Raw genomic sequence first — 284,481 nt, 5'->3', positions numbered from 1 at the left:
ATCTTGGGGCATTTCAGTCACTCAAGACTTGCTAGAGGAATGCTTGACCATGTGCCCTGTCTGAAACCATCTGGAGCTCCATTCAAAGCACTCCAAAAACCAATCAGGACACATACGTACACTCTCATTGATCGACATTAAGAATTTTGCCGCTGCTACAGTTGGATTTGTAGGGGAGGGACATGGATTTTTGCTCACTTCACATTTGGAAAACAACTCTTGAAATGGTTATATTTAGGAAAAGATTGTTCCTGCACCTCCACTGTCATAGTGATTCACGATAGAAATAGTATCGTTTATTCAGACGAGTAAACAGCACCTCATGTAAACAGCGCTGTGTTAATGACTGCTGGGCACCGATGATGCATCGACAGTTGTAGTTTGTATAAGTTTTTCTATCCCAGTATGTGCCACATGCAGTGACTCGCTGATGAAGTCGCTGTACTGTTTTGTGACGTTCCCTTGGTAACTGTGTCCCCAGGACTTCCTGATCATGTTTCTGCACCACGTGGCAACAATCTCCCTCATCATATTTTCCTATGTGAACAACATGGCACGAGTGGGAACTCTGGTCATGTGTCTCCACGATGCAGCGGACGTGCTGATAGAGGTGAGGGTCCCGTTGAGAATTCATTGCAGTGTATTTAGATGGACACACGTGTTAGCAGGTTGTCATGGCTATCTATATTGAATATGTCAAAGAGAAAACGCCTGCATGCTTAGGGAGAGCGTGCAGACTGGAAAAAGAAAGGCTCTGGCCCCAAATCCAATTGTGAGGTGAGAGTGCCAACGACCACACCACGTCCAGTCCTGAAGCTCATTTAATCAGAAATAAAAAATAAATAAATATTTAAGTTGGCACTTAAATAATCATTTAAGTGCCAACTGCAATTTGATTGGCCGTGAAATTAGAGACTGGATGTGATTAAATTGAAGGCAAACAGTGTTCATATAGATTTTAGAGACGATTTACACTGAGGCAGTGATTGGGTTAAAAGTGCAGATGAAGAAAAACAAAACGTGTGTTTGATGACAATCTAGTTTATCCTTTCTCGTTAGAAACTGAAATATGTGTGTTGTATTTTCATAATTATTTTTCTTTTGTTTTCTCGGAACGCAGGCTGCCAAGATGGCCAACTATGCTAAGTGTCAGATACTGTGCAATCTTCTGTTTGCAATGTTTGCAATCCTCTTCATAAGTTCCAGGCTGGGAGTTTACCCAGTGTGGTAAGTGCTTTTCATCTTCCTGCGTATTGTAGTTAACATCTCTGTGATGGCTGACCTCACTGCAGTAGTGGCAGCTTGTTGCATTTGCATGCAGAACGCTGCTCCGCAGCAGTCAGAGAAGGCAGAAAACTGCAGCAGGTGCTTTTAGTTACTTTGCAGATTTTTTGAGCGGTTCATCCCGGAAAGTACATGTCAGTCAGAGCCATGAAGGCTGCAGCGATGCTTTTTATTTATTTATTTTTTTGTGCAGGTTTGTAGTTCAGACACATCTCTGTGAATTTTGTTGCTAAGTAATAGTTACTATGGCTACAACTGCTTTAACCTCTCCAAGAAAGCCAAAGAACTCAGCAAAGCAGTTCATTATAGTTATTGTTGTATCGCCGGGAAAAATGGGCCTGGATTGACATTTTTAAATGAAAAGGTACAGAATCTATTTTAATCATTTAAACAAGTGTTTATAATTTTCTCATTTAGTTTAATCTGAATTCATTAACAATTGCAAGGTAAGCCATCCACATGTGTGTAGAACAGAGCTGTGGCAGGTTTGGATACTTGAAGATATGGTGCATTCATGAGTGTTTGGGAAGTGAGAAAGAGCCCACTTAAACTGGGCGCTTCCCACCAGAAGGACGTCTGACGCTAATAAATGAACTCGCCACATGTGCAATTCTTCATATGTTTGCTCGTCTCTACAGGCCACGCTGCCTCACTCTTCAATGACCCTGTCATGATTCTGATTATAAAGCTTCATCACAACATGATTAATGAACGTCGTTTACGTTGCAGTTTGAAAACGAATAGTGGTTGTACAGTAACTGTGCAGTAATGTGACGTGAATATGTTTTGTTTCTTCCGAACTTCATTTCATACGCCTCCTGGTTTGGTGATGTCAGCAGCTTTCATTTTTTTGAGGACGCAAAGTAGAGGGTTGCATGTAGTTACAAGCTTCAGTTGCCCGTGTCTGACTTATGCAGCGATGAGCCTGTTTGTCTCTTTTCGGGACTGACAGCAGGAATAAAGCAGCCCTGCTGGAGGCAGCAGTCTTGCTTGTTTGTTTTGAGACCTTACCAAGTAGTAACCACCCCAGTTATGAGCTGCATGGCCCAGTATTTATTATACAGCAGATCGTTCTGACACCAGACTCTTGATTGGACATAAGACTCCCAGTAAGTGCTGACATTGTTTGTTCTTTCAAACAGTCATATGCTATTTGGGAATGTACACATGATACCAATAAGAAGTAAAGTCAGCCCATTTAAATAAATAAATTATATCATCTTCACACATTTACAAGTCACACTATCAAACTGCATATGCTGGACTAAATAAGTTACACAAGTTACACAAATGCTGCTAAGCTCCTTGAAATTTCCCACTTCCCGAGTTTGGCAGACATATTTTTACCACTGGGAAGTCAAACCTTTCCCAGTTCGTGCCTCAGGGTTTTTTTTCAGTCGTCATTGAAGACATAAATTACTCTTCAAGCTCAGAATGTGAATGTCATTTGCAACTATAACATTGTAGTTTGACCATTTTACTTGTGTGCGAGGAGACTAAACCAAATATTAAAGAATTAAATCATGTTCTTTTAACGTGTCTGATGTCAACTAATGAAAGGTGTTTGTGTAGCTGTTCCATAAAAGCCATGCCACACTGCAGTCTGTCACACACTGAATGGCCTTCTGCCTATGACCGAATCACAGCCTTGTTGATATTCATCACTCCATCTCACATTGATATGACTTCATTACAGAGGGACATTTTGACATTTGCTTGCATCAGTTCAGTCTTTTGAAGGCGTGTTCAGCAGCCTTTGTGTAGTCATCAGCAGCATTATCACACCTTTCACAACCAAAGTGAGACATCATTTAGTCCACAGATCAGGCAGCTGCAGCTATCGGCTCTACTTCCAGATATCATAAAGACTCGATTAGAACAAAAATGCTATTTTGAGCTTCTGGATTAAAAAGGTGTTTGCTTCAGTCTAAACTCTTTTTAAAGAGCTTTTTTTTTGTTTTGCTTTTTTCTTAAACCATCTCCCTTCTTTTGTTTCCAATATGATGATCCACCTCTACACTTTACTCAGCCTCCACCACACCACCAGTAAAGTTGTTATTACTGTAAAGCTGTTGCCATGGCTTCGGTATCTGGAGGATGATTCACAGACAGCCATTTGCAAGAATCGGTGCAGAGATAAATTTACCACAGATCCTTGAAATTGTCTTTATGTGTCAGTTGGAATCGGGTGCTTTTTTTTATCTCCATTTGCAATGTTAAGTACATTTTATTACTACAAATCACTGTTTCAGATACACACGTCTATTTGTGTGTCATGAAAAGCAAAAAGACAGCCTCGCTTTTTGGTTTCTTCCCCTCAATCATTACGACATAGAAGCTCTTAGAAAAATGTGTTTTAAATCCCTAATGAAATACATCAAGTTAATCACCTCCTCTCCCTTTTGTTTCTACGGAAGGATTTTAAATACCACGTTGTTTGAAAGTTGGGAGATCGTGGGACCCTACCCGTCCTGGTGGGTTTTCAACCTGCTTCTGATCCTGCTGCAGCTTCTCCACTCCTTCTGGTCCTACCTCATAGTGAAGACCGCATGCAGAGCCATCTCCAAAGGGAAAGTGAGTCACAATATTCAGCTCTTCTCTCAGGTCCCTCTGCCTGTTGTTGCACAATAGGTTGCTGCTTGTGCATCTATAAACTCTGTGTGGTGTTTTCAATTTTCTGATTTTGACTTTTCTCCTCCTATATTTTGTGCTACGCTCCAACCATCAAGGTGGGGAAGTGGAATCCATTGCATGTAAGTAGCTTGCGAAGGTTGAAGGTTTACAGCTCCATCAGCCTTGCCATTCATTTCCATTTAGTATCATCAATGAGGCCATTTAATGCATTTTCAGCAATGATATTTAAGTGGTTTCAAGGAGTTCATTTATCTAGCCTCGTCCATAGTGTGCTTCCTAAAACCCCACTCCGCTCAGGAGTCTGCAACCTGCGGTGCTTCGACTTTTTAGTAGCTTTGAGTAGTTTTCACAAACCCACAGATAATAATAAATACATTGGTCATCTTTTCAAGGCTGTACATCAAGTTTGGTTTATTTATTTTAGATTTTTTTAATAGCTGCTTAGTAAATGCCTGCTATATTCTGGTGTTTCCTTTCATTCAGCAAAGATCTGTGATAAAAATGTGATCACACAAGCTTCAGTTTTGATACATGAAGAGAAATGGAAATGGACTCGGTATAGAGTGTGTTTTCATCACTTTGAGCAGTGTCAAAGTGCTTTCCACTGTGAGTCACATTCTCTCACACACACACACACACACACACACACACACACACACACACACACACACACACACACACACACACACACACACACACACACACACACACACACACACACACACACACACACACACACACACACACACACCAGTGGAAATGGCTGCCATGCAGGAGAGACCATTGGAGGACAAGGTGACATTTTTGTGGCACATGGATTGATTAATGGGATTGGGTACATCCCACTCCACCACCAAACCACAGGTTGAAAGGAGCTTTTCATGCAAAAGGTTGCAGATCACTGAACAAATGTTTCATGTTATATCAACATTTCAGGTCAACCAATAGTTTTCACAACCCTCTGAAAACATTTCAGCTGTTGCATTGTAGATTTATACATATTATTACATTTTGTTTTTGTGTAATACACTTCAACATAGCTTCTCAGGTTCAAAAACTGAATTCCATCAACCTCAGCCGCAAAGGTCATGTGCCTGCTCGCAATTATTTTGTAGGGTTATGTTTTAAATATTTTTCTTAACAATCGTGACTTCTCCTGAATTATATTTTGGTGATCTATATTTGAAATGTTAAATAATAAAAATCTGTTTAGTTGATCAGAAACAAAACAATGGGTCACTTCAAGGCCAAAAAGCAAACTAGTTTAAATTTTAACTTCAGCTGCTATCCTGGGTTTTCTTTCACTGTAAATGAAACATTGGTGTGTGTTTTTAGTGGGGTGAGATGGATAAAATAAGCTCAGGCTCTGAGAAATTGGTTTCCTGGCTAAACAAGTAATCAATCAGAAAAAAAAACCATTCATGATCATGTGGGGATTTATTTTCTTCATATTTTCGAATTGGAACTAGATTCCAGGCTCCCACGGAGAATTCGCTGCTTATTGATTGGCACAACACGGCCTCTTTGAAGTGCAAAGGCCTGTTTGTAACGCTGCCAAGCATGGCTGCCATAGATAATGGCACAGATAAAAATTTTAATGAGGAGAATTTAATCTCCCCGAACGATGCCTCCAATTTCTGCAGGTGTCAAAAGATGATCGCAGCGACATCGAGTCCAGCTCTGATGAGGACGACAGCCCGTCGCCCAATCAGAAACATCACAGCAGCACCACCAACGGGACCAACAAAAATCACGGGACCAACGGCTACCTGACGGGGGCCCAATATCCAGACGAACACTGACTCACATCATATCACAACCATGGAGCCATGCTGAAGACACCATCCATCCGTGTGTGTGTGCGTGTGTGTGTGCGTGTGTGTGTGCGCGCGTGTGTGTGTGTGTGTGTGTGTAGTGGAGACACGAACATCGCCAGTCTGGAAGTTTGCTGATCGATTTATGCGAATGCAGTTTTGTTATTGATTCTTTGATGATTTCCTTATTCTCTCCGTCTATATATTTGCATCAAACTGCACCCGATGAAATATCAAAGCACTCCTATCGGTACAACCCACTCTCTTTTTAATGAATGACAGCATTCCACTTAATGGTGTAAGCATGCTACCTTAACATACAGTGGTCTGGCATACTGGGGGTGCGTTTTCTTCTGCGTTTGTCTCTTTCTGTGTTATTTATTTTTTCATAAGAATGTTTTCGGGTTGTGGCTCAGACGTCTGTTGGATGTCAGGAGTTAAGATGCAGTGGTCTTGAACAACCTCCCCCCCCACATCACACATCATGATAGCAAGTATTATAGAAATGCTGAAGACTCGGGTTTAATTTAAAGGCTACACCCCCAAAGATTTGCCACAGATTGAGTTTGTTTTCACTCACAAATGGATAGTAATGTGGAGTTTTTCTCACATTTTAGGATACCAACATTCACCACTCAAACTGTATATGAGATGTCAATGCCAGTATTACGTGTGCGCATCAGATATGGCTCGATGCTGTATTCCCTTCTGAAGCATTTTAAAAGGCCATTTGTCCTCTTATGAGGCAGACATGAGTTGTTTGAATTACTCAATAAAAACAGAAGAAGATTGCAAGTATGTGTGGGCGTCTTGAATAATATGCATCACCAGCACAGAGGGGCTGCCTAAAAACCTGAGACCAGCCGTTCACCCAGTGGCCCCATAACGTGTCTGGTGTGAAAAGAGGCTAATGAGAGGCATATGTGCAGGCTCCCAAAGCTCTGCAGTGTCATCACCAACACATTAGTCTCCATACTCCATACTGCCGTCTTCCAAGTGCTATTTTGACACTTGTAGTGGCACAACTGCAAAACGTTATTGCAGTGTAATTATCATTTACACTGAATAAATGCCTTTGTGCATGATGATAAATCAACACATTCAAATGATTTGCTGTAACATGGCCAGTATATATTAAGGTTAACTCACAGGGAGCTGTTATATTTATTTTGCTTTTTTAAAAAGGAGTAACGCCATGATAAAAACTGATGTTCAATTTTCTGTAGAATCTAATAGATTTTTAACATCGGATGTAAATGTAATGGAGACAAATCAAAATTGAAAAACAAACAAAATCAGTGGATGTGATTGTTAAAGGCTGTACACACAAACAACAGCTCACTCATAGATGTGCATTTTGAAGTAGATGTATCCCATGAGTTGAGAACAACAGACCATATTTTTTTGATTTTCTCAATTTTGTTAAGACCGTAGTATGCACAAATACTTAGTAAAAAAATGAGTTTCGTACCATTTTCTTATCTATGAGGCAATTTTTTTTTATCCATACTCCTGCTGGTGTCACGCGGCATATAATCATTCCATTTAATCCTCTTTTAATATTTTAGTGTTAAACATATTAAGACATCCAACATTTCAGTATTTATCTCATGAGTTTCACACTGGAGCATCTTTAACCACCATCAACAAACACACTATTAAATCCTCCATTCAAGATTTCAGTATTTACATTAGTTGGGTTAGTATTATTTCAATTTTTTTGCTCAATTTGACCATCTTCTCTATGCTTAATTAATGTTAGGGTCACAAATAGGTGGATATCATAATAAGTGAGGGACACAAGGGTAAGATTTTCCTTCCTTGAGAAAACATAATTATCTGGTTAAATTTACCATTTGCGCATATCTCAAAAGAAAATGCTATCAAGAAAGGTTAGGATGCATATCAAAGCTAACACAGAAAGACAAACATGCACACATTCACATCAATTCACCAAACAAGCTTTTCTCTGGTTGGTCAGTTGATTTGAACAAAAGTCGATCTGAGGAGCATTCACCACATCACTTCTCATGGACTACAAGACACTCATTATTTACTATTGACCAACAACACATATATGTTCAGACACACCAGCTACAAATGTGTATTTATCAACAGCTTCCCAGCTTAGGTTAGGTTTTTGCACTGTTTCCACCTCATTCACTTGTGAACTATGGTCTGTTAATAAAAAATAAAAAAAACACTTTGAACGGTTATATGTTCAATTTGAACATTTTAATTGCCTTATTGTCAAAAACACACGACCTGATTGAAAACTGTTCCTCATAAATTCCTGCTGATCTTCCACAAAACACACGAGTTAAAAGCAGCTTATAAACTACAAAAGCTGAGTGTCACTCATTTGTTTTAAATTCTTTCATTACGCCTAAAAGTACCTCTAATTTGGCCATTTTTACCTTGTGAAAAATGCTAAATGCTTACAGTGCAGTTTCATTTGTTTACATTTTCCACGCAACTCTTCCCACTTGTACAACCTGACTTGCCCTTTAGCTAGAGTTTACACTTGTCATTTTTTCTTTACCGCCTCCTCTCACTGGAATTTTCCTTCGTGTGGCGCACTGGCAAAAAAAGCTCAGGCCATTTCCGCATGAATGAGTTTGGGAGGAGAATGGTCAAAGTTCTTCGTTCAAAGTCAACAAACGGCCGTCGTCTCAAGATGAAGGACCCTGTCAGCACCTGCTCTGTGAGTATCTGCTTTATACATGCATGCCCGTAAAGTATAAGATTACTGGACGTGACTTACCACCTACTTACTTACCTCTACAAGCTTTGGATTGTTTCACCTGGTTTGTGTGCTTATCGGCCCCTGGCACGACGTCACTGTCTTTCAGTATCAGCAGCTTTATCAAAACGTGAAAAAGTTTTCCAAAAATGGGGAGAACTTCTGCAAAGAGCTTATGGCCGTGTTTCAGCAGAGGTGAGTTCAGTTCGGTCAGAGTGTCGGACGTTTGATTGACTGCAGGAGTTGTGTTTTGATGCTTGCTCCAACCCCGTGCCGCTTTAGGGCCGAGCTGGAGCTCACGTATGCCAAAGGCCTCCAGAAACTCGCCGGCAAACTCATCAGGGCCTCGAAGGGAATGTCAAACAAGTAAGGGGGACACAGCGCTGAATTTTGAATGAGGCCCCGTCTTTTGTCTGTTTTGTATGAAATATGATCTCTTCCTGGGAACAAACCGCCATGTGGCGCACAGAAACAATGGTATCATGGGAAATAACATGGACGCACGCAAAGCTAGATGTGATCAAAACACAAGCAGGTGTCGGCCTAATTAGCCCACAGCTCTAACCTTTTCATGCTGGCTCCCCCACTCAGTTCCACCTACAGCGCCTGGTGTCATGTGTCAGATGAGATGTACTCAAGGGCGGACGCACACAGGTAGTTTTCAACCCGGCTTCTCCTCCCAGCCGAGGCTATACACAGATTAAATAATGGCTGGGGAGATTCAGAGTTGAATGTGGCGTGACGTTGTCATTTCAGGTCATTAGGAAATGCATTTCAGCAAGAAGCAATTCTGGAACTACGACAAGTCCTCGACGAGCACACGAAAAGGAAGAGACCTGTATGTAATCTGTCCTCCCTCCCTGCATTTCTGCTTTAGTACCCAGGCGTATTATTATGTGTCTCTTAACCTTTTATGCATTTTGAAAGCTTGACAGCGCTGTCGAAAGAACCGGAAAACTTGTTACTGCAAACTGGAATGAACAACTCAAGGTAATAAAATCTTGCAAAAGAAAAAAAAACTGTATAAACACAAGGCGAGATAAGAATCAGCTACGAGACAGCTGCGTTGACTTTGATAAAAAAAAGTTTGTGTGGTTGTAAACTTATAAGTTCTAATGCAGGAGTCGTCATAGCGAGAGCAGTAGAGTTTTGTACCATTGCTTTCTGCACAGAGCAGTGGAAGTATGCACCACATGTGAAGCAACATGTTGACCTACAATGGTGTGAAAACAAAACAAAGGTTTAACTCTTAACTGTTTTCGATGGCACACTCTGAGATATGGTTTGGTTGGTGTCGCCATCGCAAACTGTATGTGAGGAGAAACGAACGTGATAAATTCTCTCACTGCAGCAGCTTATATCTATAATTCAACATTTTATTGTTGCCCTGCAAAACATTAATTTGATAGTAATAATCCCGTGACCATGTTTTTCCTCCATTACAGGTCAAAAAGAAATTAGTGGGACTAACCAGAGAACATGAGGCTTTGTTCAACTTTGTTGAAAGCAACAAACAGATGTGCACCGAGAAAGAAAAACAAAAGGTATTTGGAAAAGTTACATCATTGTTCACTTTTGAACAGTCCAGCAAAGAATACCGGTGTGTTAAAAGCTCTCATCGTTGTTGCTGAAGATTTGTCCTTTCCTGGTTTGGACTGCAGATGCTCAACAGGCTGACTAAGTCAGCGGAGCTGCAGACCCGGGTGGATGAGGAGTACTTCAATATCAACCTGGAGGGTCATCAGATTAGGCTCAAGTGGGAAAACACATTGAAACACTGCTACCAGGTGAGGAAAAAACAGAACCCTTCCCAGTTCAGACATTTCGCTGCTGTTTTTCATCTTCATGTCGGGTTTGGTGTGAGCGAGCAGGGCTCGCAGACTTTCTCAAGGGCGTCTCGTTTGTGAGAACAACAGTTCAGCCAGTGAATGTTTAGCCAGAGAAAACCTGTCAATGACTCAGCCGGTTCACCAGCAGAGCGCCGCGCCCCGCACCATTACGTAAACGCCATCATATCATGAATTGATTTCCTCATTTTCAATAAGACGACATAAAACTATATATATACATTCACAGTAACTTACAGTGAATTATGTTGGACTGGCAGTGTTACGGTTTTATTGCAGAGGGTACGACGGAGTGTGGGAGCTCTCCTCCTTAACAAATCACGACATAATAGAAATCAGGGAAGAGCTATTCTACTAATAAATGTGAGCTTATTGTGAGTGTAATGCAGACAGATTATAACATCAAAAGAAGTGTTAGTGTAAAACCATTATTGTAACGGCTACAAACGTTATACTCAGAGTCAGCATCTATATTCCACAGGAATAGTTATACTTTATGGATTCTGACCCTTGGTTAACTAAAATATATTATGTGAATAAGACATTGGAGAGAATTCAACCAAAATAGACTCTTGTTGTGAGACAGAGCATGTGGTTTTAGGAGGTTCACATGGTTCAAGAGCTCATTCTCCCAAATGTTAAAAACCATGATTCTCGACATCATGACTTTATTTTCTGTAGTGGTTTTATCCAGGTATCACTTCAGCTGAATATTACAGTCACCCAGCAGGATGGAAATATTCTCTGAGGAGGGGTTGAGTGGACTGTAGCGACCATCAGTACTTTGTGTTCTTCAGGTCATACAGGAGATGGAGAAACAGCGAATTGAAGTCCTGTACAACAGTATGAATAGGTACAACCTCCACATGTCTGGTTTTGGGCAGACCCTCGAACACGTAAGTCTTCTTCACCCCCTCATCACTAAGCGTTTCGTCCTGGATGATACGACCATTTCATACATGCGTCTGCTTCCTCCAGGGCCAAAGACAGATTGAACAAGCAGTCCAGAGGGTGGACATGGATAAAGACATACAAACCCTAGTTGAGGTGAACGGCGTCACAGCTGGAGATAACAAAGCTGAGTTCTTGATGGCAGATTATTTTGTAAGTTTGACAGCTTGAGGAAAGGCTTTTACTGGAGGCCAAACACTCACTGAGTGACTCATTTGTTCAGACTGAGGCGTCGCAGCTGGAGGCACCCGTTTTGGCTCGGAGCATCCACTTAGAATTGTGTAAAACCTGACAGGAATTCTTTACTCAACTGTAACACATTATTAAATTGTACATTTGACATAAATCAGTATCTATCAGCAGCAACTGGAGTCGGTTGGTGTTTTTTTCTGATTTTGATCACATATATAGTACATGTTGAGTCACTCTGACTGTCACTTGAGGCCCATTCTAAGCCAAATCACAAAGAGTGTTAATCATTTATTTATTTTTTTAAAACCAAGACACTTACTGATGTGGTTGGGTTTTTTTTTTGTACGTTTCTCACATCCATGTTCAGGAGGAGGACAGCAAGTCACTTATGGGCAAAGACAGAAGAAGAGAGGCCATCAAGCTGAAGCTCCAGCGTTTGGAGGACAGCGTCACAAAAACAAAGAAAGATCGCGAAGGCAAGTCCCCAAAAAAATTAAATAAACATTTGATAAATAAACAATAACATAGAGAGCTCATTTGAGTTGTGGCTGAGGCTATTTTAATTTCTTGGTTTCGTTGCAGGAATAGAGAAACTGGTGAAAATGTACTCTGAAAATCCTTCTTTTTCAAACCAAAAAAACCTGGAGGAAACTGAACAGCAGCTGGATGAGGTAAAAAAAAAAAAAAAGCGAGGTCTTATAAAGAACTGGACGCCCGCTTTAATGTTCTCTCAAGTTAAAGTTGACTTGTAATCATTGATCACTGGCAGAGTGCTCTCAAGCTGGATCTACTCGAGGCGACGCACTGCAAGCTGTCTGCGTCGCTGTCCGAACTAGAAGGGAAGCCCAGGTCTTTCCACCGGTTCAGAGGCAGCATTTCCAGATGGAAAGATAAGGTAAGGCCAATTCATTGCTTTCAAGATGTTTTGGCACGGAGCGTCTGAGAACGCTCCAACTGACGGGAGATGGATGAGACACAAACTCTGCTCTTTGAAGTCCTTCAGACACAATAATGAAACATAAAGTTCCCATATTTGGTGGTATTGTGTGTTTGTTGTCTGCCTACACCTTTCTAAAGATTTAGTAAAACAATATATATATATATATATATATATATATATATCTTTTCCTCAAGGATTGCGAGCACAGTGTTGTTCAGCTGACTCGCCCAGTCAAACTCAGGAAGACGCCGCTCAGATCCCGACATTCGCTGAGAGCGTCCATCATATACAAAGGACCGTCTCCGTTTGGAAACCAGCCGCCGGCGGAGCGTCCTCGCAGCGCCGCTGACCTGGTCACTTCCACGACCGAAGCTGCCGAGTGTGACAGCACCGTCAACACAGATGATGGCAGAGGACAAGGTGATTCATTCACAGAGCATCAACTCTAAGTTTTTCCCGAAATATTTCAAATTAAAAGACATAATATATATATTTTTTAACTTTCAGCAGCTCAAACAGCAGAGAGGAACATTATAGGAACATGCAAGGCTCTGTACAGCTTCACACCTCAACACCACGATGAACTGACTTTGAAAGAAGGTAAGTACTGATCCCACAAAACCCAAATAACTAAAGCTGGCGGCGCTAACCTGTGTAACGATCCCTGTGACAGGAGATCTCCTCGACATATATTCCAAAGAAGAAAGCGGCTGGTGGTACGGCGCTCTTAAAGGACACTGTGGCCTTTTCCCATCAACGTATGTTGAAGAGCTGCCATGTTTTGACGCCGTTAAATCCTCTGATGCCTGATGAACAGCGTTTCGTTTTGTTTTTTTCTTTCACAAAACTCACCCTGAATCAAAGATTCTCAAATCCCGCGACACCAGGAATCACACAAACCTGAAAACACGAGTTTGTTCACACACTGAGCAGTTTCAGTCAGATCGAAATGAGTAACTTAAACTCATTTGCTTTTTAGGATTGATATTGTTGCTGAGCTTTTATACACAAATCGTTTGTTGTTCTTGTTATTTATGCCACAACGTGTACAGAAAAAAAAAACCCCACTGAAATCTTTAATAAACACAGTTTATTATATTCATGTGAATTCATTCTTGGGGGTTTAAATGCAATCATAATAAAAAAATTAAATGGTTTACAGTTGTACAGAGGAATTATTGGTTAATTATGTTGTGGCTTTGAACGGGTTCGGGTCTCACAGATTTAACCACAGAGCTGGCTTTGAAAAGACGCCAAATCTGCAGTAATTGCTATTACTTCTTACATATATTTACAATCTAACCGCTTGGGGAAGTCTTGACATGGAATCTGACAGTGAACAGACCTGTCATACGTCTCGATGTGAACCTCGCTTTCACGAGACCACACCGCAGCGGGTCCTCTCTTTTCCTTCCAACCTCAGCAGCGTGCCCGAGAGATGAACTCCCTCCTGACGTTCGCCAGGAATGCCGCCAAGTTGTTGGTCTCCCGCAGTCGGCTTTCCAAGGCTGGCAAACACTCGAGCGGAGGGTCGCTGGACACAACTGTACAGAGTTGAGGGGTTATTACCAAATCAGTTGCTCATAGTAATCGTGGTGAATTGGAGTAAACAAAACTTATGTCCAAAGGCAATATGAATCTTCAAATATCTCAGGTTCACACGTCCGCATTAACGACCCAATTTGTTATAAAGTGTAAAACCTTCTAACTAAAAACATGACGCCATTTATAGTTTCTAATATTTTCAAATGGATAAATATTACCAGTCAAGGACACACCGCACACATATTTGACTTACTTTGGTATTGTCCATTCTCGTTCATTCCCATTGTGACCACGTAGGCGCTGTCCTGGTCGGCCGGGTTGATGTTTCGAAAAACAAACTGTAACTTCTCACCTAGAAAAAACAAACAAACAAATTGACATTTCAAGTGTTCGTTTACTTCAGTTAGTTCAATCATGTTGGAGTATGTTCATTTACTTTTAAGAGTCTGTGCCGATACTATAATCCATGATGGCAACACAATAATCCAGGGCAGAAACTCCATTTCAATAATCTGCCAGACAAAATAATTACGTCTGACTATATTACCAAGTCTACACTCGATCTAGCAGATTTATGGATTGTTTTGTTCAGATTAAGTGCTGTAATCCTGTTTTGCGAAAAATTATATATTTGTATAAACGGCTTGGTTTTCACCTAATGGGAGATAAAACACTTTCCGACATTCAATTCATCCAATCTTCTTTCAGGCAATGGTGTACACATACCAAGAATTTAACAACCCAACAGACAGTATTAATTCACAACTTGCAAAGTATTCATATTATTTGTGTTCAACGGCGATAAAGAGGATTCTAGAAAACTTTGGCTATAAAAATCTTCCATACCTTTGGTCACCTCTGTTTTTCCAAGAATGGTTCGTATCTCAAGGGCCAAATGATCTTGGAAGACATATCTTGCTTTCTGGAGATTCTTCAGCCTGTTTTTGTTTGCTTTATTTTGAGTCAAAATTACTGAAAAGAAATACAGACAAAATGAGTTGTGGAAACAAATGAGCCTTTAAGATACATGCTTCATTCCAGTTAGATACACTGCCTTACATTCTCGTCTCTTGGTGTGCTCCTCTTTAAGTTTCTCAATCTTCTGGATGATGTCGTCTTTTTGCATCTCCTTTTCTTGAATCTCAGACACCACCCCAGAGACCACACGCTGATTCTCCTTCAGAGACACTTTTTTCCGTTCCAGGTCTGGGAGAACAAACAGTGAATCTTATCCTACCAAAATAAAGCTTGACACTTTTTTTTTTTAAACTACAAAATGCTGAAACATGAACACAGATGCAAATGAAAAAGTTACGCAAAGAGCAAATGTCACATACTCTTCCTTTTTGGCCTGTAGTAGAAACTCACCTTTTCTGGATGACTGTATTGTTTCAAACATCATCTCATCATCCCGGCTTTTCTTTAAACATGTATCTGTACCGAAGAATAAGAAAACGATCATAAATATCCATGTTCGCATCGCAACTTATACAAGTGAAAAGTGTGAGCACAGACCGTCGGACACTTACCGATAGCCGAGTTCACAAACTGTTTGTGAGACACGGACAAGTCAGCAGTCATGTCAGCTATGTCTGCAAATGTTTTTAGCTGCTTGTTGTGAACCTCCTCCATTGCACTTGCAAACCTGTCACTCATGCTTGGGTCAGTGACGGACATCATGATGATAATATACCAGCCTGTGAGTAAACAGAAAGGAACACTACTTTACTGTCGGGACACAGAAAAACTGATGCAGAGCAAGAGTAGCTCATGAAAATAGTGAGTCAGGCTTGCTCCTTATCAAGAGGTAATTTTCTCCTTGAGCAAAGCCAACTAATGCCTCTGCACCACAAAGGAGTGCTAATATTTCATGCGGCCAGCTGGGGAGAATGTAAAACGTAAAGGCAAAAAAGACTGGTCAATTCTCAATAACAATGACTATTTTGACACACTTGTTTAAGCCTTTTAACGTGGTAAAGCCCATCCTGTTCATCCATGAGAGTAAAGCAAGGTATGCTTTCTTATATAGTTCCATTCAGACATAAGGAAACACGTTCAAATAATGTTTTTTTAAGAACAGCATACATAAAGAAGAAGCTTTATTGAGATAAAGGTGATAAAATAAATAAACTAAATTGTTTATTAATAGTATTTTAAGTCCTGGTTTAAAAGGAGTGAATGTGTGAGGTGTTTAGGATGTTTGTTTCACAGGTCAAGAGCGAAAAGCTGCTTCACCCGGTTTGCGTCTGACTCTGGGAACACTCAGCAAACCTCTTTCTGAGGATCTCAGAGGTCTGGATGTTTCACATTCTACAAGTTTATCTGAATTGTATTTAAGCCGGAGACCATTCTACTGCCTCTATGCACAATGGTAGTCATATCGAGACAGCACAATGCTGACACTCCTGCACAAGAGTAAATAATAAATAAATAGTATATAGTGAATAAATAGTAAACAGGAGAATGTTTCCCGCCATACTTTAACACTGTTAGTAATCTAAAAAAGTTAAGATACAACGTGAAAATGGCGGAAGTGGAATGTAAACAAGAGATAAAGAGTCGCGGTTATTTAGCCTCCAGATAGTTACGTTTCACAGCAAGATAAACACATTACTATTCAACGTTATGTTCAGAATGTTTATTATATTAGTGTGTTATACTCACCCGTTTCAGATCGGAGGAGATTAAAAGAAAAACAATATGACAAGATCCCTGAAACTGAGTCGTTATTTTCAAACAAAATCCGCGGTCCGCAGGCCGGAAGTGACGCACCGGAAGAACACGCGTTGTCCCAACGTTTTTCTTCCGCTTTGAAAAATGTGCAAATTTTATTTTTATTTTTTTCAATGTTATTGTATTTGACGAGTAATTACATTGATTTGGAAATACTTAAATACTTCAATCCGAATCCTGTGTAGTCGGACATGGTTGTGCAGAAATAATGGACCCTTTATTAAATGAATGCGGGTTTATGTTACTTTTACATTTTAATTTAAGTTTACAGTCATCGTATGGTTAACATGCAGAAGATGCGTTGCAGTTTGTATGGACATTTTCTTTTAGTTGTTACGTCCATTTCAAATGTACGCCCATGACTAGGCTTTGGAGGAAATAAAACCCAATATCCACAAAATATAATCTTTTTCACTATTGGACCCTCTTAATCTTTTTTGTGCAATATTAGAATCGTTGGATGAAGGTAATAGGATGCCCTCACAATGGAACGAAAGTGGATTTTGTTGCAACTTTATTCCATCTAGTGGTCAGTTTATGGAAGTTCACATGAGTCTGCTTCACTGCTATGCAGCGTCCAGTCTGACCACGATTAACCATATGTAATTGGGAACGTGAACTGCGATTAGACCGTCATGAGAAAGTTTAGTTTTACCCTTCTTATGATGAGTTGTTGCAATAGTAATTCTGCTCAACATAAGCAGACAACATAATGACTTTAGATGCATTGTATAACTAGCCTGTGGATGCCAGATGGGCTGTTGTTTTCAGTTGTGGCATTAAAGGGAGACCTTTTTGTTGCTATGTTCACTAAGGATGCAAATACTAATGAGGCTGAAGGGATTTGGGGGGTTACAGGGGACACGGTCTCCTTTTGTGTATTCAATGGCTAATATTTAACAATTGTAAAAGCAATGATCTGTGAATCATCTAATGGTGGTTATGCAGTCAGGGTGTAAACTGTTTTGTAACTTCTTAAAATGCTGAGCCCTCCTGACCTGCACACACAGTTTATAACTCCTCGTGGGGTCAAACTGAAGAGCCTGCGATTGTTGCATGGCTCCGTTGAATGACTGATGATGACAGGTTAAGATATATAAACCAGCCTGATGTCAGGTCGGGCTGCATGGTGCTTTGACTGGTGCTGGAGAAAAAGCTGTTGCAGCCGTGCTTACAGAAAAGGAACTACATGGATTTTGTTCACAGCTTTGGTGTGCTGGCTATACAGCACCTGCAGAACAACTATAAGGAGTACCATGATTTCCTCAACTTGATGTCTACAGTGAGTGACCCCCGTAATATGTTTTCACTATATTTTCCCCTCTGGTTTCATCTCAGTCATGACGTGGGCACCAAGATGATCTGGGTGGCTGTTATTGGAGACTGGTTCAATCTCATTTTTAAATGGTAAGCTAACTTTAATCCTAACAATTTAGCATTTTTGTGTGTTTGTGTAGTTACAGTTTTGTATTTCTTTTACAGGAGTCTTTTTGGAGAGCGACCGTACTGGTGGGTGCATGAAACTCAATTCTACCACAATGATACAACACCACACTTGGAGCAATTTCACATAACCTGCGAAACAGGACCAGGTAAGAAGGTGCACTGTACCTGTCACCTTATGATAAGAAGAATATTTCTGTTACCAAAATATATAACACATTGTTGTTTCTTTACGCAGGCAGCCCATCTGGTCATGCGATGGGCTCGTCATGCATATGGTATGTGATGGTCACTTCTGCACTAAACTTTGCTCAACCCTCCACTATTTCATCAACTATGTGCTTTCAAAGGTGGGTTCTTTTTACATTGAGCAATTACAGAGTGAGTGGGGTCTTCACTGCTGGTGATGTCAAAATGTTCATTTCCCTCCAGGTTTCGTCTCCTGAGGTTTTGCTTGTGGATGTGTTTCTGGCTCATCCAGATAAGTGTTTGCATCTCCAGAGTTTATATTGCAACACATTTCCCACATCAGGTTATCCTGGGTCTATTCATTGGTATGTTCCAATCTGCCTTCCCCAATTTGTTTCTGTGTTTTATATCAGAGTTGATGACCGCTTTGTTTTCCACTGTTTAGGCATGCTGGTCGCTGAGCTGTTTGATCATGTCCCCTCTGTCAACAATGCAAGTCTGAAAGCGTATCTCCACATGACTGCTTTTCTTTTTTCTTTAGCCTTTTGGTTTTATCTGCTCCTCAGACTGCTTGACATTGATCCTCTTTGGTCAGTCTGTAAAGCCAAACAGTGGTGTGCTAATCCAGCCTGGATACACCTCGACACCACCCCTTTTGCTGGCCTGGTGAGAAACCTGGGAGCCTTGTTTGGATTGGGCCTGGCTGTAAACTCTGACATGTTTGTGCAGAGCTGTAAAGGAAAGAATGGCAACAAAATTGTATTTAAGCTCATGTGTGTGACTGCAACGCTAACATTTCTGCAGCTGTATGACTTCATCAAAATTACCACTCACTCAGAGGTTCTGTTTTACGTGCTGTCATTTTGTAAAAGTGCTTCAACACCCCTGAGTGTGGTGGCTGTTATACCTTTCTGTGTTCATTTGTTGATCAGAGATGAGGAAAGAAAGCTCTCTTAGATCTTGTCACATTGTTCCTGAAACATTTTATTTACATTAAAGGACATTACATTAGACTGGAATCATATATGCAGCCTCTCAGCCTGTTTTCAGACTAACTTAACAGTTATGTAAAGCATGTGATCTGCAATAAATCTGGGAAAAGGTTGTTTTACTAGGTTTCAATTATGAATATGTTGGAAGATAAAATGTCACCTTCCCGTGGGCTCACCACCTGCAGGAAGGTTCTTAATCGGTACATTGTGATCTGGGTGACAGTGCTCAAACTGTCACCCCCGCGACCCGGAAACGGATAAGCGGAAGAAAATGAATGAATGAATGAATGAATGATAAAATGCTATCGATAGTCTTAACCAGTTTTTGTAATTTCGGTGTTGCTTACAACTGGTGTGCATACAGTATGTACATGAAACACTTGGAATGCATGTCTATTTTGTTCAAATCTATAAAAGAAATGTTTTTTTTCTCTCTTTTTTTTGACTCAATCTTTTGAACATCAGGAGTTATTTAGGGGTCAAATTTGAGAGGTTAGTGGACAAAAACAAGATGCTCAGCAGAAGAGCCCTTTTTGAAAACGAGTAAATAGATGAAAAACACACAAAAAAATGTGACACTTTTAAATTCACGACTACTTTTCATCTGGCTACGAAATAATGATTTCTCTCTTTTGAGCATATTTGGTAAGTACAGTATTTGAAGAGCACTCCTGCTTTCATGTATTACAGATTTCTCAGTCTCTCCAGAAACTAATTCCGATATGAATGAAGAAAACTGTAATGAGTTAGAATAGAGACTCTGATGTAACCACATTAGGTAGATTAGTTAAACTCCCCCAGCATAACCCATTTCCACCTCTTTGCCGGTGTCTTCAGTTGCTTAGCATCCTTGGATACCTGAAGCCTGGCCTCCAGTGATGTAACTGTTCTAAGCGCGCCGTCGGTTTCCCGCTAACTCAAGCTAGAAAAAACATCTGGGGTATTTCTGGACGCCTAATCTGTCTTGTCAGTCAAGATGAAAACAATACGTGTTCTCTACACTTCAATGAAGGGTCCACTACAACAATAACAATTGTGCAAAATGTTAAGTCTCGTATCAGAAATGAAAAAGAATAACATGAATTTAACACCCTGTAAATCATTTCACCTGTCATTATTTCCTTTCCCACACTTTAGTGACGCTTCCCATGATTTTATGTAACCCTGCCCTGATCTGAAGCCTTAGTGTGAACCCACTTCTGTGTGAAAAGCCCGCTGCTGTTACAAAAACAAAAAATTACAGAAACAAAAAAAACCCATATTGTTTTGCATGTGTTTTTAAGTGTACACATTATTTGTCATTAGTGGATCTCTATCATTTTCTGTGTCAGTGTTGTCACTACTGACACAGAAAAACCTAAAAGCTCATTTTAATAAAGGACATCATTCATTGTAAGTTGAACCTCCCAAAACACACATTCTGTTGAATTGCATTTGATTGAAAATAAAATGTGGTAACAATGCAGCTGTTTTGTTGTTGTTTTAAATTTGTTTTTTTGTTGAAATCTCATCTTGTTCCAGTGGCTGTCTTCCCCAAAGTAGAATTTTTTCATTATTACACTATAAAAGGGCTGATACTTTGCTGAATTTGCTTGGAAATTTCACTATTTGTTTTTATTTTTAAGAATTATTTTAAAAATATACAGATTTTACATACCCAAGTGTTGGATTGAATAAAGATCACTTGCGTCAGAACGTCCACCCAAGACTAACACACAAACACACACTGGCATATGATTTAAAGACCATGTCATAAGTAAAAGTGACATTCTAAAGTGGAAAGATCAATAAATACAACTGTGATTAGCTGATAGGAGCTCCTGTTGTGACCAGCTTATAATAGGCACCTCTCTGGGCCATGAGACTTTCATGAGTGCCTTGCTCAATAACAGTTCCTTGAGACATCATCGCTATGATGTCAGCAGTCTGTATGGTTGACAACCGGTGAGCAATGATGACGCAGGTCCGGCCTTTCCTCGCCTCATCCAAGGCAGACTGGACAGTCTGCAGGGAAACAGAGATCTGAGTGATTTCTACAAACGGGTCGTGTAAGTTTTTAAAAATGATCACACAAACAATCTGATAAAAAGTGACTATATGTATACAGATTGAAAATTAATCCCACAAACTACCTTTTCACTCTCTGTGTCCAGGGCAGAAGTAGCTTCATCTAACAGCAGAATCTTGGGGTTCCTGACAATGGCTCGAGCAATGGCAATGCGTTGTTTTTGTCCTCTTGACAGCTGTGAACCCTGAGCACCAACCTGGGTCTCATATGTCTAAAATATGTGGGAGAGGTGGAAAAAGCAAATGTCACATGTTTTGTTCAGGCAGTGTTGCCTGAAATATTAACACACACACACAAAACATTATTACAGTAATCACTACTAGTGCACCAAAATTTGACCGGGGTAAAAATCTCACTGGATTGCTGTAAAATGTGCCATTGTGTGACAATCACGAATTGGAACAACAAGGATTTTGATGGTGATGATTGTAATTGTGAGGTTTTTATTATTTTTTGAACTCACATCTGGTAGTGTCATCACAAAGTCATGGAGATGAGCTTTCTTTGCAGCTTCAACAACCTCCGTCATGCTGACACTGCGTGCGTTATCTCCGTATTGTATATTCTCTGCTATGCTGCAATCAAACAAAACTGGCTCCTGGGACACAATGCCAATCTGAGATCTTAGGAAGGGCACACTGACCACGTTAGACGGACAGCCATCGATCAACTGAAAAATAAAGGATGATACACATACAACACAATTAATGGCTTTGAGGCATTTTGAGTTAATTCGGAAATTTGTGAAAATGTCAAAATCCAATCAAGACACACCACTTGTCCTTCATCGGGGTCGTAGAACCGCTGTAGCAGCTGAACACTGGTGCTTTTTCCACATCCACTGCTTCCAACAAATGCTAAAGTCTGACCAGGCTTCACAGACACAACGAGGCCTTTCAAAACCTGAACATCAGGTCGTGTAGGATAAGTAAACTTGCAGCCACGGAACTCTATTTCCCCTTGGAAGTTTTCCTGAAGATGTACAATAATCTTGTGAATATTTCGTCAACAATATGGAAATACTGTATGAATTGTACAATTCTGACTACATTCACGAACCCATGTTTTTCCATCTGCGTGGCTAATGCTGATTTGGGGAGGTCTGTCTAACAACTTGAAAAAATGAGCAGCAGCAATCTTGGCTTTGACATAATCTGGAGTGAAGGAGAAAGCTTGGCCTATTGCATTCCCACTAACAGTAATAGCGGCAAGCACCCTGGAGAAAAGGCGAATGAACACACTTAAACCTGGTAATCAGTGTCATAAAATCAGAAAATTGCCATCATAGAGAACAAACCATACCAACCTAAAAACCATCATGTAATGTAAGCCTTCAGCGCTGACCAGGTACCCTCCATATCTAAAAGCAGCTGCATTTGCAAAGAAGAAGACACTTTTGGCAAAACCAAAAGAGAGCCCATGAATGTTGACTTTCTTCTTGTCAGATTTATACAGCAGCTCAAGTTTCTCCTCGTATAGCTGAACAAATAACTCCTCCCTGGCCAAGCCTGCAATGGTCCTGATGTTGCTCAGAGCCTCACTGGATATCTGCAGGGAGGAGATCCATCTTACTTCCACAAGTACAGGCAGTTATAAATAAATGACTGGCCTGACAATTACCTGACCTGCTGCTTCCATGGCGTCATCATCTTTCTTTGCAAAACCGGACAACATTTTGCTTTGGATAATCGTTGAGAGCACAATGAATGGCAAGAACACGATGATAACAAATGCCAACTTCCAGCTGAAGTAGAAGGCAATGATGATCGAGGCTCCTACGCTGGCCAAGGCGTTAAAAATATTCCCAATCTGAGACCCCGATGCCTGTAGAAATTGATTCAGCCACACACCGGAAACAAAATAAAGATTGTTATACACCAAAGTTAAGCTCCTGTGTGAAATGTTAGAGGAGGCCTTTGAAATTGCAGCTGAACCTGTTGGACCATAGATGCATCTGTGGCCAGTCTGGTGGTGAGAGTTCCAGGACTGTTTTTAGGGTCATCAAACCACCCGATCTCCTGCCTCAACATGGCCTGGAAGGCTACTTTCCTCAGACGTCGTGTGAGCAGCTCTCCAGATTTAGAAAAAGCATATCCCTGGAACAAAAAAACCCCCCAAAAATATAATTGAACCAAAAAAGCTAATTCTGTACTTATCTGTTCCGAGATGGTAAAGATTGTTGTACAAACCTGTAAAAACTGTGAAAAGAAACAAATCACTGCCACAATGCAAAACAGAGCACATATTGAATTAATCTGTCTCATTTGCTCGTCCACGTCCACAATGCTAAAAGTCTGGGGGGAAAAAAAAAAGGGGGGGGGGGGTAATTGCTTGTCTTTGAATAAACTGTCTATGTAAGACAAAATGTGCACTTGTGATGTGAGTTGAACCTTACCCCAACAACCTGGCTGAATAGGAGGGCATAAATGGGGGTGGACAAGCCATTGATAGTAGCTCCCAGTGAGCCCAGCAGCAGGTAGGGCCACTCTGACCAGTTGTATTTAAGGATACGTCCAAATACAGCTGGTTCTGTGTCGTCATCTGCGTCATCCTCATTTTTCTGTAAAAAGGATGTGAGTTAGGGTAGATGACCACCACATGTCAGACAGAAATTCATACAATAAATCCTTTACGTTTTCTGGTGTGAACTCTTGGTTCTTCGCAAGGCCGATTGGTGTGTCCCGGGAAAAACTGCTGGGCAAACGGTCCGCGAATTGCCACCGAACAGAGTTCCTGCTGCTGTGATATCAGTAATGTTAAATAGTTGCCATGACAAATCTCAATAAAAACATTTCAAAACACTTTATCTACTGTACCTTTTACTGGATCTGTGACTTCCACGGCTAATACGTCTTGTTTTTCCCTCAACATTTTTGGTAATAACATCTAGAAGAAAAGTTATCCAATGAAAACAACTTTATTACAAGTGTACCTTCAAATAAAATGAACAGATGTTTCATTGCCGTGATGCCGGTAACACGTTTCAGTGGTTCACACAGGTGATACACCAACCCATTACATACCTGCTTTACTGTCATTTATGCCACAATTGCCCTCTATAAAAAAGTTTACAGTGGATAGTTTTTAAATCATAACTCAACAAATGAATTAATCATAACCATGAATAGTATTTGTATCCCTGTGTACTTCAACACACAGAACACCAGAGCAGATCCGCTAACCAGCCCTCCTAGTGCGCAACCAATACTCATCCTGCAGCAACAGCAGGTGAGATCTGCTCTGAAGCGCATCAAGACCTCCAAAGCTGCAGGACCTGATGGGGTGTTTCGGGCTACACACCGACAGTGTCCACCGACATCATCGACCTCTCATTGCGACAAGCTGCTGTCCCCACCTGCCTCAAATCCACCACCATCATCCCCGTCCCAAAGAAAACATCTGTGTCCTGTTCCAATGACTCTTGTCCTGTCGCTTTGACCCCAGCAGTCATGAAATGCTTTGAGAGGCTCCTCCTGTCCTACATCTGGACACACACTAGTTTGCGTATCAGCAAAAAAGATGTACAGAGGATGCTGTCTCCGTTGCACTTCACTCAAACTGGAACAACCAAACATACGCCCCGGATGTTCTTCCCAGACTTCAGCTCCACCTCCAACACTGTAATCCATCATAAACTGGTTCACAAACTCCTGAATCTTAGACTTAGGCTCTACACGTGGATTATGGACTTTCTTTCCGGCAGGCTGCAGACTGTCAGGATAGGAAGACATACATCCATCATCCTAAACACTGGTGTGCTCAGCCCTGCGCTGTTAACCCTCTTCACGAAGGACTGCACCCCCATCCACCCCTCGAACACTATAGTGAAGTTTGCTGATGACACCAAAATAGTTGGGCTCATCAGCGACGAGGAGGCTCACTACAGGGAGGAGGTCAAACATCTGCTGCTCCAAGAAGTCTGATTGCAACCGACAGTTTTGTTGTTTTATTGCAATGTCAATAACGATTTCTGATTTCTGATTTCTGATTTCTGTTTTATACAAATCTTACCATTAGTTGTTTGAGACAGGCCTTGGTCCTGCAGGGTGACCAGAGTGAAGTAGATGCCTTTCTTGTCTAGTAGCTCACTGTGTGTTCCTCTCTCCACAGCCTGTCCATGCTCAAATCCAATAAGCATATCTGCATTTCTAATGGTGGAAAGACGGTGGGCAATGGAAATTGTTGTCATGCCGACACGAGCCTGCAGATATTATAATAATTTGGGCGTTATCCACAAAATTATACAGTATGAAAGTCAAAATGAGTTAAAAGTCAACAAAAATACAACATGGCTCACAGAATCCAATGCTTCCTGGACCACAGCTTCACTCTCATTGTCTAAAGCAGATGTGGCCATATCCAGCAGCAAGACTTTGGGGTTCCTGATAAGAGCTCGAGCGATAGCAATCCTTTGCTTCTGTCCTCCACTCATCTGTCCTCCACCTTCACCCACCAGTGTATCAAATTGCTGGATAACAGTAACAAAAAAACAAAAACCTTTTACAATTGCATGTAAAAAAAAAATAAAAAATAACCTGAAGTTTCTAATTGCCATAAATCTGCTACTGCATAAGCAATCGGTGTGTGAAAATACCTGTGGTAAATCCATGATGAAATTATAAGCATTAGCCTCTTTTGATGCCTGAATAATTTCTACCATGGTTACTCCCCTTCGACCAAACCGGATGTTCTCGGCAATAGTTGAGGCAAATAATACAGGTTCCTGCTCCACAATACCAATGAGAGATCGAAGCCACTGGATGTTCAACGTACGGATGTCGTGTCCATCCAAAGTCACCTGAGAATGAGATGTCATTTGAAGAACCTGCCACGACAGCGGCGATATTTTCATGAATGTGTCACGTAATGGCCGCGAAGTTGCTCAGATTGTTACCATTCCTTCCTTTGGGTCATAAAACCTTTGAATGAGTTGGACTGCAGTACTCTTTCCTGATCCACTTGGTCCAACAAAAGCAGTGGTTTCTCCTCCTTTGATCTCGGTGCTTAAACCATTTAGAATCTAAAGATATAGTTCACATTTTTTTTGAGGTCACTTGTCAAAACTGAACAACAAACAAAGCAGATGTCGAGAAAAGAGGTGTACCTTGACGTCAGGCCGAGATGGATAGGAGAAAGTGACATTATGAAACTCAATGTCTCCTTTTACCTTATCCAACGTGTGGCCCTCTTCTGAGAAACAATTAATTTCTGGTTCCTGTAAACACAGCAAGAAAAACACTAACTCAACAATTAAGATCTCTTTTCAAACTAGCAAAATTCTCGTTTTTTCATACTTGTTAGAATGTTTTATTATTCAGATTTTACCCGGTCAATTGTTTCAAAGACATTCATTGCAGCAGCACGACCAGTAGCAAAGACCTCCAGGAGTGACATGGCTTGGCCAAGGTTCATAGCTGCTATGAGCACGCCAAAAAATACCTAAAAGAAAGTACAGTAGCCACAAGGTGAAGAAATGCCACATGCTTTCAAGGGCATCTACAGATTTGTATGACACACATCTACCTGCATGAGTCCACCAGGAGTCAACTCTTTGGTGTCAATAACAAGTTTGGATCCATACCAAAATGCCAAAGCATAGACAAGAAAAATGATGCACCACAAGCATCCCTGAAACAATCCGGTGATGGAGCCCTTTTTCACGCCCAAGGTCTGAGCAATCAAAAGGTTTTTGTCATACCTGTCCAGAGATCACATTTTATTGACTTTTCAAACAGAAACCAAAAAAAAGGGGGGGAGAATTTGAATCATTGTTTTGTGTAATACCTCTCAACTTCTTTATCCTCCCCGCCAAAAGCTGTTACAGTTCTGATGGATGATAGGACCTCGTCAGCCACAGCTCCGGCCTTACCGTAGGCGTTCATTGTCTGTCCTGTCAGTCGACTCACTGACTTCAGGAACAAAAAAGTAAAATGTCCATAACTCAAAATTACAGAGTCACAGATTACATTTTTTTACTGCCTTAGCAGAACTAAAACTGAAGAAAGACAATACTTCTTGTGTTTCAGTGTCAAATACAAACACAACTATAGTAGTTGGCAAATGTTTCATTGGTTTGTTTTTTGTTTACAGGAAAATCATGAATGCACTCAATACTGATATCAATATTTTTTTTAACAACAGTGCACTGCAATAGAACAAAATGTCACACTAAAATCAATCCCCACTCCTTGTTTTTCCACTGATTTATTTCTAGCATAGCCAAAAAGAGCGATCTGATCGGCTCCCACACTGGGGTTAGAGACGCCGCCATTCACGCACATCCTCGTGTCTATCTTCTGTACTGCTGTACACACCACAGATAAATATGGGTGTAGGTAGGTTACCCCCAAATAAAGAGAGACAATAACCAAACTCACGCACATTTACCCCTTATATGGGCAACTTACAGTCAGTTCACACATGCCTTTGGACTCAGGGAAGAAAATGGAGAAACCCAAACAAGCACACATGGGGAGCTCATACAACCTCAACAAAGAGGACCCCTAACAAGACTCATAGCAGTGATATTATGTTGTAAGACAAGATCACTAACGACCACATCGTCATACACCATTTTAGCAACTGCTTTAATATGAACTGCCGGTCGGCAGGAACAAGTGAGGTTTTCATCGACTCTTACCATAGCCATGAGTCCAGCAGCTAAACCAATCAGGGGGCTTACTGATATTACCACCATAGTCAGCTTCCACCCAGCAATGAATCCAACCATGAAGCCGAACACAAATGTAGACATCTTCTCAATGAATATAGACACCTGATCAGCAATGGCATTGTTGATCTTGGTGATATCACTGAAAAAAATAAACAAAACTTAAATGTGTACAATGTTTTGCAGCACCGACAACAGAAATATCTACAAACAGTGTAACTTACTCAACTATCCTGGTGTTTAGTTCACCCACGGAACAGCAGTCAAACCATCCAATCTCCATTTGCATTACTTTCCGGAAGTAAGCTTTTCTGATTCTCTGAGTTTGTTTTGTAGCCGCTGACACCCAGAAGGCAATCTACAAAGTGGAGTCACATTGTGTTGCTATATATTTGAGTATTAGTAACGTTGTCAGCGATGATCATAACGCAAATGTTGGTTACCTCTTTGGTCTCTCGGGTACTTGGTAGACTTTTACCTTAACTCTCTACCTTCGAGCACAAGTGTTTGTAAAACCGGTTTGTTGTTTGTTTTAATATGTACTGTTAGTGACAGGCGGACAGAAGGTCAACAGCAATTATTCCAATGAGTGTAACGGGCAGCCTGAGGGCTGCCGGCTACACTCATCGGTTATAAAGAAATATCAGTAGTTTCCCATGTGATGGTAGAATGAAGGTCATTTTAAATACAATTGATATATAATATCAATAATGTAAAATAAGGGACATACAATAAATCACTTTCCTTGAATTATAACTGCCATAATTCCCATAAGTATTTGTGGTGGATGTCCAGGGCAGCTCTTGCAATAATCAAAGTGTTTTCTCTCTGGTAAAAAGTTTTTCATACAAAGAGAAAAATCTGTAGCAACATGAGTGAACTTCTTGTCTTTCAAAATGAAAGAGATGCTCAATGCCACTTAATGATGGGTGGTCAAAAAAGGGTTCTTATGCCACATTAAACTATTGTCACTGTGCTTTTCAATCACTAGTAATGGCACAGATCATATATCAACTTGCATCATAGTTTTTTATCAGAAACTGGATTTGGGGGGGGATTACCTGAGAGGCTAAAAGACATAGTGAGACAGTTAACTACAGATATTTGTGTTCACATGTAAAATATAAAAGCAAGGAGTTATTACAAACATTAATTTCAAAGTATTTTGAAAACAAAAAGTACTTACAATTTTATTAAGTGGAGTAAGAGAATTCCAAATACTTTCTTTCTGTTCAAAAATACTGATGGAGTTATATGTAGTAAACGTATATTAAATATCCCACCCCATCATTATAGTTAAAAATATTCCAACCTTCACTCAAGGAGAGACTGTGGGTACTTTGGCCACCCTTGTCATAAAAACAATAGAGCTGTGTAACACAAAGCATGAAGACTCACCTGAAAGTGACCAAGAATGAAAACAGTTACTCCAAATCCAACATAGAAATATGCAAACTTTGTCATATCTGTTTCAATATCCACCCTGGTGAGAAATCAAAGGACATCATTTTAAGAAGCAAAACAGTCCCTTTGGGTAGAAATCCCATCATCCTCAGAGGTACGACTTACCCGCAGTGAACGGTCTGGTTTTCATCTGGTTCATATGCTGAGCCGTTAATCCAATAGACAGTGTTGTTGTTGCACTCTTTGCTTGGGTCACTTAATACTTGTGATTCAAACTCATAAGCAACAAACGTGTCTGTCAGCATGCTGTACACCAAGAGTGAAAGAGGGTAGGATGAACCACGTAAGATTGCACACAGAGTCCCCAGCACCATCATGACGGCGTCTTTCCAGGTGGCGAATCGATACTGAAAACAAAAGTGTTGCTCAGGTTTGTTCAGCTCAATTTTCTAGTTTTCCTGGTGATCATTTTGACAAATCTGTTTCGAAAGCTGTGTTAATGAGAGTAGGTAGAATGAATCAATTATGAAATGAAAGCCAAAGTACTTACCAGTTGAAAGTACCCAACACTCGGTCCATTTTTAATCTTCTTCCCGCCACTGTAAAACATGGAAATGACATAAAGCAACATTTAAAGTGAAATCACATTTAGCTTCTAACACACTGTGGTGTGATGTGCAGTAAGCATACCTTAATTTATCTCCTGTTGAAAGATATCAAGGGAAATTAAATTTAGAGGCATCTGTAAATTACAATTTAAATTCACAAAAGTCAAAAGCTTCTCTCGTATTGAAAAGAGCTCGCTCACCTTCATCTGCATCGGGAGATTTTGCTTCAGTCAAATTCTCCATGTTCTCTACTCTGACGAGCACGTTTGTCCTTACTTAGTGTGTCTGGTTAGAACAGGAACAAATATTTGGTCATTAGCATTTTGAAGGTTCCTTTCAATATAAAGTACTGACATGTAGGACAGCATTACTTTAAGTTGAAGTTCAATTCAGCTTGTTCGTTAACCTCGGTTACTGTGATCTGAACAGAGCTTTAGTAACACAAGGCTTTCTTTTTCACTGATAAGCTATTACAGAAGATAAAACACTAATGCTGACGAGTCCTGTCCAAACTCGACAGCAGTTTGTGACAGAAATAAGCAAAAATGCACAATACCTGGACCTCACACCCTAACCCTTGTGTTCCTCAGGACTCCCACCAAAATACTGACACACACAAGAGTAATTCCTGGTCTACTTCACATGTACCATGTTTTTATCATCTGTATCACCACTAGACTGATAAGGGCTGTCTCAGCAAATATTTCCCAATAATCTGCCTGTTTAAGTTAGCAATTGTTTTCAAAATTCTACATTTAGTGATAGAACTTTGTCTTTAAAGTGCAAAACCACAAAGCATAATTTAGTACATGTATACATTTATACATGTAGTGTGTACTTAAAAAAAAATTATATAAAAAAAGAATAACAAGTATTTAGTTCTTATCACAAAGCATTGTAAAATGGGGGTAAAGACCTTAAGGCTATTGATTACCATCAGGAGTTATCTCGGTACACTTGTACCGCAATTAACATCATGTCATAGTTGAGTCCCATCTGTCCTTAGAATAACTTATAACTTTTTCTTGATCACATGTTTTTAATGACAAAACATAAACATGCAGATTTAACTTGTCCCATAAGTTTTTCCATCAGACTTGCTAACACGGTGAAAAATCTGTCAGATCTATTTTATTCGACCCCCGGCCCCTGGACCCCGATCCATAATTTTTCATCCCTGCAATATTTCAAAGCTTACAATCACACCACAGTTCAATGTATGTGCTCATAATATTAGCAAGATAATATTAATAAGCCATAGTATGCCACTCACGCAAAACATGGACATGAAATCACAATAGACGAAACAAAAGGAATCAGAGATTTCTGACGTCTGCCAAAGGTTCATGTAGTTTTGACTTAATCCTTAAAAGCCTATAAAATGAAATCCGGATCCAGAATCCGGATCTGGATCACCACCAAAATGTAATGGAATCTTCCATGGCCTGATACCTATCTGTGGTGAAAATTTTGACAAAATCCATGTAGTAGTTTTGACTTAAGCTTGCTATGAGACGTACAAACAGATAATTTAATTACGTCCTTGGCGGACGTAATCAAAGTGAAGAATTTTAGGGTTAATAACCTCTCGATCAAGAGGGAACAGTGTCAAGGTTTACTCCTTCTTTACAACCAGATAGTATTCGCGACACCAGATAATGCTGCCGGAAGGCATGGACGATATGGGGGAGATAAACAAAAAACACATGAGAGTTCAAAACATAGATATTTTATTAATAATCTAATCTTTTTTTTGTATGTTATTGTATTGAAACTTGTGGGACTAAAAATGATGTGCTGCAAATATTTACCTTGCAGAGCGCTCAGTCACCTTATTCGGTTTTACAGCCACTTTCACAATAAACACAATGACTCGTGTATTTATTTTGTACACACACACACACACACACACACACACACACACACACACACACACACACACACACACACACACACACACACACACACACACACACACACACACGCACACACCACTTTATCAACAATAGTTGTCAGTTGTCTATTTTACAATAGACAACTGACAACTAGAATTGTTGATAAAAAAAAAAAGCACAAATATAATTTTTTTATTGGACATTGAAGTGTTGCAACTTTTACATTATGATTACTATTCACCATCACATGTACTATCTTATCAATAAAATGTCTTTATTGACAGCAATCAGGGCTGGACTAGCAGAGACATTGCTCTCATTCCCTGGGTGATGAGGAGGATGACCAGATGGGGCAGATATTGAGGTATTGAGACAATTCCTTTTCCCAAGGTGAGAATGGGGCCTGAAATGAAAAACACTGTGTGACTTAGAGTCCTTTAGTTTCTCCATTAGTAGAGAAAAATCCCTTTTCGGGATCTCAGAAGCAGTTTTGCGGTGCAGTATGTCAAACAATAAACAATGACAAAACAGTGGGGAACACTTACGTTTTCAGTCTTTCCCATTCTGACATATCTGGTGATGGAGTCCCCAATCAAAGAAAGTGTCCTGCTGGTCTTGTCATGAGAAGGAGCTTGTTTCATTTCTTATGCTTCACTTCGCCATTAATTAAGTCATCATTTTGAGACTACTTCTGCAAACGTGTTTGTCTTGTCTTCCTGTTGTGCGTTTAACCTCTCTGGGTTCTGACTGATCCGTGTTATCAGAGGTTTGATTCAAAGCCAGGGGATCACAGGTGGTCTGCAGAGAAATCTCAGTTGGAGGAGTGAGTGCAGGAGGCCTCTCACTTGTTTTCTTACTGAATTTCCCTCCGTTACACACATCGGACCAGGTCCAGGAGGGGGTCTATGCTTTAGGTCTGGGGCCGATGCTAAGAAACACCGTTAGAGATGTTTGACTTTGGAGCCTCAACAGCTATTTCAGTCACATTAGGATCCATGGAACTGTTGCAGCCCAGTCCATGGTGGGATGTTCAGCATCAGCTACAATCCTGTGCAATACAATCTGTGTATGTCCATTCACATTTGATCTATGTACACTACCTGCTATAGCTAGAGCGAGCGCAAACTCCAAATGGTCAATCAATTTCAATTTAAGCCAATTTAAATTGATTGACCATTTGGAGTTTGTTCCAGCTCGGTCTCATACACATGTAAACACCAATAACATGTCTTTTTATTTCTGTTTTTGTGGGCTGAGTATATTATTTTTATTTTTTTTACTTTTTCAGGCACATGCATGGGTGCGCGCACACACACACACACACACACACACACACACACACACACACACACACACACACACACACACACACACACACACACACACCCACACACACACACACACACAATCCGAGAGCGGGATGCCCCATCCAATATGGCGGCGACGCTGCATCACTCTGCTCTCCAGCACGGACTGACAGGTGCCACGTACGGGGCGGGGCGGGTGACGCCCCCGGAAGTTGGGAGAGGCCGGAGGGAAGAAAAAACTTTGTAAATGTACTCAACTTCACCAGCTCGGTGGTGTTTCTTCGGGCATTTCACGGATCCCTGCTCCTGTATTTTCGGGCACTGACTGCAAAAACTAAATACACGTAAGCGTTTCTGGTTATTTTCTGAAAATGTTTTTTTTTTTTTTTCTTTTTCAATTGACCGAGTCGTGGCAGACTAAAACATGTTATTTAATCGATTTGGATTTGTCATGCTGAATTTTGTATTCTCCATTGCAAGGCGCAGCATGTTGTAAAAACATTACAATAGATGTGTTTTTGAAGTGTAAATGATAAAAGTCAATAAATCTGTGCCTGTACACAAAGACCAACCTCGTACCTGTCCCATACTACGCCCACATCTCACTGAAATCCAACTCCAAGCATGTCAGGAATGTCCGTACCAAGGAGACAATGGACGAGTGGGCGTGTGTTTTTATTTAAAATGCAAATCTGTGGAAACCAAAGTGACAGAGCAACTTTAGTATGTGTGATTGGCTGGCCCAATGAAAATGAAGCCAGAGTTAGTCAGCAAATCTTCTTAAAGAGAAATCTTTAGGTTGCATTCAAACTTAAAAAGCTGAAGCACGTGTAGAGAGAAAACCCGTGTGTGATAATCAGTGTCAGACTGAAACCCTGAAAGTCTTGGGCATTGAACGCCAACTTCAGTGGAACGTAAACACTACTGGTTACTATGGCAACCAGCAAAAGAAATTCTCTTTTTATTCTGTGTGGAAATTAGCTGATCCACTTGTTCTTATAAACTCAAATTGCAAAATGTTTTTTTCAGTTTTGTAAATGAACAGACATACAGACAAAGTATCCAGATGATGCCTGGTGATACCAGAAAATCTAAGATCTAAGTTAGAATGACTCCATTTGTTTTTAATAAAAGGATCAACCTTTTAACATGAAAGTTAGTGTAATTTATATCTAACACGTATACACACAGATAATGCTAAGAAATGTTGTCTTGAAGTCAACGATGTTCCAAACTGCTTCACGACTGTATCAAGAGAGGAAAACCCTTTAACTTTATAACAATGTGCTTTGTTCTTTTTGCCCATAGAAAAATGTCCCTCTACTTGCTCGCTCTGTTGCCGGTCTGTCTCGCCTACCGCTGGTACAGAGAACGCAAAAGAGTTTCCAACAAGGAAGACAAATACGTGTACATCACAGGTTGCGACACAGGGTTTGGAAATCTTCTGGCAAGACATCTGGACCAACTTGGCTTCAACGTGATCGCAGGCTGTTACACTGACAAGGGCGAGGACGAGCTGAAGAAGGTGACCTCTGAGCGGCTGGTGACCATTCATGTGGACGTTTCCGACTCTCAAAGTGTAAGCCAGGCAGCAGCTCACATCAAGACTCTTGTAGGACAGAAGGGTGAGTGGCTTACATTCAATTTTTACACTTGCTCCCCCTTAAAGATAGCAGATAAAGCTGGAGGTAAAGTTATCGAGGCCAGAGTGGACTGGTTCTGTACTCATGCAGAGGAGAGTGTTGGAACCCGGCCTTAAGCCCGCTGGGTCCTCCCGGTCATTTGATCCTATAATTGGTTGATTAAAAAGGGTCTCAAGACAGCCAAATACGTTTTACCATTTATTTAGCAAAGAGTAGTAAAGACAGCCACATGCAATGCGCAGCGCTGGACCCTGAACGTCTCACGCAGGAGTACAAGCAAGAGTGTCCAACTTCCGTGGTTTGACATTTTTCTTCTGGGTGGGGGCCACACCACGACAATAGGTTGGGCTCCAGCGCCATTGGTCAGTTTTGAAATCAGACGTCCTTAATCAATGTGCGTCATGGAAGCTTGTATGTGTGTATGTTGTCATCCGGAGTAGCTGAGTTCTATCTCTTTTGCCCTGCCATCATACGTCAGGCTGATAGCTGAACAAGCTTATCCTGGAACGAACGGGTCAGAATGAGCTGTCAGATTGTCAGCATCCAAGCCTGAACATAAACCCTGATCATAGTATTGCTAATGTAACATCCATCAAGAGATGTTTGAGATGGAGCTGCGAGGCGGGAAGAGGAGAGGAAGAGCTCTGAGAAGTTTGGTGGATGTAGTGAAGGAGGACATGAAGATGGTTGATAAAGAGTGGAGGAGGCAGACGATCCCTGAAGGCAGCGGGCAAAAGACGATGATCAAGAGCAATCACAGATTTCTGACCTCCGCCAAGGGAAACAACACGGTATTCCACATGCAGATCGATTGACTCTATTCATTTATTTAGTTTGGTGATCATTTGATTTTATTTCATAATTTGAAAGACAATATATTGCAAAATGAACTTTAATGGGTTCTTCCTTGGAACAAAATGCACATGTGTACCAATTAGTTTTTGCGATATCTTGTTAACGGACAGACAAATAAATGATTTCCTAATCCTATGTTCAACGACGTTGACGCAGGTGTTTGCCGCTCTTCCCTTGCTTCAGGTCTGTGGGCTGTTGTGAACAATGCCGGGATCTCTACGCCTTCCGCTCCCACCGACTGGCTCACCGTTGAAGATTACAAGCCGATGCTGGCCGTCAATCTAATAGGCGTGATTGACGTAACAATAAGTGTCCTCCCGCTCATCAAGATGACCAGAGGCAGAGTGGTCAATGTCTCAAGTGTGTTTGGGCGAGTCAGCCCATTCAGCGGACCCTACTGTGTGTCCAAGTATGGAGTGGAATCCTTCACCGACGGCCTGCGGTGAGAGGACCTGTCCCTGTCCCTGTCCCTGTCCCTGTCCCTGTCCCTGTCCCTGTCCCTGTCCCTGTCCCTGTCCCTGTCCCTGTCCCTGTCCCTGTCCCCCACACCTGTGATCTCATACCTGTCTTCTTTACAACTTTGCAACTCATTTTGCTTTTCAGGCTAAATATGGTAGCCTTTGGAGTCAAAGTCATTTGCATTGAGCCTGGGTTCTTCAAAACGAACGTTACTGACCGACTCATGATGACTAATAACTTAAAGATGATCTGGGACAGAGTATCTCAAAACGTGAAGGAGGCGTACGGACAGAAATACTTTGAGAACCGTGAGTCACTTTATTTATTTTACTTTTTTTTTTTTTTCCCACTCCACATTTTCAAAAGAATAAAGCGTCCGCCTCCCACCACATAACCTGCATTGCCTTCCAATTGCTGCCTTAGTCAAGTTTAACTTCTTCACCAAATATTATGCAAGACGAATTTGTGGATGTGTGAAATTCAGATAGGTAACTTCTCTGTTTCAAAGCTGAAATACTCACACCTGAAATACTGAAAGAAAAGCTTTGGCTTTGAAAGTGACAAACTTCCCCCCGGTCATAAAGAGAATCATTTTAGTTTATGAATATGAACAACTAGGAAAAATTAACACTGCTTAAGGTGTTAAATAGTCCTACATCAAATACATTTTCCAGAAGCTGAAACTTCATTTACTACTTTGCCGTGTTTTCAAAGTCAAAACCAAATTAACCCCCCCCCCAAAAAAAAAAAGTTAATCGATGTCTGTGGAGAAGCCTAATGTCTGATATGATCCTCTTTCAGTGATCGCCAATGTGATTGACCGTTTCCAGCAGCTCTCGGACTCCGACCTCATGAAGGTTGTCAGTTGTATGGAGCACGCCATCGCTGCTGTCCACCCACGAGCCCGCTACTCCCCCGGGTGGGATGCCAAGTTGTTCTGGCTGCCGATGTCCTATATGCCAACCTGGATCTCGGACGCATTTTTCCTGAAAAACACCCCCAAACTCAAAATATCCGAGCTGTAGGTTCTGTCGTGTCAGCTGGAGCGGATAGCATTGAGAGTCGATTCAAGGATTGCTCTCCGATGTCTTTCCACTGCAATCACTGCCACTGTCCAGTATCATGTTTACCTTACTTATCATAGGAAACCTCAGTACTGCGGGTGAACTGGAGCATTTGCATCTCTGCCATGTCGTAATATTTTTTGCAGACAGCGCCACCTTCTTTTCTGTTCCTCTTCTATTTAGTTGATTGGGTGCTAATTAATCATCAAACTTAATAAATGGGAAGCTCTTTAGATTTTGATAAAGAGTTTGTGTTTTTTTTTTATTTGTCTTCCTATTAAAGAGAAACGTGTCTTACAAAGCCCAGAACTTGTCATTTCTCTCAGTGTATTACATCACCTCAGCCAGGTGAGCCTGAGTTGCTGTTTAAATAACCTTAAATCGACAGATTCATTTCAGATTTCACCATGTTTTAATGCTGTAATCACGGCTTGTAATATGCAGCAGTGGTGACTTTATTGCTGGTTAGTTCCTAAGCTGTAGTAGTGGCGATGCTGAGTTTAGAGCGACCAGGTTGAGATGGTTTGGACATGTGCTGAGAGACTCGGTGGACGTGTTGGGTCCGGATGTTGGAGAAAGGAGCTGCCAGGCAGGAGGAGAAGAGGATGGGTGTGGGTGTAGTGAAAGGAAGTGGTTGGTGTGTCAGTAAAGGATGGAGGGGATCTGTTGTCTTTCTAACTGACAAAGGTTCTGAAAAGAAAGAAACATTAACAACAACCTGCTTTTAGGTGAAAGTGCGCCGTCCCCTTCCTGCAATGCCTGTGTGTACCAGATCAATCCACTAGAGGGCCCTAGAGGAGAAAGAAAAGACTTGGAGCTCTTGAAGGTCAAACAGTTATTCAAGGTTATGCACCATATTTGTTTTCACAGTGAGCTCAAAGAACGCAAAAAATTACTTTTGTAATGTTAAAGTGAAATATTCCAATTCGGATTTGACATAATTTGTGATGAAGTACTGAAAGTTTTGTTTCATACATTACCAGTTCGATATCTTAGAGCCTTACAGTGGTGATTCTTTTTAGACAATATATATTTTGTATACATGGAAGACATGCATGTGTGGGCCAACTAGTTTAGAGTTGAAAGGTATTGGAGAACATTGATTATCTTAGTCAAAAATCAATGAGGAACAGGGAAATCCGGACCCCCTGTTACCAGGTAAAACATAATTATCCCTCCCAGAATAAACCTTAATCAGTGAAATATAAAGTGCTTTCTTTCCTGTCTGTTTTTAATTTGAGTTTTTTTAGTTCATCTCGACACTCCGCACTACTTTAACCCACTTCGAAATGAACAATTCAAAATAAAAGTTGTTTTACATTGTATGCCATTTTTTGTGTGTGTTATTAAATCATGACTTTTTTTTTTTTTTTTTTTTTTAGATAAGTGAAGGTTTAAAGATGTCGTAATAATTGAAATTTTCATTGGCTTCAGTTAAAACATTCTAGACTTACTTTGCCAAAACAGAATAGTGCTTTTATAGTAGAAATATGACGTGGCAAAGATTATAATACATTTGAATAATTATTCAAATCTCACACCAACGGCTTTTTTTTTTTACAGCACAGCTTTCACATCATGGGTTGTTGTTTTACTAACATTAATGTCATAGTTGGTTTGGATGAAATGTGAGAATAGTCACTTGCCCAGTAAAGGGTTAACTTTAACTTCTATTCTCTTTTGCCTTCAAGTCCTTCAGAGTTGATGCTTTCAGTCAGAGGTACTGAGTTATATTACAAAAAGCAATAAATAAATAAAAAATAATTCATCCTGAAAGTAATTATAACAGGAAGTGTAGGGCTTGATGTCTTATGACCTTGTATTTAATTTGAGGATGTTTCCTTATGTGTTCCTCTGTGAATCTCTTGGGTAAATGAACTAAAATAGTGATCGTATCACTGAAGCTGTTTGGGAGTCTTACTGATTGCACTGAAGCACCAAAACCCTTTTAAAACCTGCGACCTCTCCTCTTGTCAGGTTGCTAAGATCCAGAAGGTTTCCATGCCAGGTGTCGGACTGAATCTGGAAGCATCAACCTCCCCCAGACTGCAGACCTTCGTGCAGGATGTTACAGGCGGTGGCGTCTGCCAGCGGAGAGGTCGGAGAGCGAGGTGAGCTGGGTAGACAGCAGGGGGTGCACACTGATATAGTGCCAGCCAGAGTGAAGCACTGGGATAGATAAAAGCAGCCTGGGCCATCCCATCATCAACCCATCATCCTCCTCCTCAAATGATTAACACAGTCCATTTGTTCAAATATGAGGAAGAAGAAAATACCTCATCGGCTGCATTTTAACAACCGAGAATGCAGCTCTGACTCTCCTGACATAAATTCAGATTACAAATTGATAAAGATATTAATTTCGAACTTTGTTTCGTCATTGAGAGCAGCCATGCAGAATCAAATACAGTTTTACCACTGATATAAATCAAATGTTATTGAGGCGCTTTGATTTGAAAGAGCTCCAAGCTTTTTTGGGTGTCCATTTTCCCACAGTATCCACATATTTCCTGCGCAAGTCAAAATCCCTGGTTGTATGTGTGACTTTGTGGAAAAGGCTCTTTTCATACATAATGACCCTTTCATGCATAAAAACATTTTAAAGTATTTTAAAACAAAACAATCTATTTACTGAGTGACAATACTACAGACTATCTTCATTGAGAAATGACTCAAAACACTGATGAAAGCAACAATTGATATGCTTTAGGCTTTTGTTTTGTTTATCTTTGCAGTTTCTTTGGTTACAATGGTCCAACTCCTTTTAATATCATAAACCCAACAACCAGCAGGAACTGTCAGGGTCAGGATGATGCATTTCCCCTGCATTCCTTCTGATTTCACATTTTTTTGAGAGGAAATATTGACAATAACATTCAGTTAAAGCTATTAATAATTCTGTAAATACACACTCGGAGTATGTCCCGCTGGAATGTGGAAAGAAAAGTGATGTTTAAGTACATCTGAGCTGACCCCTTGCTACAGCAGCACACGACTACATCATGCATGCCTTGCTTTAAATTGTTCTAAAACAAAGAGTGGAGGCACCCGCTGTAAGTAAAGGTAGATCTGAAGTTGATCCCAGCTGCTTGGTCGAGGAAAAGTGGTGCTGTAGTTCACACTTTCACCCTAAAACAAGAAAAACCCTCAATTGATTTCTGGTTTGATTGCCTTTTGAGTGAATTTTGCATGTTCTCCCTGAGCGTGGCGTCTCAAAGACCATTCTTATTTTGTTTTTTTGTTCAATGTCACCTGGGATGCACTCCACTTCCCCCGTTAACCTAAATCAGAGGAAATGTGAACATGGATGTATATTGTCACAGTTGACATGGGGAAGCTGTTGACCTGCTTCTTTCAAGAGTTTAAAGTCTCTTAAGAGATCCACACTTCAGCCGTTGTGAGTCAAGGTGCAGCTCACCTAAAACCAGCAGGAAGGAGAGAAGAAATATCTTTATTGTTCTGTGTCACAGCTGTGAGAGTATACAAGAGGTCCCTGGAAGCAGCACAAACACAATCTCTCTGTGGTGACCTGCTGCATTGACAGCTCGAGTCTCTTGCACATTTCCTTTGCATGCTGGGATATGAAGCTGTTCGGAATCTCTCTATCCCGTTTCTTTTCATCGGTGGTGTTCTGTAATTTAAGTGTTTGTCTCTGAATTAAGAATAAAGAAATCAAAAAAAAGTCCAACAAGAATCTTTTACAAAATAGGAAATTTATTCATTCAGGTCTCTGCGGTGACAATTTGTTCTACATGGGCTTTCTCTGAATGATCACAGATACAGTTTGTCCTCATTATGATACATAATAAATCAATCTGATGAATTTATTCACTTCGCTTATAAAATGTCTTGATCTGCATCCTCTTGTTGTGATTCGCTCCTTAAAATCACAGACGGCTCCTCCACGCAAAACACACCATGTTTAAGCACTGTTCAAATGATTTGGGCTAATTGTACCAATATCTAAACAAAAAGATCACGCTGATTCAAAGTCAGATGAGTTTCATTAAGTACAGTAAGTATGCTCTGCACACATTTTTATAGCTTGTGCATTTGATTGTGTTGGATCACGCGTGGCTGAAAACTAAATGTCACGAGTTGAAATCAAATCTCTTCCGTCCTGCTTTTATTTGTCAGCCCTGAAATGAGGTATATAAACTTTTAAAGATGAAGTAAATACATCTTCAGTTGTGTTCAGCGGCAAGAAATAACGTACATCATTACCTCATATACGTCTGTCAAAGCTTTTGATCATATAAGTACTGTACATTCAGACTGCAGCTCACCTTTTATATTGTGTTATATTGTGTTTACGTAGAACTGTTAAGGATCTAGTTCAGAAATATTTCTGACAAAATTTTACTGTTCAAATTTACAAATATACAACATATTTATCCACATTTCTATCAGCAGCTTCAGTGCAAAGATATACATATTGTACATCAGAGTAAAGAAAAAAAAAAACAACAACACAAGAATTGGCATAAGAAATGTCAGAAGGCATCATCACAGAGGACTTCTTTTCTCCACTCTATAGAAATGTCCTACAACAATTTTGAGTTTTGTACACAGGCTGCATAAAAAAATAAATTCTGTGCAAAGTGTGTTTCTTTTTTTCCATTCCCAGCTGTGCGAGAGGGGACGTTATACGTCGCTGTCCTCTTTCACAAGGTTGGCCGTGTCCTTGAAGCTGTCCTCTGTGGGCGAGAAGGTGCTGGGACGATCCCGCTTCTGAGGTTTGGCAGCGGGAGCGAACGGAGAGGGCTCAGGCGCAGAAGAGTCCTCACTGCTTCCTGCCGGCTTCTCATCCTTCATCTATCAAAAGAGTTTAGAGGTTTGTTTGTTGTTTTTTTTTCACAAAGCAATTCTCAATTAACATTCTCTTAAGTGGCTGCTTTTTCCACATGTACCTCTGAGTATGAAGGGTTTTCGAAGGTGGTGCTCGGCTTTAGTTTCCGCTTGAATAAGCTCCACTTTGACTCCTGAAAAACAGACACAGTTGGCGCCGCGTTGGACATTGAACTGTTTTGTGATTATGCACTGTCAATTAATGGACGTGAGACATCCACCTGGACAGGCTTGGTGTCAGCAGAAGATGTGTTGACGATGCCTCCGCTGGGATCGCCGCGGTACGCCGGGTTCACAAAGTTGTTCTCCAACTGCTCGCCACTTACATTCACCGTTACCTGGTTCAAAGAACAAACCTTTAAAGTGTCACATGACTCAAAAGTGCCGCCTCAGCTAAAAGTGTCAGCTTGAAGGGTCACAACAATTCTCAAGAACTTCTCAGAAGGCTCATTCACAACTGTAAATATAAACGGCAAATATTGAGCAAGAAAAAAAGGAATAAAAAAACATTCTATATACATTTAAGTTGACACGCACCTGTTTCTTTTGGGGTATTTTTGGGCTATTGTCTGCGTGTCTATGTGTTTGTTTGCACTTATGTTTATTAATAACATTATTAATTGATACATTCAAATTCAAATCATCATTATTCTCTTATTAAACCTTATTATAATATTTAATCCTGTCTTTTAAAGGAGGTTAGTATTTCATCCTACTTTTTTCACAACTTAGTTCAGGGGTTTAGAAAATGTTGGAGGTTGACTCCTCAGCAATTCCTCACATTTTTTACATTTTAAGATACTGCATGAATATAAACGGCTGTTTGGATCCATAGGAAACAGAAAGTAGTGGTTAATTTGGAGTGGTCAAAGTGACATTTGATTTTGTATGTTAACACGAGCGGTGTGTGTTTGACTTCACTGTAATATTTTACCGTATCAGAGATCAGAAAGTGGAGGGGGGTCCTCACAACCTTTCAGTATGGTAATCAGGGGGGTTTCCAGGTCAAAAGTTTAGGAGCCACCGTGCTAAAACATTCATTTATTCATGTGTACCTGTGTGGCATGAATGACAGCAGGATCACCCGACACTGGCGCAGTGGCGTAGAGCGGGTTCTCAAAGGTAATCGGCTGTCTCCCAGCTTCCATGGCGAAGTTATCATCCTGTGGTGAAATTATACAGGCGAGCTTACTTTTACATCAATCAAGTTTCACAAAGGACGACATACCGTTGGAAATCCTCACAATGGAAGCTTGTTTGCAGAAGAGTCAGACAAAATTGCTGACAGTACACTTAAAATGACGCGGGACGATGATTAACTCAAACTCACCATCTGCATGGCCGTGTCAATGAAAGACACTCCAATGTGTGACGGTCCAAGATCGACATTATCGCCCGAGCGAAACGTCACCCCGTTCCCCGTGTCAGCAGATTTCACCAGGCTGCTGAGGCTACACAAAAACAAGATGCTCTAAATGTTTAATCTGAAGAATCAGGCTTGAGCTTCAGTACACTGTGCTCTGCATGGGAGTACCAGTTACCTGGGTAGTTTGGGCATGGAGGGGATGAAAGAGCCTGTTCGTTTGTAGTTGAGGAAAACCCCAACTGCCAATGCTCCCGTGATGAGGATGATGATAACAGCCAGCAGAACAGCCACAGCTACACAAACAGTGATCAACTGTGAGGTCGTGGGACATTTCCAGTGAAGCACAGATCATTAACCCCTCTTCTTACTATTTTTGCTGATCCAGTCCTTTACTGGTGATGACTTTTACAAAACAAACATGTTTACCACAGTTAAACTTTTACAGCTTAAAAGTTATTTATTAAAGAATCACAAGGTTTCCACCCTTCGATATCCGCTGAATCAGACGGTTTCGTCATTCATTTTCTTGGCCGGAGCAATCTTTAAGTAGATAAATGAGAAGCATGGCCTCCTTCTGCTGAGGCAACACCAGAAGCTCATGGGTGTGAAGTGTAAGACAGTTCCAATATGCCAAGCATTATAGCTATGAAGAACTCCCACGGGTTCTTGGGGAGTCACGATGAGTATGCATGCAGAGTATGAGGAAATAGCAATGAAAAGGATCAAATCAATGTACCTGTTCCCGCTGGAGCTCCTCTGGACTTTCCCATCTCACAGTAGCTGCCCACATATCCATATGGACATCTACACAGTTGTGATAAAGAACATGAAAAACAACTCTGTAATTTGAGGAAAACTTAAACTCATCAAAGTGGATAACTAACATATCAGACAGTACAGACAGTGGGTGATGGAGAATATTTAATGGTGACGAATGGTGCCTGAAGCTCCACTCACTTGCATTTTGGCAGACCCCCTTCATCAGTGTAGCAGGTTCCACCATTCATGCATCTACATGCAAGAGGCATGGCAACAGGAGCCTCAATGGCTGCAGGAGCAAAAGCCGGGCACACACAGAATCAGCAACGACAAAACAATTGCACGCCGCCTTCTCACAAAACCACACGGGAGCAGCCAGGTACACATGAAGGAACGGATTCATGAAAGGCAAAATGGGAGACCACATGACAAGAAACACAAGGGTGTGAGCAGTGCACACTGTTGTTCCTGTCGTTTACCTGCATCGCATTCATTTGAGTCAAACTGGGTCGGGGAGGAGCCTTGCGGGCAGGCGCAGGTGTATCCGCCCGGCCGTAGAAGACACAGATGACTGCATACATTCTTACAAGGGTTGGGCACTGAGAAGGAACAAAAAGTTTATTTAGTACGTGTTGAACATCCTGCAAACACAAGTACGACCGAGGTGTGGAGAAAAGCACTCCAATAGCAAACTGCATGTTCTCTTTATGCATGTTTTTTTTCTGTATTCCGGTGGTTTCATGCCACAGTCCAAGAACATGCATTTGAAGCTAACTTGTAACTCTAAACTGCCCACAATTGTTAATGTCAGTGTGTCTCTGTTACTCAGGATTAGTTCTTCATTCGATCAGCTCCAGCACCAAATGACCCAAACAAAATACCAGGCACAGTGTTAATTCAAAGCTTCCAAGGGCAATTTAATGTGTAATATTTTGCAAATTCAAACCCCAGCCTCTTCACTGCTCGAACGTCTAAGGCACCACTGACCTTTTTCACAAGAAACAAACATTCATTGGGTTTTTTTTTTATCAACTTGGGATAACTCCCTAGATGATAGATATGTGCAGAGGAGCCTCTACCACATATATGTTTGTATATCTTTTCTGTATATTTCACAAGGGTCACACCCACCACTTTTAAGTATCTTTAAAGCATAAGAAGCGTTCCAAGTAGTTGCAGTTTCCACATTACCACTAGATGTCACTAAATATTACCCAGCTTTATGGAGGCATAAGTGAGGAATCCCTCCACATTTCTGTTATTTTATAAAGTTGATCATGTGCTAATAAAATACACCAGCGACCAAAATAATTTGTTCACTGTTGACTGCTGACTCGGATGTCGACCAGTAGAGACATTACGTGAGTCGCTCTGCGTTCTGACCTGACTGGTTGTGTCGGTGCTCCTGGTAAATACGGACTTGGGTCAGCCAGGGATTGATGGTGAGAACTTTGACTTTGTTTCCTTGCCCAAACTTGTTTGTCCTCCACACCTCGCCTTTATCTTTCGATGTCCAGTACACATGACCTTCAAAGATATCCAGGCTGTATGGGTGTCCAATGTCTGGAACAGAGTTAAAATATTACAACCAGCACACTCAGTTTAATATTAAGAGTACATTAAAAGGGTGTAAACCAGTTAACTTGTATAAAGGGCTGCACATAACCATGCAGAGACAGATTTACAATTATGAGCTATATCTTGCAACTCTTACACACCTCTGTGGCAGAAATCACACACAGAGAGGATAATATTTGTCTTGTGCCTGCCTATAAACAACTTATCCTATCTGTTCGTACATCAGCAGACTAGCTAACTCATTTGAGTGTGTTCACCTCCTGATATGACAATCTTTCTGTCTGTGCCGTCCGGCTTCATGGACTCAATGATGTTTTCTTTGGAGTCACACCAATAGACCCTGTTTCCATTCAGATAGTCCACAGTTAGACCAGTAGGCCAGCCCAGGTCTTCCTCTTTGACCAGCACCTCTCTGTGCTGACCGTCCATCCATGCTGATTCTATTCTGGGTTTCCGGCCCCAGTCCGTCCAGTACATCATCCTGCCGCAGAAACAATCACAGATAAAGTATTGTCCTGAGTAGAGACGGTTCCACACAATATATCTGAAGCAATGTTGCAATCATTGTGTCTCTTTTCAGATGTGGGCTTCGTACCCCAGGGATGGATTCACTACAATAGCAGCAGGCTGGTCGAGGTCAGTGTGGATCAACCACTTTCTGTATCGTCCATCCAGTTTTGACACTTCGATTCTATTGGTTCCTGAATCTGTCCAGTAAATGTGTCTGTAACAATAAAACCACAAAGGAAATGTGGAACGAACTGAGAAGGAACACTGCAGTACAGAAGTAAAGCTTTAAGCCAGCTAATTTACCTGCCAACCCAATCCACGGCAATACCATCAGGATTGGCGATGTACCGTAAATTCAGGTCCACTTCCTTTACCGGGTTGTTGCCATAATCGTTGAATGTGGTCATATAGGCACGCTTGATGGCACCAAACTCTGACCCCCGACCCAAAACTGTCCAGTAAACAATGCCTAGAAAAAACCATGGAGAACATTACCCAACTTCAAATGTATTGTTGATCTCATATTGACTGAGGCAGACAACGTTGAGAGGATGAAGTGGCCGTCTTACTGAGCCCTTCAGCCTCTGGATCCCACAGGTAGTCCAAGGCTTGGATATGCTCGCTGTTGTCCACGTAGTCGGAATACTGCTCAGAGGACAGGTTGAAACGTCGGATTCGTACATTGTCTGGCAAAAGCAGCACGGGTGGGTTTCCTATACAGACATTGGAGGTTTTGTGTGGAAATTAGAGAAAAAGGAAACACTGGTCAAGGATTGTCTCGGGTGGAGTGAATGCCAGCCTCTTACCTTGAGCAGCACACTCAGTCCCATGCGGCTCACCAAAAGAGAGAAAACCTTCAGCGCAGAAACACTCATAGCTTCCCTTTGTGTTCTTACAATCCTGAGGACACGTCCCATAGACCTCGCACTCGTTCACATCTGTCCTCAGAAGAATAAGAAATGGGGAGAAACAATGTGAATTGAATGAAGAAGAGCACTTGGGTGCCAGACTGCAATCAGGATGTTTTACTTTACCTTCACATGTGTGTCTTTCTGATTCTTTGGGCTTGTAACCAGGTCTGCAGGAGCAGAGGAAGCCTCCCTCTGTTAGGTCGATACAGTTGTGTTCACATACATTGGCACTACAGCTGTGCCCACTGCCATGGTCTGAAATACATGGATTGTTAAACATTTTTTTAATAAATACTAACTAAAATATTCCAATATTGTTATGATGGAACTGAATAAATCTACAAAACATGACAATTCAACAATCTCATAGAAGTGTGAATAAATGTGATGTGTTTTTACAACTTAAATAACACTGAACCTAAGTTTCCAAGCTGTATTTACTGTTTACAATATTGGAAACCAATCAAGGTGAGTTTTTTTATTTTTTTATTGAAAACTCAAGTACTTTGTTTGGATAATCTAGGTTTTGTACACATTTTCAACCCCCTGGGGACAAGTTCAGAATCTTCGTTTTGCTCATGAACACTTCGATACATAAAAAATGACAAGATAGGAGTTTTAACCTAAAACCTGGCTTTTTTTTTAAAAAAAACACCTCTTTCATCGATTATTGACTCTGTTTCTAATATGCAAATAATTCCCGTTACTTACGGCAGCCAAGCTCATCTGACTGATCGCCACAGTCATCATAATCATCACAGGCATACTGCAGCGGGATGCACTGTCCATTACCACATTTGTACTCATCGTCTGTACAAGGTCCATGTGTGGGGCTTTGACCTGTGTGTAAAGAAACAGATAAACTCAAGAGGAGCCAGGACATATCCCATGTGAAAAAAGATGCGTTAATCTTTGAATTTGAATAGATAAATAACAACCACAGCAGCTTCTTAATATGAGTTGAGTAACTTCTGTGACATAAATCCTTCTTACAGTTTTCCTGTCGCTCATCAGAGCCGTCACCACAGTCGTCCACAGAGTTACAAAGCTCATGGCTGTAGATGCAGCGGTTGTTGTCACAGCGGAAACGGAAAGGAGCTTCACACTGGATGTCCACTGCAGATTAACAGAATCAGCAACTCACAAATCAAACCTTAGCGCCACTTACACGCAGAAATACATTTCCCAAAGTGTGGTTCAAGTTGTCTAAACACAGCGTGTGTTTTTGCTGCTTCTTACAGCAGAGGTGAAGCTCCTCGTCTGAGCCGTCTCCACAGTCATTGTCCCCATCGCATTTCCACTGAGGCTGAACGCATACGTGGTTCTTACATTCGAACAGAAAGGGGGGGCAGTACGTGCCGTTGGGAAAACGGGTTGCTGAAAGTCAAAAACATCCAATTAAACAAAATATGTCTATGAATCCAAGTTAAGTCTACTCACAAGCTTCAGACATATTAACTCCTAGACAACATTTTTAAAAAAATCATTCAGTCACATTACCAAAGTGAGCCAAAGAAAGCCATACGAAAAGAGACACTCACGACACAACGTCTCATCTGTGTAGTCCAGACAATCAGCATTGCCATCACATTTGAAACGCTCAGCAATGCAGTGTCCACTGCCGCACTGGAAGTATCCAGTATGACACGTCCGCAACTCTGCAACAATCAAACCACCAAGAAATGTAAAAGGACTTTACTTTACATGAAGCAGGATTACTTGACCTGGTTTCATCATAATGACAATCACCAAAACATATCAAAAAGTAGATAAAAAAAAACAACAAGGCTCCTAATTGTTTTCCTGCATTGCTGTATGGTGAATTTATGTTTTATTCTGTTTATAATCAATAATAACTCAATCATATGAAATATCCAGTGAAACTTCAGTCTCTACAACAGCATTCATCCATCAGCAGCAGACTGAATATAGTCCTCTTGAATAAACGTCTGTTGGTGGTCCCGTCTGTCTATGCTTCAAAACTAGACATTTTATTGCTCCTTTGTTTAATGCAGCCCTCCGTTACCCACAAACAGCCAGATCCTGAGCCAAAACAAAGAGCCTCCACTTACCACAGTCCCTTTCATCCGAGTTGTCCTCACAGTCGTTGTCATGGTCACAGACCCAACGGTCGGGAATGCAGCGGAGATTATCACAACGAAACTCGCTCTCCGTGCATGCGCGTGGCGCTGAGAGGAGGCAGGGAGACAGAATTCAAACAAAGCAAATGCAGAACTTCATTTTTTTGTCGCTAGGAAGGCTACCGATAATCAAAAGGTTGCCAAAAGCTCAGAAATGTCTTATTTCTTAGTCTGATCTGCTTGGAGAAATTCTTAAAACTTGTAATAATAGCATATAGTCTCGTCTGTAACATTTTCTTTTGTATAAACCCATTAAAAACTAGAACAGGCACTCGGTAGCGCGCATACCTTTGCCAACGGCCCCTTGCAATAGTAAGGTTAAATGATGATGTTCTGTTGGTTCCCATTCTTTCGTGTTACTTGAACGCACCGTTAGAGGGAGGTGGCATGTGATTGGCTGAGACTAGAGAAGGGGGGGCATGGAGCGGAGTTAGCACTGAGCTAGCAGATGGCTAACGGCAGCTGCAGCATTCCAGTGCATCTCCGTGGCAACGGACGCTGATCTCCTTTGATCTATTTTGAGCTTCTCCATGAGATTCCTCTCATGAGACTTTTTTTTTCAGTTTGGGGGGATTTATTCAGAAAGGGTTTGCTGTGAACATCCCAAAATCTAATGGACTGGTGCTTGGATGATGACAAATATTACCTGAAGATTTCATACAATTCTTGTGAATAGTTTTCTTGAAAAGTTGGTCAAATACATACATACATACAAACCAATAAATAAATACATGCAGACAAAAACAAAACCTTCCCCCCAACTTTCTTTGGCAAAGGTAACCAGAAGCTGTACTGACCAGAACCGTCTGCAACTGTTGCCCTACAACAAGCTCATGGGTTTAGAGGAAACAAACTTGACTGTCATCAGCAGCATGGCAACAGGTGAAGATGTATCACGATGAATTAACATCAACATTTCTGCTTTGAGAAGCTGCATTATCCTTATTAACTGGCATGTTCTCAGACATGTTTAAATTCTCCAGTTCAAGGGGTGACAGACTCCTTTACTCCCTTTTCTCGAATAACCGAGGACAGCCTGTTTCTCTAGCAGCTGATAACACTACCTCTCTCACCACTCCGACGTCGGCAAAAGTGTTGAGCCTCTTACAAAACCTCCCCAGCTGTCTGATAAAATTATAGCATGACTATTCTTTGCCGTCAACACTGCTTTCTCATCTGGAGGATTCACAATGGTGCAGCTACATTAAAGTCCCAAAGTAAATCTATTCAAGGAGACACTTAGAGAGTGTCAAAGCAGTGTTCCTGAAAACAGTGCAATGATGTGTGTTAACGTGAAACCGTGAACATGGCTTACTGCAGCTGCGCTCGTCTGAGTTGTCCCCACAGTCATCGTCCCCGTCACATCTCCATCGCAGTGGGATGCAGCGGTGGTTGTCACAGCGGAAGTCTCCATTAGGATCACAGATCAGCTCATCTGGGAGCAAAAGATCAGACATGTTGAGGCATTATGCGCGCTAAATTACAGCATTTTAAATAGTTCAATTAATAGGCCTGAAAAACGTTTTTTGTTTGTTTTGTTTTGTTTTTTTAAATCTCCAAGACCACAATTTTAGCGAGCCATTCATGCTGCTTTTCATAGGTCAGCGACACAGCGAGCTGGAGCCTATCAGCTAACATCGACACATACAGGGTTACACTCTGGACAGGTCTGCCTGACTATCACAAGGCAAACAGAGATACAAACAAAAATCACATTCACACGTGTACTGATTCACAAATCAATCGATCAAACCTGTTTTTGGAATGTGGCTGAAAGCAGCAAAAGCAAAACATAGAAACTCCACACAGAAATGCGCAAAAGTGAGCCTGGGTTCTCAAAAGTTGAATGTTCGGCCACGACATCACCTCGCCACCGCATCCACAAATACACCCACCCATTCCGACTTTAGGTGGTGGGGCACTGGAGCCAAGGCGGGGTAGATCCTAGACTTGTCACCAGTCCGTCACGGTGTGAACACAGGCGGCCAGACGGTCACAGACACTCATATTCAGACCCGTTAAATCAAAATCAAAGAACAGTTCCCAAGACTGTCAAGTGACAGTACTCACTACTACACCACCTTGTCCTCACATCGTAACTGCCATCAGCAACTACAGCAAAACCAAATTATATTTGAAATTATAAAACAAATGTTTCTAAATGTCAATTGGGACATTTCTTTTTAAAGCAAAGGGAAGCAAGGTTGGGTTGATGTAAGTTTTTTTTTCCGTTTTTCAACTATTATTGAACAATACACCCCCATGTACATGTTTCGTAGATCACTCTAGCAAATTCTACTATGACAGTTTGGTGAAATTTAAAATGTTTTTTTAATGGTAAATAAGAATTTACAAAATAAGGTAAATGTTAGCTCCACTAAAACACCTGGCAGTACAGTTTATGCATTGAGCTTTAACTGTTGTTGCTATTGAAATTCTTTTCACTATGTAATGTTTTATATAACTATCATCCAGGAATGACACAAGATGAGGTTATCCTGTGGGTGAATTTATCAGTTACTGTGTGATATGATGGGGGATTCTGTTGCATTCAAGTAATATTGGAAAAAGTCAAGTTTAAAATGAAAAAAAAAAAAAAAACATTTTGTTTTTTTAATTAAACTGGAAAAAAGACATTGAAGGAGGACAGATGCATGCCAAAGACAGATGGGTGACCTCTTTCCATGCCAGTATATGTCTGCAGAGGATAAGGCTGCAGGAGATGAGAAGCACAGAAGGGAGAGGAGTGAAGCAGAGCTGGTCTGAGCCGTCTCTACCACACAGTGCTGGGGGTCAAAGATAGCGCGGTGTTAGTTAGTCCTGCCCTCCGAGCCCTCCACCTGGCCCATCTGCTGCATTCTTACAGGAAGATTAGCACAGATCTCCCCTCCTTCACAGGCATGGCACTAATGGAGTGAGGGCCTCCGATAAGAGACGGGAGGGCCGCAGCAAGTGTGTTTGGATCACGGAAAGTACAAAGAGATTTGTGTGAACCCTGCCCCCACGCAAGGACAGAGCAACAACACACACACATACACACATATATGTCGACTCATTCCAATGGGCAGCTCATAAATCTGAAGCGTTCTCAGGGAGAGGTAAACGGTGGGGGAGGGCAAGCGGTGAGGCGCTCTCCATCAGCATCTCCCACTACCACACTGGGCAATGTTCCACAGGAGGCTGAGGCCTTGGCTAATAGCCCTTCACTCACTTCATGTGCTGTTTCCATCCTGTGATTTAGACATTTTCCAGGACTAGAAAAAGGCCTCATTCAAATGCCTTCACAAGAGATCTGACAGCATGAAAACACTATCAATGGAACAACATTCAAATTGCTGCCACTGTGAGACAGGATCAAGATTTAAGTCAGAAAAATAGATGACAAAGACTCACCACAGCCCTGTTCATCGCTGTTGTCTCTGCAGTCATTGTGGCCATTGCAAACCGACCACAAAGGCACACAGCGATAGTTTGCCTTGCAGCTGAATTCTGTGTGGTTGTCACATCGATATGCTGGCCCCACTGTGGGTTAGAGAACAGGATTGTCTAGTAGTATCCTACTGTGCTCAAAATCATCTCGAAGTACTTGATTTAGTCAGTGTAAATAAGCACAAACAAAATGGCTATTACTCACTGCACTCCTCCAAAGGTTCATCAGAGTTGTCGCCACAGTCGTCATCAACATCACATTTCCAGCTTTGTGGTATACACCGTCCATTGCGGCATTTGAACTGTCCAGGCCGGCAGGTCCTGGAGGAGCAGTGGGCAGGGTCTTCATCTGACTGATCACCACAGTCATCCTCACCGTCGCATTGCCAGGACTCAGGGATGCATCTCTTATTGGCACACTGCCACTGGTGGGCTTCGCACTGGTGTGTAGCTACAATGAAATCAAGCACAATGAGATTCGAATTCGCCAAACTTCCTATAAGGAGATCCAAAGAATACTAAATGAAGAATTAAACGCACCACAGAGCACAGCGTCTTCATCAGAGCCATCGTGACAGTCCTGGTTGCTGTTACAGAGGAAATGTGGACTGGTGCAGTTCCCATCATTGCACTGAAACTGGCCGAGCCGGCAGTGTCGAGCCGGACAGGTCGAAGGCTCATCTGATCCGTCTCTGCAGTCGCTCTGACCATCACATTTCCACCAGATGGGAATACAACTGTGAAAGCAGAAGTAGGACAAGTTTGAACATTGTTTCAAACTCTCTGGCACCTTTTCACCCCCTGACTGACACCGATTTATGTCTTTATTATGTATGTGAGTACAATTTGTTTCTGTTTGGTTTTAAAAGTGCCACTGAAATTTCACTGGATAAATACAACAAATAAATGCCCACATCTCATCTCATCTCATCGCATCGCATCTCATCTCATCTCATCTCATCTCATCTCATCTCATCTCATCTCATCTCATCTCATCTCATCTCATCTCATCTCATCAATTTCACTGCATACTAAACAGAAACATAATGGAAATGGGAAAAGGACAATTCAGAAATACTACAAGTGCATCATGACAACGTAACAAAACTATCTGGTATGGGATGACAACCAGTAGTCCTACAAGCAGTGACATATTTCTTCACACATGACATACAGATGATTCAATTTCTGCACGTCAACTAAATAAATCACAATGCAAAGAAAAATCTTGACAAACCGTTCATTGTTAGCACATCTGTACTGGGTGCTGGTGCACATGGGAAGGCATCGGGTCACACCTCCTATCTGAACGGTCAGGAAATGGTCGGGGCATTCACAGATGTGCTCTCGTCCTCCGTGACGGATCAAGCACAGGTGAGAGCAGCCTCCATTGTTCACCGCACAGGGATTGTTTACTGTCGGAGGAAGTGACACCGTAAGTCTAACAACATCAGCTCACCACAGCGGGTCAAATACAGGCCAGGTATTGTTTACTCACTGATAGGTTGTCTGTAAGGATGGCACACGTGGATGTCAAATGGTCTGTGTGTGGTGTTAACCAGGGTTTGACGATCAGATCCATCATATTTGTTGCCTTTCTCCACAGTACGAGTGTTCCAGTCTGTCCAATACACGCTGTCCGCAAAAATAGTGAGGGCAAACGGGTGGGGCAAGTTCCCGTCATACACTGTGTGTCTGTGTTGACCATCCAAATCAGAATACCTGACAGAAGCAACAGAGGAGAAACAATTACAAATCCACAAATATTTTATTGTAGTTTAACTGGTGGGGACACTTCCAGGTGAACTTACTCAATATAATTAAGGTGAGCATCGGACCAGTACAACTTGTCGTTGGTGTAGTCAATCGTGATACCATTTGGCCACTCGACCTTTGTGGTGATGACGGCTGTTTTGTTGGTTCCATCCATCCCAACACGACCTATAAAGGCTTTGTCTCCCCAGTCAGTCCAGTAAACAAACCTAAAAGGGAGCAAAGAGTTTAGAAACTCGTGAAATTAAATAATGAATTTGAAAAAATTGCATTAGAATAATTACATTAGAAATAAGACAACGTAAATAAAACTAAATACTGCCCTGAATGCCATTTATAATATATACCTATGTACACTGTTACTACTAGTTGCAAAAAGACACAGGTGATAAATAATACGAGTGGCATTGATAATGTATTAAACTGGCTTTTCTTCTGGGACAAAATTCCTCACCCATATTTGGGATGCAACACAATCCCTCTGGGGTTTTCGAAGCAGTATGTGTTGTTGGTATCCACGCAGTGTTCAGCCAGCTTCTTGACAAAGCGTCCATCAAGTTCAGAAACTTTGAGACAATCCAAGAAGCTGTCCACCCAGTAGAGTTTCCTGGCTACCCAGTCCACTGCCAGGCCCTCCCCATGCAGGACTCCATTGACCACCACCTCCCTGTTACTGCCGTTAAAGGACATCCTCTCAATCACTCTGCGACTCACATCGACCCAATAGAGACGCTTGTCGACGCGATCAAAGTCCAGGGCCACCACACTGGTGAGACCCTGCAGAATGAGTGAGTACGCCTGCCCGTCCGTCGACAGGTTCCTCAGGTAATAGCGGTTGCTGAAGATGAGGTAGGGGGAGATGTTGCTGTTCTGACGGCAGCTGCGTCCATCTGGCTCTCGGAGGAATCCTGGAGCACACTTGCACATGTAGGAGCCCAACGTGTTTTCACAGACCTGACTGCACACGCTGGGTGTCTCCGCACATTCGTTGACATCATCGCATGATTTTCTGTCAGACATGAGGCGGTAGCCGGGCCGACAGGTGCAGATGAAGCTCGTAGGTGTGTCGGTACAATTGTGATCACAGTGGTGAATGGAAGGGTCAGTACATTCATTAATACCTGTAATCACAGAGCAAAATGGGACAGAAGGACAGGTGATTTTTTATTTTTTTTTACTTTTTTTTTTTTTTTTTTTTTTTTTTTTTTTTTTTTTTTTTTTTTCTTTTTTTCGCCCTTGTCCTGTTCGGCAGCTTGGGCCAACAATATGATGTGATTGAGAGCCTTCGGAGTCAGAACAGTTTTTGGTCTTGCAACAGGGAGAGACCTGGAGTCTCCTCCTGTTGCCTTCTCCGTCAGAAGCTGGCATGGCTGCCGTACACGACCGGGGGGGGAACGCACAAAGAGAGAGAGAAGAGAAGAGAGAGAAGAAAGTCGAGGGGGGAGGGGGGAGGGGGGTGGGGGGAAGGGGATAACATACAATGTCCTTGTTGTGCTACATATATTATTTGCAATAATCACACTCATCCAAATACTTTCCAACTGTTATTAGATTGAACCAGCCTGAGCAGCTCTATCTAGACAGTAACGTGAAGCAGGAACATGAAATAACAAAGAGGCAACAACAAAAGAGGAACATGATTTTTAAAGTTTGAGCAAATGATGACAGACAACAAGCAACTTCAGAAGCACCTTTCGTGAGGAGTGAAAGTGTGTGTGTGTGTGTGTGCGTGTATGTGAGTGTGTGTGGCTTGTCCACTGGGTGTGGCCGGAACTGTTGTGGGGGGACCCGTGGTGACACCCCGGGGTCCGAGGCCACCGCGCCCGGACACCGCCACCCCGGCAGACAGAAGCCCCCCAGGCCCGGGGAGACCCCAGCGAACCACCCCAGAGAGCCCCGCCCCCGCCCAAAAAGCACCCGACGGAGAATGCAGAGAGGAATCCCCCCCAGGCAAGAGGGGCCCACAAGAGAAGGACAAAGGGCACAGGGCCCCAGGCCCCGACCCAAGCTGCCAAGCCGAGAAAAGGCCGGAGCAGGGCCCCCGGGCCGAGCGGGCCGAGAGCCCCCCCAACCCCGGCGGCGAGTCCCACCGCACCCCCGGGAACAGGCCCACCCACCGCCCCCCCCAACCCGGCAAGGCAGAGACGGCCCCAGCCGCCGCGCCCCGGACCAGCCCCGCCCCCAGACCCAGGAAAGCGAAGCCCGGCGCAGGCCGGGCTGGAGACCGGGCTGGAGAACAGTCAACTCTACACCCCCAGGAGCCTCATAATCCACCCGCCCCATAACCCCTCCCCCCGGGTCTTGATTGGGAAACCCAACCCATGACCCACCCCGCACACACACACACCCACACACCCACACACACCCACACACCCACACACCCACACACACACACACGGAACGGGGGGGGGAGTGATGACTCTCGCACCCTCAGGCCGCCGGCCGGGCCCCCTCCCGGCCACCGCGGTATCCCAACCTCCACCAATCCAACAGCAAGTGGAGAAGGAGCACCGCACCCCAGCCCCCCCACAAGCGCCGCGCCCGAGGGAGCGCGCCCCCCGTACTCCAGCCGCACTCACCCCGGGCCGGGGCGGGACCCCAGCGGGAGGTGCTGGGGGGAGCCACGTCTCCCGCCCTTCCCCTGCCCTATATGTGTGTTGGATGTATGTAAGGGTGTGTTTTTGTGTTTTGAAAAGGTGGATGCGATGTGTGTGTCTATGGTGCGGTTTAAAATTGGGGGGTAGCGGGGCCCGGGCGTTCTACCGCTGACAAGCGGCAGAACCCCGAAAGCGGCTTACCCCCTCAAGACCCTGCATGACTAAGTGTGGTTAAAATTGTGGGTGGTGCAAAGTCGGGGGAGGACCCAGACCGCAATTAAGTAGCCTGGACCCCCCACCTAGGCACCGCCCCACTCTTCCCTATTGTGGGGTAATATAAGGTGAGGTAAGGCAGGGAGGGTTCTGAGGGAGGGGGTCCCCCCGTCGCTAGGACCTTGGCCCAGCTGGACCCCCCGCGCTTTTTTACTTAGATACACTCATAAACAATATAAACCAAGATGAGAACTTTGTTCTCGTCTGCATTTTGTTAAAATAAAAAGTGGTGAAGGTGAAAGGGTCTCATCAATAAATCAATTTTCAATGTAACTTTATCACTGCATTCAGTAACTTATGCTATTTTACTATCAATACACGTCATCATAGTCTACTTTAAGACCTTCAATGAAACTCTGTGTCGTTCTCTTTTTAAAATTGACAGCCGCAATAAAGCTGTATTTCACACCATTTGATTAAACTTTGTAAATAATCCACTGATCACGTCATTAAAACATGCATTGTTAGAAAGGGATGCTTTATGTGAAATAAGACATCATATATGTAGTGAAAACAAAGACAATCTTTAAAATAAGCTCTAATACAAAACCCAAAATGTAAACGTTGAGACAATTAGAGGCTGTGAACAGATGCTGATATGGTCCTTCAAAGTAAATCTAAAGTGGTATCTAATGCCTAAAATGTAAGATTGTGACCACAATTGGCAATGATGTGATGCACTTTGTATCAGACTTATTGTAAAAAAAATGCACGTGTGGTGTGAGAGTGGAAGTTGACTTTGCCACTGATTGCGTTACATGCAGGATTCTCAAGAGAAAGCAAACTTAACCTTGAAAACATTTTAGAAGAACGCACTGACTACATAATTCTGAAGTACTGTCAGAGGTTTGTTACTCACCACATCCTTTCTCATCGCTGCTGTCAGAGCAGTCGTCATTCCTATCGCACACCTCCCTCTGGGGAATGCAGTGTCCATTGTCACATCTGAACTCACCCGGAGGGCAGGTGGGTGCTGGAGTGTGACACATGTGCTCCAGTTCATCAGACTCATCCCCACAGTCATTGTCACCATCGCACACAAAATCATGGGACACGCAGCGCCCATTCCCACAGGTGAACTGATGTTGTGGACAAGGCAGGTAGACGCAGCCCTGCTCATCGCTGCTGTCTCCGCAGTCATTACGTCGATCACATCTGATTTTAGAAGAACACCAGAAATCAACAAAGATTTCCAGAACAGACTCATGACATACATTCCAGAAGGTAGAGGCTGTATTTCTCTGACCTGTAGGAACTCCGTATGCATAGGCCATTACTGCAAGTGAACTCATTGACACCACAAGATCGGCGTGTGCAATTTTGCCGTTCATCTAGAGCGTCGGCACAGTCTGCGTCCCCGTCACACACCCAGTCACGAGGAATACACTTCCGCTGGGGCGGCTGGTTGTTCACACACGTGAACTCTGCACTGGAACATGTGCGATTGCCTGGAATAAAACACAAAAAACAAATACAAACACATGGATTTTTCAACGGTGATGACCCAAAGTCAACCTACATATTTTGGGGATTCCAAACATTCCAAACTGTATTTCAAAACATGCAGCCGTGACTACGAATTCTTTATCTGTCTAATGTGATTGATTCGCATTGTTTGAAGTGCTGCACTCTTTTGCTTCAGGCTTCTATTTTTTGAAGCTCACATTGGTGAAATATAAGAATCTTGATCCACCCTGAGCCAGGAAGCCAGAGTAAAGAGACCAGCAGAAAGTAACGAGTGAGGCAGGAGAAATTAGGAATGTCAGCTTCTTGGACCGGAGACCTTCTACAGGAGACTAAGATGCTGAAGACAGGCAGCCAAAGTCTCTCTTAAGAAACTTCTCATTGGTGGTGTGCCTAAATCAGTCGGCCCCCTGAATAACAACAAAACAAGGAGAGCAGGAGGGGGCAAAGCTGAGGGGTAGAAGAGAGCAAGAAGATGTCTTCAAGTGGCGGTGGAGTGGGGGAGGAAGAGGTGCGGAGAAGCAGAATGATGTTGCAAAGAGACAAACAGAAATACGTAACAGTAACAAGAAAAGGGATAAAAGATCAGCGCATACCACAGTTGTGCCTTTGGTCTTCATCACTCATGTCACCACAATCATTGTCGCCGTCACAGATCCAGGATGAAGCAATGCACCTGCCGTCATCACAGCGAAACTGATCCGGGTTGCAGGTTCTGATCGATGTGGCTTTAGAGACAAACCAGACCAAACAGACTGTACAAAGTGTAGATAATCTAACAATACAAATAAGCACAGTGAATGGACACTGTACACATGTATGCCCAATGGCGGTAATTGATGTCATAACAATGTTATGTATTGCTGTAATTGCCAATTACCTCCGGTTCCTCCCCCTACTGCTTTTCACTTAATAAGGACGCCACAATACAACAGTAGCAATGCTTTTAAAATAGTCATGGCAACTCCACATTCCCATGCATGGTGAGTTATTTAAACAAAAGCCAAAGTGAGGCTCTGTAACCCCTGGTGGACAAAGGGAGGGGGAGGTGCTATTTGTCGGAGGACATTGAGGGGCGTCACCGCAGAGGAATGCGGCACACAATAGGAGGCCTGACTGACCACATCGTCAACAAAGAAATACACCACTGACTCGCACTCTCGGCTACATCACTCACAGAACTCTCTCACACAGATGCAAGGCTGGCAGACAGACACTGACACACAATGACAGAGCAGCTGATAACGGGGTGGGGGCAGACGCACAAAACCCAAAAGTCTTTTTTTTCTTTTTCTTGGGGGGGTGGGGGGGTAGCACTCACTGCAGGAGAGGGGTTCATCAGAGCCGTCAGCACAGTCAGCCCCTCCATCGCAGTACCAGTGGGAAGGGATGCAGCGACCACTCGAGCATCGGAACTCAGTCTGCGAACATGTGGATGCAGCTAAAAGAAGCAGGAGAAAAACATGGAATCAGTTGGATGCTGTGGTACTATTCATTGAGCAGATTTAGGATCCCATATTTGAAATATACTTAATGTTCTAATGTAGTTTTGTTACAAATGCTTTGCTAACTGAAACACATAACATCAAAAACTGAAGTATGTAGCTACAACTGACACAAGGAACTTACTTACATGCATTGCTTACAATTTTTCATATAAAGATATGAAGGAACGTTTTGACTTATAACTTAAAAGGAACAGAAATCTTCAACAAAAATCTAATTTTAGGACAAAAGTAAAGGAATGCTGCATTTGTGTAAAAGAGGTCCAGTTGTGGAACAATCGAGACAAGGACGCAAAAGATCAGAAAAAAACACAGTAGATTCAAAAAAGCGATTTAATATAAAGTTTCTATTGAAAAGTGTTTATGCATTTATTTGTTTATTTATTTTAAGAAATCTAACTGATGCAAGTGAGAGTGGCTATGTCGGCTGCTTGGGCTTTTTAGTCATTTTGTTTGATATTTGCTGTTTGTTTATCATTTTCAATGGAAAGCATTAATTCAGGTAAAAGGTCAGATTATATAAGTTTTTCTTCTTTCTGCTTGCTTTTATTCAAGAATTCAAAAACTTTTGTTCTGTATCATATTAAACTGTTTGTTTTTTTATTTTTTTTTTTACAGCGAATGAACTAAATAAAATAAACTAATAGGAGCATATGGGTTACGATGGGTACATCATCAATAATGGCTAAAATATTGATAAATATAACTGAGCACATTTTTTGTTACAAGTTACATGTCTATATGGTTTATTTTACTAACTATATAAGTTTTTATTTGTACGAACACGCCAAAACAGATGGTGCAAAAGGCCTTTACAGACTAAAACTGAAGCTGTACAATTAAGAGACTTAAACGGAAATAAGTATACTCACCACAGTGTGTTGGACTCTCATCACTCATGTCCCCGCAGTCGTTGTCCCCATCACACAAGTACGAACGTGGGATACAGATGTTGGTCGACTGACATTTGGTGTGTTCTGGCTGGCAGGTCCTCTCCGCTAAAATAATCATTTACTACAAGTCATCACCACTGTGACGAGTAAGTGCTTTTCTTTCATTTCCCCTCATGGTGATACTCACGGCAGTTCTGTTCGTCAGAGGTGCCGTTGTCGTAGCAGTTGTTGATGCCGTTGCAAACATACTCTTTGGCAATACAGCGTCCATTCTTGCAGGTGAACTCTGTGTTGGGGTCACAGGGTCTGAAGAGACAGCCCACTTCATCACTGTTGTCTCCACAGTCATCATAGTGGTCGCAGCGGTAGTGGTAGGGCACACATCGTCCATTACCACAAGTAAACACTGTGGGCTCACAGGTGTGGAAGGCTGCCAATTGATATAAGAACATTTCAGAGATTGAGGCAAAATGCATTCAAATGAAGAGAAGAAAGTTTGTCTTTACTGAAGCAGTGGATGCTATTTTTTTTTTTTTTTACCTGACAAGGCAATAAAGGATGACAGCAACTGTGGTACTGCATGCAAAGACAAGCATATTGATTCACGTGTTAGGGTTGAATTGAGTGATTGGTTAGAGAGGAGACAGCCATGAATTGAATCACAAAGAGAAAGAATACACACCAGCATAGCTGAAGATTGGTTTATGTCCTATAAAAGAAATTTGTTCATGCAAAGCAGAAAACATTGTCTGTTAGTATCAGCGAAGGATAGAGCTCTGCAGAAATACACAAGCGAGAAGATGTCTCATCCATTCAGGTAGGATGAATAAAGGATCAATGAGGATCACTTTGACAGGGAACATCTTGGTAAGCAGCACATTAAATTCAGGCCTCCTTAAGAACAGCCTACCACAGACTCTCTCCAACTCATCGCTGCCGTCTCCACAGTCGTTGTCATTGTCACATTTCCACTGGGATCGAATGCAGCGGCCGTTCATGCAGGTGAATTGACCCGGCTGGCAGCGAGTTCCATTATCAGGGATACAGTGCTTGTTGTCCGCCAGGTACCAGCGGCCCTCTGATGGACACTGACACTCTGCCCCATTCGGCCCTAACAAGGAAAAAAATTAAGCAAGGAGTTTAACAAATTTCTTCGAATCATCAATATCTACATGCTGATAAGACAATAGGATAGATTTTTGTACCTGGGGAACAAATGTGGCTGCAGCCGCCATTAAACTGCTGGCAGGGACTGTCACACTGCTGCTGCTTCCTGCCGGCCAAAACATGGATGTCCATTGGTCGGGATGGAAGGTTTTGAGTCATGACTCTCTGGTCAGAGCCGTCATGTTTGTTGGCTCGATAGATGCTGCGTGTGTTCCAATCCGTCCAATAAATGAACTGACCAAACATGGTCATAGCGAACGGGTAAATGGCCGTGCTGACAATGACCTCACGGTTGGATCCCGAGAGAGAGGACCGTTCAATCTTTTGTCTGATGGCAGAGAAAAGTGAAGATAATCAGAATAGCTTTAAAAAAAAATTTTTTTATGTAATTAGATATACATTTTTAGTAGTGTTGTTTTTTTTTTTTAATCTTACAAGCTGGCATCTGCCCAATAAAGCCTCTCCTCTTCATAGTCCAGGGTCAGGCCGTTTGGCCACACGAGACTGCTGTTCACAATCTCTGTTCTGAAGTTTCCACCTAAAGTGCCTCGCTCAATCTTTGCATGAGTTCCCCAGTCTGTCCAATACATGTATCTGTAGAACAAAGACAGGTTTATTAAAAAAAAAAAAAAAAAAAGTTTCTTGGCATGAACCAAAATTAATTATTGTGTAAGTCTCACCCCCTGCAGGGATCCAGCATGATGGCTCTTGGCCTGGACACACGAGCAATAAAAGTTCTTTGAGTACCGTCTACAGACATGGAGCTGATACTCTGGTTGACATAATCACTGTAGTAAATTCTTCTGTTTATCCAGTCAAAAGCGATGCCATCAGGAGCCCCGAGATCTATCAAAATAAAAACCACAAAATCACTCCATCTATTCATTAATCTTCTATACCTGCTTCATCCAGACTAATGTGGGAGGAGTCTGGGTGAAAGAAAGGTCACCAGAGCATTATTAAGCTAATGCATAGCAGTCATTCACTCATCTATTTCACACCTACATTCAAGGTCACTGATTAACCTAACATGTCATTGGATTATAAGAGAAAACTAAGGAAACTCAGAGAAAATCATGCCAGGCAAAGCAAAAACATCAGTTTAATGACGATGTGTCAGGAGAGACAGTTTTAAACATACCTGATGCTACTTCGACAGGGGCGGAGGAGGGAGCTGACAAACTGATGTAGCTGATCTTGCTCGCTCCTGCCCCTGAGCTCTGCGTAAAGTAAATCCTCCTGTCTGCGATGTCAAAGTCCAGGGCCACCGAGGTACGAGGCACGTTGATGACAGGAAATGGAACCGCATGGTCATCGGGATCAAGCCGCAAACTGCGCACTGTGCTCTCAGTAGTATAGACAAGGAAATCATCCCTCGACACCACACAGTTCTCGTTATCCGCTGCAAGATTTCCAAAAGCACAACTGCATTTTTTATTCTGTGGGCCTGAGCCAGAATCTGGGAGGGCGAAGCAGAAGTGGGCACAGCCTCCATTCGCCTCCAAGCAAGGGTTGTATTTCAGCTCCTGGGCACTGGTGGGCTGGGTGCGTTGGTCAAAGATAGTGACGTCCCGCAGCATATTGATGTTGTCTCTGATGACTGCAGGAGGCTCTGTGCTTCCAGGCTCTTTGCTGGCTTGCAACACCTTCTTAAGGTTCCTGTCCACCCATATTATACTGCTCTGAAACACTGTGATCCCGTATGGTGTTGGGTAGCGGCTGCCATATCTGATAATCTCCGTCTCTCCTCCTTGGGGGTTCACTCGTGCAATCATATCCAATGAGTCATCGACCCAGTAGACGTAGCCAGTGTGCCAGTCCAGAGCGAGGCCTCGTGGGGTAATAATCCCCGAAGACACCAAAACTGTGCGGTTGGTTCCGTCCAAAAGTGCCCGCTCAATTTTGGGATTCTGACCATAATCAGCCCAAAACAAGTATCTGTTTCTGGGGTCCACTATAATGTGCCGTGGCATGTCCACCTGGGTCTTCAGCAGCACCCTGCGGAAAGTCGTGTTCAGCCGCAGTACCTCAACATAGGTCTCAGTTAGGAAGGCATTGGTGAAATACAAATTCCCTGAGGAAAAAATCCAATGAGGTCTGTATTAAGAGTCACGTCAAGCAATGTTTTGATAGTCATGCAGTACTTGAAATGCTAAGGTAAACCAGCAAGGAATCTGACTGTGATTTAATTAATTACACAGGTGGACAGCAAAATAGTGTGATCTGCACTGCACAGATATTCAGTCAATGGCTCAATGAGAAGCAAAGGGTTTCCTGGTCTGGTGCTTTTTGTTTTTCATAGTTATAGTCACCTGTGTAAGCTCAATCTTCCTGCTCTCTCAGAAAAACTTTGTAAAAAAAGGCATCTGAACTTTGAATGGTTCAAGCTAAATTCATTAGGCTATTTTTAGTTGAAGAAAATAAAAACAGTCCGTTTGATTAGACCAAAGGAAGTGAATAATCACTTTGAAAAGATTTAGTTGTTCGGGTGGACAAATGAATGATAGAGGTAAACAATTTTAAATAATATTAAAGTCTATAAATACAATGCTAACCACATTTGGCTTCGACACACATACGTAGATTACAACATTCTAAGTAAACATTCCTATTAGTCCAAAGTGTTGAGATATAAAATATCAATTTGAGCAAGTATAAAATCTGGCAATAAATTTGAACGTAATCAGTTTCAAGATAACAAATCACTGAGAGTGAAAAACAGGAATTAAGGTTCGTATATATAGGAAAAATTCTACATAGAATAAAAGTAATACTAAGATTAAAGACTGGGAAACTAAATAGAAGTCTATTAAACACTGTGAAATCACTACTGTGATTGTGTGATACACCATGTGACAAAAAAGTAATTTGCATGAATTTAGACAATAACATACCTGCAGCCCAATCCACAGCAATGCCTCGAATCCCATTCCGTCCTATTCCAGATGTTACAATGCCACGTAATCCTGAGCCATCTGGCTTGATCCGTCTGACCCCGTTCTGAATTGCCACGGTGCTGCTGAAGTCACACCAGTAGATGAAGCCAGAAGCCATGTGCACATCGATGTGTAAAGCATTACGGCCTGCAAGAGGATAACCCGGTCACTAAGGAGACCACAAGGATCAAATCATAAGCAGCTGATATCTGTCCACTCAGTCAGTCATCTGGATTTTGAGAGGAAGTGGTTCCTATTTTACTGTTACACATAAAATAAAACAACCTGCTAAGTAAATAATGCATTTGAATCACTGACCTCTACCAGCCACAGGCACCATTGCTTCAGAGTGGTCTGATCCTTCAAGACTGAAGCCTTTAATAGCAGATAGAGTGGAGATGACCGCATAGGACTGGTAAGGCTCACAGGTCCTGTTGTCTGCATTAAGTGTAAAACCTGTGGCACACGCACAGGTGAACAGATCCTGCGGCCGAGGCAGACAAAGGTGTTCACACCTTCCTGCGTTGTTGGTGCAACCATTAGATGTACCGGCAGACGCTGCATTTGGAGAGAAAATAAGAGTGAGACAAAAACAAGAACAAGAAGACGGTGAATGTGAACTGTGCTCCTTGGGTCAACCGTGTGCGCTTGTTCTACTCACTCTCTCGGAAATGAACTTTAAGAACTCTAAGCCCAGACACGTTGTCCCGTAGCACAACCCTGTTGGCTCCTGTGGATTTGTCCACACGCTCTATTACTTCAAAGTCACGGTCAGTGAAATAGAGGTAGTTCTGATAGACAGCCACTCCCCAGGGATGAGACAGGCCCGTCACTATGGTGATACGATTACTCCCATCTGGATCACCACGCTCAATCTGTGGCACATTAGTCACAAGGGAAAATCTAATGTAATTTTGTACTTTTAGTATTTTAAGAAATTGAAGTGAAAAGCTTGTTGTAGTTCTCAGACAATAAGAGACTTAACGTAATGAAGGCCCCACCATGCCAGTGCTTGTAACAGCCCAGTACAGCTTGTTCTCCTGGATGTCCACGGTGAGGAATTCGATGTGGTCGAGGTTGTTGGTGAACAGGATCACAGGGTTCATGCCATCCATATCTGCAGAAGCCACCTTGGCAGAGATGCCACTCTCTGTTCCCTGGTCTGTCCAGTATAGTTTGCTGAAGAATATGTCAGGTTGCAGGCCAGTTACCTTAGCTTAGTCAGCAATATAATCTGACATGTTGTAGCCCAATAGCATGTACAAATCTAAAAAAAGATATTTCTAATAATGACAAAAAAAACTCTTGCCAATAGTAATAACTACACGCCAGAGAAAGACAGAGAAAGTTTCCAATTCACAGATTATAAAGTCATACACTGGACATCAAATATCAGCACACTGTAAGTACAACATTAGCGTTTGAGCAGCATTGTTTTCATTCAAGTACAATGAGGTGAAACTTAAGACTCGTCTTTGTTTTCTTGACTGTACATTGCTGGGATTTTAGAGTGGCGTGTGGTATTCAGTAAGACCGGTCAAGCTCTCTCTCTCGAGGCAGAGCAGATGGCGACGAGGAGGCTGTTAGAGCTCAGTAGCTGTAAGGTTGAGTAGCCGTGCCAGGCCTGTCTTAAATGGGACTTACCCACGTGCTGGGTCCACTGCAATGCCAACAGGGCTGCCAGCGCCAGTTGGAGAGCCGTTATTCGTGATTAGAGTTTTCCGGTACTGTACTTCCCCTCTTAACTTTAAAACCTGGCCAAATACAAAACAGGTGGAATTACTGCCGCGTGTCGCTGTGTTGTGACGCTGCCTTTGATTGCACAAATACTGGATACTTGGATACGTTGCTGTTTGTCTCACCTCAATAGATTGTGTGGCGGGATTGGTGTAGTACAGGTTCTCTGTGATCCAGTCTAAAGCCAGGCCAACAGGGGAACCAAGAATGGCTGCAGGGGCAAACTCGGTCCTGTTAGTGCCATCTGAATTCACTTTGTGAATCTCACCCTGCGTGGGACAAAAAAGGTATTCCCGTATGTTATCTCAATTTCACTTCTGGATTCAGAAGGGTTATTTGTTAAACTCTTATATATGTGGAAAAGGTGTAGCATCACTTTGCTTTCACTTACTGGATGCTCCACCCAGTAGATGGTATGCTCGCTGTCATCAAAGTCAACGTCATAGCCATTTTGAAGGCCAGCAACAGGAACCATAGCATCATTGCTTTTGTCGTCAGGATTTAAGGAAATGCCGTAGATGATGCTATCTCTCACGATCACCAGGAAAGGGTCTTCAACTGTAAGTTAAGGAAATGGATTACTATTGGTCCCCCCAGACATCACAACAAGAAACTTAAACTATGTTTAACATCTAACAAAAGACAATGAAATAAAGTTGGCAAATCATAGATTCCGGATGTGAAATTAGCCTATGGTAATCAAACAGTTTCTTTTAATGTATGTTATGTGGTGGAAATTAGAGCTAAAGGGCCTTTATCTATAAAGGGGATTGACTGGTGAAAGCTGGTTCCACAAACTGATTTGCTTTGTCATCAGAGATTAGAATCAATGAAGGGTTGTAGGGCATTTTCATTCTTGGATAATCGTTGGCCTAGGGGGAGACTGTGTTCTGCTTGGTTTGAATAGGCTGAAACCTGAGATGAGTTAAGCTGGTGACCTAAGCCAGACTTCTCGGACTTTGAATTAAAGGTCCCTTGTCTTCTTAAGACCTTGAAAGTTACGCTTTTATGATTTTCAATATTTATGACTGGAATAGCAGTTTACAAGAGAATCTAAATAGAAGACTGTTGACAAGTACCTCGATCAATACCACAAAGTTAGGGTTTTTAAAGGTTTCTTCCTATAGCAGCAATGAGACATCCCTTCCTGCATGCAGGAACTATAACTTCTACAGTCACAGTATTTCAAAGAAAGCTCAGCTCAGAATAATACCTAGTGAGTACATTAACTTATCATCTGCATCTGACCTGACTTCCTTTTTCATCAACCTCAGTGGTGAGTGTTATCCTTTATTTGGCAGGAGGCATACCTCTGGTACAGGTGATTTGGTCTGCTGCCAGTGTCCAGCCTGAGGGGCAGGCGCATGAGTAGTACCTTGGTCCCACAGCAGAAAGCAGGCAGATATGAGAACATGGACTCCTCAAGCAGTGATTTTCCCCTACAAATTGCCAAAGCACGCATGCACATACAGGCAGACATGCACACCACCAAAGAATCAGCAGCGAAACATTCAAGTACATCAAAGTCTGATACATATCCACTCATTTGTATCATGCTTATAATAATGAACATACCTGCTGGCTGCCTGGCTGGGTGTACTGCCACCAGACCCATGGGCTGAGGGAGGTTGAACAGCATCACTGTCTGGTTCTCCCCATGCCACTTATGTGCTCGCATCACACGGTTGATGTATCTGTCGGTCCAATAGACAAAATCCTCAAAAATGGTAATTGCGTGGGGATGTTGCAGTACCTTTCCACAGAAAATAGCAAAAGAAAAAAAAAATGTCTTACACATGTTATTTGTAAAGAAAACAATTGTGCACGGTTCCCCTTTAGGTAAATAATATGTCTACTCTTGAAATTGTGAAGGAGATCGTATCAGTAGTATAACGACTTCCAACTCATACACTCACCAGATCACTGGCCAACACTTGCTTCCTGTTATTGCCATTATAGTCGCAGTAGTCAATGAAATCCAAGTAAGCATCAGCAAAGTACAACAGATTGTTTGGATAATCAATGGTGAGACCATTGGGCCAGTACAGTTTGCTGCTAATGATAATAGTCCTCAGTTTCCCATCCATGCTGGCCCTCTCAATGCGGGGGTTCCTCCCCCAGTCGGTCCAGAACATCAGGTGAGCACTGTGAGACAAAATCCATTTTAACACTTATTTTGTCAAATCAATATTCAGAAAATACATTGAATTAAAGACTTGCACACAAAAAACAAAAATGGTTCTGACCTGTCTCGTGGGTCCAGCACCAAGGCTCGAGGGTTGGTGACATTTTCACTAACTAATACAGTCCGATGGGTGCCGTCCAGTTTTGACACTTCAATAGTCTCCAGGACATAATCAGTCCAGTATAAGTTCCTGCCGACCCAGTCCACAGCAAGACTCTCTGTCACAGTCACTCCACTGTCAAATATCTGTTCACAAAATAGTTGTTCTGAGGTAAGTAACAACATGAAAGATTACATTGCTCAGAACAAACTTTGAAAACTTAAATGAAAAATGTCTGCAGTGAAAAATGGGACAAATCAAACTCACCACTGTCCTGTCAGTGCCGTTCTTGTGAGAGCTCCAGATTCGGTCCTGGCTCGTATCGGACCAGTACACCCTGTCAGTGACGGAGTCGAAATCTACGGCCACGATGTTGCGTCCATCTCTAACTAGTGACCGGACAACATTGGGCTGAGTGGTTATGTCATCTTGCACAATCTGATTTCGACTGGCCACAAGCAGGAATGCTTGGCGAGAATCTGTAAACACAAATTAAACCCCAGTTATCTAACTTTCATGACCATTCTCATGCAAATTAGAGCACTTATCAGCTTCTGCATGTTGACCGAGACTGCACAACGAGGCTGTTAAATAGACCCTACTCCAATGGCAATCCTCTGGGAATGCACTTTTGTCCAGATAATGTCCTATTGTATTGCCCAGCCTTTCATTGGGTTATCTGTGCAGGAGAGGAGCTCATGTCAGGCACACTCCCCATAAACAGCCCTTTGTTAGTGATTATGTCCTAATTACACCAGTGATGGCCAGTGAATGACATATATGTTATTTGTCTTATCTTATGAAATCAGAGCAGCAAAGAAAGACAAGGGAGAAGAAAGACAGTGGGTCAGTTTTGTAGCACGGGGGCCATGTACCCACTTATCGTGTCTCCTTCCAAAGAGCCAGCAGAGGGGGAAAAAATGCTATGCATTTCATAGTTGAATCACGGTGAAACTCAAATGACTGTAGAATAGCTGATAATAAAATCATTTTGTTTCATTATAGAATTATGTGTTGTAACTGAACACCCCCACAGGAGTAATTTATTCCATGCACGTGAGGTTTGTGCCTCGTTTTTCCTCACCTGAGGCCTTACAGGTGCGCTGGTCAGCTTCAAGAGTGTACCCGTCCTGGCAGTGGCAGCGGAAAGAGCCCCGTTCATTGAAGCAGTGCTGGCTGCATAGTCCTGGTGGATTACACTCGTCCATGTCCTCACAGGTTTTGGAGTCATTGCTCAGCTGATATCCCACAGGGCATGTGCACTGGGCCCCAAAAGGGCCTTGGATACAACCGTGGGTGCAGCCAGCATTGTTGTCGGAGCAGCTCTCCTGATCTGAGTGGGGAAACAGTAAAATCACACATCAGCACAAAAATACTGTATATAGACTTTTTATAAACACGGCAATCAAATGATAATAGACAACAAATCAACTACTTTTATTTGGTATCATTGGAACTGCTACACTGAGACGCAACATGTTTTTATGCTTATTTTTTTATAACTGATTGTTTAACTACTATGACTATTCAACACTTTCATCGAGGCATTACATCTGTTTAAATAAAATCAAAGCTTACAGCAGGATTACTACCAGTGATTGAGAATGTGTTCCTACCTGGCAAAGGTTCGTCTGAAAGTTGTCAGAAAGGCAAGAAGGGAAAATCACAGATAATTCTCAGGTTAATAAAGGGCAAATCACACACATGCTTGATTTTAACATGAAAATCCAAAGACAAACAAATGATACTCAACACAGAATTTCTGTGAAATGAAGCCCCCCCTTCCCCTTATTAAGGCTGTAGGTTACAAGAATGACAAAATTGTAAAAAAATTAAAGCAAATCATTTGAGGGGATGATCCTGTTTATGATGTGATGTGAAAATGTGGCAGAATTTGAAGACGCCAGATAAAACTGAAAAGTTCTGAAAGGCAAAAATGATGCTCTGGACAGTGAGAAATCAGACTTACTGCAGAGTGGAGACTCATCAGCACCGTTAGGGCAGTCAGGAGTGTTATCGCACACTGTGGTGAGATTGATGCAGACGCTGTGGCCGGGGCACTGCCACTGCCAACTTGGACATCGGAAAGGCGGCGTGGGACAATCCCTCTCGTCACTCATGTCCCTGCAGTCATTGTCGCCGTCACAAATCCAACTTTGCAAAACACAGTTGCCATTATCGCAGCGGAAAAGAGACGAGGGGCAAGTGCGAGGTGGACAGGCGTGGTGTTCGTCGCTGCCGTCCTCGCAGTCGGGATGTCCGTCACACTCCCATGTCGACGGGACACAGCTCCCATCAGACTGGCACTGAAACTCTGTCTCGTGGTGACACATTCCTGGTGGCCTGGTGGCTGAAATGGGATAAGAGTATCAGTACTATTCCAAAGAACAACTGAATTAAGCAGAAACGGCTTATAAATACATAAAGTAAAGTGATGCTGCAGTGATGTAGCATTTGAGCGACGAGCCCATATTAATACTTACGACAGCTGCTCTCATCTGAGCGATCGCTGCAGTCAAAGACCCCATCGCACCGGTAGTAGGAGTTGATACACTGGTGACCACTGGTGCACTTGAACTCGTTCACAGTGCAGTTGTAGACTGAAACATCCAGTTGCATATGTTAATGCTGATATTCCATATTTCTGCAGTGGCGTGTGTGTTTGCTTAGGTCAGTGGTTGTGCAACACAAGTAATGAGATCAATAAACTAAGAAGCTTAGCAGATGCTTGTTGAAGTTTACAGAACATTCAATTGACCTCAACAGTTTTTTCACAATGTTTGGCTGCTAAACTACAATGATAAGTGTGGCTGAATGCATGAATGACTACTTAGCAAGAAATGTATTATTAGAAAATAAAGCACTCATTCGAATACCAGGAAATAAGAGAGTGATACCATGAACTTAAAATAGGTCTACTTTTTTTAATATTGTTATGTATCCCTAAGTATTGTGATCTGGAAAACAACTTATGTAAATCTTAATTAGTCAGGTAAAGGTGAAGTCGATTTTTTTCAGTTACACTAAGTTGTAACTTTGTGCAATATGTTACAAATCAGACCAAATATTAGGCTTTTTTGGGGAAATTATGAATTACTAGAAAAGTACTCACTGCACCCCTGCTCATCAGCACCATCCACACAGTCCCTGTCCCCATCACAAACATAGTTAGGGTCTATGCAGCGGTGGTCTGGACACTGGAACTGTCCTGGGTGACAAGTGCTTCCCAGATCTGTCAACGAAAACAAACCAGTCAGCCAATCTCTGAGCCTTCTTTCGAACAATGTAAATTTAGATATCTATATATGAAAAGAAATTCTTAAAGACTGACTTGTGTTTATCTTAATTGTTTATATTTAAAAAGGCCACGCAGGTTGCATTCTTAATTTCCTTTTAAAGCAGATCATTAAACCGACTGTTAGTTGTCTTAAAAAATAAATAAATAAATAAATTTCAGTTGCAAATTCATAACAAAATCTGACCTTTTTACAGCTTTAAAAAAAAAGAAGAAAAAAAAACCGCTCTGGCATTATCGTGAATGCGAGCAACTTGTTCTTATAATTTCTTATAATTATTGTTAGTTTTCGATTAATGACTTCAGAAAAGACACTCACAGCAGTCGGCTTCATCTGAACTGTCCCCACAGTCATTATCCGTGTCGCAGCGCCAGGTGTGTGGGATGCAGCGGTGGTTGGCGCAAGAAAACTGATTGGCGGGACACGTGCCAGGCGCCTGCGTGGGGCAGTTGTTCTCGTCACTGTTATCAAAACAATCATTGTGCCCATCGCAGCGCCATCTGGCAGGGATGCAGTGTTGATTGGCACAGGTGAATGCAGAGGGGGAACAAGTGGTATCTAAAGAGAAGAAACCCAAAAAGAAACATCATCTTAATTATTTGTCACATGAACACAAATGGATTTCAACCCAGGGGGATGAAAGTGATTTTGACTCTGCACAGGGAAAATTAATTGGCTGGATTTAACAGAAAAAAACACAAAAAAAAAACACATTACTGTTAATTCCGCAGTTCACTTCGTCACTGTTGTCATGGCAGTCGTCAACACCATCGCATCTGTAGCTGTTTGGGACACATTTGCCGTTGCCACAGGAGAAGGAGTTGGCTCCACACTGCAGTGTGGGGGGCTCGTTGGACGGATCCTCCACACATGTCTGCTGGTTCGGGGACAGCTTCATGCCATACGGGCAGCCACACACCCTCTGTGAGTCTGGGGCTGGGAAGCAGAAGTGGCTGCAGTCTCCATTTGGATTAGTCTCCCTGTTGCAGAGGTTGGAACCTGAGAGGCAGGAAAGGAGGGTAATTACCTGTCATGTGACTGACAAGTGCGAGATGCAGCTATGCACGAATAGTTAAGAGAAATAGAGGAGAATGAAGCTACCGACCAATCTGGGAGTTGGAGTTGAAAGACTTGACATGCATGATGTGGCTGATTCCTCTCCTGATAATGACCATCTCCCCACCATCAGTCTTGCGCACGCGCACAATCCCACCCAGGCGCCAGTCAGTGAAATAGGCATAGCCTTCATGTGACAGAAGCAACAGAGCACAATCTCATTTAATTCATCTTTTATCGCCCCCACTAAAATCTTAAACAGTGAGCTCAAATCCACACGAACAGACTCCAAAAACTATGGGATTTAAAAAATATTGCTGATATGAGGCTTTACCTTCAAAAATAGTGAGACCAAAAGGATGCGAGATCTGAGTTATGCGGTCCAAAGAAAGCCGGTTTCGTCCGTCAAAATTGCTGTGTTCAATTTTGTCAAAGAAGGCATCCACCCAGTACAGACGCATTGCGCTGAGTGGATATCGAAGTGTTAGAACGTTCACTTAAAATGTACCAGAAAACAAATACAATCAAGCAATGGAAGACATGAAATGACTGTTCAACTAACAATCATTTCTATAAAGCTTATTCCACCTCCAACCTAAACAAATAAACAGTATATTGGTCTAAAGACAGATCGGACAACTGGCTCACCTCCAGTCGATCGCCAGTCCATTTGGCCAGCCAAGAGTTGTATTTACAATCGACAGGGCATGTGACCCGTCACCCCAAGCCCTCATAATCTTTGCTGGCCGGTACCAGTCAGTCCAAAATATATACCTGTTATCGTAAAAAACAAAAACAAAAACCAGCAACACTCAATGCCATAATTCTTTTAAAAATTGTGAGTCCATTAAAGATCTTTCTGTGTAATGCATTCATCCAGATTTTATTTGTGTACTTCCGAAATATGGAGCTTTCCCTTGTTCACGCCACCTTCTTAGTGTTCACTACAATACTTCCCTTCACACTGAGCTAATCTCAGCGGTTGGACACAGAGGCCTTATGACTTTAAAACTACTAGAAATAACAGCGAGCTCGAAATAGAAATTCCAAATATCAGGTGGACACCAAAATGAACCCTTTTTTTTCTTTGGACTGTGCGAGCAGATATGGATCTTTATTTTGCTGATAATTTATCTGATCCCTGTTCATTTGATACAAGCAGATCTATATATTCCACCTGACTGCAAACAACCGTAGACTTATTGCACAAATAGGTGTAAAAAATACTTTTTTTTTTCTTGGCACAACAAAAATAACAATCCAATATTCAAATAATAATTTTCGGGGGCTACACTGATTTACCCAATAAGAGGATGCACCACAATGGCCCTTGGGTTGTTGAGGTTACGTATGATAGCCCTTCTGGACTTATCAGCCAGCTTCATCACAGATATACTCCTGTATCTGGGGTCAGTCCAGTAGAGGTTTTTTGAAATCCAGTCGTAAGCCAGGTCCTCCACTCCGTCCACTCTATTGGCAGCCAGCACCTCCCTGCCTGTGCAGATCAAAGCGGTCAGAGCACCATTTACCACCGACATGAAAGAGGAACACATTAAAATAAATAGGCTGTCAGCTTGCATTTTCCTCTTGTGGACCACGCAGAAAAAACTAGAACAAATCCAAAAACAACATCACTGATCAGAGCTGTGGCGTTTCCTCTTTTTTCTGTGTGTAGCATGGCTGCTTGTGGATGACCACAAAAATCAAGTTCCATGTAGTTTATAAAATAACTATCACAGCAATATTTCTTCATCAAATATGTCTGAATACTTTTATTTATTTCCAAATCCTTCATCTAATATGGATTTTGATTGTATGGTTTCTTTTACACCGCTCATACTTCTGTCCACTCCCTCCCCCGTAGTACCAGTCGGCCCTATCAGGCACTCCCCTAACTCCCCACATAAGCCTGACTGAATCACATGGTAGAGATCTCTGCTCAGGGATGCAAACACAGAAAGCACTGAAACTACACACCACTTCTTTCATTGTAATACTTTAAACTTATCCTGCTCTGCATGTAAGAGGTAGTTGGGATAGACCCAGACCTCCATTGAAGCATTAGACAAGATGCTCACCTGTGCCATCCACTTTCTGTTTGTAGATAATGTCTTTGACGGTGTCTGAGAAGAAGATAGCATCATCCTCAGCACTAAAATCCACTCCGACAAAGTAGGAGGGGGATCCCGTCACAGGCAGGATAATGTCCTCTTGGGAGGAGAGGTTAAAGGGGATTCCTCTCACAGCCAGTTGGCTGGAGAACAGCAGAAACTGCCTCACAGCTGTAGGTAACAAGTCAGGAAAACAGTTCAAACAAAAAAAACAACCCACTCACATCAAAGAAACTAAGCTTTTGCAATAAATAGATAAATAATAATAAAAATATATCTTCAGGGTGTCATGGATAACTTTACACTTCAAACCAGGAAACATACTGATTTGCAAAAGTTAAACAGGAAAATATCTTCTTACCCAAACACCGCTTCCCATCAGCATGCAGGTCGTAGCCCATGCGGCATTTGCAGCGGTAACCCAGCCCTGCATTGTCGCTCCTGTGACTCAGCACACATATCTGCTCACATCCACCTCGGTCTACACTACAAGGGTTTGGCACTGAAAAAAACCCAAAAAACAAACTATTCTCAGTAAGGGGAAAGCTTGTTTGAAATTATCTTTAGAAACATTAGCCCATACATATAGTGAGGTGAAATATACAGTACATTGTACTGTAACAGGAAGAATAAGACTTCGTCAACTGCAGCAGGACGATAGGCATACCTTGTGGCTGTTTCAGTTGATGTATCACCGCCACTCCATGTGGAGTCTGGGACGTCCTGTAAACCACCTGAGGACTGCTGTCAGTGAACTTGTTGGCTTTCATCACGGCCATCTTGGTCCAGTCCGTAAAGAAGACATTGTGCTCGAAGAGACTGATGCCGAATGGGTGTGGGATCACAGCCCCTCCATGGACCACCGTTTTTCTTTCAGAAAAGGACATTCTTAGTGCTTTTATGTTTTCCACATTATTTTAGGAAAACAGCATTTATAATTTTAGCTCAATTGCTGCTCTCATTTTGAAGACTAAAACATCAAATATTTACCTATGGAGACCGTCATATGTCGCAGTTTCAATGTAGTCATAGCGGCTGTCAACCCAATAGACGCGCTTGGCTTCAATGTCCAGTGTGATACCAGCAGGCCAGCCCAGTTTACTCCCAATGATCCCGTAACGGTTGGTACCATCCATGAAGGCTCGCTCCAGGCCTGGCTGCCCATTAAGTGCCTCCCAATCTGAGAAGAACATATACCTGTGAAAGGAGAGGATTTTTTTAATCTGATATCTTTTGGTGGAAACACAGGACTGCTAGAATTAGTACTGCTATACAGTCGGGTACACAGAAAAAAAAAGTGTTCTCTAACCTGAACCCTCTGGAAAAAAAAAAATATTGAGGCCTTTCTTTTTTTAATTAAGTCCAGCATCTCCGGCAAGACATTATTTCTCCAAGTGGGTGGCAGTGCATTCCACCCAAGAGCTGTACATTAATTTAAGATAAGCAATTTCTCTGTAGCCACCTGGCTCTCCTCCCCCCTTGAACTATACTATTGGATTACAATGAGGGTCATCACTTACATTGCTCTTCACTAATCCACCCAGGGCAATCTGCTAATCTCACCCCCCACCCCCCATTATTCCACGCCAACGGAGCACGACAGATACTGAATGTGGAGATTGGGAGCGGGTGGGTAGATGAATGGGTGGAAACCTGGGAGATGTGCTTACCCGACGGTGGGGTCCACTGCCAGTCCTCTAGGGTTTCCCAGGTTTTCAGTGATGAGTGTGACCCGGTTACTTCCATCAAAGTCCACCATGTCAATCCTGTTGACGCTGGCCTCCACTACATACAGTTTATTGTTCACCCAATCCACCGCCAAATTCTCGGGGTAGTCAACTGATACATTTAAAACCACCTGCATGTTGGAACCATCCATATCCACAGAAAACACCTGTAAACAAAAGATGCCATTGTTGTCAGGGAAAATTGCCCTCAAGAAGTTGTTTTTCCCAGAAGTAAATGGAAAACAATGTCATGCACACAATTGTTCAAGTGTATCTGAATACAATACTTACATGTTTATATCAAGACTCAACATGTTATTGATTATTGTGTTTGGAATATAGTCAAGTTATTTTACTAGCTCCTGACTGCTGAGGCCTAATAACAGCTCTGGTTAAGTACTTTCTGATATAGTTGATGGACCCAAGACGTTTTCCCACAACTAAAACTGAAGCTATTTTTAAAAGATCTTTTATTGACATAATTTGGCAAGCAGACTTAAAATCAAAATTTGGGCTTAGCCTTTAAAAAGGAGATGATTTAACAGAAGTGTACGGCTTTCAGCAGCTGCCCCAGACATTACTGTTCACGATTGTTTTAAACGCAGCAGGACATGGTAAAGAATAATAATAGGTTTGGTGATTCCATTCTTCAACAAAACTTTTCTAAGGAGCATTTCTAAACTTCCCGATACTATGATGGCACCAGTTTCTCAGGCTGCAAGCCTTGGCACCATGCAGCTGGTTGGGGGACACTGCTCTTAGCAGCACTGATTCTTTTGAAACAAGATCCTGAAGTCTAAAAAGCAGGATTTTCAACTGACCTGTTTAAAGAGAAACTGAAGATGTGGAAATAGCCTGGTAGTTTAACCTTTCCAGTTGCATTCACATGCCCTGTTTGTACTCTCTCCACTTTTAATCTGACATGCTGCCATGGAGGTGGGTAATACACAGACACCCAGTCTGAGATGTGTTTGAGTCGCGCAGCCAAGTGGCTGTAGTTTAAACCAGCAGGAAGCCCAGACAGAAGCTGAACAAAGGCTATTTCGCTGGCAAAAGAATGCATACAAATGAACAGTGCCACTGAAAACAAATACAGCATGATAAGTTTGAATGAGATTGAGTTACAAAAATTGCACCCTGGTATGTGAACATCATACCAACCTATCAGACAGGTTTCAAGATTAGGCTATTGGGATTCTATTACATATCTACTTCCCCTTCATTATGACCACGCCACAATGGGGCCAACAGCTATCCCATTATTATGGTATCAACATGGCTGATATTTTAAAGGATAGCGGAAAGAATTTCATTCTAGCGTGCCCCAGTCTGATTAAAACACCAACAAAAAGAAGAAACTGCTCAGCTCCTCATAAATGCAGTCCTGACAAAGCAGACTGTTTTAAAGAGTCGATGCCTTCTTACTAACAACAAAACCACATTCAAAGCAAGTGAATATCGGGGGAAACTGGGTAAAAAATACCTTATTCTGGATTGTATCTGTCCAGAAAATCATTTGGAGATTATAGTGGAAGTCCACTCCCACTGCGATTCCTCTGTTCTGTGAATTAACCAAAGTGTGTAGATTGTTGCCATGGATGTCACCTATCAGCAGATCTCTGCCGTTAGAAAATATTAAGGAAGGAACTCCAGCTGCAAAAAGGAAAATAAGAATACAACAAGTAAAGAAACAGAGCATCAGATTATTATCAAAGCCCGGCGTGTGTTGAAACCAAAATCTACTCTGTAGTACGATTTCTCATCTGAAATAGCAGTGGAAATGTACAGAATGTAGCACACACTCAGTTCCCTGGCTCCGGCTCAGGAAGGTACTTTCAAGTCACTATCATTACACACTTTTCTTGCTGAAGCCAAATGCAGAGAGGTCAGCCTCTCAGTCAACACTCTTTCTAAGTTCCACAAAGGCAAGAGACTAGCTAAAACAACATTTAGCACGCAACAATGCACCAGAAAGGAGCGCAGACACTCTGTGCAGTGGTTGCCAAAAAGGAAAGGGGTCTATGCTAATGGGCCTCTTTTGAAGGGATGATACACTGTGAAAATGTGACCATGTTACATTTAAGACAATCCATTCGAATCGAGAGAAAGTGACACTCACTGCTGGCGTCAGCTCGACAGTATCTATGCTGCTCTAAGGTGTAGCCCTCCCGGCAGCTGCACCGGTGGGAGCCCAGCCGGTCCTCGCACAGCTGGTCGCACACACCCCACATGGAGCAGTCATCGAAATCTTCAAGAGGGTAAAACACAGAGTCACAGCAGATTATGCTTAAACACTGATTGTTATGTACACCTACACAGAGACACACAAACAGCAGATTTAAATGTGTACTGGTCAGAATTTGATCTGTTTCGGCTCATGTCAGGATCAGCGTCTGGGTGCAAATGGTAACATGGAAAAAGATAAGCTCTTATTTGGGTAGGGCTTATGAGGGCACAGCTGTTTCTTTGTACTTTTACTATCTCTGATCGAGTCTTAGGGATGTTAGCAAACAGCCTCTCTGTTGTGCGAATACACTTAAAACAAGAAATAACTAAATGAAAACACTCATCCGCGAGTGTGACTCCTGTCCATATTTTCATGAACTGAGCGCATGTGTAAATAGAAGGCACGTACCGATACACGAGCGACTGTTATTGCTGTTGACAATGTATCCAGATGGACAAGAACAGGCCCCCCCATTGGGTGAAGCATGACAATGATGCTCACAGCTCAGAGAAGCACATCTCCAGATACCTGTGCAACACAGAAACCAGACCAGTGAGCAACACCCCTCAACATCTTAACTACTGAGAAATGATACCTATAGCTGTGTAAATGAATGGGAACTGCTCCAGTTCTGTCAGTACTGACTGCAGTTGCGCCCAGCAGTAGTGTTCGTTTCGTCCTCTCCTTCAGGACAGTGAGCTGTCCCATCACAAAGCCTTTCTATTGGGATACAAAGGCCAGAGGATGGACAGGGCCACTCCCCTGGGTAACACTCCCGCGGCACATTATCTGCAAACAAAACAAATTTGGTGTCTTGTCAGGCCCACAGACAGAAAAGAAGAAAAAAAACACACCAAAAAAGGTGTCTTGGACATTATGAGAGAAATGACTGTTACTTTAAATTAATGCCAGCTAGTGGAGCTTTGAGGGGGTCACACAGGGGCTCATTGAGCTTCTGGAGCCCATCCTCTAAAAACACACACTCTTTACAGCCATGTGGGAGAATTCTAAAGCCCTTTGGGGGGGCTGCACAATCTTGTGATACAAAGAAGCATTTGAATAACACACTTAAAGGAGCACAGGCATAGCATCTCTCTAGAACTAACCAACCATGGAGATTCAAGAAGAATCAGGGCTGCACAGCTCCAGTTCTTACTCATTTTAGCGCTTTTTAATCAGCTAAAGATTCATAACTTCTGGTTTGAATACAATACAGATTATCTATTGAGCATATGGCAAAGTTTTTATACACACCGCAGCCTTTTTCATCTGCATTGTCCTCACAATCATCCTCTCCGTCACAAAGCCAGACTTGGTGAATACAGCGGCCACTGGGGCAGGTGAAGAAGTTTCCTCTACATGTGGGATATGCTGCAAGTAAAGGAAAGATTGGGTTTGTGTAATCTTACTGTAAATAGACTGACAGTGGATATAGGTCTGTTTTTTAAAAAAAGAGACCGAGAGAGAGACACCACATACTGCAGTTTAGCTCATCGCTTCGGTCTCCACAGTCATCGTCGTGATCACAGACGTAGCGCTGAGGAACGCACGCTCCATTATGACACGAAAACAAGCCTGCATTGCAGTGCTGTGCTGAAGAAAAGAGAACAGAAATGGGAAAGAAAAACATTTATTTGAGGATGACATTATAATTCTACCTGCCTTCTAATGAAATCATCTATTATCCAAAGCATTTGCCGTTAAATGAAAATTAGCCTTCTTACTGCAGTTGGCCTCATCAGAGCCGTCGCGACAGTCGAGTATCTGGTCACATCGTTGTGTTCTGTTGTAGCAGGCCCCATTAGCACACCTTAGCTGTGTACACTCAGGATAATCTGCAAGATTAAACCATCATCAGGGTAGCATTATGTGTTAAATTCAGACTGACAACTGTGCTCCTTTCAGCTTTTCAGAGGTGAAAAGCTCCATGAATGAAGAGGATAAGAGACGAACATTTACCGGCACCACCACAACAGCAGTAGTTGCCACAGCATTCTTTATGCAATTGTGAGATTACCACAGTGTGCAGTGCTGTGAGTCTACCATGTCGGCACAATAATGGCATAGCAGCTGAACTTCAGCTTGACTAATCCACCAAAGAATCTGCAATCAACCTCTGACAACAAGAAGCATATTGTGGCCCATTCTGTCAGTCAACGAGCCTCTTAATCTTAACAAATTGATTAAAATGCCACAGGAGCCTCAGATGAAAAAAAAAATAAAAAATGGGGGGAAAACCACCCTGGTGAAGACTTACGGCAGTTTCTCTCATCGGAACCATCTGAGCAGTCTGCCAGACGGTCACATCGGTATTCTCCTGGGATGCACGCGCCGTTACTGCAGCTGAACTGACCACTGGTGCATGTCCTTCCAGCTGAAAACAGATTGAAGACTGGATTTAACAACACACAGAACGGTTTTGTTTACATACCTGTTGTATGAAGTTCTAATTTCCTCTTCTTGTCAATCTAGGTATGCAGCAGTCACCAAATTCCTTAACTTCCTCAGATGGACAGACTGTCTCATTGTTCAAACCCACACACAGGCTAAAAACAGCAATAATTCATGTAATGCCAAATAGATTGTGCTACGTCAGGCATGTCTGAAGTCCGGCCCAAGGGTTTTATTTAGCCAGCATCCTCTGTCCAAAAATGTAATATTTTTCAGCACAAACAAAATCAATTGAACTTGTAAATCTTGTTCTGAACTTATGTTGGTAAATAGACTGATCTGCATTTATGCAAATTATAAAAATGTGTGGACCGACCACAGGCTTTGCTGTCTGGCTTGAATCAAATTCTCTGTTATGCAGGTAGTTGAACACATTTGAAGCAAGAAGAGAAAAAAGTTTGTTTGATGGTATGAAAAACTGCAGAGCTGTTGTCAGATATTAGGAGACATTTGTTACGGTACTAATTCATTGATTTAAATAACAAAATCAGGGGCTGTTGTCCCTCTGGTATTTTCACATGATCAAATGCATACATCATTGTCAAATGTTTGGACATGACTACATGATATAATGACTTGCTATGTTTTCATTGAAACGTGTCAGCTTCACTGAAAAGTTAACGCGCTTCAAAAGTTCAACAACTTCAATAATACTTACGACAGTGTTGCCTCTCATCTGAGCCATCCTCACAGTCCTCCTCCTCGTCACACACCCATATATCTGGGATACACTCGCCATCACTAAGACACTGGAAGTGACTGTTATCACATGTTACCTGAGCTGTGGGAACACACACAAAGAATTTCATTAACCAGCTGACTGCAACCACTGGTAGGAATGTACTTTTAGGTTGTTCTTTTTTTCTTTTCTTTTTTTTTGTTCGATATATGTTTTACTCTGGTGGATTAATTGTAGTGGGCAGGTTATTCTTTTTTTAATAAAACAACTCACATTTCACACAGAGAATGTCAAAGAAATTCCAACCAAAAGAAATACATATTTTTCTCTTTCCTCAGATTTGACTGAAGTGATATACTGAGTGAAGTATGAGAGACTCACGACAGTCGAATTCATCAGAGTCGTCCACACAGTCTGACGTCCCGTCACAGTGCCAGTCACCTGGGATACATCGACCTGTTCCACAGCGAAACTGCCCCAACACACATCCTATACAAGCACAGTTTCATAGAAGTCAGGAATGACATGAAAGCTAATACTTTGTTACTGGTAATATTATCATTAGAATTTATTGTGATAAGAACATGTCTCAAACCAATGGAATCTACTCTACACATTTACAAAATTGAGTAAATTCTTAGATACATACACTCGAACATACACAAACACATACGAATGCATACCAAAACATTAAAAAGGCAGAGCAACAATCCACTGATGTAGCGAGTTGCTAACAGGATTGACATGCTTTGGAGACAAGCGTGCCAGCCATCACCGTCCCCCCACCCCCACCCCCCACCCCCCCACCCAACAATTGCGAAACCTTCCCTGCACTCATCCTAGGCCTCCTTTTGATGTTCTCACTGAGTGGCATCTGTAGAGATAAGGCACCACCGTTCTACCTCCTCTGACGTTTACCAGGAGAGATTGATTCAAGCAGCATAGTTCAGAGGCACAGCACTCCGTCAGGCCGGTTGTAATAGGAATGTGCAATTCTGATGGCCTCCTTGACAGCGTGATGAATGGTGCACGCGGCTTCTGTCCAGTCTGAAATGTAATTGGAATAAATAGTGGTACTGGGTGGTACCGCAACCATTTTCAACCTAGATCCTTCACAAGAAGAACCGCGAGGTGGTGACTGATGGTGCATGCTTGGGGTTGGTGGTCTGTTTCTGTTCCTGTCTTATCAAGAATTTTCAAATTGTTCATCCTTCTAAGATCAAAGTGTTGGGGGGTATTGGGATAACTCATTATTTGGAAAAGGTGCACATCATTAGCAGATATGTGAGTCCATGAGCAAAAAAAAATTCTTTAAGGTAATCTGCTAAAAATGTATTGTATTTAAGCAAGCAAGGTGGCTTTAAGATTGATTAAAGTTAGCAGTTCATCATCTGATTTAGACATGGTCTTTTCAAGATGGATCACTGCGACAACCGTTAAGGGAATCATTGTCTGTGCGACTGCACTAAAACCCCCTTGTAATAGCCCCATTCAACAATTTGTAGCTCTGATAAATCAAATGCAAAACCACCAAACTGCTTCACAGCCAACTTTGAGCTTCTTTCCAGGACGAATTCCTTTTTCCCTGCTTAGTTTATATTTTGACAAAATTACTCACAATCAAAGAAGGCAGTTCTTCCAAGACAGTGATCGCGAAATCAAAACAAATGCCTAAGAGATGTACTTTGTAGAGCAAACATATAATAATTCCCCTTGCACCTAATGCACAATCAATAATGACAAAATTGTAATCCGTTTTGGGGATGAGGTTTAGAAACAAAGCAAATGTCTTCCTATAGCTTAATGATAAATAAAACAAGTTTAAATGAGCCAGTCAAATTAAATTAAATGATCAAAAGAGGCATTGGAGTGAATGAGATGGGTATAGCTGCCATGCATGCAGACCAAGGTTGATAACTTAAAACCATGTATACCAAAGAGAAACCAATCTGCTCGAGGCTTTCAAATGCAGCCAGTGTTTCCTGACTGCATTACTTGTGGGAAAGGTGACAGATACAGTACACTGAAGCTGAACCTTTCAACAGCACTATCTCGTGTGCAGGTTCTTTTTACATTCTAAAAGGAACGTCTTTGTAACTTTCCCTTAATCCTCAAGTCTGCCTTCAGCCTAACAAAGTTGCAAACCGACCGTGTCAATCAACGTTAGAGGAGGTACAAGCAAAAGTGAATGGTGCAAATCAGCAATTAGGGTCCGGGTCCGACAATGACTGTTTTTATTTGTGTTTCAGCCGAGTCTTTGTGTAATTTACAGTGTTTTTTTTCCCTTTTCTCTAAGCCTTGTCTTTTCTAATTAGCAACTTAAACCCACAGCAGGAGAGAGCACCACTCAATCTGTGGATGAAAATAAGGATGCCCAACCAATGCCCAACAAAGATAAGCAGTAGAGGAATTCTCATTAGAATGAAGTCCCCGAAATGCCTTAAACCCCACTGTGACAGCACAATGGGGCAGAAAGGTGCCAGCAGGGATGCAAACTCATAACTGGAAGTGTCACCCTAAAAAGTCACTTTGGAGATGCACGGCAGAAAGCAGGAGACAAAGACTGAGTTAATGTTAAAGAAACTAAAGACACATGCCCCCACCTCACCCCACCCAAACCCCCATCAATAAAAACACCTGCCCAATACCAGTGAAACGTCTCTGTCTTGTCATGTAGAGAGCTGAAAAGATGTTTTCAAGCCTTCATCAAAACTGTCTTGTTTTGGCACTGCTCTCTGCGCTCAATGACTCTGTGCGTGTGTGCGTGCGTGCGTGCGTGCGTGCGTGCGTGCGTGCGTGCGTGCGTGCGTGTGTGCGTGTGCGTGTGTGTGTGCGTGTGTGTGTGTGTGTGTGTGTGTGTGTGTGTGTGTGTGTGTGTGTGTGTGTGTGTGTGTGTGTGTGTGTGTGTGTGTGTGGAAAAGTTGTGAAAACGGCTGCTGGCAGCATGAAATGCTGAACCCGTCCATCCTGCCACAGCGAAGTGCTGCTGCCCATTTCATATGGAAATCAATGCAGCAGAATGCAGTCAATTGCCAAACAAGTGACTTTGGCTCTCAATGCTACACTCCAAAACAGCTAAAAAAAAAAACACCAAAAAAACAGGGGGCATTGGCAGTGGCAGCGGACCAAAAAGAAGGCATAAATAGAGAGTAGACTGGAGCTTTGCTTTACTTGGAATTGCAAAATACTCAACATTTCTGAAAAGAATGAGTGAAAAGTATCATGAATCACAGCACAGTAACAGATGCTGAATAACTCAGTTTTCCACTTTCCACTTATCCACATCTCACTTGGTGTCTTTATCAAAGACCGGGAGAGCTTCAGAACGACTTGATGTTGATTTGTATCAACTACGTTTCTAGAGCTGTTCCTGCTGCACGAAGATTCAGGCTGCTTACAGGCAAGACGCTGGCATATGCAGGGTTTGATACGCTGCCAAAATGTTCTTGTCTTATAAAATAGAAAGAGCAAACACAAAAATAACATTTATCTCCGTTGACCTAGAAAAGTAACTAATATTTCCATCAAGGTCATTCATAGGTCTGTAGTAGCAGGACCTGTCCAAGCAAGCTGTGAGCTGAAAAGATTGTTCATGCTTGACAAAATACAAGGTGGTTGCACAGCACATAAATGCTCCCTTATATATCACCAAATAAAAACTTTCTAAAACCCATTAAAGTTCTGGCAACACACAGTGTTTTTGAAACTTCACTAGAAAATGATTAACCGTAAAAACTAGAAAACAACTCAATTTACTGAGATAAAGAATGTCCACCACAGCAAAAAAAGACAGCGGATGGTTAACGAAGCGGCAGCGTACCAGAATAGTTCATCAGCTATTAAAGCCTGAGTAAGCATTCAGCAGCAGTATTGATCTCATGGCCTGGGTAATATGTTCCAGAAGGTCATGGAAGAAACAGATATCAAACTAAAGGATTTTAGTGAGGGATCAAGCGCAGATTAGTAAAGGTATACTGACTCCCCAGGGTGGACCAGAACTACTGAACTATTACCAGTTTATCTTCTAATGGCACTCCTACCAATCTGACTCACAAACACTATCAGAAAGCCCTTGAGAAGCCCTTGATACTTGTACGGTATGATAACAACATTCAGATTAAAGAAACATTACTGAAGACTACATCGCTGTCCGCTAATCACAAGTTAATGATCTGTGTAAACATGCTGACACCCTGCTGAGATTCCCCAGTTTGCCCACTTCAACTCTCATCAGCAATATTTCTTCTACACGTTGTTTTACTGCAGAGACTCAAGGGAAATGCCATGTGATTTTTTTTTTTATTCTTTTTTTAATGCTGCAGTCTCAGTATCAACACAGTTATATTGTCTATTGGACATGGACGGTCCATACACTCCAGCAAGGAAATAAATACAGGATATTTCATGATGAAAAAAGAAAAAGAAAAAAACCCTGAAGAAAGCTGAAGATATATACTCTAGGTACAATTGTTCCTTAACTCGAAACTGCTCCTTAGGTTGAAATGATTCCATTCTGCAGCAGCTGCAGAGTAATTAGTTGCTTGATTCACACTAAGGAGCTTACATACTAAGGGTTGAGCAAAAAGAAAGCAGATTACAAATTGAGAAGTAGGCTCTAGCTGGGCTACAAACACAACAGACGAGCGTGAGACTGTCACGAATAAATAGCTGCATCTGAGCATTTTGTTTGTCCCTCACCGACATTAGAAAATCAGAAAGTCCCCCCCACCCCATGAGTTACAATCAGGTCTTGCATTGGCAGTTTGCAGCGTGGAAATCTGCTCCCCTCAATGAGATTTGTACCAGTAGCTCTCAGTGCTCACAGATTGTCTGTAAGTCACATGCTCTTTTCTGTTACCTAGCAACAGTAAAGCTCAGGCAAAAGTTCCTCAAGAGAACTTCCAATCTGTCTGAGGAAGGCTTTGTACTCAACCTTTAAAGTAATACTATTTGCTGGAATACTCTGCTCTGCAGCCACAATTACTTAAATACCACAACATCAGCTTTTAATTAAAAACAATCTTATTTCTAGTATCTCAGGTGATTTATCCCCACTTCACATGAACTGTTACTCATTGGGTATTTTTATTTTATTTTTTTGGTTTTTTTGCCTTTAATTGAGCAACACTTCAGTCTGGCTGTTTTATTCTAATGAGCAACAAGTGCACCACTTGGAGCAAACAACTCTGCAGCACCTCAACTAATCAATCAGCCTGTTAGGAAGTAAATAAAAAAAAAAAAAAAAAAAAAAAGGTTTAAAAGTCCAAAGAAAAGAAAAGAAAAGAAAAGTACTGACCTTCAGAGTGGCACCATCTAACACAACATATGAAGACGAGAAGGAGTTTAAGTAGCAGTGCTCTCCACATTCTGGCTGGTCCGTCCAGCTCCGCTGTGCAGATGGAGGAGCTGTAAGGACTGGGGCTGGGATGCTGTTGCTTTCCTCTGTCTTTCTTGGCCCGCTAGTTGATGAAAAGGGGCGTGCACAAAGAGCCGGGACAGCCGCTCCCCCAACCCAGCCTCGGCCCTCCGGATAAATCCCTCTCTGGCCCTGGAATCTGCATAATGCCATGCAGGTCCGACTTGTCCCGAGTGTGCCAGTGGTTTCTCCCTCTCAGCGGGCTGTGTTGCTCCACTCCCGGGATTTAGAAGGGCTTGAGGTGGGGGGAGACGACAGTGGGTTCGATAAGGTAAATAAAGAGTTTAAAGTACGAGGAGACGTATGTTAAGGCCTCAGCAACGCATAGAAGTAAGTAGTAGAGAGTATTGGAGAGTTAGAGATTCATTCATTCACCCACACCCAGTGAGGGACCCAAAACACTTTCATTCACCCAATTGTTGTACCTGCATCAACTTTTCAGCATATTTCGTGGCCCCCAACTCTAGAATTCTGATTAAATCACTTAAAATGTGTCTATCTTCAGCCTAAATTATTTCATTATCTCCTGCCCTGACTCTGAGTTGATATGTTGTTTGGGTTAGCCTAACGAAATCAACAAAGAAGTTTACAAACCGTTAAGATGACTGCTTTTATTAACAACTTTGTTATTTTTTTCTACTTGTTCCTTGATCCTATTTGATCTTTAACTTCATTTGGGTAATCAATAGGTGGGGTTTCATATGTTCTTTATGTATTCTGCTTTCCTCTCCTGCACAGTCAGATTTTATTTGTGTAATTCTGTATTATATTTGTATTCAATGCAAATAAATATAATAACATAGAATAAGCACGATACAACACAGAGGCCCCATATTGCGCCCAGATATGTCTGACAAGGTGATGAAAGCTTGAAAAAATGACTGCCTATAAAGTAGCATTGGCATCAAAGGCCGATTTACAGTGAATTTGGTTGAAAGTTGCAGATTTGTCAGACTTGTCGCATTTTGTATTTGTGTCTGCAACAAAACAAAAGTAAAAATACAACTTTCAAATAGAGGATATTGTTTTCACTGTGTGTTACACTTTAAAGTATATAATGTTGAAAGTTCTTATTTTTTTTAAACACAAATTTAACTTCTTTGGTTCTTGCAACAACGTTTTATATTATATAGTTCCTGTTCCCTGTTTCCGTTTTGACGGGCTGTTTTGAAGCTCATCGCCGCCATCTTGCGGACGCGCACTTCACCTGCAGGGAAAAAAATGCTGTACAAGGAGCGCGGCCATTTCTCTCTCGACACCGGAAGTCATGTGATCTTTTCTTGTTAGGTTTCTGGTTTTATTTAGCGTGAAGTTTAAAACATAAACGTATATTGCGTGAAGCAGCCGGCGGATTGGAGAACAATTTTAAATAATTGCGCTGTCGGCAAATTGATACTTTTAACGACTTTATACCGTATGAAAAATCAGAGAAGTTAGCATTTGGAAGACAAAAAATATTTACAAAGTTAAATCATTGTCTTTTGAAAGTTGCCAGTTTCTTTAAATGTCGCGTTTTAAATCATTTTTACAATCAACATGTTATTAAAAAATGTAAATACAAAGTTCAGCTTGACGAGCCTGTCAACCACTAATGAAAGAATGAGACTTAAACACGTGGACAACCTAGAATTGCTCATTACCTGTGGAAAAGCACCATTAGTGTTCTCAGTTCACGAACACTTCCTGAGAAAATATGATCCATAGCACTGTTATACATATCCCTGTCCCAACAGTTTTGGAATGTGTTCTGAGCGAGTGTGTATTTACAAAACTCATTAAAGTGAATCATAAAACATAAAATATCTTGTCTTTGTACTTTATTTACCGATGGTACATTGAAAATAATTTACAAATCACAGCTTTGTTATTTACATTTTACAAAGTGTGTCGTTTCTTCAGCCTCCCACTGGCCAGGACAACCTCTGTCCGTATCCAGATTACTCCTTCAGCTTGCATGATTCAGATGATGACCTAAAAAAAAAGCCCATAAAATTCGACAGGTCCACAACTCACAGTACACAACCACAAATGCATGGTACACAACTACAAATTCGACTTTTACAAGTGCTCAAACCTTTTTCACCAATAATACCTCCATAATCGGTACCTCTCCGTCTCCAGGGATTTGACCTGAGCACGCGCTGGAAAAAAAGAAAAACTGTGTTGCCAATAGCAACGTGGCAACTAAAACCTTCAAGATAAAAACAATGAAAAGTGGAACCTGTCGTTTAAAGCAGGAACAAATATAGTCTACTTGGGGAAATGGCGACTCCTCAGACGAATACAGAGACCTTTATGAAGATGGGAGGCAGGAGTGTGGAGGTATGTGCAGAACAAAAACAATCTCTGCTCGAGCGACTCTCACTTTTAATATTTAGCTGCCTCAAACGCTTCAAGTGTACCTTCAGACATACACATATTTACAAATTACTGCAAGATTATTTCCCATTACTTAAATTACGGGTCAAGTCAAACTTTTTTTTCTTTTTTTAATCGAAGTTGGCATAATTCTGTGCTTTAAAGGTAGAAGATTGTAACTGAGACCAAAAGACAAAACAAAGAAAAAGTAGAATGAAGAAGGCATATCAAGCGTTTTCTTTGAATTATTAGTGCCTCTTGAGGGTCATTTTTGTATCCTCCATAAGGGGCCAAATTACTGGGACACCCTAAAATGTACAGGTTGAGCAGATAACATGTTTCTTTAGGGCCAACGATTATTAGAAAAGGTTTGAGGTTAAGGTAAGGTTAAAAGTCATGTGTCAATTTTGTTATGTACAGTAAATATTCTAGTAGTTTTGTGTCCTTTCAGGTTGTTTTCTGTCCTCATTTTAAAATCTCCAGTCTTTAAATAGTAGACCCACATCTGTACACTGCCTTCTAAATATCTATTCTGAAAAGTCTAATTCACCGATAATAGCCACTGTGATTAGAGATCCAAAACCCCATAGCAAAAGTAAATCACATGTCAGTCTGCTTCATTAAAACTATATTTCCACTATCGAACTGCTTAGATGATGTGTCAGTTTGCTCATTTGGTTTGTCCGTTTAAGAGTTGATGGATGACATATCAGTAATTTTGTCATTGATCTATTTAATCATAAGAACCTTAGATATTTGGCTGGAGCCGTAGAATATCTTCGGCACCTTGACAGTTTTACATAAAGATTTATTTAGGAACAACCATTTAGTGTTTGTAGCTCTGAAGCCATCTGTTTGAATTAATGCCATGAGTTTTTTTTTTTTATTATTATTATTATTATTCTGTTCCCTAGCATCTGGACAGTATTCAGAAGCCACCCGAGGAGCTTGTGGCTGCCGATGACGCGACAGAGAGAAGGATGCTGCGCTCCAGAATAGACGAACAGTCAGGTTTGATCCGCGTACTGAAACAGAGATCCGACGAGTGGCTCGTGCGATGTCAAGCCCTGCAGACAATCAACACCGAGCTCGAGGCCCAAACGACACAGTGCCAAGGAGAACTGGACGTCCACAGGAAGAAAGCAGAGACGTTCGAGAGAAGATTCACAGATTTAGCCGCCAATAATCAAGAAATCATCGCTTTCATGCAGGAACACAAAAAAGAGAATCGGCAGTTAAAGCTGGAAAATGAGCAGCTCAAGTTAGAAAATGAGTCCATTTTCCCTCAAACCCTCCAAGATAAAGACGTGTTTATTCAGAAACTCACGCGGGACATCAAACTGCTGACAGAGGAGTACGCCGACAAAGAAATCCAGTACTGGTACATTTCCTCACCCTGCTCGTCACGGTTATGTAACAACATAAACTGGGAGGCATTGGCATCGCTCGCTTTCTCAAGTATAGAATTGGCATCTGTGTTTGGCGTAAATATAGATGTAATAGTTAGTTTTTTTTCATGTTCTTAAAATGTTACGCCGCCCCCTTGGAAGCTGAGTTTTGTAAACAAACATTTGTAAACAAATGCTACATAAATACCACAAGTGTAGATTATTTGCAAATGAAAAGTAACTGATGAGACTTTTTTGTTGTTGTTAAATAATGGCAATTACATGTGGTGTTTCAGCAAGAAAATGGCTGAATGCGAGTCAAAACGGCTGGAACAAGCAGCTCAACATGAAACCAAAGAAGCTTCTTTACGTGATCAGCTGCATGAGGCTCATCAACAGCACACTAAAGCTGTGGAGATCTGCAGAGGTGAGTAGATACAGTATCGTACTACACAACGCGGCTATAAATTGCAGTCTTTCCCTCCACGATCAGAGTTGAAGACGAGGCTGCAAGAGACTAAAGAACAGCATGAAGCAGCGGGAAGCAGCATGAGGGAAAGCTTAACAAACCTTACCGAAGAGAAGGACAAATTGCTGTGTCTTTCTCTGGAAAGAGGCCGAGTCATACAGGTGACTGAAAAGCCCGTTTGTCCTATTAGCGGAGAATGAAACAATCACTTCATTTACACACAAATGGCTCTTGAATGCAGGAGAAACAAGAGGAAATCCAGCAGCTGGTGATGAAATGGAAAGAAGAGAAGAAGGCTCGGGTGGAGGCGGAGGAGAGGTATATTCTGCACAGAGGGTTTATAATGCACCGTCAGAGGGACGAAGTAAAGTGAATAATTCATCTCCGACTTTGTTCAGGTTTGAAAAAGAAGCACTTGCAGTCAACAAAGATGCCAATCTTCATTCTCTGCAATCGGCACTCGATGAATCCATGAAAAGGATTAAAAGTCTAAACAAGGTTTGTTAAATCCCGTCATCATAAAAAGGATAATCCAGTTATTTTGGTGTAAACACGTTTAAAGTGTTCCCTTCTCTGATATTTCTACAGGATTTTGATGCCTTCAAGGAGCACAGCAACTTTCTTCTTACACGGGAAAAGGAGCTGAATAAGAATCTCCGCCATCTGAGGCTCTAACCTCCACTTATTACCTTGCAAGTGCAGAAGTTTTCCCACCAATGAGGCCAACACTGCAACACACATACTTAGCATGACAAGTTAGAAGTTCCTCAAGTAGAAATGGTTCTGTACAAGTGAATGTTTTATAATCCAACATAGAATCATTTAAGAGCGTTCCTCTGCCAGTTTCTCAGCCTTCTGGACGACGTCCTCGGTGGGACCCACCATGTAGAACGCTTGCTCTGGCAGAGCGTCATATTCACCTTTGAGGGAGAAAAGCAACCATTAACGATAGAACTTTTAATCACTTTAAAGAACTTTCAAGTAAAAACATGTTTACACATTGAAGCTGCATTTTACCTCCCAGAATACCTCCCAAAACATGTGCCTGAAAGGTGGAGTTTTAGTGAGGAGGTCCTGAACAGGCCTTCAGACCTCTGATCCAGCCTGGGTAAACCTGAAGATGTTGTGGATGACGAGCAGCACATCCTGTCGCTCCTGATCACGGAAATACTTCGCAACAGTCAAGACCAGTAAGAGCAACCCTGACCGTACACCAGCGCCACCTGGGGACAGAAGTCACAAATTGGTTCGTCATTGGTTAATACTGATCAATTTTGCTCAAATAAACCTTATGTTGCACTCAATTTTCAGCCAGTTTTTTTTTTTTTTTTAAGTCTGTCACGTTAGAAGTGGTATCCTTCACGTTAATGGCTCGATCATCTCGTGGTACAAATCACAGAGTAACCGCCACGAGCCTTCGCCAAGTTGTTGATCAGCTCCATGATCAACACAGTCTTGCCCACACCAGCACCGCCAAACAGGCCTGAATAAAACAACACACACATTCACTGACCATGGAATGTTCACATCAACCATGATGAGGACAAATAAAAATCCAGAGTGTAAAGAAATTCACACAGCGATCTTTCCACCCCTTGGCGTAGGGCGCCAAGCAGATCTACCACTTTGATGCCGGTTACCAGGATCTCCTGCTCCACAATCATGTCAGTGAACTCGGGGGCCTCAGCGTGGATTGGAGCAGTGCAATGGCTATTTGTATTCATGCTCATCGAGTGGGTTGATATATCTTTATTCTGAACATTTACAAAGAAAACAATAATGCTAGTACTACTGCTTCAACTGCTAGTACTACTAATAATAATAATAATAGAAAATAATTCTGATAATCATAACAACAATAATATCAATATGATGTATATTTGCTGCATTTTTCTTATTATTTCTAATTGAAATATCATTTGTGCATTTGTTTTGAATTAGACCAGATTGTTGATTTTCAGAGCACGCGACATACTAAACAGGTTATTGATATGTCTGCGGTATCCCACATTATGCACAATCCTCATTGCCCTTTTGTGGAGAAAGCATAACGGTTTCAGGTTGGTTGTGTAGACGTTTCCCCAGACCTCTACACAATAACTTAAACGTGGTAAGATCAGACAGCAGTACAGAGTGTACATGGCTAGGGCTGGTGAGTTGTCTATGAAAACAGAACAAGATCTGTCATTCCAGTCATAGCATTAGTACTTTACTTATTGTGAGAATCTATAAATAATTAAGAGATCAGTTTGCAAATTGTCAGTTTTGAACTGATGATATCAAGCAATTTATATCCTTACTGTTTTGTACTAATGGAACCCATTTTATCAATGGGCTCTCCAATGACATTATAATCCTGCCCAAGGTCTCGGGTCCACTTCCAGCGCACTGAGAATGGGAGGAAGGCCCTCATCAAACTGGACATCCACCACAGCAGCGATCACAGCTACTATGCGGTCATTGGCTTGAGCAGCTGGAGCAGCATAACCCCTGCCTGAAAGGACAAGGACAGAGAAGAGGGCAGTGAGACCAAACCACTACACTTAAAAAGTGAAGTTGCATGTGACAGCAGCTCCCAGACAGTAGAAGAACACACCTTGCAGACTGGCAGATATACAACACATAAGTGACCAAAACTACTATGTACTGACAAGTTTTAGTATTTCACTGTTTTGCTTATTTGTTATTCAAATCAAGAGTCGCATACTAAAGCTTGTCAGTGATTTCTACAGAGTTATCTAGAAGGCCATTGGTTGGTGGAAGTAAACAAAAGTGACAGCCTTTGAATGAAGCTACAACAACACCAGAAAATACACGCTGATGTGTTATTACGCTTCCATTTTTTGTTATCACACAAAAAAAATTGTTGATCTTGAATGAATGAACATATAGTTAGAGCTGAGGCGTCTTGCGTTGCCATTTGCAGTGACTTTGACACACACACACACACACACACACACACACACACACACACACACACACACACACACACACACACACACACACACACACACACACACACACACACACACACACACACACACACACACACACGGATATGAGTGGTCTCCTGCAAGCTCACCCTGTCAATCTGAGCATCCACCAAACTCCATGCTTTTACTTCTGCGTGCCACCAGATGGCGACACAGAAACATCTGGGGTCCTAAAACGTTGTAATTAACAATAATGAAAAAAAAGAAAACAATATACATTCGCAATACATCTGTTTTATATTGCTGAGTCATGTCAAATCTTTGAAAAAGGATGTAGATGTAGCCGATTGCAAATTCATTTACAATAAAAGTAAACCCCCAACAAAAGCCAAAATATGCTTAGAGATGTCAACATGGTGGTTGTTCAACATTTGAAAAGAAAAATCAGAAATTTTTGGTACCATTACTGTACTGTGATAAGAAATGAGCTAAGCAGTCAGAGCATATCCTGATCAATCAAATCAACATCAAAATGATGATTTAGTTCCGTAGTGAACAAGAAAAAGCCAGTGCAGGCCACTGGAGTCCCACATAATCACGTTTTGTGACATTTCTTCTCGTAAAATAAAGATCTCTGAATCCTACAGAAATAGACCTGAAACAATCCAATAAACAATGACCTTCTACAAGTGCCTCTACGTGCTGGAAGGATATTTAAAGTTTCATCTTTTAACCCCAATGGCCAAGTGGTATTAACCAGGGATGCAAAATTAAAGATTAAAACTTTCCTCTAATTCTTGTTCAGTTCCAGGAAACACCATGTCATGAAGCATCGACTGTATTCGTGTCCCTCTTTCTATTCCATAACAACAACTAGGACAACAGGCACTCTCCAGTGTAGGTTATCCATGCAAAGTGCATCCAGAAAGTCCCCCAAGTGCAAAGAGAATTAAATTTATAATATAATACAACCATAACATTATTAAACCACTTTCACTTTTGTATCTTCATTTTGTCTTCAGTACCACCTGTTTTCATTTCAGGGTCGCAACCGTTTCGAAATTTTAATTTTAAGACTGTATTTAAACAATCAGATTTAATCATCTTAAGAAAGTGTACAGTCAAGCATTTTTTATTATTTTTTGAATCAAATCCACACTTTTCTTGTATTTTCTCCTAATATTCCGAATGGTCTGTGAATCTACACTGTTGGGTGTCGGTGGTGTCTTCATTGTGGGATTTTGTTTAAAACGTACAGCTTCCTTGTAATCGTCCAATATAATAATCACTAGTTGGCACAGTGACAACGGGGAACATAAATAAAAGCTGTAAACACAACTGTACAATCATTTTCACAGCCTGATGAATGATTGTCATTCATCACAGAGCAAAGATGCAGGGTGTTTCTTTTTCCACACCATCATTCAGGCCAGCATTCTTTCCTGTCACAAAAGTCTCCCTTCCATTTACTTCTTGCCTGGAGCTTTGCAATACAAAGCCTCTTCGCCTCAAACACGGTAGGCGTCACTCTCGGCGAATCCTCAGCCGCCTTTAATCCACAACAGGAGAAGAGTGCTGAAAGTTCACCTCTGCTAGAAAGTGGTGGAATGGTAACCTGTCAGGGTCTGGGAGGTGAAGTACCACCTGCAGCTCCCAGCTATTTCTTTTCCAAAGAATATATTGCATGTGTCCTGTGCAGTGGTTTCAAACTTAATTTCATGAAAGGATAATTTAAAAAGAAATAAATCAGCAGTCAGCAATAAACGCCAAAGGCACATGCAAATATTGACTAAGGTAACTTTTTTACTGTTTTCTCCTTGCTCTATGGCGATGCACAGTGTGTGAACCAAAAAGCATTTAATGATCTTTATACTACTCTCAATAGTCTATATCTACATGCTGCACTGCAATCTCCCTTTGTTAAATATAGTGTGGTGAGTGATTGTATTCTTTTGAGGATTCTGATTGGAATAAACGGAATCATCATCAATTAATGTGACATTGCATTTTTATCTTCTCTACTCTAGTTGTCATTGCTTGGTATTTAAGAATTAAAGTAAAAACATTTAGCCTTTTATCATTTTTCTTTCCTCGGGCAGGGCTGTTATGGTCACTTAAAAGTCCAGAGCCGAGACAAAGGTGACCAGGCCTTTGCCATTAAACTTTCGAACCTATGAATTGTCAGATCTTTGCAGGTATGAACAATGCCCCTCATATCAATTCATTGAGTTCCAACAAACTGTATTATTATATATTAGTCCATGCACCAAATTAACAAAAAGCATATTAAACTATTGTATTGTGTCATTACATTAGTAATTAGACACTCATTAATGATTCTAAGCATAAATAACTAAAACAAGATTAAGTGTGACAAAGTGTGAGAAATGCATGATCCACTTATAAATTGTAAATGTGTTCATCTGCCATACATTCGTCTTGTAGTAATCAGATTATCCCTCAAAGCAAACCCATACAAGGCTGTTTAACTCCAGCGAACATATCCCAGCAGCCGTCCCCTGCCCCGAGGGAAGAGCAGGAGTGTTGGCATGGCTCCATTGGATCAGGTCTGCTGGTGCCTCCTTATAAAGGAGGCGTGTGCGTCTCAGGGTCTCTCACTCTTCTCCCGCAATGACTGACCATCAATCAATGAGCTGACTACAGCCCGCCTTGGATGCTGGGTATCTGCTGGTCAATATCATCTTCTCTCAACTTTCCGTTTAGACTGCACTCAGGAAAAGACACAAATACATTGGAGGATTTACAAAAGAAGTGAGTGACTGGAAAGTGAAGTGCCTATTGTTTAACAACGTCGCTTTGGTTTTTTACAACTAATGGTTTTTCACTTTATTTTTTTACACGGAGATATCTTTTTGGCACGACTATAAAACTTATTTGCTCTTTTTTCTTCTTTTTCAGAAGGCACAAAGAAGGATGTCCATCTTCCTGACTGTGCTGCTGGCCACGGCACTGCCCAGTGTCTGGACTCAAGATTTGTATAATGAAAGAAGAATTAGCAAGAAATCCAGGGCCAAACCTCTGGCTGCAAATATTCAAGAACGACAAGGTAAGTACGAGCAAAATGAAATAGAATAATAGTGACTATATAATAGATTTAACAACTATATTGAAACGAAATAAAAATGTGTTTATTTTGTTGATTCTATTCTTCATTACCAGTTCTTCTACTTGTAAACTTGTTTTGCCATAAAATCTTTTGATCATTTGACCCTTTAATTAATTGACTCTTGCAAAGACTAAAAATGTTTAGAGCGTCTTGTTTTCTGTCCTCACAGCGATAGTGGAGGAGGACTGTGGCCTGGAGCTTTCCTTCCTTTTGGACAGTTCTGAGAGTGCAAAAGACAATCATGAGCAGGAGAAGCAATTTGCTATGACTATGGTGGACAGTCTCCAGGGCTTACGACTGCAGACCGGCCGCAGCTTGAGTCTGAGGGTGGCTCTGCTGCAGTACAGCAGTCATGTCATCACGGAGCAGACCTTCAGGGACTGGAGCGGCTCAGGGGGCTTCAGGACCCGGATCACCCCCATCGTCTACATTGGCCACGGCACTTACACCACCTATGCCATCACCAACATGACCAGGATCTACCTGGAGGAATCCAGCCCTGGCAGCATCCGAGTAGCGGTGCTCCTCACAGATGGTATTTCCCACCCGAGGAACCCGGACATTTTCGCCGCTGTCGCCGATGCCAAGAACCAGGGGATCAAATTCTTCACTTTGGGAATCACCCGGACAGCCAATGAGCCGGCCAACGTGGCAGAGCTCCGTCTACTCGCCAGCTCCCCGGCCTCCCGTTTCCTCCACAACTTACAGGACGAAGGCATAGTTGAAAAAATCGTGGCTGAAATAGTGAGTATAATGCTTCGTCTTTCAGCGGACAACACTGAGAGGAGAAGGGATGCGTTTGCACTCAGCAGTCATCGCTCGGGATGCATGAACAGGCTTGTTCGGGTTTTGCAGAGAGGTGGAATGATGACAATGCTCTGGGGAAACAAATGAAGGAATGTCAACGGCGGTTCTGATCTGGAGCTTTTCTTTGCTTCTTAAAAGCTGTTTGACATCATTTGAGGGTTTTCGTTCTTTTTTTGTTTTTTCTTGTCCTTCAATCTCTCAATGCATTCCTTTGAGAAGGCACTGTTGGGTTTTCTTTGTAGGGATCAGTGCACAGCCATACATCCATGTCACCTTTCAACATTTTGAGTGCAAGTGCAATCAGTTGCACGTATCTGTTGCCGGATAGAGAAACGCTTGGTGTATGTCTGCAATGTGGTTCTTTGATTTGAGGTTCCTTCAATATTTGTCATCTTTTCCTTTTCTGTAGACTGGCTTGGCTGATGAAGGAGTAAGTATACCCATTCTGATGACTGTTTTTACCATGCAGACATTTCATTCGCAAAAATGCAGAATTTAGTGACGTGACCAACTTGGACTGTTTGCAGCTATTTTTCTGACAATTAAGCAAACATGTCTTTTTTTTCTTTTTTTTTTTTTGAAGTGCCCGCTGGCTCAGAGATGTGCTTGTGAGAAGGGCGAGAGGGGATCCAGCGGCCCTGCGGTGAGTCTCCAGCGAAATCATCAGTTTCCTTTGAACTGTCACTGTTGTCCGTCAGAAGGAAGGAGTTCCTAACATCAACTGCAGGGACATTTCACGGGATCCCGATAGTTTAGGAATGGTAATTGTGAAGCTTTTTCGTTCAGACAGGATAATTGCTCGCTTTCTCAGTACAGCCTACGGGCATTTGCACCAGCAGCGTAAAGTGGATAGGTGGTCTTGACACAAATTCTCAAACCAAATCTATGGCAACAGGAGGAGAGGAAAGACTGTAGTCTGCCATTCCCAGAGGAAATATATTTGGTGAGACTGTGTGTCTTGTCTCGGCCAGTTATTGTGCATTTCTCATGCGACATGAGATGTCCCCCCTGGAAACCAGAGGCGCCGCATTTTAAGCTTCACTCCTTATAAAACTGGACCTTTAGCCATCGTAAATCTCACCTACACCCCCAACTGGTGCGGTCAGCGACCCCTCCAGAGATAGACCCACTGCAACACCTGATGTTTTCTGCACGACGCCTGGATTAAGTCACAAATGGACACGTTCAGACAGCTTGAGACTCAGATATAAACTTCTGTTTGCTCCCTGCTCCACCTCGGATGACAGACGGCTCAGGTGAGGTTTTGGTGGCAGACAGTCATGTTGCAGACACACAGCTGTGGGACCAGGTGCTTTCTCCTCAGAGAGATTCTTCGAATTCTTACACTCAGCCTAAGAGCCTCGCATAATTGCTCTCATTAGTTTAATGGCCGCCAACTAGTGATTTCTAGTGAATGGCAACTGACACATGCTGTCCAGGTGCAGCGCACAACAATGACTCCTGGCCATGAGGACAAGATACCTCATGTCTCATAGTTTCAACTGTCATATAGCCCCTGTTAAACATCAGGCCACTGACCTCTTTACTTGCTGTCTTTTTCCAAAATAAACCTCTGTCGAGGGAAAGCATATTTCACTATGCAAAGACCCGAGTTTTGGATAATCGTCTTTTTTGTTTAAATTACTTGAGTGCATGACAACACGTGTGTAAAATTCAAAACGTATAAACTAACCGAACTTTAACCCGGATTTGGTTTCATTCTCCAGGGTAAAAAAGGTCGCCCCGGTGATGATGGCGCTCCAGGCCTTAAAGGGCAAAAGGTGCGTGGACATATGGACTATATGACTTTCTTGGCTGGCGGGCTTCTTCAGCTGCCATTTACCACCTGAATTCTTTTCGGTAAACGTTGTTAGGCTTTTCCTGAACATACTAGTCTAGGGTCTGTAAATTGGTAAGTATTCCAAAAAAAAAAGGGGTCTGAAAACTCATAGTACACAAGCTAATGATGAGCTCAACAACTTCTTTGCAATTCAATATCACAATATATATTCTGGAAAATTGTAACAAATATCATGTGAATAAGTGTGAATAAATGTGTGATTTAAGTCATCGTTGAAAACGTATATTATACTTTTCAAGTAGAGGATATTTTGAATATGAAAGAAAATACTACCAGGACCAAAGTCATTGAGTTCTAGAAGAGGACGAGCCATCATCTGTGTCATTTGGGTTCAATAAGCCAACATTATATTCAAGAGAGTTCTTTGTATAAAAAATATATAAGAAGAAGCTGACATTTATTTGAATAGTATGTCAATATGTACAATACAAACTTCAGGCTTTCATCACATGTGATTACTGAGGATTCTTGATTGTCTTGTTTGTTTGTTGTTTTGTGTTTTGTTTTGTTTTGTGTTTTTTTCAAATACTCAATCTTCTTGCTCTTCAGTCATTTCCTCTGAAATACTGAATGATTTCACGTATTCTTTGACGGTTTCATATTCCTTTTGAACCTTTTTCTTTCTTCCTTTCAATTAAAATCCACACAGCATGGTCGTCTTTAGATGTGACAGTATAAAAACTTGCCGTACCAGCTGATGACTCATACTTATCAGCGGTTCAGTAAAAGTTGTTGCCACCAATTAAGAAGGGGCAGTTGATTTACTTGCAGTCTGCAACACGACCAGTAGATGCCACTAAACCTCATACACTGCTGTCATACTATATTTTCTGAATTATTTGGTTGGGAAATGTTCTTATTTGCTTAGGAAAATGTTATTATTCTATAATAATTGAATTTGGTTGCTTCTGTGAGGTATTTATATTTTACAATTCTTACTTTTTATAGATCCTCCTCATTTATTTAATACACTCAACCCCTTTTCATGAGTACTTTTGTTTTTCTTATGATTTTTTTTTTTATCTTTATGGTCAAATGTATTTTTTAAGAAATGCACTCTTCAGGTGATCAGCAATATTTGATTGATTCAGTCTGTGTATTCTTTTCGTATCAGGGGGAAGCAGGATTAAGTGGAGTACCCGGGCGGGAGGGTGCTGAGGTAAATATCACTACAATTCATTGACTGGAAAACACTTTTTGTCGAAACTGGCAATTGCATAACTTCTCAATAACTTTTACTCACAGGGAAAACCAGGTTACAAAGGAGAGAAGGTATGCAAAATTTACAATGAAAGACATGACATTTGAGTTTGTCTGATACATTTCAAGCGTTGTACTGTCTGCACAGGGTGAGAGGGGTGAGTGTGGCACTCCCGGAATCAAAGGAGACAGGGTACATCCACTGCTCATGAGACAAATTCACAATATTACATTTTCAGTCCGATGATTTTTAGCACTTCCGCTGATTCTCATTTTGTGGTTTTCCTCCTCTCTGGGTGATGGACTTCAGGGCCCCGAGGGGACGCTAGGAGCAAGAGGACCAAGAGGCCTGCAGGTTTGTGAAGTTAAACAATAATCAGAAGACAGATAGTTGAAGCAACAGAGTTGGAATGATGTTGTGCATTGGTATCATGCTCACTGAAAGCTTTAAATCAGTGAGAGCTCCTCTTTTTTTAGAATAAACACGAATAAATGTCCAGTTTCTTCATCCAATCACAAAGGAATCAATGCTTAATGGATAATTAATTGATAATGTAATTGAATCTAATAACAGATGTATGTTGTTCCGGCTCAGGGCTTACCGGGACCGCTTGGAGACGTTGGACCAGAGGGCCTTCAGGGAAAGCAGGTCAGGCCCCTTTGACAACATCTTTATGCACAGCTGCTGTGACCTTTACATTTCCTTTTATGATCAGTCGAAACAAGAGGTTGGAGCTTTATGGTTACTCCAGCACAGCGCACAGAGGCATGATTGTGTGGCAGTCGTCTCCTGTGTAGCAATTTGGCAATGAGCCCACGTCGTTCCCATTATTACTGTTATTCATAAGCTTAGAGGGTGAACCATCAGTGAAAACATTCTAACTAGAGGGTCTCCTGATGGTGCATATCCTGTTTCTAAATACAGATTAGGAATTGCCTACAGCATTGTGAGCTTCTATAGCAAGGAATACACGAAAATAAGTATGAGCAATGTTTTGCCATGTTTGAGCCTGTAGGCTGCAAATAAACAAGAGTCATGGTGGTCCCTGTGCATTATAGTTTGTTAGCTTCAAAGTTTCTGCACAACAAGTCTTTCTATTTATTCTTTTTGCTGTTATAAACGATAAACTATTAACCTCACCTCATACCCTCCAAGTTGGATGATGATGTGTCTTCTTCATCAACCTTGGGTAGCTTCATTTCTTCATCCTGAAGCCTTGTAGTTTAAAGCATTGCACTGTATCGTCGCTGTCTCTGTACTAAACATCTCTGGGAAGAAACCGCTGATGTTGTCCTGAAATCTGATGCAACCGTTTTCCCAATTTGGACGTCACAGCACCAAAAACTCTTAGAACCACTAAGGAGAGACATTACCATATACCTTGTAGATGTTGTTGTTATTCTCACTTCCTTGTACTTTCTCCATAATTACTGTCAATTTGGTCTGCCATGTCAGTCACATCTTCTCCACCTTCCAAGCCGCCAATGTAGTAATTTCTTCAGCAGCAGCTCCTCCTTCGTCTTTACCTATAAACCCCACATAGTGCCAGCTCTGTTATTTTTAGTCATTGAGCTTTCCTTTAGCACTTTAAACTGTACTCAACACAGATGTCTCTGTTCACTAAACTCTTGGCTGTTCTTCTCCATCTCAACCCCCCAAACTTGTACATTAAACCATCCCTATAAGGTGCACTGCCTTCATTGCAATAGACAAAATAATACTCACATCATGCCATAATACCTAATAAATGTTAGATGGCTCATTTTCATGGAATATTTTTTGACACTAAAACAAAAAGAATATACAATTAAAAATATGTAAGGTAAAATGTGAATTCATGAACTATACCCATGATTGCATAAAGTGGTCCTGCTCTGTAACTTTTATTGAATAATTTAATTGAATTGATCTTGTGGCATGTCTCACTTCTTCTCTGGTTCTCATTCAGATAGCGATACCACTAATATCCTGTTCTCAATGCCCTTAGGTCCACTGTGGATTCTAATGTTCTAATATGGTCTTTTATTCTTCCCAAAGAATTCCCATATAATGGTCATGTATTGTACCAAAACATTTCTGTTGTGAGGGATTAACTTTTATTATTTTTTTAGATCTCGCATATAGGCTGCTGTGACTGCATGTCACTATAAAAGTTCTAGAAGATTAAAAAAAATTTAATAACTGTTCGTCTGGCTATAATACATGCTTTAACGAACTAAGAGACGCTGTAGTGTATCGCAGTTCACAATGGGAGAAGAACAAGGCACTACAACCTGAGCAGAGTGACACCAGACTCATGAAGAGAGGCTTCAAGCAGGCATCATCGTGCCTATGGTCCAGGTTTTAATTGTTGTGTATTTGTGATCATAGGGAGAACGAGGCCCGTCTGGTCCTCCTGGAATTCAAGGAGAAACTGGTATTGGACTTCCAGGGCCCAAGGTGAGTGATCTTAGATAAGGTACTAGATTCATGTTTACCTGAGGGTTCTGTTTCGATACCAAACTATTGTCTACTTTGCAGGGTGATATTGGATTCCAGGGCCGACCAGGTTCCCCTGGTCCTCCAGGACTGGGTGAAACTGGACCGCCTGTAAGTTAATGAGGAAAAAAAAAAAGATAAGAAAAAAGCCTGTGACATGTTTGTGACTGTGACGCCCATCTCTTTTGGTTACAGGGACCTCAAGGCCCGCAAGGTGTTCAGGGAGAAAAAGGACCCCACGGCGAAGGATTTCCTGGGTCAAAGGTGTTTATTTCAAATCTTTGTTGTGGTAGCATTAAACAAACGAAATGTGTATGTTGAAACCAGATGACTTTATTGACTACACGAGAAAAACAAAGTTTATCCTTATCATCGTTGATAAAAGATTATTTACTGATTAGATTCAATATGCAGGTTTTGCTGAAATTTTCAAGTAGATTGATAAAAGTTGTCCAATCTGATGACTTACAAAATAAAATTGGGAAGTAATCAGCCTCCTGAAGCCAATACGTTTACAGCATGGAAATACAGTATATGCGAGAAAGTGCCATAATCCCATAAACAAACAGCTTAGAATAAAACCAAGGCCTCAAATATTCATGAACAACTAAATAACCATAAATACGTTTTTTAAGCCTCTATAGTTGTGTTTGCCTTTAGGGTGTGTGTTATTCAATATGTTTATTGATCGTCTGTGTGTTCCTATTTGTGTTATTTGCATGCTGATTACACCTGGCCCTTTGGCAAGTTGTAGTTTGGTCATTGATGTTGATGCCAGACCCTTTTTTTTTTATAGCAGCACAGAAAACAACATACTAACGACACACTAACTTCAGTCTTTATATAAAACATTAACATCTTTTACTATAGAAAAAAGTGAAAAACTGCTCACACATTATTCAGCGATTGGATTCCAAGGGTATTTAGGACATTAAAGTGTGCAGCTAACTGATACTGGCTGTATCTGTGACAGTAAGGAACCGGTTCATTCTCCAGCTCATAGCCGACATACATCTGCCAGAATAGGCCTCCGTTCCACCTCGCTGAGTTACATCTCAGATGTTCATTGAAGTGTCACGGCTCTTTCCGTAGTTAATGCCAGAATATCTGCTTCCCTCCATGCTGGAACTTGCTGCTCCACACACACCCTCTAGATCAGGAGAACTGGGAGAGAATCTGTTTACCAGGTCATTTAGAACAGTAATCTAGGCTTTATGTTTATGAGGCTCTATGAGAATCTCTTTTACTGTATATAGCCACAGAGACGTCATCATTATGACCACAAGAGGTGAAGATTATCATAACACACAAGAAGAAGCAACATGTTAAAAGAATCACATGCTCACTGTTGCAGTTCAAGATCAAACATGTGGCTGCATTTGGCAATAGGAGGAGTGTATTTATGATGTTGTAGCTTTCTTTGTTGAGCTGTCTAAGTGCACTTCGGTGTGTCAAATGTAGCTCTTGGAAAATAAATCCTAGACATCTCCTCAAGCAGTCAAACATTTCTCGAAGAAGTGCATAACTTCCTGGCAATTACACGGGTTTGTCCCGCTAAATCAAATCTCATGAACTATAAACATGTCTATAATGATCAGATCATCTCCCTTCTTGTAGAAAAGGTTAAAAAAAAAATCATGCACTCAAGAAATGTCATGAAGACAAAAAAAAGCCCCATTCCTTCTGCGTTGGAACATTTTGCATCAACAGCAACAGGAGCCAACACGCTCTAATTCTGTATTTCCTTTACGGAGAACAATGCAGATTTGGCTGCGGACCAATCTCGAGTGGCTGCGATGTAACTGACAAATATGACCTGGTTATGTTTCGCAGGGGGATCGAGGGCTCCCAGGACCGAGGGGGCCAAGGGGACAGCAGGGTGCAGGCCTCAAAGGAGAAAGGGTAGGTTGTAGGCTATTTTAACAGAGAGAAGCTGCTATAGCAGGTAAAGATCAAACACAATAATGACATCCATGAGGAAAGCCAAAACTCCTCTAGGCGATACATAGAGTATGCAACAATATTTTAATAACTGAGTGAGTAAGCAGGAGATGGGACTGTAATAAATGAAACACCTGGTTATGATGGGGGAAGCTGAAGGCGGTGATGAGGTGATACTATAATTGTTGGTACAGACAGTATATAGCCTACACATAAAACATAGCTGTGGACAGATCTGTCATCAATGACACAATTCTACCTTTATATCATAAAAAAAATAAAAATACACGTCAATTTGCACCTCCTGACTCACAACATTGTACTATTTATGCATATCCCATAATTCAGTGTCTCACTTTAAGCATCTAATTTTTTACTTATTGCAATGCAGCAAATCTTGTGCATTTTATTACAACATGAGAAGTTCCTCATTTCAAGACTACATGTCTGCATTTGTACACAAAAAGTAACCTTTTGACTAAAGTACCTCAAGTGTATGTAAGTATGAGCTATAATACTACGATACTAACAGGGCCAGAAACAGGTCTATACATGAGCATATGTTACAATAAATCTGCACTAATTAAATCAAAATATAGATTTCTTCACAGGGTTGTCTTGTATATTCTGTGCTTATACCATGATTACTTGAAAAGCTAATGTGTATTCCCACGTACTGTAGACAGTGGAAATACATGAACATATTAAATCTAAAATCAACTGTTGGTGAAAGGGTGTAGCAACAAAAGCCAAAAAGAAGCAGAGCTGAATCACTATATGGAGTCTATTAATTGTCTTTCACTGCTATTGATAAAATCAAAACATCCAGCCTACAAAATCCCTTCACATTAAGATCCAGCAGTTGGCACTATAGTTCAATAAAAAGATATATTGTTGGCATTTCTAAAATTTCCAAAATTAGCAGTGTATATTTAGATCTATAATAGTTTCAACTGCATGTTTTCACTTCAGAGGGACAGTGTTTAGTCATTCAAGACAATAAAAAATTTAATTTTGATTGATAATTAAAATGGGTTTTTTTGCATTGGATAACTCACAAAGGTGTTGGTCAACCATTGAAATGATCACTGTGCTTGACCTCCAGGGTGAGTTTGGTCCTCCAGGGCCCACTGGACCAACTGGCTTAGCAGGAGTGGGCTTACAGGGGGAGAAGGTCAGTCATTTTCCTTTAAATGTTACATGAATGTACACATTTCCCTGAGATGCATCCCAACCCCACATGCAACATTAGCACAGAGTGCATCAATAGTGCTGAATTATTATTGTTGAGCAGGGAGTGGAAGGACCAAGAGGTCCACCAGGATCCAGAGGACTTCCAGGAGAGGGTTTACTTGGACCAAAGGTTTGTTTAACTTCATAGTTGGATGACAAAATAGTTCACTCGGACTGGATAAAAGTTTTATTATAAACCAGACTAGGAATAAATATGTCTTCCAGGGTGAAATGTTTGCTTGCCGCTTGTTTACCTCAGGGAGACCAAGGTTTACCAGGAGAGCAGGGTGCTCCAGGAGAGAGAGGGGAAGGGGAACCTGGCTCAAAGGTAACACATTTTATCTCCCGTTCGCAATGTGCCAACTTCCTCATTCACTTCGGTATATGGGAAGTGCCAGTGTACTCGACACCACTCTGTTGTTACAGGGTGAACCTGGAGCAGCAGGACTGGGTGGTCTGCCTGGTCTTCCAGGTGAAGATGGAGCTCCAGGGCAAAAGGTAACAGTCAGGGGTGGCCAACTCTCAATCCTTCATTGTCTAATAGTTTACAATGAAATGTAAACCGTCCACTGATATACTGATTTGTCCATTAACCCCTACGCTCAAGTCAGACTCATCAACTCACCAACTCAGTATGTCTTTGGACTGTGGAAAGAAAACTGAACTACACTGACAAAACCTACACATGCAAACTCCAGACAACCTTTTGACTGTGATGCAAGAATACTCGCCGCTCCACCACCATGCAGCCCCTTGAAAAGTAATCTTAAAGGCAAGGTTTTCATACACGTACTGTTTTCACTCTTAGGGGGAACCAGGTTTACCCGGTTCAAGAGGTCCTGAGGGAGCGCAAGGGATTGGTTCTCAAGGCGAGAAGGTGCGGTTCAATTACTTGTGTGGAGGACAATATAAATCACAATACAATAAAATCACAGCAATTCTCCACTATTCAAATGACGTCTCTGGGTTCTCGCTCCTAGGGTGATCAAGGTCCGAGGGGCATTCGGGGTTTACATGGGCCTCCTGGGATTACAGGCCCCTCTGGGCCAAAAGTAAGTCCTCACACAGCAGAGAAAGCCGTACGTTTTCTATCAGAGTGGGATTTTAATGAGGCTTTATAAGCTCATTATAAGCCTCATTGATGCAACATTTGAACCGAGCTGAATTAAAGCTAAAATAATTTCATCTTGATTTTCTTGACAACTTTTACCTTCCAGGGTGAACGTGGGATCCCGGGCCAGCTGGGCATGCCAGGGCTGCCGGGAAGGTCAATATCAGGTCCCAAGGCAAGTCAACATTGTGGCAGGCAGCTCGAAAGAAAACTATCAATTAGAGTTTGATGTGATTTGTGAAGTATCCAGTTCCACTTGTCATCACCTGACCTCTATTGTCCTGGGTTCAGGGTGATGTTGGTTCCGCTGGTCCTCCGGGACATATTGGGGAAACAGGGCATGGTTTACCTGGTCCAAAGGTAAATGTCACTTTTCATTTTTCAAACCTGTTCAAGAGATTCCATGATTAATACCTGTCATCGTGACAGCTCTGTTTAGTTGCTCATCACCACTGAATTATATTCTACCAGGGCGAACGTGGTCATCAGGGATTACCGGGTCCTGTTGGACCGAAAGGCGAAGGCAGCCCTGGCCCTGTGGTTTGTATCACTACCTGAATATTCAAATAAAACATTCCTACTGAAAGTTTCCTTTCATATAAACTATATTTGTGTTTTTCCCAGGGTCCTCCTGGCTTGCTAGGGTTGCCAGGCGAACCAGGTCCTGAAGGAGTAGGAATTCCTGGTCCTAAGGTCAGTGTCAACTTATTGTCCTATTTGACCGTTGTTTATGATGTGTGAATGCTCAATTAACAATGTCATGTTTGTTCAAGGGAGACGTCGGCTTTAGGGGATTGCCAGGTTTGCCAGGGCCACCAGGAGAGGGATTACAGGGTCTAACAGTAAGAAAGACTGCCCACTGTGTATTACAGTTTGATCTGTTTAGAAATTATATTCCAAATATTGTCCTGTGTCATGGCTAATAATATGTTAAATAAGAGGTTAAAGGCTGCGTTGCTTGTACCAATGTCTCTTGTGTACTACATGTTACCCAACCGTGACTGCTACTTCCTTACCGTGTTAAGGGTAACGTTGGACGACCAGGACCCTCTGGCCCCACTGGACCTCAAGGAGAAGGCATTCAAGGTCCAAAGGTAAATTCATTCCAGTATATTGTAAAGGCAGTAATCTATACTTAACTGGCACTTGATATGTTGCACAACAGCCTTAATGAGTGTGTGTGTGCGTGCGTGCGTGTTGGGGTGGGGGGGGTGGTACGTTATGGCTCTTTTAAAGTTTGGAACTCTTCTGTGTGATTCGTTAAAAGTACAATTTTATTTCAGGGTGAGCCGGGACTGCAAGGCATGACTGGCCCGAGGGGGCCTCAAGGGGATGGATTTCCTGGTGTTAAGGTGATTGATTTGATCTTTTCAAACATTTATTTAGTATCTAATTCACGCTCTGAATGGGTCATTATTCCTTCATCACTACAGGGTGATCGTGGATTACAGGGCGAGAGGGGAACGAAAGGCACAAAGGGAGACATGGGAGATCACGGAGTCCCTGGTGAATCGGTAAAACAAATAATAAATGCTGAAGATACTTGTGAACAACACAAGAGCCATATTCGAGAGGCATTGTAACTCCATGACCTACTGAACTTAAATTCACAAGACTGAAACAGTGATATTGTTTTCCTCATATCTGTAATCCCAGGGCAGGTCAGGAGCAAAAGGAGATCCGGGACTCACAGTGAGTTCAATTCATCGACATACGTTTATTCAAAATACATGAAGAATTTCATTTAATTTGTTATTATCTACATTTTTCAGAGAGAAGACGTTATAAGGCTGATCAAAGAAATCTGTGGTAAGTCCTACAAGCTCAATTCTTATTATTATTCATTTATGAATATGGAAGAGCGGCCATCTCTTCCGTATCACAGAAACTCCTGGGATGAGTTTGTGCTAATGTATTTATTTACAATGTGCACTGTGGTTCACAACTGAAAATGTCTGCATCTGCTTTTAATGCATTTGAAAAGGATTCCCAATTCAGCTCAGCCTTCAACAGAGATGCTGCTGTTAGTGTGGCGAGAGGCGTATCCTCGGCTGGCTCCCCACAACTTTTGTTTGTGGACTTCATCATTAGATATTTTCTGTGTTGTCCTTTTACCTTCTCTCAATCTCGACTGTTGCTCTTCTTTTTTTCCCACAACTTTGAATTAGTGACAAATCATCTCCAGCTGTGCATTATTTTCTTTTTTGCCAAATATATTTTTGACAACTTATTCTAGTATTAGTTAATTAGGCGCCTAGTGTCTAAAGATGGAAGTTTTTTCATGGCACATAGCTTTAAAAAAAAAAAAAGTGCAATCAGAGAAGTGACTGTGAGAGGAAGCAGTAAAATTGCAAACATGCCCTCTGAACCAAAACAACACTAAAACAGTGAGATAAAAGAAACTAAAGAAGCAGCTTGTACTCAGTTTGGTAGAGCAGGACAACTTCCAATCCCAATGTTGGCAAATCGATGCTCATCTCACCTTGTCCATGTGTCAAAGTGAATATTGAACACTGAATATCAAGTTGCTCCCAATAGTGTACAACGGCCTTGCATGTCAGCGTTTATGATTGGAGCGGGATTAGGAGAATTACTGTTGCTAAATGAAAATCAGCATGTGCCATTAAAGTGGCATTAAATAAATGAGAGAACTGAATAGTAACTGCACTTTTGTCGTTTTCAGGATGTGGCGTCAAGTGCAAGGAAAGCCCAATGGAATTGGTGTTTGTCATTGACAGTTCAGAGAGCGTCGGCCCTGAGAACTTTGAAATAATCAAAGACTTTGTCACAAGGCTGGTGGACGGAACGACTGTCGGACGCAATGCCACCAGAATTGGTCTGGTCCTCTATAGTCTGGACGTCCATCTGGAGTTCAACTTGGCTCGTTATGTGAACAAACAGGACGTCAAGCAAGCGATCAGGAAAATGCTGTATATGGGTGAAGGCACTTACACCGGCACTGCCATTAGAAAGGCCACCCAGGAGGCTTTCTTCAGCGCCCGTCCAGGAGTCAGAAAAGTAGCCATCGTCATCACCGACGGACAAACAGACAAACGAGAGCCGGTCAAACTTGACATTGCTGTGCGAGAGGCTCATGCGGCGAACATTGAGATGTACGCTCTGGGGATCGTCAATTCCTCGGATCCGACGCAGGCCGAGTTCTTGCAGGAACTCAATCTGATTGCCTCTGACCCAGACAGCGAACACATGTACCTCATCGACGACTTCAACACGCTACCAGGTAATAATTACAGCCCTGTGTTTTGGATACCAGCCTTTCAATGGTGTGTTTGAATTTAAGGTTTTAAAGTGCTCAAGCATAACAGACTCCTTCATTTCCCTCCTCAGCATTGGAATCTCAACTGGTGAACCAGTTCTGTGAAGATGAAAATGGTGCCCTTATTTACAACCGCATCACCAATGGCAACTGGAATGTTAACAATGGGCTCGGTCTTAATGGAAACAACAGATTTGGAGAGCATGCTAATGGACATAACGGCTTTGGATATAAGGGTTTCCCGCATGGAAATAACGGGAACGGTTACAGTGATGAAGAGGACATCCAAAATCAGAGACGCACCAGTAGCCGAGGGCGTGGAGACACTTTCACTCTGCCTATCAGTGCCGACCCCCTCCCTGTTCAGGTCCGTGCACTGGTTGAATTGCCTTCAGTCCTGGGCGAGAATTCATCACTGCACTTTAAATGTTTTGTTTTTTTGTGTCACTGCAGGTGGTTGAAGATGATGATGGTGAAGATTTAGATATAAGGGCCCGCGTTCGGACGAGCAGCACTGTGTCTGTCAATAAAACAACACTGTTATCACCTGCAAGAGAAAGCTCTATATCCAACAAGGCAGCCTCCTCATCTTCGTCATCTTCAACATCTATCACATTGTTGTCAACTCGGGACTCCTCCTCATCCTCATCCTCTAATCAGTTACAGTCCGTGGTGAGTCGAGTCCTGCCTGAAGGTGAGTACTACTCTCCTGCTAGGTACACCTATCGATACAGTAGATTACACGTCACAATGTTGGAAAAGCACAGAAAGAATAAATTTAATGAATTACTTCACCTATGATGACAAAATACTGTACGTTTAAATACTTTCAAATAAAATCATTATGAAATCTATGCATTTAATCTAACCTCCAACATATTGCTTTAAAAAATGTTCACAGAATAAATAAAGTGTCAGACAAAAGAGCAAAGTTGTTATTCTCTGATTTATTTTTCTGCTTTCAATGTTCAAAAATGACTGAACAAGTGCAGAACTCATGTAGTGATACTTTAAGAATAATAAGATCTTAGAATCGATCCATACAGTTTCACAGTTTCACACACTCATTATTTATCAATACATTTCACTCTATTGATATATACTTTATCGTAGTATGTTTTCCAATGTGAAAACACTATGTACAAAAAAAGATTAAGGAATTAATTGGTTGGTGCAGAAGAAAATGTTGATTTCCTTTGAAAAATAAAATTTCTCATACTGTTTCTTCTTCAGAGACCCCTGTACTTGATCCCCGCTGTAACTTCAACTTAAACCAAGGTACCTGCAGAGACTACAGCATCCGCTGGTACTACGACAAGCAGGCCAACGCCTGTGCACAGTTTTGGTACGGAGGCTGTGGTGGAAATGGGAACCGCTTCGAAACTGAAGATGACTGCAAGAAGACTTGTGTTCTCATCAAAACAGGTTTTTTATTTTATTTTATTTTCAGCAACAAATAATAATTTTTCTTCTAACTTGTCTTTTCTAAATGTTATACATTTCCCCCCTCACAGCTGGATGAAAACAGAAGAATCCATTTGAAGCTGTATTTGGATATTCTACTATCTCCTGAGTTGTTCATTTAATGTGATGCATCATGTCATTTGTGTGCAAGAAACCAGGTTCTTCTCTCACACATCTGTCTACACATAAACATTTTTATGTAATAGACATCTGACTTGTTGCTAAGCAACTTATTTGACTGACCACTTCACTCCTGCAATAACTGACTTTAGTATCTCAGAGACATTGTGTTTGAAGCTCCATTCAACATTTGGCTATGCTGGTTTTAAGTAACAATTCATGAACATTTGAAAAGCAGTAGATCTGAATGTATAGCTCTTAAACTAGGTGCTTTATATGCAGTTCTTCTTGCACAACCACAGAACGGTGTTGTCGATTGCCACATGTTAACGTGACAAACGTGCCTCAAGGATATTGTGTGTTTTATTTCTGTTATTATAATGTATTGTTTCATATTATAACTGGCAGCTGTAATTAAAGGTCATTTATCTCATGGTGCTACTTTCAGAGGTCAACTGCGAAATTTGAATTTACTGATTGTCAGCAGTATGTGTATATCTGCACAATTTTTTTTTAAATAAAAATTTGTATTTTAAATGTTGTTTCTTTTATATGTGCCGGAAAATAACCAGCATGACACTTTTACCAAAAAAGCCTTCATCGTCTCATTTATCGTCCGGGCTAAATGCTGGATAGTCAACAAAATGTAACTATCCAGCATGTACCTGTATATAAACAGCCAAATGTTGAATATCAAAAATTATCTAAAAGGTCAGATAAAAGCTCAAGCGATTTGGTCTAGTTTAAGGAATGCTCTTGAAAATGTGGAGTTTTTTTTACTCTAATTTGTTACTGTGCAGAGATCTATTGCATTCATCCCACTATGTATTCCCTATTTCTGGAATCATAAGTCACACAACTTTAAAACTTATAACATTACCAGCCACTGAGTGAAAAATAGTATTAGTTTATGTACATGTTTTTATGGTAAACTAATACAATTAACTATGTTATCTCAGCCTGAATTTCTCTAATTGTTGTTTTTTTTCTTTTTCCTCTTTATGCATTGCAAAGTTATTTTCATGCTATATTCGAAAACTGCCTTAAAGAAAATCAACTGAATTGAATTGAAAAATGTATTTAATTTATTGAAAACTTGGTTATCGAGGACGTTCCCGTCAGAGTTTTGTCCCTCCGAGTTGCCGTCCATTGCCATGGTGATTATGACGCTGAACGTGCTCTACCAGATTAGCTAATGTAGCATCTCGCTTGTACTCTTATGAACAAATACAGTCAACGAACGGAACCGGTACAGTTTGCAGTCTGTGAGCATGGCGTCTGTTTTAGATGCGCTCTGGGAAGACAGAGACGTCAGGTTCGACATAACTGCACAGTAAGTTAACGATTAGTTTGATGATGTTTCACCACGGTGTACGATACCGAGCTGGTGTAGCTGAGCTAAGCTAAATAGCTCATCTAGTAGATGACTGACACAGCCGTGGCTACAGTTAAGCATCGATATTCACCTTAACTTTTGTTCGGTAGTTTTATAAAACATGTATCTTTGTGTAAACTTGGTAAATGCGTGATTTCAGGCAAATGAAGACTCGTCCAGGAGAGGTGATGATTGATTGTCTGGACTCAATCGAGGACACGAAAGGAAACAACGGAGATCGAGGTGCTTGTATTACAAGACAATTTACCCTGTCTCGGTTAGCGGTGTCTGGTTGATTACCCATATTATTGTTCACTTTCCTCGCAGGACGACTCCTGGTAACAAATCTGAGGATCATTTGGCATTCTTTGGCTCTGCCAAGAGTCAATTTGTGTAAGTAAACTCTTCTCCAGCAGCAGCTGCATCTTTCTACCTTCTCCTGTGATGGTGTGATTTGGCGTGACCTTATTAACTGATATATGTCGTGTACATCTTCAGATCCTTTACTTCTCATATAGAGTCACCAAGAGGACACCAGAAAGTACAAAAACTATGATGAGGCCTGACAAACATGACAAAATAAGTTGATGATAATGATAATGAACCGGATGAAAACATCAAGCATGTATACAGCAAAGTTATTACACTCAGATCATCATTGGCTTCTTTTTAGCCTCGGTATACAATGATACCTCATGTGAGCTCTGGAGAGCAGAAAACATTACAAACACAATCTGGTCACGTTTGTCTTGCTTGTGCAAGACAAACACAACTGTCACCAACACTGCTGCAATTTGCCAGAGGGATGTTTTGAAGCTGTTGCTATTCACATTGATGGTGTCGAGTGATAAATTGTGCTGCATGGCCGATGGTCTTTGGAGCACCAGAGGTAGCTTGCACTTGCACAGTGTGCCACTGACAATAAAGACTTTCTATTCTTTCTTTTTTTTTTCAGCTGTGGGGTACAACACCATCATCAACATCACCACAAGGGCGGCCAACTCAGTCAGTGGATATTTGTAATACTTCTCTACTTCTTAGACATTTTGTTTCTACCATTTTCCTTTTCCAAAGCATTTCTTTTGTAATATTTGTTATTCCTCCTGACACATGTTGCATATGCAGTTTTAATTACAGGTATATGGATATATCTCTGCTGTTGCATAAATGTACAATTGATGTGATCAACTCTTTAATGTTCTCATTTGAAAGATTATTTCTCTTTGCTAGAAACTGAGAGGTCAAACTGAAGCCCTGTACATCTTGACAAAGTCTAACAACACAAGATTTGAGTTCATTTTTACAAACGTGGTTCCTGGAAGTCCAAGGCTCTTCACATCTGTCATTGCTGTGCACAGGTAAATCAGAAGCACTTCTTTCACTATGTTGCACTTTGAATACGTATATGTGCTACTGAATGGATTTGTGTTTTGTTACAGAGCTTATGAGACTTCAAAAATGTACCGGGACCTGAAATTGCGTGCTGCTCTGATTCAAAATAAGCAGCTAAGACTTTTGCCTCAGGAGCAAGTCTATGATAAAATTAATGGAGTCTGGAATTTATCCAGTGATCAGGTAATCATCACGTCTTTAACTATATGTGCAGAATAAAACCACACAATTTATGCCTCTTTTTGACAATATTTTTTGAAGATAATTATTTGCCAGATAAGCTCTTATTAAAAGATGTCCAGTTGATGCCAGGCTTGGGGGTCTTGTTGTAGAGTTTGCATGTTTTTCCTGTGCTTAAATGTTATTATCTCATCAATGGAGATTATTTGCTGTATGTTTGACTGAATTTATTTTCCTTGACTGTTTCTTTAAGGGTAACCTCGGAACCTTCTTTATCACCAATGTGCGGATTGTGTGGCATGCTAACATGAATGAGAGTTTCAACGTCAGCATTCCTTACCTCCAGATTGTAAGTATAATCTAAACACTGACTGCAGCACTAAGAATCGACATCATTCAATCAACCCGAACAGATATTTGACGCGTGGTTTATAATTGCCCAAACTGCTGTATGAGGTTCACCTCAGTTTGACATTTACAAAACCCACAGATAATCTTTTTAGGCGCTTTGCTATACTTAAAATCCATTGAATTGGGAGTTTGTTAATTGTTATTTTCTTGTTTATGTTTATCATTTGTCAATACAGAATTCATACTGTTGTGTATGAATGATTTTGCATTGGTGGTATTTTTCCTTACAAAGTCTCCACATAAATTAGGCATTAAAAAGCATTTTTGTTTGTAAGATTATGTCAAATCTAGATTTGAATGTCGTGCAATGTGCATATAATTCTGTTGTTTCTCTTCCATAGTGGTCTATTAGAATACGAGACTCAAAGTTTGGCTTGGCCTTGGTGATTGAAAGTTCCCGCCAGGTTACTCTGCAGCACTTTCCTCCATCTTCAAATACATAATTACTGATTCCTGGCTGCAGTTCTAACAAGTCACATCTAAACACTGTCTTCTGTTGTTTTAGAGCGGCGGATACGTGCTTGGATTTAAAATAGACCCGGTAGATAAACTTCAGGATGCACTCAAAGAAATCAACTCCTTGCATAAGGTGTACTCGGCCAACCCAATCTTCGGAGTGGATTATGAGATGGAAGAGAAGGTAGGTTACAGTATGAGAGTCCAAGAGCATCCTGAACATGAAGCAAGCCAGCTATAAAGAAAAAAGAAAAAAAGAAAAATACAGCACATGCTTGATTTTGAAATGACAGCTGTGAGGAGGCCCATAAATATCTTTGATTGCTTTAATGTAACTGGATTTTCCCACCATTGTAGCCGAGGGTGTTGTCATAGCGCTGTTTGTCCCAACAATGTTTTCAGCCCCAGCCGTTGGAGGAGCTCACGGTGGAACAGCTCCCCGATGATGTGGAAATTGAGCCCGATGAGCAGACCGACGCCTTCACTGTGAGTGTTCCCACTGGCCACCTTTACATGCGTTACTCCTCACAGCGCTGAAGGTTTATTTTTCAGACTCTCAGAATAGCCTTTAGCTAATGCTATAATGACACAAACACACACACGTCTGTTGCTTAGTGCTCATGTTTAGATAAAGTGGTACTCGTCAAAGAAGAATATGGAGCTATGACAGTGAGGATGTTCTGGTAAATTCAACATGATTCTTTTTCTCTGCTTGCAGGCCTACTTTGCCGATGGAAATAAGGTAAAGTTTCACATAAAAGATCTATATTTTAAAGTAAACTATTATGTATCATGTACTGTGCTTGAAAATATGTGGATACCTAACTGATTTATCGTTACCCCAAAGCAACAAGACCGAGAACCAGTTTTCTCTGAAGAGCTCGGCCTGGCTGTCGAAAAACTAAAAGACGGCTTCACACTTCAAGGGCTGTGGGAAGTGATGGGTTGAAGCACAATGGGATCTGTACTCCAGGTGTGAAGTATACATGTACATGTTGTCTTTATAAGCAAACTAGAATATCTATTTATTTATTTGTACATCAGGTCAAAAGTTGTAAAGTTATTAATGTATAACAGATTTTCTTTATAGAGGAAAACACTGAATAAGATGTATAGCATTTCTTATAGTGAATAGAATGTGAATGAAACGGTTGTTGTTAAATTCAAATAAACATATTTAAATACATGAGTTTTTATACTTGTCTTCATGGATCATCACGTAGTCCAAACTCATCTGTGCTGTACGTGGAAAGAACACAGTGATCTGACAGCATAAGACCTGCAAGTATTTTACAAAACCTTAAAGAGGACAAACTGTCACCTCCTGCTGCAGCAGCTGTTCAATGACTCTGTCTGCATGTTAGGAAACTTCCCCATGTGGTTCTCTCTCTCTCTCTCTCTCTCTCTCTCTCTCTCTCTCTCATTCAAACACGCACACAATGGATGACAAACTGAGGGGCGGTGGTCATCACTATTAGATTGAACTGTGACTCAGTCCCTGAGTGTAAATGTTCCTAAAATACCCACAGCTGTAGTAAATGCCAGCCGTATCAAATGTATACATCCAGTATTTCCTAGAACAATAAGTCTCTCCATTGTTTTCAGTGTTCTGTAGTTTAAAGTTTGTAGTGGGCTGTTTTTCTTTCAGATAGTGTGTAATACTTGTAGCTGGAAGAGGAGACTAGTGTAAATGTTAAGCTGGTGTGTTATTACTGTGCGGCTGTATAACAATGTTGGCACTAATCACTAGGGTGACAAGGCTCCACAGTTAGTCTATGACAGCTGTGTGAGGCCTCAGTTTGGCCAACCTGAATTCTTCACGGCTGGGGTCGCTGGCTATATTTAGAGGGGCACAGTTATATTGAAGCGGCCTCAGACCTGGCTGCCTGTAGTTCTGTCTTCAGCAGCTCGGACAGCCTCTCATTCACTGCCTCGCTTCAATGGATCCTCACGGCTTGAGGGAGGATCTCCGTCTGTTTCAGAGCACATTGCTGCAGGATGGACTGAAGGAGCTCCTGAATGAGAACAAGTTAATTGACTGCATCCTGAAGGTGGGGGACCGAAGCATCCCCTGCCACCGGCTCATCTTGGCGGCGTGTAGCCCTTATTTCCGGGAGCTCTTCTTCTCAGAAGAGGGCAAAGAAGCAGACAGAAAGGAGGTTGTTCTGGAGGACCTTGATCCCAACATTATGGATGCGATAGTGAACTACATGTACTCGGCAGAGATCGACATCAACGAGAACAATGTGCAGAATATTTTGACCGTTGCCAATCGTTTTCAGATTCCATCCGTGTTCACAGTATGTGTGAATTATCTCCAGAAGATGGTCTCCAAGAAGAACTGCCTGGCCATCTACAGGCTGGGGCTGATGTTGAACTGTGCCAGGTTGGCATTGACGGCACGAGATTACATCGCAGATCGCTTTGAGACTGTGGCCAATGATGCGGAGTTCCTAGAGCTTGCTCCACATGAACTCTTCGCCATCATTGGCGCGGATGCTTTAAATGTAGAAAAAGAAGAGGCTGTGTTTGAGATCCTCATGAAATGGATCAAAAAAGACAAAGACAAGCGTGTGAAATCCCTGCCGGAGGCCTTCGACTGCGTCCGTTTCCGCCTGCTTTCGGAGAAGTACTTGAAGGATAAAGTGGAGAAAGATGACCTCGTGAAAGCTGATCCTGAGCTCCTCAAAAAAATCAAAGTCGTCAAAGAAGCCTTTGCAGGGAAGCTTCCCGAGAAGAAAAAGGAAGGAGATGTTGAGGGAGAAGAAGCCGCGCTGCCCGGGTACCTGAACGACACCCGCAGGTTCGGCATGTTTGCCAAAGACATGATTCTGATGATTACTGAGAACGCTGCTGTGGCCTACGATGGTCAGGAGAATGAATGCTTTCTTGCTGCCATGTGTGAGCAAATCCCCAAAAACCACGTGAGCCTGGCATCAAGGAAAAACAACCTGTATGTGTTGGGAGGTCTGTTCGTGGATGAAGAGGACAAGGAGGCCCCACTGCAATGTTACTTTTACCAGGTAGAAAAGTACCTCTCGTATTACAGCCATGAAGTTTAGCCCTCCACTTTTTTTTTCCCAAAATGTTTATCAAAATGTGGTTTCAGTTGGACATTCTGGCTGCCGAGTGGATGGCTCTGCCACCGATGCCCTCCCCCAGGTGTCTCTTTGCAATGGGAGAATTTGAGAATCTGCTGTTTGCTGTGGCGGGAAAAGATTTACAGTCCAACGAGTCTCATGACACGGTCATGTGCTATGACACAGAGTAAGTTCAACGCCCATTTCATTCAAAGGTTTTCCTCACTGACATGAGAGCTGCGGTAAACTAATGTATGTTTTGTGGCCATGCAGCAAAATGAAGTGGACGGACGCCAAAAAGCTGCCCCTGAAACTCCACGGCCATTGTGTGGTCTCTGAGAATGGGCTCATCTACTGCATCGGAGGGAAAACAGACGAGAAGTAAGACTGCAACATAATACGATTTTAACAGTCCGTGAAAATGAGAATTTCACAGCGCATTAACCCTCCCTGTGAAACATTTCAGTAAATCAACCAGTAAGATGTTTGCCTACAACCACAAGCGGTCAGAGTGGCGGGAGGTGGCGTCCATGAAGACGCCCAGATCGATGTTCGGGGCAGTGGTTCACAAAGGGAAGATGATTGTTGCAGGGGGAGTCAACGAGGACGGCCTGACAGCTGCATGTGAAGCCTACGACTTTGGAACCAACAAGTATGTGGAGACATTTTTTTTTAAACTCACAAGATGTTTTCAACGACAACATTTAGAAGTAGAAGACAGGAATGAAGGTTTGTCAGTGCGTGGGCCATAATGATTTTATCTGCACTACAAGGGGGACAAATCATGACTAAGCATATCTTTCAGATATATGACAATTACAGCAAATAATTTGAAGAACCTTTCCCCTACCATCACCCGAAGTACAAATCTTTTTTTTTTTTTAAGATTTTTGGAAATTAGCTTGCAAACTGCAAAGCATGTAGACGGGGCCATAAACGGCCCCTGAGCTGCCAGGTGCTCATTTCTATAATAAACTGACAGCATGTCTCAATTTAATGCAGCTTCACACTAAATAACAAATACCAGGCAGTTATTGTTGAAGTCAGTTTGTGACAAATATGCAGAGATTAATCTTTTTCCTCCATATTTTCAATGTGATTGTTACTTTGTTGGCCTACTTAACCTTTACCAGGTCAAGTGCTTTTAAACCGCATCTTATAAATACAAAATTCTATCACTTTCAGGTTAGGAAGCGCTTAGCCCGGGTATTAGAGTTACGTTAATGCCCGTTTATATTGTGTTCCAATAAGAGCGTAGCAGGGTGACACTGATACAGCAGAGCATCCTTCGTTCCAGGTGGTCACCATTTACAGAGTTTTCTCAGGAGAGGAGTTCGATCAACCTGGTGAGCTGTGGAGGGCAGCTGTATGCTGTCGGGGGCTTCGCCATGGTGGAAAATGAAAACAAGGAGTGTGCCCCAAATGAAATCATCGACATCTGGCAGTACGTTTCATTGCTCATTCTAGTGTACATAGCGTATACACCGAGGTGCATGTCTTCGCGCAATATATATTTTACTTGATTTTGTTTTCCTACCAGGTACGAAGAGGACAAGAAACAGTGGACTGGCATGATCAGAGAGATGCGTTATGCAGGCGGAGCGTCCTGTGTCTCCATCCGTCTGAACACCGCCAAAATGCCCAGATTGTAACTGTGAGGAGCCGAAGGCGAGGGAATAACTTGTACATGCGTTTATCATTTTAAAGCTCCTCTCTAGATTCAGTGCAAATGTTTTAGTTTAAGTAAATTATTTCACACTTTCAATAATTGTTTCGTCCTCCCTGCTTTAAGTTACACGGTTGCTTCTGATATTTGATGGCGTCACAGTTGAAAAAGCCTGCTATGCTTACTGAGATTTGTAATAATAAAGTATAAATTGTGTCTATCTATTGTGCTGGTTGTATTTGAAAGAGTTCAGATAATTGATGAAGAGAAGAAGAGGAACGTCTATGTGGGAAAGCAGTCAGACACGCCCAGAAAAGCAAAGCTTTAGTGTAAGAAAGACCCCAGGTAAGACACCACTGATCTCGACCATCCATTCTTCCATCTTCTATCACTTTTTATCCAGTTCACGGTTGCAGAGTCTGCTGTCACTCTATCCCACATGAGAAATAATCACCAAACACATCAGCAAAGTTAAAACCATAAAAAATAAATCCCTTTTTAGTGAACCAAATATACAAACGTCACTGCAACATTACCTGGACAACCATCAAAACTGACAATACGGTATTGATGACTGTATTTATGGAGCAGAGGAACATTTTACTTATAAATGTAATTTATTAAAAAGCACATACACTATTGCACTTCAAATGGCCGAGACAGATTCATGCCATACAACAGAGGATCTGTTGAAATAAGAAGCACTTCACATTTTTCCAGTTCTGTTCAGTCCCGCTACCGAAGCGCTGAAACCCCAAGTAAAGTTGTTGAGTGGTGGATGTAGCAGACGTATTATATAGTCTTCGTTCCTAATATTTTCTTCTTCAGATAATCCTTCCAGGCATTGTGTGTTGAAAGCTCCATGGAGTTCCATTCAAAGTGAGGGATCTAGAAAAAAACAAACAAACAGTGGCTGTCGCTGATCAATCACAAAAAAACACATTCACTGTCATGCAGGATAATATTCTCTCACCTGAACGACACGGTATCCTAAGATTTCCAGATGTCTCTTCCTCATCAGCACTTCACCTTTCATGTGATGAGAATTTTTGCAGAAGGACTTTGAATCAAGAAACTCTACAGCAACACTGTGGAAATACAAAAAAAAAGCAAAGTGTCACTACTTGGTGGGAAAACTAATCATCTTCAAAATGCTTCTGTACTATTATCACAATGTCTCCTACGAACCATCGTGAATATACTACCGGCTGGTTAACATCTCAAGCTTCTATTGATGAATTTGTATAAAACCTATATGGATGTCATTTCAGCTGACAGACCTGATGCATGCTCCTGAAACTAGTTTATCCAGAGATTTATATTTAAATGACCTTCCCAGACTTTATCACTGAAGCACATGTGAGCACATTACCGCTGAGCACCGGGCGGCAGCTCATCCCTGACGCTCTCAAGAGAGCTCACGTCCCAGCCAACTTTCCCTGTGTCCAACATCTGCAGCGTTTTGGGCTCGCTGTAAGAAAGCGGCTGCAAGTGTCTGTCCAGTTTGCATTCGTAGTCTGGAAAGACAATAAAACCCTCACAGATTAAAAAAAAAAAAAAAAAACAACAACATCTGCCATCATGTGACACCCTGATGGAGATTTCTTTATTCAAATATTCCTTAAGTCCAGGAGTTACAAATGGAAATACGTTGGATTGTTTTTTTTTTCAGAATATAACAGAAATACGTCCCATATGACTTACCGACAGTGTAAAAATATGGCGTCACAACTGCCATTTGAACACAATTGATGCCACCAAGAACTTCACCGAGTATTTTGTGGATTTGCTGTTGCGCAGGACTGACCTTGCGATCCCCTAAAAAAACAAAAAACAAAACAATCAGAAAGCTGAAAATTCAATAGCCAACAGTTATTTTCCATCCAAAGCTCCAAAGCTCAGAAATCAGATAGTCTCACCTCTCATCTGTAACTGCTGGCAGAAGCGCTCATGAAACCACGGGACCTGGAACTCGGGACACTCCAGACACACGGCTCGATTGAGCTGCATGAGGTGCAGTCGTGTCCGCATGCTGAGGGCATCGGGGAGAACTGCAAAAAATATATACTGGACAGTTACATTAAAAAAAAAAAAAAGACAGGTATCCTTTCATTGTGAGCACAGAACAAGGTTTTACTTTCTAGTTGGGAATCCAGATTTCCGAGAAAGTCGATGCTGAATATTTCTCTGCAAAGTTCTTCAGGGAAACGGTCGGCTACAGCCAAGGAGTACGCCAGCAGGACAAGCATGTGCGGATCAAAGGAGCCTAAACGTACACGAAACACGTGAATGTAGATTTATATTAAAAAGTAGATCGCTGTTATACGACCGTTTACTCACTGATATGAGGTGTGAAGCACTTTATACAGGCATCGTACAGCTCGTCTGCCCTCACAGGATCGTAGTTCAGGACCGAGAAAGGCAACAAGGTGGCATATGTTCCTGAGTAGTGAATCTAAAAAGTGAAACATAAGGAACAGTCAATATAGATTGAGGTGCTTCAGATAGAACAACTTTCTATGTCTCTCCAAGCACCTTTTCCATTTGTTCGATGGCCGTAGTGGCGATATGGTCCATCAGGGGAGGACACAGGTAATTTATCCTGGTTAGGAAGGCGGCCGTCTCGGGGACATTGCTCCAGTTCAGCTGCTCAGCCATCCTCTGCAGCGTCGCCATCGTCTCCTCCAGCAGCATTTCCTCGAACCACTCGCCCGAGATGTGCTTGAGCTCCTCCATCACCCGGTCCAGCTGGTCGGCCGTCCGCAGCCTCTCTTGGCCGCAGCGGGTCAGCGTCTGCAGCAGGCGGACGTACTTGCTGGGGGTGTTGTGGCGATACGACGTATCGTTCCGCACCCATTTGGCAACGGTGAAAGCGACGGTGCTGAGGTCGCCCAGAGTGCACTGCGACACCACCGCGTCGATCCGCGAGACCATGCTGTCGTCCGGCCGCGGGCTCGGCAGCAAGGACAGCACGCGGGTCAGCATGGTCACTTCATAGGGGAGGAAGCTGTTCTGCAGGAACCTGCGGGACAAGGCACCACCAGTCATGCGGTTCTTGGCTGAACTGAACCTTGGAACATAGTTTTCAATGAAAACTCACTTGATCAAAATGTCTCTGAGCTTGTTGAGGAGTTCCGTGTTTTGATACCGCAACATCAGAAGGGCTTGAGTGATTCGGGACGCCTCCATTGGCTTGTAGACATGAAGGTTTCTTTGGATCACGGAAGCAATTCTGAAAAGAGTACAATTACTTATTATCAGACAGTTGGCAGATACTTAAACCAGTGGAGAGATGTCGCGTGTAACACTTATATTCTACACTTCTCATGACTAACGTGTTTATGATTGCTCGAAAATTCAACAACTTCCCCAAAATATTAAACAGAGCTTCACTTTCATACACTAGTCATAACTATGGAAGATTATTAGGCCACTGAAGAAGAAAAAAAATTCAAAACTGTAAAAAAAGAAATCCTCATGCATTTTGAAAAATGTCAAGATTTGTTTTTCATGGAGAGAGACAAATCTATATAATTTTTTAAATACAAACTGGAAACGTCCTTCTCTTCCAGTCCATCCACATGCCACCGCATGTGACTGCTTCTACAAAATGCACTGCAGGCAGTTTAATGAAGTGGTGAAACTAGAGAACTTCAGAATAGACTTCAGCTCATAAACACAGTGCAGTTATCGTCAGTATTAGGACTGCAGCTCTCCACCGCTGCTCACTGACTTCTCACGGAGTACGAGGGGCATAAGCACTGCTCCCAGGGGTGCTTATGAAACGTATTATTATTAAACAAGGTTATCCGGTGTAAAATCAGATGTTCAGAAGCAGGAAACAAGCATATATAGTCAGAATTGTGTGATTTAACGTGATTATTTCTGTAACCACTGGCAGATGAGGGAGGAACCAGAAGAGACGGACGTCTCCTGTTTGTTTAAATAAAATAAAAAAATCACGACATTGATTTTCAACTTTTTTCTCGAAGTGCATGAGGATTTTTATTTATTTTTTACCTCCAAACTGTATTTTTCTTCAGTGGCCCTAATACTCTTCTGTACATAACACGGGCTCCAAACACTTCTAAAGTACTATCATCTAATGCAACATATGTAACATGAGCTCCTCGGTACCGTTAAAAACCGTTTCTTACTGCACATATTTGAAAAGCCGACATATTTATATAAATCTAAATAAATAATCTATTCAGGATGCAAGCAAGATAATCCACCTCGCCCAGAAGACTCTATTAAATGACGTATTCTTCGTAATAGTTTTTACATTGGGCCTAAAGACAAATTTCTCTTTTTCACTAAAGAACAGACAATGAAGTTTCTATTTTTTTTTTTTGCTTAATCTATTTTATGTGAAGAAACAAATAATTTAACCCCATTGGTTTCTTGATCTCCATTAAATGAGGAATGTTGAAAACTGATTTCACTGATATTTTTATACAAAAAAATGTATTTTCCTGCACATCTTCATTTCTGCTGGTGGATCTTGTCTTAATGTGTCACACTGCCTGATACGCTACGTGGGAACTAATTGAACTCACTCATTCAGTAAGCTAAGGTTCCTGCTCTGAATCGCCTCCAGAGTCTCTGCTATGTACAAAGCCTGCTGCGCGTTGAGTTCATCCACCAGTAGCAGGGCAGTGGTCTCCAACCTGAAATGATCAAAACCACAGTTGACCGACGGGACGTTAGGAATACTGATGGGACTTGCGGTCACGCCTCACTTCACCACTGATCACACAAACCTTTGTCTGATCTCCGGACTGGCCATGGGAGCCAGAGACACAAACAGCTGAGTGAAAGAATAAGGATCCGTGCACGAGTCGATGAGGTCCGTCAGCCTCTGCTTGGCAGCCAGTCTGAAGTCGCAGTTATTGAACTGCAGGGACTGATACAGCCCCAGGATGAGGCTGATGTCCTGAGCGTCCATCCTGGAGACGTTATGCAGGAGGATGACGTTGCACTTCTCCAGCAGAGGCCTGTGAACGTGCTTGATGCTGCGCAGAAACTTCAACATTCTGCGAGGGATGTTGTAGTGCGAGGGACACGTGGTGAGCAGGAGATGACCCGCCCTGCTGATGAGAGCATCTCGCAGCCGGGGAGACACCATGGACGACGTGCTGGTCATCAGAGAAGTTAAGACCCTGCGAAAGCAATCATACAGGAAGGAAACACACGGTGTGGCGTGCATGTTTTCACAAAGAAGCCTAATATATTTATCCCGTGACAAACCTGGGGTCATCAATGGACGATAACCTCTGATCCATGATGCTTGTGATCTGGCCCATGAGCGGACTGTGTTGCTGCTGTTGATTATTTAAACAAACAGCAAACTTGGAGAGGGACGTCATTGGTAATCTGCAATAAATAGCACGCGTTTCAACATTTGGTTAGTACAATGAGGAACAACATTTTTACTTTTCTCTTTCACGCTCAAATTTATTAATCTAATAATACTTGTTTTTAAAGTTTTTCTTGTAAAGCAGGCTTTTCAAGTGGATAAAAAAAATTCATAAATAGCACTGTAGATGCATCAGTGCATATTTTAAAAGACTTTCTAAATACGCAGCAACTTGTCTAGTGAAGTAGTAGTAAGAGCTTCAAGAGTTTCATAAGACTTTGCAACCACAGAGAACTTGATGTTCCTGGAGACATCCTTGATCCTTGATCCTTCAGGACTGTTGGTTAAACTGAGTTGACAGCTTGCTTTGACCGATCTCATCATACCACACAGTGACTGATTAGACAGTGGAACCTTACCGTTCTAAGCGTCGCCACGCCTCTGAAACCAAATGCTGAACAAGAGAGTCGTGTTCCTCCACTTTCAGCCTACAAGAGGAACAATTGCAACGTGTCTTACTTTTACCTTTGTTTCAATACATTGTCAGAGAACTAATTGCGTGTATTTACAAACCTGAGGAAAGCATAAAGCATGTCGACCAACACAAGATCGTCCATTAGAGCAATTTTGTTCTCGGCCAGGACCCGGAGGGTCAGGAACTCGGGGTGACCCTTGGTGAGCTCCACGGTCCTCAGCAGCTGAGGTTTCTCCTTCTGAAAATGCCACAGCAGCTCCACGGCACAGCTCACATGGTCCACCGTGAGCTTGGCCTTGTTCTTCCCCACCACATCGAACACTTGGTCCTCAGCGGAGCAGACTCGCAGCTGCTCCAGGACCTGGTCTCTGTTCACTGGTCCTCCATGGAAGAGCCTGCGGAGGCACTGAGTCACGCCCCGGAGTCGAAACATCTCCGCCCGGACTCAGGTCAAAGGGGCACTGAGGGCTTCATGGTGACAGCATCCTCCCTTCAACCTCAATGTCACCTCAGGGGGGAGCCAACCACTGGCGAGATGGTCAAACTTCCTCCATAGACCTGTATGGACAGGAGATAAAACACACTTTATAGAAACACAACAACAGTTTGACAATGACTGACATCACTCCTAGTTATAAAGTGCTTGAACTGAAGCATCTGCACAGAAATCAGCCCTGCAGAGTTTGACATGTTGTCACGACAGGGAGGCAGAGGAACACCTCCATCCCTCCATGCAGACTGAGAGGTGACTTCCTCCAGATAACACGTTGTTCACGTGGACACACGCACACAGCGACACACAGCCTCGTGCCCCCGCTGCCCCCGGCACCACACGATAGATATTAGTACAATATACAGATTCATTCGCTATGGAATCAACATAAAGAGAATACAAGCAAAGAAAAGTGACTCAAAGTCAACATTACCTAGCAGGCATGCTATTATGAAGGTTTACTTCCGTAGCCGCTGACATAATGTGGAGGAGGTAAATTCCGGCCCGAGTCTTGTCTTTCAGGCACCAGTTTACAGATAGACGTGCCAAAATATGTGATAGCCCTATAAAAGCTGCACCATAGGATCTGCAGTATCTTATGGCCCAACAAGAACACAAATGAGGAACTATATAAGAAGAAATACAGTGTGAATTCGTCTTATTGAAATTAAGATTTGCAAAAACCATGGCTCTGTCATGTCCAAAGACTAAGGATGCCCAGTGACAGGATAGCCAAACTTGGCATGACTGTTTATCAACTTATTGATAAACACTGAACTGACGAATATAATAAATTCCTTTATTCCATTTCGAGCTCCAAAAAGCTGCCTTACGGGATCAATCTCTCGCTGTATGTGAAGGATTGACTTCCCAAACACGCAAGAATGTTCTGTAATTATTGGACTTAATATATTATTTAGAAAATATTCTTACTCATTTGCACCAGTTTTATGTGTACTTGATTTTGACAAAGTTACCATGGACAGGCAGTTTTCTGATCGAGGGTTAAGCACGAGCCACATGAAATGCTGGGCCTCCTGTTATCAGCGTTGAGCCTTGCAGGTAAGTCTGAGGGCACAGTAGCCGTCGGTCCATTGACGTCCCCGCCGCGCCATCTTCAGAAAACACTCAGTGCTCCGCTGAATGAAACTTAATTTTTCTGGTTTGGGAAAGCTGCCCGCTGCGTGGACTGATACCTTTGCTTCGGCAGGTGATGTGTTTGCACTTTATATCCATCTTAGTGACACACGCGCATGTGCCTGTGTAGAAAGCGGCTCTGTTTTTGGAGGTAAATGCTCTGTGGCTAGCGCAGTGTGCTAATGCTAACGGTGGGCCCAAAGAGACGCTCGCGAAACGCTTGTATCTGCGTGAAATAATCGTGGAAAAACCACGACGATTGGGCGTGTAAATCGGAACACCCGGTGTGGCCAAAGCACGCGACTTATGTCTGCCCTCGGATCAACAGGTCGGAGGAATCTTTAAATGCGATGCTCGCGAGCTAACGTTAGCTCGCACGCTGCACAGCCTCGAATGAAAAACTGCGATAATTGTGTCGATATTAAACACCTTTTCCCGATTTATGTGATCAAATAGGAGCGACTTTATACGGACTCCTGCGCCTGCGAACTCCTAACTCGAAATGTACCGTTGCGTCTGTTCTTATTCCAATACCGTATTTACCTAAATATAAACAGTAACCGTCCGATGACTCCATTATATTTGTCACCATGCCTCTCAGTTCACCAACCAGCCACGATAAGAGGAGAATAACGCAACTGTAATCTAACCACAATGGTGATGTAGTCTTGTCGCTTGGATTAAGGCGCCCTCCATTTTATTGATATTGTATGAGGAACACATCTACAAAATGTACTCATGGAAATTGTGGGTATTAATGTTTAATTTTAATCAACATGCCTTTGATTTATTTTTATTTCTTTTGCCTTGTAAGAAAGTAGTTTTAGAGTTTTTTCAATCGATATCTGAGTCCAATATGCTTAAAACGCCCACTATCCGACCATAAAGCCTGTGGTTTATGGCTATGATGCTTTCGTTTGGTGGCCTGTTCAAGATGTATTCTGCCTTTTGTTTATATTTACTGTTATAGGCATCAAACCCTGACTTTCGTCCACATAAAAAAAAACAAAAAAAAACCTGTAGCACCTGTATGGTCTGTGCTGAATATACAAACATATTCTGCTGTGATCCAAAACATTTTGTAAATTAACTGATCACACTTTATTAATCCCCTTGCGGAATTTCTTTTTTATTCTTCCCACTTTAACCCATAGTTTTTCTCAGATGCAATGGGCAGCCACATCATGGCGCTCCGGGGAGTTGATGGGGGTCAAAGGTCGTGCTTGGGGACCCACGGTGGTGACCCGCAAACTCCCAAGCCTAAGCCCACTTCTCTAACCTCTAAACTTGTGAATGAGTAAGTGAGCAGTGGTGGCCCAGAGGTTGGAGAAGTGGACTTAGGATCTGAATTTCACAGGTTTGATCCCACTCTGCCCCTGAGCAACGCAGCCCGACTCACTCGCTCCCCAGGTGTCATGATGGCAGCGCACCGCTCCCACTAATAGGATGGGTCAAATAAGGACAATAAAAGTATTCTCTATTCTGAATACTCAACCCAGATTACTGCTATATAATACATGCTTCATAACACAACTGAACAAAAAAAAGTGAGAAATTATATTCTACAGACTGAGTACATGCGATGTTCCTTTATATACCTCATATCATTGCCGGGATCAATGCTATATATCACAAATACTTGTGTAAGCCATTATTTTTATTGTTTAGTCAATAAGAACCAACTTTTTGTAGTTGTGTTATTGCTCACCCATGTGTCTTGCTTTTGTTTGCCATCTCCAGGTGTTTTAGTACATTATGGGGATCAAGGCTCCACGCCCACGCTGCTTCCTGGATATTGGCATCAGTAATGTTCTTGGTAATTCTAACATCCTGTTTCTTTATGATAAGCCATTTTAGTATGGAGATGTGTCATTACCACCAAACTAAGAGTATGTTTTTATTCTGTTCTAGACTGAACTGTAACCATTGTTTTTCTGAAAGGATCTTTTTATGATTTTCTCTGGAAATCGATCGGCTGTTTTTCTGAAAAATGTCAGAAATTAATGGAAAGTGTCTTCCAAAGCCTTAGACGTCTAGTTTTATCGTCACCTACACCCAAATAAATTCAGACTATCACAATAAAGGGTTAAAAGATCCATAGTATATGAACATGTCTGCATCAATTGATCAGTTCTAGTTTTATGTAGTTTTGCTTTCCCTCCTGGTTATTCTAGGTGTAATTAGTTGTGTTGTCCTCTTGTATTACTGTGTGATGAATATTACGTTCATGCTATGTTAGTCAGAGATGTTGAAGAACATGCTGTCGGTTCTGTAAACCAGTGCAACTAAACAGATCAACCTTCTTGAATGTGCAGTTAGTTTGACTTTACTACAAACAGAAGTGAATTGGTGTGACGCTGGTGTTTCCTCACAGTTGGGAGAGTCGTGGTGGAGTTGTTTGCGGACATTTGTCCCAAAACTTGTGAAAACTTCCGATGCCTCTGCACAGGTGAGTGACGCCTCTTCAGCTGACAGAAGTCGGTCTGTGACATGGCTTTGTATTAAAAAGTCCTGTTTTGTTTTTTTTTCTTCTTTTTTTTTTTTTCCATGCAGGCGAGAAAGGCGTCGGTAAAGGAACCCAGAAACCTCTCCACTATAAAGGATGCCTTTTTCATCGGATTGTGAAAGATTTCATGATTCAGGGAGGAGACTTCAGTGAAGGTGAGTCAGCAGAGTGTGACCCGTCAATCTGCTCTGTGAAACGGCCTCCAACATTTTCTTTGACGTCACAGGTAACGGAAGAGGAGGCGAATCCATCTATGGAGGCTTTTTTGAAGGTAAAGAAGTCGCTGGCTGTTCTCATCCAAAAATGACGCCGCTTCAGGATGGCGTAACAATCGTATTTATTCCCTTCAGATGAAAGCTTCGCGGTCAAACACAACAAGGAGTATCTGCTGTCTATGGCCAACAGGGGCAAAGACACCAACGGGTCACAGTTCTTCATGTAAGCACAGTTTGATGCTCCGTATTTCAGTTTTGAAGTGGCCTCATTTGTATGATTGGACTTTTTAAGCCTCACAGTTGATGACGTATTTTCTCTTTGTGGGGCTTGTGATGGTGCTTCAGAACAACAAAGCCGTCTCCACATCTGGATGGGTAAGAGCTGCTGGATTTCAGATAAAAGTTCATATTTATAGCACAACATGTACTTCATATCAACAGCGAAATCCTAACTCTACTCTGACAGTGTCCACGTGGTGTTTGGCCATGTGATCGCCGGCCAGGAGGTCGTTCAAACCATGGAGAACCAGAAGACCGATCCTAACAGCAAGCCATACGCCGAGGTGAAAGTTATGAACTGCGGAGAACTCGTCCCTAAATCTAAAGGTCAGATTTTGTCGGATCTAACTGATTGTTTTCAGAACAAGTTTCAAGATTCAGCTTAATTCTGAAAACGCTCGTTACATTTTTACAGCAAAGAAGGAAAAGAAGAGAGAGGGCGTCTCGTCCAGTTCGAGTAGCAGCTCCAGTGACTCCGACAGCTCCTCAGAATCATCGTCTGAGTCTGAAAAAGAGTCAAAGAAGAAGAAAAAGAAGGCGAAAAAGCTGAAAAAGAAACCGAAAAAAGAAAAGAAAAAGTAAGCCGCTTATCTTTGCTAAAGGATTTGAATAGCGACACCAGTACCTTACGACTAAACCGTGTTTTCACAGGTCAGAACCTGAAAGTGCTGGAGAGAAAGAGCAAGAAGAGTTGGTTACATCCACCGTACGCCCTGAAGAAATCCCACCCATCCCTGAGAATCGCTTCCTCATGAGGAGAAGTCCTCAGGCCGTCCAGAGGTCGAATGAGGAGGTCGACAGGGCTCCGAGAAATAAAGACGACAGGACAAGAGACAGGTTTGACTGTTTTGACAGTAGATATGGCAAACATGACATCATAATGCTTTCACCTGGTAAACATGTCTCTCTGTTTCTCTCTTTGCAGTTCTGGCATATCTTTTAATTCTACGCACCACAGAAGACTCGTGATGACTCGATCAGGCAGGAAGATTAAGGGCCGAGGTCCCCGGGTACGTGTGCAGCAAAGCTCTCAGCCCGAACATCACTTCTGCAGCCGCTTGTCATCGTTGTTATCAGCTTCGGCTTCACTTTGTTTGTGTTGGTGAATGAGAGTTGTTTTGTTATATTTTTTTTCCATCCAGAGATATCGAACTCCGTCTCGTTCGAGGTCCAGAGATCGATTTCGTCGCAGTGAAACTCCTCCTCACTGGCGTCTGGAGATGCAGCGTCAGAGGATGAGGGCAGTCACAGGAGAGCGCTGGATTAAGGGCGACAGGTAAAGAAAACTGCTTCAACCCTGTAAATATTTTGTAATAGAAGCCCCTGAAATAAGCTGCTATGTGGATATTCTCAGTGCGCTTTGCTGTCAAAATCTTGTTCAAAATGTCAAATATTAGTGCTTTTTTTTCTCCTACCAAGGTCAGGCAGGTTAGCCATTCATTCTAAATCAGTTTCATTTGAAATTCACAAATCATACTCTGAAGTTTAGTTCAACTGACCCTTTTGTTCTTTTTTCACAGAGGAGATATGAACGAAAATAAAGATGAAGCAGCTAAAAGAGAGAGAAAGAATTCAAATTCAACCCGCGGACACTCGGCTGAGGGGAAAAGGGACAAGAGACGGTCTCATAGGTCTAAAAGCAAAGAAGACGCCAACGAAAAGGATGAAAAGCAGAGCAAACAAAAGGCAAAGAAACGGGGGGAGAAGTCTCGTAGTCGCAGCAAAAGTCGGGAGAAGAGCAGGAGGTCGAAAAGCCGAGAAAGGGGCCATAAGCATAAAGGTGATGAGAAAAGAGGCCGCTCTAAGAGCAAAGACAAACATTCACCGAAGGATAAGAAGGAAAAAGAGCCGGAAACTGATCATAAGCAAAAAAGTAAGGATGAGTCTGATAAAAAACAAAAAGACGACACGAAAGGAAGAAATGGTGAAAGTACAAGGAGGAAATCAAAAAGCAAGGAAAGAATGACAAAGGAGGCTCGCAGATCGAGCAGCAGAAGCAAGGACAAGGGTGGGTCTGGAGCGTCAAAGGATAAAGACAAGGACAGAGAGCGAGGCCGGGATCGCAGGAGTCGGGACCGGAGCAGAGAGACCAAGAGGAGAGGGACGTCCAGGGACAAAGACCGTCGATCCCGAAGTCCAGACAGAAGTAAGACGAGAGACTCTCACCGAGGCAGGCGCTCCAGGAGCAAGAGCAGCAGAGACCGGTCGTCTCACAGGAGAGACAAAGACCGGCGACGCAGCAGCAGCAGCAGCTCCGACAGCGATCGAGGGAAGAGGAAGAGTCAGAGGAGCCCCAACTCCAAACGGAGAGCCCGGAGCACTTCAAGATCCAAAGACAGGCGGAACCGGGCCAGATCGAGATCAAACAACGCGAAAGGCAAAGATAAAAGCGACAGCAGGAGGAATCGATCCAGTTCCAGTTCCAGCTCTGACAGTGACTGAACCTGCTGTCTGGTCACCGTCCTCACTCGGGGCAGAAACACACAAAGTAAACATGATTAACTTTAAAAGGTAAATTCTGAAGTGTTCCCGGCAGCTCATGGGAGTCTTGGTTAGAATGAGGCGAGTGCTGCGGTATCCGTCTCATTGATTCCACTGCTCCGACTCTCCAAGCAGCTGAAGTGTGGATGAAGCGTAGGTCCCCGAGCTGAAGCTGGCAGTGGAATGTGACATTCTGTCCACTCTGATTCCTCATTAACCATTTTCTGTCAGTTTCCCGATTTTGTTTTGGATTGTTTTTTTTTTCCCCCTTAATGTTATTTTGGTTTAACTGATGCCTTCGTTCTGTTTGTTTTGAAAGATTTTACTCCTGAGTTATTTAGCCAATCCTCAGAGTAACGGTCAAAGTGCATGCATAGTTGCTTATGGCGACATATTTCCCCGGGTGGCTTGGTTAGTGGAGCGGTCGTCGCCCAATCGGTTGGTGTGTGAAAGTGTTTGTGAACGTAAGTCACGATGTAAAGCGCTTTGAGACTGCTCAAACAGTTAAAGCGATAAGTGAAATCCATTTCTCATTTTACCATTTATTCTTGATTGTCAATGTTTTGTTTTGTTTTCACATCAGCAATCCTTTACTGTAATCTTCTTTAACTTTTTTTTTTTAATGCGAAGTATGTGTCATGTTTAACGCAACAGAAACTGTGTGAATCATCTCTGCTGGGGTGTTGATTGAAATAAAAGACGCATTTTGATTTTCATCAGTTTCTTCATTTCATATTGCGTAAATACTGCAATATTCATGAAAACACAAACACACTGCATGTGAAAAACCTTTAGGAAAGTGTGGGGGAAATGCATTTATTAATGGGAACAACCTTGATATATGTTCTAGATGATATATTCTTGATATATATCCCCCGAACAGCGATCGCATAATAACCTTCACAGAATGATTGTTTTTTTTTCTTAAATTTCTTTAGTAGATTTGTGCTTGTTTATTTGAATATGTGAAAAAAACTGTCCTGGCACATGACTGAGGAGACATTTATATATATATTTATATATATATATTTACCACAGCTTTGACAAATGGGTTAAATTACTGAGTCAACACAGATAATGGAACCCTTGTGTCACCTAATGAGTATGGTGGTGAACCATGTCTGTTAGATTAAGACTCGCCTGACATGACCTGGTAAAACAGTTCATAGCATGTGACTTCATATACATATATATATATATATATATAAGTGTGTGTTTATCTTATTGATGTCCAACATTGTTGGAGATGAATGCAGATAGATAAACATTTTATACACTGAAAGCGTCAAAAGACATTTCCATGTTGTTCAACACAGCAACTTCCTTCGTATAGTAAAATAAAAATTGACTTTAAAGGAGTTTCTTAAATCCAAAAAGACCAAACAGGAGTCCTTCCATCATCCATTTTGTATCTTCTATAATGCTAAACACCACTTCATGGAGTACTGAAGCGGATCCAGCTGACACTTAGTGAAGGCCAGGTGGAGCTTATTTGTAGAGTTTGTGTGTGACCTGATTTAAGAACTTGATAAAACATGGATTATTCCACATTGGAGAACTAAAGCAGTGTATTGGAGCTTCAGCTTGTTATCATAAAAGGCAATTTATGGCAGCTATGGAAAAATATAACACAAGTTTGTTTGTTTTCTGGAGTGTAAAAGTGTAACAGCTGACAAGCTTTGGACTGAACTTTAAGTAATTGTCAGTGGAATCACCTTCTTTTTTTGTGTTGACATTGATTAGAGAAATGAGGCGGTAATTTGATGGTGACATTTGACCTTTGTTAGACTGGGTAAGAGTGAAGCTACCAGAATTTGGCTCTTTGTTTTACTTCAATCATTGCTTTATTGAAAAGTCTGGGGAAAGTGGAGAAGGATTATTCACAGAACTCGACAGGGAAGCCACCGAGGATGGAGGCTTTGTTATTTGGCAGGAAATTTAATGTTATGAAGAGTTCTTTATCGTTTGTCGGGGAGTCCAGTGAGCTCGTAACTTTGTTATTAAGCCGTAGAAGTTTGATGCTGTGAAAGAAGGAAATGGAACTCTTCTTGCCGAGGGTCTTTTTCCGGTGCATACATTTAAATAACAGTTAATATTGTCCTTTGAAGAGTTTGTGGACTTTAACAGTGGAAACATTTACCTGGACCACATGGTGGTGCAGTGGTTAGAAAACTGAAATACTGAACGGGCCCTTCTGATCTATTATTTCATCATTTGGATTTGTTGATGACATCCAAACTATATGGACCCTTTATCTGGAGGATAATTGTTTATTTTTAATAGATATTTCCACCAGAGTAAGTTAAGACGTTTATTTTCAGAATGTGAACTTGACAATTTTGACAACCTTCATGCAAAGAGTTTATTTTTTTTATTGTGATGCTTCAATCACACAGATGAATAGAAAGTTGTACAACATTAATAGCACGAGCTGGATGGAACAGAATGCACAGGCAATCCCTGCCAGGGGTGCTGCTGGATCTTTTTCCGGGGGTAATTATCTGAACGGGTTCGTGCAGACACGTCAGAGCAGGAGATGCGGGAGAGGCGGGCTCATGTCGGAAGGGGGGGGCCGTCTTATGTCACACACAACCATTCAACCATCACTTCACCCGGCAATCAAACCACCCACAACCCCCCCGGTGGCCCGGCAGCAAAGCACCGAGAGCAGCGCGGACAGAAAAGCACCAAGATGGCCTCGATCTCCATCCGAACTGTGCTCATCAGTGAAAGTGTCGACCCTCGCTGCAGAACCACTCTGGAGGAAAATGGCATCCGAGTCACGGAAAAGCAGAATATGACCGAGGCTGAGCTGATCGCGGACATTAAGGTAAATTTAATTTGTGTTGCATAACTACCTCGTTGATATTCGCGCAGCACGCGACGATTCCACACAAAGTTCACGCGCCTCATCGCATATAAAAAGCCGAGCAGCCGCACTCGGAGGTCCTGTCGCCTAAACCAGGCAGACCCCTCTGCTTTCCTCTCGCGCAGTCTGATACGAGCTGCACGCTCGGTTATCTTCGGTGTTGTTCTCGCGCTGAGGTGTGCAGTCAGTCAGTCAGCTCGGTGCGTTTGCTTTGTACCGCCCTCTGGAAAGAAAGAAAGAAAGCTGATGCAACTCATCCCAGACTTTACCGGGTTCCATCACTGCCACATGCTGCAAGGCTGGGAGCACGAGCGGCATCCGCGTGCACACTGGAAATATCTTTTGTGTGTATAATCTGAACACATTCACTCCAAATACATGTGTTTAGGCAAAAAACAATTGGAGTAAGAACAGGAGGCACCAAGAGTTAAACTTGGGAAGAGTCACACACACACACACACACACACACACACACACACACACACACACACACACACACACACACACACACACACACACACACACACACACACACACACACACACACACACACACACACACACACACACACACACACACAAGAACAATGCTGAAACCTCTTGCTATTAAGTGGAAGTGAAATCAATTTGACCATTTTTTAATATTTATTGGCTGAAGATTCAAGAGCCAACCCTAACCCTAATCCTAACCCAGGATCAAGAAGTCCCGCTGGGTGCTGCTGGGGTTAGGGTTAGGCTCATACTCTCAGTCATAATGCTCAGTGGTGCAGGTCGAAACGTTTTTGAGCACCTTAAGCTTAAAATCCCTCAGGCGTATGAGGTGGTAAATTATTGATTTTATTCTGTTTATTCCGTTTGATTTGTGAGTTTAAGCTGATGCAAAACAAGAACCCTATTCACTTATCACGGGGCAGCATTTATTTTAGTTTTTACAGTGAAAAAATATCCTAAAAGTTGATTTAAAGACTAAGGCAGATTGTAATCTATCAATCTTTTAATTTGCAAACATCTGTATTGGATTATCTCAATCGGAACAGTATAGCCATAAATCTAAAAAGGTTTGGGCAATATGCAGAATATGATTAAAAACCAGATACTGTGAGTAAAACTCAACAACCCCCATTGTTTTCACACTGGAACTCAATGATATACCAGAGGTTTGGAATAAGATGTTTTGGCATTTTATAAATAAAATGAACTCATTCTGATTTTGGTGGGAGCAAAAAAAAAAAGAAAAGTTGGCAACAAACGGGGTAATTTAATCTCAGGTTTGTAAAAGAAGCAGTAAGTAAGATTTAAGTTAATCAACTTCACATTAGGTGACATTAGTCACTGAAAAAGACGATGTGTATTTTCTTCAGCTCATTTTAACATCGACAGAGTGGATGCTGGATTTTCTGGGTTTAGTTTGCTAATTTTACAATCCATACCAAAAGCACATTCTCATTAGGAACAATGCACCTATCTTACACCTCTATTCTGGCTCTATAGGGAGGCCGACATAAATGTTGACGACAATTAGAAGGAAACATGCAAACCTGCCGTGGATATAAAGGATCTAAAATTGAATTGTCGCTGAGATATTCTATTAGATCGGGACCAAAATGAATCCATGTTTCCATGACTACTCACAAACAATCCTTTGTTTTATCCTTCACTTTTCTCATTTTAGAACTACGACGGCCTCGTGGTGAGATCTGCAACCAAGGTAACGGCTGCTGTCATCAATGCTGCTGACAATCTTAAGCTCATCGGGAGAGCTGGGACCGGCGTGGACAATGTGGACGTTGAGGCTGCGACCAGGAAGAGCATTATTGTCATGAAGTTAGTCTCCAGTTTGAACACAGGTTTACATCACCGTGCAGGTCTGATGTAAACATACTGACCATTAAATCTCCCCCCCCCCCCCCCCCCAAGCACTCCGAGTGGAAACACCATCAGTGCTGCTGAGTTGACCTGCGCCCTGCTGATGAGCCTCTCAAGGCAAGAGGAGTCGTGTTTTCTTATGTTGAAAAAATATTTTCAGAGATTTTTTTTTTTCTTAAGCGTGTTGAGTTTCAGTAAAATCCATTAACATAGCGATTTGTTTAATTTATTTTATTTTAGGCACGTACCCCAAGCTGCCATGTCGATGAAACAGGGGAAGTGGGATCGTAAGAAGGTAGGCGGGGATCCAGCTTGTATGTGCTCTGGAGTGCAGAGAACAATTATTGCTGCGTGGTTGATTCCATTGTTGTCTCAGTTGCCGGTAATCAGATGTGACACTTGAGTCTGTGCTGTTGCTGATGGAGCTGTCGGGGTCACCACTGTGATTTTTTTTTTTTTTTACAGTTCATGGGTGCCGAGCTGTATGGCAAGGTGCTCGGAATAGTTGGACTTGGAAGAATTGGGAAGGAGGTCGCCTCGAGAATGCAGTCATTTGGTATGAAGGTGAGATTCCATGATCGGCCTGTTCGCACAGTCGTCAGTGGAGAAGAGTGTCGTAATATTTACATAGAAGAAACGACCAGATATATTTCTTCTTTTTAATAATCTTTCTAGACTATTGGCTATGATCCGATCACTCCACCTGAGGTGACCGCCGGCTGGGGCGTCCTGCAGATGTCTCTGGAGGAGCTTTGGCCTCAGTGTGACTATATCACCGTCCACACTCCCCTGATGCCCTCTACCGTTGGTGAGCTTCACTCTGGTTCCCCCGCGCCAAGTAACAATAATCCCAGCGTGCTGCTTACTTTCCAATAGTATCAATAATCTGTAGTATTTAAGTGTGTGCAGAAGAATTACACTTTTCTTTTGTACCGAAATCGTGAGACACATTCTGAGCGTGTCTCTTTTGTGTGCAAAGGTCTGCTTAATGATGAAACCTTTGGGAAATGCAAGAAAGGGGTGAAGGTGGTGAACTGTGCTAGAGGAGGCATCATTGATGAGGCTGCCCTCGTCCGAGCGCTGCAGTCCGGACAGTGTGGAGGAGCAGGACTCGATGTCTTTGTTGAGGTACAATCGGCTCCTGTCGTCTCCCACACCGCTTCACCGTCTACATCAGTTTTGTTTTACATTCTAGTTTTTTGCCTTTTTAATTGTTCTTCAGTATTAATGGAAGAAATGCTGTTGGTCACTTCTTACTTGGTGTTCTTGGACGCAGGAACCTCCTAAGGACCGCTCGCTGATTGACCATCCCAGTGTCATCAGCTGCCCTCACCTGGGAGCCAGTACAAAGGAGGCTCAGGCTCGCTGTGGGATGGACATCGCCCAGCAGATCGTGGAAATGGTGAAAGGCAGAAACCTGGTTGGAGCAGTAAGTCTTCCTCAATGGCTTTTTGTCAATAAAAATGACCTTCAAACCTTGAACTTGTAAACTTGTGAGAGGACTTGACAAAGCAAAATATTGCAACTCCAAGATGTTTACTGCAGGATGGTGTTTTGGAAAATGTAGTTTGGTGGAAATATTTTCTATCCTCAGTGGGGATAATATAACAAAATAGTGAATCAGGATACTCCACCAGGAGCCATGGAGAAATGAATTATGAGTTATGAGAAATGAGTTATGAATGAAGTGGTGTAACTTTAGAAAAGTCTACAGTTGATAAAACAAAATATTCACAAGTTGATTTTCTCTCTTCAGTTGAGTTCATGTAACCAGAGCATTGAGGCTCCGTGTACAGTTTATTATAATGTCACCATTGTTCACAAGTTGATTTTACACTCAAACAAAAGTCACACGCAACATTCCAGAGACATTTTTGCTTTATTGTGACCTGTTAAGTCTGATGGCTCCAACCTAAACAGAGTTTTTATTTATATCTTTGAAAAATAAGTGTATCCTTGCCTGAACCACTTGAGAGTAGAAATTCAGCACTAAGTTTTCAATTGGTCTCACAGCTTGTCCCTTTTTAGGCAAAAGTACCCAGCTTTATAAAGCAGTGGCTTTGGAGATATTGCTGAGTTGTCATGACATCAAATTTTTTATATCTGCAGAATTGCAGCCCTCCGAGGATCCACTGAATAGAAACTGAGCTCTATTACTATTAAAATGTTTGAAGGTGTAACTGCTCATCTATGCTCTCTGATGTTTTGTCTTATGCCTATGTAGGTAAACGCACAGGTTTTGGCCAACACCTTCTCGCAGGAATCCCAACAACTGATCAAACTTGGAGAAGCAGTTGGAGCTGTGCTGAAGTCTTGCCTTCCCTCTAACACACCGCCAAGTCGTGTTGAATTAAATACTAAAGGTACAGTTACTGATCTACCCAATTTGTTACCCACATATTCTTATCTCCCACTTCCAGCAGGTAAGTGGGAGATAAGAAGAGTGTGTGTGTGAGAAAGCTAAAGAATTATGTCGGTTTGCTGATGGTGTCACTTAACATTATGTACCATTCACTTCAAACCAGGAGATTCAATGAAGTCCTCTACTGGCTATATGATGTCCGCCGTACTTGTCGGCCTCGTCAATCGACAATCTGGATGCTGCCCGAACCTCATCAATGTCCTGAGTCTCGCCAAGGAGAGTGGAATCACGGTAGGACAGCCACTCCTTAATGACTCCATCAAGTCCGTGTGTCTTGGAAATCAAAACCTTTCGTTCATGTGAACTGCCTCTTCAGGTAAACCAGTCCCACTCTGCATCTGATGGCGTGGCTGAAGGCTTGTGTAAAGTGGAGATGACGGCCAGTAGCGGGAGCTATAATGCCGTCGGTTCTGTTCGGGGCGGCATGCCCGTCCTGCTGCAGCTGAACGACAGCAGGTTCAGACAGCCCATCTCACTCTCCGGAAATCTGCTGTTCTTCAAGGCTTCAGCAGATCCTCAGCTCCTGACCTCACTGGCTGGTAAGAGAATAAAGAAGGCTCAGTTTCAATCACACTTTTGTTTCATCATTTACCGAGGGCTCAACTGCTTGTCTGTCGGTTGTTGAAGAAACCAACATACTGCGCGCCTGCAACATAAAAATATCTGCCCACCCGATATCCCAAATAATATGATCTTCTCAAGGGAAATAATTCAAAGCCTTGAGTATTTCCTCTCATGAATTACACACATGTATATCATGCAGCTGACAGCTCCAATGTTCAAGATAACTCTGTATTTATAGTCATTCATTGTAGTGTATTTTCTGTTTGGCTGCACATCTCAGAAAGTTCTCTACTGCCCCCCAGTGGAGGTACGCACAGCTGGTCTCCAGTTTTAAAGCAGCTGATGTGGAAACTTTGGTCTCATCTGAACAATCCAGAGCCTCGACCCTAAACATTATTTACTAATCTTCTGTTTCACAAACATAATGATGTATATTTGGAAGTTAAATTGCATTGAGTATTCAATTGTGGTAATTTTCTTTCTTTATTCCTCGCCTATCTTGTGTCTCTTGTGTAGGACTGCTTGGCGCAGAGGGGGTGCAGATAGAGTCATTCAGTGGCCCTGAAAACCGCACTGGGGACCTGTGGTATTGTGTGGGGCTGTCCTCTCTCCTGAAAGATCTCAGCACTCTGAAGCCTTTGGTTAACGATGCAGCCCAGCTCAGCATTTAAAGGAGTAACATTCAGTATCTGAAATTCCCCACAATTTTCTAGAATGTCTAATGTCATTGCTCTGTTGTTGCTTTTTGTGTTTACAGCTAACAACTTGTGCAGAAATTTAACCCCCTGGACCATTTATAATAGGCATTTTGATAACATTCCACTGTTTCAGGGGTTTTTTCAGCTTCTTGAACTACTAAAAATTAATAAAATGGACTTGCTATGTGGTGTCCAGTTTCTTGTTTAATCTTTGTTTCACCGTCTTTATATTTAGACTATACCCACTCTGGAATATAGTTTTTTTTTTAATCTGCTCACTTTTAGTTTTTTCTGTGTGGCAAATAAGCCTCATATGTTTTGTTTTTCCCATTTAATTTCTGAGGTATAAACATTTATCCAATTCAATGAAGTCTCCAAGCCTTTCTGAAATTCCTAGGACAAGGCAAAAAAAAAAGTTTGATTCTAATGAAATAATTGGACATTTCAGTACACTATGCAAAGCAGTCTCAGAGCAGGACATTTGACATAATGTCAATAAAAACATGAATAGCATTACCTGTCACCCTCTCAGGAAAGCCCTCTATGGATCAATGGATCGTGAGTTGTTGGTTATTATCTTCAAAACATTTCGATCAAATTTCCAGAATCACGTTTGTTTTGATATCCAAGCGCTGCTTGCTTTAACTTTTCTGGAGTAAAACTAATTAATTCTTATAACTAATGCAACTAACTTCCAACTGACACTCCCACACGGTGTAGCAGGTTTGATAAATGTCAAGATCTATTTCTAAAAAGAAGTTTAGATCCAAAGCCAATCGATATCAGATGTGCTGGGTAGATGATTTTATTCTGAAAATGTGGGCTTGAGTATTTCTTAAAAGGATGTTTTATCACCAGTCTCAAGTATGGTTTTGTACTTATTTTTTCTTTATTAACATCAAAATCAGTTAAGCACAATAAGATGAATAATTTTACTTCCACTTGTTACTTTCTACCACAATCCAAACATTTTAGCATTCATGTAAAAAATTTTCTTGTATATAAGCATGTTACGTCACTGTCCATAGCCGTTGTGTATATTTTGAGTCCATCCATCCATCGAATTTCTTAAATACCAAAAGTTGTCTTTGAGTTTTAATCTCACTAAATACGTTGTTAATGGCCAGTATTAAATAAAAGTTGATTTCTCAATGTGTATTCAAATTACAATACGGGGATTTGTTCTGTAAACAAATGTTGCTGTGAAGTAAGACTTTTATTTGTTAAATTCTTCCTCTCCAAATATGCGCATTTCAAAACCTCTTTGATTTAATAAGCAAAATAAATGACAAAATGTAAAGCGTTTTATCTTAAAAAAAAAAAAAAAAAAAAGCTAATCTCTACAAATACCGCTAATTTACAGGAATGTGAGTATTGTATTTAGTTTATTCTCCACCGAGTTTGAGTAAAACTCTAGTAGTTGTTTGTTGTTGTTGTTTTTTAATGAAACTACTGAGTTTAGAATAGATCCCAGACAAATGTGAGCAGGAAACTGCTGAAAGTAAAAGTCTCCTGCCTGCAGTCCCACATATCTGAGATGATCATGTGCAGGAATATGGTTCCACTGTGTTGTTAATCTTTGTGAGGATTAGGTAAAGCCTTGGCCACACACGGTTCAAGACACCATGGCAACGACAAGAATGGAGGGGAAAAGCATGAATGGACCACCGCCTCTTCTGTACTGAAAGCTCATTTGTGTCAGGTTTGTATTCTGCCGGTGTCTCTTTGCTGGTTAAGTGCGCTAATGCGCAGTCCATGTGCGCGTCACGGGACTGTGGATGGAGGTTATATTTAGGCTCCGGGAGAAAATAGCGGTGTTGGGTGATTCCTCTGTATGGTTGCTTGGTTTTGTCAAGGACCTCCTGCAGGAGAACGCAGTGCCGGAGAGGAGGAGGGGAGGAGGGATGGCTGCTGAACATAAATACCAAAATAGGATCGAGCTGGCTGCGATCGTCCTCACTGAGCTATATTGAGGCTCATTTTGTTTAGGAGAGGAGCGCCTGAAGACAGCACAGTGCCCGTGAGGGATTCATTTATGGAAACACACTGAGAGGTAAGGCTGTGACATCTTTGGTTGTTTATAGGGTTAAACATGGCTGCAGATGCATTGACCTCAATGCTGCATTTAATTATGAATGAGAATTTGAAGCTATGAATTTGCTTTGTGATGTCAGTGTGGTATTCGACCTGTTTCTCACTGTGACATGTGCTTTTCTTTTTTCTCCTTTTTTTCTTTTCTCCCCAGATAGGATGTCACATAAGCAAGCAGAAATCTACACATATGACTTCTGTGATGGTGACCATCCAGAAAGGCTCCTGGATGCTCTCAGGCATTTCTACATCGGTGGTCTGTTTACAGACGTCACCCTGCAATGTGGTGATTCCGGGCAGGAGTTTCACTGTCATAAGGCGCTGCTGTCAGCCTGCAGCTCCTATTTCAAAGTCATGTTCACCACGGACATGAGAGAAAGGTCAGACAGCATCATCAAGCTGGCTGGGATAGACTGCGACATCCTCGGTACCCTGGTGGAATATGTGTACACCGGTCAGGTGTGCATGACCAAGAGCAACGTGCAGAGTCTGCTGGAGGCTGCCAGTCTTCTGCAGTTCCTCGCTGTGAAGCAGGCCTGCGAAGAGTTCCTGATTCGCTTCCTGGATGTGGACAACTGTCTGGGGATGCACACTTTTGCTCAGCTGCACATGTGCCCTGCGCTGGAGAAAGAGGCCCGCAGAGTGATGCTGAGCAGGTTCACGGAGCTCGTCCGGCAGGAGGAGTTCCTAGAGTTGGACCAGGAAAAGATGAGATCGGTCCTGGCTGCTCAGAGCCTCACTGAGCAGAAAGACGATGAGCTGATAGATGCTGTTGCCAGATGGGTGACCCACGATTTGACCGACCGTGTTCACCTTGTTTCAGACATGATGCACTCCATCCACCTGGAACTGGATGCGACTTACTTTAAGGCTTCATTAGAGGGACAGAGAAAACACTTGCTGAACAATCACGAGAAGCTCAAATCTATTATTATTCAGTCTTTAGGGTCAAGTCTCAAAATGAGCCCTGCAAGTGGGAAAATGTCTTCGAACATGTATATCATTGGAGGATACTACTGGCACCCTCTTTGTGAAGTTCACATCTGGGATCCAATCGGCAGCACGTGGTTACAAGGAAAAGATATGCCAGACAACGCCAGAGAAAGCTACAGCGTCAGTTTACTTGGAGCAAATATCTACGTGACAGGAGGTTACAAGACAAACACTGTTGAAGCGTTGGACACGGTCTGGATTTATAACTGTGACTACGATGACTGGATGGAGGGCTGCCCCATGATCACAGCCAGGTACTACCATTGTTCAGTGGCTTTGCATGGCTGTGTTTATGCCATCGGAGGCTACAGAGGAGGAGCCCCGGAGCAAGAAACTGAATATTACGACCCACTGAAAAAGAAATGGTTCCCAGTTGCCAAAATGATCCAAGGTATGCTAAAATATTTTTTTATGTCCGAGATAAATGAAAGCGGGAGACTGTAAGGATGAACTGACTTTTTGGGCTTCAATGCTGCAGTTCAGACCTCCCATTTAGTTAAGACTATGAATGGTTGTTCAGCTGGTAATAGTTTTATTTAATCTACATTCATTTGTATCATTGAGAACACACTAATCTAATTTACACTAATTTAATCCCATTTCATTTTCTGGCAAGAAATTATCAACACTTGTAATGTAATGATACAACTAACTTACAGATGGATGCTTTATACTGAAAACAAGCAAACATTAGACTCATTGTTTTATTTAAAGATTAATAATTCATTAATTGGTGTTAAATCTCTGAGCTTGCAGTCATCAGTCACACAGTTCCCTGGTCACATTCAGCACAAGAAGTCCTGGAACCCCTTGCAAACAATTCATAACTTGAAATCTCAGTTTGTATATCGTAAAACACAGAATCACCTGGACATGACTGGACAATTGTGCAAGAGATCTAAAATAAATGTTTTTTTTTGTTTTTTTCTCTCCTCAGCTGATAAATCCAGCATCACTTTTCATGATTTAAGGCTGCATTATTCAACTGTTTTATAAATAAAGTCTCTTTACCTTTACAACACATAATAGCACTGTATATAGACTGCTGCTATCTATTGAATATTTAACAAATATTCTCTGGAAAAGGAATTGAGTATAATATGTAATTGAGAATGAGTGCACATCAGCTTTATTAAAGGACATTTCCATTTTCTTTTCACAACATTGATAAAAATACCCAAATGCATGCTTTAGTCCTCAATTTTTAGATGTATAGACACGACTGTTGTGGTGGTCATTTTAACCCCTGTTTCCATCAAAGGTGTGGGAAATGCCACTGCTTGTGTATTGAGAGACGAGATCTTCGTGACTGGCGGACACTACGGGTACAGAGGAACGTGCACCTATGAAAAAATCCAGGTGTACCGAGCCGATGTCAACGAGTGGAGTATCATTACCACAAGTCCCCATCCAGGTAAGATGAATAAAATAAAATAAAAAAAACACTGAATCAGAAGTATGAGTATTCTTTCTTCAATCTTGTTTCTGATCTGTGTGTTTTTAGAGTACGGCCTGGCCTCAGTTTCTCTGAACAACAAGCTGTACTTGGTGGGTGGCCAGACGACTATCACAGACTGCTACGACACCGAGAGAGACGAATGGAGACCAATATCGGTGATGAAGGAGAGGAGGATGGAGTGTGGAGCTGTGATAATAAATGGTTGCATTTACGTGACCGGGGGATACTCCTACTCAAAAGGGACTTATCTGGAAAGCATTGAGAAATATGACCCCGAGCTGGACTCGTGGCAGATTGTCGGCACTCTTCCCAGCCCGACCAGGTCACATGGATGCGTTTGCGTTCGCGGTGTTTGATGACTTGTTGTCTTGAACACTTTTTTACAGTTATTTTGTGCCATGTTTTTTTGTGCTGTCAACCAGTATGTCAAGCTGGATCCATTCCTCCATGCAGCTATTTGCCAAACTGTAAATATTGTGACACCTAAGTATTTCATTTAGAACTCAGGGGGCTTTTGAGTAGAACACTTGTTAACTTTTTTGCATTAGATTGAAAGTGAATATTTGAAAGAAATTGAATGAATGTAATTTAATATTATTTAAATCCAAATAACTAATATAACACTTTTATCAGAAGAGCTGCACTACGGTGAAACTTAATAAAAGTAATTACTATACTTTCGGTGTGATGGCTGAATTTATTTGTCACTTCTAAACATAAAATCTTTCTTACATGACGACATTCATTGATCTTATACTGATGATTTTGTAGATGTTATGTGTATAGTAGGTATATGGTATTGATGGTAATTGGATTCTTGGTAATTGTCACGAAAATAAAGCTGAGCTCTTTTTGTAGTACGAAGAATTTGCACATATCTGGAGATTTTATTTATCCACGAGGGGCAATTAGGGGGGCAAAGAGCCACACATTAAAAAAGAGTAATAGAACCCCCCCCCCCCCCCCCCCCCCCACACACACACACACACACACAAAAAAGAAACAGTTGGGTAGGCGAAAGCAGTGGCAGGCCTTCTGTCAGTAACAGTATTAGTGGCTGCAGAGGTTGTAAAAGCAGTGTTGTCCATCTAAAACAGTAAGTATATTAAAAGCAGCAATTGCAAACAGCAAAATAAACAGCATAATATGCAGAATGGTAATATTACATAATGTAAACTAAGTAAAAGTGAGATAGCTTCTAACAATGAGACGATATATACAGTATACCATATAGATTGAGGCTGTCGTACCGTCATATAGATTGAGTCTTGTAGATGTAAAGATGAGGAAGAGTTCATCACTCTTGAAGACTGTATAAACGTATAGAAAAACACTTCTTTAAAAGGTTTACATGACAAAAGATTAAACAATTGTCTTTGTTATACTTTTTTTAAAATTTGTTGACCAAGGTAAAATGACAAAATTGCAATCTTTCTTGAATTCAATATTCTATCATCTTCTCTCTGAACTGTTTCTATTTTAAATGTCTAAAACATTACCACAATATTTGAAAAATCGATTAAATTGTAATCAACCAAAACACAACACGTGCCACATCGCCCCCTTGTTGCCTAATGAAACGTCATCACGCACAGCGTGCGGCCGCTTGTGGTGTCTTTTGGTCCTCGCTGCGCTCCGTAGCACGCAGTTCTTCCACAACGTGTGAGCAGAGAAGTAAAGAGTTCAGCTCTCCCTGTGGTTCAAAGTGTTACAGACTGTGACTCTAAACACCGTAAGTACGAGTTCGAATGTGACTGAAAATGTATTTCGTTTCATTTTCGTGTCCGCGTTGCCTGCAACTTCTGTACCGTTTTCAGACGAGCCGAGGAGACGCCTGCCGGCTTGAACGGCGTGCAGCCGATTGTTGAGTTACCCCGACTATAAATGACAAATTAAAGTTTCTTAAGTGACCTGTAGCTAAATGATAACTACATTGACTGCAGTGTGTACAAATCAACACGACCTGCTATTGTAAGTTAATTGGGTTTTGTGAAGTATGTTCAAGCAACGTGCCTGCAATTAAGCTAAGCTAGCGGGTTAGCCAAGAAGCTAACTAGTGCAATGGCAGAAATACTTTGCCTGCTAAGTTTTGTTTTTCTCTTGTATGATTCCCCCCCGAACGAATATATCCAGCTAAACTACTTTCTTGTGTAATATGACATTGGTGGGTTCGTACATATGCTTTCTGACTGCTAAAACTGTGAGTTGAATCTTAAGAGATGCTGTTATGGAGCTCAGCGTCCTGAACTCAGACCTAACATTCCGGCAAATTGGGGGAAAACGACAGGTAGATTTTAGCCCTTTGAATGCTTTGAAAATAAGCTCTCAGCTGATCCTTCCCATTCTGAGGGAAGTGAAAGTGAAGAAGAATTAAGACCTGCAGTGATTTGTTGATGCCTCAATACAAAGTCATCTAATCAACAGCTGTGTAACTTTTGGTGTAAACGTGAATAACCAAAGTACTGCTTTATACACATATATGAAGTCATTTAACCAATTCATTTTGTTGTATTATCAGATAATGAATGGACAAGTGTTACTGTTGATAATGCAACATGAATTGTTTGAATTGCCTTTTGTCATGCTGGTTTTAATAAATTCAACTTGTTGTTTTTAAATGGTAGTTCTCAGTTTATTCAGTGAATTAAATAGGCTTGTATCATCTCTGTTTATATATATATATATATATATATCTGTGTGTGTTACAGTTTTGCCAATCAATCATGGCAGAAAATCAAGGACAAATGTCTGCAGTTGAGCAGAAAGTGGCCCGCCAAATTGAGGTACTGCAGATTAAAACACTTTCATAACTTGGTCAGTTAAATCCAGTCCTTACAAAGTATTTTATTTTATTCCCACCTAGTACTACTTTGGGGATCACAATCTTCCACGGGACAAGTTTCTCAAAGAACAGCTGCAACTGGAAGATGGCTGGGTACCTTTGGAGACGATGCTGAAGTTCAACAGGTTGGTTTATGTCTGCTTTAGACTTAATGTGTCCTTTGTGTAAGATCAACATATTGTTGAACTAGGTGATTTGCATTATTGGATTCAAAATGGTCTTCAATTGTATGAATTAAAGTATGTCAAGTGCAGAAGTTGTGGATGGGCCATCTGATTGTATGTTGGCAATCAACAGAATGAACCGCAGTTTCTCTCTCTTCCTGGGAGGAGAGAGATGACAGTGTTGCCATTTTGTATTATTTTTTAACAAACTGCTCTCTATTCCTGTGCAAACAGGAAGTAGAGCAACAATTTAGAATTCCAGAGTTCATTATTACAACAGCATCATCTGGATCACACACTGAGACACATTTCTTCTATGCATCAGAGACTGAGTGGATCTATATCGGGGGCCGGTGTCCTGCATGTTTTAGGTCTCTTCCTGTTGCAACACACCTGAATGCAATAAGGGGCTGTTATTGGGCTTCTTTTTTTTTTTTTTTTTTTTTTTTACAAGCTTGATGATGACATCAATATTAGATTGAGGTGTGCTGAAGCTAGGAGACATCCAAAATGTGCATGACACCTCAAAGTCTGGGATTGAGGACCTCTGGTCTATATGATAAATATACTGTTACAAGGACCTTAAACGTTAACATTGTACTGCCTCGGCTCCCTCAATTTCTGGAACTCAATTGGCTAGATTCCTGTCAGTTTCAGCTTCACAACCAAATTACCCACCTTTTTATTAAATATAATTTCTATGAGGATGTTTAGTCAGACAGTGGCCGGGGGTATATTCTCCCTATATTACAAGGTCAACATTACAACTTAATTGCCAGATATGATGCACATGATCAAAAATACACATTTCAGCATTTCAAGAAAATGAAAATGGCGTATCTCAAAACATTAAAATATTTCACCATTTTCTAGACCAGAACCCACAAATTTCACTATGAATTTAAAGATTTCTTGAAATCTTGTAGTTTGAGTTACAAGAAGGAAGGAAGAGGGAGAAGATGTTTAAATAGGTTTCTAAAGGCAACGGGTCTTGTTGGGAAAATATATAGAGTGGTGGGAATAGTATAGACCAGCAAGAACCAGCAGATGGCGGTAATGCAACTTCGCGGATGCCAACTGCGTTAAACCAAAAGAAGAGTTACAAGACCTAAATATAGAAACAGCGTTTGGTCCGGACCAATCGATGAGACGTGTTTCTTCTTTACTTCCTCTCTGGTCAGTGTTTGTTTTGGGCGACAGCGCTCCCAAACCAGCTAATTGTTGAAGGTCTTTAGACATTCGCATTAAGTTTGTGGCTCATTGTAAATATTTACTTTACAATGATATAACTAAGAACGTGAGAAAAAACCCGAACTGAAACCTTGGCTCTGAGAGCTGCAGTGGGCAAAGACTGATTTATATTGGTCATTGAGCATAAACAGATTGAGGGTCATGTGACTGCATGAAAAGATGAACAGTGATGACTAACCAGCATGGGAATTTGACATAACGAGCAGGTCACCTATATCCACAACCATTCTTATGAGAATTGATTTGGCCAATACTTTGGTATTAACTACCTGACAAAGTCTTATTGTGAATAATTTAGGAACTATAGATGTGAGGTGAAGTGAGTCTGCATTTTTTCTTGATAATCAAAATCGTCCAGTCTCATAATCAAGGGACATATCCCGTCCCTCAGAAGGTGTACTCTGAATATTTATTGAAGCACTTTGTTCTCTTCTCAGATTGAGGTCTTTAACCACAGACGTCAGCGTCGTCGTCGCAGCTCTCCAGAAATCAAACACCGGCCTGTTGGAATTGAATGAAGACGAGACTAAAATCAGGAGGTCTCCAAGCAAACCTCTACCTGAATTCAATGAGGAATACAAGGATGGCCTGAAACATAAGTCTGTCTACATGGTAAGGTTCCAATACTGAATGCTCAAATGATAAACACAGCAAAGTAGAAATGAATGTACAGAAATACAGTTCGTGAAGGTCATTCAGCTCTTTAGAACTGACTGTTGCTGTTACACTCAACTTTTTTTCTAATCCTACACTTTACAATTGTCTTTGAAATGCCATTGTTGTTTTGTCTCATTCCACTGATAATTTTTTGGTTATTCATTTTACCTAAAACAAAAGTATCATGGAGTTCTTTGACTGCATTATGGCATTCAGAAAAATATGGATCTTGTTTTCTTACAATATGTTTTGTCATGCTGCAACTCTTATAATCAAAAAAATGTACACAATCAGGCTTTTGTTTGTTCTAAAACACCCAAGTTCTTTTCTAATCTGATGGCATGTTTTGTGGCTTTCAGAAAGGTTTCCCTCTCGACACAACCCTCGATGAGATTCAGGAGTGGCTGAGTGGAAAAGGAGCCATTGAAAACATACAGATGAGGAGAAATCTGGAAAGGCAATTCAAGGTAGATAAACCTCAAATCGTTACTTCGTACGTTTGAGGAAGTCATGATTGAAATGTTATTGTCTTTACAGGGATCAGTGTTCATCTGTTTTGAGACGGAAGAGTCTGCCAAGGAGTTCCTTCAATGCTCGGATATTAAATCGTTCAAAGACAATGAGATGCTCGTGATGTCCAGGTCAGTCCGCCAATATTCTGGCAAATTAATGACAAAACCAACTATTTGAAATGAACTTTTCTCTTAAAATACAAAAGTTGGACAGGTCTTTCATGCTGAAACGTATCTGTTATGCCAATTTTTGTGACGAATCAAGTCTGTGACAGAGCGATTTTGAGAAGATGTGCCACGAATGGGAATTCATGGCTTGCGAAACACTAATATAGTGGGTTGCCATGACAACCCGCACTTAGGTGTTCAAAAAGCATTGAACCTTTCAGCCGGAAAATCTAATTTTATTACTTCCCACGTTGTGTAATCATGATAAATGTCACTGTAGTCACTGGTCTTTTTGTTTTTAACTTTCCCAGGGAAGACTACCATGCCAAGAAAGCAGAGGAGAGAAGAAACACGAAAGCAGAAACAAAAGCCAAAGCGAGACAGTGAGTACAAAAGCAGCAGAATTTTGTCTTCATGAAAATATTTCCTCATTGACATTTTCCCCTTTTCAAAAAACCCTGGTATTTAGCAACAAGGAACAACAACAGAAAGATGCAGAGGACAAAGAAATGGTAAGATCACTCAGGCTTACAGCAGCTTTTAATAAAACTGTTCAGTGAAAAAGACTTGGTTCTTAGATCTTTGACTTGTGCTGCAGGGCCTGCTGCTCAACGAGAAGACTGGTTGTCTGTTGAAGTTCTCTGGAGATCTCCGCGATGTTTCCAGAGAAGATTTTCATGCGTTGTTCTCTGGGCATGGAAAGATCAAGTGGGTCGACTTCACAAGAGGAGCCAAAGAGGTAAATAAAAATAAATAAATATAGGAATGAGATGCTAAAACGGCGGCATTTTTACTAAAGGTGTGTTTTGTTTTGACTTTCAAGGGCACGCTTTTATTTGATGGAAATGCAAAGGAAGCGTTTGAGAAGGCCAAAAAGGACAAAGAAGACCTGAAAGTGAAGGACAACAGTGTGACATGGGAGCTGCTTGAAGGGGAGGAGGAGAAAGAAATGATGAAGAGGATCATTGAAGCCCAGCAGGAGTCTTGCAGCAGGTCCAAAGGCAGAGGTAACAACATTTACTTACAATAGAACAAAACGTTATTATTCCTAGCGGGAATTGACGTGGCGTCGTCTTCGTCTGCATGCGAGTCACTTTGGCGTTGGACAGCATTCACACCGCGGTGGCATTTAAGATGTAATTTGAAAGATCAGAGTCGTGTGGCCTGGAGCAAAATACAAGTGTACCGGGTATCAGATGGTATAAAATGAAGGTCATGATTAAGTTTTGTGATTTATTGTCTGGAAATATTAACTTGCTCATGTACTTGTGATCCAGTGCTGATGAATATTTTCTGACATGAAGGTGGACGAGGACGAGGATTTGGCAGAGGACGGGGAGGCCGAAGAGGAAGAGGAGGCAGAGATCAAGGCAGAAATCCGTATCATGGAAAGAAGACCAAGTTTGACAGTGACGATGAAGATGGTAAGTTCAGCACCACTTCTATAAATGTGTGTTGTTTTAATCCGTCTGTGACGTGTTAAACCAGTATCTCATTGACACTGTTTTGTTTTGTTTTTTCCTCAGCGCCTGCAGCTCCTAAGAGAGAACGAGAAGCTGCTGATGAACCTGCAGCAAAAGTTCCCAAAACTGAAAATGGTTCTTAGTCATGAGATCGCAGCCAGAATGTTTCTTTTGGTGAAAACGTTTATAACATTATTTACATTTATTAATTCATTCCAGTGAACAATTCAACTTCAGGCTTTGGAGAATCGCAGGAAGTCCACCTCGATGTCGACCTAGAAAAATATTTGCAAAGCAGGGTGTCAGTTTTCAGCCTTTGAAGTCCCTTTTATGTTGTGCCTCATTTTATTTGTGTTGCCTATTTCGCTCAAGACATTTTGATTTTAATCATGTTCAACAAATGCGTGCTTCCAGACGGATTTTATTTCATCTGAATAATGGGGTTCAGTTTTTGTGTGCCATTGTTTTACGGAGTTCCTACATTGGATGAATTTTGCGTGGTCATATTTTTAAGTTTGCATTTCTGAATAGCAAATACAACCTTTATAGAAATAAATGTTTGAATGTGTTTACTTATTTACAGCTCAATAACCTGTTGTCAGGACTGTTCAGTGAACTTACGGATTTCTTTTTGTGGAACTTGTAAGATGCTGGCAAGTCGTACCGTAGCTCTGTAAAGAAAGTATGTTGTCAGCACTGAAACATTTTTCATTGCCAAAAAGATGCACTGTATCTTTCGTACCTGCTAGAACGTCCATCTTTACTCCCCAATCATTAGCTTTCTTTTGAATGTGCTGTAATCAGACGAGGAAAGACGTGTCAGGCTTTACAGAGTCCACATAAGTCAATGAAAATAAAAAATGGTTTCCAAGGACCTAAAAGGGCTGATGCCGACTTATGAGACTTGATCTGACTGGGTTAAATGAATGACGCCACAGGTTATGGAAAGAGAAGTAATTAAAACCATATTTCAACCAGACATGAATTTGAAATACTGCTGTTAGTTTAAAAAAAAAAGAAGTAATTTGCAGTAATAATTGGGTCAATGAGGAAGATATTTTAGTAATCCTCCAATAGATTTAGCTGATTCCTGTATTAAATTCCTGCTGGACATGCTTCTTCACACAAGCTGAGCAACCTGGGCTAGACCTCTAATTACTTCACAATATACAATTCATTTACATAAATGCAAAACATTTTCCTGCAGACAGACGGCCAATTTGTTGTGAAACACTTACTTACCTCCCGTGTTGATGTTTTATGAAGCGAGTATACGGCTGTCCTGGCCATGGTTAAAGCAGCTCGAAGGAACTTCATGTCAATACCTTAAATAGAAATGAGTGAAAACACAATGTTAGACCAACGAGGCCACAAAGACACTTACAGTCTGCTGATGTAGTTGTGCAGTTTACTCGCAAGCACCTGCAGTTTATAGTATCATGCCTCCTTTACATCTTCTTGTAATGTGATAACACAAGCCATATATACAACTGTCATTTTTGTCTGAAATGTCCAAAACAGTCATTCATTAATGAGGACTATATCAAAAGCAACCACACTGGATGTTTTTAGAAATCTGCTCCTGATAAAAGGACTGAAGATAATTGCTGTTCACGTGCTTATATCACACAGGTAATGCAGAGTCAAAAGTCCCAATTTCCATTTTTGATGTTTCAACATTTTAAAGCACTATTAGGAATTCCATCTCACTGTTATTGAGGCAAAAAATATGCATGAAGATCTGACGACATTGAAGTTAATGTGGGTTGGTTGGAGGGTTTATCAAGGTGGATTATGGCTTCTTGCATCAAATCCTTCCTCCATACTGTGGAGTAAATAGGGATATCTCAATCTCTAAGTATGTCTTTTTTTCTTTACAAGTTTATTAAATTGTCTGTTGGGGAATCGATTGATAGGTTCCCTGAGATTGATCCATAAGGGAATATATTGTCAGATCGGGCATATCAGAATAAAAAGATGAATCAACTCTCACCTTTGTGTTTGGTCCCAAACGGTGGATTCATTATAACGGTGTCAAACTTCTCAGCATAGGCTTCTGCCTCCAGACAACACAGGTCACACTGGAGCAGATCCACGTTCGTGAGCTCAAACTCCTCGGCATTTCGTCGAAATATGTCCAGCGCGTCTTCGTCGACGTCAAAGCCGACACACAAGCTGCAGAGAGAGGGAGAGAGACGGTGAAGCTGAGAGAAGATCCACGATCCTAAATCAAGCAGGGTGGCGGAAGAGTTCGGAGCTCTCACCCCGCGTCAAGCATCGCAGCACCGATGCTGAGGACTCCGCAGCCACATCCCAGGTCTGCCACCAGTTTCCCCTCAATATCACCAAACGAGTTGTGGATGGTGTACAGCATGCAGGCGGCGATGTGAGGACTGGTCGGATACTGCTCCAGGAGCACTTTCGGCTCCTCGAATGTGTCCACCTGCTGAAGGCAGCTTTCCAACTCTTTCAGTTTCATTCCTTGGATGTTTCCAACCTGTGCTACAACTACACCCCAAGCGCACTAAATAAGTTGTAATGAGTTGTTTGAGCTGTGTTTTGAAGTAGTGATCCACATCCAAGCATGTCTGAAGGCGACTTCCGCACAGCAGTGTGCTTCAACCAAAACATGCCGACGCGGACCAACCGGAACCTTTGTTTTTCGCCCCCCCCCCAACCACCAACCAAATTCGCTTTTTAAAAAGTAATGACAACGTCATAACATATTTATTTGTGTAGCACTATAGAATAAACTTTACGATGTGATTTGGTGAAAAACGTCAGAAAAAACATGAAATAATAAAAAGCCAAACAATTGTGAAGTTTATCATCATCATCATCATCATCATCATCATCATCATCATCATCCGTGCAACTGATATTATAAACGTAACAAAAAAACAACAACAATCAGACTACAATAAAGAAATAAAATGAAAAAAATAAATAAAATAAAGCTAATAATCAAATTAACAGAGCAGACAAATGAGAGAGAGGTTGCCTGATTATGTGGCATCATTAACAAGAGCATAACCTAACAGAATAAAATTTAACTCCATTCAATACGATACCATAACAGCATCACCTGAATGCAAGCCTGTCAAAGTTATTCTAAATTATGATTTGAAATAGCACAACGATGTCATAAGCCTTATCTTAAAGAAAACTATCACACTCATGCACAAATAAACATAAACAAACTGAAGAGAAGCAGCATGTGTAAGTGGGATATAAAGACTTTCTGAATCTCACACTGACACAACTGCATACCAAAATAATTTGATTAACCAAAAAAGAGAAAAAGAACCTCCATATGAATCAAGTACAAAGTTTGAAAAACAAAACAGTTAAGATAACAGAAAAAATGGTTTACTTCAAAAAGAAAAAGAAATCACCTTATTTTAACCTCATTGTTTCTGTCTTTATGTGGTATTGATTTTCCTTCAAATCTTCTTTCGGTTTTATATTTTTTTATGTCTTATTTTCAGTTTTTATTATTTAAAGTTGGTTTGTCATATCAAGATTTGTCTCATTATCTTGATCCTCTAAATTGGCATTGTTTGGTTTTCACGTCACACTCTTGTTATTTTGTTAAAATGTCTTCTTAAGGGTATTTTACAGTAATACACTACTCTTTATCACAATCAAAATAATCACACAAGCATGTGCAGGGAAAATATTATTTTTCTGTTTGTTTGCTGTTTCTTGCGCAATGTATATGACGTTATCAATCCTCCTCTGAAGCACTTTCAATGCAATGAACTCGTCAGAGAAAAAATAAGAAAATAGAGATAAAATAAACACTAATAGAAGAATACAGAATAAAATAAATAGAAGTAAAATATATAAATAAGGTTATATATTATGAATTACAAAATAACCAGAGTAATACAAACAGAACCACTGAGTTGTAAAGTGAACAAAGCTTGAAATACTGAACAATGTCAAAACATTGCATGACTATTGGGTTGGAGCTGCACTTTTTCACAGTCCCTCAATCATTTCAATAAATGCATGACACAGAGGTTATGTGCAACAGAAGATAAAGTATGTAATAAAATGAAGTGAATTAACTCCGTCAGGGGTCTGCAACCGGCAGTTGTGGCTCTTCAGCCCCCCTGTGGCACCTGCCTGATATTTTCAGAAAATTATTTGCATTTTATTTGCATGTGACACTGATTTTCAAAAATGGTCTGATCTATGCTAAAAACACCTTTTAAAAAAGATGGCTAAAACAGCCAGAATTGAAAGGAAAAAAAGAATAGCTAAAACTATTCCAATAATAATAATAATAATAATAATAATAATAATAATAATAATAATATTCGGAGACAGTTAGCCACCAACGTCTCAATATCTAATTAATTGGTCCTTGGATGATGACAAATCATCCCTGAAAATTACATGCAATTCGGGTGAGTAGTTTTTTTCGAAAGGTTGGTAACATACATAGATACATACATACATACATACATACATACATACATACATACATACATACATACATACATACATACATACATACATAAAATAATACAAGTTGATGAAAACATAACCTTCTTGGCCCAACTTTCATTGGCGAAGGTAAATATGTAAAGGGAATATTAATAAAGGAATGGGGCAAAGGGAGGGATTAAAATGCTAGTATAGCTAAAACTGCTCTCACCAAGAAGAAAGGCACAGCAGCTAGAAATAGTTAAATAGGTAAAGCGGGCAAAAATAGCCAAGATCCAAGTAATAGCTAAAGTGACAACATTTATGAAAAAAAGAAGAAAAAAAAATCTCTAAAAATGGCTGCAAGAGCTTAAATGATAATGAAACATATGTAAATTCTACTTATGACACATTATGAATGCTACCTACATTTCTGTTTGTACAGCATTTTTTCAAAGATATATTTTTCTTCATTTCAGAGAATATTACATGTCTTGCAGCTCAAAACAAATTTTATTTAGTGCAAAATTACGGACACGGCTCTTTTTTGGTCTCAAAGGTTGCCGACCCCTAAACTATGTGACAATTGGGTAAAGAAACTTAAAGTGCAACTATGAATTTGCCACGTGATGGTGACGCTGCAGGGGTGTGAGTCTGAATCATTTTGAGTGAGTTACATATGAAGGTTCTGCATCATTTGTACCAGACGTTATCTCCCATCTATGTTTTGAGCTGATAGTGTGTGTTATGGCAGAGCTCTGGAGTACGGAGGAAAGACCGGACTGGATTCTACTGGACCGGGACGGTCCCACACAGGACGTTAGTTGCCGTAGAAACGTAAAACAACACAGGACTCGGACGACCGTGAGCTGAGCGGAAGCAGCTTCAAACAACCAGCCTCTTGATTTATCACACGCAACACTTACAAGTGGATTTTCTCTTGGTGGTCAATAGTCACTGCGCAGGGAGCGAAAGTTAATTGAGCGTGCGCGACCAACAACGCCGACGTAACGATCCGTATCGCGAGAAAAGCCGAGAACATGGAAACAAGACAACAAAAATAAATTTGTGGACGACAAGCCAGAGAGCATGATGGCGGCGTCGCTGCTGCGCCGGGACAAGAAAGCTACTGCCGCTCACTTGAAGGCAGACTTGAACCGGACTGACAATAGCTCCGGGCTGCGGCAGCTCCAGGAGCTGCTCGACGCGGTGCTCGATCCCGAGAAACCAGCCGGGGACACCGAGGCTCTCGACTGGTGTAAATGTCTGATTGCAGGTGGCGAAGGTTTCGAGGAGTTCTGCAAGACGGTCCGGTCCTATGATAACGCCACCCTGTGCGGCTTGGTCTGGACGGCCAATTTCGTGGCGTACCGATGCCGGACCTGTGGCATCTCCCCGTGCATGTCGCTGTGCGCGGAGTGCTTCAACAACGGGGACCACACGGGCCATGACTTCAACATGTTCCGGAGCCAGGCCGGCGGGGCCTGCGACTGTGGAGACAGTAATGTCATGCGAGAGAGCGGGTGAGTCCGAGCGAGCTAAGCTGGCTAAAGCTAACGCTAACGGACGGGGGATCGCTCTGACAGCGTCGCTGGCGGAACCAGCGGCCTGGATCGGTGACACCGGCGGCCCCGTGGTACCTGGCCCGTTTATGTCGGCGTTAGCACCGGGCAGAGCAACACTTTGGAATGTCAGTTCGCTCCTGTCATGTATTAATAGGAAACACGTTGACTTTGCAACTCTGTCGAGGCTTACAACGGCGAGCAAACGTCCGTAGATATAAAAATCTACATTTTGATTGGTCCCTATTATCGACACCTCGACATTGGTCAGGTTGACATTAGTCATTAAACATTGACAGCCTGTGTGCTGTATTTGTCTCAACGTCACCTCTCTCGTCTTGTTTATATCGGATCCATGTCATATACACATAGACATGATAATAAACACATTTCATTTATTTATATCGTGGATCCATGGATTGTAACAAACATACACGTTGAAGAGTAAAACTGTGTAAACACGATCGTGTCAAATATGCTTTTAAACTTCTCGTATTCAATTACTAGTTACTGTAATAGGAAGTTGTATCATTATCATTATAAGTAATCTTTCCACACAATAATCAAGCACAGGCTTAAGCAATAAGGGCAAGGTGTATAATAGTTTGAATACATGTTAGGAGTCATAAAGCACTCAAAGAAAGAGAAATAAATCGCATATTTTTGCTGTATCATTAACCTCAGCCTTACCAAATATTAGGCCTATTTAGTGATGGTGCTATTTTAGGGACCAAGAAAAAACACAAAAAAAGACAACTAGTGAAGACTGAAACTATAAAACACCCCTGAGAGAACCCATTAGTATCACATGTTCAGTTTATTGAAGTAGCAACCATTCTCTTTTTGACATCTTTATGAGCTAAAACCTTTTTTCTCCTCCCCAACAGGTTTTGCCGACGGCATCGGCTGAGAACGGGAGAAAATGTCCCGTCGATACCTCGAGACCTACTCTTGATGTCCGAGATGGTCCTTCCTCGCTTCATCCTGTTTATCATACAGTATCTTAGAGACGGCTATGTTGAACCAGGTAAAGGAAAAAAAACAAAAAATGTATAGAACATAATGTACTTGTGCCCTCATCCAATTCATCCAGTGATCTTCTACACCACTGGAGCCACTGGAATTTTCAGCATTCACTCTCATGTTTTGCAGGCCAGATATGAGTTATATAAAATGTTTACGTTTGAAATTACGTAAATAATGTATGGGGCCCCCGCGTGGTTTTCTTTATCCCTTATCTCATCTTACCAGACACCTCAACTGAGAGAGACCTACAGAAAGTTCTCCAACAGCTGGAGCCTCACATCTCCTTCCTTGAGGAACTTACGAAAATGGGCGGAGCGATGAGGACTGTACTGACGAAGATCTTGACCAATCAGCAAACATTCACTGACTTGAGCATGGGTAATTATCAAGATGTGGCCTTACTTTTGTATTTCTTTGGTGCTGCCGTGCCTTGTCTTTAAGAAATGTATGGCAGGGTGATATTTAGGTCCGTGTCAGCAGCACAGTTACAACTTCTGTTTCACTTCACGATTGCAGGCCAAGAAGATAACTTGTACGCAAAAAAGAACTATGACAAGTATTTGTCAGCACTCAAGAACTCGTTCTTGGTCTCTGTGGAGGAGAAAGCTCAAGGTGCCACAGCGGACGTCCCTGTGGGGGCTGAAGGAGGTGCAGGAGCAATGGCCCTGTTGGGTAAGAATGTTACTACCTCAGGTCTCTTAACTATCACAAAGCTTTTTTCTTTTTTAATTCTTGATCATTTTGATATATTTTTTTTAAGAAATATGCAGATTCTCTTCTTTTTTTTTGTATCTGCCAGAAATAAGCTATTGTTAGTTAAATGTTTAATGCCTCATTCTCTACATAAATTGCTTATTTTATGCCCCATGTTATTCCTAAATTTTTATTTGATTAAGATTACCAAAAAAAAAAAAGAATTTCCAAACTAACGGACGCTTCAACACTTACAGCGAACGACCAGAAATGATGTGTGTCAGTCTATTTAAGTCAACCACTGCGACAACAATTTTCTATTCTATTCCAGCCTCTTACTGTTTGTTTGATTGATTTAGCTGATGGATTATTGTGGTTTAACGTTTTTATCCTTTTAGGAACTACTGGACCAGGGAGCCCAGATGAGTCTAATAAGGAGGTATTGCTCATTATAACACTTGGCTAATCTGATTACATTAGATTTCAGTTTGAATTAGTTTTTTTGTTTTGTTTTTTTTTGTAAAAATGATAAATCGGTTTTTAAATTAACAAAAAAAAAATCAAAACCTGATTAGATTTGTCTGTTGACTCATTATTATATAATGATGCTAAATGCCCTTCCCCGGTATCTTCAAGTTCAGTTTATGATCATGATTTGGTTTCTCTAATCAAGTGTATGTAGTCTAATTATTCTGCAAGTACCACAAAATGTCTTTTACACGTGTAGGAATTTATGATATTTTGTGTTTTGCAGGAGGATCAAGATGGAGGACAGTCTGTTGGTCAGAGGAAGAGGGTGAAGCTGAGCAGCAGTACCAGAGGTGAATGTATAAAGGAAAGAAAAATTAACAAATTCGAACGCTAGCTTTGACTTCCTGCTTACTTATTATTTTTTCTGTCCTCAGACCCGCGCATTATTGAATCTCTGAAACACAAGTACTTCCTTGAAGAGTTGCTGTTTTGGACAATAAAATATGAGTTTCCTCAGAAGATGGTCACCTTCCTTTTAAACATGCTGCCAGATCAAGATTACAAGGTATTTTCTTTTCGCTGAAATGCATGTTTTTTTCTCTCTCGTAAACCTTTTTTTGTTTTGTTTTGTTTGCCCTCTTGACACCCCTTTTAGAGACAATGTCACAAAAGCATGCTCCAACGGTGTTGTGGCCTTTTCTCTTTGTCTCTGGCAGATCACATTCACAAAAACATTTGTCCAGCATTATGCCTTCATCATGAAAACACTGATGAAAAGCCACGAGTCGGATACCATGTCCAACCGCATCGTACACATCAGCGTGCAGCTGTTCAGCAACGAGGAGTTGGCCCGACACGTCACAGAGGAGTGCGGCCTGCTGGAAGTCATGGTCACGGTACTCCTCTACATGATGGAGAGTTGCCTTATTAAAAGTGAACTTCAGGGTGAGTTCCCTGGACGACGCGCTTCATCTCACTCGATACGGATCTTGTCTGAGTAGAATAAAGCAAGGTTCAGGGAGAAAAACTGAGCTTTCGGGACCAAATGACAAAAACATGCAATTACTCAAAGAGCCCATCGCTCCAGGATGACGTCCTATTCATGCGAGAGGACGTTGACGCGTCAAACACAATGAAATCTACAATTTGTATTGAGACAAAAAAAACAAACTGGCGGCTTTCAAAGATCCCAAATACAGCTGCTAATTTCTCAGTAATTTCAAGGCTGAAAAAAAAAAAAACGTGCACAGATGTTTCATCCCTCTGCCCGGGCTCATTGTGCAGCATCCAAGTGAAAATCTAATTTTGTTTTGAGTAAAGTCTTTTGTAGTACTGCAAACATCCTTATTCACCTCTGCATTGGCAGCCAGGTGGCTAATTGTGCAACTTGTACTTGCACTGCTTGTGAACAGATTTTCTTTTGATGTCTTTATTTATTCTGCCCTCTTATTGTTCATTTTCTGAATTTATTCCCTTCATTGTTTCCTTCCTTCTTAGATGAAGAGAACAGTCGGCATGTGGTGGTGAACTGCAGTGAAGCACTTTTGAAGAACAACACGTACTGGCCCCTAGTTAGTGATTTTATCAACATCCTCTCACACCAAAGTGTCGCCAAAAGGTTCCTGGAAGACAAATCATTGTTGATGCTGTGGATGAGCTTTGTGTCATTTTTCCAAGGTAATGACATTTTTTTTTCTTTGTTTGCTATTTTTAAACGCCGCATTTATAAAGTTTGAAGCAGTTTGTTGCCCAAGCTTTAGTTTTAGAAAAGTTTTAAATGCATTTATATGTGGAGCATTTATTGTGGATCTGCAAATAGCTGAGCAGGCACATTAATCTACTGTATTTTCACTGTTCAAGTACTTAGTTGATGTAATCGTTTGCTGAAAATTGTGACACTTCTAAATATTGAGACAATCATTGGCTATATGCATAACATACAAACATGTCAGCTGCCACTGCAAGTGGTCAGTGATCCTCATGGATTAATCCTATGTTATGAAATAGTTTATTAGTGATGAAGAAATAATGCTTAAAATTAAGTTAACGCAACATAAATGTATATAATGGTTAAAGATGGTCCAGGTTTCGATTGGTGCTATGGAGGGAAAATGCTTCTTTAGTTCAAAAAGGTTGCACATCTGCATTGTGGGTTGAAGCAATAACTTCCCATATTATTTAACTGCTTGTTAGAAGCTCTCTTCTACCCTACCTTATTACACTATATAACTGCAGCTATAATTCCTCCTTTACTTCTCATTTAAAAGGCCAAATAAAACACAAGCAGTTAGAGCAAATTAAAATAAAAAAAAACTTAATATATGCATACTGTATTCTCAGTCAACGGCAAACTTTACAAGCCCTTTACTGTAAATAACACCATTGCTGTTTAACTCTTAGTCACTGAATAAGCTTTGCGGTTGGTGCTGCTCATTTGCCATGCTGAACTCTACCACAACCCTAAAAATAAACACTTACCCTTGTTTAGTGGGCTTGAGTATCATCTGGCTGACGCTTTGAGCAGAGTGTCACTATTACATTGTATACACGTGCATCGCACTGCCCTTGCTATAAACCCACAGGTTTAATGAACGTTTGCAGCACAGAAACCTGTGCCACTGTTTGCATATGCATCTATTTCCACATGTGCATGCAAAGAGTGAAGAGCTGGACATTTTACATCTTTATTCCAAGTTCTATTGTTGGTAATCTTTAAAATGCCTAAGTGAGCATTAGGAAATGGTCGCGTGTGCTGACTGTTTGACTTTCCTGCTGTGTTAGGTATGAACCTGAATAAGCGCGAGCTGAACGAACATGTGGAATTTGAGTCTCAGACATACTATGCAGCCTTTGCAGCTGAACTTGAAGCGTGTGCTCAACCAATGTGGGGTCTCTTGACACACTGCAAAGTCAAAGTGAGTCCCGTCTCCACACTTGAACTGCTGTTATTCAAAGCTCCTGCAAACACGGTGTGATTCAATACATGTTTTAATATGACGACTGTCTGAGCAGGAAACCCAGGAATACACAAAAACTGTGGTTCGCTACTGTTTGAAGACGTTGCAGATGTGGTTTGACACTATTTGCTTCATTGATGAGGTATAGTAAAATACAAAGGCACACTGTTCTATTTACAGTGACTCCTTCTCACCTGGTTGTACTCACTTACTGTATATCTCTCATAGCCTGCTCCAAATCAAGTGACGTTCCATCTGCCACTCCACCGTTACTATGCCATGTTCCTGAGTAAGGTATGTCAGTGGCTCCCATCCGTCTGTAATCTATACGTCTGGTTTGTATATGGATTTTCAGATGATGGTTATATGTTTTTAAAAATTACTAGGCTGTGAAATGTCAAGGTCTCGATCTGGACAGCCTCCTCCCCGACCAAGAGATGCTGATGAAGATCATGGTGCACCCACTCCAAATCCAGGTAACGCACTAGGAAGATTGTAGTTAGTTGTATATTTTTTTCATCCTATTTTAAATGATCTGGACATTAAGCAGGGGATTTTTTTTTTTTTTTGGTGTTGTTGATACATTTCGCCTTGTGTCTACAGGCGTGCCTGTCAGAGATCCACAGCAACATGTGGGTCAGAAATGGTCTACAAATTAAAGGACAGGCCATGACTTATGTGCAGTCGCACTTTTGCAACTCCATGATTGATCCAGACATCTACCTGCTGCAGGTGGGGAAATCAGACGATTTTTCTACATATTAAAGTTTTTTTTCCAATTAAAAATTGTAATTCTGTCTATTCATTTTTACAGGTTTGTGCTTCAAGACTGGATCCTGACTACTTTATCTCAAGTGTTTTTGAGAGGTATGCTCTGTTTAACAAAGGTGCAACATAAAGGGGATTTATATCACGGCTACGTTTTTTCCGTGGGCAAATATTTTATCCATGATCCTTTCCGACACAGGTTCAAAGTGGTGGACCTGTTGACCATGGCGTCTCAGCATCAGAATGCTGTGTTGGATTCTGAGCAAGAGAGACCAATGTTAGAGGGAGCACTGACCTTTCTGGTCATACTGACAAGCCTTCGCATTCATTTGGGTAAGTGGTCCAACGTCATCTCCTCGTCCTGGTTTACCCCGTCCCTCATGTTTTGAATGTCGTCCTGCTCCAACATAGCAGGAACTAGGAAAGGTTTCATGTAGAAGGTATGGTCCGATTAACAGATATTCTTGAGATATTATTTGTTTAGACAGTCAAGGAGAGAGGTGTCAAATCCTGGTACTGTATTGTCATAGCCCTGCATGTTTTGGTCTATTGAATGTCCTGGATAGAACTTAGTATTTGTCCCTGCCACTTGAAGAAAACAAAGCAAATGTCTCTGTTTGTGTGGCGCATGTATCCACATTGGTGCATGTCTTTGCAGGAGAGCCTCATAGCGAGCCGCTCATTACAGTCGGCATTTAAGCTGGGAACCGTGTCTCTCCTGAATCACAGTTTGTCACCTGTGGCCAAATATAAAAGTTGTAATGCCTGTGGAAAATGTGTTTTGGAGTCATTAAGGTTCAATTGTAGCTGAAGTTTCTTTCTGATACTGAAAACATTTTGGCGTAGTTTGTCCCTGATTAAAATATATTAAGTGTCCTATTTTTGCATAACAGTAAAGAGCAGCTTTTGAGATTTCTAGGTCTTCCTTTGATGTGCTGCTATCAACAGAAATGAACATTAACTGAAAATAGCATTTGAGCAATGCTTGAAATGAATCAGAATGAATGAGGGCTTGATGTTATATACTGTATGTTGTTTGAAGATTTCTGATGCTGCAGATACAATTAGATATCCCTAAATTAAAAACAAAGAAGAGATATGACCGAGGGACATCCTAATGCTTGTTACTGTGACATGTAACGGCTTTAAATGTAGATCTATGACATTGAACTGGAAGCGTCTTCTTTTCTGTTCCACTATTACAATACCAACCTTTCTTTGCTCTCCTCCCTCTCGCTGGCAGGGATGACAGACGACGAGATCCTCCGGGCTGAGATGGTCTCTCAGTTGTGTATGAATGACCGTACACACAGTTCTCTGCTTGACCTGGTATCCTTCTCGAATTAAAAGAAACACATTACAGGGGAGTCGCATTCGGTTATCCATGATCTGTTTTTTTCCTTAACAGTATATTTTCTTTAGATTCCTGAGAATCCCAACCCAAAGAGTGGCATAGTTCCAGGGAGCTGTAGTTTTGAGGATATGCTCTCGGCTGTGGCTGACTTTAAGGCGCCGGTGTTTGAGCCTGGAGGTTCCATGCAGCAGGGCATGTACACACCTAAAGGTAGGTTGACTGTGCAGAATGGGAAAGGAGTCATACACTAAGATGATTTTAACAAGATACTGGTTCACTATTTGTTCGGACTGCAATTTATAATTCTAATCAATTTTAATTTAATGAACCTCTTCATCATCACAGAGGTAATTGCAGGTTGAAACATGAATAGTTGTAGCTATTGCTATGAAACCTACAGAACGAAACAGTCAAAACTCTGAAGCGAGATGGGTGGCTGTTATGAATGTTGATTTTTTTTTTTTTATGATACTTTTTAGAGGAATCCACCAGTGGATCACTATGAGTGATAAGCCTAAGGCTTCATCAATATGGATTTTCATGGGTTTCCACTCATAGTTTTGATTCCTTAAATGATAAATAAGAGGTAACAATTGGTTGCCCAAGAGAACACTTGAGTTCTCCTGTCTCTTCACGCCAGGTATCGGAGAGGTTTTTTTTGTTTCCATTTTTAAATACTTAAAGCTTATTTGCCTGTGGATGAAATGCTTTACCCGGGCCAGATAAAGATTTTAGAATTCAGACTGACTCCGAGGTGAAGTTCCTTCCGTCATTGCATGAGGTGCTAAATCCACCTTCAGGCTTCTTCATGCTGTGCAGAAAACACACTTGTGTCTGTGGTTTGTGGAAGTATTACAGTTTTGTTTTCCTTGCAGTAGGATGTGCGATTGTGGGACAGACTCCCCCCCGCTGGCCTGCACTCTTAGTAACCAAGGCTCTGATATTTGGGAATTTTCCAAATTTGGCAACGCGACCTGAGTCTTAGTTGGTCAGAGTCAACAGGTTTTAGTTGTTTGAGTAGAAAACTCGGATTCACTCAAACACATTCCTACAAAGAAAACTGAGTTCTCTAATGAGAAGAGTGTTGTATTTTTACTTTCTGATCTTTGCATGGATTTATGACCCGTTCAAATCTTTGCTTGTGTCATTTCTTGGATTTTTATAGTTTTTTTTCATCTAGTATATGACAGACCACAACTGTAGGACCACGGGCAAAGCCCTGAACCTCCAGCTTGTCAGGTTGGGTCTTTAAGGGTGTCTGACATAAAACTCGGACCAACTTGAACAAACGGTGGAGACTCCAGTAGGGAGCAGCTGAAATGCCATAGATATAGACCAGAACAAATTAAAAAGCTGCTCTATGACATTTTTAGAAATATCTTGAATATGGTTAATTGTGCATAAAATCTCACACATTGTTTCAGTCCATGCACTTTCAATTGTATTTTCCATCAAAAACTACTGCTGATTAGATTCCTATTAAAATGAGGAGTTTGATTCTCAGTCTGGACTATTAGTCTTTAAATCTCAAATGATCCACTTGGGGGCAGACTTGCCACACTTTTGTAGAAGATGCAAAAACAGGAATAAATGAATCAATGTCACTTTGTCCAAGAGTTTGTTATGCAGCTTTCTTATTTTTTTTTTCTTCGTTCAGCTGAAGTGTGGGAAAAGGAGTTTGACCCGATCATGGTTGTTCTTAGAACAGTCTATCGACGTGATGTCCAGTCGGCGATGGACAGATACTCAGCATTGTAAGTTAACACTTTTGCCTCAATACTTTTTCTTTTTTTTTTTCCCACAAAACAATTGGCAGTCATTGACTTTATTCAGCATACATTGCTGCCGTTGTCTATTGTTGTTCTCAGCTTGACGATATGTTGGTTGTTTTCATGTTAACTTAGTAACTATCAAAGAAAAAAAACCTCGCCACCTCTGTTTTTTCATGGTTTGACCTCTTTCCCCAGCTCATCAAGAAACATGATAAGAAAGGTTAGGTCTGCTGACTGCTACCGGTACTAGAGTTAGTTCCAATTAGATAGCTGTCCAGAAAAATCAATATTTCAGGCTAAATTGTAATAGAATTGAGGAAATCTTTCTTGTTTGATTGTGCTCCAGACACTTCGCAGGACAAACATGTCAGTGGGGGTGAAGGACATACCTTCAGGTTAATTTTCTCTCGGGTTCTTGGAACGCGTAAAGATGCTAATTATACCAAAAGGGATCCTCACTAAGTGCTTTTGTGCCCGAAATGGCAGTTGGGCAGATAGCGTTTTTGTAATAGGATTTTACGTCCTCGCCGATGTCTCTGTAATTTATGTTCACATGGACACGGCACTGCTGTAGTTATTTGTGCTTCTTTCACATACAATGTGCCTATTATTTTTTTCTCAGTGAGGATTTGAAACGGAGGCGTTTTTCACCTTCAAACATATTGAAGCTGCCATCTTCACTGTGTGATACAGCCTCATGTTGCTCATTCCTACAGATTGAATATGATGGATTGCCTGTCACGTTCCGTCTGCTCCATATAATAATGATTCCATCATCACTAATAGAGTGCTGCCCATCGGCTGTTCTGTTCCATAGACTCACATCTTTTCTACATTGATTTACATTGAGTGATCTTCGGTGTCACTTTAACAAACTCTTACTTTGCTCAGCTTCTCTCTTTTTGTTGAAGATGAACCTGCTGTTGTTTGTTGTATATAAATTAGCACATGCAGAAGAGGTGTGGAGGTTATGTTCCTTATGTTACTCGGAATGGATTTGCAGTCTCTTTCTTTTCCCCTCACCTTGTGAATGGTGTTCTTTCCTAGTCTAAAACAGTTTGGCATTCACACTGGCAACCCATGGCCCCCTTACAAGGAGAGGACTCAACTGCACCCTTGTTACAAAGGTCTAATCAGGCTGTTGCACTGCAAGACGCTGCACATTGTGATATTCACGCTACTATATAAGGTGAGCTTTTCAACACTTACTCATGCGGTACAGTACAACATTGTCCTTGCATTCCAGTTCACACCTTGGGCCCAGTGTTCAGCATTTTTAACAAGTGTGCATGTTGTTTAAAATCGAGTATTAACTGGTGCTGATATATTAAAATGTTGATAATATACAAGGCTGAACAAAAGGAGCAACATAAAGTAAAATGACTTTATTGTGGAGATGTGGTAAGATGTGGTTTAAAGAAACTGAGTCACTAACTCATGAGTAACACTGTAATAACACTGGCAGTATTTTCAACAAGACCAAGTATGATTGTGTTACACCCAAGTGTTGTAACTTTAAATTAATTGTGTTATACATTGTATAAACTGTTATGTCTGTTGAGTCTGTTTCTCATTTGAAGCTGATTTGATTCTTTTTCTAGATTTGGATGGATCACCAGAACATGTCTGAACATGTGCTCTGCATGGTGCTCTACCTCATTGAGCTGGGACTGGACAATCAGGTGCAAGACACCAAAGAGGATGAGGTGTGCTGTTTGCAACAAGCTGTTTCCTCTCGGTGCAGACTTTTGGTGTTGAGTTGTGTCTCACTGATTGCTGTGCTTCCAGGAGCCTTGTATTGAAGAGCACTGTCATGACAGCTGGTTTCCAGGCACCAATCTCCTCTCCAATCTGCACCATGTGATCAATTTTGTGAGGGTGCGTGTTCCTGAGACTGCTCCTGAGGTGAAGAGAGAAGCCCCTCCCAGCACCAGCACTGAAGCTTCTTCTTACGGCCAGGTAAACGGCAGCTCTGCCAAAGACTGTGCTTCGATCACAGTACTGTTAGAAACAACTAATTTCAACAGATTTTTGGAGGGGGTTCAGTTTCTGTTGTCTTGAGTAGGTGTGGGTGAATTGTAGAACATTGACATTTAGATGTCACAGGCACCCTCTTTCAAATGGTTTAAATTAAACAGCTGGTCAAAAACATGCTCCATAGGGAGTCCTGTGTTTCGTTGAGTGTGCTCGACTGGGTTAGTATCTGCTTAAACATAAAACACTACACATTAACTACAGAGCATCCCTGGCATATTAAGCCCATTTCTGTTTGCCACAAACATGACTCCAGACTGCTTCACTAACTGGCTGCTGACTTGTAATTGACAGGGCAAAAGAATCAAAGATGCCTTTTGCTTTCAAATTGAAGTTGAAGTAATAAACCAAGCGGTGTATCTCTGTTTTTATTCATAAATGATCTTTTCTCACTGACTTGGTAGATTCTACTCAAAGTTCCTGAGATGTTCCTCTTAAGATAAAATCACAAAGCTTTCCCAAAACACTTTCAGTGAACATGAAGATGAAAGAGATGGCAGCTTTTCTGACATTGTAATGAATGAATGACCTCACTGTTTTAGTGATGGTGAATTTGTTTTCACCGATAATGAAACTCTGAATTCAATGCAGGAGCTGAAAGAGAATTCCTCCAAATTTGGATGAATATCAGGGCTGACGGACTGTAGTGGATCCATGTTCATTCTATTTGCACTTTTGCAAGTCATTTTATAGAGTGCATGTCAAGATGGACAGCACAGCTCTACTTCCTCCCACAGTATAAAAGTAGAGCCAAAATAATTGGCTTTATTTCCAGGAAGAGTCTGATATTGAGATCACACCCGTACAACAACCATATCACCTTTACCTTGTCCAGTGCTTTCATACTCAAAGCTGGAAGCGAGTTACCCAAACCATCACATTCAGGATTTGTGTTTATAAACGAGCTGAATCGAAATATGTTCTTTTTAAAAGGAGGATTGTATTTATAATTGCCTTCTTAAACAGGACTGTATGTGAGTCTTCTGCCAGGAACTGATTTAGATCTCAAACTGAAGGTGAACCCTTCAGACACGCAGTTTTTTTTCCTCCCGGTTTTAAGAGCGTGCATTGTTGGTGTGGTACTTTTCATTCTCATCTTATCTATTATCATTGCTTTTGTTCATTTTGCTGTACTCGTTCCACAGAACTCCAGGCGTCTTTCAGGGAATTGGAGAGAGGTAGCTGTCTGCACCTGTTTCTATGAAGAAAGCTAATGGTTTTGACCAGAATAGAAGCTGCATTTGTCTCTGTTTTATCTCCCTTATAAGAGAATTTCTTTGCACGCATTTGTTTTATGCTTCTCGAAGGAGGTCTGCCTTGGTGTGTTATGGCGTGTGTGTGTAATGCTATGCCTCAGCAGTTTTTCTCTCTCTTGACTGCTGAAACTAATTACGTGTGTAATGCGGGTTTGGGGTAAACGCTTTTTAACCGCACGTCAGTATGATTGATGTCGCCTTGACTGGGCTATATGATGTATGTTTATTTAACAGTGCAGCTCATGTCCTTTTTTGTCAGGTCGGGTCATGGCAATCCTTCAGATGGCTTGCGTGCTTTACATTGTGATAATTTGAATTTCTCCCAGGAATGTGGTTGTTCTGGGAGCTCTACATGCAGGCTGTGGTGAAGTGTCAGCTGAAATTCTATAATGGACATTTGATTTGACTTTAATGAGTATTGTTCCTGTCTGACTATGGTAATAACAGATTTTGACAATCTGTCAAAGTCCACCGGGCTATTTGCGATACCATTTGATGAAACACGGCTCATATTTAAGTGCTTATCTGCCAAAGTGCATCCGTGTAAAGTTGAAGAAGAGCTTGTCACTACTGTGTTTCTCTTTTGTCTTTTATTTCTATAGATTTAGTGTAAGCATGATATGTACCAAGTACTATAAAATAGTGTTATGGGTGCGATACTATTATCTTCTATGTGTTTCGGTAGCTTAAATGAATACATGAATTTAAAGAAAATGTCCAAACTGTGGCACTTCATCACCCATATATGACATAAACTGTGTGTATTTTTTGTGTTTCTCATAAAGTGGATCACCACATATTTATTATTATAATAATCGTTTATATTTAATGCTTTTCCAGAACCTACGTGAAGCTCAAGTCTTCAGCCTGGTTGCAGAGCGCAGGAGGAAGTTCCAGGAGATAATCAACCGCAGCAGCAGCGAGGCCGCCCAGGTTGTCAGGCCTAAGAGCTCCTCAACCCGCTGGGTTCCGCCGGGAACACCACCGCAGCTGGTGACCGAGATCCTGGAAATTCGAGAGAGCATGCTGTCCCTTCTCATCAAGCTGCACCAGAAGTTGTCGTCCAAGCAGAGCTCTCTGTCCGCCTCCTGGCTTGAGGACATGGACACGAGCCGCCACGCGCATGGGGACGGCATCACGGCCATTGAGCGCATCCTCACCAAGGCGGCTACACGCAGCTGCCAGATCAAGCGTAGCATCCAGGACATTTGTGGGAAGGTGTGTCCTCCAGTGCCACCAAAGAAGAATAGTCCCACTGACAAGAAAGCCATGGATAAAGAAGAGAGGTAATTATATAATGCATGTCTATACAGGAGTTGCACATTCATGTCGTTGGGTTCAAATGATATTACGATATAGAAGAATGTATGTATGAGAGCAAGAAATGAGAAATAAGACTACTATGACATCAGAGCTATGTCGTATGTGTCTGTATATAATCAGTTTTTTCTCCAAATGAAGTCCTCGTCAATTGTTTTCACTGTTACCATAATCACTTCACATAACTGTTTGGCATGACATAATTGGTCAATGAAGAGTGTACGGCCAGCATCTCTGCTATATAGTTAGCAGGGTTTGTCTTTGAAACCTTTAAATGAACTGAATTTAGTTCTTTCATTCAGTTTTTGGAGATATCAGATGTTTTTTTTGTCAACTCGTAATTATTTAATAGACAAGAGTTTCATAAATCTTTCAATAACACTACACACCTCTGCTGATTATTAAATTAAATAAGATTAAAAAAAAAAAGTTGGACTTTTTAATCTTTGACTTTTCACCTCACATTCACCCAGCAGTCCGTGTCTCCAATTTCCCCACTCTAATGATGATGGAACGGGCTATAACTATTTGATAATGGTCTGCTTTGGGGGTTGGCTTCACCCCACAGACACAATTAAAAGTAGAACTGTACCCATCCACATGAACTGGAGCCGTTTCCAGGGCAACCAGCAGACAGCAAAACGGTCGGTCGCAGCGAGAGGCCTGATCTTCAGGCTGGTTGTCGGCGCCTGAGAAGCCATCAGTGGAAACTATTGAGCTGTGACGGTCCTGTCGGCATTTGTTTATGTCCTCTTATTAGACACTTAATTTACAGTCAGGTCTCATACTTTGTGTCTGCAGTGGGGCGAAACACCACATTAGCTTAAGACTTGTCCCTTCCAATTCTTTGCAATATAGCCTTGTTGAAGTCAGACACATTTTAGTGACTGTATATCCTGATACATAGAGGAATTACTTTCAGGTGCTGTGGCTGATCTTAACATAGAACAGTTTCACTTTCAAAGTTGTGAATCTATGCTTAGTTGTTTGTATTGTCCTCTCCACACCTGGATATGATTTAATTCTGAGTTGAGAGCAAATGCGCATGGTTTCATACGGATTCAATTTCACTTTCTTTCAGGCGTCAGAGGGCTCGAGAGAGACAACAGAAACTGCTCGCTGAATTTGCCTCCAGGCAGAAAAGTTTCATGGAAACGGCCATGGATGTTGGTGAGGAAGCCACAACACACTGTTATTGTAACCCTGCTGCCACATTTTCATTGACTTCTTTGAGCTTTAACACTTTATTGCAGTCTGCAACAATTAGCTTTGCCAAGAGTTTGTCTCCCAGTGCAGGACTTTTGGCGGACACAAGAAGGCAGTTATTAGTACTACTGTGTTCTACGGTGTAATACTGAGCAAAGGAAATGGAAATGTATTGGATATCCATTTCTGTAAGAGTTGATTGGCTTTTCATTCATTCAAGACATGCAATAGATGGTCTGTCAACAGAACCACACTAACTGCTGTTACCTGAACTGTAATCCGTCCGATCAAACAGAGATCACATTAAAAATTTGTTATTCAATCAGTTATATCTGATTATATTAGCCCAGTCTGATTGAAGTTACAATTACGTAACCTACTTATGATCTTAATATAGTCCAAAGAGTTGATGCTTGGGTTTTCTTCCCACAGTCAGAGCTTTGTGTACGTGTCTGTAGCATGACATCACCACAGGACGTCGAAAGCATTGTTTCGAGAAAAACGGCAGTCGTGGTCGGAGTCAATGCTGTCTCTTCCTGCAAAAAAAAGCTGCGTGCCAGTCCCCTCTTGATCAGACAATGAAACTGCGACACCAAAGAAACCCTTGTTCAGAGGAAAGGCAAAAAAGGTTTTTTTATTCTGGCTAAGAAATATATCTCCAATATTGGTAAAAGCTAAATGTGGAATCAGCTGTGGGGGCAGCTAAAAATGGCTTACTCCACACAAAAATATTTTTGGCACAATCTTGTTGGTTTCCCAGACCTTTAAATGGCAAAAAAAACATTCGCACATTTTGTCTGAAGGACATGTTGCCTCTCTTGCTCTTGAAATTACTTTTGACTGAAATATACCTATCACTGTTGGTTGATTTTTTTTCTTAACCGGGGCAAGGTGACTGTGGGCCGAGTCCTCGCACAAGGTCTCTGTATGCCTTTTAAGTGGAATTGAAAGCAGGCTGATCCTGTGGGAGTATGGCAGCTGCTGCCTGCGAGGGCACATAGGATCAGAGCACTAATAGTAGGTCGGACTCCCATGGCCCACTCTGACACAGCATGGTTAGTGAATGAATAATGGCTGCTGTGTTCAGGAGAACCGTTCTGGCCGCAGTGTTCCGACTGCGGAAGTACACTTCCGTTTGAGCAGTTGGTTAGATTGTCTTACTTAAAGCTTGGTGCTGTATATTCATCAACTACATTGTGGGCTATGAGACATTCCTAGGGTTCCTGCCTTCACCTCACCACTATGAAGGTAATTGAACGTATTACAGGACATTAGTGCTCAAGATTTTATTCACTTTTTGACTGCAGGGTTTCTGAGAGTCGCTGTCTCTTGCTTTTCCAACACAATCTGCAGGCTCTCAGTAAAATGGCAGTATTTCAATAACTTTACTTATTAAATTTGAGTGACAAAGACACCTTTTCTGGCAAATCAAAACAATTCTACAAGACTTAAAGCAAATAAAATCAAACCAATTTTGATTTTAGTGATTCTACCAACCTTTTTAAATCACTTTATTATTTATTGACTTGGGATGTGCTGTGTGGGTTTATACTTTTAGCCTGACCTGTGGTTTCCTACCTGCTTATTCAGTTGGAGCAGGTTGATCTTTCAGTTAGAGGTTGGTAGGTAGTTTTTTTTGTCCCATCTTGCCATTTCAAATGTGTCACAGCCTCTTTGTGCAAGACACTGAACCCCAAATTGCTCCAAATGGAGGTCGAGTGCCTTGCATGGCAACCGTTGCCATTGGCGTTTGGTCTCATTGGTGAATGTGACCAACAGCGTCAAGCACTTTCAGACTCCTGAAGCAGTGGAAATGTTCTTTAGAACTGAAGTGCAGCAGTACAAGCTGCTGATCTACCATTTTCCATATTTGTGTTCATGGAATATTTTCAGCGGGGGGTCACGTTATTGTCCCGCTTGTTGCCGTGTTTGTTGTCCTTTCTTTGTGTGTGTGTTTGTGTTCATGCACACACTGGTCACTGTGCACTTGGGTGGCCTGAGGCTAAAGCTGGAGTGTTGAGATCTAATGCAAACAGCTTTCATTTCCCCAGGAGCACGGTGACCTCTCCTGAGAACATGGCCTGGAAAGTAATAAATCAATTTCTAACACAGCTTGACATTTCCACTGAGTGCCGAACGCCTCAAATTGAACACAGTTCTTAACATTTAAAACTAATTTCACATAGGTAATTAATTTCGAGTGCCATGCCATTTCAGGCAGACATATAGGGTTAGTGTGGCATATTTTTATGTTCAATTCAAGTTGTGCAAAAGTAAAAACTTACTGCTAAGTTTTTCATCCTGAAAATGATTTCCTTTTCCAAACGGTTAAACCGAAAATTCAGTCTGAAAACTCTACATGAACTGTATGTTTGTCTATTTGTTTTTAATATTTTCTGCCTACTTTTGTGTCGGTGTGATGCTGGATTCAGGTTTAGAATTGTTCGACTAACAATTCTAAACCTGAATCCAGACTATAATTGAAATAGTTTTAAAATCTCAGAAATGTTGGGCTTTTCTCAGTCTTGAGGTCTTATACATGCCCATCTTTCGTTTACTTCTATGTTTATCTTAATAGCTTTGTTTCTATTGGCACCATCAAATAAATTTTTTGGGAGGAATATATTGTATTTTTTGATGTTGTTTATGTCAGAATCCCCTGAGACGGAGGCAGCCATGGATCTGGGAGCGTCTGAAGTGATGGAGTCTGAGGTTCTCTATGACTGTGTGATCTGCGGCCAGAGCGGACCCTCCACCGAAGACCGACCCACGGGTCTGGTGGTTCTCCTCCAGGCGTCCTCAGGTATGTTGCGTCTTTCTCAACTCGACAATCTCATCTTTTAACACAATGAATGTCTCCTCTTTTTTTAGTAAACGCAGCAGCCGTTGTTTAATTGGCTCATTTATCATTCATGGTGATCTCTGCTCACTTGCAATGTTGGAAAAGATAAATTCCATTTCCACTCCAGATTAGAAGGGAGAATCAAATAAATCAATAGCTCGAATGAACGCCATGTTTGATTACAAGTAAGTGATGATAGTGATTATAAAATGGGTTGTAAGAGAAGGAGCGTTGTAAGATGTCACCACCACTGAACAGGAGTTGGCCAACAGCAGCATCCCAAGTGACGTAGCGTAATCTCCGGTTTAAGCATTCTGTTTTCGTTATAGGGATTTCAATTTTATTGAATCTTTTTGCAATACTTTAAAGGTCTGAAGTCTTTTGTTCAATTAAGTAATGATGAAAAAAATCTAAATCTTGACACTGCAGTGTTGATACACAATGCTTTGGCATGACAGAAAACTAAAGCAAACATTATTCTATATAAGGCTGAACAATTAAGAGAAGAATAATGATAATAACTAATTGAAACCTTGATTATGAAATCTGGCTGCCGCCACAGTATTTGACTTATTTTTAAGTAAATTCTTACTGTAATGGTAATTTTATTTACATCAAGTCATTTTCTCCAACAATGTGTTTGTCTTTCAGTGCTCGGGCACCGCTGCAAAGGCAAAGATCCTAAGAATCTGCCAACGACTGACGAGGAGCACATATACTCTGCAGACACATGCGGCGTGGCTCACGATGTCAGGCTCACGCTCATGCAGCGGTTCTTCAAAGATGTACGTGACCCACAGAAACCACTGCCAACTATACACATTAGTCGAAAAAGGCTAAAAGCATGTGAGCCGGCAAAGTGTCTACGTCTCTGAGGGCCTGAAGGAAGTGAACGATGTTGAAACATGCAACTTTTCTATGTACATGATGGCGGATATATGATTTAACTTTCCGTGTACAACACTGAGAGATGGACCGCAAGGTAAACCTTGCATAGAGTGTGGCGTTTCTTTAATCCGAGGTTCTTTCATTCTTGTTAGTACCACCTTTGCAAATTGCCTAACCTCACACACATCTCAAATGATTAGACCACCTGACATGGATATGAGCTCATTTGTTTGATGTGGCTTGTTGTTTTTCCACGGTGCTCGAAAACAAATGGACTTTTTGGATGTGAATTACCAAACCCTTGTGGAGGTTGACTGCCTCAACATGCATTTGCATATTCTAATGGGTGTGATTTTTCTCTTGTGAAACCTGCAGAGTTCTTGTCTGCAGTCTGTGTCAATAGGTTGGGACGGGGGCGTCTACGTCCAGACCTGTGGACACACTTTGCATATAGATTGCCACAAGTCATACATGGAGTCTCTGAGGGTGAGCGAAAAGCTTGATCTTATGAATTGATGAGCGGGTTGATTGGTGAGACTTAATCAGTGACCGTTTTGACATGTGATCAATCGTTTAGAGATCAAGTGCACAAGAAAACATCCAGTCTATTTAAATATACTCAGATATGAAAAGTATCTTGCTTCTTTACTTATTTATTCATTTTTATAAAAACAAATGTAGCTTTTTATTTAAAGACTGTTTCAGTGAGACTTTGGTAACATTTCCGTCTGACGAGACAAAATTCTAAGTGCATATTAATGGTTACACTCGCTCTTTAATCATTAGAGGTTTCTTAGCCAAAACAAGTTAAAGATTAAAGGCTTTGAGAAATATTTTAATGGTGGATAATAACTTTAAATAATACTCATTCAGGAAGGTCAAGTTTCACTTTTTGTTTTTCCAGAATGACCAGGTGCTCCAGGGTTTCTCCGTTGACAAGGGTGAATTTACGTGCCCACTGTGTAGACAGTTTGCCAATAGTGTCCTTCCCTGTCGCCCGGGGCGAGGCACAGAGGCTGGTGCCTGGTTCAGCCCCACAAATAAGAAGACTTGTGTCCTCGTGAAGGAGGTGGAAGATCTTCAGGAAAAGCTTGGACTTTTCCCTGTAAGTTTTGATCGAAAAACAATCATTTGTCATAAAAGGGTCTTGTACGTTTTAACAGCTATACTTCAGATACGCTGTAAAGTCATTACTGCTGGTGGCTGTTATTAGATTTACTATGTTGTTTGATGTAATGAAGTTGTGTATGATCGATCCTACGTTGTGCACTGTTTATTGTAGGGACAGTTTTGACTCGTTCTACTTTCTTATGCTCTAAGACGGAGTCCAACCTGAGTAAGGAGATGGAGTTGGTGATCAAAGACATCAAGAACACCACTCAGAAGAAATACATGGACTATGGCAAGAACCCTGGCTCTCCTGACAATGATTTCCTCTTCATGTATTCAGTAGCAAGGTAAGAACAGAATCATCATATGGATTGTGATGAGACTACACACTATGGATGCATGATATCTGCACAACATTGGTATCTGGTGAGAAACACTGAAAAATTAAGCATCGGCATGATAAATGATTAATGGAAGAGAGGGAATAATCAAACATGTTTGCCATGTGGAGATTTTTTAAAGTTTTAAAAGTAGTTTACAAGTGAGTTTCATGAGTTTTTATTATTTGGTCTGGCAGCTGCTACAAAACAGTGGCCTTATTACCGGGTTGACAAAAGCATAATAATTTAATTGAGATTTAGTATTGTCAGTATTAAGTACTGCATCAGAAGCATATGTGGATTATATTGGTAGCTGCAGTGTTTTGTTTTCAAAATATCAGCATGTGGGATATCAGCACATTTCCGATATCGCGCATCCCTGCAACACACAGCTTCTTTTTGAGAGGGGAGTGAGCAGAACACATTGAATTCATCAAATACATTGAAAATATCTAATCTCTGGTAGCAGGGTGACTGGTTAAGCTTTGTTTACTGTCTCCATATGTTGGATAGCTTGTCAACTCATTGGTCAACTTGTGACATTTGCACACTGAAACTGACCCGGTGTTTCTAACGACTTCTGCCTTTGACACATTTCATACTGACGGTCAACTTGGGTTCAAATTACATGTGATGAGCTCCATTCGTTCCCTCTGGTGCACAAGCTGTGATGTCGATATAATATTTTGACGGCGGATCCGGGTCATCCTTCACACAGGGGCTGATGACAGTCTGGCCCACGACCAAACCTGGAAGGTAGACGAGTCAGCTGATCCTGCTCCTCGTACCGAGTAAACACTTTCCCTCTGACCTCTAAAGCGAGGCTCAGATCTGCAGGTTGCTGGTTAAATGTGGAAACAATTCCGCTTGTTGTCCTGCATAACCCTAACCCTAACCCTAACCCAACAGTGGGCCACCATTCCAGTCATATGAGCACACTAAAAAAAGTCATGTGATGTTCTAAACCCTGGGTGGGGTGTGTAAAATAAAATGATTTCAGGTGTAATTTTTAAAAGACCAAATGATCTCATCACTTCTGAGAATTAGCACAGACTTAAATTTTAAATTGGGGTTGCAGCAACGTTTCAAGCAGACGGATACCTAATTAATCACAGGGGGAATAGAATAGTATATAAATAGAAAATTAATATTTTGTCCATGTACATGTTGAAAATAAATAGTGAATACATACAATGTATAGATTGAGAAGGGCTTTATGGATTAAAAAAAAACGGTTTGCAAAGAAGACTTGTAGAGTCCGATGGCCACAGGAAGGAAGGACTGAGTGTTGCTGAAGCTGCTTCTGCTGTTGACGAGGATATCCTGGAGTGGTGAGAGACATTATTCCTGATGGACCGTATCCTCCTCCCTGACACCGCCTGTACAAAGTCCATCTCCACTCCCACACTTGTTGGATTTCTCTTTGGAAACCGGTTGCAACAGCACTCTTTAGAACAGCTTATTGACAGGGAATAAAGTTATGGGTTTAACAGTTTTATTTTTTCATATATATATATATGAAATGAATGAATGAATAAAATTAATAAAATAAATGGGAAACCGTTCCTATATATTATATCATGCTCACCTAGTGTATTTCTAGCAACTATGCAGGAAGAAAGAACTGAATATTTTCCCTTGAATGCTCTTTATAACAAAATGACCACGAAATAATAACACTAAACAAGTTTCATAAACTCATAGATTCCTTTGCACCTTCGTTGTCGGTTCTCTTTAAAATACTACCTTATAAGCGGTTATGCATCTACATACATATTCAAGAATGCTGATTTTATAGACGTTTCTGTTGTGTGCCTCCTTTTGTTTTAAACCATACCATGCACTTTCTATACCCCAGAACACATCACTTACTGACTGGTGGAGAGAGGTGGAACTATTGCCTGTGTGTTGTTCCATTTGTCTTCTAATGCCAGCCACTCAACTTCAATAAGAATAATTGTCCATGTGAAGAGACAGCTAATTCCACTCTTCAGTGTTAAGAGTCTTATTTTGTTAGCTGTTCACTCCCGAACGCGTCCCCGAAGTGGAACTGAAATACAATACTAGAGTTCTTACAACCCCTTTATCAAATATATGGATTACTTTGCACTTTCCTCCAGTTGCTCAGAGACCTGTGAAGGTGTGTTTGGTTTATTGTCTTCATACCTTTCATTAAACTGCTGTATCAGTCCTGCAAGTGGTGCAGAATGCCGCATTTTTGCACTGGGTGTAGCAGCTTTGTCAATTTAAACTGGAGTGAAACTGTTGTTCCAATCATGGCTCAACACTGTCTCTGAATGAATTTTAGGAGTTTCGAGTGGTCTCTTTAGGCATTTTTGGGCACAGTGCCGTTCCTGCTGATTACCCATTTGCACATTTTATGCATTTCTTTACATATTACATAGTTGTGGATTATATTAGGGTGATATACAATACAACTTTAGCGCTTTAGTTTGATTTTGAACACCCAGTTCACCTTGAGGTCTCACACGCCACACCACTCCCACTGCGGAAGCTCTGCCCTTCTTGAAGCGTAACCATCCAGACCTTTTGCCCACCCAATGCCGTGGTTCCCTCAGCCCTCCGCCCTGAACAGAACAATCCCTTGAGTACGTCTGGGTGCCTGTAGGCTCCCTGAAGTTCAATGAACAGCGCAAATTGCCTGAGGAGTGGAAAATTCCTCTGTCACAGGGGTGCTCTTATCAGCAAAGCCAGATGGAGCTTCACCGTGGCTGCATTATCTATGTGAAATTGCTTTTTCTCCCAGGAAACCCAAGGATTTACCCCCTCCTTCCTCGCCCGTAGGAAGAAATGGTCGGTGGGCGAGTGAAAACAGGCCCAGATCAGTCTTCTTTTAGTAATTCCTATCTGTTGTCACCATCTATCTACTTTGTTAAAGGTTGTGGTTTATTTTTTTTATTTTTTTTTGTTTGGGAATTTTGAAATTAAAATTCAGGAGTGCAATGTGTCGGGATATGCATGAGAAATACACATGGGGGGGGATTATGCATAAACTGTGGTCGGAGCAGCTTTTATGCTAATGGTCCAGCTTGTGAAAAATCAGTCCTGGAAAGCTCTGTCATTTATTTGATATGGAATTGCTGCCACAAAACAGGCACATCAAATTGCAGAAGGCTTGACGAGGCAGTTACTTTCATTTTCCCAATCAAATTGGTGGAAGGAGCAGACGACATAACCAGTGGCTGAATATGAAGAGACTCAGCCATTTATACCAGTACTTGTACATTTTCTCACAGAGGCACACTCTTATGTTTTACGGAACATCACAATCAGTTGCTAGTTGTTTTTTTTGAAAGGCAAATCGGTGATCTTGTTACATTTGCTGAAGTACAAAAGTAGCAGTGGTTGAACAATGAGGATGAGAGGATGAGCCATCATATGGATGTGGCTGTGAGACTATATTTTCAGATAAATGCAGAAAATAATCACATGTTCCAAAATGCTTCAATCACTTATTTCTTTCAAATATATGTATTCGACCACATATTAATTTTGTTGAATGATGACATGTTTGACCACCTGTTTCTGTTGTGTATTATTGTGCAGGTGTATAAAGGTTATATTGGGTTTGTGATTTCTGTGCACTGACGATGTGAGTTTCCATATGTTACCCAATGCTCGTGTTTTTCTCGCCACAGAACCAACCTGGAGTTGGAACTTGTGCATCGTGGAGGAAACCTGTGCTCTGGAGGAGCCAGTGCAGCTGCCAAACGCTCATGCCTGAGTGAGTAGTTACTCCTTTACCTCGTTTTGAAAGATCTTCTGTTAACTCATGAGTGCACCTTATTTTTAGTGGTATATTTTGTGCTCATGGGAACAAACATTTCCTCAATATAACAGCACTTGATATCAAAATTAGTCCAAGCTTGGTGGGCAATGCTTGGTGCTGTCACATCGTAGCTAAAAGATCAAGGTTTGTTTCCTGGTTGAAGCTTCTCTCTTTGGAAGGTGCCTGTTTAGGTTTTCTCTGGATACCCAGACTTTCTCTTGCAGTCCAAATAAATGCCTGAGGCTCTTAAATTTGGTGTATGTGTGAGTGACTGTGGGTCTCTGTGTTGGACGGCGACATGTCAACAGTTTACCCTTTCTGTTGCCAAGTGTTGGCCAAGATATCCCCCTGCTGCAATGACCCAGACCTAAATTAGGCAATTCCAGAAATATGAATGGATGTTATCAAAAAAACGACAATCAAAAGACATGTAGCATTTTGTTGAATTTTAGTGAAAGTGGCTATTTATCATTTCCCATCATCCATTTGACATTAAATGTTCTGACATGTGATCAGGTCTATACTTTCATGTTGCAACACACACGCTCGCACACACACACACACACACACACACACACACACACACACACACACACACACACACACACACACACACACACAGGGTCGATTAGCAGTGGCAGGGAAGGGTAGTTGCTGTCCCAGGTGAGCTGTTGGGAGCCGTCAGGGTAAATGAAGCAGACAACTGGGTCAGATGCTGTTTTAGTTGATTGTGTCAAAGCAGACAAGGGCATGCATCTAGGGCAGGACGAACGCTGTGATCTTGACTGAATCTCATAGGAAAAGCTGCAAGCCAGCATCAATCGTCACCCACTGAACACATGCGTTGTAGAAATGTTTAATCGGGAAAAAAAAAATTATATATATGTGGATGAAGCGATAGAAAATGGGAAGGAGTTGGATTTGTTGTACAGGGTACTTACCATTTTGTGTTTAATTGTTCTGTCAAAGGTACGGCAGCAGCAGTGAAATGGGCTGTCATCCTTGAGTGCCTGAAAAGACATTTCACACTGGAGCTTTGCCATTTTTGAGCTACATTAACCGTGTAGCCATGCTGACAGCCAAATTTACTCAGTTGCACTACATTAGTGCTCATTCTTCTTAGGGAAATGGATTTAAAGGAAAACGGCAGACGTCCGCTAACTGTGAGAGCCCGTGGGGTTTCTGAGCCTGTTTCCCAGTGGGCTCTTCGTCTGTTCAGCTGATGAGGATACGATTGACCTCAGAGGCACGCTCCACTCAATTCTCTTACAATGAGCGAAATCAATTCCAGAGAGTCCCGCTTTCAAATGGCACTGGTCCTTAGTCCCCGCGATTAATTTAAATATTTGCAGTTAAATAAACTATGGCTGCTGCTGTGCATGCACTTTAAAGGGAAACTCTGCTGACCTCAGTCGCAGACTTGTTTGTAGCAAGTGTTGACAGATGTTGCTGTATTTTCTCAGTCTGTGCTGTTGATGTGACTGTTATCACTTTTTATCACATTATTATTATTCATTATTCTCATCGCACTTTACATGAGCCAGCAGTTTCACTCATTCGCTCACAAAGTCACACACACTCTCAGTCAGTGGTGACCGCCCCCACGCCTGATGTTTGGTGTACAGCCAGAGGCACTCAATCTTTATGGCATTGGTATGAATGTTCAGAAATTGACCTTTTTTAAAAACATATTTGAGACCGTTATACAGGTTACCGTAAGCTGAAGACGACATATCTGATGAATAAAGTCCAATGCTTTGATTTCAGTGTCTTGGGGATGTGCTCGTTGCCATGACACAGGGAGACATACGACTTCTCTGTTATCAGCCTTTAGTCACTAAAACTGGATAAAGATTTGTTGTGCAGGATTTCACAGTTCCGACATGAAATCCTGAGCGGATCCATTAGCTGGTTGAGCGCCACAGTGTTTACTCATCTCATCACTGAGGACTTTTGTTCCTCCCTGGCACAGGACACTGCCCATTACTCTGGAACTGCTTCCTCTTCATCTCTGCCCTCTAGTCTTTTCTAATGTGGTCTCAGCAGCGTAGAGCACAGAGGAACAGACATTACTATTACTGAATTCAAGCAGATCAATAGTGATCTTTTTGGGGAAAATGTCACCTGACACAACATCAGTGTCTCAGAGGAAGCCCCTCTTGGTTGTTTTGTTCGTCACACACAAAAAGATGATGACATATGCTAAATAAATTCTGGACTTGAATTAAGCCCCCTTCCCCTTTCCTTTTATCTTCTACTCTCATGTTAATTTCTGATGTGAGGTGAGTGGTCGTGAGAGAAGAAAGGAAGCAGGCTGTACTCGAGACAAATGGGATGCAACTGAATACTGAAAAACACCCAGCCTTCCTTATGCTGTGTTTGACTTTACCTGCGGAGGGCAGTGTTGCTCCAAGTATAGAGACGTGACTTGCCGGTCAAATTGCAGTGATAAAATATTAATAGGGTTAATATTTTCCAATGGAAAAGTTGTACAGAGGGGTGTTGTGTTCTACTAATGAGAAACTTGATGATAGTTCAGTTTTCAAACATGGTTCTTATGCTTCTGATATTTGAGTCCACTTTTTTACGCTTTATGTTGCGATTCACTTGGATTAAGTAAGAAATAATGGATAAAGGGAGCAAATTTGTGTCTTTTGATGAAGATGCTTCTCCAGTTTGGACTCTTATCTCAAAAATATGAAATGATTAGAATCTGTTCTTGCCTTTTGTGCGTTGCTGTTATGCCATAAATCACAGTATTTGAAACGGGTTGTGACCCAGACAAAGACAATTGAGGCTGTAGTGTACTACAATTCAAGGTGTGTGTCTGTGTCTGTGTTTGTGTGTGTATCTGTGTGTCGCAGAGGGAGTCTCCTTTCATGTTCCATTAGTTTCACAGTGAACAGGTGTGGCCTAACCAAAGAGTTGCTCAGGGCTATCAAGCACGACCATGAATCCATCTGGCCCGGCCCGGTTTTATCTGAGCCAAGCGTTAGCCTGCAGTCAAGTGCTTTCATCGTTTGATCTACAATAGAAACCAAGATAAACACTTGCCTGTTTTGTTCCTGTCAGAGCTTGTTGTACCATAACGATGACATTTATTTTATCCCCCCCCCCCCCCCCCTTTGTACCTCGTACAGATCAGCTGTTCCACGTGTTGGCCATGCACATGCGTCTCTACAGCATCGATTCAGCCTACAACCCCTGGACGAAGTTGACTCAGGTTTCACAAAACAAAGAGGCAGAGTGAGTGACGTTCCTTCTTAAGCACCTCCACCTATCTGTAAATCTCTGCATGCATCTCTCATACTTTGCACTCTATACCGTGTCTGACAGCTCCCCCCCCCCCACCCGCTGCCCCCGCTCCCCCTCGCACACAAACATGCAGTCAAAGTGCCACTTTGTCCTCTCTCTAAACGCCATCATTCCCTCCTGCCCCCCAACAGCTCCTCGTCCACACAAAGAGGAGCTAAAAACAGAAAAGGGACCATTCGTGGTTTCCATAGATACCAATAATTGCTGCATCTGGCAAATTACTGGGCACTCCGCAGAGAGCAAAACAGCCCTGTCAGACTCGCTGTGCCGAGAAGAACCGCACCGCACCAGCACGACGTCTCGGCTCCCAGCTGTCCACACAGCTCCGTGACACAAGCCGCCACTTAACAAAATGCAACAAAGTGTTTTCCACTTTCACCTACTGTCTTTTGCTTCTATCGCCATTAACTACATTACAAAAGGAAATGCTGTTTTGAGCGTCAAAGTGTTTGAATATTGGGTTTGATGTATAATCTCTGTTAAAGTATTTACTACATTTAACAACCTATCCTCCCGGTTAGCGCTCTCAGACAGCTTTTTACACTTGTTACTGTTAAAGTGCTCGCGGCCTTAGGGTATTCTCAGAGGGCCTATTTGCAGTTTAAAAATACTTTGTCAGGGTTTCAGGAGGGCGGCACTGTCATTAACACCCTCAGGCAGTCAACCTGATCTGGTCTGGTTAAATAGGACAGAGACCAATGTCTCTGCATTTCTGCAAATCAGTCCTCTCGTTTTAATGTCTAGGAAGGGAAAAAGAAGGAATCCAGGGAAAATTCTCAATGTGCATTTGCGGAGAAACTTAATGCAGTGAGAAATTAACTGGTGAGTGGTTTGGTAATGGAAGGTATTATTCTTTAAGTGCAGTTCCTCCTGTTCAAACCCTCCGAGGCCTTTCAGTAGGAGAGTGGAGATTGGGACCGTGCGAGCTAAATTGTCAACAGAACAAAAGACATTTAAATGGAGATGGTGCACAGTGTGAATATGTGTAACCAGTGCTGCATTAAGGACATTAGTCAGTATTATACGGAGAATGGGCCTTTTCAAGCCTCGTGTTTGTTGAGCAATTTTAAGATAATACTGACAGTCGGACCTTTGCTCTCATTTCTCTGAAAGCCTTTTCAGATATCTGTGATGTCACTTTGGCTTTTGATGGCTTTTAGTTATTCAGTCACACAGTGGGGGATTTTTACATCGTATGGCTTCATTTGGATGTAACAGAATACACACAGAAAGCCACAATCTTTGCACTTCATTTAAAAAAAAAAAAGAAGAAAAAAAGACTAGATTTTATTTATCGCTGTAGCATTTTAAAATGGATTTTACTCATGAAGCCTCAAAAGCCTTTGTGAGCACTGTGAAGGATCCTCACCACTGTTTCTTACAGTTTTTGCATTTATCATTAACACAGTTTGACTGGGACTTTTGCTGTTTCGATGAACTGGTTAAACATACCGTGTATATATAAATGTTTGAAAGAAAAGAAGACAGGTCAACACTGAGCTTCAGCTACAAATCCCTGCTGAGGATGATATGAACCCGGCATGGTAAATGAACGCAGTGCAACCTGTATTGTTCATATTTCAATTGGATGTTTAATTTCTAAAAACTGTTGCTCCTTGATTGAGCCGATTACTGTGACATAATAATGAACACTCAATGACTCAATTGATTTTTTTTTTCCTCTGTTCCAAATATTTTACTTGCATCCGAGCATACCATCATAATAATAATAAAACTCGACTTCTTTTTCGCAGTGGCTTTGATGAAGAAAGACCTGAAGTCCCCATGTTGTATCGAGATGTCCCGTCCCTCCTGATCATCTTCGTGCTAACAATGCCACAGCCTCTGCGTAAAGGTACGGTCTCTCTCTCTCTCTCTCTCTCTCTCTCTCTCTCTGTCTCTCTGTCTCTCTCGCTCTCTGTCTGTCTCGCTCTCTCGCTCTGCTGTCACACTTTAGCAGCCACTCCATGATAACATCCCCATTATCAGTTGTCGTCCAAGCTGAGTGCTGGGAAGAGGCTTTTCACGTGTCTTATCTGTGCTCCGGTTGCTGCTGTTGCTCGAAGGATCATGACGACGCGACACTATGGGAGAGCCGCTCCTCATCTCAGGCTTGTCACTGCATGTCCTCCATCTTAGCGGTTCACTGCAGAAACGTTGGGGCCACCTAAAGACACCGCCGAAAGATCATTTTAATAAAAGTGGGACGAAGTCGACTGGTGGCTTGATCGTGAACAACACAACTTGGTTAAAACACAAAATGCACAATCAAAATAATTTCATGGTTTAGTAATTCTACTTGATGGTAATTCATTGTACAAGAAAGGTGTAAGTATTTAAAAAATACAATTAAATAGAGAAAAACTTAAAAAAAAAATGTCTTTGTTTATTTGTGAGTTGGAAAAGGAGACGTTTGCACACTAATCAACAAAAAGTAGTCTGTATTTTCAGAAATGGTAGATAAAGGGTGAAGTGCTGTCTGTCCCCAGGATGTCTTTTACATGTAAAGGCCTGCTATTATTTATCTATTTATTTATTTATTTTTAAATCTTACCTTCACAAGTAATTGTGTGCAGTGACACCTGTCACGGTGACCAGGACACAGGACTGTCAGCAGCTGCTCTGCACTGAAAGAAAGCAAATTGCACTTGTTGTTGTTCTTTTCAGCGCCTCACTTAAACGTCTCTCAGGCTGCGTTTTTTCCAGCCTGAGAGCGCTCTGCTAATTATTGTGCCCAGTGCTCAGCCAGGCTCTCCTCGCTGACCCCCGGAACCAAACACAATGCTGCTGAGAATAGCTGCCATCCTCCCTCGGCTCCATCTTTTTGAATTCATAATGGCGTCTCCTTCTGTCTCTCCGCAGAGCACTTTACCTGTGTGGTGAAGATGCTGTTCAACCTGCAGTTCATTCAAGCTGTGGCTGCACTGTCAACCAAGTTCGGCCCCGAGGAAAGGCAGGCCTGGAGCACTTCAGGAGCACTCAAGAAGGTAAATCACAGTGCAGCAGCTTGAAATCCGAGCGCAGTGATGAGCTTTTGACCGTTTGACCTTTCGGATATTTTCAAGTGTCAAACAGATCTTTAAATGTTTTTTCTTTCCTTTCAACCGGCGTGAAATAATACGTCTTTTTCCTTTAACTGTTCAGGATTGGTTTGCTTTTATTTACTGTAAATCTCTTTTATCTGTAATCAGTTCATCACGATACATCCACTGACTGGCGATAATATCCTGAAGATACAAACCACTGTAACGAACCTTATAATACTGACTTTCCTGTCACTTGTTCAAATAGTGTTTAAAAGAAATCCAGTGGATTGATTGTCTGATTGTCCCCGAGAAGCAGCTGACAGCACCGTGACATATTGTGTGTGAGACTTGTTTATTGAGTTGTGTTCAGCCCTCCAGCTTTATTTATGTGAAGTCCACAATATCAATCTTTATTATCAGAGAAAAGTAGCAGCATAGTGGTGGATTAATTGGCTATCTGTCTTCAGTCTATTAAGATTGTATTAGTGGGCGGATGGCTTGAATGTCAAACGACAAATAGCCGAAACTCTTCTGTTTTCACCGGTGATGGAAGGGATTTTGTATCATCCCAGCTCCCGTTCACAAACTGTCACAGGCTCCCATTCTCAAACATTTCAAATCAACAATGAAATGAACATATTCTACATGTTTACCTGAATCTTCGTTGTTAAAAATGTGCTTGATGGAGCAACTTGAGATTCCTCTTATAAGTCTGAAAAAGTAGAGCTGACCTGATAAACCTGCTGTGTTTTTACTCTACCGCCATCAGCTGGATATATTTTTGCAGCTTTTCCTCCATTTAAAAAAAACAAACCTCATTAATCCAATTGAATTTCTATTTGAACACCATTTCGGCTGTTTATCAGATGTTATAATATAGAAACAACCGTTAACTCATGTTGCGTAGTCCTGTGCTCTTATACACAGGGAGAACATGGAGACTCAGGCAAAGCACTCCGATTTCTATTATATGTTGGGACATAAAAACTCACATCACATAGTAAATGACAACATGTCTAGACAGTTGTATTTTCCGTGTGGTTCTGTCCTCAGGTAAGGGTCATTACATTATTCTTCGGGAATGTTGAAACTCATCCAGGCGGTCGCGCATCTTGAAACAAGTATCCTGTGAAATTGTTCAAATAGGCGGCAAATTAAAAGACAACCTGTTGTAGAGAAAAAAAGAATACTTCTACACGGGACACGGGAGGTTACAAACTGGTTTGCGTGTGAAAATGACACGAATCATCTGGTGCCGTGGTTTTCAAATCTTTCCAAGCTCAGCCGAGCATCTTGGAGGAGATTTTGAACTAATGTGTGAGCCAGCGCTTTCTACCAACCACAGCTTGAAAGACTTTTCATGTTGCTACTAGTTTGTCCTATAATACACCTCGTGTGCAGCAACGCAAACCAAACGAGGATGTTTCATTGCTACAAAATGATTAAAAGTGTTGGTTGATGTTTTCAAACCCGGTGTAAGGAAGCCAGCAAAGTTAGATTTATATGTTTTGGTTGAGAGTTTGCATGTTCTCCTTGTGCTCACTGGGTATTCCGGTGTTCTCCCACAGTCCATGACGTGCATGTTGGTTAAAACGATGACTCCAAAAGGAGGATATGCCTTTTCTTGGCGTTAGCTCTGTGAGCTACGCTCTGTTGAAGGCGCTATATTGGTGGATATGATATGATGTGATGGTAAAGGTGTGTTAACATGTTAACGTTTGCGTCACCAATGTTCTGCCATTTTCAGATGAACCTTTGTGTGTTTGTAAGTTCAGCAAAAAAACGTAACACTCCAGTTCAATAACAATCATGGCCTTTTTAAAAGGTTTTCTTGCCACAAGCTTCTCATTTTGATTTTCCTCCACAGAGCGCCGCCAATTCAGAGCAGTCTTTTGAAGCGCTGCTCCATCACGTGATCAGCGAGCTCGCGAAGGACAAGAGCATCTACAGCGTCAACGCGGAAGAAACAACAATGGTGAGAAGTTAAAATGACTCTTGAGCACTCGAGAGCATAACAACCTTCAGGATCACACTCTCCTTGCTCCTCTTATTTCTTTACTCTGCTCGGTGTCATTTTCCCTTGGACAATGAATTGGCCATTACCCTGCGAGACAATGGACTAATATCTCTCCTAATCTCCAGGGGAGATATACATCACTGTGTTATCCGCGAGCTGTTGGCTGGTTATTGATCAGGTGTTACTGCTGCTTCCCTTCCAGCTGAGCTCCAGTGTGTGGTCCCCGCAGTCCATCGAGTTCAGCCTCCAGCAGTTCTGCCTGCCCTTCCTTCGCCTCTCATGCCTTCTGCAGCACCACCTTTATGGCGACAGCCTAACTGGCTCCCCGGTACGTTTTATCATAAATGTCATCCCGGCTGCTCAAAGTGCCCTTGCCAGCAGAAATGTCCACGCCTCACTATTTTGGCCGCTCACAATGTCGTTGGATCTTGTTGAGCAAGATTGATGCCTCCTGGAAAAGATGTACGACGAGTCGGACGGGGGTTTCCTGGGGTGAGTGGCAGGAGCAAAGAGTGAACTTCCTGTTTGTCTTCCGTCAGGAGGAAGAGGAGTTCTCGTCCTTGGCTGTGTGTTTGGGGCTCCTGCCCTCCGCCCCTCAGCCTGCCAACGCCGTGCACAGTGCCTCGTGTCTGGAGTGGACTGTCAACGCCTTCGACTTGGTGACGCAGTGGTGTGCAGAGGTCACAGGGCTTTCTCAGATGCACGCTGAGCAATCACTGGTACGCTCTCCATGTTCAATATTGGGGTTATATCAAAGTTGTACAAGTTAAATCACAATTGTAATTGAAAAATGGACTCCCAGCAAGAAAACACTGAAAACACATTTTTCAAACTGAAGTGGTTATAGATAGTTTTTATTTTGAAAGGGGGATTGATATTCTCCTTTTACTTTTAGCCTTGGTTGGTTGATGAGGCCCAAAGCTGCAACCTCTCTCTCTCTCTCTCTCTCTCTCTCTCTCTCTCTCTCTCTCTCTCTCTCTCTCTCTGAGAGAGAGAGACTCCACCGCTGACCATGGTTGTTACGTCCTCGTTATTTATCACTGCACTAATCTCAGATGTTGTAGATCCTCTGGTGAAAATATGGATATCCGTTAAGGTTTCTGTAGACACGATCCTTAACGCAGGACAGTATTTATTATTATCCCAGTGAAGGACACCATAAAAACAAAAAAGTCAAGTGGCCTGCAAGATTTACTCAGCTTTGGGTGATAGCAAGTCAAATATTTACGCCTATAAATTCATTGAGGACTGATTATGTGGCAATGAAGAGGTTTTGAGTTTAGGAACGATGCAGGGAAACGCTCTGAATAATCTATAATAAAAATAAGGCTTTATTCATCACACATGGGGAAACTGGGGTATTGCACAGCTTCACATTGCTCATAGTTAATAATACTATTCTTTAATATTCTTATTTTCATATCTATTAGAATATTTTGAATATCTAAAAATATATGAACAGAAATAATAAGAATTTACAATAGAAGACACAGCAGTATTCCAGTGGAGTAGTTGAGTGGTCAACTTTGAATTTACTAGAAAATCAGTTATAAGTGATGAGTTCTCAAGTCGGACAATAAATAAATCCATTCGTACAAGTTGATTGGAACTGATATGCCTCATCGATTGTATGCAGGAAAGTTGTCTAGTTTTGTATTTGCAAATATATGTGATTTGTTATATGTGACTTCACCTTCCTGGAGCCTGAGTACTTATCTCATGGCCTCTGTCTTGGTTCTTCTGCGTAGACCTTGCTGGTCCAGGATCCTCAGTGGGCGGCCCCCCACCTTCTCCAGCTGCCTGACAACTACAACATCATCTTCCAGTACTACCACAGGAAGGCCTGCACTGGCTGCAAAAAGGTGCCAAAAGACCCCGCGCTCTGTCTGGTGTGTGGCGCTTTCGTCTGCCTCAAAGGCGTGTGCTGCAAGCAGCAGGGTATCTGTGAATGTGTTTTGGTAAGGGTCTCCTTTTATTATTATTTCTTTTTTAGTCCTAATTCACATTACTGCACATCATAGCCGAAGTGAGTCTGTGTTGAGCTCTTTTCTTTTTTCTGTCACTCTGCAGCACTCCCAACACTGTGGTGCAGCGACGGGCATCTTTCTACTGATAAACGCCTCCGTCATCATCATCATCCGTGGACATCGGTTCTGTCTCTGGGGCTCCGTTTATCTGGACGCTCATGGGGAGGAGGACCGAGATTTACGGTACAAACAAACACACACCGACCTTATTATGCAAAGGTTTTAGCCACATGATACTCTTTTCTATACCATCAAAAACAACAACAACCTTATTACCTCCAGATTTATTGTGCATCAGATTACAATTATTTCAGTCATATAAGCAGTGTTTATTTAGTGCTGCTTTAAGCTTTTGAGGCAAATACCGAGTCTTTGAGAAATTAGGAGTCTGATCCTGTGAGCCATGATGTCACCATCATGGACTCTGTTTGGGATTCTATGAAGCGACATAAGGGTTTGAGTTGTTGTAGAGCCACAGAAGAACAGAGCTTAGTTCTGGGACGTGGCTGAGTCGGTCTTCCAGTAAAACTACGTTTCCACTGAGATTCAGTGATGCAACTTATCTTTAAACACTTCAGTTTTTAGAGCATATTCACTGTGTAACATGTTGTCGCCACTGTAACATTTCTTGTGCAGCATGTCTTACTGCTAGATGTGTACATTTGGAGAAAGCTCCTGCTGCATCTCCGTTTCCTTAGAACTGAATGTTGAACTCTGAATAATATAAAACGTCTTAAAACCCGTTCCTGTGATGGAGAAACTGCTCTGACTTTTGCTTCCCCTCTGGCTTCTCTTCAGTCGTGGGAAACCTCTTTTCTTATGTGAAGAGAGGTATCGAGTGTTGGAGCAGCAGTGGGTCTCTCACACCTTTGATCACATCAATAAGCGTTGGGGGCCGCACTATAATGGACTCTAAGCTCTTCCAAGTCTACTGAGAAAACCACCAATCAGGATGGAGAAAAGAGGCTTTTTGTTTTTCTGGCTTATGTGTCTGCCTTGGTCAAAATATTTGGGAAATCTTAAACGTGATCAACACAAACATCCAGCGAGGGGGTTTTGCTGCCACAGCTTTGGTTCATGTGAAGTTTGTTGTACAGTCATGCCTAAAGATTAACACGTGTGTGTGTGTGTTCAAGTGATTTGTTGTGTGGTTTTCAAAACGACAAAAAAAACTGAATTTGGTCAGATCAACGTGAAAAAAGCACAACTTCACAGAGAAATTCCATTGGTTTTCCAACCGGCTTTTAAAGCCTTCCTTATTTATTTGGGTTGAAACATATATATATATATATATATATATGTATATGTATATGCATATATATATATATATATATATATAAAGCGCTGGATTTCCCTGCAAGGTTTTATTACATTTTGCACCATTTATGATGATGTTAATTGCATATCCCTTTTGATTTATCAAAATGTGCTCTGCTGTGCTGGCATGAGTTTCAAAAGCTCCTGATGAGTGTAGCGATGTTATTGCAACGTGCACTCATGGTCTGCGGACACGTGACGACAGGCAGGACAAGTCCACCCATCAATACAACGAGAGTTACTTTTGCGAACGAGCAAAGGCTCTTTTTTTTTTTTATGGGTCTAGTTGCAATCCATCCTCAGGAATTCTTTTTTTTTGTTTGTTTTTGCTGTTTTGAGATATGTTATAGATATTTAAATAAAAAGCTGCTGCTCACTGTTCAAGTAAATAATTTTAACTTTTGTGAAGATCTTTTTTTTTTTTTTTGTAAGGTTGTGCTTTGAATTCTCCGCTGATGGCTGCGAATGTTGACTCAATATCAGACTAATGTTTAAGAAGGTATGCGGCCATCACGTGTTGCACCCGCCCCTTTCCTTACTATTTCACTTCTGGTTGAGGAAGGAAACTCAAACGCTCACTGCTCGTCAGCTTGAAGCCACATTCATTGTTCCTCCGCTGCACAAAAAATCCTGAAATCCAACATTTTTTAAAGGACGCGTGGCTGCGAGGCGTCCTGCTGCATTGGCAGAAACGGAGCGCCACGCCAGGGCAGAAATGCTACATCACTCCTGTCAGTTATTCTCTCACCGTGTGAAACTCAGTGAATTGAAAGTTGCTTGTGAGAAGAAATGCCAGCAATAAACATTGATCTTTCTGGCCCCCCCCCCCCCCCCCCTTTATGCTTTTGATCGTCAAGTCATAACCGCAGACGAGAACATTTGTCACGATGACTAACTCTTACTCGTGCATCATCTGGTTGTGTTTTATAGTTGCATTCCAGCATTGCAAGATTATCAGACTTGAGTATCTCTGACACACTGTGCATGACATCCTTTTAGCCGTCATTATTTATAAGTGTCTTAGCGTCTTAATTTCCACAATATCATCTTTTTTTTTTTTTTTTTTGTAACAGAAAATCGTATCCAGTTGTGCCTGCAACTTTTTCTTTTTGCGGTGATAAACTGCTCCGAGGTGATATCCCTGAGATTCTTTTAAATGCTGGGCCACATAATGCTGCACCGAGAAATTGTCAACAAACATGTCAACACTTGAAAACATCTTCTTGAATTCATGCATGCTGCTTTTTCTCTTTTCACTGAGATCCCCCCCCCCCCCCCCCCCCCCCCCCCCCTTCCCCATCTTGTTTATTTTGCAGTACCCACTTTGTAAATGACCGCAACCAAATAGCCAATGAGTACTGGGTGTAAAATTGTAAGTGGAAGCTTTTTGTGTGTTCTCCTGTATGAATGAAGAGAGAATACAGTACATTACTGTAGGTGCTGACTCAAACTTTCTCAGTTTGACCAGAACGTATGGCTTTGACATTTAATGCAAAATGTAACATATGTGAATAAAATATAAACTCACTGATCTGATCTGCCTCATTTTGTAAGTGTCATTATTATTATTATTATTGCACCGATACTACGATGGTGTGAATATTGGACTTTGTCTCACTGTGCTGAATGTTGTTATCACGGGTCTTTGTATTCACACACAAACATTAAGAGTTAGTTGTGATATGAACGCTGAGTCTTGTTATCGTGACTCTCTTGCTGATTTAGCTTCAATATTTCCTTCAGTGGTGGATTCTCTCCGCTCTCATTTCAATAAAGTCGCCTGGCTATCTTTATGACCAGCAGGGGTCTCAGATCAGTGGAGCACAAATCTGAAAGGTTTGCCGTCATTAGATGAACCTTGTATGGTCATAATGTCACACCACAGATTCCCCAGCTGATATCCAGTGAAACCAAATGCCCCACAACAATAGCGTGCACTCGGAACAAAAGCTTCTTATATAAAGAAGAAATAGATTTACACTAATTGATATTTACATAATAAAACCTGGATGAAGCTTTTCTGTATTATCCTTGTTGCCTCATCACTCTCCTTATGGCTGCAAACTTCTCATGTGCCTGTTTGCAAATGAACGTGCATTTCAGCCTCTGACTTTTACAGCCGTGACAGAATTAATGGTGCTTTTTGTACCAAATGTGAATGACTGTGCTTCTGATTCAGCATGGTGTGGGCTTTTTTTTTTTTTTTTTTTTTTACACACTTTAAAGGGGTCATATTATACAGCTTTTCAACACTTTCACATTTGGATCATTAGTCCAAAAACATTTTATTTAAAGTTTATTGCCCCAAATCCAGTTTTTCTTTGATTTTCACCCATTTGAATATTGGCTCATATTAGCTGCATTTACAATCTGCTGTGTCTGTGTGAGCTGGAACATCTCCGCCCACACATGCCCATCTTGGGAAGAAGCAATGACATGACAGATTTTTTTTACTTTCGGGGCGTCGTTCCAGGTATGAGGATGATTATTACTGTTTGAAAACCTTTAGAAAGTGAATATTTACATACAGCCCTCTACTGAGCATCAGGCCTGTGTCCGGCTCCTCCATGCATTTGGAGCAGTGCACTGCCTCTCTGTGGCCTGGTGCAGTGGATGGAGGTCCACTGCCATGTGATTGAGCATTTGCAGGATAATTGGTCTGAACTTACACACACACACACACACACACACACACACACACACACACACACACACACACACACACACACACACACACAGTCCGGAGGCCCTCTGCTCTGGATAATGACCAGTGGCCTCACAAAGCCCCTGTTTTCTGCCAATTAGACAAAAAGAGAAAATGTGGAGCAGCTGAGGAATTTCCTGCGGGGTGAAACTCCTCCAGTATGAGTCGGGGGGGGGGGGGGGGGAGATGCCGGGGCTCGGTTTCACTCCCGGTAGTCCACGGACCTTGAACGCACCACCGGACAGTCGGTCGGTGAAGCTGTTTCCGCTCTGCAGGGCAACAACATGCTCAGATGTCTCTACTGTTAATAATTAAAGCTCTGCACCGGGTAAACAGGGAAATCACTTCGGAGATGTGGCTATGGACGGTAAGCTGTATGCATATGAAGCTGGTAATGTGTGTTTTCATGTCAGACGAAGTCATTTGTTGACACAGATGAATGGAGGAGGACACAGAGTTGATGATCAGGTGATGTCTGATCCACTTTCTCTGTTTCACAGATGTTATCAATGGAAATTCAACCATGTCAAGGTAGGAAGCACGTTTCTTTATCTTTAAAACTACTAAGGCTTAATCGTCTTACACTGTGACATAATGTCAATACAGGTTTTAATACTGCTTTGTTTGGCTGCAGCACATCAGCATTGATTATTACTATTTTTTTTTTTTTAAACAGTTTTTAGAGTAAAACATTAAAAGACGTTACAACATTGCACAAACCCATGACCAAAAGCCATCACAGTTTTAAAGAAGAATATAATTCTTACTACCTCAATAAACAGCAGTCACATTACAGATTAAATTCTCCTGTGGACATTTGTAATGATATGCTCGTGGCTCCAACCTGTTTAATTTCACATCCGCTTTAGTTAGTTTAACTCACAAGTTTGTGCTCTTAAGGATCTTAAATCCCAAAACACAACTCTCATATTAGAGGGTAACTGGCACACAGTACAGTATTAGAGCCTTGCAAACACCAGTCAAGTGACTCTTATCAAACAGTGCTGTAGAATCTACCTCATTAAACTTTTTGAAACGACACAGAGAATCCAGCGCATGCAGGCATCAGCATTTCAACTAAACTACAATCCATTTTTAAAATGTGCTTGTTGATCATGCCGTTTGATCACAGAGAATCATTACAGGTTCAGTATTATCTTTCCATTCTGTTTTACCGTCAATGCTAGTTTTTATTGTTTCACTTGAATTATCAGACATTTTCAGTTCGGTACTTGTTTCTTCCTCAAGCAGCGTGCAATACCAAAGGTGTTTTTCCTGCTGCGTTTACAAATGTCGCATGTGGAGTTTTGCAGGTTACTATTTTGAATCCTCCCTCCAGTCAGCGTTGTTGCTGTCCTCTGCTCTGCTCGGTGTTTCCCCTGCATCACAGTGCAGCGCCACAGCTGCCGTGTTTGTGTTTGTGATCAAACAAGATGAATTAATTGAGAACTGTGGTTTTCAGATTGATTACGTTGATGATATTGTTTTTTTTTGTTGTCGTCGTTGTTTATTCGGAGGATGTTTTGTGTATCGAACTGCGTCAGTCGGCGGATCACTATTGGTGCAGGTGCAATGTTTGATAAAGTCAGAAGAAATGAATGTTTGTCTCAGTCGGTGGGAGACTTTGGCCATTCAGGGTGAGAACAAGGGCACAGTGCTTGAGCCTGACTCGTGGCTGGTCGAGGTTTACTGCAAAGCCTCTTCATATCCCTTTAAAAGGGATTATAGTGTGTGTGTTTTTTTTTTCTCTCCTCTCTCCACAGACTTACCAGAGGGTTTACCAAGAGGAGTTCCCATAAGGCTTCACCAGAGAGGCCTGAATAGTGTGGGTTTTGATGGAAGCAGAAAATTAGATTACTCACTTTCTCTTTGCACTGTTTCTGGTGACAGAGATGTGCTGCAGCCGTCCACAGAGGCTGCAGGTTACTGCATACAAAGTAGAGTTGTAAAGGACATTACAGTAATCATTTAACTGCAATTTGTGCGATAATGTTGGAAGACCTAAATGAGCGCATAGCAGCTTTATGAACAGCAGATTCGATGTCTCCTTTCAGTCGCTCTGACAGCTCCGTAAGCAAAAGGTAACCCGAGCATTTCCATGGAAATCCTGTGGTGTCCTGTTCTAAGCGGTGCGGCACTGTATTTGCCGGCCATTTAAAGGGCTTTGTTTAGAGTTGTTGTTTTATTTCTAAGCTTTGTGGCAAAAGGATAGAAATAATTTGAACAGGAAATCTGTTGTAGAAGAAGAGTTTCTGATGCCAAAACTGTTAAATGTTAAATTTATAATCATACAAAGTAGGGAGACCACTGGGCTCATAAATATCCACCCGTCCAACTTCTCCCTTAAAATAATGAAACATAAGACTCTGGAAATTAATTTTAATAATTGTACTCTTTCTGTTCTGTTTATTCTATTTCACTAACAGAAAGCTTCACCGTGTTATTCTGTTCTTGTGATACGATTTGTTGGTAAACATCCATTTTATTATTCACTTGTCTTTCAACCAGTTTTTAACATGAGTAGAAATGGTGAATGGATTTCACTTATATAGCTGCTTTAGCAGTCCCCAAAGGGCTTAATAAGCAAGATGCTCAATCCATCCACTGGGAACAGTTTGGGGATGAAGGATACTTTGACATGTGGAACCTTGCGATGAAAAGAAAACCCACTCTGCCCGCCCCTTCAGTACTTTTTAGCGGTGGATGAGCAACATTAGCCAATATGTGCAAAGAACGTTCGATTAACGTCAGAAAATCCAAATCTAATTTGAACATGTTTATTTTACGTCCTTCATTTTGGACGTTCATCTCATGGGGCCTTCGTCTGGTCGTTTGTAGCTCAACAAGACCTGATGAGAATCAAATACGCATCTTGATTATGATCTTCACTATTCTGTTGTGGTTTTTAAAACACTGATGATGAAGTGGTGCTGGCTTCATACTTTGTGTCCTCTGGAGGTTCGTCGCTCATGTTTAAAGAGAAACGAGTTTGGAAAACCCACTTTACTGACAGGCGTTAAAATGGGACCTCTCGTTGGAATAAGTTCTGCGGATGTTGAAGCTCTCTCCTGCCGAGGTACTGTGTCTGTTCCTCACTTCATTAGATCTCCGGGGCTTTGAACACATGGCAACAGGAACATGCAGTGCTGTGGTGTTTCAGGTGGAATAATATATTGTTGCAGAACACACACAGTTACAAACTCTTACAAGGTTGCAAAGCAAAAGTTGTGGATGCATTCGTTTGTTCCCGATAAAAGATCCAGCCGACTCTGCGAAAGGGTCTTCCTCAACCGCTTCAGGTTTTCATTACACTTTGTTGCAGAGATGTGTGGAGTTGCAGCCACTCGGTGTGGAAAGAACATTTCGTTCAGCGGGAGGACATCACGTGACCTAGAAACTATCCCAAACTTCCTGGTTACCTGTGTGCAACTAGAGAGGCTTCATATCAGCCACCATTATGAGTGGATCCATCTGCCACCTGAATATTTAACAGGAGCTCAGATCAGGTGGCAGAAACGTGGTGAATTATTAATCCTTGTAGATTGGCATGAAATAGTTTGGAGCGTTTCGGTGTGGGAGGCAGCGGGCAAACACTTTCACACAAACAGGTACGTGTGTGACTTGTGACTTTTTTTTGCTCTGAGCTTTATTGATCTTTCAAAATATTTATGAATGATGAAGTGGATGCAGATGTGGGGATGATCAGGAGAGTTCCTTATGTGATGTGTTCATTTTAGAAAGACCTTTACTTGTGAAAGTATTTCAGCTGTGAAAAGATAAATAGATAGTTAAAGTTGTGTGTTTGTTGATACACAAGCTTCTTCTTTTTTTTTTTTTTTAGGATGTTTACACTTAGTTCCTTTAGAATTCTTTTTTTGGATGCAGAAAAACGTTGATATCATTGAATAAATGGGTGTTTCCACTTTTAGAGGAACATGAGACTTGTTTTGTGGATAGTGGTGAGGGTGTATTTCAACAAGTGATTCTTCTTAATTTATATCTTAAAAATCAAATAGTACATTTTTATTATTTGACTTACCTTCAATTTACATTTTTTCAGCTTTTACCTTCTGAAAACACATTTGTTTACCATGTGTACATATGTTTATCTTAAGCTACATCTTGTTCTTCCTCTCTCATTGATTTCATTTGTTTGCTGTTACTATTATAAATCATTAACATATGAATATTAGGATTATTGGGAATCACTCGTACTCTATGAACTACATTTACTGTCTGAAAAGCTTCATAAATGAAAAAATGATTGTTGGGAACAGTGAACACTGGGTTTTTTATTTATTTATTTACCTTTTCTATGTACCCCTTTTTTATTCTTAAAAGTATCCACTTTCTGTGAATATTTCTTCATAATCGATTTAGTCCGTAAACTCTGTTCTATCCTTTGACTAATTTTGAATTGTGTACGAGTGTAAACCCTTCTTTTTCAAAACGGATCAAACACCTATAATGTGCTGACATATTTGGATTTTGAAGAGCAGTATAAACAGCTTTGTCCTTTACTCAGGCTTTGTTATGTGAGTCGGTGGACGTATAGGTGTTTAATTAAATGTGCGATATGAAAACACACAGCTACAAAAGGTGTTTTGCCTTCTGCCGCCGTCTCGTGCCACTCCTTGAAGGACGCAGTGAAGGATATCAGTCGTATCTCTCTGGCTGCATATTGGAGCATCCCCACAGAACAGCAGTATATCCATCTAATATCCGTCTGCGTGCCATTGCTCAAGCTGCACGCACAACATTTCATAAATATGTCCACGTGTGTGAACTGTGGCGGCCCCTGAGGGTAAAACATCACTCAGCTTTATTCACATCAATTTGTTGGTGCCAATAACCCCCCCCCCCCCCCACACACACACACACACATACAAAAAAAGACTTATTTGTTCTTCTCTCAGGGTCATACAAACTCTGTGATATGCACAACACGTCCATGACAAGAGGCTTTGTTGTGAGATTGTCCACTGAGATCCATTTCCATCAGGTTTATCTGGAATATGTGTCATTTCCTAGAAGCAGGATGCATGTATCCCAACATGGAAGCATCATTCCACAATCCATCATGTTGTTTTCTTTCAGCTGTTTTGACACTTGATGTTTTGCACCATTGGTCTTTTATGTCATGTTTTGTCACCCAAGCATCACACGTTGACTATACAGGTGATTTATGTGTTGTTGTTTTTTCATCCCGGTTGACCATTAGTCCTTTATGACTGTGACATGAGCTGAAGCACTTCATAAAGCACTTTACATAAGCATCGCTCCACCGGCGGAGTCGTGCTCGTTCACCGTACCTTTCAGGACAACAACTCGTCAAGTTAATCTCTGACCAATCCAATTGATCTTTAGACGACTGCGCCTCTTAATGGGCAGCGACAGCGTCCCTGTGGAGAGGACTAATTCAGTGTCTGTGAGAAATGCCACTTGTTGCGCGTCCTCTCGAGGAGGCAATTGCTGTTGCCATCAGTGCTGTTGTATTATGATCACTGGGGACTCTTTGGAGGTGATTGTTCTCAGCAGTGATGACTCAGAAGAAAATAACACTTGCCATGTAAGTAGGTGACTGTCCTCCGGACCTGCAGCGTGTCAGCCTTGTTTTTGATTGGACCTTTTCTATGCTATAATACCGGTTACCTGATTCCCCTGGTGGATATAGTCATTACACCAAGCTGAAGAAAAAAGGCTGTCAGTAACAAATGTACGACTCAGAGGGCTTTTCCTAAACAACTCAGATTATACATTTAATAACTTGATTTTTTGTGTGGTCGTAAATAAGACAGTGATCTTCTTGTTTCTGTGACAGTAAATAAATCTCTCTGATGTGTTTAAGGTCTATAAAGAAGTTATTCCAAGCAAGATTTTTTTTTTTTTTTTTTTAGGGGCATTGGATTATATACAAATAGTTTTCAAACATTGATTGACTGTCTTGATATTGTTGAAAATGTCCTTCTCCTCCAGGAGGTCACTGTACGGACTTTACCCTTACAAGTCCAGCATGATCGGTCTGGAAAACCTGGGCGATCCTTCAGGTAACTGGGACATAGTGGAGACCATCGGTAAGGGAACGTATGGCAAAGTCTACAGAGTGACCAATAAGAAAGATGGGAGCCAGGCAGCAGTGAAAGTTCTCGACCCCATCAATGTAAGTCTTATAAAAAAGAATAAAAACACTCATGTTTTTGCTTAAAAGTCTGTTTTGTACTACTCTTTAAGGTCCAGACATAATATCAGTTTAGAATGACTGATGTGAAAACATATTTCTATAAGTGATAGTAACCAGTCTCTGTTTGTATCTTTTGGTAAAACTGGTTGAATAAATCTGAACCGCGTGAGCTTGACAACTTGCTGTTCTGTTGCTTAGATAACACCTTCGCACTTCCAGCTGTTGTGGTTTATAACGCCTTAAAATAAAACAGCGCTCCATTATCAGGTGACAGAAGCCCATGGATACAGTACTTCCTCACTAGTTTGTCAGTGTCAAACCCCAGAAGACAAGTAATGATGATAATGACAGTATATAATGATGGTATTCTTAAAGACAAGAAGCACAGACATGTTGAAAAACTTGCAAACCAAAACACACAAACTGGTGATATCGCCAGAAATTCTACTTACGATTATTTGTAAAATCCTTGAATTTTCAGCAGCACCAGGATATTATAAAAGATATATTTCTTTTTTAGATATATTATGGTTTGAAAAAAGATATTATTTAGATATAGTTATAAATAATTAATGTAAACCTGCTAAACTTAGTAAACTTAGTTAAGGTTAGTTTTGTAGAGTGCTTGGATGCAAAGAAGACACTTCGTAGTATAAGATGTATTGTTTTCTTCATCTTATTTTTTTGTTTGTTTATCTGAATGTTGACTGTATTATGAATACACTTCTGAATTTGTCACATCCTAACATCTTTAGCTGTCCAGTTTTGAATGTCAGAATATTCACTATAATTTCATTGGTCAAACGACTGACTGGTAGAGAACAACATGTATATGGGCCAAAGCTACAAACTAAATAAAAAAAAACAACCATTTAGATTCTAGGAGCTGGATTGTTTGATTGGATGAACCAAAGATAAGACAGTAATGCTTAAAATGTTTATTTGTGTTTGGGTTGAGGATGAAATCACTGAAGCTTCCAGATTAATATTCTAGTGTCTCTGACGGTGAAAGCAGCTTTGAGCTGGATTACAGGTGAAAGTGTATGAAAGACCCCTAAACTCTGAATGGACTTCACTTATATCGCACAAGAGTCTCCAAGCATTTCACATTGTTAGTCACATTCACCCATTCACACTCACACAACCAAGTTTTTTTTCCCTCCAGGTCAGCCTCTTGCTCAGAGACACTTTGACACATGGATAGTCCGAGGAGGGAGACAGACCGTTTGTTAACGCAGCCACAGTTCACCTAATCTTGTACTTCATATATTATTCATTGTTCTGTTCTAACTGGGACTTACTTTGTATGTCCAATAACATGGAAGTTGTTACATGAACAGATTTCTCTTGCTAAAAGATAAAGACACATTATGTGTCTGATAGAACTGTGTTGTGAGTCACTGTGGTATTGTTGAGGGAGCTGACTCCTAATATACTCATAACATTGTGACAGATGAAGAAAGCCCCGGACTAAAAGCCATTGTGTTTTTCTTTATTACTGTGTGACTTGTCTCAGCACACGAGCCATTCCAACCGAGTAAGTTGCCTGTACTTGTTTCCTCCCCGCCGTCCCGATGCAGCTGTACCTGCACTTGCTCCTGTGATATATATCGATGTCTGCCCGTTTCATTTATTTCCTGTCATGTTAAGTGTAACGCACCCTCACCAAGGTAGTGTAGCTCCTGCGTCGGGCCGCATCCTCTCAGTACACCCGTTCATTTGTCTGCGTGATAGGGCCGCGGCGGGCGCGGCATCGGCAGCGCAGTGTGTGAGTGAGTGAGACTTGGCGTGAGGCAGGATGGTGATTGTGTCACCGGAGCAATCTCCATCCTGGCACTGCTATCCACCATGATGCTCCCCTGATGGCCACGGAGATGAAGCTGCCTCCTCTCCCATCCCTCTCCCTGATTAGACCGCTGACACTATCACTCAGACATCCAGGAAGAGAAATTCTGCTTCTTAGTCTGTTGATCTTCCCTTCCTCCGAGATTTACTTTGATAGAGAAGCATTTCCCGAAATAGTTTAGCGCCCCCGACCCATCCCTCCTTTCGTTACTGAGCTTCTATCTACCTAAATTCTACCTTCATGTCACTTTTATTATTTGTCATTATGTGGGTTTATCTCCTGCTGTGGTTTTAATCAACATTGTTTTGTCTCTTGGTGTTATTTAAAGGACGTGGATGAGGAAATTGAGGCTGAATACAACATTCTGAGGTCCCTGTCCAACCATCCCAATGTGGTCAAGTTTTATGGCATGTTTTACAAGTCGGACAATCTGTCTGGTGGACAGCTCTGGCTGGTGCTCGAGGTGAGCCCTTCATCACGTATCTCACATGTAGTACAGATGCACCCTCACGCCGTTTTCTTTTACAGTTACGTTAGTGAACAGCATTTCTGTATTATCAATGTTTTTATTGTTTTCAAACGTTGTTCATCCATCCATCCTCTACACCGCTTCATCTGAGGGGCCAAATCTGATCCCAACTGAAGGACATTTCACAGGAAGTCAGTTATGGGGTACAGATCAAAACACAAAAGAACATTATCCCTTAGAACCACATTAAAAACTGGTGGAGTGTAATTACATCATTCATTGTAATTCTGAAGCTACTGAGTAGCTACTTATTATTACATTAACAGGAACGCTGAGCCTGTACAAAGACACCTGAGTAATTATTATTCAATTGTTCAGTTTAAATGTAGAAAGGTACGGTGGTGTAGTGCTGAGAAGTTCTACCTCTGTGTGATGGACTGAGGGTCTGATAAAGTGTCATAGAAGATGGATGAAGTATAACAGCGTGCACAATAGAAATAAACTAAACATGTATGACGTCGTCGGGGAGAACGTAGCAGACTATTTCCACTCTTTTCGTCATTTCTATTCTCAACTTTACAGCCTCATGATCAGTTCGATCACAACAAAAAGAAATAGAATAGTTCAGGAAGATTGTGCTTCTAATGTGGAGCGTTGTGTGCTGCCATGCTTGTATATGTGACTGAGGAGGAAGGAAGATAAACAAGGAACATTATTTGCTGAAGCGAGTTAGTGCAGTATTATTTTGTTCTTTTTTTTTTTTTTGTTGTCTATTTTAGAAATATTTTGACTTTGTCGTCAGGCACACAGTACAGACAGTTATTTACCCTAAACGATGCACCATGTTACTGACACTAATCATAACTGCATGTGTTTTACGCAGCGACAGTTTACACAAGTATTGGAACGTAAACGTGAGACCTTTTGACTTTCAGAACCACGGCGTCACAAAACCGTGAAATCTTCTTGAATATACAAGCAGTGTGAAAGTCGGCCTCGGTTCACTAGGAAATCCCCCCAACATGAATATTGATGCTCTCTTGCTGCTCTGTGATGCCGTATTTCTTCCTCTAAACTTGTGTGTGTGTGTGTGTGTGGGCCAGCTCCCGCCATGAATCATAATCTAAGTGTGGTGAGTGATGGACGAGTCACTGGAGCTTCTCTGTCTCCTTCCCAGCTGTGCAACGGCGGCTCCGTCACAGAACTCATCAAAAGCCTGCTCATGCGAGGCCAGCGTCTGCAGGAGCCCGTTATCTCATACATCTTATACAGTGCCCTCTTGGTAAGACGGCCCCTCTTGCAAAGCCGCTAATGTTTGGGAGGAGGTGGGATGCAAACACTTAAGGAGAGAGTGAGGCCGGGAGAGTGCTGCTCAGGATTTATTTCCAGCTGGGGACGTATGGCAGGCAGTTATGAATGTCTCTCCTCCTGAACAGCTGTGGGAGTTCTTTTATGTAGTTTGCACTGCTCCACTTTTAATGCATCATATTCTAATTTAGACGGATGACTGATACCGCGATCGTGATTCATGTTTAGCACCTTGTTTTTTCCTGTCAAATAACTTAAAGGGGCTCCAGCATTTGCACAACAACCGGATTATCCATCGCGACGTCAAAGGGAACAACATTCTCCTGACAACGGAAGGAGGAGTCAAACTGGTTGACTTTGGTAAATAACCAACTTTGACACTCCCAAAAAAAATGGGCGTCTCCGAACTATTTTATCTTGAAGTGCAAGGTTGGAACAATTAGTCATTTTTGTCACGCGGTCACTTGTTAAAAGGTCCCTGCAGCACGTCACTGCAACATTGTGAAGGTAAACACCAGAGGAGGATAAATCACTGAATGTGCGCCACACTTTAGTCCCTTTCTCACCATAACATCATTTTATTTCATGGGCCGTGGCTTTAACCCGGGGCTATTATTGCTCATTTAAATTGCATTATTTGATCCTTTGCATATTAAAAGAAAGCTGCTATAGCAAATGACTTTGAGTCACCCCCAGGCATGTTTATGTCCTCTGTGTCATGGAGATGAAGTGGACTCACGCTGATAAAAATCTGTCCTACATAATTTGAAATGATTATAGCCCATTATTATTACTGCTTGGCAGGTTGCCACACTAAATTATATGCCAGGATTTATTGATTAATTCAAACATTTAGTATCTGCTATAAATCCCACTTTTATTTTCGGGGAAATTCACACTGATAAACACACTACAGAGAGCTCTAACTCTTAATTACTGAAAGCAGGGGCTGAATTTCATTGTCATTTGGATTTAGGTGTGTCAGCTCAGCTGACCAGTGCACGGCTGAGGAGGAACACATCGGTTGGGACGCCGTTTTGGATGGCTCCAGAGGTCAGTGTCCTCACACTCACATGCATCGGTAACACAATAGCACAAACACATGCGCACGTGTTTTAATGTCGTCCAGATATCTCATTTTAAGTGCCACACAGAGAGAGCAAAAAGAGCGAACGCCTGGGTTATTTCTGTGCGACTCTCTCTCTCTCCCTCCCCGGTGTCATTGTGTATTCCCCTCTTGTTCCCCTCCACGGGTGCAGCTCTCGAGGTCGCCTCAAGGTTAATAGCTGGGAGTCTGTGGCCCCCTTGGCTTACTCTTTGGCAGAAATGAGGTGCGGTGATTGGGCTGCTGGGGAGGGACCTCGGGGGCAATTAGAATAAACTCAGCTGTGAAATGTAGTGTCAGTTATAATTATTGACTGTGCAGAGGAGAAGCTCATACCAACAGCTACTGAACTGACCTACCTCTCAGTTTTTAAATGGGCCATAAATACACTTGGCTGCCAGATTTTTTTTTGGCACTAAGTAATAGACCGTGCGAACAAAGACTGAAAATTAAACCTCATGAGCCTTTTTAACAATTTTCTTTAATTTATGATACTTTTTCTCTAATAATAGTGGAAAAAAAACCTGCTCTTTTTTTTTTTTTTTTTTTTTCAACGATTCAAACCTAATGCACGAGTGAGCTTTGCTTCTCTGTTGATTAAAAAAAAAAAAAAAAAGAGTTAATGTCACGTCATTGCTGGATTTTGTCACGTTTGGGATAGAAATGGACTCATCTTGGCCACTATTGTGTTACTTTACAGGTCATAGCCTGCGAACAGCAGTACGACTACTCATATGACGCCCGCTGTGATGTGTGGTCTCTGGGCATCACAGCCATTGAGCTGGCGGATGGAGACCCCCCGCTGGCAGAGATGCATCCAGTTAAAGCCCTCTTCAAGATCCCCCGGTGAGTCCAGTAGAGGGCGCTCCCACCACACAGCTGGAGTCTGCCCACATGAGGACACTTCACATGCTGCCCTCCTCCCATTAGCTCCAGGATGAACTGGATCTGACATCAGAGGTGATGAATAAAGGGGAAAAATGTTAATTTAGTTATATTTTTTTTTCGATACTTTGATTATTTTTTTTTTTATTATTTTAATGTGAGTTTAAATTCATAAAATCACAAATAAAAGTGAATTGTTAGGGTTTGATCCATGGTCCTTGTTGCGGCTGCATTTTCATCTTCCCTATCTGAAAGGCAGCATCTGCTGAATAATCAGTGTTTAAAATCTTCATCATCAAAAAAAAACTGCTGTAGTGTTTGGCCTTAAAATTAATGCAGTGATTGAATCTGTAAAAATATTCACGGCTGGAAACCGTGTGCGTCTGATGATCATTTGAGAGCTTTGTGGCTACACGCGGTTGACCTTTTGTTATCAGCACAATCGTGCAATTATCTCTCAGTTAGGTAGAGATATGCCCCTCTGATTGCAATTTGCATTGGTGATTAGCTCCATTCACATTGAGATGAGGCTGTCACCTCCTCCCCGGCACAATATTATCTCCTCCCCGCCAAGACAGAGGAGCATGCCTTGTGCAGCAGGAATTATGGGGGCTAACGCAGCATTTCATCAGCGCTGGATTTTCACCAGAATGTAAAATAATTACAAATGAAGGGACGGGTGATAACAGGATGCCTCGGTGGAAATGTCTCGGGCATTTGCACTATTACACATTACTTTTTTTTTTTTTTTAATGAGGAGATGTTGCTTTAGGGTGATGTTTTTGAAGAAAAAAAAATTAAAGTAATCTGGAAATGGATGAATGATTTCTGTCAAATTGCAGCCATGTCTCCTCCTCTAACAGCAGTGGTAATGGGAGATGACACGTCAGCGTCCAGTCAGATTAAACTCGCTCAAGTTTCTGAGACTTTCTGACTTCGGGAATAACAAGGAGGCTGATCAAATCGGACGTGTGTCTTTAACATCAGTCCCTCTCTGTTTCAGCCAAAATACATATATATATATATTTTCTCTTTTCTGTGTGAACTGGGACCTTAAAGGTTCAGTGGTTGGGGCTTGTAAATTACAGTGAATGTCGTGAACCATGAAATGATTCTCTTAACATGTCATTTATCTCAAATATATTTCCCCCATTGCCACAGCACGGCAGACGAAATCACGAGGAAACGCCTGTGTAACTCCTGTATGAATTACTTTCCAAATACGGAAATGTGTTTCACCTTTTGGTCTTCGCTGGTGAGGAGAGTGATTCATGATGAAGTCAGACGATTCCTCCTCGCAGGTTTTCTAGATTGCACAGTTGATTTTTTTTATTATTTTTTTTCCTTTTCAATTTTTTACATCACAAACCATTACCAGCTCTTCTGAAGTATTGTCCTTGGGTGATCCATGTTTTATGAAACCTATGCAAGCACTAAAACAGGCAATAAGCATTTTCATCATTCGGATATTTTACAGTCGCACTCAATAATGCGTTTCCGGACTAAAGGTTTCACTGTCATGTGGTTAATCTTGTCTGTATCACCTACTTTATCATGGTTCCTCTTCAAAGCACATCCAGACAGTGAAATATAAGACGAATACCCCCGGCTGAGAGACACGTTATACAATAGTGTGGCTGGACAATCTGTCTCATCAAGCTTCAGATTTAATGGCTCTTCGGTGGCGGGAGAAATAAACACCGGCTGCGATTACCACGTTGAGTCCCGGGGCCAAGCAGCACCTTGTCGTTATGTTTCTGTGGCGCTCCAGGAAATCTGCACGGCGGGGGAAAGGTTCTCCTCCCAGCAGGCTTCAAACGATAAGAGGAGCTCTGGTACCTGACGCTGATGAGCTCCATGAACGAGGGTCACCTTGGTGTGTCGTCTGTTTGTGCTTCAGGAATATCAGCCACTTGATGAGCTGTGACATACGGGCGGACGATGCACACGTTTGAATCGCAGGCTGTTCTAATTTTTACATTTAAGGCAAGGTGTTTGTGAACCTCCCCACCCAGGCTTCACCTGCTCTGTGTTATGATTAAAAGTAATTGAGTGTGTTATGGTGTGTGTGACAGCTATGTGATGTTCATGGTGACCATGAAGGAAGGTAATGGAGCATGTCGGAGGGCAAAGTTGTAAAATCATCAACTGCAAAATTAATTACTGACACTCAAGACAAAGATGGTCTCTGATAGTTAATTTGCGGAAAGGTTAATTGCTTCAGTCAAATACACTCTGAGCCACACGGTCCAACGGGGGTCCGTGTAAAATCAGACCACATTGTGTAAAGTGTGTTGTAAAGGATAGAGGCAGGAGGGAAAGGCGTCCAAGGTTGTGTTTATTGGTTGCTGCCGATGTCATTCCCATAAAACAAAAAAACAGTACATCTGAGCACGGGCCAGAAGAAGCACCATCGGAGATGAAGGAAATGATGGCTTGTCAGAGGCAACAAAGCCTCATGAAATCGTGCGAGAGAGGCAGAAAACTACTGACCAGTGTGTCCTCCTCATAGGAAGGAGCACAATTCTAGTCTTTCAGCGTATGAAAAGTCAATAATGTTTGAAACCTCTGGGCTGCTCACGTGCAGAATGACCAGGTGAAACATCTGACATGGATCCTCAGATCATACCTCCAAGAGATTTGAATAAAATGATGTCCAGAAGTTTACTTCTGGACAATAAAACAGTTTGCAGACATGCAGGCACCTGTGGATGCTTCACTCTTTGTTTTCAGCGTTAGCAACGTGGCAATGTTGATTAATCAGAACAAACAAACTGAGGCTCAGTGGTTGTCATCTGTTTTAAGTATTTAGTCATGAGCTACGTTCTGAAGGAAGAAAGAACCGAAGACAACGAAACAAGGCTGAGAAAGACACGCCTCTCTGTTTTATCAAAAGCTTATCAAAGTTATTACAGTTCACCCTGTGGGAAACATGAATGTGTCACCCATATCCAGTGTCGAGTCCATTTACTGTCCAAAACCTATTATCTACTATAAACAAACAAACTATTACACTTGTACGATGTCCTTTAAACCCTGGACAGAGTAAAGTAAGGACACTCTCACTTTTTGAAAGCTCCGACACTGACGCAGTCTTGACCCCTGACAGGAGACTGGTCCGATGGTTTTCCAATCACGACTTAAGGCTTTTATTTCGGCCACCTTTGATGCAGTTATCTCACTGCACTCTGTGGCGTCCTGGACTGCAGCATTGGCAATGTAGCTGCCACAGACATGATGAATGTGGCAGTAGTCCTCCATATTCATGCATGTATGCTCAAAGAAGCGCCGCCGCCGTGCCCGCAGTGATGGATGAGCCCAAATGTTTTAAGCGCCTGGCCTGCTTGACGAATAAGTCTTTATTTTGGCCCCTTGTGCTCATTCTCTGTTACGTTTATATAAAGGCCACCGGTTTGCTTTAAGAAGCCAAGCGCCCTCAATGGGGTTTGTCCTTCAAATCAGGGAAAATCCAACAGAATTGTTCTTCGTGCTTTGTGTCTAAAGTATTTGGTTGATTTATGAAATCTAAAGGATGAGGCTTCATGTTGTGACAGCAACGCTGCGTTTGTTAAACTACCAGGTTTATGATTCCTCAATGATGACCCAGCTTTATCGAACCTAAGCTGACTCAGCAGATCCTGGCTGACATTGGTGCCAAAGGAAGGTGCACCAGACTGTTTGCCAGTCTGTCACGAGGCAAACAATCATTAGCACACGTACAGGCAATGTTGAGACTCTAAGTAGCTTCATACTGGGGTTTTAAAAGTGTAGAAGGATAAGACCTCCCTTACCCCCCTCACCATATTGTTCCCTCTGACCCTTACCCTTCACACTTTATCCCAAGCACTAAGTTTTGGTAGAATAACAGGCTCTCTGACATTTTTCACATCATAAGTTGCTCTTATTGTTGATGGCTGATAGGATCTATATTCAGTTAAAAACTCAACCTGCAAGTTCACTGTTGTCTATTTATCAAATCCTTTTATAGATGCAACTCTTGTAACTTTTATCCCCCTAAAACGTAATTCTATTATAATCTTTGATCATATAATAACACAGTTATACCATTTGCTTATTTCTTCTCATCATGATGAGAAAAAAAAAAAAAAAACATCCTTCAGTTTTTTCACACACAAAACTGAAAACTGAAGGCTCATTGTGCATTCACAACCCACTATGAATTGAATGCTTCCTGTTTCTGAAGATTTGCAATGTTAAATATCCTGTGGGAGATGGAGAAATTGTAAATTATACATATTGGCTATCATATTCAAACACTGGCCTGATTTCCGTCTTTTTTCATGGCTTAGTTACAGCTGTCAGGAGCTGTTGACACCTCTCTGATTTTGCCTCAATCCACAGTGAGGAGCGTCTGACAGTACAAGCACCGCCCGGACCTAAATTTGAATAAGCCATTTGTGTTTACAATGTGAGCCAGCACTCTCACAAATACTGAAAGAGGGGAGGAAGAGAGAAAAAAAAAAAAAAAAAAAACCCGGCCTGAATTTGCTAAGCACAATGAGTGCACTTGACAGTGTTATCAGCAGTGCACTGCTATATTGACTTTGTAATGTATAAGCAGTATGGTACAACATCAAGGCGAGAACGTGTCTTCAGGCTCATATTAGAGGTTGCATTGAGGCAGTCAGTTACTGGCTTTGATCTGCACTTTGGAAAGGATTGCCTGTCTGAATTCTTATCAAAGACTCCACTAAGTTCACTCTGTGGAAAATGACAGATTTTGTACCCCGACATCCCCCTCTTGAATCTTAAAAAAAAAAAAAAAAAAAGGATGTTAAATATGTAGCTGTGTAATGTGCGGCGGTTTCTGCTTCCAGTTTGTTTACCATACGCTGAATGAAACAACTTTGATATGGATTCATGTTTTTCTTCTTCTGCTCCCGAGACTTGAACTCGTGTAAAAACGCGTGTGAACTGATTCCCACCGTGTGTCGGCGTCTGGAGCGGGCGTGTCGCCGCTTTCCCCCCGCCGGGGACCAGAGGCTCAGCCTCCAGCTGTCACCCTGACAGCCCCTTGTGAAGATGACTGTACTCAGGCCCTCCCCTGTCCAGCCTTGGCTTCTCGCACAGACCTGCCTCCTGTCATCGGGCGCACTTGAAAAGTGTTAGCCTCATTATAGATGGCCTCCGTAAATGCTGCTGACAGAGGTATAACTAGCCCCCATAACTTTTGGCTCCCTGTGGCAGATGCTTGCTGCCAGACAGTGGAGCAGCAGTTATCGTTTGTCACTTTTTTCTTTTTTTTTTGCTGCGCCTGCCACCGACCTGGACCCCGACCAACTCATCCTCACACCAAAAACCCTCACAGGAGTCCGACGCTCTGCCTGCCAGCTGTCATTTGTCAACTCGCTGTGGAGACAAATCTGTGCAATGTGCTGCATGTAACTCAGGAGCGTCTTCAAGAAAAGTCCCTCATCTATTTGCTGAATTTTGCTGTGATTTTGTTTCAGAAATCCTTCGCCCACATTACAGAATCCAGACCAGTGGTGCAGGAGTTTCAACCATTTCATCGGCCAGTAAGTTGACCTTGTAAACCTTCATCTGGTTACAGTCTTCAGGCATAGTGGGAACAAGGAAAACTACTGAAAACATCCCGTATGAAACAATTTTTCCATAAAGAGAATCAGAAAAGTTGAATAACAGCGAGGAAAACAAATAGTGCCACAAAAAACATTAACACTACTTGTAATTCATCACACATGGTACACATTATAACAGTAACCAATTTCCCTCAACGGAGCTTTGTTTTTAGAAAATAAAAGCAGGATTTGATTTAGAACTATCTTTCTTCTATTAAGCAGCAACAAATTATGAATAACTAGTGCTCAAATTCATTTCCAAGTTTTTAATTGTTTTTAAATTTCACGTATGCACACAGACTACAAACATAGCAAACAGAAGTATTGGATGCAAAGTTTTCCGGACATTTCTGGGTCCTAAAGGTTGCAGATCTCCAGTGACTCAATCATTAAATTCACCTGAAGTTCTAATCAAATGATACACGTGTTATTTTGTTCTGTTTGATTTGTAAAGTGCTGTACTTTCAATGGCCCGGTTGATAGACTCCACCACAGTTCTCACCATTCTCTGATGCAGAACTCAGCATAACAATGATTTTTCAACAAAACATGTTTAATTAACAAGAGTGAAAAGAAGCGGCAACAACCAACATGTAGAAACCAGCCGACCGCTCTTATGAAGGTCAACTAATGCTTATTACTCTTAAATTATTGTATAAATAATATAAAAAGTTAGTTGCAGAGCCATCTCTGGGAAGATAACATCAGCGATTGTTAAAACTAACCACTTCAAGAAGCGGTGCGGAGGGAGACAGCAGCTCTAAAACTGTTTTTTATCTTAGATGAAATTAATGAGTCACCAACAGGTAATAAGACTCAGTTACTAATTCCTCCCTGTTAATCGTAGCTTAATTACAGTAATAACGTTACTTTATTACTGTGTCTTTGTACTATGGAATATCTAGATTGACACAAGACAATTAAACATGTTTTTTTAAAGATAAGTTCAGTGTGTAGTGTGACATACTTCAGCATATATGGAGATAAAGTCCTTTAAATCAGGCCCCAGGTAAACATCAGCGACAGCAGCTGGTCAGTGGGCGGGAATGTGCATGTAAACTCACGGGGAGCTGAAATGTATATTTTATGACCAGATTCTATCAACCCCCTCTTGTCTTTCTATTCATTGACTTTCATTTGTGTAAATCTGCCACGGCGGCACAAACTAATTCACCTGAGTTATCAGCTCTAACTGAGGCCCTGATAACTTATCATTTCCTCCACTGTGCAAAGCGAATGATGTCAGAGGTGGCTGCTGGTGGTTGTGCAAGAATATACAACCTTAATATCGGCGGCAGAGAGCCGTGTGAGTCTGAGCCACGATGAGGAAATACAATTCAATTTGTTTGGGAAATCATTTCTGTCGGCATGCTTTGTAGTGAGCAGCAATGTTTGCTTTACTGGAAAAACTAGGAGTAATTGAAAGAAGGAAACAATAGTGGCCTTTTCGTGTCACTTCTTCAGTTATTGATTAGCTGTGACAGAATTGAGGCTTATTTTCCCTCAAACCAAGAGTCAGTGGTAATGTGTGTTGTTGTTGTTTTTTTTTTAAACCTTTATTTTGTTTTTACAACATCATTGCTGTGTTTTCATTGGCTGCATTTTGGATCGCTGCTGTGTAATCTGGGTTAATGGATTGTTTGATAGCATATCAAGGTTAATCTCGTCAAACAAAGCCCCCCAGAGTTCAGTGTGGGGAGGCTGGACAATGTTATCAAGCTTCGCAGGCTGTTGGTGAAGCCTTTTCAGCTCAGTCAGGCCTGTATGTGTGTGTGTGTGTGTATGGGGAAATCTGGGAAGGTGGGCGGGGGGGGGGGGGGGGGGGGTGGGGGGTGGGGGGGGGGGTGGGGGTAATAAATCCATCACCGGCGTCTGCACTTGGGCAGCCAAAGATCTGACTCCTGTGACAAAGTGGCCCCGCTGTTCAGCATCCCGGCAGCACAGTCCCGCTAATAGCAGCAGCCTCTGCCTAATGTCCTGACACTAATGAATTCATGGAATTAACTTTCAGAGCCCAACAAACTGATAAAAGAAACAGAATTTCAGTGCAGATTAGGAGGTCGGAACTAGATGAGTGTTTTCCTGCTATCTGGCCTCTGTAGTCACTGGTGTTGTGCTGCTGCCTCTCTCTCACACACACACACAGAGCTTAAGTTATGATTTGAAGTCTCTCATTTATTGTTTTTGAATGAAGTTTTTATTGATGATCAGCGAGAAACATGCATGTAAATCATTTTCCATTTCCTCTTCAGAAATAGGAAGAAATGAAACAAGTAGCAGCATATAAACAAATAACATTCAGCATTGACTTTAACATATTATTTAAATCTATATTGGTATTTCAATATTCATATCTATGCTCGTATATTATCGTAGGTTTCTAAAGTTTTAAGTCTGTTTTAAATAATCTTTTCCTAGTGGGATGTAAACAACTAATTATTGTACTTTATGTATGCTGTTATCTTTTCTTCCTTATACATCTCAGCTTTAATGTCCACCCATTCATTTGGACCTGGGCACTCCTGTAAAAGACATTCTTTTCGAAGGGTCTTGTTTGTCTGCCACTGACAAAATATTAGCTGTTTGTTTAATTTTCAACCTCCTTCAGGCACGAGTATATGATATATGATTAATAATAATAATAATAATAATAATAATAATAATAATAATAATAATAACATGTTACACAAGACGTATGCTTGTATATATTCTGTCTTGTAGCAACTAAAAACAGCCAAAGCTTCTGTTGTTGTTCTTTTTTATTGTGCAGTGTTAAGGTGTCAATATCAGTGGGGTTATTTGTACCAGCAGCAAACTGGCAGCTGACTCCCCCGCTGAAGAGTAGCTGCAGGCCCGTATCACTAAAGTGACATCACCTAATGGCAAACACTGCACATCACAGATAGGACTCACTGCTGCGCTGCAGCCGGGCTTGTTTGGACTCAGGGGCCATGGTGACGGTGACCATGTGGTACTGAGACGGACGGGAAACGACAGATAGGGACCCAGATGTTAAAACCCTTGCGAGGAGCTCCCTGGTGTGTGAGTGTCACTCAGAGCTGATCCAGACAAATAGGCCCACTGCAATGCTCAGGTGATTGCACTTAGCTGGTGAGGATGTGTGAATGATAATTTGTCCGTCTGTTTTCTCTCCTGATTGAGAGGAAGTAACTGTGCGATGCTTTGCGTTCACAAGGTGTCTGATAAAGGACTTCGAGGCGCGCCCGTCTGTCACCCATCTCCTGGAGCATCCCTTCATCAAGCAGGCCCACGGTAAAGATATGGCCCTCCGTCAGCAGTTGGCAACTCTTATCCGAGAGCAGCAAGAAATTGGCTGCAAGGCCAAAACCAAGTAAGTCTCTTTATGTGTATTTCAAAAGCTCACAGGAGAAATAACAACCTGCGTTGGCAGCTCGTACTGCTTCATTTCAGTGTTGCAGATCACTGTATTGCAACTGACAGGCTTCGAATGAGCGGTGATATTTCTTCTGTCCAGTAGGGGGCAGGCACTCATCTCGTTACAGTCAGGCACAGACATGAGGATGGGGCCCAGTAATGGACATTACAGTGTGATTAAAGGGAAGTTCAAGGAGCTTGACTAATTCAGAAGGAGTGATTGTGCTGACTAACCTTAGAATAATAAATCCCATTTAGACCAGTGTGGATGTGCCGGCGCTCTGCCATAGTACAGAGTGCTTTTCCACTCAATTAAACCCTTGATGGAGTAAAAAAACATATAGATTTACTCCTTAAAACAGGTGACATTTACTGTACTGTCTGCTAGTTTTTAAATGAGCTCATTAAAGTTATTTTCTTTTAGAATTACAGTAGTGTCTGCAATCCAAAGCAACCTATTTTGTACGGTCAGATAAACTGAAATACAGACATTTAGAAACACTTTTGAGGAAAAATGTCATCTGTTATGAACACTTCACCCAGACACTCTGGTGGCAGCAAATGACAGAGCAGGAAGTCTGCTGTTTGCTGGAGAAATACTGACTTTGGCAATGCTTAATCTTCATTATAAAGGAGTTTGCTGAACCTGCCCTTGACTGAGCGTCTTGATGTCGTGCCAGCTCTGTTTACTCCCGAGAGTGTGCAGAGTCGGAGCCTGAGCCTGATCCTGAATTCCTGTCCACAGTGAAAGTGGATAATGGGATTAGGAGCTTGTAGGGCGAGAACTGGGCTCGCCTGGTTTAGTCTCTCATGCCACAGATCAGCAAACAATGGCTCCAGATAAGAATAAAGACATAGAGAACTTTAAAAGTAGCTGCCGTAGGTGGAATAGTGTGATTTACTTCAAAGCGGGTGAGAGTTAGACGCTTGAGGTCTCGATTCCTTCTCCAAAGGGACATGATGACGAGGATTCACTTTATAGCAACCACATACCGAGCATATTTCTTTGGTGCTGCATTTACACTATATTCAGAATACAAAATTATTACAAAGGCAGAGGAAGAAGTGATTTCTAACCTGGAGCTTGAATTTTTTTTTGGATTTGTTTGATTGATAATTTAATATAATAGAATATAGATACAACTTTTGAATGGCAGATGTAATTATTATTTATGATATTTTGAGGGGTGAAAATAAAGCTGGATTGTATTCATGCTTTTTCAAGAGCCTTAAATCTCATTAAAAAGCTAATTGTGCATTTGTCTTGCTTTATTCTGACTTTGAGAACACCAACGCCCAAATAAAACAGACTTAAAGTAAGTAATAAACCTTGCTGGTTCGTAAGCTGAGATTTGTTGTGACTTAATAAGAAAGTACGACCTCTGCATGTATCCAAGATAAGTCACTGTAAAAAACGTCCACCTGTTTTGCTTTAAACCACTCAAATTTAGGATCAAACAATCTGAGCCGACACTTGGTTAATATGTATATTTTTAATGTATCCCAGAGACTCTCAGCTATCTTTGAATTTTTCAAAAACCCTACTACCTCTAATTAAACATTATACACTAATTCCATTGGACCGAGTGCCATCGACTAGACACTTTATGATCACTTCGTTTGGTACCACTGCACATCCCATTGTCCAGTACAACAGATTCAACATAAAGTCGTCATTTACATCCTTAGAAATATTATTAATTTTGTGGATGTTTCTACTGAAGTTGAATGGGAAAAAAAAAACTATAACTAAAATAACTACTATATATATCTATATATAAAAGAAAATATGTATTTTCTTGACTATGATAATGTTTTTGTCCAATTTTTTTCCCCACAGGATTTTTATATTATAAGGTTTTATTAGTGGCTGTGATGATCCATAATCAGTATAAATGATCTCACACTACTTTAATTTAATGGCGTGTCTGTGCGTGTGATGTAATGTGAAACTTAGATTTTGCTCTAAATAATATTTCATATTGTTATTTTGTCTCCATTAAACAGAAAACCAACACTAATGTGCTCAGTTCTAAAATGTGTATCAATCAAATAATAAATAGATTCACCCTTTCACCCACTCTTCATGACTTCTTAGGAAATATTGAGAAATGATAAGGGAAAGGCATCCCCCTGACCCTCAGATGTTCCCTCCCTGAAGCTCTCTGGCACCACACAGAGGAAACCTGCCGTTAAATAACTGCCTTGAATGGCTTAGAAGGAGCATCTGAAAAAATGATTGGTGCACCTTGGATTCAGTAAAGGATGTATTCGGATAGCTACAAGCTCTCAACGATCAAAACAGGAACGTGTTTTGTGAGGATTTCACCACATGGACACACAGAGCGACACACGATGACAAAGATACTGAAGCAGCTGAGCCTTGAAATTCACAGAAATGGCTGAATGCCCACACAAAGCAGCCGACACTCAAGTGTGACTCAATTTTAGAATTTTTCTTTGTCACACTCTGCGGCGTCCCCAGAGGTTTCCATTGAGCCAGCTGGGCGTGGGTTGACCTCTGCCCACCGGGGCCCACTGGAGAGTGATAGGTCAAAACACAGATGAAGTGCAATCACAGCCTGTGATCATAGCAGCCGTGTCTCCTGGGAAAGCTTAAAGGGCCTCACACAAACCCTGGAAGTGACTGGCTCTTATGTTCAGCCAGTCAAACTGCTGTTTCTCATTTGACGGTCACTTTACGGCTTTCTGATGCATTTCCATGTCCTTGGCTTCCTATAGGCACGAGCGGATCAATACTCGTAAAACCCTCATAATAGAGAGCTCCCCGGATGATGATCTGGTAAATCTGGAGTTCCTGGATGAGGTAAGATTTAATGTGTATACCTCATGGATGGCGTATTGATCGACCCCAAGGTGCGATGCTCTTGATTCGATGTGTGTGTGTTATTTCCGTTCTCCAGGAGACAATAATCAACCATCTGCACAAGAGGTATGATGAGCTGCAGGTGTACACGTACGTTGGAGACATCCTCATCGCTCTCAATCCTTTCCAGAATCTCAGCATCTACTCTCCTCAGGTCTGCATTGAAACCTTCGCTCAGATGTTTCCACGGTTTCTCTCGCAGTGGAAGTGACGCATGTTTGTGCGACCCTGATTCTGCCTCGTTGTGGACTATGTCTATAAGGGTTGTGAAAGCATATATAAGCAAAGAGCTAAAATGAATAAATATAAAAATATCACTTGAAGATGAAAACACAGAGATTTAAAAAATAAAATAAAATGGGACGCCTCTAATGGACAGTCGGCTGCATTTTTCTCTACTTTCTCTCTTTTTTAATATCAAATATGAGGAATTAGCAGACACCACATGCTGTGAGGTTTGCTCACCACAAGAGACTCAGTAAACTGCAGTAAATGTTTCCCTCCTCATATTCTTATCATGATATTGCCAGATAACGTTTGGTAAAAAAATCCTGTGAACGCTTGTGTTTCCTATTAGTTCTCTAAGCTGTACCACGGCGTGAAAAGAGCTGAAAATCCTCCGCACATCTTTGCTACGGCGGACGCAGCCTACCAAGGAATGGTGACATTCTGCAAAGACCAGGTACTACTCAGAAAACTCATGCAATAAGTGGCAACATCCTAGTTTGTGCTTGTGAAACTGATGAAACGATAATGCAAAACTTTGACGGGAATTACTTCTGACACTTGCAAAAGCAGAGGTGTTTGGCTTCTTGTGAAAAAAAAAGAAGAAGAGATTTATTTAATTCTTTTGAACCTTGTAAATAACGATGGAAAATGTCTGGAACAATCTTGCCAATATTTCTGGATGGATGAGTTGTTTCCTCTCGCTGTAGTGTATCATCATCAGCGGAGAGAGCGGTGCGGGGAAAACAGAGAGCGCTCATCTGATTGTTCAGCATCTTACCTTCCTGGGAAAGGTAAACTATCAGAAATGTCCCCTCTGGTTTTAAGGTACAGATCAGGGAAGTGTGGCAGGAGGGGGGCAGTCGTATTGAAAAATTAAACTGTATCCTCACATGTGCTACAATCAATATGTGTGTGTAATTCCTATCATCTCATTTTTATCATTAAAATGAGTGTTTAATGTTTGAATAGTGAGGCCACCCATTACAGACATGGTTTTCCAAGATTGGATTGATCATGTACCTCATATTAATTATAAAAGATATTTAGTCTTGCCAATTTAACATTAAAACGCAATTTAAAAAACAAAATTCATCAGGTGAGTAATATAGTCCCTCCACTTCACTGTAGGGGGCAGTGCTGAGCATGCAGGCTTTTGTACAGTGTGACAAAAATCATAAAACATAGCTGGACTGGAAAAAAATATTTATAACTTGAGAGTTTTCCATCGACATTGCTTGTGTGGACCACTGCAGAAACTTTCAACTATCTCACTACATCACTTCAAAATAAAATCCTTGTTGCCCTCAGGCAAACAATCGGACTCTCCGCGAGAAGATCCTGCAGGTGAACCCTCTCGTGGAAGCTTTTGGAAACGCCTGCACAGCCATCAACGACAACTCCAGCCGCTTTGGCAAATACCTAGAGATGAAGTTCACGCCGACTGGGGCAGTCATCGGGGCCAAGATCTCCGAATACCTGCTGGAGAAATCGAGGGTCATCAAACAGGCGACGTAAGCGACGCCCTCGCCTGGTCCCACTGGTGCCGCGTTGCTCTTCTGACTGCCGAATGTTTTTCCTTCAGGGGGGAGAAAAACTTCCACATATTTTATTACATATACGCCGGACTTTACCACCAAAACAAGCTGAGGACTTACAGGCTGCCTGACGGGACCCCTCCCAGGTCTGAGCTGCAGTTTGACCTGGTTGATCCTTCCAGTTCTCACGTCCTATCCCGACAGGGGAATGACATTTACTGCCGTGCGTCTGCAGGTACATCGACAGCCGCCACAGCAAAGTGATGCAGGACATCGTCTCCAGCAAACTGTACAAGGAGCAGTTTGATGCCATCCAGGAGTGCTTCACAAACATCGGCTTTACCGAAGATGTAATACAAGTTTAACAACAGATATCCAACATTCGGTCACAAGCCTTTCAATTGCTTGAAAATTGTGTTTCACGTGTGTGTGTGTGTGTGTTTTTTTATTCTTTTCAGGAGGTCAACTCTGTCTATCGCATTCTTTCGGCCATTTTGAACACCGGCAACATTGAATTTGCTGCCATCACGTCCCAACACCAGACCGATAAGAGTGAAGTGCCTAACCCAGAGGCCTTAGAAAATGGTAAGATGCCACGTGTTCATTATATTTTTCTAGTTACATAAACGGTGGCTTCAACTGTTTTTTTGACCAATTAATTGAATTCTTAAGTCACAAACGACCTTGTTTGATCTCTATTGGACCGTACCAGTAAAATAATGAGTATATTAACCTAAATTGTTCTTGTTTTAGTGTGAAAAAGTAGGAGTGCGTCCTGAAAATGTCCACATTGAATACACTTTTCAAAAAAAAAACTATTATGAACTTGAAGGATTTTGAGGATAAAACAGGAGCTTCGTTTTGTTTTTCCTTGAGGAAGAAAAGGTGTAATCTGAAATCCTCCCTGAGTCTCTTCAGACTTATGTTATTAAAAACCAGTCGGTTCTCAGGCTGCGTGCTTTCTGCCGCCTGTTTTCACAAACAGAATGGTTTTGATGTGATTTTGCTGGCAGAAAAAAAAAATGGTGACTTTGCACAGCTTTCACTCTGCAGAAACTGTGTCACGGGGGAAATTTGTTGATGTATATTTATGCTGTTAAACTGTTTAGGTTCTTTAGTTTCATATCAAATGTGTTTGTATAAACGACTTCTATATGCACTGTAAAAAAAAAAGAGAAAGAATAATAAATTCACCATTTGCTGTTAAAATGACAGAAATCTTGCACGATGAAATTATATTAATTCCAAATTCACGGGCATAGAAATGTGCAGAATTCCTGCCAGTAAGATGCGCTATTGACTGTCACGCTGTTTTCCTCAGCCGCTTGTCTCCTCAGCATCGGCCCCGAGGAGCTCCAGGAGGCGCTGACCTCTCAGTGTGTGGTCACGCGGGGCGAGACCATCATCCGCACCAACACCGTCGACAAAGCCGCCGACGTCCGGGACGCCATGTCCAAGGCCCTGTACGGACGCCTCTTCAGCTGGATAGTGAACCGCATCAACTCGCTGCTGCAGCCTGACATGAATACCTGGTGAGGACGTGCTCGGTGATGAACATCTGTGTGGACGTCCACTAGTTTCTCTCTCTCTCTCCACCGATTGTCTCGGGCGTTTCTGCAAAGCTCTGATGACCTTTCTTGGAAGTCTGCGGAGGTAGATGCAAACATGCAGAGGAGAATATCAATGGGCGAGCACGAGACAAGCAAACGGGGAGCATAAAAAGTTTTAATAAATTTTTGATACAGAGTTGCGTGCAGAGAAAATAATGTTCAGATGATTAAAAAGACTTCAGAGAGACTGCAGAGAGGCTTTTCATTGATCCAAAAGAATTCCTTCATAAATATGAGCGTTGACTGTCAAGGAGTGGTCTCTCACAGACGCACAGAAGCCAGAGTCCCTGTCTGCATTCCAGTCATCTTTGCCGCTTCCTTATTGCCATTAATAACCCGGTAGCACAGGCGAAAGGTGACCTCTACGTACAGTGGGTAATGACTGATCATGAAAGTAGCAGCTCCCAGCACCCAATAAAAAATGCAGGCTCTTAAGTCTTCATGCTGTGTTGTACAAGTGTGTATTGTTTGCGCAGATATCGAATATGTCTCAGGGTTGAATCAATGGAGACTGAAATAAAACCATTTAAGAACCTCCGACTTTTTGAAAGCCGATGTTTATGATTCTTCATCAGGCGAGGGCCGTCCAGACCAGACTCTTGTATTTGGGTTGAACTTGGATTATCATTAAAGTTTTATCAATTAATATGGCTACTGGGGATTTGCTCGTTCCATCGCACAGAAGAATAACTTTGTTTGTCCCCCTTTTTCCCCTTTGAAGTGCCGCAGAGAGCTGCATGAATGTGGGAATCCTGGACATCTTTGGGTTCGAAAACTTCAAGAAGAACTCGTTTGAACAATTGTGCATCAACATCGCAAACGAGCAGATCCAGTTTTACTTCAACCAGCACATATTTGCCCTTGAACAGGTAGGATCTTGATCAGGAAGAAAAAAAAACCTAAACTGTTCAAACACAAAACACATTTCCTCTTAGATAAGTGGCATCCTGGTATTTCCCTTCTACCCCTCTTAACGTTTCATTTTCCTCTATGATCTTAAAGGACACCTGATCCCGACCGTTGTCCAAACACACTCAGTCACTTGTAGGTGTGTGTGTGTGTGTGTGTGTGTGTGTGTGTGTGTGTGTGTGTGTGTGTGTGTGTGTGTGTGTGTGTGTGTGTGTGTGTGTGTGTGTGTGTGTGTGTGTGTGTGTGTGTGTGTGTGTGTGTGTGTGTGTGTGTGTGTGTGTGTGTGTGTGTGTGTGTGTGTGTGTGTGTGTGTGTGTGTGTGTGTGTGTGTGTGTGTGTGTGACCGCTGATCTGTCCAGGTTGTATTCAGGCCTCATGTGCAAATGTGTTACACATTTAATGTTTCCTAAAAAAACAAAAACACATCTGTTTTATTTTGTTAATACATATGCCTGAATATCATTTGAATTATAATTAAAAAACAATATGACTGAGTGTTTACACATTCATCAAGGCAGAGACGCTCTCAACATGATCATTTTGTTTATAGCTTGTAGCTGTGAGAAGTAAAGGATTGTTTATACAGTTGTACCACCTCGAAATTACTCACTTAATTGATTTAATGAAGCTGTTTACACTGAAGTGCGAGAGGTGTCTATTCTGCTTGATGGAAATGAATAGACATTAATCAAGAACCATTTTGCCATAATGCTTTTAAGTTTGCATTGACTTTTACAGATTCCCTTAAAAGGGAATTACAAGATAAGGCAGGGGCAATTTTTTTCAAGTTGCACATTTTATCACCAGCAACTCTGCTCTGATTTACTTTGTGGAGCATTGAATAGAATAGTATTGCTGAAGAATACAAACTAAATCATTTATTGGGGCCAAATGCCTCCCTGATTAAAACCTTTGCTCGTTCAATTACATTTCCAGCATTTCCTTAAACACAACTGTTTTCAGAAGCAACATTCAGGCTTTTCACATTAACAACAGCAGTGATCATGGAAAATGGGGCCTTTAGCTCGTGAAAAAGTTTCTCCCCTGGTGTCGGGCGGGTGCTCGGTGAAAGTGGGGATTTTAATTTGGTGGCGACGTCGTCAGTGTTGCTGTACACAGAAGCTGATTATTCTGAGTTAATGACTTAAACATGAGACCGGTTTAGATCCATTGGTTCCACCACTTTATTAGTAAAATATATATTTAAAACAACTTTTTGATCTGAAATTAAACAGATGCAGTGATATGATGTGACTCTGGGTTATTTGCACATTGAAATAAATTATGAATAAGTAAGTGGCTCTATTTGTTAGTTTGGAGCTGCTCTGCTTTATGCATTCAGTAAAAGACTCTATTATGCTGTAAACTTCAGCCAGAGACACACACACACACACACACACACACACACACACACACACACACACACACACACACACACACACACACACACACACACACACACACACACACACACAGCCAGCTGCAACTGTTTGATTCTGTTGATTAGAAACTAGTTCTCCCTTCGCATGCACAAATCATATCTAGCCCAGATTGGTTAATTGGGTCATTTAGAGAAACCATTAACAGACTATTCTGCATTCACTGGTTCTAATTAGATGGAGTACCAGTGCGAGGGAGTGGATGCCAGCCTGGTGGAGTACGAGGACAACAGGCCCATCCTGGACATGTTCCTGCAGAAGCCCATGGGGCTGCTGTCGCTGCTGGATGAGGAGAGCCGCTTCCCTCAGGCCACTGACCAGACCCTAGTGGGTAAGACTGGAACTACAGTTCATCCAGCTTTGACTTCCAACATGACAATCAAAAAAAGCTGAATTATATAACAACTGAAACGTCAGTGAGTGCAGCTGCAGGTCATGTCATGCACGGAGCATCTATCCACATATTTTTGTATGTTTTTTGTTCTTTCTCTTCCACATCTTGTTTTCAGATAAATTTGAGGACAATTTGCGCTGCAAATATTTCTGGATACCCAAGCGAATGGAGTTCTGTTTTGGAATTCAACATTATGCAGGAAAGGTAAGAAGCACAATATTGAATCTGTGCATCAACTCACTGGCGGCCATGTTTGTGGATGTAACAATGAATGCATATTTGAATTAACTTGAATTTTCAAGATTTCACTGGACAATAAGTATTTCAAAAAGACATTACGATCAAATAATATCCTTCACATTAATACTCTCGTCATTTTAATGAACAACTTACACGATTAGTCATTTCTACTTTACTTTGACATGTCTAACCTATGACTGTTGAGACAAAGTGACATGTCTTTTGTCTCTTTTATTTTGAGAAGTACTTGTTCTCAAGGTTTTTGTCAATGCAATAGAATTTTTTTTTAATTTGTGCTTTAGTGCAAACAGATATGTGAAGGTACACAATGTGGCACAAGATTTCCCAAACCCCTGACTTGAAGCATTCATAGTGAGTCAGTTCTGTAGCAGTGAGTCAAAAGCATCATGCACCTGTACAAGAAGTGGCAACGGAAGTAAAAGCTGTTCAGCCATCATTCCACTGAACCTTTGTTTCCCAGCCGTATTGTGTTAAATACAAAAGTTCACTGAAAAGTAACATTTTCCTGATATATACATTATCATAAATAGATGATACTGATATCTCCACCACACAGAAAAATGTGATGAATGTTCCTGTCTTCTATCTTTTTGACAGGTGATGTACAATGTGAATGGGTTTCTGGAGAAAAACCGAGACACTCTTCCTGCGGACATCGTCGTGGTTTTGAGGACGTCGGAGAACAAACTTTTGCAGCAGCTGTTCTCCAGCCCCTTAACTAAAACAGGTATGCTACGACACAGGCCTCGGTGTGAAATACAGCATGTTTGGAAAACCTCAGTGTCTTAACAGGAAACATAATTCCACCGCTAACCACGATGGAAATGGAAACTTTCCTTTGAGACTAACTATTGTTAACGACTGCGGCGCCGTATTACTCTGTGAATGGTGCCGCTGTCTCGGGCCTCCATGACTGTTCAGGTAAGTGGGATTCTTAGATGCGGCTCCCAGGCACCCACTGGTCCCCCTTCATTCCAAGCCTCTGTGTGCCATGCCCGGATAAATCTGCAGTTTCCATTATCTCTTGAGAGGCTCATCTCTCTGCTCGGCGCTCTGTTTTTATTTTCACTAAGCTGTCCCTCTTGGTTTCCCACTGCTGAATGCTATCTACAGATAGTGGGTGCAGTGGGATATTTTTATGATAAGGTTTCTAAATACCTAGGGGATGAAGAAACTGTATTTAGAGAACACAAAAGCAACTCTTCCCACCTCTTTTCTGTTGCTTAAATGAAGGCAGAGTAATATGCTTCTCATTAGCCAAGGCTGAGGCCTCCTGGTCACTTGACTTAGCTGAAATGCTAATAGATGTCTTAAATGATCAGATATCCACTTCCTCCTTTATTTCAGCTAAGCCACATTATGTGATTCACTTCCTTCTCCGGGACCTGTAAATGCTTGCTTTCACCCGCAGTGGCATTAAATGGAGCTTCCATTCACAAAAGGCACCTTCACAGAGACTCCTGTAGAAATCTGTGTGATGTGTCTGTAAACTTCCATTTCTGGTTTTGCACACAGAAGCCTTCAGCCACTTCCCTCCTGCAATTAATGGCTCCAGAGGAGTACACTCCACAACAACAACAAAACAAACAAATCCAGCCAACACTTAATTTCTGCACACAAAGAAATGAATAAAATGCTGTAATGTTTACTGCTGCTGACTTACTGTCACTTAGGACTAAAAGCTTCTTTATTTCCTTTGTCCCTCTTCACTTTTGTCTGTCCTACCTTTCAGACTAGTTGATGGAGTTCATGTCACAATTTACTTGAGGAATAAACTGCTGCCATGTTGTGTGTGTTTTTTTTTTTTAAATAAGTTTTTTATACAGACCCTCGTCGCCAAGTCCATTTATCAATATTTGTTTTCGTCAACTTATTTCTTTGGAGTCGGAATTCCAATTTTCGGATTGTAGTGTGTGAAACTGCAGATCATCTCATTAGATAAAAGCTATGAAAGACTCTGCTCTGGCTTATCATTCTGGAAAAGATGAGGCGCTGTTTAAAGTGAGATACAGTATGGCACAAGAAAATTATAAATCTTTTCTTCGGGGTAAAATTTGTGGGGGGATTTAATTTGCATTTTATTTCACATTATAGATTCACTGTTATCTGTGCAATTACCATTATCTGGAGGGATCTGATGGGAATCTGTTTTACACCAGGGTGGTTTCACACTTTGGGTCGTCTCCCCATAGTGTCACCACTAGGGGACACCATTGTAGGCCTGCAGCCTGACACTGCCATGGGGATTGGAAAGGGGGGGAAAAAGGATCTGAGATGGTAGACTACACACACACACACACACACACACACACACACACACACACACACACACACACACACACACACACACACACACACACACACATACACATTTAATTACATATATACATTGAACATTTTTGTTTTTTTTGATTATTTTGGAGACTACCAGTTCTTTCACAGCTAATATTGGGAATGTGAGCAGCAGGGCTGCATGCAGGCCTCAGAGAGTAAAGAAAGCTCCCATGCAGGTGGTGAATAGCCAGGCCACTTGAGCCCTTCAGAATGCGGGTCTCAAGAATGAGGCCTGGACATGTGGTGGTGTTTTGTCAGAGGAAATGGGATGTTTTTGCTTCGACAAATTCCTCAGAGCCCGGGCCTTTCCCTGATCAGGAGGATCACAGTGTTTGAATTGGCTGGACTCAGAACGGCCCTACCAGGGCCTGGGCAGCCTGCGATCACACTGTGGCTCTGTGTGTGTGTGTGTGTGTGTGTGTGTGTGTGTGTGTGTGTGTGTGTGTGTGTGTGTGTGTGTGTGTGTGTGTGTGTGTGTGTGTGTGTGTGTGTGTGTGTGTGTGTGTGTGTGTGTGTGTGTGTGTGTGTGTGTGTGTGTGTGTGTGTGTGTGTGTGTGTGTGTGTGTGTGTGTGTGTGTGTGTGTAGCCTCTGGGGCTGCCTGGCCCTGCTGATTGCAGCATAGCACATCTGCACACACACAATGCATCTCCAGAGTGCCAGTTCTTTGTCAGAGCACAATAAAAAAGAGTGAATTGCTATCATCTATTCCAATTTTGATTCAAATTATATTTTTAGGGATTATAAGACTTTATAGAAATGCGGCTATGAGCAAGGCCTACACAAATGTTGTCTGATATCATGTGTAGTGCATGATTGGTGTCTAGTTCTGGATAAGAAGAGATGTATTTCTCACATTTATTTTAGGCTAAAAACCCAGATACTCTACCTGCTCGTGTATTTATATACTTAAAGTAATCACTTGTTCAAAATGATCTGAAAGTCAATTAAAAAAACAAAACACTCTGAGCTGCAAATTTTCTATCTGCATCTCCCTTTCCAGGAAAATAGCTTAGTACATGTAGTTAAGTACTAATTTCCGATACTTCAAAAAGGTTTTTGCAAAGCGAAGTCATATCTCTGCTTTATGTTTTATTTAAAAAAATGTTGTTCTTAGATAGACACTGTATTTTAAACTTAACTAAATTTATTCAGTTCTTATTCTTGTTGTCATTTAGGCCGACACATTATTATTGTGGGGTAAAAACATACCCTGGGCCTTTACGCTCAACCATCACATGAAACCACTAAATCAGCTTCTCCACTGTGTCAAATATCAGGTTGCACGTCTCTTACCAAGACGGTTTCTGGCCTGTAGAGATTTGTTAATATTTTACAGTCACAAAGTTGAGACAATATTCTCCCGAGAGATGACTCAGGTTATAAGTTCAAGGCCGTCAAGTCTGTCAAACAATTTACATATCGGCTTTCCATCTTGTTGCGATGCTGCAGTTGCAGCGCCGCCGTCCTCCCTGTTTCTGGCAGCGGCTCCCTTCGCTGTGAGGAGATCCTCCTGTGTCGAGATGACAGGCTTCTTCCAGCGATGTGACACATTTGGCTCTTTGTTCTCTCCAAGTAGGAGTCTTTTTCATCCCAGTGGGCAGATGCCCCAGTCTTTCCCTCCATGTACACACACACACACACACACACACACACACACACACACACACACACACACACACACACACACACACACTGCAACGAGAGACACTCGCCAACTGATACTTTTGTTGAATTTCTCCCCCGATCGTGGTTTTGGAGAAGGTTTTGAGTCAGCAGTGGGATTTTTGACGGCCCCACACATCAGTAGCACGAAGCCGGCTCTCCTAAGTCACATGGTACAACATCCTTTGATAAATGCAACACTGTGTTGTGTCACTAAAAGCCAATTACACCATGCTTTTTATGATTGATCTGCTTTGACAGTAGTGGCTGGCATTTAAATCAACAGCCCCCGGAGCCATCTCCAGGCATAAACGGCGGTGGTTATGGAGGGTGGGGAAGGTGGCAGAGGGTTATGGGTGCTTTAATCTAATTTGCTTGGTTGCTGAGTTGAGTTTCTAGATCACATGTTTTCAAAAAGAGAGCGGGAGAGCGGCGGAGATATCCAGCAAAGCTCTGCTCACTCAGCTCGAGAAGGCTGCTCTCTCTTACAACTTTGATTGTCCCCCGTGTCGACAGCTCGATCCACAGCTTCAGAAGTACAAGGCGCATACTGGCACTCATAAAAGCGTGTAGGGAGGTGTCATATTGAACGCGGGATTGCTTTTTAATCCCAAGCACATTGACTATTCTTGTCAATAGAACTCCAATACAACTGCCAGCTTGAGTTTTTTTTTTTTTTTCCTACAGGAATCTTGCTGGGCTTAATTTTCAAAGTGAACGCACAGATGCCAAGGAAGGTTTTTTTTTTTCTTCTTCTTCTCCTTCTCCCCTTGCCCCCCTCCCCACTCACCGCTCTGCCTCTCTCTCTGTTTGTCCTGGAAGTCCATGCCAAGAGCAACATGCGTGAAGCAGAAACGATCAGTGGGACGCTCCTCCACCTGTTTCATAAGATGAATGACCTGATGGGAAATATTTCCCTCACCTGCTCTCCTTTTTCTAATTATAAACCTTTTCAATAGAATCTCTATTTTATTATTTGGATACACTAGAAGCTGTCGGTAACGGTGCCTAAAAATGTACATTGTCTTTTTTTTTCTAACTGAATCCACTGTAAAAGAAAAAATCTTCCTTTTTCTTGTTCGTGTCTGTTTGAATAATTTTTATCTACATCATTAGTCAAGTTCCTGGCTGCGTCTAAATTAGAAGGTCTTCTTCCGAGGCCGGACATCACAGGTATAGCCTTGGTTTCATGTCTCAGGAGGCATAAATCTTTGAGGATACTGACTATTAACCCGTGCTCTAATCATCTAGTCAGGAGGGGATATGAAACCCGCCAGAAGAATGAATTAATGCGACTCGCCAAGGAATACACGAAGGAAGCCGTGTGTCCATTTGCGAGGCTTAGGTACAACTGTCATAGTTTCTCTCATCGTGGCGCAGCCCCTTCATCTCCTCTTGATGGTGTCATGGAAGTGAGAGGCGTGAAAGCACAGTGACACTCCACGAGCCCGTTCCACTCGCAGCCACTAATTCATCATGACAAATGTGCTCAGATGATCTGGCCCAGCAGCACTAATGGGGAGAGGAGAGAGCGCACTTCATTTGCACAAGACCCACTCCAATTAATCCATCCAGCTTTACTCAGGGCTAATTGGAGCAGGGCCCTCCCTGCCTGTGTGCTGGTAATATACCCGACACAGTTTAACATCCCCTGTTCTCAAAGATCAGAGTTTTTTTTTGGTGTGTGTGTGTTTTTTCTTCTTTTTTTTGTGCGTATGTGTGTGTGAATTATGCCAAAGGACTGTTAGAGGTTGTAAAATCTTTTACCGGTATCCTAAATACGAGGCCCTCTCACAAACACATGTTCATAATGAGGAATTAACTGCTCACATTTCCCTTTCATTCCATTTATTATATTTTACACTTTCCTTTCTCCTATTTTTTTTAGGTTGCCTTTCTGAACCGGTGGGTATTTTTTCCAAACATGTTTTCAACAAATGTGAAAGTGCATATTTTAAATTGACAGAGTGCCTAGGAATTAGTTTGTCTGCCCGATGAGAAAAATGTGTTAATATTGGAATAAATGATGAATAAATAAAAATGAGCTGATAACTGTCAGATACTAGAAGCAGCATCACTGCTAGCTTAAAAGACTCTTTTGAAGTGCTCTCACATCATGTGTTTTGGGTTGTTTTGACTACAGCACTACGGGTGTGCACATATTTGTGTGCGTGCCCGAGTGTGTGTGCCTGTCTACGAGTGTGTTTTTGTCCCATGAGACATCACATTGCTCCAGCTCACTGCAAAACCTTTGGCACAAATAACATGTTCTTTGTCTAAACTTAGAAGTGATCTGGCTGGTAATTAATCCACCGTAAATTGATTTTGATCTCTCCGGTGTGATTGAAGCTTCTAATGCACATTTGATAGCGCAGAGTCCTCTGTGAAGAGGCGCATGCTGATCCCGTGTTTAAGTTTCTGGCTCACTGTCAGACAGCGTCCTTAACAAGTGACGTGAGTCCCTAAATTATACTGCAGGAGCCGGCTGCATATTTGCATTTTAGAAGTTGGTCTGTGTGCGGGAGAAAATCTAGAACAATTGTTGGCCTGTCACTTCAGCTTTATCACAAAAAACTTACAAAGGTTTTCCTCCTTCCCGCACACGGCTGCTTGGGTAATGCTGCCTCCTGTGTCTGCCGACGTATTTTTCTAAAGGTGTGTGTGGCACATCTGTGCAGCTATTGTTTATTCATGGAGTAAACCCTTTGAAATGTGTTAAGATACTTCCCACTCATTATAAAAATCCTGCCACCCATGGATTAGGACTTTGATGTCACCAATCCTGCTTCAAAGGCTTCTTTCACTGCTATTAATCACAGTTTAGCCTCTGAAGATATAGCCAGAGAAAACATTTGGACATCTTGTGCAGAAACTTTGAAATGCTCAGACTGTCTTGCATATGCTATATTCATATCCTTTCCGCTGCGTGTGGGGCTGTCGGACTGCTGTGCACACAGCTACACTCCTGAGTCCACAGGATTCGGCTTCTTCTCAAATGTCTTTTTATTCTGTGCTGCCGTATGCCCACTAAAGTAGTTGTTCGTTTTGTTTCCCATCACCTGAAGTGTTTACAATAACTCCATGCCTCAAAGTTTTCTCACAATAATCATTTCAAACCTTCTTTTAAACTTTTAATAAGCCCCGTTCTTACAACTCACAGATGCCTCATGGCCCCGGTTTTGTATTCAACAGGAAATCTGGCCACGTCCAGGGCTCGGGTCACCGCCGCCTCCAGATCTCTGCCTCCGCAGCTCAATTCAGGACGCACCAAGGTGAGGCGCACGCTCCCATAGCACACACCACCACTTGGAAGACCGTTGTGCTTTTTATTTGTTGCTCACAGGCATCGCACCATAAGAATCCCTGTAAAAACCTGTGCTGTGAAGCGTAGCAACATTAATTGACTACCCAGTTATGTTTGCTGTCTTGCTTGTGGTGATGCAGCATCGCCATCTGGTATTTGGTGTCAACATCATTAAAGCAGTTTCTCAGACGTACCAGCTATTGTTTGTTGTTAACGGGCAGTAAAGTTTTGCAAATTTTAAGGTTTATGTTTTAGGTTATTTAAAATCGGCTCAGATAAATGCATCACCGTGTTTCAGTAGGAGGCCGAGATGCTTTTTAAAGCCTAATATTCCACTGTAATGCTTCATGTGGAATTGGCTTGTAATGTGTAATGTAAAGTTGATTATTCTTGTCCATAGAAAGGATTTTTTTCCCCCTTCTTATCAGTGGTCAGAATGGCTTTCAACTCTTTTCTTTTTCTGGACAGTTTCACTCCAGTGTCTCTTTTATTTTATTTAAGTGTCAGTGTTTGGTAAAACAATCCCGTCTCCCAGTTGAATTTCCTATTTATCCACTGTTGGATTTTCTTTTCACTTGATGTGTGTGCAAATGAAACCATATCAAGAATTGATGAAGTGGAAACCCTGATGAAGGTGCATTTCGAGTTCTTTACGTCTTGTCTATCCACTTCTCTCTTCCTTTATTCCCATGTTATTCGCCGACATGTGCCGTACTCAAAGTCTCCCAAATACCTATTGAAGGTAAGACTTTTGCTAAAAATAGCAAATCTTTCTGAATCTCAATGTACAGCTTCTGAACCACAGACTGGCTCCAAATTGCAAGCAGTCTGTGGGAAAAAAGTGAAATCCCTGTAATCAGCTGAACAATGATATGATCCAACATTGTAATGTCAAACTATGTTTCACTAACTTTGAATCATGTGCCGCTTCGCTCTTCTAACATCAATCACCGTCAGGCTCTGGAAAATGTAAATCAACTCTTTTGAACTATTTATTCACTCAGCTGCAATTCCGAGTTATTAATGTAAACAAATACTTTGTGATGTGTCTTCTACATCTTTGGAATTCATCTATATACAAGACACATACCCAGGCAAACATTTTGGAAGGAACAAGAGTGGAGAAAAAGTCTCACTGTGATGAAGTTCGACTGAGCACCTACTTACTTATTCTCGAACAAGAAAAATTGTTCTAAATGGCAGCTCTATGTAATATGTATGCTGTGATGTTCTCAATCAATGTTGAAGAAAAGTTGAGAGAAAGTGACATCTTTAAAAAGTTACCAGATTAAAGCAGCGAGACGGTTGTTAAAATAGTGAGTCCCAGATAATCGTTTGTACTTCTGTATGATCAGCGTTCGAAACAGCAAAGTGTCAGATCCTCTCATCCCGCTGTATCCGGGAGAGTGTCTGACATACCTTTCTTTCTCTCTGCACGGATGTGATAAAGTATTAAGATATGCACTTTGCTACGTAGACTTACCATAAAATATCCATTGCATCATTAATTTTGATGGACCCATGAACTGCGAAGGCCATTATAAAGCTTATATTGTGTCCTCGTTAATCTGTCGTCATCAGGATTTCTGTCTGCTTCGTGACGGCTAGTCTCATTACTCAGAATGCTCTGCAATCTTCCCATGCCCCACAGCAGTGCAGAATTATTCTCTAGATTGTTAGCTTTAAGTGTTTATGAGGCGAAGTTATACAGACGGCACAGTTAGTACAGCTGTGTATTCCCAACTGGCCCATTTAGAGGAGGGAGACCTGCTGCAATAATACCTTTATCTCTGCAGAGACCACCGAGGGACGCCATGTTGCCAATAAACAGCACTTCATTTGATGCCGCTGCCCTCGGGTCTGACCTGTTTGTCACTGCTGTGTGTTCAATGTGCATGCTTGTCTTCAGGTGGACACCATGGAGATGATGCGCCACCCTGAAGAAACCACCAACATGAGGAGACAGACCGTAGCCTCTTATTTCCGTGTAGGTGCCTTTATTGCATGCAAAATGTGTCACAACTATTTCAGAACAGTCCACAGTCATTTTCGGAACAGAAACTATACAAGACTCATTACGGTAGCCATGATTCTGAAACTTTGCTAACACATTTGAATAAAAATGCAATTTTATGACTTTTGTAAAATATATTACAGTGTGGAAATGCTTCAAAGATAGGCCGCTGGAAGGATTCACGGGCTAGATGCAAGGTTGTTAAAGGGAATTAAACAGTTAAATTGAAAAAAAAAAAGAAAGGTAAACCTCCACAGTAGAATACAAGTGGAATAAACAGAAACTGTATTTCCTTTACAAACTATTCTCACTGGTAATTCAATACCTGATGATGATGATGTCAGATATTTACTTTTTTTGTTCAGTATATGAAACATCACAACTAATACAGCCAATAATTTGTTTTTATCAAGTTTGGTTTGTTGGTTGTGTGTGTGTGTGTGTGTGTGTGTGTGTGTGTGTGTGTGTGTGCGTGTGCGTGTGCGTGTGCGTGTGCGTGCGCGTGCGCGTGTGTGTGTGTGAATTGATTGATTCATTCAGAATAGCAGTATTCTGAAGCCCTAAAGAGAGGCTTCACATTTTTATTCCTCGCTGATTAACATAACTAAACACTCAAACGCTAAAGAGCTAGACATATTTTTTCAGAGGTTGGTGGAGAGTCAAATGAAACTCTAATCGGATCAATTTTTTTCCCACTGAATTTCGTGGTGATCATTCACAAACAAATTTGAAAGACAAGTGAGATGTTTGCAGGTTGTTCTGCTGCCTCTAAGTGGACAAAACATCAATGCATGCAGTTTCAGTTTGTTTTATTAATGCTGCGCAATTTTTAAACATTACCACAGCTACTGTTTGTGTGTGTGTGTGTGTGTGTGTGTGTGTGTGTGTGTGTGTGTGTGTGTGTGTGTGTGTGTGTGTGTGTGTGTGTGTGTGTGTGTGTGTGTGTGTGTGTGTGTGTGTGTGTGTGTGTGTGTGTGTGTGTGTGTGTGTGTGTGTGTGTGTGTGTGATATTCTGTTGGGACTGATTAATACTGTCAAAGAAGTGGGATTCTCTTTGAAGTGCAAATCATAATATCAGCACTTTCAGCATTGGACTTTGACAATATGAATTTAGATGAGAGCTTCTCTCTGCCCGCTGTTTATTGTCTTTTTATGTCTCTGCAGTACTCTCTGATGGACTTGCTGTCTAAGATGGTGGTGGGCCAGCCACACTTTGTGCGCTGCATCAAGCCCAACGATGACAGGCAGGCACTGCGCTTCTGTAAGGAGAGGGTGATGGTGCAGCTGCGCTATACAGGCATCCTGGAGACGGTGAACATCCGCCGGCAAGGCTACTCCCACCGAATCCTGTTTGAAGACTTTGTCAACAGGTAAGAGTTGCAGAGGAGAGACCCTCAGTCTGCAGAAGGCGCACAAGCCGAGTTTCGACACAACCCCAGAGATAGTACAGAACAAGTGAGCTGTGCTCCGCATCACACAAAACATGGGTTCTTTAATTAGATAGGGGTACAAGTTGAGCAGAGCAAGAGGCTGACTAATTGGCAGTCATTAGTGATAGTAGAAGAATAAATCCTACAGCTCTTTTAACTGGGTGGATACTCCCAGTCTGAAAAAATATGGATAAAACTCAAACAGGGAGGAACTGTGATTATAAGGGGTGATGCATTTTAATAGATTTCCTTTTACTATTCATAAAGAGTTTGTTCTTACACTCGGTGACCTGGAAAAGCTCAAATGTAGTCTCCTTGTCCCATTGGTATTACATTAGAGCACAATTAAAACAAGTTTCATCATTAGTGGAGCTTTATGTAAGGGTGTTGTTTTGGTCTTTAATGATATGGGGCAGGATCTGGTAACTGTTATCACACAGTACAAAGTCCTATTCAGAGGTCCAGCCCCACATTTACAAATATACACCTTTTTATTCAGCTGTAAAACACACATATTCAGACATGTTTATGGAAATAAAAAATACCCGAAAAGTTATGTTTGATGAATGGTCCTTTGAAAATATTCCATCCACCTCAAATGTGGAGACTTTAAGATGATATTGAATTTAATTAACTTAAGTTTCTGGCCTGTAGAAGAAAAAAAAACTCTGAGGAGGTTTGTTCGTTTCACTGCTTTAGGGAAGCTTTCATTTTTGTGAAATAAAACTTTGAGTAACCTCATGGTCTTTCGCCTCACATGTCTTTCTTTCGCTTCATGGATAAAAAAAGTGACTTCTGCAAGATCATACATGACCTGACATGATGGTTTCCCTGTTGTCCCTACAGCGCCTGTCTGCTCTCAAAGTGTGACTGTGTGAACAGGAAAGTGTTGCAAGACTTTAACCTTGCTATTGAATCCATATCATCCCACCTGAGCCAGGCAGGAGGTGCAGAGACAGACCCGAATGGCTAAACTGCACCTTTAGTGAAAACTGATTTAAATTTGTGCTCTCATATCAAAGGCTCGTCTGATGTTGCAGTGCTTTGTATTTACCATCAAAGAAATAACAGGTATCAACAGGAATTAGAATGAAAGGCTGTAGACTGAGGCGGGGAGGCAAGTTCAAAGAAGTTTTTCTTCTTCTTGTTCTTCTTTTTGACCAACGCCAAAGCACAAGAGATGAACCAGTAGTTCTGGAGCCTTGATGTCCCTGGGCAAACAGTTCGAGCCTCTCTGTCCTATGCTGGTATTTTGTAAACTATGACGTGAGGAAGGAGAGATGGATTCATACAAAGTGACTGAAAACAGCCTTGGAGCTGAAGCATGCTGTCGGCCTGAGCTGATGGACATCTCATGTGGTCACTGAAACAAGAGACGACAGTCTGTTCAAAGTAACTCCAACAAAGAGCCTCTGTTGAAGACTCACATCTCACTCAGACATGATCCTTCTACTAGGTGTATGCAATGAGGTGTTCATGTTTAGAGTCCACATCTCAACTGTCAACATGACCGCTGTGTCAAGACTGCAGTGCCTCATGTCACAGTTACGTCTACAAGGTCAGGCAATTATTTTTGTGCAAAAAAGATTGAAAAGCAGTTGGATCCCTCATTACACAAATAATTAAATCACCATTTGATTTCTTGGGACGGCAACAGCATCATTATTGGAAAATAGCTGTTATGAGATTATTATGTTCATAGTGTGTTAACATTCTTGTGTTATAAGACTTCGATTAAAGTCTTAAAACGCTGTTAAAAAAAAGCATGGTGTATTTTCACTAGTTCTTTTGAAAAAGTCCTGAAACTAAGCTTATTTTACATATACATACACATGAACCTTGATGAAATGCTTTATCTATGTAAGATTAAATGATCACATTTGCTCCTATTCTGTGTCTCACAGATACTACTATCTTGCATTTCGGGCTCACCAAATGCCCGAGTCCAGCAAAGAGAACGCCATTGCCATACTGGAGCGGGCCAAGCTGGAAGGATGGGTGCCGGGAAAGACAAAGGTAGTGTCAATATTACACCAACATGTTAAATAGTGAAGGAATTACCTGTTTGCAGATTACTCAGAAGTTACTAGAAAGAGAACCCGTGCAAATGTCGGCGGCAGAAAGTTTCAATGAAAGTAAAATGCTCTGTCAGGTTTTTCTGAGGTACTACCATGTGGAGCAGCTGAACCTGCTGCTGCGGGAGGTAATAGCTCGTGTGGTGGTGATGCAAGCGTATACGAAAGGCTGGCTGGGGGCCCGACGTTACCGAAAAGTGAAGGAGAAGAGGAGCCGCGGGGCCATCATCATTCAGTCAGGTAAACTGGCAGTCATCACACACTAAAATAAGAAAAAGGAAATATTCAAACTTAAGTCAAAAATATGCAAATCAGGGATGAGTCCTGATTTATTCTTTTCTCACATCAGGATGAAACAGGTGCAAATTTGATGTGAATCTGACAACTGGTGTGTTAATGACATCTAGTTCATTATGTTCCCGTGAGACTTCATGAAAGAGATGAGTTTGATAACCACAGCTTGACCTATGAGGGTCAAGAGCAATGCTTCAGAGCAGACAATAAGACCTCAGAGAGTTCAAAGGGATCCATCCCTCCGCCACCTGGTTTAGCCATGTTTTGAAGTGGGATCTTGTGTAGTATATGCAGTCTATTTTGTTTCACAGAGGTAGGTCAGCAATCTTTCTCTCTCACACACACACACATAGCCTCCCTCTTTCTCTTTCTCTAGCCTGGAGGGGCTACGTTGCTCGACAGAACCTCAAGCAAATAAAAAAGGAGCGGGAAGAGGCGGCTGTGCGCATACAATCAGGTAAAGAAATCTTTATATGTTCCTCTGCAGTTTGGCATAATTTCAAGTGCAGGCATCTGGAATTTCTCATGTCCAGTGAAAAAATTAGCTCTTTTTTTTTTTCTTGCACTTTCTAAAGGAAGAAGGATAAAGGCCTCGAAACCGAACATCTTTGTGAAACACCTTTTTGATCTCCATGAGTGGCCCGCGAAATAGTAATAATTAATTAATAATGCATACAAAAAAGCTTTTGAAAGTTTGGGCAGCATTTGGTCCCCATGTTTCAGAAGAACAGTGCATACTGAGATCCTTTTTTTCTTTCATCTCTTTCCCAGTAAAGGCAAGAGAGGGGCTTATCCCTTCTGTTTCCTCACGACTTCCTCTCTCAAATTCCTGGCCTATTACACAGCTCTCACATACCAGAAACAAGATGCCTTTTTATACTGTCAACCTTTTCATCTGAAATGTAAATTAATTCTTACTCAGTGTGCCTTGACGAAGATCAAAGTGGGCACATTAACCTTCCCGGCCCCCTCCCCCTCTCCTTGGAGCCTCTCACTGGAGGACAAGGGAGGGTGCCAAAAGGGGCAGGAGAGAGGAGGGCAGGGGGAGGAGATTTGGCATTGTTTCCCCTGGCCCTCCTAAGGGCTGCCCTCATCTGGCACATGAAGCATCCCAGTCGCCTGCACACCTTGTGTAAATGTCTTCCATTAAACCCTTGTAAATAAAGCTGCAGAATGGGTAAACATGGGTTTGGTGTGAGGAAAGCCGCTCTGTTGCTGCTGTCTTTCTTTTTAAAGAAGCATGCTTGTGTGTGGCCACCGGGGTTCAGGGCGGGTGGAGGGGGGGGGGGGGGGGGGGGGGGGGGGCAAGGGCTGAGGAGGACGGGGGTGGGGGGGGGAACCTGAACCTGACATAAGTGGGGCCTCAGCCCCCCGGCGAAGCACTCCAGCACATTCACATTGTGTGTTCTCTGCAGCTTATAGCCTTTGAGGTGGGCTGCATTTGCATTCTGAAAATAAACAGATGCCTTTCAAATGTATGAGCCTGGTGGCTTCTCAGATCTCAGCGGGGCCTGGGGGACGTGCTCACCATCGATCAGATTAGACCATGCAAAATAGAACCATTGCTCAACAATGTACTTCAGCTTTATTTTCCTGTGCATATAATTTTACCAGAAAAATACAAAGCCGGTTCACTGAGTAAGTCAGCAGGCTCCGTTTACCATAAATCTGAGCCCAGTATGTCTCAATAATCACACATTTTCCCTACTGCTACCCAACACGTTCAAGTACCGCAAGCAATCGGCATTATCTTTAATCCAGAACTGGTAGGTGCTTTTAATAAATGGTGGTAAATACATTTAGTTTGACGTAATACTGGGTTCATTGTTTAAACTAATGAAAGCAAGTGGAAAACTTTTTTTCTGACCATGTGAGGTCATGTCATGTGCAGTTTACAGAGGCCATAGGGTGCGTCAGGACTGTGGACCCCAGAGGCACAGATGTCACCCTGAGGCTGGAGGAAAGACCACCAACGCGGACCATACGGGGTGAGCTTCGGGACCCTTTGTCCTTGAGGGGCTGATTTCTTTGAAGTCATTTTATTCCTGCAGATTCATTTTTTTGGGGCCGGGGGCTTTCTTTGTTACTCAGTCATACAGCAAACAGCCAATTGAACTAAAATCAAAACCTACCACTCAAGAGGTCCCACAACCCTGACATCAATCTCTGTTGGACAGACTCTTCTCAGCCTATAATGTACTGTTATTTCATCCAGAAGAGAAAGCTCCTCCCTGTGCACCACCTCTTTTAGTTTTATAAACGTAATAAATAACTTTCCACCAAGATAGCACACTTGTCCGACCACAAATGGGGCTGGGTGCTGCACTGGTCTCCAGATGTACAAGTGGAGAACTTTGTGTTTATTCAGCACATGGGCAGGCCAGTCATTAAGAGAGTATGGGGAAAGCAGGAGAGCAGCCACTGACTCAACAGCAGCACATGGAGCGTTGATGGCGGGGTTTTAGCTCTGCTGCACAACTCACAAACGTCAGCGTTCACAAAGAACCCAAACATGGTAAAACAAAATAGCTATTAATAGATAGTGTGACTGATTTTTAACAAGAAAGCATGGAAATTACTTTCATCAAATCCTTGTGTGTGAGCTGCATCACATTTCATAACAGTTCTTAAACCAATTCACATGAACAAGAAATCTCGTTCAAATCTTTGGTGACTTTTGGTCAACGCTGCGCGTGTCTCTCCAGACTCCACACTCCAAAATACCAGATTTACACATCTGAAAATGTTATGCTTGTTGTATACTCCAACCGAGTGGAGCCTCATTGGGGATTTTTCCCTCCATGTTTACAATCATATTCCTTGGTGAGAAAGACTTCAAACCTCCACTTAACAATTCTGTTTAATCAGGGCTGGAATCACTCCATATATATTTATTTTGACATGATCTGGCCCATTTTCCTCCTGTAAGATCTAAGTTCTCACCTACATGCTGTTCTTTTCCCTTTTGATTGCCCCCCCCCCCCCCCTCCGCAACGCATTGAATGTTGTGTTTGCATCCAAACAGCAGAGCCTCCAGTTGCATCACCATTTCCAAACTGGAAGAGATTTTGTTTTTCTAGACTCAAAGCATGACGGCAACTGGCATGCAGCACATTGTGTGCGCAGATGTTGTCTCTTTGGTGTTTGTTTTTTCAATAATGCAACACGAGTGATCACGCAGAGAACTGTTTTGTGCTCTGCAAATTGCATAATCATAAAATCAGAGTTGTTTTTAAGCATGAAACAAAAAGATAAATACAAATCATCTTCAGCTCTGCATCGGACTGTACTTAGCAGACATGCTGTGAGTTGTTTTGTGTTGCAAATTTCCATGTTCATCTCACTTAAAAATGCCATTTTTCGTTCACAGGTACGGCCCGAAGTGCAAAGACGCACAAACAGATTCCAAACATAAAGGAAATGTGAGTAACAGAATAACAATGAGCATCTTCTTTTGCCTCTACATTAGCCGCGCATGTAAAAAATGCTGCTACTCTACAAAGCAGCTTTAACCCAGATTATTCTTTGGGAATTTTTTGAGTCCTTGAGACAAAAGAGTACTTTTGCTCCAACCTCCATCTCCGCGGAGAAGACAGGGTGGTACAGGAACGAGAGAATCAAAAGGCTGGAAATTCACGGCTGAGAATAAATGCTTGCACTTCCCTGAGGTGATTTGTCTTTGCGCTCCTCTTTCTACAGATGTTAGACCCCTTTTTTAGTAAAGACCTGAGGTTCTTTGGTAGCACTTTGATATCCAGCTCGGATTCAATATGTGAAATAGAAGAGCCACTCCGTGACTTGGAGCACATCACAGTCTTTGAAGTCTGATCCAATTTTTGCTGCTCACCATTTGATGTTGAAAGGATGAAATGAGGAAAATGTACAGTTTTTGCCAGTAACTCTGCTGAGCATATGTAAGATTAAAAAAGCAAAATCCTTTGGAGGATGTACTTAGAAATGTTAAGCAGATTAATACTTTCCTATAGCTCTTTTATTCAAAGATAAAATTAAATATGAGAGGAAGTCTGTATGTGCTGTTTTTTCACCCTCACAATTAAGTCAGTGTGGTGCTGTTTGCTAGGAGGTAGGGCGAGCAAAGGGGGATATGCAATTGCATTAGCATTTGATTAACATTGCAAAGCACATTAATGGGTTTGAGTTATATGAGAGCCAAATTGTAAATCGTAAATAAATGAATACAACATCTACATGACTAAATTGAAAAAACACATTACAGGGCTTGCTTTAACTTGTATCTATTCATCCGCTGCTTTCATTGATATTGCTCTTCTGGGTGTGTTTACGCCTCCTCTTTCAAGGTTGGCCCTGACAGCCGAGACAGACAAGCGAGAGACATCAAGAGAGACAAAGGCAGAGCAGAAGACAGTGTAACGAAGCCTTGCAGGGAGACAGCTAGACTGCGAGACAAGCAGTGTAAACAAGGTAAGCCCAGGCACAGAGCTGGCGGGTGCAGGTAATTACACAAAGAGACAGCAGAAATCCCGCTTTAATGGATAAAGTGCCATTTTTAATACGGGACCTCTTTCAACCTTTCATCCCAGCCAATCCTCTGCTGCCATTCTTTGTTGACAGCAAAAGAGAGAGGTATTATGGGTGATCATTTCTGCGGTATTTTAATAACCTGGGTCAGCTCATCATAAACGTCTCATGGCAAGTGGGGGGGCTTTCGAAGTGGCACGAGCACTTCAAAGCTTTCATTCTGCCGCACGGCGGGCCCTTCACTAAGGATCTCATCAGTGACTTTAATAGACCTGCACAGTAACGGTGACAAGAAAATACACAAACCCTGATTTGTTGAACATATGTTTGGTTTGCTTTTTGCCCCAGGCGATGAATTACATTAATTCCTGCTGCCTGGAAGGCTGAGTGGGTGGCTGTGCAGGGGGCCTCTGATTATGGCCGTCACCGAGCCCACCACAAGGGTAGCCTTAGTAATAGGGCCCGGCCCTTCATTAATGTTATTAGAGGGGTATGAGGTAAGAGACGGAGGTGGAATAGCGTTTAGCAGTGCGGCTGAGAGATTATGGGGATTAGACATGATAATGTAACACAGACAGGGCTCTCCAACGGGCCTGGGATTAGTGTCAGCACGCCACAGCAGGTCTGGGTTAGATAGTGGCTAATTCGGTAATGCTGCATACAGGTGACCCCCGCTCCCAGCCATCACGGCGGCTGAAGGGAGGAAGTCTGATGAATTTATAATGTCAGAATGATGGCAGAGGGAAACATTGCAGTGTTGCTGAGGTGGGGGCATTTAGCTGAAATGTGCATTTTGTCCTGAATCATTGGAGCTTCCAGCTGGTCAGCACAATGTTTTCAATGACAGCTGAATGACTTTCCTATATTTGTTCTATTTCTGCAGCCGAAACCTCAGAGGGGAATCGTTTTGTTTTGGAAAAAGTTTCTTTGTCGTTTATGGTACTCAATTATAAAAGGGTGTATTATCATTGTACAATAAACCACAAGAAAATGTCAAGCAGCTCTTGCTGGCAGTGCAAAATGAGTAAAAGCAAAATCAGGGATTAGAAGGGTTATTCCACATGAAGTTGTGTGTGCATGCTTCCATAGGTTAATGAGCAAGGATTGGCAATACATTTTAGAAGGGTTTTAAAGGTATTTTTTTGCAGTTGTCTGTGTAAATGTCTCAAATGTCTATGAGGAAAGTGGTAATGGTCTATTTCCTCTCCACCTGCTGCAGGTCCCTCCTATTGCATGAGAACCACAGAGTCCATCTGTAGGTTCCAAGGATCTCCGTTGCTGATCAATACCATTTAATTCAGTAGGGGTTGAGGGAAGGAACTTTGATTCATAAAGTATATTACCTTGCTGTTCTTCATTACAAGAATATCTTCTTATGTATACAGTATGTAATGGTTTATAGTTTCTTTCTCAAATGACTGAGCTTGAATCTATTTTAGAAGCATCAGGGGATTTCATGTATTCAGACTTAAAAACAGTAAAAGCCAAAACGAGGGAAACTAAGTAACTAAGCAAGATCCAAGGTTTTTAAAAAATTATAATTGACTATAAACAGCATGCCAAATCAGAATGAAGAAACGTTGATATTCCCTATCAGTCTAAAACAGGTCCGGAATGCAGGAAAATGTCCTTTCTGGCCAAAATCAAAACAAATGTTTTTTGAAAAGATTTCACAGGCAAAAGCTTGAAGCTTTAATATTACAAATGCTATCTGATGAAAAGGAAACCTTTGCAGTAATCTAGTTATCCCCTAGATTTGTCTTCATAACCTTTTTAGGCTTTTTAAATGTTCACACTGGGAACCCCTAATCAGATGCAACCCTCTTATTTTAGTGTTGACGTCACTGACAATGACATTGTAGACCTTGTTCGTGAAACTGAACATCCCTTCGCTGACTAAATGAAGCGTCAGCATGTACAGATTACATCAGATCTGACAGCTCAGTTATATTCTGTTTAAAATTTACTGAGTCTATATATTTTGTGTGACACATGTACAGAGTTTCAGGTATTCATATTAGCCTTTTTATAACTGAGACGTTCATGTTCGAAGGTCTGCGACGTCTTTCAGGAAACCCCATTTGAATATGTTGAGGGAGGCCACGGTGGCTCAGGCACCCAGGGCACACTTTGATCCCTGCAGATCTGAGGGCCTTTTTTTTTTTTTCATCCCGAGGTTGAGCGAGTCATGGAAGCCTTGCCCCGCCAGATGTTTGGAGACCAGGCTCCTTCCTGTGTCTCATCCTGCTGTCGCCCCTGGTGATCGCATCGGTTTGCGCTCTCTCGCTCTCGCTCTCTCTCTCGCTCTCTCTCTCTCTGTCTCGCTCACTCTCTCTCTGTCTCGCTCACTCTCTCGCTCTCTCGCTCGCTCTCGGGCTGGATCCCAACCTGGTGTGTGTCAGGACACCAGTGGAGAGAGAGAGAGAGAGGGAGAAAAAAAAGAAAATTAGCCATGGAAATCGAATTACTCCACCCCTCCAGAAACAGTCGCATACACACTCCACACCCTGCTCAAAACACCGGGGCGTGACATGGAACCTCTCAATGGGTTTGATGGACATTGGTTCTTTTCTATGCAGTTTAACAAAGCCTGGTGCTTAATCGACACGCCTTGCCTTCTCGTTTTTATTTAGAAAACAGAGCAGAAAAGTAACAGATAGATCCGTTTTACTTCATATCTTACACTAAGCAAAGTGGCTGTTTTCACTCTTTAGGCAAATACCCGCCGTGCTGTATTTTATGGTGTGAAGCGAGTATTAAAGCACTTTGTACTGCAGGCGCTTTCTGCTGTCTGCAGCACCAACCTTTGATTTATTTTTTTCCATGTTTTGTCAGTGAAAAAAAATTACACATACACAGCATAGTCATGTAAGCGGCATATTCAAGGCGATGTCACCTCTCGTCACCTGTCTCCCAAGCCTGAATATTAAATACAACCTGTTTGGAAACGAGTCACAGAGACGTGTGTAGAAAGAAAGCCTTTTCCTAGCAAGTCGCTGATATGATCAGAGTGCTGCTTATGCTCCTCAGCGTGGTAAACAGGATGGTGCCGAGGATCAGTCAGAGCTGACTTTATGGTTTATGAAAGCTGAGCTACTTATGTTAACAGGCTTTTTGAAGATTATAGTTGTGGTAAACATACATGTCAAGAGAGAGACAGTGATAAAGTGGAGCCACAACACACAACCCAATTACCTCTGAGCCTTAGAAGATAGTTAACCTGTTTGTTTGAAAGGATAAAACAATGAAAAGAAAGTGGGAAACAGTTTTAAGTAGTGCTGTTTTAATGGTTATTGCTCTGTCCCCTCAGAACACAACATAGTACAGTCAATAAGAATTGATTTGGTTAGTTGCTCCCAGCTCTTTCTGCGCTTTATAGCCGCAGCTGGGAGAGCGCATTGGAAATGTGGGTGCAGTTTTATACTGAGGTCATCGCACACTCACAAGCACATCTCACTTTTCCTCTCCACGTGCTCCCTCCTTTTGCTCCGGAGCGTCTTCCCACATGTCCTCCCACCAGGTTCACAGCCACCAGGTGCTGCCACACAGCCCTCCACCACAACACCGGCAAAGCAGCAGCATCACCATATCAACACGCATCTGCTAGACAAACGATCCACCCTCTCCATGTTCTCCAGACAAATACTCTCCCTCCCTCTCGCTGTCTCTCAGCCTTTTGATTTATCTGTCTGTCTCCACGTATCGCCGCGTCTCAACCGGATGCCTTCAGTTTTAGGCAAATTACAGGCTCGACGAAGCGGCAGCAGAGATTGGGAGGGGATAGGAAAGACTCAACTTAACGGAAGGAGTTGCCTCTGTCTGACGCTACCTACGTAATCCTCTTAATGTCAGTGGGAGTAGTTAACAGGATGTACTTCCAAACTACTCATCATCACAATTCCAACAGAATAATCTCTTCAGACATAAAATCAAGGTGGAAAATGATACTCGGAGTTCTCCATAATTCTGCGTAGCGAGATTGAGTCACTTGATGTACTTCAACAAAGTTTTTCCCAACACAAAACCTTATTAATAATTGTTGTTGATGAAACGTGTTATATAATATATAATATCTTATTAATGATTGACTCAGAAAAAGGCTAAATGCTTCTCATTTGCATATTAAATCTATTCCAGCTTGCCTTTCTTTCATTCAAGCCTCCGCCGGTGCTTTTTGCCTCATGCTCGTCTTGTTGAGTTTTTCTGATAAATCTGATGTATTGAATCTGTGACAAATGATTGACTTTCACAAAGTTCAGAGACTTCTCCTCTACGTTAACATTTCCTCAGGAGTCAAAGCTCCAAAATCGCTGTCAGGGGAGATGATTGATTTCAGTGTGAAAAATTGCTTGTAAGTAACAACATCCTTTGCTTGCATTAGTGAAAACAGATGCAGGAACTGCCCCCTTTTCCAGTATTATCTGACCGGACCTGATCAGGTTGTCTCCTAATTTAAAGCACATGAGAAGATATGCAAGAACAATGTCTCAACTGGTGAAATGCTGTGTGAAGAATTCTTGAAAGCCTCTTCAACTTAAAAGGTCTGTTCAGGGTCTGCGTTCGCCACAGAAGAATAATATCCTTATTTGTGTGTGTGTGTGTGTGTGTGTGTGTGTGTGTGTGTGTGTGTGTGTGTGTGTGTGTGTGTGTGTGTGTGTGTGTGTGTGTGTGTGTGTGTGTGTGTGTGTGTGTGTGTGTGTGTGTGTGTGTGTGTGTGTGTGTGTGTGTGTGTGTGTGTGTGTGTGAAGAGGTAAAAGAGAGGGGTCTGGGTTGCACATGCCTCATTTAGACATCAAAGGCCCCTGCTGATGATTTTTCCTTATAATCCATGCCTTTTGGTGCCTCTGCTCCCTCCATCTGAATAAACAAAGCCCAAGTGGTTCTCCATGGTCTGGGAAAAGTCAGGTGATTGTGGCACGTGATTTTCTGAAGTAAATCAATATACCTCTAATTTATTCCACTAAAAATCCCTTTTAGCAGCTCTTTTATGTTGTTTCTGAAGGAGCGTTCTGATTTTCAAGGTATTTCAAAGTGGCATTTATAGATGTGAGACAACTCATCAGCTATACTTTGAAAATGAAAGAAGAACCAACCCCCCCCCCCCCCCCCCCCCCCCCAAAAAAAAGAAAAACAGAAAAGAATTGCAGCTCTTTTATCTCAAGAAGCAAACATGTAGAAAATAAAAAATCTCTCACCAAGAAGAGCAAACTCCACTTGGCTTTCTTTTGATAGGGAGGAATCAATATTGTATGAAATGCACTGCCTCTGTATTCCCCGCTGACTATTACGCCTCCCCACCCCAAACAGCAGACATTACCCACGATCATTTAGCAAACCCCTGGTGTGAGCCACTGTCTGACCCTTCTCCAGCTCTGCCGGTCCATGTCTAGGCTGCGCTCTCATGTCAGCAGCTCCTCTCCGCTGCCTCCCTGCCTGTAATATATCTGCGGGAGCAGCATTCCTCTGGGGCTGGCCTGGATCAAATGACAGTGATTTCCCAAATAGAGGCACAGAGATGGGAGGCCTGACCCGTCCTCTGATCTGCTGCACGCTCTAATCGCTGCAGGTCAGAATGGATAAATTGTGAGGCTGAACCTCTTACCAGGATCTGCAGCGGAGGATCCAGCAGCTGACGGATTTCAGGCAAACATCTCATTGTATGTTGTGTAATGCTGAAATTGTGACTTTATAGAAGCACTATCTTTGACATACACATGAAGGGTTGTAAAAATAACTACAAACATTGAGTCTACAGAATCAGTCTTAAGGAAAAAAAACTCCTTTTCCCATAAAACATGGCTATAGTTCCTGTAGCAGTGGTGTAAGGCTGGAGACCCTATGGTCATAATTTGAATGATAAATAGATTTTTTCTTAATTAAGCTTGAAAAATATTCTTATTAAATTCATAATTGTGCATTGACATTAATACATGGTGATAGTGATGCTAGCTGAGTTCATTCATGAACAAAGTGAGAAATGTTCCCCTAAACATCAGCTTCTCATCTAAATTTGATCATCATCCATCTAATAATTGTTTGGCTTTTTGATTAACCAACCATCCAGTCAACCAACCAACATTATCCTCTTCAGATTAGGACTGATGACTTTATGAAACCATTAAAAAAAAAAAACCCTGATGTGTCCATGTGCTCACTAACCAGCTTCAGGATTGACTCACTGCTGTTTGGCTCACTCAGTTTTAATGCAAATGAGCTGCAGCTGAGTAAACACAGTGGCAATGGTCGTCAATACGGCGGTCACCGAAATCTATTTTCGCATGCTACGATTTGTAATATGCAGCAAAATAATGATGAAATGATCCACATTATAGCTACTTTCTGATTTAGAAAGGACAAACCATCCATTTACCACATATAATCTAAAAATTGTTCAGATCTTGAAGCAATAAAATACTTTCAAACTTGCACTTGGTACCAGTAAACCTCAATGTACCATTTTTCAAGAGTTCTGGTGTTGCTGTTGTTTTAAAATAGCTCCTGTTTGTTGGAAACACAGACTGCTCAGTCTTTTGAGCAATATTATATATTTCTAAAACTTTGTTCAAGGACATTGTGATTCATTATTTGTGATTGAGTGCTTTGATGCATTTTCCAGGGAATTAAGCATTTGCTTATCAAAACCGTTTCTGCATCATTAGCCGAACATTGTCCTACATACAGAGTGTTTCACGAAGATGTAAGGTGCAAACATTGTATTTGTGATGATTTGTTTTCTCTTTTGGTGACGGCATGCCATGTAGATGTGCTGATTTACTTATGTGTTTCAGGCTCGAACACATTGTACATTTTATCTCAGAGTGCATAAAACTGAGTGTGTATACTTACACCTTTTATTCTTTTCTGAAGACATGATCACAGCTTTTTTTTTTATTATTGTTATATAAATATTTTACTCCGAACATGAGATTTCTCTAAAAACCCTCAGCCACTAAAAGGTAACCAGGATTCAAACACACACACACACACCACACTTGCACACACACCCACACACACACACACACACACACACACACACACACACACACACACACACACACACACACACACACACACACACACACACACACACACACACACACACACACACACACACACACACACACACCCGGCACCTCTGAGGCATGGACAGATAAGATTCACGGTAAAAGTTGGCTAATATCTCTGAACTGACAGGAACTTTCTGGGCATTTACAAAGTGTGACTTTAGTAAACCTGTGCTGGTTTGAATAACATCGAGAAAAGCCGAGGAAAGATTGAAGGGGTGGAGGGGGACCCTGCTCTTTGATGTATAGGATTGAGATGTGATGAGGTCTGTTCAAAGTGAGTACAAAGTAGTGTTAAGATGGAAAAAGCAAATGCAGCTTTAGTCAAGGTGGAGAGGCAGAGGTAGCAGGAGATGATGAAGAAATGTCCTGTCTCACTGGAAATGCTGGCAAAGAAGATGAAACATTATAAGGCATTAAATATAGATGCTTCCTTGTGTAGATGCCGCGGCTTTAAAACACCTTTCTAACACACGGAGGCTGAAAAAAGGCAGGGAATTGTAGCATGTTCTCGTGAGTAACTTTCTTCTGTTTGAATAACCGTGTTATCACATCAGTCATTATCTTTGCAAAGTTGGCAATAAGATTTCACCTTCTGTGCTGCGATGAATTATTCATTCATTGGCACGCGCTGTTTTGAACAATCAGGGAGAACAACCTTATACCGCCGACGTTTCAGTCACCTGCTGGAGGAGGAGTGGAAAGAGAAGAGAATTTGATCAAGTGGGAGAATAAAAAAGCCAATCAAATCCCTCCTAACTTTAAAGACGCTCTACATTGTATGACTTTGGTCATTTCGGACAAAACATGAGCAATTGTGCAGATATTTTTGATATTCGGTTGAAATGTTGGAGGTGCTGATGTACCCACACAAATGTTATTGGCAATATCAAAAATTTCCCAACAATTATGTATTATGTCAAACTCTGTAGGAGCTTTGAGAAAGTGGCCCCTGCTTGTGACGGTGTTACTGGTTTAAGTCACAAGTAAAAGGGTGAACGTCTTCAACAGGAACTGTGCAGAAATGCACAGTCAGGGTAAAATGTCCATGGTGGAAATGTGTTTTAATAGCTCAGTAAATGGATGCCGGTTTTTTGTTTTGAAGGCGTAATTCACTTAGACCATTACAAATCAATTCACTTTCACTGTATTGAGTTAGCAGCAAATAACCTTAGAAGCAGAATATAAGCATAAAAGAAAACTCCTCAACTAGACACACAAGGAGAAAGGGATAAAGTAGAGGGTTTTTTTTTTTAAAGGAAGACTTTGACATTTAGGGAAATATGCTTGTTTGATTCCTTTCTGAAGAGATGGACATCACTTTCATGTCTGAATGTCAAATATAAGCCTACATTGACCACAAAGGTAGGTTCACTTAACTGTCTGAGAACCCAATAACCAACTGTACAGGTTTTATTTGGTTTTCCATCGGGTAAAAGCTTTGTAGAGGATAAAAAGGCGATGCAAAGAGACGATGTGAATCCACTGCAGACCATCAATTGGTTTTGTAAAATTCTTGCAAAAACTAGCCAGAAGGAATAGCTCAGCTTCTATTGTATCCAAGATTTATTTATTTTTACCACAGGTGATAGAATTTGAGAGTGTGTGTGTGAGCTTGTTTAATTTTAGTGGCTCCCTCCTGGGGCTACCACAGGGGATTGTGTGACCCACTCGTTTTATTTGCCTCTCCGAACACAAGCTGAGCAGTCGGGGGTTAAGAGCTTAGTATCTCAGGAGTTTCCCGCAAAGTCACTCTGACAGAGAGTGGGTGATATCTGCAGAGGAACCAAAATACCGAAAATAAAATGAGCGGAGTCAAGCCACACTTCAGTCATTCAGACCTGGTGGAAACAAGAGCAAACTTCATCCATCTATCCATCCTCTGGTTTATCAATGTGGTGCTGGAGCCAATCCCATCTAACTTTGAGTAAATACAGTTTACACCCTGGGCAGGTTGTCAGTTCATCAGAGGACAAACAGAGAGACAGACAGTCACACACATTCACACCCACAAACATCAAGTCTGATTCCATCAAGTGTGGTATAAATTGCCACCCAATCCTGTTTATTGGCATACAAATAACTCCACGTGAACACATTTCATGTTGCAGCTGAAAGGTTTCTGTTTCATGCATGCAAATGTTAAATGCATTTCAACTAAAATAATAACACTAATTCTTCAGCTGATGAAGACAGTTATTAAAGCAGTGGAGATGCTGTCTGGGCTGTACATCACTTTATTCTTATGTCTTAAAACCACACAATATCTACAATCGGCAGTGCGTCTGTCTGAAACACAATAAATGAGATTATTTGCACTTTTCAATGTTGACCCATTTTTTTTTTTTTTCATTGTCATCACTTTGCAGTGTTAACATGTCCAGGACTGTCAGCAGATGATTGTCGTATTAATCTCAGTAGATGGTATTTCTGAAACACTTAAACCTGCTGCTGAAAGTTTTAAACTCCTGTCTTTATTTGCCAAGATGCTCACAGTGTACACGTGTGTAGTTTGGTCCTTACTTGTCTCGAATGTGAAGGTTAAAATCTGAATTAAGTGTTTGTGTAGATCCACCCAAGAATTAACTTTCTAGGTTGTAATAACATCTGATTGCCACCCCAGTTTCTCTTCTGAATGCTGCGATTGTAGCAATTTGACAGATCCAAACATCATCTGCATTGCACCTGTGCTCAGAGATAGGATTAGATATGGTTTATATGTGTGGATTTCTGCAATATTAAGCTGCCATTGAGTCATCTCATCGATTAAATTACATAATCTCCCGTAAGTAAATTTAAGATGTTCCTGTGACTTTTCTGTCACACACAGATTTAGGAAGTGGAGGGTAGAATCAGTTTACTGCTGCTGTCGTCATCGGCAGTATCGTGTTGGTGCTTGTTGTTGTTTTGCCTGCTTGGATCACTGCCCTCATTTTTCCTCTGTTGCAGGTCCAGTGATGAAGCTGCAGCAGAGAACTCCTCGCCGGCGGGGCCAGCAGCCCAAGCTGCTCAACAGCCCTGAAGACAGCCTGTACTACAACCAGCTAAATGTGAGTTCAAAGTGCCGATAAAGGCCTTTGTCTGACTTTGGTTCCACATGATAATACAATTAAACCTACCTGTGCCAGACCCTGGAGCCCCACCCCCACGCTTCTCTGCCTCTTGTCTTGAACATGTGCTTATGCTCTTTATCTGTTGCTTTCATGTCAGGATGTCTGCCTTCACGGTGAATAATTGATGTGGTTTATCAAAGCTGAGCAAGATGCATGCTTCATCAGACTCACTTGAGCCCTTTGATCAGAAAAAAATTATGCTGTGACTTCTGATATTATCAGCATCTGCTCGCATTCAACACAAAATCACTTTGAATTAAAAATTAATGACTCTCTGCTCATCTTTTGACTGTGTGCTCTTGGCCCTTTCCTCAGAGAACTCTGGATTACCAGGGGAGCAAGAGGAAGCCGAGAAAACTTGGGTAAATAACTGCTTTCCTACTTACAGCAACTCTAAACAGAGCAGGCCCTTTGTGGAATAGGAGAATCCAGAAATGGAGTTGTTTTCTTATAATGTAAATGGAGAGCTGAAAATAACAGGCTTTTTTTTTTTTTTTTGGAGGAGATGCACTGCGTCATTAGAGAGAGGGTTACATATTACGCCTTTGTCAGCATGCTAATTTTAATTGTTGAAGGTCTGACTTGTATTTGTTCTATAAATGACATCCTGGTTCAGAGCTGTGTGTTTAAGATGAGCGCCTGAACGCCTCATCGCTGCATCTGCAAATGTTGTTTTTATTCTGAACGTCGACTCTCTCACATCATGAAAACCGCACAGCTTTTTTTTTTCTCCTTCTTCTTTTTTTTTTTTTTTTTGGATCCCACTAACTTCTCTCCACTTTCTTGTCTTCTTGGCCATCACAGTCAAATCAAAGTGCTGGATGGAGAAGATGAGTACTACAAATTACTGTCAACTGTGGAGTCAATCCCTGAGGAAGAGTACGCGATCACCCCCCCTCCCGCCCTCTCGAGTGGGCCTCTCGTCAGTCAGGACTGAGCCTTACAACCATGTCAGCCGGTAAGACAGACGCATCAGACATGTAGACAGACACTCCAAAGAACATCCTCAGTGTTGGATGTGCTTTGGTATGTGGGGCAAGTAGCAGTGTGGTGCAGAATAAGCAACCTGTGCAGGCAGTGCCCTGGTTTCCTCATGCAAAGAGGTCAGAAAAGTGTCAGTAAAGCTTGCAATGGATTCCAATTAGAATTCTGCGACCCTTTCTCATATAAATCACAGCAGTTTCTAAATCCGTCTTTGTTTTTATTGAGAAAATGCTTATTGACAGTAAGACTGATAGTGTCTCTCACGTCTCCCTCGCGTGCTCAGTCAAACTTCCTCTAGACTTTGCTCTACTTCTTCAACAAAGGAGAAACATTTATATCATTGTTTTGAGTGTTTGACATTTTTCTAGCGGCTAAAATCCTGCAATAAATAACAAATTAGTATTTGGCTCGCAAACCGCCGAGAAATAGTGCAGATGTTGCATCAATAAATGAATTTATGACAATAGTCATAGCGGAGAGGATACACCATCATGTGGTAAAGTGGGAGGGGAGGACTCATTAATAAAAACATTTTTTGCAAAGTCACATTGAAACGCTTGAACTAAAGAATCATATCTCAAATGCTGTGCCAGATGTTTAAGCTCTACGGGGCAGAAATCGAACACTCACTCTTTTTTAACTGAATAAGACATACTTTAATCTCTCACATGTCAAATAACTTAGAGAAAAATTATGTCATTACCTCTGTGATCTACAGTCCGACAATCACATCATATTTCAAGGCTTTAATCAGCACATGTTTGATGTTTTTAACATTTGTTTAGATTCTTCTCAGTTGTTTTCTGATGCATTAATGCACCCATCAGTTCTTCACTGCTCTGCATTCACAATAAGGATCCCCTCGTTTTGCCGGCATCGTGCTTCTAAAGTCGGCGGTGTTAACCTGACATGGAAACATCTACCTATTCTCGAGCATTTTGTCTGTTGTCTAAGTCGGATCCGCCGACAAATCCTCATGAAACCCGAAACTCTTTCGATGAGTTCTCCCACTGCGAGTTGCTTGCAGTAAGAGGGGCTTTGTGCTGTCTGAGTGCTAGAATCACCACACATAGCTTCACACAGGCAAAGCTAGACCTCACTTTGAATTTCACCCTAAATACAGGAATTTTCTTTTAAGATGTGAAGTGTCGGAAATGCAGGGCTGGCGAGTTGATTTGTAGAGCTTTTTTTTTTTTTTTTCTTTTCAATTTGCATATCATTTACTGCATCTCCCTTTGTTGACACCCGAGGGCCTAAGAGGAGATTTTGATCTTAATAGGAAGAGTAGGGTGGTATGACTGAGGATCTCATCCTCCTTATACTCAGCGGGGAAAACATTAGAGCTCTGCCTTGATAGCGAGACCGGCTTCACTTAGGTTCAGATTCACAGGAATCCTGGTGGGTTTAAAGAGGCCCAGAGTGTTCATCATATCCTGCACTTGAGTGCTGTGAGGGTCAGACTCGGGATGAGGCACTGTGGACTGACTCATCACCTAAACATCACCGGCTCTCTGTGATATTTCTCCTTTTTTTTTTATCATGTCAACGAAAAGGTCTGACGGCCCCTCATGAATTATCAGTCAGTTAAAACTTCATGATGATGGATGGATTTAACTCCGCTGGGCTTGTCACTTGACGGCTCTGTGGTTTTAACCCCGCCAGCTCTATATTAATGTGATGTGGTTACTCCTCATGGTTGTGAAAACTGCACGTGGTGTCACGCATCCTCTTGAAGTAAAACAAACTATTTGCACAGCCTTTGAAAAAAGTACTCTGATCTTTTACGTGCAAGGGGCCACATTACAGTGAGGATTCCTGCATTCAAAACTGCTGGAAACTATTCGCAGAAGACACAGCAACATGCAGACATTTTTATAATTATCAATATCAATGATTAGTGGCTGAGCTCATTTTAGCAAGTTTGATTTTTACAAGCCCACATTATACATCACGACTACAGGTTTGTTTCAAATAACCAAGTATCGTTAATAAATGCAACCGTGTCAATTTTTAAACAAGTGGAAATACGCAAAAATATAAGCAATCAATCCAAAAAGTCCCCTAAAGTATTCAAAAATTATACTCAATCTTTGTAAAAAAAAACTTTAATACTGACCATCAAAACACATCAAACATTAATAAAAATACTTATTTAATGAGGTGTTGCTCTAAAAACAGTTTTTGTGTCTTTAATTGGGCCTGAGTGATTATTTCCAATGGGTTAAAAAACAGGGCTCTTCAGTTTATTGTCATATTTAAGTCGACAGAAATTCAAAGAGTAATGCCCCAGACCACTGGCAGCGTTATAATGTGGTGTCACAGTTAGTTCAGAAGCATTTCACCTCCGGTCTTAGCCACAGATCCTGCAATAATTAAAATCCTGGTTGTGCATTACTCCCTTGCTGGGATAGTTGGTTCCTCTGAAGAGCAGTCTGAAATAGGTCACCCCAGCACCCTGTAGTGCATCTTAAAAGTACACTGAATCAATTAAGTGTGATCATGCTCCCTTGATTATTTTGGCCCTGTTTTACCACAGAGAGGAATTTCAAATAGGCTTGCTAGTTTGAATAACAAGGTTGGACTGTGGTGACAAATGGTGCCAGAGTGGGTGTTTCTTTCCCTGTTTTTCTCTGCCAAATTAACTCCCTGGCTGATTGCCTGCTTTAGCATATGAGAGGAGGTGAGCAGAGGTGTGTACATAATTACCTTGGATAGCTGATTATGTGTTGCAAAAGGCAAATGTTATGAAATCCTGTCGTCATTCGAGTGAAAGATGCTCTGACCTGACGAACTGAAGCTTCTGTGTTTTCTCGGACCCCTGCTCGTCCTGTGGGCCTGCAGGTGGGACGCTGAGGGACGGACACAGAGTCAAGGCAGCGTTGGAGGCCTGACACCTGTGTTTTCTTTATTATGTTTTTGAAAATCCAGCTCCCTCTTGTTTTTCCTCATTAAATCTGACAACATCTGGTGTGCGGGAGAGGACTCCTTTAATGTGGCTAACGTTACTGCTGGTGTTATTCTTGCCATTTTAGCTATTTGCTTCATGTGCTACACTTTCATTAGAGCTCCATCCAAGGCAGCTCCAAACACTCTTATCCAAAGTTTTAAACCACCTTTATGAAAATCGCTCGAGCTGCAGCCTTAACAAATGATGAAAAGCTTTTATTTTCCTAAGAAGCATACTTACCTTTTCACCTAATAGTGATGTCTCACTTCAAAGAGGGAACACGATTAGGCCAACATTGTCCTGTTCTATATCCTTTGAGTTCAAAGGGAGAGTTTCAATGCGGCATTTTATGTGCAGCCTTTTCAAATACTGTTTTAATGCAGTTTACGTCCTTGTGATTCCCAGATGTGTCATATTCTCACCAACACTGGGATATATATATATGACACAATATTATGATTGCAACCCATCAATCTTCACAATATGAAGTCCATCATAATGTTTTTTGTTTCCGCACACTCCAATTACGAGGAATGAGTGAACGTCCCTGAAATAGTTTCATGCTCAGTATTGTAATGCTTTTTGCTGGCTAATGATTGAGGGGAGTGACATGCGTGAGCGTCAAACAGAGGCCAGATGTAGATGAGGGCTGTGAGCACAAGAAACATTCCCTAAAGACGACATTAATAAAGAAACTGGTCGGGCCGGGTAGAGGGACACAAAGTAGGAGGCATGGAGGAAGAGAGAGATAAAAGAGTCTGTTGAGTACATACATCAAAGGTCTCTTAATGACAAGGGATGCCATTAGGGTTACAGTGGCTTTTGTTTCAGCTTCCTCTCACCTGCAGTTTGTTGAGGGCACTCCATGCTCTGTTTTGTTGTAACCATTTGCATGGAAATAAAATGCATGCATGCAGTGGAAAGGTTTTTCTTTTTTCTTTTTTCCCTGGCTGCTAATCTGAGAGGTGACCTATGTTTGGGTCCAAATTGCAGCCTCCTTTTCATTTGCTAAAGAGACGTGGAACGATTCAGTTTCTCGCCGGATAAAGCTTAAAAAAGAAACAAGGTTTCCGCTGAACAATATAAACAATATGGAAAAGCTGTTATCCTGTATGCCATGAAATTTATTGACTTAAAAGTTTTCTTGGAGCCTCCGGTGCTGGAATGGGATTTGACAAATCAGAGCGTGAAATTGTGATTAGCCTCTCTCAGTTTGTAGACGGAGCGGGGCACTAGCAGACTTGGCATGGCCAAAGGTGTAACCTGTGTTGTTTTTGCCCCAGCATTGCTTTCCCAGATGGTGTGACCAGCTGCCATTGAATAAACGCTGGACTGGTAACAGTGTGAGAATCACTGCGGCCTTGTTTCAGTTTGGGATGCATCACAGAATGCGTGTCATTTTTTTTGTTTTTTGTTTTTTTTTGCCAGGAGCAAACGGTCACCTCGTGTTCAACTAAACAGTCTTTTGATTGAGGTCAAAGTAAAACAATATAAATGTTTTAAGTGGCCTATTTGGTAATTTGTGCATGTCATTATGTTTTCTTATAAACTGGTAAAAAATGGCAAATTGAAAGCAATACTAGAATATGGGGAAAATTGTTGTGTTGATTTCTGAGATGAGTGTCATTTTTCCATTATTTCTTATTGTAGCTTGAATAATAGTTTGATCGTTTGCTTTTGCAAAGCATCTCCTGTTCCCAGTTGTAGCATCTGATTGATGGAGTTCTTTTCAAAATTCAAGGGACCATCAGCATTATACACATAAAACTAAAACAAGTGGCAATATCTGTTTTAAACATACTGTATACCCAGTAAGTCTAATAAGTCATGTTTACTGTACTTAATATCTTCTGTTCTTAACTAATATCTAATGTATTGTCGAAGCCTTTAAAGGGGGATTGAAGCAAATTTACAGAATTTTTAACCAGAAATGGTGGCTTATGTGTGATGTTGGTACAATTTGCACCACTTTACCTTGAACTTTTCTCTTAATTAAATGCATTTCTCAATGGAAGTCTGTTAAAAGCTCATACAATCTTGTTGCCACATCATATACGTACATCATTGAGTCGTACTGCTCCACAGTATAACGTGTTATCTGAACATGACAATGGGGCAGATGCACAAGACTAACAAACTGATGTTCAGTCAAGTGTTTTATGTGCACTGTGTATATGACATGATATTTAACTTACAAGCATTAATTATGGGAATTAAATGGGAATAGAAGTTGCTTTTAAAGCAAAGAAAGGAAACCTGACTGTTTCTGCTGTTATGATGGTTTTCATCGTTTTTATTTATTCCAGACATCAGACGACACAAACAGAGAATATTTAATCATGACTTCTGTCATTGTGGCATATTTAACCTCATTACAATACTAGAATCAACAATGAAGGGTTGAAGAATGAAAAATTATTCTATTTATATTTGCTTTTGTTTTAGTCATTTGACAGTGCTGACTAAGCGATATGATATCCGAAGACCATTTTTGTGTGTGTTTTGCATCATTACTGGGATACATACAAAAAGTTAAATGAAGATTGTGGGAGCTCTTTTGTTGAATCATTCCCAGCGAAGGAAATAAACTATAAAAATACACAGAAAAAACACTGTAACCATAGACTGCCTGCCTTTGAACTCTGACAGCACGTAGATATTTCCCGGTTGTTCTGACTGTGGCATTTCTTTGGGATGAGAGGAGATGATGTCTTATTATTGTCATTTATTCTCTGAGAGCCTCTATGATGATGTACAGGCCCCCTGTACATCATCATAGAGGGGGAACGTTTTCCTCTTTAGGGTTGGATTAACACATCCAGGGTGGGCTGAGAGAAGGTAAAATGACCTGTCCCGCCTTACATGACCCCCGGCCAACCCTGCACGCTGCCACGGCTTTGCTGTTTGCTCTTGAATATGCAGAGATCCCTGGCTTCATCGGCTCGGAAGAGAGAAAAAGAGAAGGGGGGAAAAAATGAAGTTGTATCGCGTTGCAGGGAAAATTAGTGAGACCAAAGTTGGAGTTTCTGTGTGTTGGGGGCTGCGAACAATGGCAGCTTTCTGTCAGACAGCAACTTCAAAGGTCTGCTGAGTGACTGCTCTGAGTTATACTTTGTTGTAGATCACTGAGGAAATTCACAGATGTTTTCTCATACGAGACACCATTATAGCGGCTCAAGTACCCAGTAGCCTCGAGCATCTCTCCCCCATCCCTCCCTTCCCCCCACCCTCTCACTCTGTCTCCCACACACTCAAACTCTCTCTCTTTCACACACATGCACCCTACTCACACCCCACCACCACCACCACCACCACCACCACCACCACCACCACCCTCACCCGCACCCATCGCCAAGTCTCTTATATCTCTTGTACAAGACAGATGTGGAACCTGTTTTCTCTCCAACTGTCCAGAGAATAAGAAAAGTAAAAAAGTAAAAGAAAAAAAAAGAAAAAGATTCGTGTTATGGCGTCGCCCCACAACTCTGTCAAATCCTCTGTTCTCGCTGTCAGTTACCTCCAAATGTCAAGACGGAGTGCAGCTCCGCTTCTTCACATCCACTGTGCTTCAACAGCAACAAAGACAAAACCATTCACTAAAATCATATTAATTTAAAAATTGAACACTGAATGAAAAGTTTGGGAGTGTGCTGCTTATCAATGGAGTTTGTTTTTTCTTCCTCTCTGTGTGTCCTGCAGGTTGCCTTCTTCGCTGTTGAACTGGACCAAAACTCAACAACACATTGACTGTAAATGTATATTTATTTCTTGTAAGCTGTTGTTTTGTATGAGTCAAATAAATACATTTAAATGATTAAGTTTGGAATTCAATGCATTTTTTTTATTTCAATTTATTTGCGTTTTAATGATATTAATACATTCTAAGCAAACATTGTTAAAATTATGAAAACTATATGTTTACTATGGTATGTTGTCACTATTGTCCAATCACTTCAGATTACTTTCTTTGAAGTAAGACAACAGTTGGACATTTGAACACCTGCTGTCAAACATATTGTACCTAATGCAACAAAGAATATGTACCATTGATATTGTTAAACTGCAGATGAGTGGCTGTCACCTGTTATCACCACAGCTTAAGTGGGTTTTTTTTCTGGCTATGTTTAAAGCCTGTTCAAAATTTCCCTCTTAGATCTAACAGTCATTAGAGTGTGTCTTTCTTCTGGATCCTCTCAGGGAGTGCAGCTTCATACATGTCTGCTCTTCCAAACCACATTTCTGTTGACCAACTCTCTTCTTGACACTTTAAAGGCCTGTATGAAATGCACAGACGGTGCTGACTGATTCCATGTTCAAACCAGTGAGAATAGTACAAGAAAACTATTGCAGCGGTGGTCCCTCCTAGTTAAATTTCTCAACGGATTCTGCAGGAAAAATATTTCCTTTGGCAAAACCACTGCTGAGGTGACCCTGTAAAACTTGTCAGTAAATTACTTCTGGTGCTGGACATTGTGTCAAGCACACAGTCATGAATTTCTTACAAACTATATCAAAGTCCTGCTCAGCCAAATCTATTCCTCAGCTGGACTCCCATTGAGATGCATTAAAATGTAAGACCCGGCATTTAGGGCTGAACCGAGCATCTCAAAGGACGATATCAATAATTTGTTAATGCTGATGCCTCACATGTAATTCATGTAGTTTTCACATATGGCTGAAACTTGCCTTGCATGCATGGCAGCTAACATATAAAGCTAATTTATGTGAAAAAAACCACCCTAAATCAGAATTAATATCAACTCTTTTAATGTCTTTAATTCATAGTTGCTGTCGTGGATCACAGAAAAGTCTTAATTTTCCATCAGCATGGCTTCCCTCTCTGTTACATTAACAGTTGTCTGTTTTGACATAAGAGAGCAGATTACAACATTTGACATTTATCTGACATTTAAACCTGGAGGCTAAAGACTAAGTGACAGCACAAATACAAACTTCCCCAAGCAGACTGTAAGAATGTTTACTGCTGATGTCTGAGGTGGTTGGTATCTGCGTCGGTAATAAACAGGTTTACAGCATTTGGTTGTTTTATGATTCTCCTTTCATCTCTTTGTGGCAGGATCCTTTGTTTCTCAATGAACAAAGTGAAGACTTGTACACCAATAAAACACAATTCACAGTATAACTCTGCATGGGTCAATAAGTCTGTACTATTTTGTAATGAGACAACCTCTATTAACGCTTTATCTTTGTTGCAGCTTAGAAATCCTCAATTAACAATTTACTGATGCTTCAGAAATACACTTGCAATAAAAAGAAAAAGGTTAGGGCACTCAATGAGAAAACATTTTTTTTTTTTATCTTTCCCCCAGCAGCATGACATTTCTACCTTACAATTTAAAAACACTATTAACATACTGAATTAGCATATATTAAATTTCCCATTTAAAAAAATAAATAATATATGACTAAGAAAATAAAAGATAAACCTCTAAGACAAAGTAAATGCTTTGCAACAAGAAAGCTCCTGAGAAGAAGTGAATGCTTGTGAAATGTAGTTAGACTCACAGCTATTAGATTAGCAGTGTTTTAATAAGCCATTAGATAATTGAATAATTAAAAACATACTGTTTTGTGCTAAAAGAGGGAGAATAACCACTGCACTTGATGAAGCAGGTATTTGCGTTTGATTACTGATAATTGAACAACAAAGCTTTTGAAATAATTAAATCAATTAATTATAACTTAAAAACATGTATAAGTAGTCGCTGGCAAAACCTAACAGGGTTACAGATGTTTTAAAAACTTCCATCCACATTTTCAGAAGATGAAACAGTTTATCACATTTTTGCAATGTGGATTTCCAACCAGTCAAAAGTGCAACGTCAATGCAGTCCCAACAACCTGTTATCAATCAGAACAATTCATTTGATATGATGATAGTCGGGTTCCACAGCAGTGACTTTCCTGTTGGCTCTTTTTATGTTTATTTTCATATGTAAAATCAGCCAGCATGGCTGCCATAACTGGATGTAAACAAGGTTAATCTCCACTAGTTTTTTGTTATCAGTCAACAGTGTGACTGCGCCACTCCTGAAGCCAGTGTTGTAGTTTAACATGGCTCCAGTGCAGCCCAGCAGGACTCCCCCTTTCCCTCATGACTGTGTGTAAAGCCGTGGGAGAGGACTGGGAACATTAATCCCTTCAAAGGAACAGATCTAATTCAAAATCTGCCGCTCCAAACTAGTTGTGAGGACAGTGATTGTTTCTGTGGGGAAGCCAGATAAAGATCAGAGAGTTGAACTACAATTTCCATTTCTTCAGTTCTGCCACAAAAGTTTGGGATGTTATCTTATGAAAACTGTACACTTTTCCGTTGATTAAGTGCACTGAGGGAGAAAGAAAAGTGAACGGTGTTACAACACATGTGTACATGATACACTGTGTTACAGGTGGGAGCTGCAGTGCATGTAGGGTCGCTCACCTGCCGGTTGCTGGTTTGGGGAAACTTCAGGAAGCAGAATTGAGACACCATCTCAAATGTTGTCATGTGATTTAAAATAGATGTTTGTCCTTATGTGACATATTGAACAAGATTCATTTGATTTACCTGCTGAGACTTTCTCCAGGCTCTTACTTTGTCATAGTGTCAAAGTTGATGCTCAGGAAAGGGTAAAATCTATGAGTGACTGTTTCTGATAAAGCAAGCGAGACTAGTGAAGGAGAAATACATGTTTAAATAATTCAGAGGGGCCATAATTAAGTGTTTAATGCTGCGTCGCAGTTCAAAGGCACAACAAAGACAAAAATTTAATTCAAATTAGAAATGTAAAAGAGACGCTGATTCTTCAGAGATGAGAACTTTGTGTTGAGTCACTTGATTTGGGCTCTTTCCTCCATCAAACAGGCAGGCACAGCTCTTAGAGATCTCCAGAGATAACAATGTCACATTGTCACATAGGGTTCTGCTACAAATCCTTAATTACAAAAAGAGGATCAGATGACTACAGCATCCAATACCGGGGTCTCCAGGCGGCATGGGGGTCTTTGATCAAGAAAATCCAATTATTTGTGTATATACATTTCCCACATAGTGATTACTTCATTAATTGTCCCGCCTTTATCTCCTCCCTTCCCAACCCCCCTAATAATCAGCTTCTTTATCCAGACCAACAAACACACCATAGGAGCTTTGTGGATTCAAAGGATTTGCTTTCCCCTCTCAAAGAGCCGCTATTCTTTGATGATTGGGCAGCGGCAAACTTCAAAGTAATAAATCTTATTTCTGACTGGCTGGCGGCCCACCAAAGTCCTTATCAAATTCTAAGAAGTGATCCCTCACTCTTCAGATAGACCAAGGATATATCGGAGAGAGGAAGCACGGCAGACTGAAGACCTGCTCCACCACACATTTTTTTTTTATTGCGAATGCACATATTCAACTGAAATTAGCGGTTTTTCCTTTTTATTTGGTTCCCGTCGAAAGGAGGAGGAGGTTTTTTTTTTACCATGGCAGCAGTGGCTGTTCTGCGGAATGAAACACTACAGGCTTTTCTGCAGGTTTGTGCACAAGTTTTTCTCTCCACTTTTCATAACTTCGTTCAACCTTGACTCGTTTACTTTTGAACTAAACTACATACTTTATATTTAATAGATAAAAGTCCTAAATAGTTTTTTTTAAATTTTATTTTGGGGGGGCATTTAATATCGCGCAACTTGTCGCTACAGAGTAAAATGCTGTTTGCAGTGAGAGGGGATTTCAATTCAAACTTTTGCCAACATTGAAGCAGCTTGATATTAACGGTGTGTCTCGGTTCTCCAGGACCGCACTCCCAACTCTTCCCCGGAGAACTGTAAGCACTCCCCGCTGGCGCTGCTGGCCGCCACTTGTAACCGGATCGGACACCACCACGGATCGAACCCGTCAGATTTCCTCCAGGTCCCCTACGACCCCACTCTGGGCTCCCCTTCGCGTCTCTTTCACCCGTGGACTAATGAGGGGAACCACCAGAGCAGCCTGGCCGGCAGCTCCACCTTCGGACTATCCTCCAAGCCCCAGCTGTCAGCGCACATCCAGAGCTCGTTCAGCTCGCACCACGAACTGCCCCTCACCCCCCCGGCAGACCCCTCGTACCCCTATGACTTCTCCCCGGTGAAGATGTTACCTTGCTCCATGCAGTCCCTGCAGTCCACCTGCCCCCCCACCTACGTCCCGGCCGTCAGCTACGCGGCTCCGACCCCCATCCCGCCCGCCATGCCGGGCTTCGTGGCGGGACCGTCCGGCCTCGTGCACCAGCAGCAGAGGCAGCTGTCCCCCAACCCCGGGGAGGAGATCCCGTGGTGGAGCCTCCAGCAAGGGAACCACGTCAGCCACACGTCCTCGCTCGGTGCCCACCGCTTCCAGCTGCAGCGGGGCTTGGTGCTGGGACACACGGACTTCGCGCAGTACCAGACGCAGATCGCCGCCCTGCTGCACACCAAGTCGCCGCTCGCGACTGCGCGGCGGTGCCGGAGGTGCCGGTGTCCGAACTGTCAGTCGTCCACGTCCAGCGACGAGCCGGGCAAGAAGAAGCAGCACATCTGTCACATACCGGGCTGCGGGAAAGTTTACGGCAAAACGTCTCACCTCAAGGCGCACCTGCGGTGGCACTCCGGGGAGCGGCCGTTCGTGTGCAACTGGCTGTTCTGTGGCAAGAGTTTCACCCGGTCGGACGAGCTGCAGAGACACCTGAGGACTCACACCGGGGAGAAGCGCTTTGTTTGCCCGGACTGCTGCAAGAGGTTCATGAGGAGTGACCACTTGGCCAAACATGTCAAAACTCACCAGAACAAAAAGAGCAAGTGCCACGACAAGACACTCGATCACGTCAAAAGAGAGGACACGAGGAGTATGTTGTAACACAGCCTGTCTGTTTAGTCAGTGAACAGTAGACTTTAAAATAGTGCAATACAGTCAGTCCTACATTAGTTTAACAGACACAGTGAGCTGCCTCTCATGGGCTGTTTTTATTTTATTTTTTTTTCATTTGTAATTTTATTTTGGTTGATTTCTTACATTCTGATAATCATTTCTAACATTGCTGGTCTGTGTAGCACATTTCTGTATATATATATAAAAAGTTTCATAAGTTTATTTGGGACCATGGAGAAGTTAAAGCCCATAAGTTTGAATTCACTGTCTATATCATATCAACTAAGACAAGTTTTCAACTTGTGTTTCGATCATTGTCTTCGGTGGAAGATTTCACTCCCCTGTAAATTATATTTAATAGCTTTTGTTGAATGAAAGTGTCTTGTTTTTTGCTCCATATGGGGTGTTTTTAAGCATGCTCTTGAGAAGATCTGCTATTGTTGACATGACCCAAATACTGTGTGAGAATAAAACATTTTCCTCATCTCAGAATAATTCATTTGATATCCCTCAGTTATATGAGTGTGATGAGGCAGCTAGGCTTTGCTTTGTATGTATAAAGAGGTTCATTTAGTGTCACCTGGAATAATGTGCTTATGTGCTTTGTGAACTGTTGCAGAGTTACTGTTGTCAAAGTTTCACTCCAGTAAAATCCAATCAGAAATTTTACATTTTTCTGAGGATCAGCTCATTTACTGTTGTTATTTTTTTTCTTTGCGGTTAGACATCTGAAGATTTTTGGATTTCCGGCTGTATTTTAAGGGTCATGGAAGAGCAATACAGTCACAAGAAGACAAAATGTATTGTTTTGTGGTAAAGCTTTTCCTTAAAATCTCATTTTGTTGCATCAGTTTGTTGAACTTTGAAAGGAAGCATCGTTTAGTGAGAAGAGATAGTGCCAATGCAATATAAAGACACTAGTCACTGTGAAAACGGACAAAAAAAATACTGAAATTTGGCCAATGTGTAAAAAAAAATGACCTGAAAGAAAGAAGTTTCTTTCCTCAATATGCCAACATGATCGCTTAACAGGAGCATTCATATTCAAATAAGCTTCAATAAAACTCTACATGCTATTTTTTAAGACAGTTTAAAAATATCAACTATTTTATAAATTGAAATGCCACATTAGAAACCCAGGATGAATATATAACTAAATTGTACATTATTGAGCATTGTATATTTATATTTTACATAGTTTTTAGGGTTTTTTTCTCCAGCACAATCAGCTGTTAAGGATGCTTTAATGTGTAATTGCACCCTAATCGTATATTTGTTTCCTTTAACCGTGTAGGATTAGAGGAAAACCATCATTATCCTTAACTGAGTCGTTTTTGGACTCATCACAACAGGTGAGACGCAGGAAGGGCGGCAGGTTTCCTGTTTTAAATTTGTGACCGCGAGAGTCAGGATTTTTAGATGATGACCCATTTTCACCTTCTTGTTTTTTTTCTAAAATCAAATGAATTCTAAATATGTCTGTGGGCTTCATCTCGCAAACATTTGCAGAAATATGTCATATTGTTGAGCGTTTTTGATTCACCAACACCTTTTCAACTGCAGCATCAGAGTGGTGCCTTGCTCAAAAGCAATTGAATGACACTATATTCCCGTTATTAACTACTTGCTGATCACTTGTTTGAAAAATTTTTTTTACATTAACTTCCTTCAGCCTCACTTCCTCGTAGTGATTGAATCTTTAAAGCATCGACCTTCTGGGAGAGGAGTTCTTAATATTTTGACCTTGAGGCTCTTCACTCTTCACTCTTCACTCAAGCCTAATGGACTTCAAAAAAGAGTTGATGAACTCCTCAGAGTCTAACAGATCTGGTCAGTCATATCATCATCAAACCATCCAATTTAGCAATCCAGTGTGCAGAGAGAGCAGCATTACTGTTGTTCTGTCTGCTGCCTTCAGTGGGATCTCTGCAAATGTCAATATGAAAATTGAGGGCTGCTCTTCACAGGAATTTTGGGCTGTGGTTTTCTGCCTCAACAGCGCCCCCTTTTGCAAGAAGACTCATCAGAGCAGAACTATTCTTCTCAGGAACGCCTCTCATTACAGTGACGGTCCAGGCTTCAGATACAATTATGCTTTTGTCCAATCTGCGTGACGCTTCCTGTGTTGATAAGTGAATCAACTTAACTGAGCTGAGCCTTCAGTCAGAGAGTTGGTTTAGGTTTCTGTGGCCCAGTGAAGGCATTGTTTCTTTTCTTTAAAAGCCCACTTCAACCAATGTTTATTTTATTTCATCTTTTTAAATAAGATCTAAATATGCCCGAGTTCAATACCTGCACAAGGTATCAGCTATTCATCGTTCACATGAAGAATCCCTGCTTATTATGTTTCGGGTGTTTCTCATAGTTGTTTCAGCGACAGTTGAATCTCGGAATCGTTCTTGATGTACATTGAAATAATAAAAGCAACATCTCACCCATCGCCAACATCAACTCTTAAGTTATATTTGAGTTTGTAAAAGCATTAATTGCTCCCTTTTCTGACTGAATGAGGTCGTGTGTGGATGAGGCCGTGCTGCTTTATCTTACACTGACATGTCCACGTTGAGCGGAAACAGTGAGTTACATCATTGTTCTTAAAAATCTGCATGATAATAACATATCACGTTATGTGTTATTCAGAAAGACTGAATGAAAGAGGGGAAAAAACACTCGGGTATAGGATGAAATATGACCAGTTGAACTGTAAAGTCTTTATCCCAATTTTTTTGATCCTATTATAAAAGGGAGCCTATGGATGGATGTGTTGAATGCACCCAGACCGTCTCCTCACAAAGGCTGCGATTTGGCTTCATTGTCAAAGATAGAGCGACTATTCTTTAACTCTGTTGGAGGCCATAATGCTAAACTGCCCGCAGCGAGCGCGTAATATATTTCGGCTTTGGTTTATTTTTCAAAACAGAATGAAAAATCTAAGAACTTAAAAAAAAAAAAAAAAAAAATGTTCTCAGAACCACCAGTCCAAATCTGACTCCACTTTTTGAAACCTTCACTGAGACTGAAAGGGAAGCATCGTCAGCATTATGAGTGAAGGAGAAATCACAGATTAAACACTCATGTCCAATATTTGTCATTGCCTTCAGATCAACACTTTTTTTTAAGTACCTGTACAGAGTGATTTGAAATAAATAAACACTCAATACATTATTTATATGGATAAGCTAAAAGGAGAACCAGTGTTAAGATTATTTTTGATACTGCGACTTGCTCTCGAACAAAAGTATCCTTTGATTCTTCTTTGTTTCAGTTGCTGACTATGAATCTTCTTTTACCATTTCTAGTTTGAAAAACAACTACAACAAACATTACATACAGTATATATCACTACAGTATATATCACTGTTTGGAAGGCAAATATAAAGTCCACTTTTTTTAAATTCATAATGATAAAAGATTTTGATATGGTTTTATGATGTTGTATGAATCTCTCCGGTTTTAATATGGTCCTATGTCAGTGCACAGACCCGAATTATATAAATGTAAGTTCAGTATCTATATAGTAAGTAAGTATGTATATTTGTTTTTCCTGAAACTTTAATCTTCATCTTCACAGTTGAGAACAACAAATGAAGCCCCAGCTATTCAGACCAAGAAATTATTGAAATGACATTGTGTAAAAACTTTTAGCCTTATTAGAAACACTCATGAGATGTACTGAATGTCACTCCGTGCCATAAAAACATGCAGCAAGGGTTAGTAAGTGTGCAGTCCACACCACACTTTAAGATGTTTCAGTGTTACTATAACACCTGGACATATAGTTAGATCTGCTTCAGATGTGATAACGATTGGTTGAATTTAGTCCAGCGTGTGTTTAGAAATGATGAACCATGCGGGGGAACGCTGATGTTCCTGCCGCTTCGGCAGCACGGCTGTTACATTTTGCCAGATATGTACGTCTAATGGACGAAATATAACAACAACAAACAAAAAAACTCCCACCACTAAAGTTCAGCTTCTTGGATGCCGCTACACAGGGAAATGGTTCTAACTATAATAACAAAGAAGTTTGATTCACATTCCTGATTATAACAAGTATGCTGTAGTTGGAGATTTATTTATTTATTTATTTATTTATTTATTTATTTATTTATTTATTTATTTATTTATTTATTTATTTATTTATTTATTTATTTATTTATTTATTTATTTATTGCAGCCAGCTGATTAAAGTGACATTAGTTGAAGAAGTCCAGGCTATAGGTATTTGGTAAATACTGTATGTAGGCTGATCTTTTTTATTATTATTATTATTGTTTTATCAATTGATTTGAATTATTTAACTAATCAATCAATTCATTAATTTAGTTTCTCCACCTGAAATACCTTTTTCTTTTTTTTTAGAATGTATTTACTAATATTACAGAGGCAACAAATCTCAAATTAGAGATCACCTCAGACCAAGAGCTGATTAGCTGATTATTCAAATGCTGAACCAAGATGCTTTTTGATTTAACCAGCCCAAACCTCATCAGCAACATTTTGTACTACTTCTAAAACCAATTGCTAACATTTCAGAGGACCAAGACGGATTGTTGAGACCAAACAAGCAACATTTTTACATGCAGTGGAAGTGTGAGTAAGAAAGTTATTGATTCTGAATACTTACAAATATTCACTTAACCAAGACACATCTCAACCTTTTGGACACCCCACTGTGTCAAAGTGTTATTAAGGTTGCATTTACCACTTCTCTTCCACAGTTCATCGATACGGATGTGAATTGTCTCTGATTGCTCTAGGTGTGGATGAGTGTGACTGTCTGTGGTGACGTGTCCAGGGTGAACCCCACCTTTCTCCCAGTGTCAGCTGTAATCTGCTCCAGCAACCCCTGTGACCCTGAGTTGAATAAAGCAGCTCAGAAGATGGACAGATGAATGAATTCATCAGCCCAACAGCAAAAAGTCTTTTAAATATTGGATTTAATAGTTATGAACGCAGGTAGAAGATCCAAACAAAAGGATGGTTTGACGATGTTCCAAAACAAACCAACAATTCTTAAAACAAGGGTGGGGGGGGGGGGGGACACTGTCCAAATAGATCAAAAATCCAGGGTGTATCAGGTGAATCGTCAGGCCTGGAAAAGGAAATATATAGAATATATACACACAAGGAGTAGGATGATAATGAGGCACAGCTGACAACAATCAAGAATAATCAGAGGACATGAAGGAACACAGAGGAGGACACAGTAACAAGACCTCAGAGATGAGATGAGATGAGATGAGATGAGATGAGATGAGATGAGATGAGATGAGATGAGATGAGATGAGATGAGGACAAAGATGCGACCTATGAGGGGATATAAACCCATGAACACAGGCCAAAGATAAATTAAACACCTGGATATAATCCCCAAACTGAAGGTTTTGTTTTTGTTTCAACATACTTCAAATCTTATGGTCAGTATTATTTTTTTCCCTAAAATATTGACTGTCCATTTATAGTATTTTGTTCAGTTTTAGGGATATTTTTGCTTTCCTGTAGTGAAATTAAATACATTTATGCTCACAACCGCTGAAATCAACAAAAGTTGAACTGAAAAAAAGCAAAATCACCACCAGAGTGAATTCAATCTCTGGAAACCTGCATGTTGATTTCCAACTGAACACATAATTTTTAAGTTTTGTTGGAACAGAAGAAAAGAGAAACAGGCAGCTACAATTTTTAAATGTCATTTCAATGCTTCCTATTACGTTGAAACTCAACTTCTCTGTGCATCCAGGATCGAGTTTTAAGTTTCTTTTGCCGTGAGAAGATGAATGTGGTTTTTAATTTGCACAGGATGTTGAGACCACATCCTCAGATAGAATGACTTAATTAACTCCTGAGTTAAAGTCGTTACACGGTCCTCATACTGCCCATTCCCAAGGAATACCAGCAACCAGAAATAAATATGATTCCTGTAGTCGCAACCTCAGACAGGTGTTATATTTTTACAGTTTCATGGACATGTTCAGATTTCTGTGTCATTCTTTGACCATTTTTGTGATTGTCGCTCCTTATTTTGAGTCATTTCCATTTTTATGAGAAAATTAAAGGATTGTACTTTTAGCCGTGTTAATTAGCTCTTAAGGAAAAATGGTACTGAGTATTTAAACCGTGAAAAATCGGTAAATTGGATTCTAACTTTGACTTGTTAAATCTAGACATATAAAAGTGTTTTGATAAAGAGGAAATTTCATGGTTATTCTGATTAAAAAGGAAACTCTTGGATGGAGATTTATGTGTGAGGGGTCAAACAGAGTCGGTCTCACACTGAGCTCAATGTCTTACATCATTACGCAGTGACTGGAATGCAATGGCCTTTTTCTCCATAAGTGGTTTTTATTAAGCTGCTTCTCTATTGACTAAAATAAATAAGTTTGGATGCAGATGAGCGTTTACATATTTCAACCTTTAGGCACATTATTATTTTGTTTTCTCTTGATTTCTCACATTTACACACTCGCTTCCTCTCTGTCCTTGACCTTGTTTGAGTTCAAGCTGTATTGGGGGGGGGGGGGGGTTCTTTTTTTTTCTCTTCCTCAAAACTCAAATTATGAAGATATGAAAAAAGAAAGTAATAAATATTTTTGTACCCCCTCATGTGATCAGAAAAAGATCAGATACTATACTTGTGCATATATAATATTGTAAATCACCGGCTGTTAGTCATCTTGGCATAAAATTGACACTGGCAGCAAGGAGAACTTGAAAAGTAAAGTGAAAACACATTGTACTTGTTAGTACCACTGAACCTCAATAAATGATTTGCATATTTATCTTATCAGCTGCTTCAGGAATCTGAATTTACCAAATTCACTTTCTCTCTCTCTCTCTCTCTCTCTCTCTCTCTCTCACTCTCTCTCTCTCTCTCTTTGAATACTTCAAGTTCAACTGATTCCTCACCATTTGATTATTCATCTGTCCATACAAGAAGAAAGATCTGTCCAGCACGTTACCTTGGACTTATCATCTCTGATAACAAAAAGTAAAACAGAGAGAGGCTGTCGCTCTGCAGCTCTCTAACTGTCTACATCTTAAGTCGTCTGATTTGTCTCGTGGTGCAACACTTTATCAAGCTTCATGTCCGGAGAGGTTTTTCCTTCATGGCCAATTCCAGATTTATCATCTTGTCTCATTTTCTCCCTTTGAAAATGGAGGTGGCAGTCAGAAATTATGCTTTAAAGGTTATTATAGGGGCGAGTGGGAAAATATAGGCCAGTCATCCATTCATTCATCCATCCATCCATCCATCCATCCATCCATCCATCCATCCATCCATCCATCCATCCATCCATCCATCCATCCATCCATCCATCCATCCATCCATCCATCCATCCATCCTAGGGGGCCATATGAAGATATGTTGTAATTGTAATTGAAAACAATTTACAGAAAAAAAACAAGTTATCTTAATGTGAACTGTTCCATACTTGTTTTATTCTGTTCAAAATGTTTTAATGTTTTTTTTTAAGGTTACTTATTTACTGTAATTTTTTTTAAATCAGCTAACTGTTTTTTAATTACAAACAGAATAATACAGAGTTTTTTATAGGCCAAACTCTTTATATTCAAATGAGTCAAAAGTGATGTCTTATGTACAGTAAAGTTATTTATGTTTAAGGTGGAATAACTGCAGCATGTCTTGCAGGAAATGTCCATTTCTACGTGACTATAACAATGTTGTTTCTATGAATAATTGATAGATTTATCCCCCTTACCACCCATGGAAGTGTACCAGTACTTCATACGAGGCCTGGTAACTTCATGCTGGTACTAAGCAGGTAATCTGCACTTGTCCAGTAAAGTAATAGAGGTGTCTGATTGGTTAATCATCTCTAACAGGCTCTGCTTGTCGATGAGGTCCACCCAGTAGCAGTCCTCCAAAGCGCTTCCCCGGATTCTCTACAAATTTTGGGGTTGATCGTCTTTCATCTTTTACGGTATAAATCTCACCCGACCGACTCAGTGAGCTCAACCATGTCACCCAGGATCCATTTTCCTTCAGGTACTGATTTTTCCATGATAGTAGTGAAGTCATCCATGAATGCTCTATCAGGAATATGTTGAAAGCCACTTAACAGCCTCCCGACTCGCTGCAATTTTTTTCTGCTGACTTGACAAAGGAGTTCATTGCCAGAAAGAACAGAATAACGGAAATTTTGTAGCTAGTGATAATGTCCGCCTCTAATCTCTACCAGTCTGCAGTGAAGATTCTGCAAGTGTACTGCACTTTAAAATCATAAGATTTTGTATGTTAAACTATAAATGATATACTGGAGGTGACTGTTCAAAAGATCAAAATGCAGTCTGGTCATAATTCTTAATGTGTTTATTGCTTGGAAAAGTAGAAGTAACTGCAATGATCTCTCATGTCTCTTGTTATAAGGGAAGTTTTGAAAAATGAACCACTGAAGTCAGATTCGTCCATCAGATTTCCAGACAGTAAAGCGTGATTCGTCCCCCCAGAGAACACATCTCCACTGTTTTAGATCCCAGTGGCGCTTTCCACTGCATCTGAAGCTTTGCATTGCTCCTGGCAATGCAAGGCTTGGATGCAGCTGCTCGGCCATGGAAACCCTCCATGGGGCTCCGTTCTGGAGCTAATCCGAAGACACACGAAGTTTGGAGGTCTGTCGTATTGACTCTGCAGAACATTGGCCACCTCTGCACACTGGCACCCGGTGACCTCGCTCTGGGATTCTTCATGGCCTTCCACTTTTGTGCCTGAGTTGCTGTTGGTCCTGACAAGTAGTCTGCATGTCCAGGTGGTTGGGACAGCTGAGCAGTTATCCAATCACATACTCATTCACGCGCACATTCACGTACCAACAGAGATGGCTGCCACGCTCGCTACCCAATGAGTTAAACCTGCAGGTTGTAAAAGAACCTATAGCAACCTTTCCGATGAAAAGGTCGAGGCTCATCTGAGTCACTTGTAACTACAAGCTTGATCAAACAGTAAAGTTTTAAGCCTGATCCTAAAAGTACAGCGAGTGTTAGTGTCCCTTATTAAAATTGAGAGCTGGTTCCACAAGAATAACCTGAGAGCAGAGCATTTAACTTTTAGAAACTCTCTCGGGACCTCTGATAAGCAGCACTCTAAGAATGAGTAGTTCTGATGGGATCATATGGGGCCTGATTGTTAATAGCTTTATATGTTAGAAGATTTTTTTTAAATTTTCTTTTACATTTTGAATCAGACCAAATAAAAGAAACCAATGTGAAGAGATGTGATCCCTTCTGCTAGATTCTGTCTCTCTGTAGAATTTTGAACTATCGTATGACCTTTTTAAGAGTTATTTGAACAACCCGAGAATACAGAATTACAATAGCGAGTCTAGGGTTAACAAATCCATGGCTCATGTGTTGTCAGTGTGCTAAAAAATTTATTTAATCTCCCAAATAATTCAAGAACCATCTTTTAGGTTCTTAATTACCATGCCAGCCCAAAACTGCAATGTCTAAGACGAGAACAGCAATACGAACGTTTCGTAGACTTTTCCTTTGGTTTTGGAGAGGGAGTGGGGAGTGCTGGGTATTTTAGAGTCATGACCTGTGTTTCCACAGCCCTGAGAGGCAGATGGTTGCTGTTGATGGTATCATTGTTTCACCTGCTTAAAAGAGATCAAACAGGGATTTTCACACAGTGCTCCTTAATCCGCAGCGCTGAGCTCCAGGTTAAGAGAGGAACGTCAGCCGGCGTCGTCTCCCAGCAGGGGTCGGTTTGCCAAAGTTTGAGATTCAAGGCTGATTTTTTTTATTTTTTTTATTTTTTTTTAGATATAACTTTTTACAAGCAAGTGCTGTGTTGATGGCAAATGTTCAGTTGGTATCATGAGTAATTATCAATATGACACTGAGGACCTTTACTGCCATTGTAAGACAACGCAGGAAGCAAAGGTGTCAACGGTCATTTTGCGGCCTTGTTGCAGGAGGAGACGCCACTGAGACACCGTGTGAAAGTCAAAGATCACTGACGACTGCGTCCACACTGACAACTGGACCAAGTAGAGTTTGTTTACTCGCAGGTTCTTCATTCTGCCAAAACAGTGGACTTAAGTCAGATCTTTGGCTGCAGGGAAAAGAATCACTGTCGCAAACACAGAAAAACAAGAATAGTCTCCTTGACAGCCGCCCCAAAGCCCCTCAATCTCTCACCACTTCTACATTTGGATCAAGCCCCCTCTTGTGGACAGAGTCAATACATAGTTTGGTGTAAGTCAAACTTTTCCTTATGGTTTGAAAACCCCCTTTTGTTTTTAGCCTTTGGTTTAGGTCTGGGAGGCAGGCTGCGGGGGTGTCAAATTGATTTTCGTCCGGGGTCAACATAAAACTGATCTTGAGTGGGCTGGACTGGTAGAATATTTTATTATAATTTATACACAAAGCTTGAGCAAAAGCAGAGCAAATCAGCCTGATTTCATTCTTGCACATCTGATATTTGAATAACTGCATGTATGATATTTCATCTTCTTCCAAAAACAGACCATTAATGTTTTTGAGTGTGGCTATATGTGTTGTTCCTGGTCTTTGTGGCTCCCTGTGGTGATATGATGTCATGAAAAATGGCACAAAACCCACAAAAAGAGCCTGATTTAGGCTGTTAAAATATGAGCATCTACACTTCACTTTATTTGTGCACAAACAAGTGTTTATGAATGAACTGCAGTGGAACACCACTCAGAAAGTAAGGATCAACACTTGCAGGCATGAGAAATCACAATTTAACAAAAAAGAAGTGAAATGTAAATCATCATTCTTTATCAGCACATCGTCCATCATATGTTCCCTTTGTGACACTGGTCTTGTATCAGAAACGTCTTGAAGGTTAAACACTGTGGACGTGAAACCATGTGAACGTAACAGAGCTGCACAGTGCTGATAAACACAGCTGTCATTTGTAAAGCGCAGTTTGTGACACAACAGGATATTTGACCTTTAACCACGCTTCCAGATGATCCGTCAGAAGCAGAACATGGATGACAAACCTCCTGTGAGCTGAGGAGAGCTTTTGCTGGTGATTGGCCCTCTCTGTTGCATGTGTCCACTCAAGTCCCCTCCTTCATGCTGGTGACGTGCTCCTCCAATAATGGGTCGGTTTATAATTAGATCTGTCAAGTATTTCTGGAGTGGCCCACTTGTGCTCTCCCACAGGAGTCATTCTTGGTTTCTCACTGCCACCTGGTGGCCACTGCTGTTGTTTCCCCCTCCTTTTTTCAGTGTGTCATCGTGTTGTAGGGCACATCTTCACCAGCAGACAGTCTGTCTGCACAGAAAGTGGAGGCAAGAAAGTGTTTTGTTTGGAGAGGGATGTAATCAACATTTAATGGTAAATATCCAGCATGACTTGGAGGTTCAAAATGTTGACATAATAAAGCATATTAATGGTAGAGGAATGATAGAGGAATGATAGAGGAATGGTTGGAGGTGTTATAATAATAATAATAATAATAATAATAATAATAATAATAATAATAATAATAATAATAATAATAATAATAATAATAATAATAATAATAATATGCTGCTTCTATTTGTAAAATCCTCTTGTTTTTTTCCACAAGAACAAAACCATGGCTCTCTCTCCCCCTCCCCTCTTCAATCCTGGTCCCTCCTCACGTAATGTTTTCCTCATAGCATCAAACTTCAAGTCCACGTTCGTGACCGGGATTCAAATCAGAGCTATATAGATCCGAAGACAATCACCACTTCCAAAAAAGTGTGAGTTGTTGGGGCCGGGAGCGGCGCCATTCAGAGCCCGGAGCTGCAGACTGGCTGCAGACTGTCTGCGCCCCTCTGACATGCGCCACCGGTGCAGGTAGCACCGGACCACTTGGCGCGACTCATTCAGGCGCAACGACAAAACATCACACAGGGTTTGCTGTAGATGTCAGCAAATCAGACGTATAACAAAAGCAAGGTGACCTTGTGTGGGATCTATAGCGGAGCACTGTGAGCCTCGGGTCTCTGTCTTCGTCTGGAGTGAATCAAAGAGCGCAGCATAGTCTCTCCTCCAGGATTTAATCTCATACAGTCACTTTGCTTTATTTCTTACTTTTTTCGTCTTCTTTTTTCCTTTTGTTTTATTGGGACTGCACCTGTTCACTTGGATACACAAAACCAAGGTAAGTGCATTCACTCATCTGCGGTGTTTAAACTCTTATTGTCATTGGAGGTGCTCTAACAGGTGTTTTATAATGTGTCAAGGTGCTTCCAGGAAAATGTCTAGGTGGCACGACTGCACTACAGTCTGCATGTGAACGGGACGTGCTGTGTGAGGTGGAACATGTTTGACTGTCCTGCAGGAGAAAATAAAATGTCTGTAATGGGATGGATTTTTAATACAAATAAAATAAATAAAATAACACATGCACGTCGTCTAACCTGCAGCAATCACCTTGAACTGGTTTTTTGCCATTCAGGTTTGTAGAACCAAAGCACAAATTGAATCAATTTAATGAATTTCGTGATTTCTTTTTTTTTGTACTTGTGGCCTTGTATCTATAGTGACAGCTTGGTGTTGATGTGCTGTTTATTCTAAGGATCCGTGTTAACCATCATCAATCATGATAACATGCTGCTCTTGTCAAAATGTTGAAATGGCCTATAGACAATATGAGTGACATGGCGCTGAGAAATAATTAAGTGGTTTGGGGTTGGGTTTTTTTTAAATCTTGTGCGTAAATTTGAATCTCAACTTGCGGGACAAACGATGCTCTTGTCTACAGGTCTGAGTCTCCAAGTTGAGCCTCTGGTTTTTTTTTTCTTTTTTTATATACTGTTAAAGAGAAAGAGGATTTAAAATGGGTTTCTGTGTTTCACCGCCTCTCAGCATCACTTCTCATTCTGGACTGCTCAGACAGATTTTCAAGGGAGATCTTTAAAAAAAAAAAAAAAAGAAGTGTCCAGGCTTTTTGAGGTGAAGACTTTGGCACAGGGTCTCGGGAGTGATGGCGGCGTCTGCACCCTCATCCTCTGGCGGAGAGCCGGATCCCAACTCGACAAATTTACGGCCACCGGGCTCAAGTAGGTCCATCACAGATAAAATGCTATTTCACGTGTGCTATTTACTTTGTGGCCGATGCCATTAATCATTTTCATCGAGGGAGAGAGGGAGACAGAGAGAGAGAGAGAGAGACAGAGAGCGAGAGAGAGAGAGAGAGAGAGAGAGAGTGAGAGAACGGGAGAGAGGCAGAGAGACAGACAGAGGAAAAATCCGCTGCCATTCATTTGAAGGGGCTTCCTTCGCCACAAATCACCGCAGCAGTTCATTCAGCACACGGACCTCCCAGCAGCATCTCTGTGCGACAGACACACCACTGCTGCTGCCACTGATGATGTCCTCTGGAACATTACAATGGAGACAATTAGCCCGCAAAACCAGCCTGAGGCTGCACTTCACCGAGCACCTCAGCAGAAAGCCACAAACGATTAATATTATTATTATCAGGTAAAGTTGAAGTGCATTCATATTTCTGAAAGAATAAATCATTTTTGTAACATCTATATTATTATTATTATTATTATTATTATTATTATTATTATTATTATTATTATTATTATTATTATTATTATTATTATTAGTATTATTATTAGTATTATTGTTTTGGTTTAATGTGCTATGTTCAAATAAATTGCCTGCACAGGAAAATGCCCCTGAAGTGGCTGTTAATTCAGCCATATTAAATTGCCCCTAATGGCACACTTAAGCATTGTGGCTTTCGAGCAGAGGCACTGTGGAGAGCACTGAGCAACCACAGTCTTTTCATTGTGAGCTGGTAACAAAAAATAAGCCTGATTATTCTGTCTCCCTGAGCAGAAGTCTACGAGACATCATTGGCAAATTTAATGTTTTG

General features: G+C 41.5%; 20 protein-coding genes across 25 annotated transcripts in view; 15 read left to right on the top strand and 5 right to left on the bottom strand.

Annotated features, from left to right (window-relative positions):
* Positions 1-6,529, top strand: part of cers6 (ceramide synthase 6) — a 16,542-nt gene extending 10,013 nt beyond the window's left edge. The window contains exons 7-11 of the mRNA XM_080478038.1: positions 482-610; positions 1,121-1,227; positions 3,702-3,858; positions 4,014-4,037; positions 5,562-6,529. Of these exons, the coding sequence (XP_080334164.1) occupies positions 482-610; positions 1,121-1,227; positions 3,702-3,858; positions 4,014-4,037; positions 5,562-5,720 (576 nt within the window). The 3' untranslated portion in view covers positions 5,721-6,529. The remainder of the gene's footprint in view (positions 1-481; positions 611-1,120; positions 1,228-3,701; positions 3,859-4,013; positions 4,038-5,561) is intronic.
* A 1,762-nt stretch (positions 6,530-8,291) lies between these two features.
* Positions 8,292-13,570, top strand: nostrin (nitric oxide synthase trafficking). 2 transcript variants are annotated; one of them, XM_080478034.1, is made up of 16 exons: positions 8,292-8,436; positions 8,585-8,670; positions 8,758-8,841; positions 9,067-9,129; positions 9,232-9,313; positions 9,403-9,465; positions 9,921-10,019; positions 10,137-10,262; positions 11,120-11,218; positions 11,301-11,426; positions 11,833-11,941; positions 12,048-12,136; positions 12,235-12,360; positions 12,600-12,825; positions 12,916-13,005; positions 13,079-13,570. In XM_080478034.1, exons 1-16 carry the CDS (start codon positions 8,341-8,343, stop codon positions 13,213-13,215), a joined length of 1,701 nt encoding a protein of 566 aa, XP_080334160.1. In that variant the 5' UTR covers positions 8,292-8,340; the 3' UTR covers positions 13,216-13,570. The 2 variants fall into 2 exon arrangements, with proteins under 2 accessions (XP_080334160.1, XP_080334161.1); XM_080478035.1 differs by having other exon boundaries at positions 8,387-8,436; positions 12,913-13,005; positions 13,079-13,562.
* On the bottom strand, positions 13,480-16,709 carry spc25 (SPC25 component of NDC80 kinetochore complex). Its single transcript, XM_080478048.1, has 7 exons — positions 16,615-16,709; positions 15,480-15,647; positions 15,319-15,384; positions 15,010-15,156; positions 14,797-14,922; positions 14,204-14,302; positions 13,480-13,949 (listed from the first exon to the last, which is right to left on the bottom strand). Exons 2-7 carry the CDS (start codon positions 15,628-15,630, stop codon positions 13,825-13,827), a joined length of 714 nt encoding a protein of 237 aa, XP_080334174.1. The 5' UTR covers positions 15,631-15,647; positions 16,615-16,709; the 3' UTR covers positions 13,480-13,824.
* A 1,163-nt stretch (positions 16,710-17,872) lies between these two features.
* Positions 17,873-19,272, top strand: LOC308118674 (glucose-6-phosphatase 2-like; the record flags this gene model as incomplete). Its single annotated transcript, XM_080478184.1, has 5 exons — positions 17,873-18,090; positions 18,166-18,275; positions 18,365-18,476; positions 18,559-18,680; positions 18,761-19,272. 5 exons carry the CDS (start codon positions 17,873-17,875, stop codon positions 19,270-19,272), a joined length of 1,074 nt encoding a protein of 357 aa, XP_080334310.1.
* A 1,838-nt stretch (positions 19,273-21,110) lies between these two features.
* Positions 21,111-30,300, bottom strand: abcb11a (ATP-binding cassette, sub-family B (MDR/TAP), member 11a; the record flags this gene model as incomplete). The annotated part of the gene is made up of 26 exons (XM_080478183.1): positions 21,111-21,311; positions 21,440-21,586; positions 21,839-22,045; positions 22,150-22,347; positions 22,435-22,591; positions 22,682-22,923; positions 22,996-23,199; positions 23,310-23,471; positions 23,565-23,669; positions 23,771-23,935; positions 24,009-24,066; positions 25,404-25,576; positions 25,673-25,843; positions 25,970-26,173; positions 26,270-26,395; positions 26,480-26,590; positions 26,701-26,814; positions 26,899-27,073; positions 27,160-27,284; positions 28,016-28,187; positions 28,270-28,403; positions 29,444-29,528; positions 29,615-29,856; positions 30,000-30,048; positions 30,140-30,152; positions 30,258-30,300. 26 exons carry the CDS (start codon positions 30,298-30,300, stop codon positions 21,111-21,113), a joined length of 3,783 nt encoding a protein of 1,260 aa, XP_080334309.1.
* A 3,143-nt stretch (positions 30,301-33,443) lies between these two features.
* dhrs9 (dehydrogenase/reductase (SDR family) member 9) lies at positions 33,444-38,604 on the top strand. Its single transcript, XM_080478041.1, has 5 exons — positions 33,444-33,603; positions 34,568-34,884; positions 35,941-36,199; positions 36,361-36,524; positions 37,018-38,604. The coding sequence occupies exons 2-5, from the start codon at positions 34,572-34,574 to the stop codon at positions 37,239-37,241; spliced, it is 960 nt and encodes a 319-aa protein (XP_080334167.1). The 5' UTR covers positions 33,444-33,603; positions 34,568-34,571; the 3' UTR covers positions 37,242-38,604.
* A 2,376-nt stretch (positions 38,605-40,980) lies between these two features.
* On the bottom strand, positions 40,981-88,437 carry lrp2a (low density lipoprotein receptor-related protein 2a). Its single transcript, XM_080478027.1, is given in 80 exon segments — positions 40,981-42,095; positions 42,191-42,262; positions 42,350-42,466; positions 43,184-43,291; positions 43,459-43,579; positions 43,670-43,787; positions 44,231-44,298; positions 44,452-44,542; positions 44,733-44,852; positions 45,637-45,816; positions 46,089-46,312; positions 46,427-46,555; positions 46,645-46,810; positions 46,911-47,054; positions 47,148-47,279; positions 47,376-47,507; positions 47,964-48,092; positions 48,246-48,368; positions 48,492-48,629; positions 48,794-48,910; positions 49,325-49,441; positions 50,709-50,828; positions 52,787-52,915; positions 53,028-53,273; positions 53,363-53,559; positions 54,060-54,237; positions 54,321-54,544; positions 54,634-54,804; positions 55,050-55,716; positions 58,325-58,620; positions 58,712-58,913; positions 59,526-59,657; positions 60,251-60,370; positions 61,307-61,432; positions 61,515-61,803; positions 61,807-61,832; positions 62,238-62,438; positions 62,533-62,822; positions 62,930-63,088; positions 63,175-63,340; positions 63,636-64,568; positions 65,389-65,577; positions 65,749-65,988; positions 66,092-66,305; positions 66,432-66,609; positions 67,075-67,184; positions 67,293-67,436; positions 67,559-67,725; positions 68,478-68,606; positions 68,743-68,920; positions 69,084-69,312; positions 69,414-69,598; positions 69,720-69,931; positions 70,537-70,785; positions 71,069-71,083; positions 71,422-71,802; positions 71,936-72,052; positions 72,565-72,684; positions 73,067-73,306; positions 73,466-73,747; positions 73,854-73,991; positions 74,139-74,269; positions 74,453-74,578; positions 75,107-75,299; positions 75,883-76,086; positions 76,277-76,417; positions 76,583-76,785; positions 76,906-77,112; positions 77,586-77,809; positions 79,126-79,295; positions 79,762-79,890; positions 80,278-80,397; positions 80,515-80,658; positions 81,124-81,240; positions 81,349-81,462; positions 81,594-81,704; positions 82,127-82,243; positions 82,979-83,101; positions 83,381-83,488; positions 88,296-88,437. Coding segments are annotated over 80 exon segments (14,058 nt in total). The 5' UTR covers positions 88,366-88,437; the 3' UTR covers positions 40,981-41,924.
* A 3,310-nt stretch (positions 88,438-91,747) lies between these two features.
* LOC308118575 (coiled-coil domain-containing protein 89) lies at positions 91,748-93,932 on the top strand. The gene is made up of 6 exons (XM_080478042.1): positions 91,748-92,154; positions 92,458-92,588; positions 92,655-92,791; positions 92,872-92,948; positions 93,029-93,128; positions 93,219-93,932. The coding sequence occupies exons 1-6, from the start codon at positions 91,754-91,756 to the stop codon at positions 93,303-93,305; spliced, it is 933 nt and encodes a 310-aa protein (XP_080334168.1). The 5' UTR covers positions 91,748-91,753; the 3' UTR covers positions 93,306-93,932.
* A 4,565-nt stretch (positions 93,933-98,497) lies between these two features.
* col28a2a (collagen, type XXVIII, alpha 2a) lies at positions 98,498-114,717 on the top strand (the record flags this gene model as incomplete). Its single annotated transcript, XM_080478182.1, has 35 exons — positions 98,498-98,630; positions 98,860-99,434; positions 99,907-99,927; positions 100,081-100,140; positions 101,225-101,278; positions 102,473-102,517; positions 102,604-102,630; positions 102,707-102,751; positions 102,869-102,913; positions 103,154-103,207; positions 104,930-104,998; positions 105,080-105,148; positions 105,233-105,301; positions 106,871-106,939; positions 108,084-108,152; positions 108,273-108,341; positions 108,471-108,539; positions 108,638-108,709; positions 109,020-109,088; positions 109,192-109,263; positions 109,429-109,497; positions 109,614-109,682; positions 109,794-109,862; positions 109,947-110,015; positions 110,096-110,164; positions 110,348-110,416; positions 110,606-110,674; positions 110,756-110,836; positions 110,979-111,014; positions 111,095-111,131; positions 112,006-112,563; positions 112,671-112,966; positions 113,053-113,293; positions 113,833-114,024; positions 114,114-114,717. The coding sequence occupies 35 exons, from the start codon at positions 98,498-98,500 to the stop codon at positions 114,119-114,121; spliced, it is 3,687 nt and encodes a 1,228-aa protein (XP_080334308.1). The 3' UTR covers positions 114,122-114,717.
* Positions 114,718-115,331: 614 nt separating this feature from the next.
* On the top strand, positions 115,332-119,182 carry bbs5 (Bardet-Biedl syndrome 5). Its single transcript, XM_080478040.1, has 12 exons — positions 115,332-115,516; positions 115,719-115,801; positions 115,886-115,951; positions 116,514-116,563; positions 116,789-116,916; positions 116,998-117,133; positions 117,384-117,479; positions 117,883-117,945; positions 118,047-118,181; positions 118,400-118,483; positions 118,716-118,739; positions 118,845-119,182. The coding sequence occupies exons 1-12, from the start codon at positions 115,455-115,457 to the stop codon at positions 118,944-118,946; spliced, it is 1,029 nt and encodes a 342-aa protein (XP_080334166.1). The 5' UTR covers positions 115,332-115,454; the 3' UTR covers positions 118,947-119,182.
* A 673-nt stretch (positions 119,183-119,855) lies between these two features.
* klhl41a (kelch-like family member 41a) lies at positions 119,856-122,966 on the top strand. The gene is made up of 6 exons (XM_080478032.1): positions 119,856-121,020; positions 121,107-121,264; positions 121,351-121,458; positions 121,544-121,729; positions 122,375-122,521; positions 122,618-122,966. Exons 1-6 carry the CDS (start codon positions 119,938-119,940, stop codon positions 122,727-122,729), a joined length of 1,794 nt encoding a protein of 597 aa, XP_080334158.1. The 5' UTR covers positions 119,856-119,937; the 3' UTR covers positions 122,730-122,966.
* A 361-nt stretch (positions 122,967-123,327) lies between these two features.
* fastkd1 (FAST kinase domains 1) lies at positions 123,328-129,555 on the bottom strand. 2 transcript variants are annotated; one of them, XM_080478029.1, is made up of 15 exons: positions 129,504-129,555; positions 128,676-129,135; positions 128,522-128,590; positions 127,994-128,119; positions 127,507-127,905; positions 127,303-127,413; positions 125,844-125,975; positions 125,279-125,765; positions 125,084-125,198; positions 124,881-125,009; positions 124,663-124,794; positions 124,448-124,561; positions 124,116-124,260; positions 123,717-123,831; positions 123,328-123,631 (listed from the first exon to the last, which is right to left on the bottom strand). In XM_080478029.1, the coding sequence occupies exons 2-15, from the start codon at positions 129,008-129,010 to the stop codon at positions 123,536-123,538; spliced, it is 2,505 nt and encodes an 834-aa protein (XP_080334155.1). In that variant the 5' UTR covers positions 129,011-129,135; positions 129,504-129,555; the 3' UTR covers positions 123,328-123,535. The 2 variants fall into 2 exon arrangements, with proteins under 2 accessions (XP_080334155.1, XP_080334156.1); XM_080478030.1 differs by lacking the exon at positions 129,504-129,555 and having other exon boundaries at positions 128,676-129,343.
* A 591-nt stretch (positions 129,556-130,146) lies between these two features.
* On the top strand, positions 130,147-136,403 carry ppig (peptidylprolyl isomerase G (cyclophilin G)). Its single transcript, XM_080478031.1, has 13 exons — positions 130,147-130,280; positions 131,948-132,023; positions 132,582-132,656; positions 132,761-132,868; positions 132,940-132,984; positions 133,064-133,151; positions 133,274-133,303; positions 133,395-133,534; positions 133,623-133,785; positions 133,859-134,044; positions 134,133-134,217; positions 134,350-134,483; positions 134,728-136,403. Exons 2-13 carry the CDS (start codon positions 131,963-131,965, stop codon positions 135,647-135,649), a joined length of 2,037 nt encoding a protein of 678 aa, XP_080334157.1. The 5' UTR covers positions 130,147-130,280; positions 131,948-131,962; the 3' UTR covers positions 135,650-136,403.
* A 1,821-nt stretch (positions 136,404-138,224) lies between these two features.
* Positions 138,225-144,470, top strand: phgdh (phosphoglycerate dehydrogenase; the record flags this gene model as incomplete). Its single annotated transcript, XM_080478033.1, has 12 exons — positions 138,225-138,518; positions 140,229-140,380; positions 140,474-140,539; positions 140,663-140,717; positions 140,888-140,986; positions 141,098-141,230; positions 141,402-141,550; positions 141,699-141,851; positions 142,647-142,785; positions 142,948-143,075; positions 143,161-143,383; positions 143,925-144,470. 12 exons carry the CDS (start codon positions 138,225-138,227, stop codon positions 144,077-144,079), a joined length of 1,746 nt encoding a protein of 581 aa, XP_080334159.1. The 3' UTR covers positions 144,080-144,470.
* A 1,492-nt stretch (positions 144,471-145,962) lies between these two features.
* klhl23 (kelch-like family member 23) lies at positions 145,963-149,511 on the top strand. Its single transcript, XM_080478036.1, has 4 exons — positions 145,963-146,159; positions 146,352-147,581; positions 148,452-148,604; positions 148,695-149,511. The coding sequence occupies exons 2-4, from the start codon at positions 146,357-146,359 to the stop codon at positions 149,003-149,005; spliced, it is 1,689 nt and encodes a 562-aa protein (XP_080334162.1). The 5' UTR covers positions 145,963-146,159; positions 146,352-146,356; the 3' UTR covers positions 149,006-149,511.
* Positions 149,512-150,259: 748 nt separating this feature from the next.
* On the top strand, positions 150,260-157,697 carry ssb (small RNA binding exonuclease protection factor La). The gene is made up of 12 exons (XM_080478039.1): positions 150,260-150,381; positions 151,358-151,432; positions 151,513-151,616; positions 153,344-153,518; positions 153,923-154,030; positions 154,101-154,204; positions 154,555-154,626; positions 154,713-154,755; positions 154,842-154,982; positions 155,067-155,250; positions 155,548-155,667; positions 155,770-157,697. The coding sequence occupies exons 2-12, from the start codon at positions 151,373-151,375 to the stop codon at positions 155,847-155,849; spliced, it is 1,191 nt and encodes a 396-aa protein (XP_080334165.1). The 5' UTR covers positions 150,260-150,381; positions 151,358-151,372; the 3' UTR covers positions 155,850-157,697.
* mettl5 (methyltransferase 5, N6-adenosine) lies at positions 155,890-158,944 on the bottom strand. Of its 4 annotated transcripts, XM_080478046.1 has the most exons (6): positions 157,971-158,944; positions 157,700-157,881; positions 156,949-157,031; positions 156,449-156,500; positions 156,328-156,377; positions 155,890-155,981 (listed from the first exon to the last, which is right to left on the bottom strand). In XM_080478046.1, exons 1-6 carry the CDS (start codon positions 158,183-158,185, stop codon positions 155,940-155,942), a joined length of 624 nt encoding a protein of 207 aa, XP_080334172.1. In that variant the 5' UTR covers positions 158,186-158,944; the 3' UTR covers positions 155,890-155,939. The 4 variants fall into 4 exon arrangements, with proteins under 4 accessions (XP_080334172.1, XP_080334169.1, XP_080334171.1 ...); XM_080478043.1 differs by having other exon boundaries at positions 156,328-156,500; positions 157,971-158,321; XM_080478045.1 differs by having other exon boundaries at positions 155,890-156,377; positions 157,971-158,321.
* A 2,045-nt stretch (positions 158,945-160,989) lies between these two features.
* On the top strand, positions 160,990-198,789 carry ubr3 (ubiquitin protein ligase E3 component n-recognin 3). The gene is made up of 39 exons (XM_080478028.1): positions 160,990-161,663; positions 162,590-162,729; positions 162,954-163,106; positions 163,245-163,400; positions 163,820-163,860; positions 164,176-164,242; positions 164,327-164,457; positions 164,609-164,837; positions 165,390-165,569; positions 166,674-166,807; positions 166,905-166,991; positions 167,078-167,143; positions 167,236-167,325; positions 167,453-167,581; positions 167,664-167,716; positions 167,817-167,950; positions 168,861-168,946; positions 169,040-169,181; positions 170,629-170,725; positions 171,791-171,932; positions 172,345-172,449; positions 172,532-172,702; positions 174,874-175,319; positions 176,435-176,523; positions 179,213-179,362; positions 180,053-180,186; positions 180,665-180,775; positions 181,194-181,394; positions 181,610-181,746; positions 185,439-185,524; positions 188,710-188,815; positions 190,639-190,739; positions 191,747-191,871; positions 193,778-193,885; positions 194,130-194,255; positions 194,467-194,646; positions 195,676-195,885; positions 195,998-196,137; positions 196,753-198,789. Exons 1-39 carry the CDS (start codon positions 161,230-161,232, stop codon positions 196,868-196,870), a joined length of 5,535 nt encoding a protein of 1,844 aa, XP_080334154.1. The 5' UTR covers positions 160,990-161,229; the 3' UTR covers positions 196,871-198,789.
* A 6,594-nt stretch (positions 198,790-205,383) lies between these two features.
* On the top strand, positions 205,384-265,566 carry myo3b (myosin IIIB). Its single transcript, XM_080479147.1, has 37 exons — positions 205,384-205,544; positions 205,952-206,135; positions 207,673-207,693; positions 208,331-208,465; positions 209,649-209,753; positions 210,040-210,139; positions 210,756-210,832; positions 211,585-211,730; positions 217,241-217,306; positions 220,566-220,721; positions 223,508-223,592; positions 223,690-223,806; positions 224,230-224,334; positions 224,588-224,671; positions 225,189-225,391; positions 225,463-225,561; positions 225,651-225,765; positions 225,874-226,000; positions 226,737-226,947; positions 227,747-227,894; positions 229,551-229,704; positions 229,883-229,971; positions 230,626-230,755; positions 237,218-237,297; positions 238,051-238,071; positions 239,239-239,316; positions 240,508-240,713; positions 242,678-242,789; positions 242,926-243,088; positions 243,519-243,599; positions 245,034-245,130; positions 246,513-246,564; positions 247,462-247,585; positions 257,656-257,756; positions 258,135-258,181; positions 258,624-258,777; positions 265,450-265,566. The coding sequence occupies exons 1-36, from the start codon at positions 205,516-205,518 to the stop codon at positions 258,754-258,756; spliced, it is 3,981 nt and encodes a 1,326-aa protein (XP_080335273.1). The 5' UTR covers positions 205,384-205,515; the 3' UTR covers positions 258,757-258,777; positions 265,450-265,566.
* A 3,336-nt stretch (positions 265,567-268,902) lies between these two features.
* Positions 268,903-271,455, top strand: sp5a (Sp5 transcription factor a). Its single transcript, XM_080477839.1, has 2 exons — positions 268,903-269,268; positions 269,531-271,455. The coding sequence occupies exons 1-2, from the start codon at positions 269,218-269,220 to the stop codon at positions 270,605-270,607; spliced, it is 1,128 nt and encodes a 375-aa protein (XP_080333965.1). The 5' UTR covers positions 268,903-269,217; the 3' UTR covers positions 270,608-271,455.
* Positions 271,456-284,481: the final 13,026 nt, after the last annotated feature.

This window comes from Lipophrys pholis, assembly GCF_963383615.2.
Source record: "Lipophrys pholis genome assembly, chromosome: 13".
Taxonomy (NCBI): Eukaryota; Metazoa; Chordata; class Actinopteri; order Blenniiformes; family Blenniidae; genus Lipophrys; species Lipophrys pholis.
This window is presented reverse-complemented; position numbering and strand designations above follow the sequence as displayed.

Excerpts from the sequence above, each read along its gene's own strand:
- ssb (XM_080478039.1), top strand. The coding sequence starts at position 151,373 with ATGGCAGAAAATCAAGGACAAATGTCTGCAGTTGAGCAGAAAGTGGCC. Across the intron at positions 151,433-151,512 it reads AAGTGGCCCGCCAAATTGAG|TACTACTTTGGGGATCACAA; the intron begins GTACTGCAGATT and ends ATTCCCACCTAG. Across the intron at positions 154,756-154,841 it reads ATGCAGAGGACAAAGAAATG|GGCCTGCTGCTCAACGAGAA; the intron begins GTAAGATCACTC and ends CTTGTGCTGCAG.
- klhl41a (XM_080478032.1), top strand. The coding sequence starts at position 119,938 with ATGGATCCTCACGGCTTGAGGGAGGATCTCCGTCTGTTTCAGAGCACA. Across the intron at positions 121,265-121,350 it reads GTCATGTGCTATGACACAGA|CAAAATGAAGTGGACGGACG; the intron begins GTAAGTTCAACG and ends GTGGCCATGCAG. Across the intron at positions 121,459-121,543 it reads GGAGGGAAAACAGACGAGAA|TAAATCAACCAGTAAGATGT; the intron begins GTAAGACTGCAA and ends GAAACATTTCAG.
- klhl23 (XM_080478036.1), top strand. The coding sequence starts at position 146,357 with ATGTCACATAAGCAAGCAGAAATCTACACATATGACTTCTGTGATGGT. Across the intron at positions 147,582-148,451 it reads AGTTGCCAAAATGATCCAAG|GTGTGGGAAATGCCACTGCT; the intron begins GTATGCTAAAAT and ends TTTCCATCAAAG. Across the intron at positions 148,605-148,694 it reads TACCACAAGTCCCCATCCAG|AGTACGGCCTGGCCTCAGTT; the intron begins GTAAGATGAATA and ends GTGTGTTTTTAG.
- dhrs9 (XM_080478041.1), top strand. The coding sequence starts at position 34,572 with ATGTCCCTCTACTTGCTCGCTCTGTTGCCGGTCTGTCTCGCCTACCGC. Across the intron at positions 36,200-36,360 it reads TCCTTCACCGACGGCCTGCG|GCTAAATATGGTAGCCTTTG; the intron begins GTGAGAGGACCT and ends TTTGCTTTTCAG. Across the intron at positions 36,525-37,017 it reads ACAGAAATACTTTGAGAACC|TGATCGCCAATGTGATTGAC; the intron begins GTGAGTCACTTT and ends ATCCTCTTTCAG.
- fastkd1 (XM_080478029.1), bottom strand. The coding sequence starts at position 129,010 with ATGTTTCGACTCCGGGGCGTGACTCAGTGCCTCCGCAGGCTCTTCCAT. Across the intron at positions 128,120-128,521 it reads GCGTGGCGACGCTTAGAACG|ATTACCAATGACGTCCCTCT; the intron begins GTAAGGTTCCAC and ends TATTTATTGCAG. Across the intron at positions 125,199-125,278 it reads CCATCGAACAAATGGAAAAG|ATTCACTACTCAGGAACATA; the intron begins GTGCTTGGAGAG and ends TTCACTTTTTAG.
- ubr3 (XM_080478028.1), top strand. The coding sequence starts at position 161,230 with ATGATGGCGGCGTCGCTGCTGCGCCGGGACAAGAAAGCTACTGCCGCT. Across the intron at positions 163,401-163,819 it reads AGGAGCAATGGCCCTGTTGG|GAACTACTGGACCAGGGAGC; the intron begins GTAAGAATGTTA and ends TTATCCTTTTAG. Across the intron at positions 170,726-171,790 it reads ATGGACAGATACTCAGCATT|TCTAAAACAGTTTGGCATTC; the intron begins GTAAGTTAACAC and ends GTTCTTTCCTAG.
- myo3b (XM_080479147.1), top strand. The coding sequence starts at position 205,516 with ATGACTCAGAAGAAAATAACACTTGCCAT. Across the intron at positions 217,307-220,565 it reads TTCAACCATTTCATCGGCCA|GTGTCTGATAAAGGACTTCG; the intron begins GTAAGTTGACCT and ends TGCGTTCACAAG. Across the intron at positions 243,089-243,518 it reads GGCCATCATCATTCAGTCAG|CCTGGAGGGGCTACGTTGCT; the intron begins GTAAACTGGCAG and ends CTCTTTCTCTAG.
- LOC308118575 (XM_080478042.1), top strand. The coding sequence starts at position 91,754 with ATGCTGCGCTCCAGAATAGACGAACAGTCAGGTTTGATCCGCGTACTG. Across the intron at positions 92,155-92,457 it reads GACAAAGAAATCCAGTACTG|CAAGAAAATGGCTGAATGCG; the intron begins GTACATTTCCTC and ends GTGGTGTTTCAG. Across the intron at positions 92,589-92,654 it reads AGCTGTGGAGATCTGCAGAG|AGTTGAAGACGAGGCTGCAA; the intron begins GTGAGTAGATAC and ends CTCCACGATCAG.
- sp5a (XM_080477839.1), top strand. The coding sequence starts at position 269,218 with ATGGCAGCAGTGGCTGTTCTGCGGAATGAAACACTACAGGCTTTTCTG. Across the intron at positions 269,269-269,530 it reads CACTACAGGCTTTTCTGCAG|GACCGCACTCCCAACTCTTC; the intron begins GTTTGTGCACAA and ends TCGGTTCTCCAG.
- nostrin (XM_080478034.1), top strand. The coding sequence starts at position 8,341 with ATGAATGAGTTTGGGAGGAGAATGGTCAAAGTTCTTCGTTCAAAGTCA. Across the intron at positions 9,466-9,920 it reads ACTGGAATGAACAACTCAAG|GTCAAAAAGAAATTAGTGGG; the intron begins GTAATAAAATCT and ends CCTCCATTACAG. Across the intron at positions 10,020-10,136 it reads CCGAGAAAGAAAAACAAAAG|ATGCTCAACAGGCTGACTAA; the intron begins GTATTTGGAAAA and ends TTTGGACTGCAG.
- bbs5 (XM_080478040.1), top strand. The coding sequence starts at position 115,455 with ATGGCGTCTGTTTTAGATGCGCTCTGGGAAGACAGAGACGTCAGGTTC. Across the intron at positions 115,952-116,513 it reads TCTGCCAAGAGTCAATTTGT|CTGTGGGGTACAACACCATC; the intron begins GTAAGTAAACTC and ends TTTTTTTTTCAG. Across the intron at positions 118,484-118,715 it reads AGCAGACCGACGCCTTCACT|GCCTACTTTGCCGATGGAAA; the intron begins GTGAGTGTTCCC and ends CTCTGCTTGCAG.
- ppig (XM_080478031.1), top strand. The coding sequence starts at position 131,963 with ATGGGGATCAAGGCTCCACGCCCACGCTGCTTCCTGGATATTGGCATC. Across the intron at positions 132,869-132,939 it reads GGGAGGAGACTTCAGTGAAG|GTAACGGAAGAGGAGGCGAA; the intron begins GTGAGTCAGCAG and ends TTGACGTCACAG. Across the intron at positions 134,484-134,727 it reads CGCTGGATTAAGGGCGACAG|AGGAGATATGAACGAAAATA; the intron begins GTAAAGAAAACT and ends CTTTTTTCACAG.
- mettl5 (XM_080478043.1), bottom strand. The coding sequence starts at position 158,185 with ATGAAACTGAAAGAGTTGGAAAGCTGCCTTCAGCAGGTGGACACATTC. Across the intron at positions 156,501-156,948 it reads ATAAAACATCAACACGGGAG|CACATTCAAAAGAAAGCTAA; the intron begins GTAAGTAAGTGT and ends GTCTGATTACAG. Across the intron at positions 155,982-156,327 it reads AGTTCCACAAAAAGAAATCC|GTCGACATCGAGGTGGACTT; the intron begins GTAAGTTCACTG and ends ATATTTTTCTAG.
- spc25 (XM_080478048.1), bottom strand. The coding sequence starts at position 15,630 with ATGATGTCCGTCACTGACCCAAGCATGAGTGACAGGTTTGCAAGTGCA. Across the intron at positions 15,157-15,318 it reads AATACAGTCATCCAGAAAAG|ACCTGGAACGGAAAAAAGTG; the intron begins GTGAGTTTCTAC and ends TTGTTCTCCCAG. Across the intron at positions 14,923-15,009 it reads GCACACCAAGAGACGAGAAT|TAATTTTGACTCAAAATAAA; the intron begins GTAAGGCAGTGT and ends ATTTCTTTTCAG.